Source organism: Lingula anatina, chromosome 2, assembly GCF_051362555.1.
Source record: "Lingula anatina isolate TDL-2025a chromosome 2, LinAna3.0, whole genome shotgun sequence".
NCBI classification, from domain to species: Eukaryota; Metazoa; Brachiopoda; class Lingulata; order Lingulida; family Lingulidae; genus Lingula; species Lingula anatina.
This window is the reverse complement of record NC_141768.1, coordinates 28,901,740-29,140,788: the sequence shown is the minus strand read 5'-3', so window position 1 is coordinate 29,140,788 and position 239,049 is coordinate 28,901,740. Positions and strand designations below refer to the sequence as shown.

At 35.2% G+C, this 239,049-nt stretch overlaps 9 protein-coding genes and 2 long non-coding RNA genes across 45 annotated transcripts; 5 read left to right on the top strand and 6 right to left on the bottom strand.

The window, feature by feature from the left end:
• Positions 1-619: 619 nt before the first annotated feature.
• On the top strand, positions 620-3,827 carry LOC106161158 (CCR4-NOT transcription complex subunit 6-like). Its single transcript, XM_087003272.1, has 4 exons — positions 620-641; positions 891-1,013; positions 1,989-2,252; positions 3,631-3,827. Exons 1-4 carry the CDS (start codon positions 620-622, stop codon positions 3,825-3,827), a joined length of 606 nt encoding a protein of 201 aa, XP_086859398.1.
• A 12,506-nt stretch (positions 3,828-16,333) lies between these two features.
• On the top strand, positions 16,334-52,965 carry LOC106152755 (uncharacterized). The gene is made up of 9 exons (XM_087006968.1): positions 16,334-16,629; positions 16,963-20,425; positions 40,354-40,422; positions 42,859-43,016; positions 43,242-43,396; positions 45,307-45,458; positions 47,229-47,456; positions 49,248-49,425; positions 49,907-52,965. Exons 2-9 carry the CDS (start codon positions 18,736-18,738, stop codon positions 50,163-50,165), a joined length of 2,889 nt encoding a protein of 962 aa, XP_086863094.1. The 5' UTR covers positions 16,334-16,629; positions 16,963-18,735; the 3' UTR covers positions 50,166-52,965.
• Positions 52,966-62,208: 9,243 nt separating this feature from the next.
• Positions 62,209-69,413, bottom strand: LOC106167652 (transmembrane protein 72). 2 transcript variants are annotated; one of them, XM_087006976.1, is made up of 7 exons: positions 69,238-69,413; positions 68,695-68,755; positions 68,372-68,455; positions 67,923-68,062; positions 67,264-67,357; positions 66,153-66,167; positions 62,209-63,340 (listed from the first exon to the last, which is right to left on the bottom strand). In XM_087006976.1, the coding sequence occupies exons 1-7, from the start codon at positions 69,320-69,322 to the stop codon at positions 63,217-63,219; spliced, it is 603 nt and encodes a 200-aa protein (XP_086863102.1). In that variant the 5' UTR covers positions 69,323-69,413; the 3' UTR covers positions 62,209-63,216. The 2 variants fall into 2 exon arrangements, with proteins under 2 accessions (XP_086863102.1, XP_086863103.1); XM_087006977.1 differs by lacking the exon at positions 66,153-66,167.
• A 19,431-nt stretch (positions 69,414-88,844) lies between these two features.
• On the bottom strand, positions 88,845-110,848 carry LOC106167661 (E3 ubiquitin-protein ligase MARCHF1). Of its 5 annotated transcripts, none has more exons than XM_013546501.3 (5): positions 110,707-110,848; positions 110,429-110,613; positions 110,168-110,308; positions 93,008-93,277; positions 88,845-90,693 (listed from the first exon to the last, which is right to left on the bottom strand). In XM_013546501.3, the coding sequence occupies exons 3-5, from the start codon at positions 110,255-110,257 to the stop codon at positions 90,322-90,324; spliced, it is 732 nt and encodes a 243-aa protein (XP_013401955.2). In that variant the 5' UTR covers positions 110,258-110,308; positions 110,429-110,613; positions 110,707-110,848; the 3' UTR covers positions 88,845-90,321. The 5 variants fall into 5 exon arrangements, with proteins under 5 accessions (XP_013401955.2, XP_013401954.2, XP_013401953.2 ...); XM_013546500.3 differs by having other exon boundaries at positions 110,464-110,613; XM_013546499.3 differs by having other exon boundaries at positions 110,168-110,613.
• Positions 110,849-121,557: 10,709 nt separating this feature from the next.
• On the top strand, positions 121,558-135,407 carry LOC147763531 (uncharacterized). Of its 24 annotated transcripts, XM_087007001.1 has the most exons (19): positions 121,558-122,128; positions 122,879-122,960; positions 123,475-123,590; positions 123,928-125,873; positions 127,407-128,492; positions 128,704-128,755; positions 128,836-128,887; positions 128,967-129,150; positions 129,238-129,289; positions 129,370-129,421; positions 129,502-129,553; positions 129,634-129,817; positions 129,898-130,301; positions 130,406-130,603; positions 131,014-131,196; positions 131,425-131,570; positions 131,872-132,405; positions 133,017-133,116; positions 133,592-135,407. In XM_087007001.1, the coding sequence occupies exons 12-14, from the start codon at positions 129,776-129,778 to the stop codon at positions 130,416-130,418; spliced, it is 459 nt and encodes a 152-aa protein (XP_086863127.1). In that variant the 5' UTR covers positions 121,558-122,128; positions 122,879-122,960; positions 123,475-123,590; positions 123,928-125,873; positions 127,407-128,492; positions 128,704-128,755; positions 128,836-128,887; positions 128,967-129,150; positions 129,238-129,289; positions 129,370-129,421; positions 129,502-129,553; positions 129,634-129,775; the 3' UTR covers positions 130,419-130,603; positions 131,014-131,196; positions 131,425-131,570; positions 131,872-132,405; positions 133,017-133,116; positions 133,592-135,407. The 24 variants fall into 24 exon arrangements, with proteins under 24 accessions (XP_086863127.1, XP_086863113.1, XP_086863111.1 ...); XM_087006987.1 differs by lacking the exons at positions 121,558-122,128; positions 122,879-122,960; positions 123,475-123,590; positions 123,928-125,873 and having other exon boundaries at positions 127,949-128,358; positions 128,441-128,492; positions 129,898-130,249; XM_087006985.1 differs by lacking the exons at positions 121,558-122,128; positions 122,879-122,960; positions 123,475-123,590; positions 123,928-125,873 and having other exon boundaries at positions 127,949-128,358; positions 128,441-128,492; positions 128,624-128,755; positions 129,898-130,249.
• Positions 135,408-140,929: 5,522 nt separating this feature from the next.
• On the bottom strand, positions 140,930-144,777 carry LOC106157606 (GDP-fucose protein O-fucosyltransferase 4). Its single transcript, XM_013533317.3, has 2 exons — positions 143,462-144,777; positions 140,930-143,163 (listed from the first exon to the last, which is right to left on the bottom strand). Exons 1-2 carry the CDS (start codon positions 144,775-144,777, stop codon positions 143,010-143,012), a joined length of 1,470 nt encoding a protein of 489 aa, XP_013388771.2. The 3' UTR covers positions 140,930-143,009.
• LOC106157605 (protein transport protein Sec24C) lies at positions 144,771-163,141 on the top strand. Of its 2 annotated transcripts, XM_013533314.2 has the most exons (25): positions 144,771-144,937; positions 145,705-145,926; positions 146,455-146,575; positions 147,425-147,533; positions 148,107-148,154; positions 148,447-149,226; positions 149,531-149,639; positions 149,850-149,977; positions 150,215-150,353; positions 150,723-150,838; positions 151,117-151,244; positions 151,463-151,541; positions 152,006-152,118; positions 152,431-152,641; positions 152,976-153,146; positions 153,411-153,428; positions 154,890-154,986; positions 155,604-155,749; positions 156,081-156,219; positions 156,683-156,877; positions 157,223-157,326; positions 160,158-160,245; positions 160,541-160,644; positions 160,821-160,910; positions 161,202-163,141. In XM_013533314.2, exons 2-25 carry the CDS (start codon positions 145,740-145,742, stop codon positions 161,340-161,342), a joined length of 3,561 nt encoding a protein of 1,186 aa, XP_013388768.2. In that variant the 5' UTR covers positions 144,771-144,937; positions 145,705-145,739; the 3' UTR covers positions 161,343-163,141. The 2 variants fall into 2 exon arrangements, with proteins under 2 accessions (XP_013388768.2, XP_013388769.2); XM_013533315.2 differs by lacking the exon at positions 153,411-153,428.
• A 1,100-nt stretch (positions 163,142-164,241) lies between these two features.
• Positions 164,242-214,708, top strand: LOC106157607 (protein FAM149B1). 6 transcript variants are annotated; one of them, XM_013533322.2, is made up of 17 exons: positions 164,242-164,283; positions 164,378-164,593; positions 198,668-198,772; positions 202,810-202,963; positions 203,467-203,606; positions 206,093-206,230; positions 206,461-206,625; positions 206,974-207,106; positions 207,360-207,417; positions 207,967-208,079; positions 208,463-208,593; positions 209,074-209,254; positions 209,575-209,814; positions 210,285-210,413; positions 210,690-210,813; positions 211,495-211,629; positions 211,872-214,708. In XM_013533322.2, exons 2-17 carry the CDS (start codon positions 164,499-164,501, stop codon positions 211,934-211,936), a joined length of 2,106 nt encoding a protein of 701 aa, XP_013388776.2. In that variant the 5' UTR covers positions 164,242-164,283; positions 164,378-164,498; the 3' UTR covers positions 211,937-214,708. The 6 variants fall into 6 exon arrangements, with proteins under 6 accessions (XP_013388776.2, XP_013388775.2, XP_013388773.2 ...); XM_013533321.2 differs by lacking the exons at positions 164,242-164,283; positions 164,378-164,593 and adding an exon at positions 174,294-176,136 and having other exon boundaries at positions 207,363-207,417; XM_013533319.2 differs by lacking the exons at positions 164,242-164,283; positions 164,378-164,593 and adding an exon at positions 174,294-176,136 and having other exon boundaries at positions 209,578-209,814.
• Positions 214,709-219,294: 4,586 nt separating this feature from the next.
• Positions 219,295-220,338, bottom strand: LOC147763530 (uncharacterized). Its single transcript, XR_015332683.1, has 2 exons — positions 219,887-220,338; positions 219,295-219,531 (listed from the first exon to the last, which is right to left on the bottom strand). It is a non-coding gene; the product is annotated as an uncharacterized LOC147763530 (long non-coding RNA).
• Positions 220,339-225,332: 4,994 nt separating this feature from the next.
• LOC106158617 (beta-1,3-galactosyltransferase 1) lies at positions 225,333-228,048 on the bottom strand. Its single transcript, XM_013534680.2, has one exon. It carries the CDS (start codon positions 226,611-226,613, stop codon positions 225,426-225,428), a length of 1,188 nt encoding a protein of 395 aa, XP_013390134.2. The 5' UTR covers positions 226,614-228,048; the 3' UTR covers positions 225,333-225,425.
• Positions 228,049-231,566: 3,518 nt separating this feature from the next.
• Positions 231,567-233,117, bottom strand: LOC147763529 (uncharacterized). Its single transcript, XR_015333219.1, has 3 exons — positions 233,005-233,117; positions 232,686-232,853; positions 231,567-232,336 (listed from the first exon to the last, which is right to left on the bottom strand). It is a non-coding gene; the product is annotated as an uncharacterized LOC147763529 (long non-coding RNA).
• Positions 233,118-239,049: the final 5,932 nt, after the last annotated feature.

Genomic DNA, 239,049 nt, shown 5'->3' with positions numbered 1-239,049 from the left:
AGTAGCTCTTCAACCCATGCCGCCAAGAGTCTCTGTCACGCCTCTGTAGTTACATGTGCGTTGCAAAAAAGTATGTCAACTTGCCACCGATAGTACACTACTAGGACCTGCCATTGGCACAAAACGTGTTTTTAAATTCAATTTTGATATTTTATTGCATTTTTAAGACCCAAATGAAAATGGTTTGACCTTAAAAACAGTTAAATCGGCAAAATGTGGACTGAGATTACTCTAAATGGTTAAAATATGTTAAACTACGTGTATAAAATCAAAGGTAAATTTGTCTAGATATTGTGTTTTTGTTATGTTTAATAGTCAAAACATAATTTTTCCAGATTGCAATATGAGGGGCACAATTCTTCTGCTAGGCACTATTATTAATTTTGGAAAGTTTTCCGGGGGGGGTAAAGTTATTCCGGTACCGTAGGAACTATTATTTGGCACTTCAGAGTAATTCAGGCAAATTTTAGTTTTATCCCTCCTCCTGTAAAGAAGATAGCTTGTAAAGATACTGGAATTTCTCTTTTTACATGTTATTTATAAGAGGATATGATAATATCTGTGTATTATAGAATTAAATACTTGATGATATAATTGGTAAAATATTTGCTACAGAAAGATGGGATTTAACTATTACTGTGGTATGGGATAATTCCAGTTTGAGTTATAGTAAATACATTGGTTAGATATGGAACATGGGTTAAAGAATTATTGTGGGTGGAAGCAACTTCAGTTTATAAATTATTCAGGTAATTAGTGAAAGTTATATGAAAAATTAAGTCAGTAGACAGAAATGATGGACAGCATCAAGTGTTTCATTTAGCCATCTGCTTTATTTATATTTTATTTCACAGTTCATTTTGTATCATTCGCTAACTTTATTGTTTTAGACCTCACCAACATGCCAAAAGAAAAATATGAGTCGCCAAACCCTCGTAGGACACACACAATCATGTCAATGGAAGACGTTGTAGCAGGAAAAAAGTCCCAGTGGTATGAGCTAGAAATTACAGGTAAATGAATAGATTTGTGACAGCCATGCTGTGAACATTGCTAAAACGCTCACATCATGATTCACATACTCCTCTCGAGGCACTGAATCAAATAACTGATTGCAGCAGTTTCTTCCATTGTAAAAAAAACTGATTGCAACTGCTACACAAATGCTTTATTGTATGTATATTCTCTATTTTTTAAATTTGCTTTTATTACCTTTAGCTAGGAGGTTTTGTTTTCATTCCAATTATTTTGTTTGTTTGTCTTTTGGCAAAGAAAAAGTTCTGGAAGCGTTTTTTGATAAAATTTTCAGAATTGGTCAAAATGAGCTAAGGAACAAACGATTAGATTTGATGGTAATAACAATTTCCATTGAAATGGGCTCTGCATTGAAGCTGCACAAGTTCTTTGTCAGAGCTCTACAAATTGTGTACTATTTACACCTTGACAAAAATGTGACCTGACCTCTTGCATCAGAGTGTCAATTTGGACCAGTCAAATTTTACAGTCACATTTGGACCGTAAGAAGTATCCCTTGTCACATTGAATTGAAAAGGTATAATAACTACCATAGAAAATGGATATGTTAATGCTGTTTTTTAGTTTTTATATATAAATTTCTTTCTCAGTAGTGTTTCTAGGCACATTTGGTGTTAGTTATCTGTACTTTTTATAAGTTTCCCCAAGAAGCGCTGTGCAAGCCCTGCGACCATGTATATCCTAATAAAGATATTCTTCGTATATTGCTCAGATGACTGTATTATATTTATACACTTAAATCGACTCTATGATTTGATTAATGATTTATTAATTATAATGAGAATTCAGTTTCCTTGGCGGAGGTCTGCACACTCTGAGTGTTTTTCTAGTAATTTTAAGTTACTCTTTGTAATTTTCTTTTGTGAAAAATAGAAAATGTATGTTGATACAAAAAATTTGAGAAAAATATTATTCAAACATGATAATTAAAAAAAAAAAAAAAAAAATTCTAGGGACCATTCGTAATCTCAGCCCACAGTTATGGCAGCTAGAGCACCTGACATCTCTGTACCTGAATGACAACAACCTGACACGACTCCCAGCAGACATCTGCAGGCTACAGAACTTAGTCTACCTGGACCTGTCAGCCAACAAGCTACGGAGTCTACCTGCTGAGTTGGGGGACATGATAACACTCAGGGAACTGCTGTTGAATAACAATTATCTAAGATCACTCCCCTACGAGTTAGGGAAACTATTCCAGTTGCAAACCCTAGGTGAGTTGTCGAAAAAAAAAACAATAAAAATTATCTACAATCTCTCCCTTGTTAGTGAAGGAAGCTTTTCCAATTTCAGACCTTGACGAAGTGTTAAAAATAACTTAATTGTTACTAAAAAAACAATATAGACAACTGCAAGCAGTCACCACCAATAGTGGGAAGTACTCCAGCAGCAATGAGAATTTTTTTGATAAGATTATAAATGAGTAACACGTGAGCCCACATTCCTGCACTGGCACCTCACTTCGTTACGTTGAACAACTTAGTACACTTTAGATTTAAAACAGATACAGGTATTAAGTACGTGTGTGTGTTATTAAAGTACTAGCAGTTCACAAAATGGTTTCACAAAAGAATTTGAGCACAGAATTCAATCTTAGCTTCCATATAAGAATTCTAGGCTATTTGACCCAAGAAAGATCAGTATAAGGTCAAAAAGAATTTGATATTTCAGATTCATATACTGTTTAAGTAGGCTACTATTTATCTTAACTGAAAAAAACTAAATTTTTGGTCTGAAAGTTAAGACCAAACTTTGGGCTTCAGCTCTTAAGTTCAATATGCTCCAGGTCAACAATCTCAATGTTTCTTTTAATGTGTTAATTGATTTAGATTACATCCTAAGATAACCTGACACCCTTGTAGTACTTATTAAATTTAAAACTTTTAGATAAGAAGAGATAAGACAAGTATGTTGATAAAAATGCCCCAGCTGATGTTTGTAAATGATTAATGAATATACCAGTTGATTTAGGTTTTTAAGTATACTACCAAAGGAAACCATAGATCACTTCACACACCTTTATTTGCATTACTTAGGGAAAAACGGTGCATTGTGTTATTTTCATCTTGTGTTTTCTATGAAAAAATATTCTATGATAAAATATTAAAGGATTTACTGTTTATCATTATAATATATTAAATCATTTTTTTATCAGATGTCTCTTTTTCTATAAAGCCTCATGGACATTACACCTTATATTTTAATTGTTGAGGCACTGTCACACTGACATCTGTGATAATGTTCCAGTTGAGACCAGTGGGAAAGTCAGTTGTGATTGTGTTTTAGAACAGCCATGCCTTGGTCTCACCTAACACATTTAGAACATTTTCATTGGTTTTGGAAATTTTGTACTGGACCCCAGCATTGTTCACCATAACTGCAGGCATGATGACGTAAATCTGACAATTGTTGCGATCTTACACACCTTCACTGGCATATGTCGCATTTATCAAAGATTGCTAACTTTTTATTTTCTGAATTAGAAAATTTTCTCCTTTCTGGTCTCAGCACATTCAGTTTTAAGTGTCTTCCTATTGACTTTTTGTACCCATTATTCAGCCTGAGAAAAAATTTATACAATTTTCTTTCCAGGTTTAAAAGGGAACCCCCTCAGTCCAGATATTCTTAATCTGTATAATGAGGCCAATGGAACACATAAGTTACTCGCATATATGCTGGATAATTTACATTGTGAGTACAGGTCGGACACCTTGCATTGTGAGTACACAGTGGTTTGGTTTTCAGATGGATCTTGTTACAACCAGGCATTCAAGATTTGGGTGATTTAATCTCACCCCACCCCCTAAAATACATTATGCAAAAATGGTATTTTCTATGTTTAGACCTACATGAGATGTAAATTTGCACTGCTTTTTGTGATGAGATCCATTTGTCAACTTTATTAGTTAAAAATCAAAATGAAATGTTTTGGTTTTTAGAGAGTGAGAAAGAAAAATGCTTCTTAAGAGTATGAGTGGCATGAGCATAGGTTAAAATATAAGAAAACATGGTTTACTGCCTTTGTCCTTACCTGCTAAGATGACACAGTTGTTTGCTCATGAAACTAGTGTTTGGTTTTCTGATCTTATAACACAAAGCCCTTGGTAAAATGTTCAAATTATGTGTGATGTTTTGAGGGCATGGACAGCAGAGAGACATAATCATGTAGATCTTTATACGGTAAAAACTTGAAAATTTAATAAGTTTTAAAAATTTTGTTGGAAGACGATTCTCTGCTGACGTAATTTTTATAACTTTGAAAATGTTGTCAAATGGCCATGTTGGATTCAAGCAGTTTACAATGTTAATTATTTTTTTTTAAGTGATGAAATTTTTAAGTTTTTACGGGAACATGTTTTAAGTGTCATATATGAACTTCAGTTGAGTGATTTCCGAATGAATGCAAATGTATGAAGTAGCAAGGACTTATTTAAAGACTTATGCAAGGATTTGAGTACTGATTTTCCAGCAATTTCCTGAGGGTTAGAACCTGAACATAAAAAACATATTGTTTTACTTGTTGTTTTACTTGCGTGGTGCATGGTATTCTAATTTGCTGGGAGATGGATTGTGAACTTAGCAGTGAATTAACCTACTCACCCTACATTTTGTTTTAGCAGACCAAACAGCAATTGCAAACTTGTCATATGATAGTCCTCTCTCTTTTTCATGTGTCAAAACCTAGTGCATTGTATGAAGGACAGTGATATATAAATGAGGTTATTGTGTGTTTTTTTTTTTATAAATGAAACTTCTGTTTGCGACCAGGAAAAGTTGAATGCCCCTTTGATAATGCTCCCAAGTCTATAGCTGACATGGCTGATTGATGACCTTGCTATGTTGGTATGAGTGGACAGTAGCTTCATTAATCATATGTGAAGACATCTCAGTTTGTAACTCATAAAAAAATGCTGTCCTTTATTGACTATAACCTCTGTTGAAAACACAAATTTCTGATTTGCTCAAATCCTTAGTATTGATGCTTTGACCTTTGTAAAGAGTAACCACGTACAAATCTAGAAAATAAATAAATAGATTGACATTAATGTACAGTAAATAAGAAAACTGCTTAAATTTTAGAAAGCATTATGAACTGTATACACCTCAATTTTGTGCTGCTAGCACACTCACATGTTATGTCAAGTGAATACTACTCACTTCTGGCTTCAGACCACTATGTCCAATCACTGCATGCACTTACAATATGTATACTTATATTATTAAAAAACGTTTGTCAATATCATATGTGTCATAAGTCAGAGAGAATTTATTTCATTAACATGTTCTAATTTTAAGAATTTATTACTTAAAAAAATACAGTATCGGTAAAATTCACAATTTTCCCAGTTGGAATGATGAAGCCATTATCGTAACTGTAGTTTATAATGCTGTAACATACTAGTAGTCTAACACAATGTCACATCCATTGTGGCTTAAGATTTGAGACAGATGTTTGATATTTAACAAAATGGAAATGGACATATTGGTAATGGTCTGGAACCTGCTTTGAAAAGGTTTTCCTGTACTGGTTCGTTTACTTAATTTGATGATACTATAAGTGGAAAAAAGGTTTAAAGTTAAAGAACAAGAGGACCAACACGAATGTAATAAATCTCACTACACAGTTTCAAAAATCAGATGAACGTAGGATAAGAGTGATAGGAACAATTTTCATCCTATTCATTATTTTTATTTGTGGCAAAAACTTGGCTTATCCTTATGCTTGGGGGACATGACTCTTTTCTTTACTCAAAAGGTGCTTAAACAGAAAAGTACAGTTGAACCCTTCACTGTGTTACTGAAAGTAAACTGTCATATTGTGTTATGGTGTGGTGTGCTGATATTTTATGTTAATGGCAGATGACTTTAACCTTTGTGTTGAAATTTCTTGTGGCATTTAGGAAAACTTGAAATATTGAACGCATTCTTTAATTTTTGAATGCATGACTCGGTTTCATGTTTAAGATAAAAATTATTATAATTAAAGTTAAGGCCATTAAAATCCTCAATATACTTAACAAAATAACAATTTAAGAAATGTTTACACAATATAATAAGAGAAAAATAAACAGCTAAATATTAAGATAATAAATATAGAGTACAGAGTAAAGGTCAGCTTTAATATTATCCATTCAGACTTTATCTTGAAAACAATGTTATAATTCTTCTTTAAATTGTAATGAGTCTCCAGGTCGCCATAGGTTTTTCATGTATCTTTACATGGTGTCAGTAGAAACAGAAAGTCAGTAATAAAGACCTTATTAATAGTTACTGACCTAGCTTTTGTCCTAATGTGACCATGTCCTTGGATGATATTGTTGTTTACAGGTTGATTTTACCTGACACAGAAATTTGTACCAATGAATGAGATGTACACAATGTTTAACCCCAAGTCCCAGTTCAACTCATGAAGAAAATGCCTTGTTTTGGTCATACTATGTCAAAATGATTTTTTTTTTTTTTTTTGAAGAATTTGATTTAACTTTGTTTTGATTATGATTATTTTGACATTTAAATTTGAGAGATTTTTTAATTTTTGTAATTTTAAAGTTTAAACTTTATTTATTTGACTGAAAATTATATGAGTATGCCCTGTAGATAATTTTCACGAGACAAAACTTTCAGGTCAGAAACATTACTGCAAAATAAATTGTCCTTAAAGCAGTTGGTTTTGTTGTGCTGATAATTGTTAACTGGAGACATAATTGACATGCATTACATTGATATTTGTAGACTTGCTTTGCCAGGGCAGAAGTGAAATGTAGTAAATGTCTCTACAAGTCAGAAAAGTTACTTGCATTTGTATTGCATGTCTGTTAAGGAAATTTAACTAGCAACAACCAGTGGTATTTTAGCTATTATGAGGGTAAAGTTTGTGTTCTTCACTAAATGGAAGAGCAGATTGAAAGGCAAGCATTTTTATGTTACCACATGTAAAAGATCAGTAAACTTTGGTATTGCATTTTTAAAAGAAAAAAATAGTGTTGAATTATTTTCTAGCCTGCTTAAATTGTTATTTTGTTTCTGAAGACCCTTTAATGTCTCTTTTTAGGAGTGAGGTTCATAGTACCTGGTCGTAAAAACTTAATTGTTGAAGTAGTGAAGTGCTTGGGTTTAAACTCAGCAGGCAAAACATTATTGGTAGCTTTAATAAATAAGAAGATGTTGACAACACCAAGTGTAATAACTGAAGAGATGCAATAAACCCTAGTTTACACAGCAAGAAAAACATGAAGGGCATTTTACAGTAACTGGATTTTGGTATAAATATAATTCCCAGTCAACCACTGGTAATAGGGATGCCTTTGACATTTGTAAATATAGGCAAAGAATGGATGGCTAGTCTCCTTTATTATGTTACTTAGAAGGACAGCTGTTTCAGGAAATACCAAAAAAAAATTATACTCAAAGATAACTGCTGTTTCTCAAATTCCCTGTGAAAATTTGGTAAGGGTGAATGGAAAAGATTCTAGGCTAGAGTACAACTTTTGGCTCTGTTTCATACAAGACTAGAAAATATGAAAAGTCCACACAAGGGTGACTTATCAGAGATAAGTGTGAAATTCTGTGCTTTGGGAATGTATTCCTAGAAAGCAAGTAATTAGTGACTCACAAAACATGGTGAATTTGTGCTGATATGTAAAAGAATGTTATGTGACAAACTTCAGAAAACGACTGATATCCTTGGATAAATCCAAAGCTTTTATACATTGTTGTACTGCACTCTCTAGTAGTCTATTATTTCTTATCCTATTTCTCAACCAAATCCTGAAAAATCTTGCATAACTTTTTTGCCATGTCACAAGACTTATTGCTATTTAATTTGATTCCCATTAAGGCCTCATAAACAATAATTGCTGTTAAAAATGCAGTGTTTGTGATAATTATTTTACTATGAAATCGAGGTTTAAGTCATTGATTTGGTGACTGCAATCACAATGTGGTGGATAGAAGTCATAAATGGCAATTTTGTTCATAAGACCTGCCACTGAAGGACTTAAAGAGTGGTTTGAAAGAGATCCAAACATGGGTGATCCAAAACTGTATGTCTATACGGGGATAAATGGTGTTTAGTATGTATTGTGGTTCAGTAAGAAAAAAAATAATCGTAAAATGAAATAAAATACCTGTTGCTCTGTGAAATTTTTTTTGTGTGTTTATGAGGTTCTGCAAAATTAATTTTTCTAGATGGGTATTTAAGAGAAAGGATGAGTTTGAGAAAGTTGGCCACTCATTGCCAAAAATTTACATATATCTTTTTTATTATGGTCTCATTGTCTACTCAGCTGGCTGGGTTTCAATATTAGGTAGATTGAAGTTACTTAGATGATGTCCCTATTAGATGAGTTAAGTATTTATAACTCTGAGTAAGATAAAAACTAAAAAAACGTCAAATGCTATTTTCCACCAGTTTCAGATGTACACTCTTTGATGAGAATGAGTTTTGAAAATCTGTGGAAGTTTTGAAAGAAGTCATTTGACATTTTGGTGAACACTTAAGCCATTTTATTAGTGCTTTCTTTTTCATCTCATGTTAACTATAGCTTGTGGTTGTACTTAGTTCCCCATAACTGTGGTTGACGGGGCACTTTTAAACCTCTTCTCCCAGAATATAATAACATGTTTTATAGCACAGTGAAGTGCAGCATTATATTTGCCTATATCTCAACCACATTTTGTGGACATGTTAAATGACTTTAAAATGATGGAGAAGACACTTATTTTTTGGACAGACACTGTGTGTCTGGACATGTAGCAGTCACCGCCAATGCCCTCTGTCACCTTTGCAGTGTCTTTTCAATGTTAAGGCAAGGACTGGAGTGATTCATAGTACCGAAATACAGTTTAAGCTTGAATTACAGCCTTATTGGGCCATTTTTTATGTAGATTTTTTACGATTTTTTCATTTTTCACACAATGGCATTTTGAGGTATGACTTTAAACTCCCATGGGCCTAAAGCCCTGTGCTATTAACATTTTCTGAATGTCCACAGCAACAGTAGTACATGGTTAAAATTTGGGTGGTGATTTTGCTGTTAATCATTATGCAGTGTTGCATCAAAATTAACCCAAAACTAATTTTGCCCTATGTCATCCTTAACACAATAAATAGTTAACTCTGTTACTTATTAATATCTTCAGTTACTGGAGTGATTCAAAGCTCCAAAATACATTTAAGCAGCTTTATTGGGTTTGTTTTTCTTCAAATTATGATTTGTGTGTTTGTATGTGTATGTTTGTGTGGATTTATAATAACATTTTCTGAACATCCACAGTAACATTAGTACACATTTCAAAATGGGTTGTGATTATGATATGCAGCATATTGCATCAAAATTGCAAAAAAAAAAAAAAAAAAAAAAATTGTGTCCTATCATCATTACTGAGTAATATAATATGTGGGTAACCACATGACTTATTATACTCAAACTTATTGGAGGGATTCATACAATTTATTGTTTGATGCTGTGTAACTTTTAACATAAAATAGATCCTTTGAACTCATTTTCAGTGAAACAGTGAATGCAATAAGATTGACAAATAACCACACCTCCTTCAGGCATTGAGTACAATACAGAAAAGCTGGTGATTGTAATATGGGTACGTTGGAAACAAGTCTGAAGGGGAGGTGTGTTAGGCTTCGTTCACATGAAAAATCTATTTTCTAAAAATTATTTTCTATTCGCAGTATCTTGTGATCACGGTCTGTGCCCTGAATACCCCGCGGCGTAATTACTGGCAGCACAAGCAAGTTACTTCCAAATCTGTAATTAATTCTCAGCTGTGCTCGGAGTGATCAAAAGATACCGCGAATAGAAAATAGATTTTTAGAAAATAGATTTTTCATGTGAACAGAGACTCAGTCTGTATATCAAAGTGCATTCAGCAAGATTTCCCGTGGAGTTGGATCGATCTGTTTGGAACGACAGCTTTACTGAGAATGAGCCCTTGTTTATTTACAGGATAACATCTTACTGTAGCTTCTTTTTTTTCCCTTATATCTTAACTAGTTATCTACTTTTAAATTGATGTCATTGGTGTGAGTGTGATTCTGCAAATCTTATCTGTAATTTAAATAGATTTCTCAATGTCTCTTTGTTTATACATATCAAATGTATCAGTGATTACAGATGGTTCATAAACTGCCACTTAACATGAAGTAGCCACATGTACTGTTTCCCAAGTGAGATAAATAAGACATAGAAGATATTAAAAAGTTGAAAGATCAAATATTTAAATTTATTCTGTATTGTTATATTGTTGTATTTTAATAGTCATTTGTGTGGTCATTTTACTGATCCAATAACAGCTAAAAAAAAAAGATAGTGTTTTCATGTTTTTCTAACACTGCATGCTAAATCCCTGTGTCATTAACTTTTTGCAAGGGTTAATGGGGATCCTGACTTCTCATTGATAATGAATTAAAATTTTGTTCCAGGGTCAATGCTAATTTTTGACTTATAAATGACAATATCCCAGTGTAGGTTAAATTTATTTCTTGGCCAAATGGTCATTCTCGCCATTTATTGACCAAATGTATTGAAGGTTCTGTTTTTTGGAGTTTCTAATGGTGGGATCCAAACAGATTTTGACACTTCATTTTATCACTTTAATGGAAGTTTGTTCATATGTTGCTTTGGCAGACTTTTTTTTGGCTTATAAATACTGCAGAAAATCCTTCCATTGTATTCCCTAAAAAATGAGTAGAATATTAGTTATATCCCTAAACTAATTTTCTAGGGGATCATAGCTTTCATCTGTCAGTGGCATCATGATATACTTTCCTAAAGTTGGAAAGTCACGGTGCCCTGCTGACCAATGATAACAAAATCTTGTCATTTTGAGTGTTTTTCTGTTGTATTTTTTAAATACCTGTTAGTCATTACCTTTTCTCCTTAAGGGTGGTCATTCTGATAAATGTAAACCCCCTCTCAGGCTTTATCCAAAATATCACATGATTAGTTTGAATGCCTCACCAGTCTTAAACAGATGTAAACAGAGAATGAACTGAAATAAGAACAAAAATAACTTCTTTAAACTTGATTTTGAGTTAGTTGAACTCTCTTTCACAGTTGAGAGACTTAAATTTAACCTTAGCTATCATCTTCAAATCCTCAAATCCTCAGGTCATTGAACTGTCCTAGATAAGTTTTAGATAAAAATGAAATCAAGTAAAGTACCAGTAAACCACTTTATCTTATCACCATTGTAGAAGGGCATTTTGCACATTTTGGAGTTTTTGTCAGCTAAATGACTGCTATTACAAAGAAAAAAAATTGTTAAAATAGAATATTTTGAAACTGCAAGGTATGATTATAATCATTGGAGCACAAAAACAAGATTAAATGCACAATCTATTGTGAACATAAGTTACATTGAGTGAATTTTTTATTTATATTTTTACAGTTTGTACCTACATTTTACTAGATTTATATAACTGATCAATTTTATGAGTTACCAATTGATTTTTTTTTTGTCAAGATTTAGGAAAATGAAAAAAAAAAAAACATTATGTTCATTTTGTTTTTGTGGTTTACAAAAATTGGGGTTAATTTACACATTAAGCAGTTTTCTTTTAGGGAGTGCCTTTTTGCTGTAGTGCTTGAGATTGGAATTTGGCAGATGCTACGTCAACAGGTTAATGCTGGAAATTGGCCAGAACAGCTTATCCTTGGCCATAAAAGGGTAGAGAATTTTTAAAAAGCATGAGTGTGTGTGTGCTTGATTGTGGGTGGGGGTGAGGGGGGGGGGGGAGCTCAGAGAATATTAATATCATATCTGTTTTATCATGAAACTTTAATATTTGATGTAAGATTTAGCTTTGTCGATACATTCATAAAAATATACAATAGCACTCTGCCTAAAAAGTTACTAGTACAGGCATACTTTGGAAATATTTGGTTACCTGGAAATTATTAGTCTAGCTTACATAATTGATGCTGAAAACATTGTTTCTGATGGGCAAGGCTATGTCAGTTAATCTGTTTTCAGGTGCAAAATTGTTTTAGTAATAGATAGAGCCCGAGTCAGCGAGGGTTATGTGGCATACACGAGTGCGTAGCACGAGTGGATGTCACATAACCCTCGCTGACGAGGGCTCTATCTTATTTAGACCACGGGTCTATTAACGGGTTATAACGCATTCATGCGAGACGTGCGGTTATGCGAGTTACACCACGTCTGAGTCTTTTGTTTTTCACTTCCACCATGGTCTAATTTTCAGTATTTTACATGTTTATTCTGCCTTTTCCCTGAAAAAGGCTACACCTATGTGTGGTAGTGTGCAGAGCACACATTAACTAAATCCTGTCCAAAGTGTAGTTTAAAATGGTGATGGAAAGCTGCCATTTCATTCTCAACCTTCAATGCTATATTTTTATCAAATTTGTTAGCATGTTTTGCTGGTTGTCAACCCTTTACACAGCCAAGCACCCAATTATAGTTCTAAGTAAAGCCTGATTTTGGTAAATACTATTAAATACAGAAAAAATCACATGCACTATTTAACATTGGTTTTTGAAAGAGGCTAGTTATAAGTTTGTTTGTTGATGTTATGTGATCATGCATGCATGTTCATTATGTATAGCAGTTGTCCTACACTTCTTCTTTTATTATTTTTTTGTGGTTTTTATAGCAAAATTTTAGCACCTATTTCCTTCCTTGATGTGTTCTAGTGATATGTAACTGATGGGTATCATTTTTAATATGCAAGTCTAGAAAATGTGGTTACATTAATTGATTTTCTTTTTTAATGGCATCATAAAGGGGCTTGATTGTGGCTTGGCATAAAAGCTTTCATGAATAAATTGTCAGCTGAGAAAGGCAGTACTTAAAGTGGGACATGATTTATTTCCAAAATATTACATATTATGCTGCACTTACATTGCGTGGCAAGGGGACATCATACACATACCCATTGTAATGGCTGCCTGGTTGGAAGGAGGCGTGATATTAGACCATGGGTCACATGATCCTGCATGGCACTTTCTGTGCTTTGTCTTTGGTCAGCCTTCAGTTGCACTAAGAGATTAATGCTTTGTTCAATACATAGATGGAGCCTCTGTAGCACTCTTTTGCCTTCTTTTAATTTGTATTTGTAGAAGCAGATAGATTAGTAGCAGCATTTTTTTTTCTTTTTAAAGGTCTGATTCAATGTAAATGGTTGGTCTTTGTATGTATGTATGTATGTATGTACGGTAATTCTCCAATCTATACGAACGATTTAAATTAATTATTTTTGGAAGATAATCATTTTGTTCGTAAGGCTTGAAATTCAGTCTGCTAAAAATTGCCATGCGTTCGTATCCATTGAAATACGGATGGAATACGGCTGTACCTGAAGTTATCTCCACTTACCTACATTGCTAAATGTAAGCATTACTTTCAGATTAAATCACTGTGATCAGCTAAAAGCACAAACAAATTATTCTTGCGATATTGCAATGAATTAAATCAAACTAAACAAAAGTCGGGAATTCAAGTTAAAAAACAATTTCTTCATACTAAAGAGGTACATTTCTCCCAAGACAAGACAACATCGTTTTTCCCTGTTATGTTTTACCAAGACAGGACAACATCGTTTTTCCCAACTTCTGTTAAAAACAGACAAGAATATTTTCGTATCCAGTTGCATATTTTATTTATTGCGTGTTTACTTTTAATATGATTTCACATATAGAAAATTTGCAATATTAATAATGTCACCCCCCCCCCATTAGGCCTACATAAATTTCTCCCGCCAAAACAAAATTCTTGAAACTCCTCACAGTAGATATCACTGACGTTAATAGAGATTATACTTGATATAAAAAATAACATCAGCTCAATTCAAGTCTATTTATGAAAGTCTTTTACAGCATATTAATTTGCACGCAATCAATGTAAACTTAATTAGAAAAAATACAGAAAACTGCAGGCAAATTTGTATAAGGTCATACGGCACCTTTATTTTTCACAATCACTAATATCAGTAAGGTTTACCTAACAGTTGTTCATGAGACAAAGTCTTTAACAAGGAAAAACAAACAAACAAACAAAAAAAGTACATTAACTTTATCACAACTCAAATTAGAAAAATAAATACAATACAAGACAGAAATCCTCTTAAAAAAATAATTTCCTGATGACTACCAAAAACAAATGAAAAACTCGATCATTGACAATGAATTTCTCATACTCTTCTGTTGTGCGTGGGTTTCAAGTTTATAGATTTTACTAGAAACCAGTTATCGGTGAAACACTGATGGTGGATGTTGATGATCCAGTCAGCCGGCAGAAGTTAAGAAATGATAATAAACAGTAAGTAATTTATGCGTACTGATGCTGTCAATAATTTCTCAATAACAATAGGGTTTTAAAACTACTGGCCTGTAGCTGCCGGCGGGCAGGTTGAGTCCTCCTATCGTCTCATTCAAAAACAGCACAAATACATGATAACAATCTCTCCTGTCAAGTGGCAGTTCCTTTGTTTGGAACGGTGGTCTGAAAACTCGCTTTGACGAATCATGGGGCGAGTTTCAATCGGGCACACTTTCTTGCGTTCGGAAAATTTAAATTGTGCCCAAAGTGAGTTTAGCGATCGTTCGTACAGAACGGAGACAAAAATTCAGATTCAGAGAAAAAACGTTTCGTTCGTAATTATTGCGGCGTTCGTATAGATTGGAGAATTACCGTATGTATGTATGTATGTATGTATGCCTATTACATTAAAGCAAAAGTAATGAGATACAGATTTTAAGAAGATATAACTTGAGGTTTGGCATTTTTTTCCGAAAAGCAGATGGCTTGAGTTGGGGATATCACAGCGCCATAATTTGTATATTTTTTGTCACATTTAAGCCAAGTTTGGTATTTAACTTAATATAAATGTGAATGTACCTGACCAAAGGATATCTTTTATAATTTTATTTGTTTTGCCAATATATCACTGTTTATCGAGATATGTTGGGGTATCTAAATGAAACAATTCATGTAAACTAAAGCAGTTACAACTGGAATTGTTTTTGATATGATAATCTTATTTTTCATGTTGTACACCCAAGGACAATGAGAATATACAATCAGCTGCTTGCCATTGTTCTTTTATCAACTTGGCCTACAAAAGGATATCCATCAAATTTACTCTGCCTTTTTATATGGTACTTAGTAATACTCACTAGATTTGAACAAAAGTATTCATCATATATATATATATATATATATATATATATATATATATATATATATATATATATATATATATATATATATCCTTGTTTTGGCAATAATCATAATCCTGTAAAAATAGATAGCTAAAATTTAAGGAAAATAAGTAATTTAGCTCATGTCTTTTTTGAGTAAGTAGATAAAGTTACTGTAATAAATCATTAAAATAAGCCATTAGAATGAGTGGAATGTTTTTCAGTAATTACTGTAGTTCATATTGTAAACAACTTGTACCTTTCCTCATTTGTTGGAGAAAGAAGGGATTACATAATAATATTTAGGTCCAAGTCGCTTGTTCTTTGTCTATTAATTGGCTTTGTTAGTGTACAGAAAATGAATGCCAACTCGTCAAAAACAAATTACAAATTAAATATTATCAGGTAGGTTTGTAAGTAGGATTTTACCAAGGGCCCTGCTGAACAAAAGACCAGACAACAAAAGCCATCCTCAACAAAGGCCTGGATAGATTTGGGGGGTTGTTAAGTTGAAAGATAATGAGAAGTTCAGCATTCATGACCATTGAAGCTTGAGTTCGGCTAGTCAAAATGAAAAATGTTTTGTTCAACCTGCCAGACAGGTGGGGTATGCTTGCCTATGCAACTTGATGATAATATGGTTTATTTGCTGAAGAGAATTGTGAGGCCAGGTGTTGAATCTTTGCCCTCACCTTTTCTGTCTATCTTTTGCACTACCAATCATGTGAATGAAAGAATGTAGACAATATTATTCTGACATTTTACTGTACATCTAGTGCAAGCAAATACTCCTTAACTTGAAAAAAAGTACTTGTAGACCAATACCAATTTAATATGTTCAGTAGAATAGAAATGTGGTATTATATCATTTTCTATGTCTTTTATAGATTTTGAACTTAACTGTAAACTTAAAATTGAAGTTTATTTTTATCCTCCAGTATCACTGACAAAAATTCTAAAGAATTTTGATCTAAAATAAAAGGCAGAGATTCATCATATAGGGCAAACAGTGCTCGCCTTGACAAGATAATTACAACAGGTGGACCAGCTTTCCTCAGGGGTGTTGTATGTTTGCTGCTCAACAGTCATTGATGAGCATCTATTTGGAGGTGAAGTAGTGTCCCTACAGAGATGCCCAGCGCTGATCCATCCTGATAAGTTAGTATATTGTATATATACCGTATTACACAGTCATCTGCTCCCTAGGGTGACTTGGAAGTGTTACTGTCAGGTGAAACAGGTGCTTAGGTCTCCCACACAGAGCAAAGGAGGCTATTGCAAGCACACGGCCCAGACTAGCTTTTAGGGTGCAGTGGCAAACCAAACCTGAATAAGCATCAAGAGAAAGAGGAAGCATTTTCTCCTTAAACGGCTGCCTTCCTGGAATATTTATTTACTGGAGGAATTTCAGGTTAGATCCTGTAATGTGATGATGATTCATTTATTGCAGTTGGAATGGGAAGGTTAATATCAGGATTGGATTTGTTGGTTCTGTTTTACGTGTAACTTGTGCGTAAGAGGAGTCTGACTGTGCATTCTAAAACCAGGATCAGATATAGATATACATTTGTTTGACTGTTACTGTACTGATGGTTCACTTAATCTTCTCTTAATTAGATTTTTTAAAGATAAAAAAATAAATCAAAAAAAAATTATATACATAGAAAAGGAAAAAAAAAGTACTATCCTAGAAAGGTTCTGGGAATCTTTATTCAGCTCATTGAATAACTAATTTATCACCCAGTCTCTACTTGGAGGAAAGGGATAAAAAAATCAATATCAAGCATCGAGGCCAGCTAGCTTGAGCACTGCCAGGCAGCCAGAAACTATGGAGGATAGTTATGTAGCCTGACCATTGTTACCAGCTCTGTGATAATACCTCCTTATTAAAGGTCAGTGATTATAGACTAGCCTCTGATGGTCGGGTGAGATATTGGTCAACGGTTCTAGTGGACAGAGGGCATGTGTATATTGTGTGCCACCTCCCCCTCCACTGCTAGCCGTGTGGCAGATAGCCGCTGCAAGGAGACCTTTTCTGATTGGTCGGATTGAAGATAGTTCTTTACTATATCACCTGCAGAGGTTATACATACCAGGGACAAAGGCATTGTTGGTTAGAGACTGGCGCATGCCTCAAGGAAGAGACACTCTCAGGTAACCTGAACCATGCTTTAAGACAGAGGAGGGATATATATTATATATAGAAGGACAAAGGCAGAGAGAGAGAGACCTTGACTCAGGTAGATATGGCTGTGCAGAGATGTTCAATATTCACAAAATACTAGGAATGAGGAGAGTTCAGCCATTGTAGAGGAGAGGTTTAAGAAGCAGATAAATTGTGAAAGTCTTAACTCGGAGGAAAGATTTCTTCCTGTTGTGGTTTTAAGACTAAACTGAGGAAGATGGAAACTTCCTGTTAAACCTAGGAATCAAAAGAGGCGGTTCTTCCCCTTTGTTTGCAGATAGACCTTAACTCACCCATGCTTTGTGGTGGGTGAGATAACTTTGAGTTTACTCATTCTTTGTGACCGTGACAGGGTTATTATCAAACAGTTAAAGACTAAAAGGGCCACGGACAGTGGGAGCCTTGTACACATGAACTGGTAGCTAAAGGAGAGGCAGTGGTGTGTGACAGGCACAGCTAAGGTCATGACGTCACAGGTATAAATAGTTGGGCTGCTGGCCATGTGGAGCTAGTATAGTACTAGTAGTTTGACTGAGCATAACACAACAACAGCTATATAGTGGTCAGGCTTTAAGTCTTTACCTGCGTGGATAAAACATGACTTGGGGTTTTTGTTGACAGTGGCTGGTCATCAATCCATGGTTTAACATTGTGAACAGCACAAAAGGATCACAGTACAGCGTACAACAAATCGGTGGTATGTTGCTCATTGAAGGATGTTTCTATTATATATATATATCACCTGCAATCCAGTTTAAATTATTCATGTCCAGGTAATATAGCTTGATTGGCTTGCTATAGATGACATTCTTTATGTGATATAAAGGAAAGAAGACATAAAGGACGTAACTACCATTATGATCAAACATTGGATATCCATTTCTTAAAGGAGACTTCATGAAAGCATAGTAGAATAGAACAGGAAAGCTGAGATTAACGAGAAGTATCATGAATAATGCACCACTGTGATGCCACAATGATAAACGGAGTTGGCACAATTTCTGCAGAGAATTATAGTAAGTAAGACAAGCGTGATTCGATTGAAGCAGAGGATTTACAGTCACAAATCTAAGACAGGATGATTGCAGTTTAGAGAGAGTAAACATATCACCTAGGTTTAATAAGACAAGAGAGGATCAGATTTCACAGTGGAAGAGAATTCTAATGGGAAATAAAAGGTCAGAGGAACAATAAAACACAGATACTGTATCATTGGTAATAGGCCAAGAAAAGGGGGAGGAATTTACATTTATACACACACACACACATATATATATATATTGAAGAAGGAACGTGTAGAGGAGAAATCCGCTCCACTGAACAGATATTAAGATGGGTAAAAAAGGGCGTAAGAAGGTGGCAACTTGTGTGTCACTTACGAGCACTTTAGATGTGGTCAGCAGAGACATGTTTCACCAGCGTATGGAAGGAATGTCTATGAGTGACAGTTGCGAGGACTGTAAACGAGAGAGATTTTGTTCCCGACCAAAGAAAAAGAAAAAGGGAGAGAGTAGCTGGGCTAAAGAGGTAAAGAACAAATCTGGTTCCCCAATCATTATCAAACTGTCTGAAGCCTTCAAGGGTGGCGATAAAATGAAAGATTTGTTGAAGGCATCAGAGGAGGATAACAACGCAGAAATGGTGTCATATTCAAAACACCATCACCATCATCATCGATATCATCAGCATCACCACAATCAGCGATACAGAAATCACAGTGGAAGTAGCAGCAGTGGAGGGAGCTCGGCTGTAGTAAGCCTTAAGGCCAAAAACAGTAAGAATTTCAATGCATTCCTCTCAGCAATAGAGAAGGTTCACAAGAAGGACCGTCCCCTGGCTCCATACAACCTCCACCCTGGGTATCACTGGGGTGGGGAGGGCTACTGGGGCTGTAAAAACTACATGCCTCAGGTACTCCTGAATAATATGATCTCAAATCCAGGCAGCAGCATGCATGGGGCACACCACCCTGCAGATCATGCCTATGATCTCGAACATGTGAAATGGGAGAGTATTATTAAATCTTCAAATGTGAGTCTGATATGTAATAATCTCAACTCAGAAGTCTCGTCAGCCTCTGAGACACTTAGCACCACCACAGATGACTCTGAGAATTCCTCCATTGTCTCTACATCTGAGACTTTCTCCGATGATTCAGACAGCATTTCTCAGGACTCCTTCGCAGAGGAAGGGGGAGCTGGAGTTCTCAGCAGAGCAGAGGTGGAGAAACTTGCAGCATATACAACAGGGTTTCCTTTGACCAAGTTTGGCTGTTTCCACCACGAGTGCCCTGAGTGTGTTGCCGCAGCGGGGTGGTATTACCCTGGGGCTGCCTTGTCAGCATACCCAGGGGCAGTGGCATACATCCCAGATGCAACCTATCTTCAGGGAAGGAGCATCATCAGAGCAGAAGCAGACCTGCAGGAGGAGACTGTTGCAACTAAGGAAACATCGAAGACAACCCACACAGAAGAGCCTGGTAGTAAGAAGAAAACCAAAGAGGTGTATGTTCCCAGAAATTTAGACACTTCTGACTCTGAGGAAGAGAAAGTGGATGACTATATTGATGTTGATTCCTTGAAATACAGCAGTAATAATTACAACAACAACAACAGGGATTGGTATCTCTCACTCTTGAACCTGCCCAACACCCACTCATCCCCATCTTCATGTTCATCCTCCACATCCTCCAAACGACAACGAAGAAAGCGAAAGAACAAGACTAAAAGGCAGAACGCTCAAGATTTCCTCCCAGTGGAAGGGGTATACATGGATCTCACAGAGTCGGATGTTTCCATCACAGTGTACTATCATAATAATACTCCCAGCACAGGGCACCTACACAGTTTTTTCTACAATGGGTACTGGTACTACCCTGCTATGGAGTGCCCCTCCTTGTATGCCCCTGGGCCTTACATCCCACCTGTACACTGGCACATACCCCAGTCCTACTATTTTATGGAGCAGGACCTTGAATCCATCCCCAAGGAGCACATGATCCCACCAGCTGAGTTGCCAAAATGTAAGTTTGCTTGGATATTCTTTTTTCCACCAGCAGTCTGTGTTTATTTATTACTTTTAAGTTAAATTTATTACGGGTTGAATATTTATACCTCACAGTTCATCTAGTTATGAAATCATTAAGTGGTTAAATCCAATGTATTTCTGGGATTGATTTTGTTGGATTGTGTTATTGAAGTGTTTCCTCGGTTTTAAATGCATTTTGAAAAATCATTTGTTTAACAGCTGTAAAATATAGCCTCAAATATATCAATGTCATATAGCTGCATACCCTGTAGGTGTAAATTGTATGTTCATTGAAATATTGCTTATAGAGTGATTCTCTGATAATGGTGGATAAAGAAATAGCACAAAAATTATTCCAAATAGAACTATTCTCTAACTAAAAAAATTACTGAGGGTAAAGCATTGAGGGGGTAATACCAACTGCAAAGCTTGTATGTTAAATATTGCAGAGGTATTCAAAGGTATGTTTGTTTCAAAATGTAGGCCAAACGCAGTCACTGGATTATATAAATTTGAATGCAAATTTCATATTAACTTCCCCATGGTCACAGTGCTCTCCTCTTTTCGGGAAGCTAAAAGATAAAGTTATCAATAGAATGATAACTCCCTACATTATTTACTGTCTTTTTCCCAACAGTTGTTGCCCCTGAAGGCTCATCAGGGGTACAAAAAATATATATATATCTGTATAAATATAGCTTTCGTTAATGATTACTTACATGATAAAATGTCATGATAGACTTTTAGCACATCTGTGTCTGTATGAGATATCTTTGCCATGATAAGGGTTTCCTCTGCCTTTTGTGAACAATATTTGGAATGGTGAAGAATGCAACTGCATATATCTGTTTGTAGCTTTAATAAAAGGGGGTCCATCTTTATTTAGCTTTTTAGCAAAATAAGTAACTGGAAATAACAGCAAACTCTACTTTGTTGTACATAATATTAGAAGTTTGTCTGTAAATGAGATGATCTGTTCATTAAGATATTATTTTTGCAATGTCAAGTGAGGATTGGTCTCCTTGGCTGTGCAAGAATACAATCACTTAGCTTACAATCAGTTCTTTAGCTTACCAAATATCAAAAGACATTTTAGTTTTCAAGAGAGATAATGTGGCTAAGACAGCTATGTTGCCTATGTTATCACAGTGAATTGATTTGATTATTAGTTTTTATCTTTTATGTAAGGTATTTGGTTCACTGAGGTGTGTAGGATGCCGAGGGGGGGGGGGGGGGGGGATGATGCCAGATGGATTCCAGTTGTTTTTATTAGCTGTTCCTAATAGCACCTGATGACCATTTCTGTACTAGTGGGTGAGTAAGTGTAGGAAAGGATTTTGGAGCAGGGGGTCAATTAACATGTGCACTTACTAGTAATAAAACTCATTAGATTCATGATTCATTAGGCAGTGTGATTGATTCATTTCGGATAAAAAAGTAAGACCCTGTGTCACATACAGTCTGGTTACTTCAAAGGATGCAGTATTACATAGTCTGCTTACAGTCCATTTATAAGTCTCATGAACAGACCTATATATATATGCTCTTAGAATGTAGGTACATCAGTTTGAACCTTAGACCTATGTATCTCAAAGGAGTGTTGATCTTATGTTGAAGATTTACTACTCTTCCGGTAGACATTAGACAAGAAGTGGTACCTTGAGATAGCAGGGAGTGAATGAGTGGCCTTGAAACCTGAATCATGGGCTATAAAGTGATTGGTGACAGTAATGGGGACTGTGGGGCATTTCCTTGGTTCAATTTTGGCTCTGGTCCTGTGAAATCGATCTATTTAAGACAGCAAAGTGTCGTACTCTGGTTATAACTTATATTTCTTTGGCTTGTGTCTGTGTGAGATTGTCCTCTTACGGTGTGATACACACCGGTTGTGATTGCTAATGGAGTTGACATGCAGGACAGGAACATCTTGGTATCATAAATTTAGTTCTGTTGATATGTGTTAATTAAAGTCAGAATGCTCATTTTAGCAGCCTTTTGCAACAAATAGAAAGTGAACCTCCATTGTGTCATTGCTAAAAAAATATTGGATTTCATTTTTTTCCCACATCTTTTGTATGTGACATTTCTATCACGGTAACAGGTTGAAACAATGTACAGGGGGGAAAATTGACTTTTTGAATGGTCAGGTATTTATTTTTCATCAGGTTGGCTCTGTTTATTCTACCACTATGGTGTTTTACCTATCGGGTAAACTGATGTGCTGATGATGTATTACATTGTCTTGTTGGTATTTTTCTTTCTAAGAATATAAGTGGGAAAGAAAGCATAAGTAATGTGTTCCATGTATTCATTTAAGTACTACTCCAGTCACTGGTGAAGGCTTTGTGTGCAAACATGAAAGAATTGGGAAACTTGCAGTTTGTTTTGTTTTGATTTATGCTTTGCACGTATTATCAATCACGCATTTCATTTTCACATCATCTCAAAGGAAAAATCAATTTTGTGTGTCATTGCTATTTTCACAAAATTGGCATTCATTCCCAGAAATGCTCAGTTGACACAACCAGGGACTAGAAGCATTGTTCACGACAGTTTGAATTTAGAAATGTTTTGAAACAAGTTTAATTGCCTTCAAACACTATTCCATTCTAATTGTGATGTATTAATCAATAATAAACTGCTTCAGCAGACTGTCATCACAATGGGCATCTGCCCAGATAGCCCAAAGTCAAACAATAAAGCGTAAAATCTAGCAAGTTTTGACGTATTTGGAAGATACTGGGGTCAGAAATAATGGCAGACAAACAAGTTTGGTGTGGCAGTGAATAAAAGCTGACAAAGTATCTTTTTTCACTATTTATGTATTTATTTTTTATATGTTTCTTTAAAACCAGAACCTGTTTATCACCCCTGTCATTTTGTAATTTTGTCAATTTAGCAAGTGGGATTTGGAGATGGAGCCATCTTTACCAGGTTCCGTCATTTTTTGCTGCTCTGTTGAACCAGATAAGAGATTTATAATCAGTTGTCATAGAGTTTATTTCAGAAAATGTAAAATTTTACAAGCTCTGACATGCCATGTCATTCTTATTTGTTTAAAGAAAATTCTTGCATGTCTTTTGGGGCTTTTCTTTACCTATTAACTAAAATGACACATGCACAAAATGAGCGAATGATTATGAGAACTATGTAATTGCATGTGAAAGAATGTTTCCAGCATTTATCTTCAAGGTGTGCTCTTTTCTGATTAGTTAATGCAAGTGAACATCTGATCTCAGTATAAGCAATAGCATTCTAAAATTCACAGACCATAAAATGCCTTTCCATTAAAAATGTGGCATTTAAGCCATAACTGCCCAAGTATAAGGCCAGGGTTAGATTAATTGCCAATGATTTTGAATCAGTTTTGGGAAGCACGTGGATTCTTTGAAAAAAAAATCTCACATTTTCTGTTGAAAAGTGTCTGGGTGTATTGATACGTTAATAATGTAGGAATCTTCTCTACATGAATGGAAATCATCTGAGATATCCTTAAACAAGGGTGTTGGCACTGGTTGACATTATTTGAGACTAGAAAATGTACAAGAATCTGCTTTTGGTGGGGCTTTTTATTAGCAGTTAGCCTTAGGGTAAAACTCTGTGCAACAGAAATGTCTTAAAAAGCAATACACTTGTAAAACCCAGTACACGGTACTCTTGTGCAGAACAAGATTATTTGGCAGAACTTGAAATTTGTAGGTAAAATTTGTAGATAAAATCTGAGCTTTTTATTTGTCCTCAAGCTGAATTCACTAGTGTGTCATTATTTCTGACCCCTCTCTCCTCCAAATCCAGCACAACCTCACTTTATTTCATTGTAAGTCACAAGACTTGGGGCTATCTGAGGCGGGTCCCATTGGCTGCCAGCCTTGCTTACTAGTACTTGTATATGGAAAACTTGAGATTCAACATCTTCCAGCCAAATTTTATTGATTTTTTGGAAATAGTAGTAATATATTTATCACCCTACTTGGATTCAGGCCCATATACTGCATTGTGTATGGAGGTTGGGTTTAAGTATATACACTTACAGGCAGTGTTTGCCTATTAGGAAAATTAGTTTCTGGACCGAAAGTCCAGCCATCTTGAAAAGTAGCTGGACTGAATGACCGCCAGGGAAAACTTCTCAGCCCGTTCTGAAATTTGTCAGCCCCGGGCAGACGGTCCAGCCTTAATTTCTAACACTGCTTACACGTTACATACATACTTGTATGTTATACATGTACTTGTATGTCAAACCTCCCCCCCCCCCCCCCCCCCCCCCCCCCCCTTGAGCATGCATCTGTAATTAGTAATTGCTTTAAGAGGAAAGTACCTGCATGTGCAAGTGGAACATAAAATCTTGTGGTAGAGACCTTCAATATTCATTTTTCTTTCTGACCTCACTTTTAAATGCTTAAATTTTCAGATTAAAAAAAAATTAATGTTGTACTTGCATGCATAACAACACACAAAATAAGTAACCTTTGCTTGCTGTAGTCTATAATTTGGGTAAAGATTGGAGCTCAGGGGCATTTGATACATAGATATGGCAGATTTTATTTTCATGCACTGCTATCTGAGCATATATGTCAATGCACACCATAACTCCAGGGTTTTATTGCAGAGTTATCACACAAGATAAATTAAAAAAAAAATCTTCTTACTAAGTAATGTTTTATTTATATGTGAATGTATTAAATAATCTTAATTTATGCTTTACAATTACTTTGTGTGTGTGTGTGTCTGTGTCTGTGTGCATGCGCGTGCAATGTTGCATGTATAATTGCAGCTCCTTTTATGCACTGTCTGTTGATAAATGAATTGCCAGCTGCAATTTGAGTGTTAGTTTGAAACAAAGACTAGTGAGAACAGTTCTAGTGCAATTTGCATTTATATTACAGTTTTGAAATGCTTATTCCTTGATTGTTCTACACAAAATTTAAATGTGTTGTTCATGAAGAAATCACACGTCAAGTTTAAAGGTGATTTAGTGTGTGCGTTTGTGTGTGTATATGTACATGCGCACATGTGTGTGTGTGAGATTTAGGTTTAATATAGTAAAAGCATGCGAAAAAAAAAAAAGACATGAAAAAAACCTCCTGTTTGTCACCTGACCTCTAATTTATAGATAGCTTATTTTTAAGTGTGAGTCACACCTGCACTGGACTTCAGCAGACAAAGAAATCTGCTCAGTTTCTTTCTTTAGTTGGCCTGATTACAGTGAGATTATCTGATCTCCTTTGTTGTTTGCGGGTTCATTCCCAATGAATCTATTGGTCTGCGTAGGTTGAACCAACTCAGCAGGGACTCTTGCTAAATATAATCCAATTAGCAGATAAAGAATCGTCTTCTTGTGACCAATGTATTCCTATAATGTCCAGCGTTTCTGTATTCATCAGACTTGTTAGTCTATAATTCTGATTGAATTCAGCAAGAGTCCCTGCAGAGTTGGATAAATCTAGACAGATAGTTTCAGTGGGAACAAGGCCTTAGTAAATGTCACTCTGGTATATGTACTTTTAATCCTTTGTGGAGCATTCTGTGTTTATTTGACACGGTTTGTGCATTCTTTTTTATTGAATAAGTCACTGGTGAGATTCATGCTATTTTTCCGTTTACTATTCTATCCATGCAGCTGGTGCCACATCATAAATGGACCATGGAATGCTACTGAAATAGAGGAGACCATTGCATGCTGTGATTTATTCCTTTAATAGGACATCTTTATGTGTCTTTTATTTATGGATGTGCAACTGATAATGTTGAATGTTTCTATAAGAAGTGGTAACCAAGGTGGTTTAGTGCATAAGATAACCTTTTGTACCTATAATTTTGTACATTTGAGAAAAAAAAAACTTTGGTCTGAAGGTCAGAGACATAAAATTCCTAGCAATAAAATTGTGTAAAGAACAAACCCCTGACCAGGGAACTTGTGTCATCTACATGAAGAATATTTATAAAGTGAATGGCACGTTTGTATGGACAGTTGATGTAGAATCTGAGAGTTCCCTCACACTATAATATCTACAGATCTCCTTTAGCTATCCTATATCAAGCAGTGTGGTCGACTGTTGATGCCAAATGATACTCTGAAGTTAGTCACATTTTAATTAATTAGTTAGTCCTCTTTGTGAAGTCCCTTTGGTTATCACTAGTAGTGCCCAGCACCTTTCGAGTTAATCCAGTTTCATACTAACTAGCACTCTCAGGCTTTGTAATGCCAGAGTTTCTTGGTCATCACAATGAGCAGTCGTGCAGGTTAATTGAAGTATGAACAAGATGCTTAAATCAGGCCTACCCAACTACCAGACTCGGCACCGAATGATCCTGAATTCACCGGTAGATCAGACCACACTACCCGTTTTCAAGGTGTGTGTCAGATCGCATTACACAGTATCATACCCTGAGCAAATTTTGAGTGGTGATGCAATGCTTTTCAACCCCGCTCAGAATCGTCACTATCACATCGCATACTAGGCAAGAGCGGTGTCGCGTCTGATACTGTGAAATGCGTACTGATACACACCTTGAAAACGGGTAGTGTGGTCCAATTTACCGGTGAATTCTGGATCATTCGGTGCCGAGTCTGGTAGTTGGGTAGGCCTGTTAAATGCAACTTATTTCACTTGGAGCCTAAAAGTTGAAATGTTTCTGGATGCAGCCATTGTGTAACCTGGGACAAGTATAGAATTTCCTCGTGTTTTCAAGTGTGTGTCACAACAGTGTGGTGTTTGTTTCCTTTAGGCAGAATTTCCTGGTACTGGCAAGGTATGTCATGCTTTTATCTGCAGTCTTTTTTTTTGCCCAGGCCATTGACTAGTTAAGTTGGCAGCTTTCAAAGCCTTGTAACTGGTGACAACAGGATGAAATCCTTGAAGGTGTTCAAAAGATTGATGTTAGCTTTATTAAGTTAAATGCAGTTGAAAGACAGTGTCAAATGCACTATGACGGTTGTATCTGTTGATTCTGGTCAGACAAGAATTGTTGTCTCCATATAATTTCTCTTTGTATGACAGCATCAGATAGGGGCTTAACTAAATCCACTTTTTGTCAAGTGCTACCTCAAACAAAGCCTTTGGGACTTTTGCATTTACAATGTTAATTTACATCAGCTGAATCTGAATATCATTCATGTCTCATGGTACCATTGTTTCCATTTTCATACTATGAGGCATATTGTGAAAGTTTTGCATAAATTATGTCAAGGCTGTGAGTCTCATAATAGTTTGTTCCTTTAAACTACTCTGTACTGTCCCTCTTTGCCTTAGAGCATTTGCTTTTAGCATGATGGCCATTCTAGATAGTTGGCATATAGAATGCTGAATCATATAACAAATGCTGTAAGGAGAATTGTTACAGTGTTTTTTTCTTCATGTGCAGAAGGACATTTATTTTTATTTATTCATTTATTTATTTATTTCAAAGTAAGAGCATTACTTAACAAAAAATTGCACTTTTTAGCTGAATTGTTTGTGTGAAAATAAAAGATATACATTAAACTTTTTTTTTCAACCTGATTCAACTAATGAATCTGTGATACTTCCTTTTTTTATTCAGTTTTATCTTCTGGTGACATCTTTGACTCTTTAACTGGAGCACATCTGTTGGCCTTGTTAAAATATAATTAAGGTATCATTAGCCTAAGGGATGTCCAGTGGTACATAGGAAAAGTGTATTTAGTTAACCCTTATCAGATGCTTAAATAAAGATGAATTTGATTAGGTATTAGAATGATACAGTTTCAGAAAATGACTATTTGTCTGTTTATTAATGAAAATTAATTTTTATCCCACTGGCATAAACATATCCTAATAAGAATTTGTTGATCTACATTTTAATTGCATTGTATGATTTTTAATTAATGAGTGTTTAGTAACATTTGATATGCTGTGTTTGACCCCCCTCCCCCCCCCCCTCCCCAGACTCCAGAGATTAGACTCAAAGGTATTTTCTGATGTGTTTTGCATTTATGTTGACATAGTTTTGTTAAACAAATCACAGTTAAGCATCAAATATATTTTATTTCCTGGTATTATAGCTTTAAGACATGGCTTTTTGCCCCTTTTAAAAAAATTGGTCCAGGTGTTAAGGGCTTTTTTTCAGCTTGAAAGGATTGCTACAACATTTTTTTTTTTCTCTTCAACAAACCTGGATCCAGGGCTACTGTTTGTAGTCATGCCAAAATTTGTTAATAAGCAGCCAATTTAATTTGCCCAATGGCCAGAAAGGTATAGATTTTGATCAAGGAAAACACTGGGGGAGGGGGGGGTGTCTTCAACTTTTGGTGATTGGATTGAACCAGTCACACTATAACCTGTGTGACTGGTAATGAAAAGCCTCTAAGACCACATTCAGATTCAGACATCATACCATCTGGGTTGATCTAACTCTGCAGGGATTCTCGTTTAATTGCAATCTGTGTAATAACCTTAAAAGTCTGACATGCCTCTTTTAGGTAATTAACTTTTATGTGCGCTCAGCTTAATTACCCTTAGCTGCTCGATGAGGAATGTCAAACACTTACGCCCATCATACTGATTCCATCTAAGGAGAATCTCCCGCAGAGTTGGACCGATTCAGCTAGCACGATGGGTTTATCTGAATGCGCTGTAAGATAGCCTAAACACTTCTGTCCTCCTTGCTGTAGAGACCTACAGATGTCTCAGATGATTATCATTGATATCAAGTACCCTAATGAGCTTGTAGAAGAGGGTAGTAGTCACTGGTGTACCTGACGCACTGTATACCCCCTGTGACTGGTAATTACATAAAATGAAAGCTAATTGTAATCAGCTTGTTATCTAAGTCCAGCTGGCTCAGAACATAATTTGAAAGTAAATAATTACCACTCTGACTTTCTCACCTGTTATTATAATTATAATGCCTTATAATTAATTTATATTATCAGCACGAACACATTAGGACTGAAACAGTCTGTGCCTTTGACTTTTAGGCTACTAGCCATAAAAGCAGTCATTTTCTATAAGTGTGCTACTGTTAAATGAGATTTCAACTTTTTATATTTGCCCTGGTGTCTCTTTAGATTGGCAGGCAAGCTTGAGACATATGCTAATTGTTGCAGACTGCTAAAACAATTATGCGTGTGTTATTTGCAAAAGATAAAATTATAATTGGTTGCGTGTATACGTTGTTGTTGGTAATGTAAATATATGCACAGGGCACAAAACAGCTTGCCTGCTGACATGAGACACATTGTTCTCAATGGTCCACATGGACTAAATATCATAAGTGAGAAGTGTACTTTAACATTATTTATGATTTTGGTGATATTTTTCAGTTGCATTATACACCACCTTTGATAATGACAAGTTTCTGCTTAAACACACACACACACACACACACACACACACACACACACACACACACACACACACACACACACACACACACTACATAAGAAATTTTAAAATGTTATCAGCATTATGGGTTACACATGTGCATATTAAATCATACAAACTTAAGTGAATTCTGTTGTTTGGCATGCTACAGATTAACTTCAGCTCATTGCATCACCCATTACATGTAAAATAAAAATTCACATTTATATATTTGCTCAGTGTATATAAATTGGACTTTATCATTTTCATCAAACAAAAATGCACTTTTTACTAAGATGGCTGCTCAGTGTAGGGAATGATTTTATTAGCTGGGAAAATTTGTATGGAACTCTAAAATGATAGGAGTTTATTGAATAAATGACAAGAGAAAGTAATAAAAGTCAAAGGTGAAATTCATTGTTCCTGTACAGTTGAGTTATTTTGGTTGTTTCATGTTTGTTTATCAAAAGAAAATGGTCATGAACCTGAAATATCAAAATCCCTTCAAATGATAAGAACTGTCCATTTTTTTATCTTTCTTTTGGTATTTGGGTGTTGTATAAGCTGTTTCTCATTTCTGAAAAAGATCTTTTCTGCTTTGTTTGCATATCATCATAATAAGGATTGGGCTCTAGAAAGATATATGATGGCTGAGCTTAGACCAGTTTACAACATGGCTACTTTAAAGAAGATCCCTTCCAATTTGAATACTTTATGTAGGCTTCAGCATTGACTAAGTGGTTTTGAGAGAGTGCAGTTAACCTTTTAAGGATGGGTATTTGCACTGTAGGGGTCAGTCAGTTCTTCTCAACATGAAGAGGAAATCTTTAAAATGCCGATGGGTTTGTAGTGCAAATGCCAAAATTGGTCATGCTTATTCTGTGAAGAAAAATTAATGTATGCTGATTTCAATTTTGTATTTAAAAAAATTTTGAACCCATTGTTTCAACCCAATGATTCAAAATATTTTCAAAATGATAATTTTTTAGAGAAATTCCATGTTTTCAAAGCTAATGCAGATTTCATTGTATGAGAAATATATACATGTTCAGTTCCTGATGTTACATAGATATTATATACACACACTATAGTGTGAGTGTTTTTATTTGCAAAAGAGTTCATGCCAACATTTGTTCTAAAACTGGAAAATATCAACCAAAAATGCTGTTCTTCATCAAGGGAGACTGTTTTCTTTAGAAATTCTGGTAATGCAGGTGTGGCTATACTGTTATCGTATGCCAAGAAGCACTCCCACACTGTTATTCCCACCAATAGTCCAGGAAATTGGTGAAAAATTGTGCATTTTTTACCTACAAGCATGAAATTTGGCACACTCATGGACAATAAAATTCTAAGCAAATTTGGATATATGGGCATGTCTGAAAATTCCAAAATGGCCGTCAAATCCAATATGGCCACCAAAATACCTTTTCAAATTAAAACTTCAAGCACATAGTCTTCTAATGACTTAAAATATCATATAAAGGTTAGAAAACACCATGGTATGAATCCTTCAGGTGTATTAAATCCAAAATGGCTGCCAAAAGTAAAAAAAGCAGACCATTTATTCAAGATATCCATTTGAATGGGGAATTCATCAAGCACTTAAAACTACAAGCATAAAATTTGGCAGGTTTGTGGAAAATGAAATTCTGAGCAAGTTTGGATGTATGGGCATATCCGAAAATTTAAAAATGGCCTTCAAATCCAAGATGGCCTCCAAAAATACGGCTTCTAATTAAAACTTCAAGTATATAGTCTTTTAAGGGCGTAAATATCATACAAAGGTTAAAAAACACCACGGTATGAATTCAGAATCAATATTTGCTTTTTTAGGTGTATTAAATCCAAAATGGCCGCCAATAGTAAAAAGCACTCTACTAATCCAAGATATCCAGCAGAGTGGTTAATTCATCAAAAACTACAAGCATGGCATTTGGTACAGTTGTAAAACAGGGTTCCAAGCACTTTTGGATGTATGAGCATGTCTAAAAATTTCCATATATGGCCCCCAAATCCAATATAGCCGACACAAATACCCGTTCAAATTAAAACTTCAAGTATATATAATCCTATAATAACTTAAGATAACATTTTATGGTTAGACAAGACTATGGTATGCATGAAGTATCAATATTTGATTCTTTAAGTGTATAGAAATCCAAAATGGCCTCCAAAAATAAGAAAAACAGGCCACTCACAGCAGCAGTATGGTGAATTCATCATGCACTTAAAACTACAAGCATGAAAATTGGCTCAATTGTACAGAACAGGATTCTAAGCAATTTGTTATATAGGGACATGTCTGAAGATTCTAATATGGCCACTAAAACCCTTTTAAAGTAAAAAAAGACTACTATATAATCTGACTGACAACAGTCTTTACTCTTTTTTGGTTTTTCGCTCCTTTAGTTACATTTAGACCCAAATGACCATAAAAAATGGAACAGGACTCCTTTTGGTCTAGTTGTGACACCACATGCAGCAATTCTATAAATGTCAAGGATACGAAAATGTCAAGGTATTTTCACAAATAAGTTTCAAATTAACGAAAGTTATTTTATCAAGTAAGTGTTGCACATTTTATGGGCGGTCAACCTTTTACTTTAGTAAATGGACAATATCTCAACAGAGGATAACAGCTAGCTACACCGAAATTTCTACGTATTTGGTTAAATAATTTTCATTCATTAATGTGTGCCTAGCTTTACTAGTAGTTGTGTTTCCCTCAGCTTTCCCAGTATTTCCTTAAAGCTAAAGCTTCTACATGTAATCAACTTCCCCCAACAAAATACAAAGAGGCATTGGTCGTTTTTAACACCAGAAAGCATCAGTTTACATGCATGAGGGTCCATAGGAACATGAAAGTGTGGAAGGGCATATTAGTAGATGTAGGTTACTAGTGTGAACCCTAGCCTAGCATTGTCTTCCAATGCTTCTGACTCCCCTCACCACAGTTAGCAACTGCACACATAACTACAAACAGATGTGGTAGGAGCTACCTGGTAGATTTTGTAAGCTGGGTAAGTGAATTCTCCTCATGGCTTCATTCTGGATTGTCCCACAGAGACAATGATGCCTGAAATCTCATGAATTTTTACCTTTCAAAGTCCATATTGCACTAATTTCTTGGTGTAATCCTCAGAATACATCGTTTTTTGAAGTTTTGTATGTATTAACTATCTGGAGGATTTTAATTCTTTTATTTTCATGTTCAGTTTTTTGAAAGTATAAGTTTGTAACAAGTTGCCAAATGATCAAATGAAAACCAAAGTTTGGCGCCTATCAGTGCTTCTTTTTTAGTGCACGAAGTGTGAAGTCTGCAATGCAACTCTTGGATACAGCACGTATCAACACCTGCCCTCTGTTTGGGGTACAGGTATTTCTTTGCTCATAAATTTTCACTAAATTCTCGGTAGCCATTACTGCGAATGTACTAAAGCCAATTTTTTAAATAAGAAGCTTTTCTAATTTACTTTTGAAGCACAAGATAACATCATAACATTATCGAGTGCAAATGTGCCCCGCTTTTAGTACTTTACCAATGAAAAACACCAAATTGTTGAGACCTGTATGTTTGATTAGCTGTCATTTTTGTTATATTTATGAGCATTTGATGAAGCGCCATGCACTGATCTAGCTGAAGAATCATAACCAACAGACAAAATTGGTACACCCCAATTTTTTTATATTTGCCTCTTTAAGGCTAAGTTATTCTGGTGTTTCTTTCACATTTTATGGATTTTGCACGATACTTTTTTTCTTAGAAAGGGGGAGTCATTCATGAGTGCCATATAAGAAGATTGCTAACTGGGAATTGATCTAAATGAGAATCCAGAGCAAAAAGTCAAACTACTTATGTTGGTTTATCAAAAGAAGGACTGTTTTCAGTACATAATAAATGTATCATGCTTGATGGTTTTTAAAAAACTCTGTAGAATAGCTCCTGCACAGGTAGGAATATGGTGATTATACAGGTAGTTTGCAAAGCCCACATGCCTATTTACGAGTGAATACAATTCAATAGTTGTGGTCTGCTGACTTTTGGAGGCCATTTTGGAATTTTAAAACCTTAAGTGGCAGATACTGATACTTCATACATACAATGGTATTTTCTAACCATTAAATGATATTTTTATAAAAGACTATACAAATAACTTTCACCTTGAAAGGGTATTTTGGGGGCAATATTGAAATTGGCTGCCATATTGGAATTTTCAGACATGCCCCTATATCCAACGTTGCTTAGAATCATGTTCTACATAACTGTCCCAATTTTTATGCTTGTAATTGTAAGTGCTTGATGATTTTACAAAACTGCTGCATATTTTGCGTAAGTAAACTGCTTATTTTACTTTTGGAGGCCATTTTGGAATTCTAAACACCTGTAGAAGCGGATATTGATAATTCATTCATAGCATGATATTTTCCAGCTATAAAATGATATTCTAAACCATTTTAGGACTATATATTAGATGTTTTAATTTAAAAGAGTATTTGTGGCGGCCATATTGGATTTGGCGGCCATACTGGAATTTTCAGACATGCCCATATATCCAAAAAAGCTTAGAATTCCATTATCTACAACTGTGGCAAATTTCATGCTTGTAGGTAAAAAACGCACAATTCACCCTTTTTTCTGCACCAATTTCTTGGACTACAAGTCGACTCTCTCTTGTTCAAAGTAGGTGCATACATAGAGAGTGACAGCATTCCCTCCACCTTTCCCATCTCGGGCACCATGGCAGTTTTGGTGAAAGGGCAGTTACAGAAAAATCTTAGTTACACTGTGAGACTGGCGTATTTTATTCCAAATGTTACATATCCTCTGCAATTTGCCATCAAATGTGACATAAAAAAAAAAAAAAAAAAAAAAAACTTACGCAGTAATACCGGTGGATATCAACTGCCACTGCGGGTAATCTTATCTTAACATGATTCTCATTTTCAAGGTAAATGTGTTTAGAATTGTCAGATAAAAGATGGGAGTGATATTTCAGTTCAAAGATGGCACTACTATTGCATGGTAGATTGCAATCTAGACCTTCTCGTGCAAAGGCACTTGTTGTCACTGAAGTGCTTGCCAGCAATATTACTACCTGTTGTTGTTTTGGCTATTAGTGTTAATGACAGAGGGTGCTCGTTGGAGCATGGTTCACATATGACGATGGAGGCACCGTCATTACTAACAAATTTCAAAGTTATACTCATGAAAAAAAAAAAAAGTATCAAAACTAACTGCTCGCTTTTGGAGCAAAATCGTTAAAATGTACGCAAATCATAGGTGAGAAATACGGTTTTTGGTGTTTGTGTGAATTCACTGAGAAATTACCATAACCTTGTTTATTTTATTTTCTTCATTGCTAAAAGTAATTTAATATGATCTGACAGTGGTATCTTTAATGTATTAATAATGAGTGTTTAAGGGTATGCTTGGCTAAGTAGGACATGCACAGGCACATGCAAGAATGCGTGGCCATACGGCGGTGCATTTTAATCACCCTCACTGTGTCACCTACAAATGAGATATGTTTTGTTTTGCTAGGACAAAATATTATTTTGTTTTTTGTAATATCTGCAGGCGAACAAAAAAAATGTTTGTTGTCACTGATTAAGTCATACCCGAGTTGCATCAACTGTCAGTTAACCAAAGAGTCCACTGGCATACATACAAGTGCATGATGGAAGCTGTTACTGATACCTTGTTACATTGTCCATAACTCCTCAGGACATGAACCCGTGACAACCTCTCATTCCACAAGGTCCGTAGGTTTTATCCCTTCAGTGTTTGATTTAAGCTGATTGAAGTACACGTTTTTTTTTCGTCTAGATTGGAGCTGGTCTCTGCCATCGTCAACTGGCACAGATTTGAGTAAAGAAAAGTCATCTGTATCACTCATGTTAATGGGAGCTAGGAGGTAGTCTTTTTCATGGACAAAATAAAAAACATTTTTAAAACCTTCTTAAAGAAATTGCAGGTTTTGTTTTTGTTTGCAGTTTCATTCCATTTTGTTAAACATAGGGCACTTCAGATGAATGATTTTAGTCAAAAATTAGAAACATTAAAAAAAAACAAAAAAACATAAGTTCTGTTGGCACTGTAGCTCCCCTTTGCATGAGTAATGTCATCAGTTTTATCATCCAGGTACAACACCTTAACTTGTTTATGAGAGAATATTATTTAAATGACATTATTGATTGTATGTTCATTCAGTAAGGCAATGGTCTCTCCTTCTCTTTCTTTGAATAATGATTGTATTATTATTTTTAAAAATAGAGATGAGGTTGTGGATAATTGATGTTCAGTTATGTATGAACTGGTTGCTGCAGCCTTTTTCCTTCACTTTTCTATGACATAGTTTAAGACCTGGAAGAGAGAGATGTTTTGCTGGGAGATAAGGTAATGTCGTTAGACTTAAAAGCCAGCACTTAAGAATTGATAGCATTTTTGCCTGGTTTGAATGTGATAGAAAAGAAGTGTTTTAGGGAATCTCTTCACTGGGCAAGTCCCTTTTCTTGAACATTAATTAGTCTGTAAGCAAAGCCATTACCCTTAGTTCACCTTCTCCCATCTCCACCATTCTCCACTGACCAGTGTTATAACCAAGACTTATGGAATAAAATTATTTGCTAAGTTTTATAATTATGTGTGCGGACGTGGGCGAAAACGGGAGTCACCCTATTGAACGTAAGTTGGGAACTGATGAATGAAATTAAGTCAAATTAGTTAGAATGACGTAACACATAATTATAAAAGGTGGGGCTTTTGATATGCTTATCATGGTCTTGGTGCTGTTGACACGTTGTTTCCCCAAGTACCTTTATTTCAGAAATAAAGTTTCTTTATCCTTAAAATTCGGCCTCCATGAATGTTGGATGCTGTTTTAAAAGTTTTCAAGTCATTGCCGTAGCCCATGTCCCAATGGCAACCTCAAATTTGACCTACAAGATGCCCATCAGAGTTAAAAGGTGATTTTTAGACTTGGATGTGTTGATGGTGGCACAACCATCCCAGTTATCAGTGTTGTCAATTGTGTAACTGTAAGCACATTGTGCTCTGAGTTAATGTAGCAGAACAAATTGCACAAAATATGTAAGTAAATCAAATATGTTTGATGCAGATCAATGAAAGATGACAGGAATATGTTAATTTAAATTCTTTATTGTTTTGTTAATTTTTGTTTTACTTGGATGTAATGACGTGAATGACAGGAATATTGAATCATGGTATGATATGGTACATTCTGGATGTAACAATTGAACTGCTAGGATAGAGTCAGGAAGGAAGTGCCAAAACTTTCCTTTAGTTCAGATTGGAGGGTTTCAGTAATTGCAGTTTTTGGAGTCCTTGATGTAAGTTGACCTGAAAAACCAAAAAATGTAATGTCTGTTTCACAGTAATCCAAAATGACCATTGCACTACAATTTGGGTCCAAAATGACAACCGCTGTTCAATACAGCCATACATAGTACCTTAGAAATGGCCTCCATTTCAATCATCATTGCAAGAGTGACCCTTAACTTCAAATTCTAGCAAAAAATGTGTATAAAGATGCCTTAATATGATTGTAAACTGCAACTGGGTAGTTTGAAGAACAAACTTCATATATGCACTACGTTGCTTTATATTCATCCCTGATCACCACAATTTGATACTGGTAAACTGTGTTCTTTTGTTGTGACAGTAATGAATTAGAATTAAAGAAAAGTTTAGCAGTGATTGCAGAATTTGCAAGCATATTTACTTGTTCTTGAGGTTTCTCTATATTCCTGACTTATGGAATTGCTTGATAAATTTCTCAGAAGTGGAGATAATTTGACGTGCATGACTGTAATCAGATACCACTGTTCTTAGATGACTTGATGGTAATATGTGTTTGTCACAGCTTCTTACTGCAGCTGTTTGAAATTGAGAAATTGAGTGTATGTAATTTTGAGGTTAAACATCTTTGGTGATAGCTGCATTGGCATCATATTACTGTATTTAATGATGTGGGTGTACCCCAAAAATCCAGAAAGTTTTTGGATGATTACTGAGGTATACCTGTTGCAAAAAAAAAAAAAAAAAAAAGATTGTTTTTGAGTTTTGAAATGTCACATGATAACCTGTTGGTAGCTCAGTTCTAGGAAACCTGATGCCAATGACCTGGAAGCAATAACCAGGCATCTAGGCCGATTTCCAGGCCAATTTACGCCATCACAAGATAGTTAGTCAACTGAAGTGTCCTTCCAAATTTCATGGCAAAAATGTGGCAGCCATTGTGGCTTATGTGATAGTGGTAAAACATTTTGCCTTATCTTATTGCCCCCACCCCCCTTTCCCACCCTGGTCATCCAAAAAACTTTTTTTGATTATCATCAGATGTTGCAGCATAAAAATTGGTAGTGCAAGCTGAAATGGATCGAAGGCTGGGGCTGAACTGAAATGAATAGATGTTCTGTGGAGTATGTCAGATTAGAATGCAGGTGTAATAAGGTCAGATAAAAAAAGACATGTCCTGAGACCAGTTTTGTAAACAAATGTGTCCTCAAAGGTATGTTGATCCAGGCAGGAATGCTGTTGGACTCAGTGTTAGACCCTTCATTTCAGTTCACGTACACTATGAGTGTAATGTCCATTGTAGCACTTACACCACCAAGTATTTAAGTTTAAAATGATAGGTTAATAATGCCTTGTTAGTTTGATTGGGTCTCCATATCTAGATTGATCTAACAGGAATGATCCATCTTCGAGGGGTTTCTTGCTAAATGTTGCTTTCAGCCTAAGAGGCTTTTATGTCTGGCACGCCTACTGAAGCTGCTAAATGATAATTAATTACCCCTAGCAGCCTCAGTAGGGGTAACGGACATCTAAGCCGCTTAAGTTAATTGCAATTTAGCAAGAATCCCCTCAGAGACAGATCGATCCTTGGGTAATGATGTAGGTAACTTGATAAGTTTCAGAACTTTGTGTACACACATTGCAGAAGAAGTTTGGTTAAGATTGAGCTAAAATGCAAGATTATATATTAAATTGAATCATGGCTTGTAATGCTTTGTAAGGGATACTGTTTTATGGCTATTCTGTGGTCTGCTCAAGTTTTTTAAAGATATTTGCAAAGATATTATTTTAAAAAGTGAAAAAAAAAGCATTGTACTACAGTGCTGACAAATAAGCTTTTAATTAAGAGCAAAATGTATATTTAGGCCCATGCTTAGTTTACTTTTTGTCCACAACAAAGTACCTATCTTGACCCATGTCCTCTCTGTCTGAGAGTGACTGGTGTGACCCCAGATAACTGTTGGTAATCAGGATTATGCCATGTTGGATCAGTGTGGATTGCCATAAAATTCATAAATCTTTTTAGAATGGTATAGAGTTTTAAAATACATGGAAGGAAAAGAATTAAAAAAGAAAAACTTTCAAAAAAGAGAGAGAAGGGAATATCGTAAAACGGGTGAATAAAGAGTCACTGAACTGTAACATTGATTTAGGAGTAATGGGCTCAGATCAGTGTGGGAACTGTAGTGCTTGCTAAGCTGGGCTTGCTGTCGCTATATTGCTGAAATATTCATTTGATAACCAACAAGATGCTAAACACTTCAGTCTTAGTATTATCTAGAACAGTTTTGAAAATTGTAATAGAGAAACAACATAGATTGACTATCACAATGGAAGAGTTATGCATTGGTTGGGTAAATATGAATAGGATCTGCTTGACATTCTTAGAAACAAGTGAAGAAAGCTGGGAAATCATACATCATTTGGGGTGAGATATATTGATTAGATTTAATGACTTCTTGAAGATAACAATGATTTTCCAGGAAACCTTTCCTAGGCATAGGAAGTGCCTTGTATCATAGGGTCATGGGGAAAAAGAATAGTGGGTTATTTGGTATGGTTTCTGACCTTAACAGACCTACATGTATTGTATGGTTAATTTCACAAATATCTGGTTAGGAGATACAGTTATGGTGCATTGACCCAGGCATCAAGATTTAAAGAACAGAACTACACCCTCATCAGTTTACTCCTACCACACACACACACAGGCACACTGTAATAATGAAGTATTCATTGGCTTGGGTTTTTATTTGTTGGTTTTTGTTGAAATGGCTTAACTTAAAGAAACATGGCATATTTTGTTATTTAAAGCAAGGGAATAAGATATAACATTTAAGGACAATATTTAGTGTATGTACATTGAGACATAGGAAAAGATGAAATGTGAGAGAGGGACATCAGATCTTCTCTTTTGCTTCTTACTTGAAGTAATTTTAACTCTTAAAGTATCACTGGGTTATTGCCTATTGATATTGCTGTTGATGTACAAGGGCTGTTCATGTACAAGTATTTATCGTAACTGGTGTGCCTGAAGTTGTGAGAGTGGATGCCCAAAAGCGTTTTTCTGTTCATAATTAGATTTAGTTAATGAGTTTCAATATATATATTTTTTCATGTTATTTACCTTGAAATAATATGCTATTTCATCAAACTTTTCAAATTTCTATATTGTTAAATAACATTGCGTTGTGCTATTGTGCAATAAATTTATAAGAATGTGACTTAGTTGAAACATTATGCTATGTGTTTCATAAATGTTGAAATGTTTTGTCTTTCTAGTCACTGCCACCCAGCCACCACAGCGTCCATGGATTCCACTAGCACATCCAGAGAGGAACAAACCAACTGGTAAGATGGTTATCGTATCAGTTGATTGATTAGTTACGCAGTTTTGTCAGTGACTGTTTTTGGTGACTTTAAAGGCCGCATTCACAACAACGGACTAAGAAGTCCACAGACCAAATATGGCCGACCCACTTGAATACTTCCCTACGAGGAAGCTATTCAGTGTCTGTTAGCGGATTAGATGGCAAGCTTTTGAGTGGGTTGCCATACTAGTTAGTCCCTTGTTCTGAATGCTCCATTGGGGTTGATGGAGAGGATTTAGGGTAATGTGATATTTTTATGCTTATTCTAGGAATTTCAAAGAAGTTTTGCATTGTTTATCTCCTAACTAATCTCTCTAAAGGTTACATATGAAGTCAAAGATGATATTTGAAATTTTTTCTTTCTTTAGGTGCTTTATATGACCCTCAGTTGCTTTTGTCAGACCCTATTTAAAAAATTTTATACTATTGCACGAGCAGCAGTTTTATGACATATATTACTACGTCATTTGATGAACTTTAACAAACTGGAGGGTTGTATAAAAAGGTCAAGTTTAAGACCAGAAATATGAGCAAGATGCATTTTTACACCAATAATTTTCCTTTCCATGTGATTTATTTGATTTATTCTCTGGCCATGAATTTATTTGAGTTGTATGAGAAACTAGGAGGAGTAGGAGTGGTGCATATGTGTTACAGGGAAACTACACTTGCTTCATATATAACTTTAAAAAGAAGAAGTGTCCAAGAATAAAGGTAAATCTCCAGTTAAGTAAAAGCAGCCTAACTTAGCATGTTCTAGCTTAGCTGACTTTGATTAAGATTTATAACCATAGCCATTAGGGTGTCAAAATTAACCCCACTACTGGCAATTGGAATTAAGTCGTGATGATGATGACGAACACAAGGCCAGCCTGTGCCTTTAAATTTTGAGCTTACTGGGAAAGTGCTAAGTAGCTCGTGAAACACTGATCTTTATTAAATTTAACTACTCCGTAAACCATATTTAGAGATAATGGAAAAATAATCTTAAAACTAGACCAAAATTCTGATAGCTCAGCCTTTGTTTTTCTGATGACTTACACTGGTAAGAACTTAGTAAAGCTATCACAAATTGACAAAAAATGCAACATAAGATGCTAGTTATAGGGCTCATTTGATTTAAAATTATTTAAAGTATTTCTAGATATTTACATATAGGATAGTTTTTTTTTTTACAATATTACTGAGAGTGGAAGTGGATTTAGTTTAATGGAGGCTGCATGTCATCTTCTCCTGACTTTTTTTTTATCCTTTCTTACATTTACTAGTACATGCATAAAACCAGCAGTATATTAATGTCAAACAAAGGTGTCAGTAGCTCTAATTGCAGATGACTGACAATTTGAGCCACCAGCTTCCTTGTTTTTGCTTTTTAGTTTCCTTGTCATTCATCCCAATCATAATTATCCCTTGGTTGTGAAATATGAATGCTGTCTCCCCTCAGCAGAATGTGACCCCTCATGCAAGCATATTGCCAGTACATATGTATTGCAGAGGGGACACATTTATGTCAGACCATTAGCATAATGGTGACAGTTTTTTTGTTCTTTTTTGACTGTGTAGCTCCTACAAGATAAAGGTGGTGATATCCGTCACTTCTTTTGCAAGACTTGGGTCCTTTAACAGAGTCTTTCATTATAAGGTGACCTTTTCAGAATGCAATAACTTGCAATTAAATGTGTCATTACTGAGAAAATGGAGACTGTCAACACAATGTTCACAATCAATACTAGATGAAACATGGAAGGGAAGAGCAGTGTTTCGTTCTCCATGGAGCAATTGCTCAAATAAACAGTCTGTCAGACGTCAATATGGCATTGGCAACATATAATACACCCAAGCAACCTTTTGTGATTACCTCATTATTTTTATATATTTTATTTATCAAATAACATTAGTTTGAAATAGAGCAGAAATGTAGAGTTTTTAAGCCTACTATTTATTACAGTTTTAACAAAACCTATTTTGACAAGAAAATAAATGCTCTTTTGTAATAATGCTCATGTCTGTTAACCAGGGCTTTTATGCAGTCAGCATAACACATGAAAAGAAGTGTGATTGTATTCTCTTCTAGACTATTTTTAACATGATATTAATGTAAATTATAAATCAGAGCCCAATATAGATATCTAGGGCAATATGAGGTTCTTGTGTGATCTGCTTCTGAGAGTGTGTGTGTGTGTGTGTGTGTGTGTGTGTGTGTGTGTGTGTGTGTGTGTGAGAGAGAGAGAGAGAGAGTCAAACTCTGCGAAAAGGACTTTAAACAGTATCAGTTTTGGAACACCCAGTTTAATATGTATCATTTTCTGGGAAACATACGTGTCAATACTGTCTGTTGTCTTTAGAGTTGAATCAGTGTAAACCGTCTGCAAGGTAATGAAGGAAACTTAACCCTTTCTTTTCTCATCTTTTTCAGCCATTTTTACTGTAATGTGTTACAATGTTCTCTGTGACAAGTATGCAACACGCCAGCTTTATGGTTACTGCCCAACATGGGCACTAAACTGGGAATACAGGAAAAAGGGAATACTGGAAGAGATTCGCCATTACAATGCAGATATTATCAGTCTACAGGTAATTCAAATGCTTAATGCTGGTAAAATTGTTTTCCACATTTTTTTGTCATACTGAAAAATATACATTTACAAATTTTCTCCTATATGAATTGCAAAATTTTAGTAATTTAAAATAATCAGATATCAGATTTTACATGAAAAAAGATAGTATTAACACAAAATTATATTTTGTGAAAAAGTGTTTCAGCTGAAAGAATAACTGAAGATATGTTTTTACTTTTAGGAAGTAGAGACGGACCAATTCTACAACTATTTTCTTCCTGAGCTGAAGCAAGATGGTTATGATGGCATCTTTTCGCCAAAGTCACGGGCAAGGACAATGAGCGAACAAGACAGGAAGCATGTAGACGGCTGTGCCATTTTTTATCGTACCTCGAAGTAAGTGGCAGTATGGTAAAGCTGGTTTTGGTTGGTTTTGAGTGTCTTTATTGTCTCCGGATACATCAAGATACCTCCTTCATTGTGCAGAGGAAACGCAAGGCACTCATTTGTCACCAGCTTTTTTGTTCTGATATAAGATCAAAATGTCATGTAACTCCCTAGATATGAACTTAATTGCCAGTTTCATTTTTTTTTTCAACTCCTTTGAAGTGAATTTGTCACAATTGGAGTGTAAGAGCAATAGTAGCCCCCCCCCCCTCTCCAACGCAACATTAATTGCTTGCATATACGCACCTATTTGGCAGCATGTATGTAGGATATGTTACTTGTGCATTGTGTCTATTTTAAAGGTAGTTTCCAGTACTGCTGGTCAATGCTGGTATGGTTAATATACAAAAAATTATGCATTCCTCCAGTATTGACTGACCCATATTAGTGCAAAATAGATTTGAAGATTTTGAATTTTAGATTTTTAGGTTGGAGAAATTGAAGGCTTATTTGCCCTTGTTGTTGATTTGATACTGGTATTTTGTAGATCATTCATGACAGTTGGATCAAAATTGATATCATCCACAGGATATTGCATCTTGTAATCTTCTGTCACAAATCCGAGATAATACTCTTGGATTACAGAATAGTAGCCCTGGAAATCTTTCAGCATGTTTTTACAGTTATTCTAGAACTTACTCATCATCCAAATGCATTGATCTGTCGATTTTTTTAAAAGCTGTTGTCTAATGGAAAAAATAGTCTCGGAGGTTTTGACAAGTAAAAATAAGTTACTTATCTTTTTTTTTTATATAATTTTATCAGTGATTGTCTATGGATAAATTGCTTTGGACCAAATGCATCAAGAGAAAGAAAAAAAATGTAAAAATTTGGCAATCTGCTCTCCAGAATTGGTATACTCTTATGATGTAATGATAGTACTTAAATTTGATAGTCTGCACACAAGTGTAAACAAAACTGAACAAAATTGAGAAGCTTCAAGTTATTGATCAGTATTGCCTCTTGCTTATAATCTGGGGGCATTTTATAGGGTTCATGCATTGGGTGTACTAGAAATGACATTTGAATAATAACACTGGATGGAACCTATACTCTGGGCAATTTATGATAGTTCAAACAAAATTGTGAACAAAACTGAAGGAATTTGAGAAGGTTCAAGTCTTTGATGGACTGAAGTTTTTGCTTGTAGCAAATGGTGTTTATACACTTTCTGCATTAGGCTTGTTATTTGATTGAAGATACATGGTTATATAATTGTGTATAAGGAATTTTAATCCTATTATTTTATTGTAAGCGTGCAAAAGTATGTGTGTGCTTATCTTTATTTTATGCTGAAAATGAATCCTGGATTGGAGACACTGGTTCTCAGTATGTTGTGTTGTGAATGAGAAGCAGGTTGAATGAACTTGAAGTACAATGAGGTAGATTGAACTGGGACATTGTCTAACCTGTATTTTAGTGAAGCATGTTATGAGATGCATAGATTTTTTTTAATCAGAACACGGAATTGTGTTATAAAGACACTTTGTGAAGTTAGGATTCTCTGACATAGATAAGTTAATGAGTCGTGACCATTGGGGAAACTTTTGGGGAAAACTTGACATTGGTTCAAAATTTTTCATACAATTTTCTTCTGCTGGGTAACAGTGTATTTTGTGCAGGGTTGTGACAGATGCATATCCACAGGAAAATATGGCAACTAATATACAGTAAAAAGATAATTAAGCAAATATTTTCAGGAACAACTAAAAAATCATTTCTACATCCATCTACACACCGACTACATTTCAATGGAATGCCTTAGGTAAAGCATGATTATGTAATGCTTTTTTTTTATGTACTTTTAGTTTATTTATTTATTTTAATTAAATATTAATTACTATGATATTTCTTTGCAGATTTGGTCTCAGTAAAGAATACTTGATTGAGTTCAACCAGCTGGCTATGGCTAATGCAGAAGGTTCCGATGACATGTTGAACCGAGTAATGACCAAAGACAACATTGGTTTAGCTGCCCTGCTAGAAACCAAGGAGGGAGTCTTTGAGAATGGTAGGTACCATAATAATAATTATAAGAAGAAGAAGAAGAAGAAGAATACATTCAGCTAATATACAGAAGATGAATAAACAATTAGTTTCTGTCATGAGCTATTGTCATAGTTTGATTCGGAGTGGCTCCATATTTCGGCACCATATTATCCTTTAAAAAGATAGAAACTCGAGACTGTTCTTTTTATATGCATTTTAGCATGACTGAAGAACACCCAAAAGAGAGAGAGAGAGAAAAGGAATAAAAGAAATAAATGAGATAAATGTCATGAAGCATCTATAAATGACATCAAAAATCAAGATGCTGTTTTTCCAGATATGACAAAATGACTTAGCTTTCAAATACATAGAAATGTTAGGGTCTTAGTTTAACTAGTGACCACATTTGTTTGTACATGTCTATACTTCTTACATATTCAACATGAAAAGTATGCAGTGCCATGGAGGTTGACAATAAATCCTCATTTGAGTTGGGGGTGGAAATGGATCTCAGGAGAACCCAAATGAATGTTGATTCACTTGGCCTGTATTGATATGATGTCTAGAATGTCACTAGATATCCTTCATTAAGCCATCAGTTGTCTCTGCTTGACATCAGTTCTTAGCATAAGCATGTAAGTAGCCACTGCATAAAGGTCAACAGAGTGAAGCTGAGCTTAAAGGTTCTGATTAAACCCAAAGGAAATTAAAGAGGAAAGTCCATTTGTTCATTGATTATTTTACTTGATCATATTTGCCCTAACCTATGTATCTGTGCACCATTCTGTTATTTATGTTTTAGGAAATTGGATCTTAGAGTTAATTAATTAAAAAGTTTAGTGCATTTCATGTGAAGTCATTTGACCTAGTGACAGAAGTTAAATTGAGTTAAAATATGTTTGAGTGCTCATGAACAGAGTAGTGATGTGGAAATGTCCTGTACTCTAGGTGTTCCCTGAACCAACTTTGCACAGGAAATTGTATAGAGGGCAATAGTTGGTGTGATTCTGAGAAAGCTTTTCTTCGCTGAAAACAAAACTGTGTGATAATTAACTCTAGGATTAGTTGGCCACACTTTCAGAAAATGACCACCACTTTGAAAGCTTTTTGAGATAGATTGTGAAGGGGAGTGGGTTGAGTTAAGTTGCTGCAGTTTTCAGAAAAATGTTCAGCTGTTAATTTCAAGAATTATGGAACATAAAGGTCCATCATCTTTGTCATCATCATCATCATCATCAAAACTATTATATTAATGAAAAAAAAATTATGTAACAGTTGATTTCCCCTCCTGTGCCAGTCCTGCTGTGCTGCTCCTGCCAGTGATCAGAGCTTAGGAAGAGGATTGATTGTAAGCCACACCCACTTGGAAACAAAGACAGAATTAACCTTTTGACTCAAAACTCTTTTGATTATTTCTCTGTAGGGTTGCTGACTTAACTTGCGTAATTTGTGCAGGAGACCCATTAATAATGTCAAGGATAGAAATCTGACATTATAGATCAGACAAAAGTTTTCTACTTAAGATACCAAGGAATTATTTTGCTTACAGACATCTCCTTTTAATCAACAAATTTTCAATCTTTTGAATATTTATTATTATTATTATTATTATTATTATACTGCTGAATTATTTGCAGAAATGAAAATATCTTCAAAATATGCTGGATGTGATGGTGCTCCAGTTCTAACAGATTGTGTTGATACACAGAATCTGTTTGTTTGAAATTGATGATGATGATGGTTGATACCAAAGTTTATCCTAGCCTCTACAAATATCTCGTGTTTCTTACAGGTCTCCCGTCAGAAGTACGGCAGCCTATTTTAGTGGCCACAGCACACATACACTGGGACCCAGAATTTAGTGACGTCAAGCTCATCCAGACAATGATGCTGATGTGGGAGCTCAAGAATATCGTCAAGGAGACAACCGTCAGCTTCCGTCCGGGCTCCAGTGGTGCCACAGAAGTCAATTCCATTCCATTGATTTTATGCGGGGATTTTAACAGTTTACCCAGTTCAGGTACGGTGAATTTTTTAATAAAAAAGTTAATTAAGGTTATAAAGAGACTAAACATGTTTTTTCTTTTCTTTTCTCTTAACCTTTTGACCCATTGAAACATTTTGACCCTTCATCTAGGGCTTTATATCATGATTGACTTTTTGATGTTTTAAAACATCACTGCACCCCCCCAAAAATAATAATAATAATAATTTTTTTCTAATTATGGATAAATGTGGGTCATAATCTTAGTAATCATGACAGGGCTAGCTGAAAGTACTTGGGGATTTCATCGTTTCATTTGATGCAGACTGTGGTAGGAAATGAATCTTGTTTGCATAACTGATGCCCCATTCGTCCCATAAAGACGGTACATTTCCATTTTAAGCTTGAAATATTACAGGAGCAGACTAATTTTTGCCCAACATATCATAATCATGTTGAAATTTGTCCAGATGGTAGAAAGTGTGAAGGCAGTCAAGATGAATAATACCTTTACCATTATAAGCTTGACAGGGGGAGTCTGGCAAATGGATGTGGAATTTAAGGAAATACGACCACAAAAGATGGTGGCTTATGGTGCATAATGTGACTGTCATGATGATATAGTGGGGTATACAGACAGAGATATCTCCTACTGGCCACTACTACAGTACTACAAATTGGGGGACAACTTATTAGGCTCTTGATAAATGACGAGTTTTACTCTTCTGAAATCTTTTTTTTTTTTCTGCATTTATACACCTGCTAGGTATTGTTTAACCGGCTTAACTGGTCACATTTTCTGAAAATATGTTTGTTTGTTTTTTTTTAATATGAATACCTTTCAGTATGAAAATAAAATGATTATCAACAAGGTAGGAGGGCACACGATTCTTTGTTTTGAAAAGTTGATAATTCAGGGCTATTTATCAAGTTGAATACAATCTGGCAAAAACAAATTAGGAATGCTTGGCTGCTATTTAATCTGCATTTTTATTGTGGCAAAGTGAGTTACGTACAAGCCTCATTTATATAATAAGGCATTATATATCACCAAGAGACATTTCCACTGTGAAATATAAGTATTTGATTGTAGCCTCTATTACTCAGATGAAAAATTCATCAAGACTTCAAGCGGGAACATTTTTGTTTCACTTAATTATTTATTAGTGCCTCTGAGAATAAAATGAAATCTAAAAAACTGAATTCTAGTAAAATCTCATCAAATGTATAATGCAAAACCTAAAAAAATGCAGAGGTGGGGTGGGGGTAATAGAATTGTCATGGCTGACTTGAAAGGTTGAAATACTGCGTTAAAAGTTCAGTGGAGGAGGATGTGATTACTTTTTTGTTGCATCATTTATCTGGAAAATTCATTTCCCCCTTTTAAGAATTATTTTAGACCGAGTTGAAACTTGAATGATTGATGTGTTGTTATTTCTTTTACTAAATAAATTGCATTTGCTAACAATTCTTGAAGAGATCCTTACAAAATGTGGGACCAGCATATAATTTAGTTTCTGTGTATAAAAAATACTATTCTCTAAAAAAAAAAAAAAAAAAAAATCACACTGAAATTACTTGACAGTGGAAGTTATAAAGAATTATTTTAAGCTGACTAGAACTTTGAATGAAAAAAGTTTTGTGTTTTTTTAGTAATCAAATTGATTTTGACAGCAGTTTCTAAAGAAAGCCATGTGAAATCTAGGACCAGCATATATATTTAGGGTGCGAGTTACAAACCTTTGTTTAAGGCAGTTTAACTCATTAATATTATCACTTGATGTAATGGAGTAGTTACTATAACCTTTTTCACGTTGTGTTTTCCAGGTGTGGTGGAGTACTTGAATACAGGGATGGTGTCCACTACTCACCTTGATATGAAAGACAAAGGCTACGAGACCTGCCTTCAGAAATTCCAGTGTGGGGAGTCCAAGGACATCTATACACATAGTTTTAAACTGTCACAGGCCTACTCAGAGGATGTCATGCAGTATACAAACTACACGTAAGGGGTCTCTTGGAACACATTTTCTAAATTTTTACTTCTGAAGTTGCATTGCCAGTGAAGATTTGACAAAATAACTAAGTACTAATCCAGCAGACTGTTTTATTACAATTTCTTACCTCAAGAAGCCAAAAACATGCCTCTGTCCTGCCAACTGTCTTGGTAATGAATGAATGATATTTCTTTTCTGTTAGATTGTCTACTATTGATTAGAATTCATATTCACACAGTCTTCTGAGATATTATGAACCAAGGAAAGTCAATATTAGTCTACAGAAAACGTCTTAACACAATAACTATTGTTCTATAAGTATACTGTATGGCTCTAGTTCACAATTTCACAAATTTCTGTTATTTTTCATAAAAAAATTTACTATTTATATTGTGCGATCTGTGAGTAAGTGAGCCACAGTTTCATCACTGAAATTGAAAAAAAAAATTGTTTTCGTAGTTTAACTTGTACATGTTCTATTGACTACAGATACGACTTCAAAGGCATCATAGACTACATCTACTATTCCCGGGATCTGATGTCACCTCTAGGGGTATTGGGTCCATATGACACAGAGTGGTTCCAGGAGAACAAAGTCCACGGCTGTCCACATCCGCACATCCCTTCAGATCACTTTGCACTATTGTGCGAATTTGAACTGCCTGTATCTCAGACAGGAAACAACAGCAGTGTGAGAGGGAGCGTGAACTCCTCTGGCTCCAACAGCATGCACATAGTGCGGAGATAGCGGAAAGAGGCTCGTGGATCGGTTTTGGAATCGGTTGCTCTCCCGCGGAATCAAAGTCAAAGGAGGAGGTTGGGGTTTTAGAATTGGGGAGTTGGAAGTGCCAGTCTTGATTAATGGTAATAGATTACATGCTGTTCTTATCGTACCTCAGAGATGCACATTTATGTGTTCTGTCCACTTACCATTTGGAAGAAGAATTGTTTGTAAAATAGATCTGCAGTTTTGTACATATTGGAGAAAAATATTATTTTTTCTTCTCTGTGGATTGTAATTAGTTTTCCTCTGAGTGGGATTGCACTGTGCTGCAGTCTGTATATAGGTGGTGATAATAAGAATTATAATTTGAATGACAGGTGATTTTAATATAAGTTTCAAAAAGGGAAATAAGAGCATCATGGGATGAAATACAGGTTTCTCATGAGGTATTATGAGCTCCTTCAACACATTAAGATCTTGTAAAATTGGCAGCAAAACTTTCTAAATAACTTCTTTGTATTACTGGATTTTGTAATGAATGTCAACTGCAGATAAAAAAAAGTCTGTTTGAGTTATGAAGTCTAGTGCACTGGACTCTCCCCAAACAAACAAATGTTGTCAAGACTAAAACAAAAACGTAAGCATTAAAAGCACCACCTTGTGGGTGATTCTTTGTATAATAGAAAGCACAGATATATGGTGAACAAGATACTCAGGTCACTTGCAGTCCCAGTCCAGACATGCAGCTCTGAATGTACTGAAGCAATATGAGGGTGCTGTCAATATTTTATCTATATGGACTCGATGTGCATGTTAAATATTGCATGATAAAAGCAGAGACAAACTGCCTTTTTGTACTAGTTTATTCCGATAAAAAGGAGACCGTTTTTGTAATACCATCTATCATGTAGGAATAATTTGGATGGCTATGTGGTCTTGGTTGTATCTTGTTTATTCCACAGAACTAGAATGAATTCACAGATAATGATATTGTTAATTTAGCAATTGTTTATCCTCAAGGGCATGTAAATGATGTGGAAAGGTGTTCTTATCTGTTATTTTTTAGAGGAAACCCCTAATTCTGCCTGATAGCAAAGCACAAATAAATCTTTTAAGAATAATGATTTCAATGATTTTTTTGTTGTAATTTAATAATGCCAAAATATCTATTTCTTTTTGACCACTATTCTGTGGCAGTTGAATAGTCTGGCAGTTTAAAATGATTATTCTCAATTGTATATATCAATACAGGGGCTAAGAAATGGTAAAGGACGTGGGCAAAATTAAATGTGGATCAACCCAAATGATTATGATCATTGGAAAATTAGTGGGCAGGTTGATAAATATTCATTCCATGTTTTATTTTGGATAAATTGAGGCACTAAGCGTTCTTTTTACAAGCTGTGACGGATTCCCTTTCTTCGAAATTTTGGTCTAGCATCATATTTCTGTATACTTGGATCTTTTCAAATAAGTTTTGAAAATCTGTCAAATCCCACAGAAATAGTAAGCCACCAACCCTTAGAGGGTACAAACTGGATTATGTGTTATTTTGACAGAGATCAATCTATTTTCTTTTTCTTGGTGTCTGGAAATGCATTATGTGTCAGGGTAGAGATTTTTGTTGCTTTTAGATTGTCACATCCCTTGCATGATACAAAGCTTTGCATCTGTCATTGTCTTTTTAAAATGAGTTTTTAAATGTCAAATGTGAATTATTTTCAGTCACAATCCCATCATTCAGTGTAACATAAGTCATTAGATTCCTCAATAAGGTTTACAGAGCAACGGACTCATTTTATCATTAAAAATATTGAAAGCGTCCAGGTTATCATGTTGTAATGCACTTCTGTGTAATTCAGATCACCCTCAAGTTTTTTTTTCTTCAGAATTATAGTTGACAAAAGATTCCGCTTAAAATATTTTGCAAATCTAGTACTGATTTTATTGAGCTATTGGATAAAGTTTTGTGCTTTTATCTTGACCTTTCACTAGATGACACTATTTTGCAAAAGGATGATCTCCACGCTCTAGGCAGCATCCACACAGAGTGCTCACTTGAGACCAAAGAATAAGTTGGTGGCAAGTGAAAGTTGCACAAGTGAACATAATACTACAATAGCTATACATTTGATGTTGCTAGTTTGCCTGTAGCATAGAAACCTTGATAATTTTTTTTTAATTATTTTTTTACTCCCTAACAAAATTGATAAGTTTGACTCACTATTGTACACAGTTGTCGTTAAGTATTGCCATAGTCGCCAATAGTAGTATGGGTAGACACTTTGAAGTGAAAGTAATAGAATCTCTTGAAAGTAGAGTTGTAAAATTTTGATATTGTGGGGAAATAATCACTGTATGAAAGGTTTTTATAAGAGTTGTATTGGGACTCTGTGTAGTTCTATCTGGTATAGTGCTGCACTCAACACAGTGGTGACTCCCCAAGTCTCAATCATGCAAGTATACTTGGTCATCACATTTATAAAAAAAATCAAACATATTGTATAACCTCAGTGGCACTATTGTAATTGATTTCCAATGTGAAAGATATATTTCTAATCCTAACTTCATTGAAATATCTTGTAGCTATATTTCCTTGAATTTTTTAAGAGCTCTTATGGATGTATGTACTGTGACTTGATTTTGCTGTAGCTTGAGTTTGCTTTATTTGGTGTCTTGTCATTCCCAAACACCCTGTGTTTTTAATGTAATGCAGCTGCATTGAAAAAGATGGATGGAAAGAATTGGGTTTAAAGCAGCAAGGGTTTTTTAATTTATTGCTGTCTTGGCAAGAAAATAAAGGTAGATTTTTTGCAGTTATAAATATTGTTGTTTTTTCTTATGAGAGATGCATGGATTAAATTTTAAAGGTACATATGAACTGAGCAGTGATGGGGCATTGATGCCCAGTAACAAATATAAACCAGTACTATTAGTTTTTTTTTATGACTCAAATAAAGTGGACATGCCAAGGGATGAACGGAATTAATCAATCGATCAGCCATAAAAGAGCTTTAAACTGCACCTACATACAGCATAGAAAGCAAATAGACATAGACTTGAGGTATTTTTCTAAGTTACACTATTTGAAATTATGTGGTGACATCTGGTTGATTTCTGTAGCAAAAAAAATTGAGATGCATTTGAAGTGAGTTGGTGTGTCAAATATCTACTTGAAATGCCAAGAAGTAGTTTCATGCCCCCCCCCCCCCAAAAAAAAATTTTTCAGCACATAATTGCATTGAACTATTTCAAAGAAGTTGATTGACTAAGACTGGGTTCCCATCTCTAGATCGATCTAACAGGAACAGTCCATCTCCACGGGGTTTCTCACTAAATTGTTTTCAGCTTAAGGGGTTAAGATGTCTGGCATGCCCGCTTAAGCTGCTAACCGATAGTTACTTACCCCCTATCAGCTTCAGTAGACATGAGAGACATCTAAAACGCTTAAGTTAATTGCAATTAAGCGAGAATCCCCTTGGAGATAGTTCGACCGAAAGTTAGTATGATAGTCTCTGGGAATGGTCTCTTAATATTTTAGTCATTGAATTCTTTTGTTTTTAGGGAACAATGTCGTAATATGTTTCAGTAACATCTATCACTTTCTTATAGTGCATGTACAATCTAACTTATACCGCGGTAGCTGTGCAAATAAATATCATTTTTATGTTGAAAAAACTTTTTATCAAAACAATCTAGAACATGGTCATGTCCTTACATTTGTGACTCTCTGTGCCTGGGAGTTTGTTCATATACTCTTTCAGCGTGGACTGCCTGCCAATGTTTATGTAGTAGACATCACTAAGAATTTAAGGTGAACCAATGAAACACTGTCTTTAAAACTCAAAATAGCCCAACTATCCAACAATCAAATATGGCAAAGAGGTGATAAACTGAATTCATCTTCGGCACAGCAAAAACAGGTGTATCTGAGTCAAAAATTTTCAAACTGCACAGCAATCTTCCATCCATTTTAGATTATATCTCTTAAGTACAATCTTTGTTATTAACCCTCCTTAAGCTTCACAGATGGGGTCATAGGCAGCTTCTCTTTCGTTTTTCCTTCATTCCTATTCTCTTTTTACTCAACCTCAGAATGCAACTTTTATTCTTCTTTATCAATTTTGATTTTCTACATCCCTAGCTAGTAACTGTTCGAATAGCTGTACACTGCAACTAAGGCTCTATTCCCATAGATTTTAGATCGATCTATCCCGGCGGGGAGTCTCACTAGATTACTTTCAGATAATCCGACTTAAATGTCCGTCCCGCCTACTACAAGCTTTTAGGGGGTAATTAACTTTCGTGTCCGCCCGGCTGACAGCTATTTAGTGTGAACCCCCAGGGAGTTAGGTCGATCTAAAGTAGGTCGATCTAATCTATGGAAATGGGGTGTATGACAAAAGCAACATGACATACCAATGGATGTGCCACTGAAGTGATTTTGATTAAAATTTTTACTTAAAAATAGAAAGAGGTTAAGTGGCTGATAAACTGTGTGACATGAAGTGCAATATCAACATATGCATCACTTAGCTATCAAATTAGAATGTGTTCATGTTGTTCAAAGACAACCCGCTTGTGAGCCCTATACAACATGAACACCGAGAAAAAGTCCTCACTCTTGTTATCGGAGCAAAATGACACCTGTTCTATCACAACCCTATGGGCTATGATGTAGGTTACAGCGCATTAAAACTGGCAACCATAATAACATGCATACTTGAAGAGATATCATGATGATTTTTCTTCAAGCAAAAACATAACACTTCAAATAGGAATAATTGTGGTCTATGCCAAATCCAAACACCTGTCTGGATGAAATTACCATAACTGCTGAAATATCTAAATATAATCTTTTATCTGACATCTCTGCCCTCTCCTACCTTGTCTCAAATCAAGAACTGGGAAAAGATTAGGCTTGTTATTGTTATCAATTTCAGACTACAACAATTATGTAGAATTAGGGCTTTGAAGGTGTTGTTCAGTTTGCATGACGTTTGTATTTATTTGCCAAAAGCAGATAACACAGGGAAGAAAAGAGAAAGGTATGGCCAAACCAGAGTGCATAAATTCTATAAATAAAGTGGCACTGTAAAAAAAATGAATAGTACACAAACAAGCATTTACAACTATTGCACATTTTAAAAAAATGAACTATCAAGTGAAATTATTTCATGGAAAATTAATGTACAACAAATATCTTAATATAATAACAAATAGAAAGAAATAAACTTACAATATAAGGCCACACATACTCACTAGCCTCAAGTCAGTATAGTATGGTGTACAAAGTAAAATGTCAGTTTTTCAATTTTGCCTAAGACAGAAAATTTTTTCAGATTTATCAGTGTCCCATGCACAGCCACGGATGATTTACACAAATCTACAATTCAAATCCAAAACTACACATGCAATATACTATGATAACTGTAGGGTGCCAGTGTAATTTAAAATGATGAGAAAAAAAAGCTTTTCAGGGTTGCAGGCTCTGTATATACGTAATGTAACCATAATGTAAAGAAACATCGTTCCAATTTATCTATGCAACCTCAATCTGGCATTAATACGGTTAATAAATCATAACATTCTATGAAAACTTTTATGTTAAATCCAAAATATTGATCATTGAAGATCTGTACAAAATGAGAGTTGTTTGAACATTATAACCGTGTAGTTAAGAGGCATTAAGTCCATTTTGCCATTTTAAGGGACTTGTTTCCTCCCCACAAAATGAGCATTAATGGTCCATTACACTTGACCATCTTGGCCTTTCACAATGTAACCAAGATGAACATCAAACAAGCAAGGTTTGGTTTGTCCTGCAATTTGAGCTCACTCAGTGAACTCTACATCCCGATATTATGTCTGTACAAGTTAATTTTTTTAAATATTTCATTTCCAATTCTTTTAACATTAAGTCTTGATTTTAAATCCTTTTGGGTGTACATTTCTTTTTTGTGAGCATTTCTTTTTTGGTGTAATACGCCTCAAGGTCAGGTGAAAGCTTGGTGGATAACTAAGCCAACTTGAAGATTACATTTTCCAAGGAAGCTATGCAATGATATTGTATGCAATTTTTTGTGCGATTTTTAAAACATTGTGAGTGGCTACAGGCTGTGGCGAGTATGTTTACATTACATGCGGGTGCAGAGGCTGTAAACCTGTGCAATTTCATACCATTTCTCATGCCCACACACTGTCTGCCTCCACTCAAACGCCCCACGGAAAGAGATATATTGGCAACACGGTCATCCATGGCAAATGAAATCTAGGCTCTGGCAGTGGTCTCATGCCATGACACAATGCTTTACAAGATAGAACTATGCAGAGGCAACAGAAAATGGCAAGCTTCAAAATGAATGTTTCCAGACCTCCAAATTTACCATGAACATTTACAACCCCCCCCCCCCCCGCCCCCCCCCCAATATGTCACACCTCTCAGAATAGTACCCGTTGCTTTAAAAATTTCATCTACATGTTACAATACAAGCGGAATAAAATTTACAGACAACAACCAGGTATTATTTTTGGAAAATGTCACAGTTTATTCATTAAAATAACTGTGTCTTTCTTAGTTTATCAGGTCCCAGGAAAAGATAACACTTCTTACAACTGGACCCTTCAGTGACACCAACAAAATACAGCAGAATCCACAAGCCATAATCCAAAATCACTCACAATACTTAAGGCACATTTAAAAAAAATTTGCAATATGCATCAAACAAATCTCTGTACATGTACTGTAGTACTGCAGAAAATTTTTAATTTCATTGAATCCTTAATGTTTCTGAAAAAAAAAAGCAACAAGAAACAAGGCAGCAAAGCTGTCAAATGTACAGACAAAAAGCAAGAAATAACAAAACAGGCTACTGTCAATTCTGATGCAAAAGTACATTATGCTTAACTGCAAATTCAACATCAAATTTTAATTATGCTCAACAGGTAATACCAATGTAAGTGAAATGTGTAACAAGCGTAAGGCTTCAGGCCCATGGGAGTTTAAGTTCACACTTTGAAAATGCCAGAATGAGAAAAATGAAAATTTCACATAAAACTGCTTAAATTCAATAATAAATGATAACCCATTTGAGCTGGCTTCCTTATTTGAACTGCATGCCAATCCTACAAATCATACTTGTAAGTTGAAAATAATAATAAGTAACACAGTTTTCTTTTCATAATGTTTGTAGTAGCAGTGCAAAAAGATTTTTGTCAATTTTGATGTAACATTACATAATAAATTACAGAATACTTATCACCAATTTTTGATTATTGACTATAAATAGCATGGACATGTAGAAAATTTGATTACCATTTGGCTTCATGTCCATGGGAGCAGCACCCAAAATTGTGTTTTCTTCTATTTTAATGCAATATTACATAATGCTTAACAGCATAATGACCATCAGTTTTTAATAATAAAAGATCCGAATCATGGATTTTCAGAAATGTGACTAGCATGGGTCTTCAAGCCGGTGGAGATTCTTAAGTCACACCTTGAAAATGCCAATATGTGAAAAATTAAATTTTCACAAAAAACTGATTAACTGCCAAAAAAATTTACCAAATAGACTGCATTGCCCACTGAAGCTTTATTTAAGTCCCATGTTTCTTCCTGTAAGTTTGAGAACAGTAAGTGACATGGTTTTCCTTAAATGGTCATCATGGGAGCAGTGTCCAAAATAGGGGTGTCTTCAAATTTTGATGCAATATTACATAATGTTTAACAGGATAATTACCATCAATTTTTAATAATAAAATATTAGTATCATGGATATTCAGAAAATGTTCCTAGCAAAGGTCTTCAGGTCCAAGGAACTTCAAAGTCACACCTTGAAAATGCTAAAATGTAGACAAGACAGCACTGTCCTGAAATGTTTTTTTTTTTTCCATTTTTAACAATTTTTTAACATATAACAAAATTAACAATTTACTGCCATTTATATATGATCAACTAAGAAAATTGATGAGATGGGAAAAATATCAATAGAACAGTGTTTAATGTCCAATTTCCTCCATTCTGAGTTTCTGAACATAGTGAATGAATGAATCTGACAAACTGCAATGATATGAGTTTATTTCCATTTTTGAAACTCTATTATACAATACATGATAACAAGTTTACCATCATTTTTACATAATCAACTAACAATGTTGTAAAGATGCAGGAAATGTCAAACAAACACTTTTACTAATCTTATTAGTTAAATAATGAGACTGTTAACATGCCTAAGAATTGAATCTGAGGAAATGTGAAAAAACAGCATAACTTATAAAATAATGGCCCGATTATGCTGATTTTCGAACTTGACCTGCGTTTTAGTAAGATTGATTACTCCTGTGAGTTTCATGACAACAGGTCTATCGGTTTTCCTTGAAATGTGTTAACAGTGTTGCACATATGCTGAAAAGTGAAAAAACAGCATAACTACTAAAATAGTGGCCCGATCATGCCGATTTTCGAACTTGATCTGCATTTTAGTAAGATTGATAACTCCTGTGAGTTTCATGACAACAGGCCTATCGGCTTTCCTTGAAATGTGTTAACAGTGTTGCATATATGCTAAAAAGTGAAAAAACAGGATAAATTCTACAATAATGGCCCGATCATGCTGATTTTCGAACTTGACCTGCATTTTATGAATATTAGTCAGCTCTGTAAATATAAAGCCAAAAAGTAAAACTGTCTTCCACTTATGGTGTTAACGCTGAAAGTGCACGGCGACGGCGACATGATCGGCGACGGCGACGGCGACGACAGACGCAGGTGATGGCAATATGTACAGACACATCTGTGTCTGTACATAAAAATTGCTTGCTGTGAAAATTTTACCTAAAACCTAAAAAGAAAAACAGGAGATGTTGACTCTGAACTTAATTAAACCCCTTGAATTTATCATACCTGGGTTCATACATATTTAATACATTAAGTCTGAGATTAGTATGCGCTTAGAGCTTGTGAACACCATAATACAAAGTAAGATCACATTTTGTTTCCAGTCCACATAGCAATGTATTGCCTTTTACCTTATATTTAAATACACACAAACTCCACAGAGACATTCCTGTGCAAAAAAAAAGGAAAATATGAAATAACACAGACTCTTTTAAAAATAAAAAATAAAGCTGAGAGTCAAACTCAAATGAATACTGTCAAATGCATAAAAAAGACTCAACTAAGCTCGAACAATCCAGTTTTAGCAATAAATAACAGTGTGAATAAATAACAGCTCCTTGGCAAATAAAATAAAACAAGCAGAGAAACAAAAAAAGTACATCATTAATACTTCTAACAAAAAAAAAAAAAAAAAAAAAACTAACAGAGATAGTTTTACAAATTGTGAGGGTGGAAAGGTGGGAACTTGAGCACTTTCAAGGGTTGCATCAAACCTAAAAAAACTTAACTATTCAGCTAAATTAACTAAAAGTTACTGGTAAAAAGACATATTATGTTATTTGCTATACCACATTCAATATGCTGAATAGCTGTCTGAATTAGTAAATAAAAATTGTAGAAATATATTTGTCAAAGAGAATATATCTAACTGTTATCAGAACCATAATAGAAATAGGAAGGATATGGGTGTCATTTCGTTCTAAAAAGATGGTTTTAACAATCTACCCAACCTGAACATTCTTTTTAATCAGAATGATAGAAGCAGTTGTTATATGCAGGACAACTATGTCTGTTCATTAAATCCACAAATACAAAGAACATTTCTGAGCCATCTTCTTTTATCAATAAAGAAAACAAATTTCTCATCCAACCACTTGATGGGCTATTTCCAATTAGGGTGTTGTATAATAATAATAATAATAATAATAATAATAATAATAATAATAATAATAATAATAATTCCACAATTCAGAAAGAATGTTTTCTATATTAATAATAAATATATATAATAAATCTTTTTTAAAATTTTGGAATATAACGCGTGTTTGAAATTTGTTAATACCAAAGTAACAGTCGTTTTTAGAAGATACTGCAATAGGAAAATTATCACAATCACATCTCTATAAGTGAATATGGAAGAAACACATGTAAGCACATGTGCTTTCAATTATTCACCAAACTGCCCAAGTCATGCCACTCACTCCCCATTGCTGCACTGAATCACTGCAGCCACTATTGACAAGTTTTCCCCAGGGATTACCATGCTCCTGGTGTTAGAAAATCATAGACTTTTGTGAAACGGTCTTAAATCAAAAATTACCATGTGCGCACGCATGTGCGTGCATGCATGTGTCTCTGCATTTGTATGTGTGTGTGTGAAAGAAGGGAGAGGGATTCCCCATGCTTCATGATTATCAAATGGAATAAACAAAAATCTCAAAAATTCACCCCAAAACTCAGCACAGAAGTAGATTCAAAAGAATTTTGTAAATGAACTCTGTCCATATTACACTTTACTTTTTGTGCTTTAAAGATGGGAGCACATGGCCTATTAATTTCTCATTTCTTGCTCTCAAGAGGGCCATAGCAATTTCATTGTTCTGAACTGAACAAAAAATAATAACTTTCTCGTGAACATACCAGTTGTCTTAGCTAATTCCAGGCTGTGACAGTTGACAAAACACTGACATGCTACTATAAAATGCACAAGTGACCAATAAAAATATCTTTAATAGGCATGTCTGTCTGGTGTGCCGAATCAAATTGTGACCATTTCCACCCATCAATGGAGTCATTTAAGGCCTCATTCAATGGACAGTAGCCTCCACAACTGTCACTCATGGTTCCACATCAATCAAACTAGTTACATCGAAATTTTACTTTTGCATGCTAAATGGGTGAAAAATTAATAAATTAACAAAAGCAGAAGGGGAACTAAAGATGATCTTAATGATCATGTCAATGCTACAAAACTAATTTAACTTTTTGTTTTGCCTGTTGAATTACAAATAATGAATGGCTGCAGAATGTGTGGATTGTAAATGGCATTTCTGATGGCTACAGAAGACAATAAAAAAACACAAAAGATGTTTTTCACAGCCAGTCACAACATAGAGGAAACTTGTAGCAGCTAAGGAGGGCACATCATAATGCTTGACATTTGCGGTCAACATGGCCAAAATGATAAAAACAAATAAATAAATAAATAAATACAAATAGTTAATCAGATCATTCCCATTTGAAATCCTGACCGGTATTTGAGGACAATGAGTAATCCTTGTAGGATTAAAGTGAAATAGAAACATTGCCTTCCACTTTCTGGAGTAACAGGAAATAGACACAATTATGATAAAAAACTTAAATTGGAGGGGTGGCTGGGAAATAAAAGAGAAATCCATGAGTAAGGCAACACTGGTCTCATCTACTTACCAGAAACTGATGCTTCATTTACTCCTCTCTCTCTCTCTCTCTTTCTCTCTCTCCACAAAAATTTACAAGCAGCTATGTAGAAACCAAATTGCACATACAATTAGTCCAACCAATAAATAAATAAATAAATAACAGAAAAAAAATTATTTATGTACATTTTTCAGCTGTGATATGCCTTAAACTCAAAAAAATATAGTATATGGTCCTTATGATATCTCATATCCGAATGACTGTGGCCAAGCCTGAAGTTGTACAGGTTACAGATGAAATAGGCTCTATTCCCATAGATTTTAGATCGATCTATCCCCGCGGGGAGTCTCACTAGATTACTTTCAGATAATCGGACTTAAATGTCCGTCCCGCCTACTACAAGCTGTAAGGGGGTAATTAACTTTCGTGTCCGCCCGGCTGATAGCGTAAAACCCCCAGGGAGTTAGGTCGATCTAAAGTAGGTCGATCTAATCTATGGAAAAGGGTTGATAGTTGTCAGTGCTGTTTTTACAGACCAAATGTACAGGGTTTGAAGCTCATGGTGACACTGTAAACAGACTACATGAATGTGATGGTTAGTGCAAAAATAAATGCAGAATAGCTAACAGCCAACACTGCCCTACTAGAGTATAAACTTTCATATATTTGAAGCACAAGTTGTGTTTTTTACTTTTTCAATGAGATTTTGTCCCCTATAACTTAACTATAAATATTGTAACATATGATAATATAAAAAAACATAACACATCTATATGGGACAGTATTTCTTACTCAACAGATGGCACCATCTTAAAAGATTCTCCATATTAACAATAGATGAGTCAAAACAGTATCCTTAACTATTAATTCCTCTATGGAAACTTAATGTACCAATATTTTCCTTTCTCAAAAGTTGTAAAATATTATAACAAAAATAAGAACGGTTATAAAAGATGACTTTGACCTCTGCTGAAACAAGAGGTGAAGGTCACCATCACAATAATGTGCCATGCTTAACAATTTGCCACATCAATACCCTAATGTGTACCTACTTCTGTCAAAAGATATTGACATTTACTTGCAAAAAAAAAAAAAAAAAACTGTCAGAAATTTAACAAAACGTTATCGCTATCACTTCATAATAAGAGGATTGAGCATATTTAAATGACACTGTGTCGTGGCAACTTTGACCTTCGAGTTGACTCACTCAGTTGCCTTTGGTGTCAAATCCTAGATCAGGTCTCACCCAAGATTTTTTCAAAAAATGATAATGTCAGCTATACTGTATATCCATCATCAAGTTTTTCCCCTTTGATGGCACTTTTTTTCCTAAAGACCAATGAAGTTCAAAGAAATCAACAGATTGTGAGATGTTCCAATTTCTTCAGCTGAAGTAAATGACTCATAGGATTTTAAGGACTTTAAAAATGATGACAGACTTTCCTGCTTGAAGCAAGGGAGATACTGCATGCAAAACATCAAGTTATTCTTGCCCCTGACATTGTTTTGACCTTTAAAAACACTGTTCAATTTCTTGTTAGTCCTCACAAGTTTGTTTTAACAATGTTCCATTGTGCTGTATTGTCTACCGTGAGATCTTTTTTTTTTTCGAAAAACTCATAATTCCTCTTCTTTTTGCCTTATCATAGCTGTTTCCCCCCACAGAAGCCAAATCAAAACACCAAACCAAAACCTCTTTCATTTCCACAAGTGCCCCCCCCCAAACAGCACACAGTACAACTGTCATTTGTATCATTATTGCCTCTTGTTGGTCTATCAAACATCCAAGATTTCTTCCTGTTCTGCCACTGTATCGTCTTGGTCTATGGGCAGCATGCTCCCAGTGGGGTCATTGTCATCAAACTGTTCATCAAATATGTCATCATCCAGCTCCTCAAATCTGAAAAAGCAATAATGGACACCGAAATGAAGAGGCTCATCAGTTAATTATTGTGTGTATATATTAGTTCATGCAAAGTTCCCTGATGAAAATTTTCACTTAGTTAGCTTGAAGCTATTACAATCGATGCCTGCAATTTCTTAGCATCATAGACCTGAATATTTTAAAACCCACGTAATTCAGAACTGAAAGATTCAGTATTTTTCTGATGAAGGGTAGTGCTAGTGCTACAGCTGCAGGAAAATTATTGTCACAAAACAGTGCTTGACTTTTTTCATTTAGAGTCCTCTCCCCCATGAAAAAGGCAATAGTCAGCCACCTTAACTGCCTTAAAAGAAAATAAACAATCCATTAAAAATCAATGTTTATCTAAAAATTTTCAATATAACGTAGCCCAAAAATATGTACAAGAATGAATAATAAACAGTAAACTTGAGAGGACACAGGCATATAATCTTTATATGACACACGGAGATGTAAGAAATTTTCATGCAATTAAAATAGGGTTTAACCAAACACTACTCCAGATCTAAGTGTTATTCTGCAATTAAGTTGATACAAGAGTATAACATGAATATCAAACAAGTGCAATTAATGAAAAACTGCTTATTGATAAATGCATCATGTATTATTTGAGAAACACATACTACTGTATGAGAGCAAACATGAAATCATGTTTATACATTATTTCCATAACTGGATTGCAAACCAAATGCAAAGCAATGTAAAAAGGACCAGCATAGAAAATGTTAAGCCTAATAATCTGAACATGGTCTGTGAAACATGCAAACAAAGAGCCTGCAGAAAGCGAGCACCGGACCAGCAGCATTGTGGTAGTTAAATATGCATCAATTCATTTACTTTCAACATCAAACATCTGCTACACTGGTTAAAAGTAGTGCATTAGGTAAGAAAAAAAAAACACAATAAAGTGCTTCTGCATTCTCTTCTCTTTCCCTTATAAAATTTGCAATAAAATGCTTCATGACGTATAAATAAATACTTGAATGCCATTTTTATTTTTTAATAAAATGCAGTCATTCTTCTAACAAAAAGCAATCATTAACCTACACATTCCTCATTTTTTGCATAATTGCTAAAAATATTGGATTACATTTACCAAGAGTGAAGAGTTGAAACATGGTAGTTTTCTTCCCTGGTAGTTTTGTGTTTTCATGTGCTTTCTTGTGTAAAGTACCTTTGAAACCTCTGGTAATGGCTTGATCTTTTCAATGCGCAAAAATTATCAAACTTTCAGATACATAAGTTTATAATCACAAAACTTATATTTCTTTGTAGCATTTTATTGTGGTGCTTTTAAGGCAAAGAATACAACGACTGAGTAGCCTACTTTTTGTTGCTACAAGTCAATAGGAATGTTCTGATTTTAAGAAATTATGAATTAAAAAAATACAGTATCTGTAAAATTCACAATTTTCCCCCATTGAAAAGATCAAGATATTACCTTAATCATAATTTATTAAAAGCATTAAAGCAATTTACTGGCTGCCTATTAGATAGAGAACATTATCTTAAGTTTTATGCATAATTTATTAAGCTGGTATAGAGAAAAAGTCACAACATTTCAGAACTTCTTGAACCCCACCAGCAGTGATGCATTATTAGGAATTTCACTTTTAATCATATATTTTTTCAACATTGCTTTAAAGGAGAAAACAAAGTAATGATACAGTGAACAGGCATTCACAATAAATGCACCAAAGTAATGGAATACTCACTTAACTATTGATATAAGAACTGCAAATGATTTGGACACTTTAGAGAAACTTTTAAAGACTTTAATTTTTAAATCAATTTATAGTAATTAATACAATACATTTTTGTTTTAAATCTTCCATCCTTTTAAGTAACGTTAATCACAATAAGTAACTCTTTTAAATTCAGCAGATACACCTGGTCTTTTTTGAGCTAGCAGGTAAAAGTCAACAGAATATTTTCAATATAATAATAGGTCAAATTATAAAAAGATATGCAAAGTCGACACTTTCAACGCACTTTTTTTCATATTTTTTGTCAAGATTAATTTATTAATATTCATTAACATTCCCTATTCTCTCTTTAAATTTCAGTAAATAAAATACAAATATATGCAGTAACCTTCCATATAACTCTTCCATATCTCAACTCATCCTGAACTTATGTCATTCAATTCTACCAGCATGCCAAATGACGACCTTCAAATGCTACAGGTAATTACAGAGAGATAAAAAAACTGAATGAATAATTTAGATATCCCCTCAAAAAAATCACCACAAGCAGAGAAACAACATGCAATCTTCAAAATTATAGGTAAATACTTTAAGTCCCACATTTGTGTTCTTTTTTATCTAAACAGGAATCTTATGTTTTACTTTCAAAATGAATGCTTGTTTTGCAATAATCTTGTATGCTAATTACGACATTTTTAGAACAAAATGATAAGAAGAGAGATGTACATAGTGACACAAGGTCTAACAGCAATCACTTGGACCTAAAAAAAAAAACTGTTTTTTGTGTTGAAGCTACTTTACAAATTTTGCAAAATAAAACACGAGGTTGAAGTGAAATCGTATTAGCTGTACATGCTAATTTAACAATGAAAGCAATCATGCAAACAAAACAATTACCACCTACGATCACATCAGGAGTAATGCTACATGTATTATGCAATGTAAAAAGCATTTGCCAAGCTATAAATTACCAGTTAGAACACCCACTATGTGCAATAAAATCAGATAATGATAACAGTAAACATCACAAAAACAACTAAGAAAAGCACCCAGCATCACAGTGGCAAAACACTATCACCTACCTTAGCCGCGGCCTCCTGAAGAAAAATAAAATTTTATTCTTTATTATATAACTTTGGATTGCTGAGCCCAATCTTTCTTTTAAAGTGTACTGTTACTGGTATTTTGTGTCCAGATAAAATGTTCCAATTAGTCTTATTGATCATAATTTTCCATTTTTTTCTTTATTTTTTATTATTATTATTTTTATTTATTTATTTATTTATTTTTTGGAGGGGGGGGGGTCAACTGAAAAGTCATAATACTTTTATAACTATTAATTTCTCACAATTAATATTGTCTTTATCTTTCTTATTAACAGCAGTTATTCTTTTTCCCTATACTTACTACAACAAAGACTCGCGAAAGTGTCCAGTGTAATTAGTCATAATAACATATCAAACAACAACTTAAATGACAACATAAAGATGGCTAAATCATGCAACAGCAGTTAAACAATTAAAATGGCAAAGACTTTATCAAAACATCAGTTTGGTGCAGGTGGTTGTATTAGGTTCCAGACAAATAGTTAACAGTCCAACAGCATCACCATATGATTCAATTCTTTTCAGTCATGGCAAAACTTGTCTGCTCTTGGCCGAATACCAAGCAAAAGTAAAGTCGAGCCAGCACTTAGTTCACACCCACCCATTTGAAGTGTGCATAAGCTATAAGTAGACTTGCTCAAAATTTTTTTTTCAACTTACAACACTGTAATTGTTTTAGTGAATTTTTATAGCCAAGCAATTAAACATCTATATGGTCCCAATACTGTGAATTGATTTTTGTCTCAGGAAAATATTTGGATGTATTATATCTTGGCAGGGGCTGTGCACAGTATCTACAGCTTTCAACAGGTACCTAAGAAAACAATACCTTTAGAATTTTTCCCCATGTCTGCTGTATCATTGAATTTGAGAATTTGCAAACCCAACTGTGAGTCTTCAAGTAATCTGATGGTTTGGCAGTGCAAGTCAGACCATTTTCAGTCTATTTTAGTCTGGATGTAAACACAACCAGAGTTGACACAGCATTCCTGGAACAGCCATGATCATGCCATTATATAGCATAAACCACAATCATGTCACACCTAACAAAAATCTCAACTGTAGCATTCAAACACTCTCCACTTACCTGTCATATGTTTCTTCAATAGTATTGATATTGTCTTGTCGAATTTTTATGGACTTTATACAATAGAATATTGCTGATATAATCATCATCACACCTACAGAAAAAATATTAAATAGATCTTACATTAAAACAAAAAGCATGATTATTCAAATATATAATGGAGAAAAAGTCCAACATGATTGCTATGTGATGTGCTGGTGACAGTTTTCAATTGTCAACTGAGAAAAAACATACTGGTAAGAAAAAACTTTTTGTGCGAGATTTCCGTATTTTAACTGAATGTGGCTGCATATATGACAAGACTACTCTGAAGTAAATTATCCGCATTTCAATATTCTAAAACTGTCTTCTAGGTTTTAAGGTTTGAAATAATCAGCAAACATTTTTCTTTCAACTTTCTCCAACAAAATATACTCAAACTACATTATGCTTGCAGTCAGAATGGCAATAACCTAACACCCTGTGTGCTTACAAGAATCATTTGGAAGAAAACTGAAAACTGGGGAATAATTGGCACAAAATAACCCATGCTTTCAATGTTCTTCTCTTGGTGACAACTTCATCTAATAATTGCATCTATAACATTGTGTCCTAATCAAAACCTTTTGTGCTTCTTCCCAAGCACAACCATCTAAAAGGTGAATGTCATATCATCTTACCTGAAATTATTGCCATCCACACCTCCTGTGGTTGTATAAAACATGGTATACAGAGTATGAGGTAGAAAATACCCTTTTTCCAGTTGTCAAACCACATAACCCAGCTCCAGAATTTCACACCACAGCTAGGGGGTCTGCGTCTAGTCAAACAGAAAAATAATATTTCAAAATAAAGAACAGCTACTTATATACAATACAGTAATGGGCACCAAAATATCTATAGATTTAACTTGCCACTTCTGTTTAAATTTATCAATTTGCTTAATTACTATTCACACTGCATAAATATCTCTACGAAAGATTCATGATATATTTGATTTCTTCAACATGTTTCTGGGAAGTAATTTCACATCATTCACTGCCGCCTGTTTGTCTTTTGCTACAAATCCGCAAGGGTTTTATTCCAGATTATACTTCACCTTTCAAAATGTCACTGAGCTTATACTTACGGTGAATCTCTCTCTGTGCATGCTAACACACAAAGGTTAGTTAAGAATACCGTTTCTAGAAAGGTCATTATAAAAGCAGCTCCACTGAAAGAATATAAAATTCAGGTTGGTTAACAATCAGCTACAACTTTCAAGTTTTATAATTCTTTAGTAACTGGGTTTAATAAGAGATAAATATGACTACTGCATTTTATGATTTCAATCTTCTTTAAAAACCAACATAAAAGTATGAAATACTAGAAGACAGCTCTACCTAACACTTCATTTGATATTATTTTCTAAACCCATGTACATGAATTTATGCTTTTCTTATTTCAACTTACATAAGATAAAACCCCAAGGGGTGGTGTCTAAATGCTGCCTCGACTCCAATGCCCCAAAGTCCTGGAAAATAGAAGTACACGTACCACACAAACTACACGCAAGACATCACAGTACTAGTACATGTATGTACTGGGAAAGTTATGGTATACTGAACAAACTATTGTGGTTTGTTATTTATCTTTTTTATTTCTGTTTATATACAGTAAGTAATGGGATAATTAATTTGGATACACTTTTTAACATTGCTTTAACTTGAATAAGCAGCTTCTCAAGTTATACCTTGAGAGTATGCCTGCTGGCATTGGTAATGCTGTTCAGTTAACAGTGACAGGTGTTTGGTGCATAAATCCCAGCAAACTAACAATACTCGACATCATATATTTTGTTAAGTTCAACTGACCCTGAACAACATTTAAATAACGCTTTTTGTTTTATGAGGTCAGAGAGGGCAACAGTTCAAAACAAAGCACCAAGTGGCGTGATCTCAGTCAGGCGGAAAAGCCTTCAAAACACGTGAACACCGAGGCCCTGCGGTCACCTACCGACTGCTGTAATCAAACCCCAGATACGGCAGATCCATATGAAACACTCAAAACAGCGCCTGCATCTTGCTGTTGACACAGTCATCTTTCTAAAAACATTTGGCACTATTTCGCGCCCTCCATCTGTACTCAGCAACTCACCGGATGTAAATAATCGATATTTGGTCGAAAGATGGCAGCACATTCTAGTGCAAGATAAGATGGTCATTCAACTCCGTGTCTCACCTAACACATTCAAATGAAAAACGAGGCGAGTTAAAAACTAACATCCTTGTGGGGTTTTGTTTGTTTGTTTGTTTGTTTGTTTGACGTTTAGCCCATCTTCTTCTATAAGTTGTTTTCCCTAGAGTTTTTTTTGCTCAAAATACAAGACTGAAATTATCATGATATGAAATTAGAGTGAAGATATAAAAAAAATTATATATACAGTACTGCATACTTACTTAAAATATACTCTGTTATGTCATATGAGCACTGAAATGGCCCCAGTCTTTCATGTCTCATTTCTATTCAAAATACGAAGTTAAAATTAAGAAACAAAAATTTTGTTTACGGCGTGTGGCATCAGTGTTTTTCTTTTTGCCATTTATTTATGCCAGTCAATGGTTAACTTCATATTTAATCAACGTTACAAATGCCAGTTTTATAATATGATGATCAATTTTCTCACGTGTACAAAACAAGGACGACAAAAACGAGGTACTTGTGGGTTTTATTAAAATCTTATATTAATTTCATCAATTTGCAGTATCCAATTGCTATCCCCCCCCCTTCCCCGTCCCTATCTTCTTTTAAAGCAAGAATCACGCTAAGAAGGCTCCAGGTGCCTTGGCACCATTTTCTGTTGAAGCATTCACGACCTCTACGAAGCTTTTTTATCCTTTCAGCGGGTAGAACCAAAGAAAATCCTAACTGTCTGTTAAATATTACCACTTGCTAATTTTCATCTTTGCCCTTGGTTCACAAAATCCCAGTTTTAAAAATTAAATGTGCAACGCTATGGACTTGACGAAGATTATAATGATTCTGCCAGTGATCCGAAGGTTTGAGGTTTTTTTACTGAGACTATCAATAAGAAAGACCAGAAAGCTAACAAAACGATGCAACAGGTCACGAACAGACAGTCATGTTTCCGATTTACACATCACCGCAATAGGAGAGTATTTTATAACGCATGCACTAGGCCCTATAGTATTAGGAACAACTTCACAATTTTTCGCACTGAAGTATTACGCAATTGAAAAGCCACATATTAAGGAAAAGTTTGTTTTCTTTTGAAGTATTTTGAAGTATTTTGTATAACAAAATATTTTTATGATTAGCTTCAAATATAAAGCCGTAAATTTTGCCATGTGAGTGGAAAATATCTCAGATGAAACGAATATCTCTATATTATTTCGACTTGTGCAGTAGCAATGTTGTATTAATTAATCTGATAGTATTCTGTTCTTGATAAATAAAACACACTACCTTATGGGATTAGTCTCTTTAAAGCAGAGAGAACGTTAGTGAAAGTAAAATTAAATCAAGCGAAGTTAGCATTAAAAGAAAATGAAAGGATTTTCGACTCACATTATCAGTGAGATCCAAATATAGTTTAATCTACTGTGATGTGTAAATTGATTTTATTAGCCGTGAACTGTGATCACTGCCCCAATGCAATAGGACCCTCCTACATATCATCCGATATATACATGCACGCATACATATCCGGCTGTGCTGGGAGAAAGGTGTGTAATAGTACATGCACTGTCAAATAATTTACAACTTTTACCTAAAAGACCAAACCTTGAACCTCCCCAAAGGTTTATCTGTGGGAGTATCTCAAAAACAATTTGCACCAGAACAGCCCTCAGGTGATTGGTGAACTGTGGGGAGCAATCACAGTAGAATCAGGAAAATCCCGAAGGAGCAATTATGTTTGCGAAATTGACATTTTTTTCGCAACATATGCAAGTGTGCATCCAATGCCTCAGAAGCCATTTGGAGCATTGTTTTTACGCATGGTATCAAGAAAATTGAAACTTTGGGGAATGATCATACACATATTAAAGTTTAAGTCAAGCAAATTTCTTGAAACTTGATGGACTTTATTCAAAAAAAAATTTTTTTTCTTGACCACCCTGTATTATGATAGACCAAATTTGAATCTATATACTGTAGTTAATACTTCTCTGAATTAATTTTGCACTCGTCTTTATTCTATATAATACTGGTATCGGGTATGTTTAAAAAGAGTATAGATGAAAACTGTTTGTATGTGTATAACAAGTAAATTAAAACAAAGGGACGAACGTGGGATATCCTGCAAAAGAATGCCATTCTGACATTGCTGGTGAGTTTAACAGTTTTGTACTGTGCGTATAGTCGATTTTCAAGGCCAAAAATACCCATGGATATCTGCATTGACTGACGAGTTCAAGCAGCGCTTACGATTTATTAGGTAAAATTAATTTTAGATCAAGAGTACAAATGAAATGTCACTACCTAAAAACGAAGCCAAAAGTAAGAAGGAGAAGATTTAAAATAAAGTCATTTCCGTGTTCTTCTTCTCTAAGTGTTTTGAAAATGTGCAATGGAAGACAAATAAGATTTATATTCGATCGCAAATTATACCTTAATCCTTGTTTCAAACCACTTCTTGCTTCGCTATTTACTGCTGTAAGCGGGTAACATGTATAAAGTCACTTACAATCTATATGGACAGTTTTTCAAAAAAGCAATTTGCTGTGCTGATCCAAATAGTGATATCATTGCTGCAGTTTTATCAAGTCAAGTCAATTTTCTCTGGCATAAAGTACATATGATACGATTGTAATACCGACCTCGTTTTGTGTACTCTTCTACGTAGTGTCAGAGTAGAGGTTGGGATTGCACTGTAAGCTGTAATACATGTACACTGTTCATGAATTTTACATCACACAATGTTCACTTCCCACATGTATCCAGCATTATCTGTAGAGGATAGAAACGAACGAACAGACATTTAACGAAGCTCTATTGGTTATCATTTCTTACTGACTGTTTTAAAATTATATCTTCAATATCGCTCTAATTACAGCCGTAATTATAAGCTCATTTTATGTATGTGATATATATTCATATAATGTATATATATACATATAACTCAATTAGGCTCAATGAACCGTTTAGATATTTATATATTTTGCGGTATTGTATGTGACACTTGACTATTACAGAATGTAATCTTCTCTTTGCCACTGATATTTATGTAGGCTTTCTTTATCAATAACGAAAGGGCACCCGTCAAGGACTGTTACATTTGCTTAAATCTATTATATTTTTGCAACGGCGTGCGTGAGAAAATGTAATACAGTTGTTTTCTGAAAAAAAACACACTGGAAATTAAGTGTCCCACACGCCCTGCTTAATGGATATTTCACTCGCATGAAGTCCTTTATGGACCCTTAGGGCAATTACATAATTGCACTCGGTTGAGTTGTCAAGAACAGAGCGGCAATAACATCACATAACATAATCTTAAGGGTCATTTTAAAGCAATCGCTTAAATATCTTGTCTATCAGGGCATATCATCGTCACATAGCCTGAAAAATAATGATGAGATCAAGTGTAAGGGCTTGCTTATGATTCATTTGTTTAAGCTTTCAGCGTTACGACATCAAAACAGAGTAGAAAAAAACAGGATATGAGAGGGTGCAACAGAAAATGATAAGAAAACTCAAAGTGACTTTTATCTGAATTAGAAAGCATATTTCAAGAATTTACACATTTCTTTACTGATTATAATTTTGGTTTTAAGATATTTGATATTATGCACATTTATTAAATTGAAAATGGACATACGAGGAGAAGGTGAAATTCGTTTTCTGTATCGTTCAGGATAAGGAGTTCCATCTTTATTTTTTTTTATTTTAGTGATGGAGAATCTCCCTTGTTCTGCTGCTTATTTGTGGGATAAAAGTCTTTTTTCTTTCTTTCTTTTATTTTAATCTATATATCTGGGGGATATTGACAATTCTTCAAAATATGTAAAGAAACATTACGCTTTAGGTGGATAGAAGATGCAGAAAGCACAGAATCAGAAAAAAATATATTGACTTGACTCGACTTTAGGACAACGAGAACCTGAAGACAAAGCAATGAAAACTCGAAACCAGTTAAATGCTCGCCAAGCGATTTTCTTGAAAGCTATGCCATTCCGTTTTCTTGCAATTAATCTTTGGCCCATGTAGTTAAAGGAAAGTTAAACTTATTATAAACGAGATGTGATCCCATTTGTTTTCACAAACACAGACCTTCCATCCCCAAGACGCCAACGCAATTCATTAGAGAGCCTCATACAGACACGAACTCGGGATTTACCACAGCTGTGATAGCGAGCGATCAATTCTTTTCTTAACAGTGAGAGCCACGAGAACGACTCCCTGTCGGCGACTCAGATTTCATGCGAATCTATTATAAGATGTTATATGTGGAGATGGCCCTATCCTATCCTAAAACGTACACCAAATCGCTTCCTGGCACGCCTGAAAATTGATGAAGAAAACCGTTTGCTTGAACTTAACAAATGCTTTTTCCAATTTGCTTATATCCATTATGATCCTTATTTTGTTTGAATCTTTTAGTACAGACTACTAGTCAAAAGGTGTCAGTTTATGGCCTCTGTTGCGTTACAGCAAGTGCACCAATCCCTGGAAGTGTTTGCAATTGTATGTAAAAAAAAAAAAGCTGGCTCCAGGGTATGGTGGAATGACTTGGTATTTTCAAATTATAACCAGGGGAAGAACCGAAGGCGCAATGTACCGATAATAGAAGAAAGTTGGATTAGTATGCGGCATGTTCCTGAATAATATCAATAACCGTGTTGCTACATTTGCTGCTTTTTATCAATATCTGAACCAAATACAAGAAAGTTGAATAAGTGAACTTTCTGCATAAAGGCATTTTATGAAGAGGGAATGAAATTCACCAAGGGCAAAAGAGACAATTAAGTAAATTAGTTTTATGGTTGTAATTATATGATTATTTGTAAGTCCCATAAATTATATCCAAAACTGTCGATTGTTTTTTGACCTTCAAAGAAATAAACAGTGGTTGCAATTGACTGAAAATAGTGAAGGTTTTAATACAATTAACACCGACATAACCAGCAAATCAGCGTTCCCCTGACTACTTCTTTAAAATATTTACATAGATTTGTTATTAAAAAATATAAAAGCTTATTAAAATATTTTTGTCACTTTTGACACTTAGAGGGCCCACTCGTTGTACTTGCGTTAAAGTCTTGGAAGTTCAGAAAAAGACATGAGTATATCTGTTTCTTTTATTTCCTTTTTTTATTTGAAAACTTTAACCGTCAAACAAAAATTATCTGAGAAACTGAAAGTCCTGAGATTAATTGCCTCATGGCTGTCTCGCCACTATGACGAACAGGTAACAAATGTGTCTCTAGGATTCTCTCTACCCCACTTCTATTACTCAAATGCAATAAATCTCTACCAGAAAAAAATCGATACTTTTTCTTCCAGTTATGCAAGCAGTCGGGCAACCACACGCCCTATTCACGAATGCTTCTTTTTAACAGCCTTTAAACGTAATTTACCGTTGCAAAAAAATGAGTAATTGTGTGCGAATATGCCAATAAATGATGCCACAATTAATGACTTTCATTTAATCCGTAATGGTAGCTTTTTAGCCTTTAGGTGATGTGCAGCCATATTGAATATAGATACCCACTTAGTACAAGTACATCTCTTCAAGAGTTACAGATCCTGTATCTGATTTCCTAATTTTTCATTTACAAAAAGTGTATTTGACCCTCTAGTTTACAGAACCTGCTATAATTTTCTGAGTTTCTGAATTATTGTATTTGGTCATCTAGGCTACGTAGTGTTTCATCATTTTAAAAGACATTTTTAAAAGATGCAGATTTTATAACTGACGCACTAGTAGGTATTTTTAATTTTTTTAAAACTCTGATTGATGTCAGAAAAGCTTGTCAGAAAACCAAGTATAATTAATACTTAATCAATTTAAAAAGCCATCAGAATACAAAGTTGTGTAATAAGTTTAAATAATTTTCTTTTCGTTGTTACGCTCTTTCGTTTGTCTTTCGATTACCCGTAACCCAAGAACGCTATTACGCGTGGCCTTAAATATGAAATCGGTCTTTCAAGCGGAGCGAGTGTCGTTAAGTTGATCCTGGAAACCGTGGGAGGACATTTTGCTGGAAACCTCCATCAAACATATTAACTTGAAAGCACTGCCACTATGCATCAGGTAACAAGATGGTGGTTGCAAGAGTAGTTGAGAATCTAACGACCCATGCATTGGCTGAATTATCATAATATGTTAGCTAGGAAATTAATTTGCCTTCATATAGTTCTATGGACCACCGCCAGTAGAACTATTTCTGCCATTACCCCGCTGTTATCTTGCCCGAACTATACATTTAGGCAGGTTTCTAGCTAGTTGCGGGATTCCAAGTAAATGCGGATCCGAGCAGACGATAGCTATATGCAAAGTCCAGCAGTGCAGCAGACGATTGGGATTACTGCCGATTCCGTGTGGATACTGGACTGAGGTAAGCTGGACGGAGATCAATGGGGCCAACAATTAAATAACATTGTCGCGGAGATTGCAAGTAACACATAACACTGTCATTTCGCATCGCTGAAAGGCAATATCTGGGTAACTTAAAAAGAACGAAGGGAAACAGGGAATAAAGAAATACATTTCAGTTGCCAAGCTCAGAGGAGTAAAATCACTATTGACATTCGATATAAAAAAACACTGAGGACACAGATCCAGATATAAATTTGGAAACAGAGAACGGATGAGAACGGATTTCTTGAAGCAATCCCAGTTCAAACAGTACAAGACAGTCATAGTAAACTCTGACATTGCCACTTGTCTAAAACAACTTGTTTTGGTTTTATCCTGATTATGATTTATAGCAATGCTCCATGATTTGAAGATGGTGTACACCTCACAGCTGCACCGGAAGGCTGTAACACCCACAAGCAACTAACAGATTATTTTATTCTTGGAAAAATGTAGGTCTATAAATAATTAACATACAGTGCGTATTCCCAACGGTGTGCTCGTTGTGGCGTTCAACCACCTTCCAGCAGATTATGTGCACAGATCGATTACAGGTGAAACATAAAGAGCACTTCCATTATCTCTGTGACAGTCACATAGTACATATCTTGTGCAAACAATAACAATAACAATAATGACAATGAGGATGCATTAATTTTGCTGGCACTGTTTGGCACGATGTATATCGATCTGATCTTTTGGCTCCAGACCATTTAACGTTGTTAGAAGCACACTTGCTGTGAGACCAGGGATGCACTAGCTTGCAAGTGTATATCCAAACAAAAAAACTTTCTGGATAAAACTGTAAGAAAATGTGAGAGGAGGTTTTACAACGCCAAAACAAAGGCATCCTAGGCTTGCATATGACCCGCTTTGTGTGCAGCAGGCAAGTTACACAGAGATATGTCATATTGTTGCGTAGATATTGGGACCACAAACACCAGATGCGCTCAAATATATTGAATTTTTCCTAGTGTGGCCTCGGCTGATAAACTATCCACTGCCTGTAACGTTATACAAATGCCGTTGAAATGGGGTATTGGATTTTGATTGGTTTCTCTCGACGGGTTTTCACAAATGGATAGCGAAACCGAAGCGATTTCATTTTAACATACCAATAAACGCTAACTTCTTTGCTCCTCAGGGTAGGTAGGACAAAGCCAGATGCAATGGCACCAGCTGATTAACCCAGAAAACAAAATTGCCGCCTTAATAATATATTACAAAGAAATAGATAAACAGCGCTCGTGTGAGTCAGGGTAACAGGAACTGAAGTTCTCATGCATTTGTCAAGAAAAAACTTTCATGAACGCGGTGAGGTCATCCGAGCAACGCTATTACGCACTGAGACAATGCATGTGGCGATTTTACGTTGAAAAGATACATAGGGAGAATCAACTTACTGAACGCCGTTTACGACGGAATAAGTTACGCCATGTCGTACACGGATTTGACCGCGTCCATAGCTTAGCTCGTGTTCTAGCCATACCGTCTTACATTATTCTGGGATTCGGTGTCTTGATGACCATAGCTAGCTATATATCTATATTTGGAGAAAACACAGTGTTTTGGCACAAGAAAGAGATCTTCAAAATCGCAGGGCCGGTTCTTCTGCTTTCTGGCTGTGCGATGAGCATAGTTTCGTACCTTCTTCTCAAACGTAGCCAGACCGGAGTTCGGCGCATTGCCACAAGTGCCAGCATGGAAACATGTAGCACATATTTTTCATATATGAGTATATACAGTAAAGAGAGCACGAAACGGCTCGAAAGGGAGCTTACGCGGTGCTCGACGCTCTCAGGTAGTTCCAGCCATATACACGCTATAGACCCGCGTTTGGCAGCGCAGCGGCACCAAAATGCATTCTCTGCGTCAGCAGGGAAACCAAAAAGCTGCCAAAAAAGTGGAAGACAAAAAAGACTAGCCAATATTTCAGTTCAGGAATGGCTTGAAAATGCCCAGTTGACGAATGAGCAACAAACAGAACAGATAGAACAGGCAAAGACAGGCGACAGTGAATTACCTTTAACACTACAATCATGTTCCGATTCTGCAATCACAAAACTGCCAACAGAAAACATACACAAGGAGAGCAGTTGCGATGAACACGCCATATTTGAAGTTATGCCACGAGGGACGCCGGTGTAAAATCTCAATCAATTTCTGTTTCTTGCCTTTTCAGCTTTGTAATAATTTTACTCTAAATGTGATGTTATTTTACACATTAAACGGTACGTTCTTCAAAGATGTATTAGAACAGCGTGGCAATAAGCGAATCTCTCGATGATCTCGACATCTGATTCCACCACCGATGGCTTGGATGCGGATTAAAAAAAAAACACTGTTATCCACCAGAATTAGAGTTATATGTTAAAAAATAGCTACGCTCTGCATATACCAAAGATTTATTTAGGAAAGGTCGGTTTGAATGTGTATGGGGGAAATGGGTAAGGGATACGTATTCAGACAATGGTGCTGAAGTATCCATTCCTTATTGTATTATTATTATTATTATATGTAAGCACATGCACTATTCTTATCATGTCTTTAGGGTTTAAGATGTGACTTCTCATAAAATTCATGGAACATTGTTTTAATTATATAGTTTGCGAGAATTGATACGTTTATTAATATCTGAGAAAATGATCATTGGATGACTAATGGAAATGACATTTATTTCCAGAATTACTGATGTATAACGAATGACATTTAGAAAATGTAATTTGGCCAGTAAAGAAGTGATAATTGAGTGTCATTCAAAAGATATTTGCAGTGTATATATATATTTTTGTCGTTATAATGTTTACCAATGTGCCGGCCGTATAAGTTCGAATATGTTATTTGCCAAGTTCTCTTATGAAGATATCTTAAGTTCAGATTCTGAAAGTAACACTTCCGTGACGACATTAAGTCTTCTTGGCTGTGGATCCCCAAGTGCAAGTTCGATTATATACCATTTATGTATCTTCAAGTTGAGAGTAGCAGGGGAGATAACTCGCAAGAGTTTTCTGTGAAATCGGTGCATAAACATAATACACACACACACACACGCACGCACACACACGCAAATACACACATATCGGGTGGTTAAAGAAACCATCGGGCGTAAGATGTTAATCGCTTAAACTTCTAATAAAAAAATCAATCACAATGCAATCAGATTGCCTGTGGAGCATGTGTTTGACTCAATACGTGTCGTGCTGTCAAGGTAGAGCGATATGATGATGCTTTGACAGATTATTCCAAGATATTCCTGCATAGGGAAGATCCGCCTTGACGCTCAAATGGCGCTCTTTGTGTGCAACGTCTCACTATCAGTAAAATGGACGCCAGAAAAATGGTGCTTAACCCTTTTGCCTCACGGTTCGATTTAAATAATGATAAAAATAGTAAGTGAAAAATGGTGTAATATTGCAACAGAACATTGTATCTGCGATTTCAGTATGTTCAAATTAAGACAAAAAGTATTGTTCAACTAGCTCATAAGCGTTTTATTGTTATTTCATGTTCTACATTCAAGTAACATTATATTTGGGGATTTTCTTTTCATTTGGGTTCCTTCTGGTGGTCAATTGTAAATTTGGTAAATTATCGGCAATTCATATAGGGAAAAGCAAATGCCGTGTTTCAGGAAGAGTGGATTAGAAAAGATTCGCAGAGTCACCCAAAGGCAATGTTGTGCCATGAAGTTAGCTCGTCATCAAGTTATCTCACATAGCTGTCACGAACCCGAATGACGTCATCTATTCTTCAAGGAACTAACTCCACCAGTTTCAGCAGTTTGCTGACGAATCTGTGGCTGAGATAAGCCCAGTCCTTGACAAAAGCCAGCATCGACCCATTTAGTGTCGTGCCGTACTCCCCTCTTTACAGCACAGTTCACTATGGGGTTCACATCAGGGGAAAAATCAGGCCAGTCTACTTGCTTGATTTTTCCGTCATTAAAGAATTGCTTCCTTCTGTGAGCTAGAGGAGGTGGAGCATTATCATTTCGATTTTGGAACAGAAAGTTACGACTAAAATGGGCTGTAGCATGTGGCACCATTTCTGTCACCAGAGCCTGCATGTAGACACTGGTATCTACGATTTTTCTGAGATACAGCATATTGGTTCCATCTCCATAAGGAATGGAAACCCCAAGATGGACAGAAACACCACCTAGGCAATAGTTTTCACCTCACAGTCTCCAGCAAACATCTTCCAAACTTGACACGAAGCATGGAGTTGGCGAACAACACCATGCAGAAGGAACCTTGCTTTATCAGAAAACTAGACATGCTTTCAATGACACATTTTGGGCTTTATGACGGGACATTGCCATCCTTCAAATATGCTGGACAAAACTGATTTGCAACCGCTAACACCAGTGTCTGGGCCATAAATTTCTGCTAAATGCTGTTACACGGGGTACACAACTCTATAAGGCGTATTTTACTCAAAATATTCTGTCCTCTTTCGCAACATCAAAGTTGTTTAATTGGTCAAAGCTACCGACAGCTTTATCAAAGGCTTTGTGAAATTACCACAGTGAACTTTGGCTTAATAATTATAGCTCTAATTTCCCACGTATTTATTTTATCTTTTTTTAGCAAGGGTGCACTTTATAGCCTTTATCCCTTCCCCTCCAGACTTACATTGGTCAAGTAGGCTACTGTACTGTGCAGTGTATTAAGATCATACCTTCCAAATATCTGCATTACTATGTTCAATATATAAGTTGGCTTTTGATGAAGTGGATGACAAAAGTTCACCTGTTAATCTGGCAAAGTGAATAGGAGCGAATGGATAGCAATGAGTTGCCCTTAATGCACGCGTTATTTTGCCGTTAATGACTCTACTCAGGTAGCTCAACCTAATGGTAGACAATTCCCGGGAGCCCATGTCATATTAATAATTAATCTATTTCCAAAGCATGTGCAAGGTACAACGGTTGTGCTTTAAAAATAAGTGCAGAGAAGTCGCAGTCAAGCTCACCGAATACAGTAGTAGGCTTTTCTGTTTATAGTCTGCGTGCCGGGCCGTATTATATTGGATGAAAAATGAGGAACCTGTAGATGAGTATACAGAGAGAGAGGGGGAGGGGATATTTTTAGCTTTTGGCCTCGACGGGTATATTATGTAGGAATCAGGTTATAAAAGTGCAGTGAACCCTCAAGCATTTTTGTTATTAAGGTAAAACGGCTATCGACTGCCTGAATCGTTACATCGCATCCCTGTGCTATCATTTCTATTGCAAAATAATGACAAATAAGTTTCTGTGCATTACAAGGTCGAATTCCCATACGCTCACTACAGTACCATAATGCGAAATTTGTTAAGCCCTCTCATGCTTTGGATTCTTACTAGTAAACATTTTGGGGCATATCTTCTCTGCAATAACACGGGGAATTTTGACAGGGGTCAACACTTTTATACATTTTTCATACATCAACGGTAGGTGAATATAACTGTTTCAATAATTTCTCAAGGTATTTTGGGTCCGTTAAATTTTGCATTAAGTCAAAACTTGACTTTGTCCATTTATAAGACGGCCCATACCTAAACTGCATTCGAACGTCATACTGGAAAAAATTAAAAAGATCGCATGAAGCATTTTTCGAAGGGGGAAGTTGAAAAAAAAAAAAAGAAATCCATTTTAGAAAGCGTTTCAGAGTTTGTGGATCACTTGATGATGGTTGGGAAGAATCAGAAATTAATGGAGACCTGACAAAATTATTTGGAAAATTTTCTGTCTGTTTGAAATCTCATGAAATCGTAACTATAAGGCTTTGTGCGTATTACATATCATTGAAAATATGTTTTTCGTCTTAAATACATGTAATACCCCATATGTCGCTAGTCAATGATTGTATCGTATCCTTACGAATACCAGCAATTACATATCACTGAAGACACCATTCATAACACCTAACTAAAAGGGAAATGAGTATGGGAGAATAAGGGCACAAGTGGAATCAGTAACAAAATCACGATTCAATACAAAATAGGTTAAAATTGAATTCATGGTACTGCGCTGTGTGGATGAGCTGTGTGTGGATGTGTCTACTGCGGCCAGCGTGGTGTTTTGTATTTATGAATTCAAAGGTAAATATTTTCTTCCCTTAGTACAAAACACCCAGAGATTAACAGATACTATATACTTGAGGTTTAGCTTCGAGCACCGGATATATGAGCAGGATATATATTTTTTTCTGAATTGACTTTTTTGAAACACTAGATACATCGACAGAAAGTTCTATTTTTTACTAAACGGAAAAAGCACTCGCCTTACTTTTAATTACGTTAACATACCCCCTTCGTAATAAATCAAATATTTGCTACAGTAAAAGAACATTTCTTTCAGCACGTATTTAAACAGTCTGTCACTATATCTTTTACATTTCATTTCTTTATTGGTTGATCATACTAATTTCGATATCATACTGTTGACTCAATGTATTATTTCCGAACAAATATATTATCATGAACACATCAAAGTCAATGCAAAACCGGCCTCTACCACTATTCCTGTGAAACATCGCACTATGCAAGGAACACAGGCTTAGTAAATGAAATTTGTTAGCTTGAAGCGCGATGTCTTAAAAGATTAGTCCTTTACCCGCGAGGAATCTCCCCCGATCAATCCGGCAAACATTGGAGGGATATGTGCCTGGACAAGGTGCCGCTGTGACAGGAATGGTAGTCCCTGTACAAAGTAATGGGGAAGGAACTACGGTTCCAAGCGGGCCAGGCGTATCCACGTTACTCTTGGGGACATTGGTTTTCGATGCAGTCCAAAATCGGGAGGTGCTTCAGAGGTGATTTAGATTTGATTCTGATTTTGATTTTAATTCCACTCCCTACTCAAATTATTGAATTTTTTCATCACTCGTAGATAATAGAAAAGGAACGACAAAGAAAGGCCCCTTGAAATGCGTGTATGTTTCCATGCGAAAGCATCCGAAACGCATTTTTTTCTTCAAATTTCATGAATTTTCAGACAAACGGATATTACCACAAGTACAGTATGGTGGCCCTTTTACAAAATAATCCCGATCACGCTTGTATTCCAGTTTCATTGTCAAGGGTAAAGGAGGCGCGTTTATCAGCATCACTTTTCAATCCCTCAAGGGAATGTTAATTGTCGAATCAATGATTTGAGTTTTCTGCTTGTGCTCTTCGTCATTGTCTGCTTTACTCAAGGAATGCAATTAATTATAACGAAAATGGATTTTTTGGTTATTCATTAGTTATCAAAGTTTTCAATTTTCGGCGAAGAACATAATTCCGCTAGTGACATATGTTTCAAATGTAATACATGCTACACATAATGCCTTACAAGTACACAACCTCTTTAGGTAAAACTCTCTCCCCTACTTAGCCTAGAGACCACTCAACATTGTTAACTTTTCTTTTGTTACTGAAAAAAAGACCTAACGCCTTTTTGTAAACACTTAGTATCAGTATAGTCCTCGGGTCATATTCTGGCCAGAATTCAATAACTCAATGTGTAAGCTAAGATATGAAATGATATGATACGAAGATTGTCCCACGAGACCGAATAAGGCATCATTGCGAACACGATAGAAAATTGTGGTAGTGAAGACTTCGTCACATAACTGATGTATTCTTCATTCTTCTGTACAGATTACATGTATGTGTTAAAATGAAAAAATATTAAAAAGCCGTGTAATTTCAATGAAGATATTTAAAACTAATTATTCTACTTTTTTCAATTGTGTACATATATGTAGATCCACTGTTCTTAAGGATGTTCTTCAAGTGCATTAAATCTTTCCTGGTCGTGCATGTATATAAGAAGGAAAATTAAAGCAACCACCTATGTTTGGGATTAATGAGTGGCTGTGTTATTGCAGTACTGCTCCCTCAAATAATTTTGATGATTTTGAAGTTTTTACATGAAGTTACAAGATTTCTCTGCACATATTTTCTGGTGGATGCTGCTGAGGACGCCGATGGTCTGGTTGTTCACCTTAGCCCTGCGTCGGTAGAGCTAATGGGATCGGTCTTCGTTCACTCCCCCCTTGGGGCTTCAAGAGTTTATTCACAGTCTCTCAGCTAACCATACATGGGTATTTATACTCAAATCTCTCCGTACTGATCACTTCGGTTTTAATGCAATCTTGTCCATTTGAACATTAATTCCAAGAAAAATATATCGCCCGTTTTAGAAGTACGCCTACTTGTTTCAATAATACAGCATCACATGGCTCGTCCTGGTTTGAGATACCCTCTAGCAGGGCCACAGATTTTTCACAAGATAATCACAGATATGTTTGTAGTTAAATAATGAATATATTTTGCACTGTGTCAGAGGAGCGCACATGATGAAATCTACGACCCTGCTAGAGGGTTTGAGACAGGACAGCATTAAAACATCTAGGGCCCGTTTTACACCGTAATTCTTTAGAAGAGCGGCGTGTTGGTAAATTCTAAAATCGTTACTCTGTAATGCCAATCCGTAATGCTTTAGCTGTAATAAAATAAAGATATGTACGCACCAAACGCAATTTATTGAGGAGCTTCAGAGGAAATTTCTCGTTTATCCACACAGCCGTACATCGCGCTTTCAGTACATGGAAATATTCTTTCCGCACGCACTACAAGAAATACAAAAGCACCAATAAAACTAAACGTCTTATTTTCCGCTTTTATTACAACTTTTGTCACTTAAAGTTAACAAATACGTACACGGTGCGAAATATCTGTGCACCAACTACACGTGTAGCAATGAACCACTTTCAATAGAAAGGGTGCATTTACTGGAAAAAATTAGTTTTATAAACAACGACATTGTGAACATAAAAGCAAAGTGACTGCTGTCAAAACCAATAACATACAACTATGCCTCACAATCACAATTCTAGAATCTAGTAAATGTAGCGACTCGTTTATACACGTACTACGCTAGCCACCGGCAACATCACAGACAGATTTATAGCTGTAGCAATACACTTAAAGCACCAGTTTTACATTTTAGGGATCAATACGATATATATAAAGAGACAGTTCATGGGACTTGAGAACGGGAGAACTGTCTTCAACAATTATCTGGTGCTATACATCTATGTAAAAAACTGCAAAGCTCACAATAAAGTTCTAAAATATTGATTTTTTATACTTTTTCTTAACAAGGCCCATTTTCAAAACAATTCAATGATAATAATTCATTTATTAATGTTAAAGTAAATGAAAAGTCTCTCAGCTGATGTAAAGTTTTGATTAAAAAAATGGATCATTTTAATTTTGTGCAACAAGTGTACAAAGAAATATATGCATCTTCTAGGTTAAGCTTTTTGTATCCTAAGCTCATCAATATCCTTTGTCCTTTGTCATATTGGATCAATATATATCAACTTAAAAAAAACTGTGAGAACACCCACAACAGACCCTCTATTTGGAAATACATTCAATTTCCTTTTTACATATGAATTTACATACCCCTCAGATAATCATATCAACATGCTAGGGACTGGTTTTCCATAATCCCTAATTTAACTTAAACCCCATTCCATGAATAAAAGATTTTACATAAAGACAGTTTTTTCATCAGCTGTGCCAATTTAAGACTGTGCATACGTTTGCATTAGAGCTACAAATACAGTGCATGCATATACATAAATACTTTTTTATGTTAAATAATTACATTAAATGAGATTGATAACAACTTTTTTGCTACCTGTACTTAACAGCACCATCTTATTCCTACTCGGATTTTAAAAATGATTATCTGTCCTTGTTTTTATAGAACATATCACAGCCTGGAACATCTCCTTTCTTCATTGTACAGTTTATATATAGGATAAGTACACATAACCTAACTTTGCCAATTTTATTTCTTTTTAAACTTCAACCCAAAATTTAACTAAAACCAAAGGACAAAAATAAATAAATAAATAAATGTCATTACTGAATCATCACAAGCATCCAAGTGTGGAAAGTGAGTGTCTGCTTAGGCAAGACTGTAGTATTCACTGGGCCCTGGAAACCAAAACCAGAGTTTATTTCATTTTTTAAAATTATTCTTAAACAAGGCAGCAAAGCTGTCAAATGTACAGACAAAAAGCAGGAAATAACAAAACAGGCTACTGTCAATTCTGATGCAAAAGTACATTATGCTTAACTTCACATTCAACATCAAATTTTAATTATGCTCAACAGGTAATACCAATGTAAGTGAAATGTGTAACAAGCATAATGCTTCAGGCCCATGGGAGTTTAAGTTCACACTTTGAAAATGCCAGAATGAGAAAAATGAAAATTTCACATAAAACTGCTTAAATTCAATAATAAATGATAACCCATTTGAGCTGGCTTTCTTATTTGAACTGCATGCCAATCCTACAAATCATACTTGTAAGTTGAAAATAATAATAAGTAACAGTTTTCTTTTCATAATGTTTGTAGTAGCAGTGCAAAAAGATTTTTGTCAATTTTGATGTAACATTACATAATAAATTACAGAATAATTATCACCAATTTTTGATTATTGACTATAAATAGCATGGACATGTAGAAAATTTGATTACCATTTGGCTTCATGTCCATGGGAGCTTCGAATCCCACAATGAATATGCCAACATGATAAAAATGAATATTTCACTAAAATGTATAACTTCCAGAAAAAGAAGCCAATTAGACTGCTTTTCTAACTCAGCCTGCATTTTAGTCCTTTGTTTCTTTTTTTAAAGATTGACAATCATAAGTAACATGGTTTTCCCATAATGGTCATCATGGCAGCAGCACCCAAAATTGTGTTTTCTTCTATTTTAATGCAATATTACATAATGCTTAACAGCATAATGACCATCAGTTTTTAATAATAAAAGATCCGTATCATGGATTTTCAGAAAATGTGACTAGCATGGGTCTTCAAGCCGGTGGAGATTCTTAAGTCACACCTTGAAAATGCCAATATGTGAAAAATTAAATTTTCACAAAAAACTGATTAAAGCAATAATAACTCTTCCTTTGAGATTCAAAATTCCGCAAGAAATACATTCTAAACAACGCCTGGAAATATATTCTGTTGCATTTTCCCACTAAAACGACTGTTATTGTAGTAAAACTAAAATTTGTGCTTGTCACTTGGGCTTTCGATGCTTTCTTCGCGGTCGACAAGTGCATCCGTTGCTAATGACGTAATGGTGTCACGCGGATTCTCGCGTTCATTCGAGACCAAAATAACATGGCGGGAAACCCTCAGACGTAAGTTGCGAGTTTTTTACAGTGCGTCGGATAACGAAAAGCCCAGAATTGCACACATTGTAGATATAAATGCATTTTGAGCAAAAAAGACGAATATATCTCATGAATCTTATAATATTGTTATATAGTGTTGTTGTCTGCTTTTCCCGCGGTTTTAAGTAGGTCACTAGAAACTATCGCTCGATACGAGAGGGCTCCGTCAGTTAAAATCTCTTAAGAGATTTTAACAAAAAACCGTACGTTTAGGAAAAAAACCCTGGATTAACTTTGAATACAGGAATGGGGTCGTTGACCATTGGTAAGTACGGGAAAATTGCCGTTTTTTCCAGGAAAATCGTATTTTTGGCCAAAACGAAGAGTTATTATGACTTTAACTGTCAAAAAAATTTACCAAATAGACTGCATTGCCCACTGAAGCTTTATTTAAGTCCCATGTTTCTTCTTGTAAGTTTGAGAACAGTAAGTGACATGGTTTTCCTTAAATGGTCATCATGGGAGCAGTGTCCAAAATAGGGGTGTCTTCAAATTTTGATGCAATATTACATAATGTTTAACAGGATAATTACCATCAATTTTTAATAATAAAATATTACTATCATGGATATTCAGAAAATGTTCCTAGCAAAGGTCTTCAGGCCCAAGGAACTTCAAAGTCACACCTTGAAAATGCCAAAATGTAGACAAGACAGCACTGTCCTGAAATGTGTTTTTTTTCCATTTTTAACAATTTTTTAACATATAACAAAATTAACAATTTACTGCCATTTATATATGATCAACTAAGAAAATTGATGAGATGGGAAAAATATCAATAGAACAGTGTTTAATGTCCAATTTTCTCCATTCTGAGTTTCTGAACATAGTGAATGAATGAATGAATGAATGAATCTGAGTTTATTTCCATTTTTGATACTCTATTATACAATACATGATAACAAGTTTACCATCATTTTTACATAATCAACTAACAATGTTGTAAAGATGCAGGAAATGTCAAACAAACACTTTTACTAATCTTATTAGTTAAATAATGAGACTGTTAACATGCCTAAGAATTGAATCTGAGGAAATGTGAAAAAACAGCATAACTTATAAAATAATGGCCCAATTATGCTGATTTTCGAACTTGGCCTGCGTTTTAGTAAGATTGATTACTCCTGTGAGTTTCATGACAACAGGTCTATCGGTTTTCCTTGAAATGTGTTAACAGTGTTGCACATATGCTGAAAAGTGAAAAAAACAGCATAACTACTAAAATAGTGGCCCGATCATGCCGATTTTCGAACTTGATCTGCATTTTAGTAAGATTGATAACTCCTGTGAGTTTCATGACAACAGGCCTATCGGTTTTCTTTGAAATGTGTTAACAGTGTTGCATATATGCTAAAAAGTGAAAAAACAGCATAAATTCTACAATAATGGCCCGATGATGCTGATTTTCGAACTTGACCTGCGTTTTATGAATATTAGTCAGCTCTGTAAATATAAAGCCAAAAAGTAAAACTGTCTTCCACTTATGGTGTTAACGCTGAAAGTGCACGGCGACGGCGACATGATCGGCGACGGCGACGGCGACGACAGACGCAGGTGATGGCAATATGTACAGACACATCTGTGTCTGTACATAAAAAAAAAAGGCAATGACCCATGAGATTCACTCCCCAGACTTCACTGTCAGTATGAGATTATTACAGTAGAATACTGCCCTATTTGTGCACAAAGGCAGAAAGACTCAAACAAAATGTCATACATTTATAACTTATCATTTCAGTGCTTTGCTTCTAAATATATATAGTTACTTTCATGACATGGATTATTTTTCTTTTTTTTTCTTTCTTTCTTTGCTAAAATAATATATCTACCTTTGCACTGAATGGTAAATTATAGTACATGTATCTGAGTCGTGGGCATTGCATTACTAAGAGCTCATCTTTTTGAACAAATGGTGACTAAGCTCTAAGCAATATGCAAAATATGAACAGCAACTTTATATTATTAATGTGAAGCTAATAAAGCAAAGGGTTATCTCACTGTTCAGAAAAACTATGGCATTTAAACTGATACAAAGGTGTCAACAGGACTAAACAGTTGAACATATTGGAATGCTACACATCTGTTCTACCATAAAAATTGAACCTATTACTAATCCACTGCATTGCTTGCAACCTGCAGATTATTCATAATTGTATTGATCATATTTTCAGTTGTGCCTTTATCCCTTATAAATGTAACAGTACAAATATACTTCATAATGCAACTTACAACACTTTCACTGAAAATAATTCCCATTCCATCTCTCTTAAACTTGTGCTTGCTAACACAAGCCTTAGATTTGGAACACAAATGACTCAAGCCATAAATTAAGTACCCCAACATAAAATTACCACACCAACAATTTGGATTGATGGTTTGTGGAACCTATCTCTGTGCTCATGGCTACTAATTTTAGGTTGGGGTCTTAAATTTGTGGTTCGAGTCATTAATTTGGCCATTTGTGCTCACAACTCACAAATCTGAGGCTCTAGTTTGCTTATGCCTAATCTGTATATAAGGCCTCCATTTCAAAATGTTCACCAACAATTTTAACGTTACAGAGACAGGAGGCAATATAACTACGTTGGGTTTTCACCAACACATAAAATCGTCTTTTTAATTCACTGTCCTTAAATTAATAGAAAAACAACAACAACATAGTTTTCCAATATAAGGTTGTTCTGTGATATGACCGTCTAATAATTCCCTCTGGGTATTTTATGATAAGGGCAATCTCTCAAGCAGATTTTATAGAATCAAATTATTCCCATACAGCTGATATATTTTACAATCACTGTCACCCTCAATTCCTTAGAATTAACACAAGGCATATGGAAACCCTGTCCTTGGAAGAAGTCCTACTGTTCATAACCTTACATGCATTTTTCGAAAGAGCACTGCTGGTACCTAAGACCCCATTCCCATAACTAGATCGATCTAACAGGATCGATCCTTCTCCAAGGACATTCTCACTAAATTGCTTTCAGCTAAAGTGGCTCTGAAGTCTGGAAGGCTTACTGAAGCTGTTACAGTTAATCAACTATCTAATTAACTATCTTTAAGCAGCTTCAGTAGGCTTGCCAGACGTTTAAGCTGCTTACCCTGAAAGCAATTTAGCAAGAAACCCCTCAGAGATGGATTGATAACTGTTAGATTGATCTAGGTATGGGAACGGGGTCTAAGTCCAGAAATTTTCTAAATATCTAGACCACAGCAATGTGGGGAAAGGCAATCTTTATAACAGTAATGACATTAAATTAAAGTAACGCTGTCTCCTGTATCAAACTCTCTGAGTCAATTTTCTCCACTGGAGTGATGAACTTCACGGATGCATTCGGTGGACAGTTCTGTATGTGAATGACACGGTTATACGCTTTCCATCGTCTGCACAGCTGCACATACATCTTGCACTGTACATACATGAACACGAGGCCACCAGTGAAGCCGATAAAGACCACAATCAGTTTGGTCCAAAATGGCCACTCCAGCATACCATTTTCAATCTCATCTGTAGTCCGGTCTATGAGCACGTAAAGGGACCAGATCACACAAGTTATAGCAATGATATGGAATGTAACTGAGCAAATAATCTTCCTCCTTTCCATCGTTGTCATCTCCATCTTCCTCCACTAAAACAAAAGATAATTTTACATCTTTAATAATAACGCAAAAAATCATTTGGTACATTTTTTCTCAACTCTTTTGGTACTTCAAGATTCAAGAGTGTGCTTTAAAGAAACAAATTCATACTGCGGCTTTGTTAATTGTATCTTTATCGCAAATGGTAAAGTTAATTTGTGATTTTTTTTCAGTAGAAGGTACAGCTTCCTCTTAAACTATGGCAACAGTAACCAGTGTGATATGAATGCCACATGAGAAAATCAATATATTTAACATTAGCTTCATACATGACTCATCAACGACTTGCTCCCATATACTGTAATTAAAGAAAAAACACAGAAAAGAAGGAAAGAAATACAGAAAGAAGGAAACAATCTAAAGCTCTAGGAATGAACTAAACCATAATGTGATTTGCATGGGTGATAAGTGTAAAAACTGAAAATCCTGAAAGCATAGCTTGCAATTTCTCATCGCACTCAGACCATATGAAAAAAAGGGCAAAATGAAGACTGAAAATCAGGCATAATTCTGAAAACTTTCATTCATGCATCTGTGATGCAAAGTGAAAGGCATATTAACATACAGCATATTTAATTGGATTGTGTATATCAGCAACATAACACACCATGGCATCTGATATCCTATCTTTTAAATGTAATTTATATCTAGCCAGAAAAGCTGACATATATGAAGACACAAAAAGTGTAAATACAGGGATCTTTTGGTCAGAAATGATTACAATTATGAAAAATATTTCAGGAAAAATTGCAATATTCAAGTGAACACCATTTATGGTTATTTCACTGATTGGTCAGTAAACACCTACTGAACCAGGGTAAACACATTAGGTTCAGTATACCAAATTTTTTGGATACTTAGAGTTGTCCCCGAACACAGATCTAAATGCATTTTACTCTGCTGTTTAGGGAAAAATAACAATTTCTCATGAAAATCCTCATTTTTTCTATACAACTGCTAAGCGAAAAAAAAAAAAAAAAAATTAATTAATCTGAATTTTTACCAAACATAACTGTATATAAATCTGAAGGAAAACAAAAATGTGACTAGACGGAAAGATTGGAAAGTGACAGTGATGACTTAGACCCAGGAATACTATATACCCTGTTCATACTGCCATCTGAAAAATCCTAAAAAGTAATCACCGCTAACAGGATTTTGAGAAACTGGTCCAGACTACTACAATTATTCAAAACGGGACCTAATTCACTATTTATTTGTATAAATAACTGTAGTGTGAACGGGGTAAGAGACAGTTACTGTGCCTCTACATAAAGAATGGCTGCACAATGTAGACTGAATATAGTTGTAGAAAACCCAATGTAATGAGTTTTTTTTCACCAGTCAAGTTCTGGTTATTCCAGTTTTTCTGAGAAATGATGGGGTCTTAAGAAAAACCAAATTCCTGCAATTTGTTTATTAAGAACTAAAAGAATCACAATCCATCTCAGCTCATTTAAAACAAAGGCATTATTTCAGGCAAATGTCACTTTTAATCAGTTACTTATCAATTCAGAGGGAGAGCTGCCTAGTTGTCGCCTTAAACTTAATGTACCATAACTAATTTGTTCAGTCAATCAGAGGATACACACATTTCAAATATTCCTCTTCATACCACACTCCTACTTCTATTAAACCTAATCCCCACTCACACAATAAATGGTAATGAAATATCCTAGCACGGCTTACTTTCACACAATAACAAATATATGTAAACCTAGTACAAAACATTCATTTGATAAAGAAGTGACATTCAAAATCCTGATAATCATTATCTGTCAGCTGCAGCCTATTACAGAAAAGCCAGCAAAATGTTGAAATTACCATTACACTGAGTTGTGAAATGGCAGTTGTGATCACATACACGAAATGGAAAGTAGTGATTGATATGAATATGAGGAGATTGAGAGATACCAGTAAATCTAAAGAAAGGCTACAATAATATTCTGTAAAGGGTACAAATTTTTAACACAAATGTATTTACTCCAACTCATTGTGAATGGCCCTTCGTATAAGAATTCATTAAAAGTGATTGCAAACTGTAGGAGAAGAGAACACAGCCAGATATATTATGGAATGCTAATGTAAAACATAATTTTTTAGCAAAGTTTGAAGATCAACATTTTTTTTAATCCAGCACCCACTGGCATCCATCTTTCCCAACTCAGCAATACCACTAAAGACCTTAACCAAATATTACAGGAGATAGATAAAAGAAATGGCAGAGGTATGCATTATGAATCCCTCATAATCTTACATTTGGCGTAAATACACTCCTCCTTCAACTTCAAAAACATCACTTACTTTTCTGAAAGGCTTTGTCTTTGTTGTCATACGAAACTCAAATCTACAGAGCTCACATGACTTTGTATCGGCACTTTTGATCCACTGTTGCAGGCAGTCCTGGTGCACGTAGCGCAGGCTCCCCGAGCAAACACATGGCGATATGAGGGGGTTGTCCACCTCGCTCTCGCAGTGACATATACGACATATCTCTGACAGCGATCCTGCAGTGGAGGGACGAGAAAGGCACTCTGTCAGTGGGGGAGAGGCAGAGTTCTGATGGATGGATTCCTAGAAATATCAAAATACATCTTATGTTAATTACAAAATTGAAGCAATGACTGTATTTTCCTTTTCTCATTCCTCATTCTAGAGGGCTTGCTAAGCTATGCAGCGCAGCATGGTGCTGACATAGAAAAGCGTAAATGGTACATTTAGAGGCATACCTGGAAAACAAGTAATTACATAAAATGAGGCTGACATATCACAGGTACAATAAACTCTTGTGCAATGTAAAAAATATACCTCTCTGAGGTCCTCATTAAATATCAAAAGAAAATGGCAGTTACTTTCTAACAGGCACAGTGACTAGGAAATGATCATTATTTCACTTATATTAGTGAAGGACCCTCAGGATAACAAACCTGTGTATGCCACAGAAAGCAGATCGTGCAGTCAGCATTGCTTGAAGTAAAACCTTAAGAGGAAAGAGCCATTAATCAGAATCAGAAATCACCTGCTATGCAGATACAGTTCACGTTTAATCGGGAGAAAATGAAGGGGAGTGAGAGATCAGTCCTGACAATTTTATTACATCCTTGGTACAGACGAATATGATTTTAAAACTGAAAACAGGCCAACGCCTTATCTTCGAGTCTCATAAATTCACTACACAGCCAGATCATCTGGCTTTCTATACCAAGTTATTCTCATCAAAGTGGTCTTATAAAAACATCTGGTATCTAAAGTAGAACCTTTAGACTCAACTGCCATAATGATAATCAAATAAACAAGTACACAAGGTATTTTGTGGGTTAAAGGCAACAGCAAAACAATTTTTTTCCTGGAAATTTTAGCCCTCCTCCCTCTCCTTCCCAAAGTACATAATATCAAAATTTGTTGTGAAAATAATGATCAATAAAACTGTTGTTCACATGTTATTTTCTAAATTTTACCATTTCCATTGAAAAAAATTCACCGGCCTTTGTCTCCATTACTGGTTGGCTTCAAGACTTCAAACTATGAACTAAAAAAATGGTTTTTGAATTGTAATTTTGCCATCAATTTTGGCTTTGCTAGACTTTAGTGATTAAGGGGTAAAGGTAAAGAACCATTTTCCTTTAAGTCTAAAGCTCACTGTGCAACTTTCAGTGATTGTAAAATAAACAAGTTGTGTACAAAAAGTTTTGACTTGAAATAAAAGTAGGCCCTACGACTGGTGTTTCAGCATTACATAATGTGTGCTATGGGCATGCTAGCATATAAATGTTTGCTTTATTTAAATGACTTTAGGTATGAATTTATCAGTTTTATACATTTTTTTGATGAAGTCCTCCTTATTTTATCAGCTTCTGGCTACTATGTTCCATGGCCAAGGTATCAATATTTCACATGTGTAGGTGACATGTCCTCTGGCAAATCAATGTAAAATTTTAATTTCAAAATTAAAATTTTGAAAATTTCAAAATTAAAATTTTGAAGAACATTTAATAATAATAATAATAATAATAATAATAATAATAATAATAATAATAATAATAATGTCAAACATTCAAGCTAAAGAATGTCCAATTTTGTTTCAAATCCTTTACTACCTAAAAAAAAATAATAATAATAAATAAATAAATAAATAAATAAATAAATAAATAAATAAATAAAATGATAACTAGCAAACTGCTATTCAGTTCCACTAGACTGATCCTACTTTCAGAGAATCTATCCAACTCTATCTACAAATTCACTTCAATGAAACAGACATCATTATACTAATGGGAATCAGTATCAAACACTTATGAGGGAAATTATTGATTCATTTTTTTTTTTTTTTTGGTGAAGTAAATGAGTAAAAGCCATAGAAGAGATATTGCTAACCCTTTCACAGAAAAAGAGGGATTCTATAGCCCTGAGGTTGAGGTAGTAGGGTGGGCAAGTTGTGGGTGTCTCCTAAATGAAATAAGCACTAATAATTTTTGGTTAAAACCATCTGAGCACAGCCTAAATATCAGCTGAATCTGACATCAATGAGGTCAAGTGATGGTAGAAATGAAAAATACATTGTGCAGTGCAGTAGTAGTAAGCATGATACTTTGCAATACCATACTGTCTGTTACAAAGTCTGACAAGAAGAGAGTGATTAGGAATCAAATGCTTAGTTAACACGAAGCCTTTTGGTTTGGTTTAATTAAGTTGTTTGTTTACTCAAACAATCTTGATCCTACTCCACTAATGGTGTTCCTTTAATGGGAATTTCTTTCTTTTCTTTTTTTTTTTTTTACATTAGGACGTTCATTTGCACCAACAACTTCTTAATACTGTTCAAACCATCTAATTTATTCTTCAAGCCAACATAAAATCCAAGATAATCTGTTCTAATCCATTTTTTGGTTAAAATGAACAGTTGTTATCCCCTTAAGTTCAGGTTACTGAGGTTAAGATGGTGCACACATTTTTTTTCCTTTCTGCACACTTCGTCTAAGAAAGGCCACTTCAGTATTAGTATGCATTTCCTATGCCTTGCTCTAGGTCAGAGATGCCAGGTCTTCATTCTTTCTAATTTATTGATTGCCCAATTCGTCATGTGCCAAAAAATATATAGCACACAACTAGTCTGCTTATTACATTCTTATTCTATGAAATATCCTTGTATTAATAATTTATCTTCACACTGATAATTTCATTGATGACTTTAGTTTTGTGTATGTGAGAGAATGATTCATCTTCTGCTGTGGTAGTGACAAGTGCTCTAATATCTATAAAACACTAAGGGAATCTCAATTTCTGCAGCACTTCCTGTGCTAACTCTATTCCAAGGATTTTATGTGACAAGCATACCTTGAAAGCTTGTAGAAGGCATACTACATTGCGTATGCATTTGTGCCCACCAAGGCATATATCAAATTTCCCTCTTTTTAGCCTAATTGAAAACAGATTCTCCAATATAGCATAAGACTCCCCAAGTTATTTGCAAATGTCATTCTGAGATATTTATAATGGAATCATGATTGCCTTTGCTGAATTAACTATATACAAATTATGACAAAAACAATTTGGCGATCAGACATATATACATGTAGGCAGATGGATAGTTAGACCCCAGTTTTAACAACTGTTTATAGCACTTATTCACACAATTTATGGAAAATTTGTACATAGCCACAAATAACATTCAGAATTCCCAAGCTTTGTTATGTTTGCACATGCTAGACGAGTACTAAGTATCCATTGGAACTTTAACATCTACTTCTGTGCTTGCTTTCAGGTGAGCAACTTTGACATACATTACACTACATAATCAACCACATGCCCCCTAAATTATGCAAGTTTGTACATGTATGTATGTATGTATATATACATATATATAAATTGATACGTAAAAACTGCATACCAGAGGAATATGGTCTTCTAGCAAGTATGAACACTCATTGCGTTGTTGCTGCTGCTGACTATCACTATAATCTGCAGCAGTTACATCCTCAAAACTGCAATCTCTAGCTTGAAATCTCAACAAATCCGATTCTGTCATCCCATGATAGTGTATCTGCTAAATCCCATATTAATCCAATAATAATGATCTTATATGTGCGTATAAATATATTGAATCAGATCCAATTAATCCTTCAGTGACTGGAGCCTAGTTGCCAGCCACCTCACCAAAGGATGTAGGTAAATCACTATGAGTATACATGACAGCACTGCCTTCAAATGCTAAATGTCATTACACCGGATTGTAGTCATTGTCATTGTATGTCATGTTGTGATGAAAGGAGTCAGGTAGATGTAACAAGGCAGCAAAGCTGTCAAATGTACAGACAAAAAGCAGGAAATAACAAAATAGGCTACTGTCAATTCTGATACAAAAGTACATTATGTTAAACTGCAAATTCAACATCAAATTTTAATTATGCTCAACAGGTAATACCAATGTAAGTAAAATGTGTACCAAGCATAAGGCTTCAGGCCCATGGAAGTTCAAGTTCACACTTTGAAAATGTAAAACTTCCAGAAAAAGAAGTCAATTAGACTGCTTTTCCAACGTCAGGCTGCATTTTAGTCCTGTATTTCTTTTTTGAAAGTTTTGCAATCATAAGTAACATGGTTTTCTCATAATGGTCATCATGGCAGCAGCACCCAAAATTGTGTTTTCTTCTATTCTGATGCAATATTACATAATGGTTTACAGCATAATGACAATCAATTTTTAATAAGAAAATATACCTATCATGGATTTTCAGAAAATGTGACTATCATGGGTCTTCAAGCCTGTGGAACTTCAAAGTCACACATTGAAAATGCCAATATGTGAAAAATTAAATTTTCACAAAAAAATGTTTAACTGGCAGATTGCATTGCCTACTGAAGCTATATTTTAGTCCCATGTTTCTTTCCTGTAAGTTTGAGAACAGTAAGTGACATGGTTTTTCTTAAATGGTCATCATAGTAGCAGTGCCCAAAAATAGTTTTTTTTTCTAATTTTGATGCAATATTACATAATGTTTAACAGCATAATGACCATCAATTTCTAATAAAATATTAGTATCATGGATATTCAGAAAATGTGACTAGCAAAGGTCTTCTGGCCCATGGAACTTCAAAGTCACAACTTGAAAATGCCAAAATGTAAACAAGACAGCACTGTTCTGAAATGTTTTTTTCCACATTTTTAACAATTTTTAACATAAAACAAAATTAACAGTTTACTGCCATTTATATATGATCAACTAAAAAAATTGATGAGATGGGAAAAAAATCAATAGAGCAGTGTTTAATGTCCAATTTCTTCCATTCTGAGATTCTGAACATAGTGAATGATTGAATCTGACAAACTGCAATGATATGAGTTTATTTCCATTTTTGAAACTTTATTACACAATACACGATAACAAGTTTACCATCATTTTTACAAAATCAACCAACAATGTTGTAAAGATGCAGGAAATGTCAAACAAACACTTTTACATATCTTATTAATTAAATAATGAAACTGTTAACATGCCTAAGAATTGAATCTGAGGAAATGTGAAAAAACAGCATAACTTCTAAAATAATGGCCCGATTATGCTGATTTTCAAACTCAACCTGAGTTTTAGTAAGATTAACCACTCCTGTGAGTTTCATGACAATTGGCCTATCTGTTTTTCTTATATTGTGTTAACAGTGTTGTATATATGCTGAAAAGTGAAAAAAAACAGCATAACTACTAAAATAGTGGCCCGATCATGCCGATTTTCGAACTTGACCTGCATTTTAGTAAGATTAACCACTCCTGTGAGTTTCATGACAACTGGCCTATATGTTTTTCTTATATTGTGTTAACAGTGTTGCATATATGCTGAAAAGTGAAAAAAAAAAACAGCATAACTTCTACAATAATGCCTCGATCATGTTGATTTTCGAACTTGACCTGCGTTTTATGAATATTCATCAGCTCTGTAAATATAAAGCCAAAAAGTAAAACTGTCTTCCACTTATGGTGTTAATGATAAAAGTGCACGGCGACGGCAACATGGACGGCGACGACAGATGCAGGTGATGGCAATATGTACAAAAAAAAATATATGTATCGTGGATTTTCAGAAAATGTGACTAGCATGGGTCTTCAAGCCCGTGGAGGTTCTAAGTCACACCTTGAAAATGCCAATATGTGAAAAATTAAATTTTCACAAAAAACGATTAACTGCCAGAAAGAATTACCAGACAGACTGCATTGCCTAATTAAACTGTATCTTAGTCCCATGTTTCTTTCCTATAAGTTTGAGAACAGTAAGTGACATGGTTTTCCTTAAATGGTCATCATGGGAGCAGTGTCCAAAATAGGGATTTCTTCAAATTTTGATGCAATATTACATAATGTTTAACAGCATAATGACCATCAATTTTTAATAATAAAATATTAGTATCATGGATATTCAGAAAATGTGACAAGCAAAGGTCTTCAGGCCCATGTAACTTCAAAGTCACACCTTGAAAATGCCAAAATGTAAACAAGACAGCACTGTCCTGAAATGTGTTTTTTTCCATTTTTAACAATTGTTTAACATATAACAAAATTAACAGTTTACTGCCATTTTTATATGATCAACTAAGAAAATTGATGACATGGGAAAAATATCAATAGAACAGTGTTTAATGTCCAATTTCCTCCATTCCGAGTTTCTGAACATAGTGAATGAATTAATCTGACAAACTGCAATGATATGAGTTTTTTTTCCATTTTTGAAACTCTATTATACAATACATGATAACAAGTTTACCATCATTTTTACATAATCAACTAACAATGTTGTAAAGTTGCAGGAAATGTCAAACACACACATTTACATATCTTATAAGTTAAATAATGAGACTGTTAACATGCCAAAGAATTGAATCTGAGGAAATGTGAAAAAACAGCATAACTTATAAAATAATGGCCCCATTATGCTGATTTTTGAACTTGACCTGCGTTTTAGTAAGATTGATTACTAATGTGAGTTTCATGACAACAGGCCTATCGGTTTTCCTTGAAATGTGTTAATAATGTTGCATATATGCTAAAAAGTGAAAAAACAGCATAACTACTGAAATAGTGGCCCGATCATGCCGATTTTCGAACTTGACCTGCGTTTTAGTAAGATTGATTACTCCTGTGGGTTTAATGACAACAGGCCTATCGGTTTTCCTTAAAATGTGTTAACAGGGTTGCATATATGCTGAAAAGTGAAAAAACAGCATAACTTCTACAATAATGGCCCGATCATGCTGATTTTCGAACTTGACCTGTGTTTTATGAATATTCATCAGCTCTGTAAATATAAAGCCAAAAAGTAAAACTGCCCTCCACTTATCGTGTTAACAAGGAAAGTGCACGGCGCCGGCATCGGCATCGGCATCGGCGACGGCATCGGCGACGACAGACGCAGGTGATGGCAATATGTACAGACACTTCTGTGTCTGTACATAAAAAGGGGTGAATCTTCCATGGCAACAGAGCACAATGGTAAATGACAACCCGTGCTGATGGCAAGCTGAAAGGCTAATCCACACATACAGAAGAGCTATCGCTGCTGTTGCTGTGATGTCAAATCAGCTGCCGACTTGTCATAATCTCAGTCATCCAACATTAAGGAGATCCTCAGTGTTCGCAAGGAGACGGCTAGAACAGAGAGCACCACAGAGGCAGTGCTGCATAGTGCTTGTATAAGCAATCACTTTAAATTGGGTTATATGGCTCCAAACCACATATACTTCCACTGCAAATGGCTTATTGCTTCATCGCACTGCCCCCACCTTTCTCCCTCAGTCCCAACTCACTTGCTGGTATCAATTATGCATAAGTTGAAAGTGACTTCTTTGTGAAAGCACACAACAGTTAATCAATTAATCGATGCCCTGCTTAATATGGCATATGTGCCCGACATTGGGCTGCATACATGTACGTGAATAAATGCGCCATTTTTGAGCAATATTGATCTGACAGGATAATCGTTTCTTTGAACCAGTCTAATCATTCATAGTGCTGGCTTGTGGAAACTGATTGCAGTCTTGGTACAAGGGAACAGATTGCTATGTAGGCAGAGAGAAGTGATTTATTGGAAATGTACAGAAAATAGCACAACTCAACCTGAACTTTGTATCGGCTAATCAAATTCACTAATTATAAAAACATCAGCAGCGGCAGCAGCGGCATCATCCTTATTTAACTTTGTGGTCTGCTTATCTACAAAACATTGCAAATCTATAAAAGACCAGCAAAGCTTTAGAACGTTTAAATGTGACAACCATGCAGGCCTTCTTTTCACAAAAAGTACATAATTTCATTAAAATGTCAAATTTCAGATTTAACATACTTTGTGATACAATAGAATTCAATTAAAAGCAAATAGGGGTATTGCATTATATATGCAGGTGTTGCAGGAGAACAGTTCTATCAGACTTCATGTATGTCAAATGAAGTGACATCTTAATGTGATTGTGCTCTATAGGTACTAAGATCATTTCTCCATCACCTGTGCAAAGGTCCACTATAATTTTCAGTGAAACATTGCACATGTGTATGCCCCTGCACTATAATCCAAAACAGCATCTACACTGGTATTGCATTAATAAGTACCATCAGTAAATGTTATCTTTGGAAAATTTTAGTAGCAGAAGTCATAAGAAATCATTATATATAAAATCATTTATGCCATTTATATCCAGGAATTTTTTGTACTCCTGTTTTTTTTTTCTGCCTGGCAGCATCATTTGAAAATCTATATTTTCTATATTCCTATATTTGATTTAAACTGATTTATGGTTGTTGCAATTGCAGTTACATACATGGGTTAAGTTACATCAATTCATTTCCATAATTTCTTTAGGCATTTTCCAATATCCATGTGTAATATATAATATTACAAATAAAAGCACCCCCTCCCTCTGTTAGCTGGACTGTTGGCAAATTATTAATAGGTGAAGTCCGACCTGTTTATTTTTTTGACAACAGTAGCTGTAGCTCTTGCAACCATGACAAAGTTGTATTTGAGTGGTATTGTATTTATGAAGAAGGTTAAGATTGCCAGTCATCAAACGGCTGCTAATTAAGACAGCCAACCAAAGGATCTAAATTTTAGCCTACTAGCCCACTTCTAACAGATTTTAGCAGAATGCCTTGGTGAAGTTGTGCTTTTTCTCTGAATATTTGTTGAACTTGTTCTTAATCACTATGGCTAAATTGTAAAAATGGGCCAAAATTTTCCGTTAAAAAAGTTATCTTTGATTATTATTATTATTTTATGAAACAGGGGCTAGGGTTTGTTTAGCCAAGACACCTAAAACTATCTTTCTTTTCTTTTTTCTTTTTCTTTGTGAAACAGGGGCGAGTACTAAAATCACATCTGATTGGGTGACTACAGCTTCAATTTTTTATAAATTCACTTAGAAGGCATAAATTTGAAAAAAAAAATTAGATCTAAAAGTCTAAATGTATTATATGGTTTACCAGATGTATTTTTCTGTATTACAACTGTAATATGGGTATATCTGGAAAACAAAACATTATTTTACTTCAAACTTGCTTAGGTCACCTCAGAGTTATAATTGTAGGTCATTCCATCAACTTGAAAAATGATTAATAACCTCTGCCAAAAAGATTGTTTTCGCTGTACAGCGTAACTCAAAAATTTAAGTAAGGATTTTGATAAACTTTTCAGAAAAGGTCAAGAATGGACTTACTTAGAATCAATGAGATTTTGGTGTTGATTATTAAATAACTAGGAATGAGAATTGTACTGCCTTGGCAGAGATGTACTTTCTCTGAGTGTTTAAGTGGTTTTGAAAAATATATGTCTTTGCGTGAGAGGTCTTTGTGTGAGAGGAATCACGTACTTATGGTTGCAATAGCTACAGCCAAGTTGTCAAAAAATAAAAAGGCCACTCTTCATTTTATCGCAAACAATTTAAAAAAGAACATATGAGAAAAATGGTGATAGACCTTAACTCATGTCGCCTATTAGCACATACTGTAATATATTTTCTCAAAAAAAAAAAAAACTTACATTCATTGACAAAAAGGAACACATTATTGTAAAACATGAACTGTGGTAATATAATTGTTCAGTTACAGCAATATTGTAATTCATGACGCATGACTACAAGGATTTCGAATGTCTTTGACAACAGACATTTTTGATGGTAAACGCTAATTGAAAAATCATATTTCAAAAAAAATTTATACCTGGAAAGTGTTTTGGAGTAAAAAAAAAAATGTTATATCTATTTTTGAAAGTATAAATAGAAAATATCTAAGCTATCTGTCAAGGAAACATCCTACAGTAGCAAATTTTATCTTTTCTTGTCCTTGTACACTTCGCTTTGTAAGTCCCCAATATATAATGTTGAGATTTAAGTAGATTTAAGTAGATTTAAGGGGAAAAGCTTTCTACTAATCATAAGGCACAGATTGAGCTCTTCTCCAACCAGCCAATGCTGGTGAATTTTGTACTCAACCTGCTGTTTTGACACATCATCATTCTTGGTTTGGCTATTCCAATGTGTAGCATTAATTTGTTCCTGCCTTTACTTGCTCAACCTAGCAAATGGTGCAAAAAGTGATAAAAATGAACATGTGGAAGAGTACAAAAGGCCTAAGCTGTTAAAGGGGGTACCCCAGTTTTCACTTGACAAGGCAGCTGTGTAAGTTTGAGTAAACAGGGATTGGACCTGGAAAAGTGTACTGTTCAACAAAATTCAAACAAGTTTATTTATGGTGTCTGGCTTTGTACTTAAATTCCAATTTTTTCAGCCACGCAGAGAACCTTTTTTTAGCCTCCCATGGAGTTTGATAAAAACAAAAGTCAATGAAAAAGAAACTTCCTGATCTTGAGTGAATCCATCCTTTATTTCTTTTACTCCTACAATACAAAGCTTACTTACAAAAAGTTATGGTTTGTGTAAGTATTATCATAAGTGCATATGTAATGTATTATTAGAAGTATGTCTTTCAATTTAACTTATAAATGCCTAGACATGATTCCATATAAAACATGTCACAAATGGCAATGAATAAATTTCACACAAGCAGTATGTGTCAGACAGTACTACAAAATTTGCATAACCTAAGGATACTACCTGTTGGATTAAATTTAACTTATCCGAAAAGGTACCAGACAGTTAGGTGTTAAATTGGAATCTAGGTGAGATAGAGGGTTGTATTAAAAATGGAAAAAATCATGAAAATTTCAACAATATTGACGTCAATACCAAGAATGTTTCTCTAAAAAAGCAAGTATGGTCATTGAATTGGGATTAATAATTCTAGTACTAGTACATAAAAATGATTGGTCACTAAGTTTCAAAGCTTGTCCTCAAATTCAAAATATATATTTATTGTGCTGTTTGAGGATAATTACTGAAATTTCCAAGAAACATATTGAAACACATAAACACCTGAGTCCTTATCTCAACTTCAAGAGGTCAGGTGCTTTGGTGATTATCTTAGAACATTTTTCTGAACAGTTTTTGTAGTTTCAATGTTCACAGGATTTTGTAGGAAAATTACTTTGTTCAGATTGATCGCATAGGTCATTATTGTTTAAACTATTATTGTAACTTTTGTAAAAAAAAAAAACAAAACAAAAAAAAAACTTGCAATATGAACAAACACAGGTGATGGCGGTATGTTCAGACACCATTGTCCATGTATAAAAATTAAAATAATTTGATTTTAATGTTTTTAAATTACACCTGTGTCTTTACCAAATAAAACTGAGTACATTTAAAGTGAATCAAACATTTGGTTTGACAGTTATTAGGTTGGCTAAGGTGATGGCAAGCAAAGATGACAGTGACAACATGACGGAGAAGTGTCACTTATGATATTGCAATGAGCTAAAGCCACAGATTGTGATGAAGAACCTAAATATGTAATACATAAAGCTGCATGGCATCTCCTTATTTCCCTTGACAAAAACACATTTAAGCTCATATTAAGAGAACCAAACAACCCACATATTCTGGGAATTCTAGAAGTAATCACCCATTTTCCAAGAATAATAAAAAGCAAGCGCAATTGAGGCTATGCTATTCAGTAAATACATAAGAAAAAAGACTTTTGATGTCTACATAAATTAACTAGTGGATCAGAGAGGTGATACCACCTCTGGGTATTGTACCACCAGCAGGAGTAAGTGAATGCTTAAGGAAAAAAAATAGGACACCACCTCCAGTGTTGTGCTTGATAAGCATTATAACAAAATCATGGGAAAAGTAAAATGTCAAATCTCAGGTTGCTGAAAGATTGTGAAAATAAGACCTTAAATCCAAAGTTTACTGGAAAATATAAGTGCAGATCATGGGAGAGGTCAAGGGTCAAATTTAAGGTCACAGTAAGATTGAAAACGTGACATCCAATTCAAGTTCAATAGTTGTTATGGTTATATCTTTGCCATTTTTGGAGATATAAGAGTCTTTTTAAAGTGCAGTTCATGGGTAAAAGTAGATCAAAGATGAGATTCCAGATCATAGTAACACTGCCAATATCTTACTTCCTATTCGAGATCAGAAGTAACTTTGGGCGTATCTCTGCTAATTTTGGAGCATTTCACACTTGACTTTCACTAATAGATATTGTGATGTATTTTTTTGATAAAGTGCAACTCCTAAACCATGTAAAAAAAAACAAAGGATACCACCTCCAGTATTGCACTTGATAAGCTCTACTACATGCAACAAATAAGAGGTCTTATGCAATAACGGTTCCAGAATTGGAGAGTTTTCGGTTTCGGCAACTTATAGCTAATTCTCCTGTGATAATGCACCGACTGACCCGAAACTCATTAAGATGAAAGATGACCCCAAGTGTAACACCTTCCCATAACATTATAGGCAAGGTTTGAGTAGTTTTTGAAAATCAGCACAAAATTTTTTTTGGCAAAAAATGAGAATTGTTACAAAATTTTGGCCAGTTTGACCTTGAAACAAAGGTCAAGTCCAAGGGCATATTTGAAATCTTAACATAAGACTTTAGGTCAGCCATCTATAGTAATTTTTCCCATAATTCTTTCAGTTTGGAGGATATTTAGCATTTAATTTTGCAAATTTTGGACAAGGGCCTATAGCAATGAGCACCATACCTAGACCAGTGCACTGACAAAGCCCAAAATTTACATGGATTGGGTTGAGATTATATGTAACCTACATCCAAGAGATGGGTACACAGGCTCTTGTATTCTAGGAGAAGAATCAATAACAGTGATGTGGCAATGGATGAGGCAGGTCAGGACTAAAACCATGTGTACAATAAATAAAAAGATGCAGCTAAAGCTATTATTAAATACAATCAATACCCACCCCCATCTCCCAAGGCACACTGAGAAATGGAGTTGTAATGTTCAAACTAGGTTTTTGATAGAAGAGCTAACTGACATCTTCTCAGTGGAACCAAAAATGTGTTACCAATACACTGGTAATATATCTGGTAATATATTCTTTGAAGAACCTATGACATGGTTAAAATACCCAACAGTACAAATGAACAGACGATTCCAGCATACCTACATTATGTCATATATATATAGGAGAGGATAATAAATAACTTAATTGAAACTCCACACTCTTCTGACAGTGCAACTATCCAACTATCATGTAAATTTTTATGTATGATTTACCCTGAAAACATATTCATTTGGTAACCACAATACAGTGCACCATAATGGCACTCTCGCCACAGACTACTATATTTACTCAATCCAGCAACTCTGTTATAACTGCAAATTTTTCTACTGAAATGTATGGGATAATTTTCCTAATAAGCAAATTCATGGTTATAATCTGATATTCTCAAATCATATTGTGCTTTATATTTTACATCTGGCATAGAAGACCCCAGAATATCCTCACCAGAGTCCTTAAACGGATAACAACTATTCATTTTAGCCCCCCTCCCCCCTCCAAAAAAAAAAAAAAAAAAAAAAAAGAATCTTTCTGGGGTAAACGCTGATTTTCCCATAATTACCAATGGTTAATGAAACCTTTCTGACATTCAAAGTTAGTCCATGTTTTTTGTTTCTAAAAAGTAAAGTTTTTTGTAATAATCTCTTAAAAGATTATTACTGAGGTATAGCCATCTATGAAGGTCCATGTGGTCTGATGGCAAGCACAGGTTACAGAATAATTGCGATAACTGCCGTTTTGCTGGAAAAATGGAGTCCAATATATTTCTATGGGCTGTTTAGAATGTTTTTATTTTGGAATATATCTCATACTAACAGTTGTTATCCCTCTAATGTACATAGAAAATACAGAACTCAGAATTAGCATTTACAATATGCCAGGTCTACCATCTCTTTAACCCCTTCTTTAGCTTTATTATGCACAGCACTGAGAGGAGAGACAACATGTACATTTTCTGTAATGGTTTTTGGATATGATCCAGCTAGTTTTGTGACAAGGCAAACTTTGGGCCACAGAAATCATTGCTGAATCATTAATCAACTTTTAATGATGGAGTTCATTATATCCAATGAATCTGGCACAACACTTATGGTTCAATCTAAACTGTTCAATAATGGGATTATGGGAGTTCCTATATCACTATATAGGAAACATGTGAGAAATTTTGGTTTATTTTTTAATCAAATTCAAAATCTATTATGATTTTTCCACATATGGCCAAATGTCCAAATAACCCGGGCAAAGGAAAATAACTCTCTAGTGCTACAACTAGGCCTGTATTGAAACTGCTGCAAGAATGAGTCCATAATCTGCTTGTGTACTCTCTGCCCATGTATGACAGAGATTTGGAGAATTTAGAGTGCTTTTTACTATAACAGTTAGTCTACACACCTTGGTCAAGTCATGTATGATAGGTCTAAGAGAACACCAAACTCAATCACACCTGTGGCACTCTGATATTTATTGCATGAACAGAATGTGTTTTGGGTGTTTAGGATGATAATATTTTATCCCCAAATTACAATGCACATTGAATGTTAGTCTAAAAATATACTCTGGAAACTATACAGCTCACCATGCTGGTAAACAATCTAATGAGACTGACGCTTCATATTGGCGAGCTTTTCCAAACTAAAGCCATTGATTTATTTCAGCAGCATGTCCATATATTCTGGTTATTAACTGATTAAGATCACATATCAGATATAAAATGCCACAGTCACACTTCAGCAGATTCAACAAATAAGTTTGAGCTAAGCTATATGTGATTTTCATAACTTTTACAAACTGCCATACTGCAGTCTGCTTTATTGAAATGCCTGCAATTTGTCAGGATAATATTCTAATTGGCACACCTTTTTTCACAACTCAATCCTATGATAAATACATTTCTTGGCATGCTAAAAACAATCTTAGCACACATGCTACTTTAACCTTTTCTTGCACGAGCAGGAAATGTTTACACACTAAGTCTGTCCTGGTCATGTTCAATAACCTAACAGAACAGGCTTCAATGTTTGAGCTTGTGCAAATGTCAAATGAACTTTTCATTTTCAAAATCTCCAATCCTGTTTTTATATATACAAACACAGAGTAGTGTCTGTGCTTACTAAAATCACTGCACCTTATTTGTCACAATAATATTGATGTTGTTTTTGAGAATTATATATCATTTTTGTCTAATGGCTGTTTCTTCTACTTGCAATTGGTAACACTTTTCGAGTAAAAATCTAAAATGGTTGTCACTTACTGTAAATGCATGTGAAGTTTAAAACTGAGCTTTGTTGTTCTTCTTTAATTTTTTCTCGATAATTTTTTAACTTATTTCTGATCATTTTTGCAATTGTTGGTGTATTACAGCTTTTAGGAGGATATAGATCCTTTTGATCAAACTTCCTGGTGTAATATGAAAGACTTGATAATTAATTAGTGTAATTATTTAGTGTACAGTTAATATCCAAACAAAGACTGGTTGTCTCTTCATTTATCAGCCTTAGTAAGCTTGTTAATCTCTATGTTTAATTTATACTGCTACCTTAGAGTGTTTCTGTGTGGCATTTGTGGAACATTGAATCCCTGACATTAGCTAATCTTAGCAAGAGAAGTAAATAAAAGAATTTTATTTTAAGCTAAAGCATGCAATGGACATTTTTGTCTTTCACAGTCAAAATGAGCCAAACATCTACAAATGATCTACTCCAGACTTACCAGTCACTGATTTTGGGGTGTAGTATTCAAAGAAATCATTACAAAATAATTATTATATACGAAATCATTATATTATTATTATTATTCTTATACTTATCATGTAAAAAACTGCTAGTTTACTTCCCACTGATGTTAACATTTGTAAACAAAAGTAGATTTTACGAACGTTCTGTTCTTAACCCATAAACTAAGGCATAAACACTGGTGTCAAAAAGTATGTGTAATTATCAGCAAAGAATATATATGTGTCAGGCTGAAAGGGTTTAATCATGTTTAAAAATAACAAATCTTATGCTGTTTTGCTGTATTGGAACAACTTCAACAGGAGAGTTCAACTATGATATGGTATAGTTGTGCAAACACAGAAAATAAAAATGAACTTGATAAAAAGGTTGGTCTTCAAATTAATTAAACTGGTTTCCTGGAAATTATTATAGAAAAAAAATTTGATAGAAAGAGAGAAATATATGTTATCTAAGGTTACAGCGCTGCCCTGTATCATTCATTACTACCCCCCTGAGCATTATATTCCTCAATGCAGAAATGCAACATCAAAACATAAATCTTAATTATAACACCTGCTACTACAATGTTCTTTTTTCAAAAATAAGCCTTCCATTGTAGCAAAAGGAACTGATTTTTGAGGCATCAATAAAAACATCAATGAAGGGAGAAAACGATGTGGGGGGAGTATCATTGTAGGGGAGTAACACTTTAAGGGGCACATGGATGTAGGTAATATCATAATTATGCAAGGGTGAATAACTATGCGTGTACAGATACAATTATTAAAGAGATGACCGCTACTGTAACATAACACAATAAAATGAATGAATGTATGAATGGGAGAGAGAAAAATGACATGTTAAAGCAAAGTTTTTTGTTAAATCATTCAATCATCTTGACCATCACCAGTTTGTGCCAAATACATTTCAACTTACAGGCCATCCAGGCCACCAGGGTCTGTGAATCTACTGGGCCAAACCAAAATTCACTGGCCTAAGTCCAATTTTTAAAATTATTAACTTAAATTAATACATGAATTGATATGAAACAGGGTTCCTATTACAAATAGGACAAATACATGCACTTTCAAAAGGTTGTTTAAAAAAAAAAAAGAAGAGAGACTTCAACAATTAACCTGAACATTTATAAAACTAACTGGAGTACAAGTAACAGCTGAAAAATTCCACTGGCCCTATTGAGCCAGCAACCAACTGCTTTTCGGAAAGTGAAAACAGTGATGGAATCTGGAGTTTTGGTGTAGGAAAGATACATGTAACTACTGAACCAGAGACAAAGATTATATGGAGTAACAAATACATAACAACTAACCAGTCTTACCTCAATATCTTTATTATTTTTCTTTGGGCTGTCTATAATCTGTTTTCCTCTGCAGGTGACAGGGACAACGTCAATCCTTGTTACCGGCATTTTCTTTTAGAGTTTATCGCCACATATTCGTACAGGAAAAGAGGAAGTCATCTGAAACCGCAATTTAGACATCCGTTCTAAGTGACACATAAACTCATAATTAAGACACAGACATTTTCTATTCCGAAGTCGAAGAATGATGTGATGTGATGTTACTTTCTCTTCATTTACCGGCACAGCGCATAATAGTGTAAATGTAGACCTACAGATCAACAGTACTGAAGCAAAAATTTCCAAAGTTTGGTTCCGACATTTGAGAATTCCGACTGCTTTGGAGTAGATTTTATGATTCTGCTGGAAGACCTTTCAAGCACCTTTCAAAGCTCGAAGTCGACGTATTTTCCAGGCACTGAAATCTATGAAAAAGAAATATTACAAAGGGTTCTTGGAGTTGGTGATAAACTTTGATATTTCAAGACGCTTAAAACTAAGACCAAGCGAAAACATACCAGTGCAAAGTTTACTCTCCATCCTGACAGAGGTCAAGGCCGTCGCGTAACGTCGCCAGCGCCACCTGACGGAGGATGCAAATATTTTACTGCTTAGATGTTTTTCACGCGGTGAAAAGAAAACGCATTAGATCTAGTAATAAGGCGAATAAGAGTTGCAGACGAACTTTTTTCCTTAGGTTTTTTTCCGACAGTAGGAAATGCATCAGTCGTTGTTTATTTTAACAATTTGTTTATTTTTATTTGTTAAATTTAAAAAAATTTAGCGTTGCTATTGCAATTAAAGGGGGGGGGGGGCTAACAGCTTCTGATACGTACTGGATGTGCTAAAGTTAGCACACTAGCAAATTCAAGCTTTGGATCATCTCAATTAAAATGTAAATCGAGAAAATCCGATGTTTGCAGTTGCTTCGGGTGCTCTTGTGGAATAATTGGATTACATGTACATGTAAGCGCATTTGGAAACCTGTCAATCCCTCAACTAAGTTACCTTTTATTATCATGCAAATGAGTTTTTTCCTGCATCTTATTATTCTATAATGCATCTATCTTTGTACTGATTTAAAACAATGAAAAAAACCTCAAAAAAATAAAATCTCGTTGCAGTGCATAAGCATAGGCAACTCAAAGCTTTAATTGTCAATTTAATTTAACAGCTTTCTATTTCGAGGTGAGATAGCAGCTCCCATACCTAGATCGATCTTACAGGATCGATCCATCTCCAAGGGGTTTCACGGTACATTGCTTTTAAGTGGCTTATATGTCTGGCACTTCTACTGAAGCTGCTAAATGATAATTAGTTACCCCCTAGCAGCTTCAGTAGGCGTGACAGACATCTAAGCTGCTTAAAATGATTGCAATTTAGCGAGAATCCCCTTGGAGATAGATTGATCCACAGTTAGTATGATAGGGGCTGGGAATGGTCCCATAAACCCCAAGAGGCTGGGCACTATGAGCTCTCATCTTTGGATAACACAATCTGTAAAACTGCTACAGAGATGTCCAGGTTCTACGTCTTAAACTTTGCACACAGAAAAGAATGAAATGACTCCATGTTGTAACATCAACAGAATATAATTTTACTAAACAGTTACATGGTACAAGCATGGTCAAGTCCATTATGAAAAACAGTTTTGGATTGAAGAAACTACCAAGTAAATTCTTCCATGGTTCTTTACTTCTGTGCACAGTGCTGAATTTTTATCCCATTCATAATATGTTGCAAAGTTTGTTTTTTCTAATTTATTATAACCTTTACAAACTTCATTTTCTGTCCCTCACCAAAATACTGAACACATTATAACTTTTCCAGCAAATGAAATTATGCCTTAATATTTGGCCCACGTTAAATATAGGCAAGTACTCTATAATTGAAAGATTAAAGCTATAGCAATAAATTAATACTAAATAGATGGAAGAAAATTTTTTCTTCACCAGTGTAACATTAATGATCAGACAAGGGAAAAACTTAACAGATACCAAAGGTCTGAAAGACCTACACTATAAGAAATCTACAACTCCGCCCAATTCTGTGATGGTCCGAAAGTATTTTATTTCTGTTACTCTATGTTTACAAGTGATTTATTATTATGTATTGTATTTTCACATAAGATTTGCCAGACCAGAGGACCTGTGATATAAAAAATTTGCAGGTCCTTTGGCATTTTAAGAGCGCGTCCATGAGAAAGCCAAACAGATCGGTCAGAAGGCAGCAAGGTGGGGGTCAGCAGATTTTAATAATTTTTGGTGTGGTAAACCATCAACATGAAACATATTGTGAGCCACTGGCTTTCTTATTTTGGATCATTAGTTTTAGAGATATGGGGGAAGGTCTTTTATCCGCAATTTTGCCAAAATATAGCATTTTTTAGCTCTTGAAAAGTTATAATTTTAAATATTATTTTAAAAAATCATGTACATCATAAGGAATTATTTAGGTGTGCCATATGATGGGTTAAGGAAAGACCTTTAATACCCAGTACAGATTTTTCAAAAGGACACTGTCATGACCACACAAGGTTGATTCTAATAAGGCATGTTTTCCGTATGCTTGACCCCCTCCCCTTCTTTAAATGCACACATCTTCTTTTTTGCAGGTTGTATCCATATAATTTTGGTGTGTGCTAATAGAAAAGGGTTGCAAAATAAATTTTGTGAAATAAAATCTGTGTTAAACCTTGTTAAATTAGAACTATAACAATTTTAAAAAGGGCCTAAAAACGAATATTTTTATACTACCGAAATGCTAATCTGTTTCTTCAACTAAATTAATAAGTCAAAACCATGTATAGGTTTGTGAAAAGCCCTTAAAACAATCATGTTTGCCCTGCAGACAAACTTATGAAGCAAAAATACATTTTTTAAATTTGTTTATGTTGTAGAAACTAAATGTAAAATAACAATGCTAACTCTGTGACCTCTTTTCGGGGTCATGCCGATACTCCCCCGCACCGATACTCCCCCTTAGTAAATTTTTGCATTATGCACATCGATACGACCCCACACCGATAGATCCCCGCATCGATAAACCCCCTGTAAAATTGCCGTTATACGCGCACCGTTACTCCCCCGCACCGTTACTCCCCCGCATCATTACTCCCCCTATGCAATTTTGACGAAACTGAGGATGGAGTAACAGAGTCAACCCTCCATTTAATTATACAGGTTAGGGTCAGTCTAGGTAAGTGGATCAAAATCTACGACCCGTTTAAGTCCAAATTTTGCGGAGAATCTCATGTACTACGCAAGTCCTTTATGCGAAATTTCGAGTTCGCACGTATGTAAGCACGTACGGAAGATATTGAACATTTCCAATAGATTCTACGAATAATCTGCGGACAGCGAGGCCGCAAGCGTAATTTGCTCCCTTTCTAAGGAGTTCGCGATTGGTTTGCAAGTGAGACTTGCCTGGTCCAAGATGCACGCCGCAAGAAATGAAGGAGAAAGAGCCCTTTCCATGTTGAGTACGGCGCACGCCCTCACATCTATAACGAACAAAATCGAAAACAAGACGGGACTGCGAGTATAAAAGGCGCGCTCACGACGCATGCTCGTGTCTCGACAATTTCGTTGTGCAACAATTTTCAAAATTTTTGAATTTTGCTCAGTTCAGATTCTAATCTAATTCAGATTCAAAACACAAGGGAAAGAAGCTTAAAGAGCAGAAAAGAAGGTTGGAGGAAAAAGACGGAAAACGAAGCGCTTTAGCACTTCTTGTTTATTACTTAATAATTTTACGAATTCATCGTTGCCTGAAAAAAAGACATAGCTGCGTTATCTTAGATTAAAACTAACTTTGCCTTAAGTTAATAAAAAAAATAAATAAATAAATAAATAAATAAATAAATAAAAGGCCGTACAATATATATACAGTAACTACTGAGTACAGTAGGAGAACGAAATTAATTTTGCAAAAACATTTCTCAAAAATCACAAGGAAGAGCTGTAGACCTACGTACTGTCAAGCTGCACACAAAGTCTGAGATTGACTTCGTGTAACGTTCTTTATTTTTCCCAATATATTTTGAATAAAATTAGTCAATTCTGGGTCTCAAGAGGGTGATGCATCTTGAAAAAAAAAGCATTATAGAAAGTGTTGTAAATTACGAATGGGGTTTACAAAGCCAAGGGAATCTATGCCTTGGGGGAGTAGTGTTTTTGCGGAGTATCGGTACGCGGGAGTATCAGTGCGGGGGAGTATCGGTGCGGGGATGTAAAGAAGCGGGGGAGTATCGGTGCGAGGGAGTATCGGTGCGGGGATGTAAAGAAGCGGGGGACTATCGGTGCGGGGGAGTATCGGCGCGGGGATGTAAAGAAGTGGGGGAGTATCGGTGCGGGGGAGTATAGGTACGTAACCCTATTTTCAACATGGCGGGTACTAGGATTATCACCGGAGCAACTGTGGAGCAAAGCACATCGTCTTTACAGTGTTAAAACATAATGCTTTCTTAATTTTAAGAAGAACACACACTAGAGATGCTTAGGTACATCTCAGAAGGATTGGTGTGCACCAGAATGTCACAAGAAATGACCATAGCAGCTGGTCGTCCTTAGAATGTGCATTTTTTTTTTTTTTTTTTTTTTTTTTTGCTGAACCACTTCAGACTGTTGTCAGGCTTGGGTGCCTCAATATAGCCAGCTCATCGATTTAGCTCTGGATGTTTGTTGTAAGGTAAGTGATCATATATATATATATATATATATATATATATATATATACGTATATACTACAGTATATATATATATATATAAACAGACAAAGTCGGTTCTGTCACTATTTCAGGTACTGTCTTCTATGTAGTAATAACCTACCCTGTTGTTAGGTATGGCCGCTTTTTCTTTGTGTTGACCAGTGGTGGCATAAATATACTAGAATCAGATACACTAAAAACTCAGACCAGTTTAAATAATAAGTTTGAATATTTTTAAGTAATATAAAGAATATTAAGCAGAATTAGAAGATATTCTGGTATATTTCAATTCATAGAATTTTACTTGATTTCTATTTCATGGTAAATATGTCTGCTGAAAAGAATTAACTGTGTATCTAACTTATGAAGTATATTTTTGCATTTAATTCTAGGGCTTTGTTACATGTGTTATCATAACAAAAACAGTTAAGAGACAGCTTGTAGACAGCTTCATTAGAAATTTCTTACCCAGAATCAAAGGTATGTAACACACATTCAGTTTCAAGTTTTGGCATTTTAGGGGATGTTACTTGTGTCAGTTTTTTATATTTTAGTTTCATATGCAGATTTACAGTATGTGTGTTTACAATGAAGTTGAAGTTAACCACTTAGCTTTATGTGACTTTGTAACACACTGTGCTTCAATTTTCAAGACTTACACAGAACACTTGTACAACTAGAAGTACTTTAGTAAAATCAGGAAGACTTTGCGGTCCATTACGTATGTTGTTCATGTTGCTTTGCAAGGGGGTGTGCCAGTCAATTAAGCTGATTACAATGACTGAGCCTGAGTGTGATACTCCGCTGAGATAGATTGATCCTGCTACAATAGTTTCTATTCTGAACACAGTAAGCCTCTGTCGTTGTAAAACATTTATTGATGTTATGTTTATTTTTCAGATTTTACATCCTAGGCCTGGATGTGAACCTTGACCTGGACAATCTTACTGATAATAATAGAAGAGTCACCTGAAATTGCACAGGCAAATTCATTAGATTCAGATGTGAGCACCAACTCTGTCTTTCTATCATGAAATTCTGGTAGCTACATCATGCATATTTGATTTCATTTTCAATCATTGTTTTTACTTATGCAATATGTTTGATCAGTATATTATTTAGTCATTGTTTTTATACAGCAATTAACATAAGTTTAAAATGTTTAATACATTTTCTTTTGACAGCCTGTCCTGCCATCTTCAGGTAGACGCAGTAGTGGATATCCTGGCGAACCTTTATTGGACTTAGAGCCACCTTGGGACAATCCCCCATAACAAATGTGCATCTTAGGCTTGGCAATCTCACTCAGTTTTGTAGGAAAGGAGGATTGGCACCATTGGATTGACAAATATTGACAAATGACAGTTCAGTCACACTAAACTATAGTGGCATGTTGCTTCAAGTTACCACACTTATTCTAAGATTGCTGAATTATTATTACTGTCTAAGGAGACCCTAGATCTCTCAACCAGAAGAAACTTGGGGATCAATCAGTTATAAGATTAAAATCTCTGGAATACTACCCATTACTGTTGTGTTCAGTATATGGAAAAGATGACCGTGATATTGGAACCATGGAGATTCATAACTTGATTTCACTCCTGTGAAAAGTAACTGCTTTGTTCTTTTACTGTCCAATTGATAATATGAAAATAAAGTGCTCCTCCTGTCATTGTATGTTGCTGACTCTGTTTTAATTTTCTTTACAGAAAAAGAATATAGATATCAAGATATCACATGTAATTACAAAACCTATGAATCATTTGAAAGGAAAAAGAATGGTTGAAAAATGCAATATAAATCATTTCAAGTGGATTAATAAGTGTTGCACTTGAGAAAACTGATAAAATGAGACAGTAATTCCCTTTTACCTTTAGAAAAATCCTTTGTAATTTTTTTTTTTAATTTTTATGTACAGACACAGATGTGTCTGTACATATAGCCATCACCTGCGTCTGTCGTCGTCGCCGTGCACTTTGACCACCGATAACATGATAAGTGAAAAACCGTTTTACCTTTTGGCTTGAAACTTACAGAACTGATGAGCTTTCATAATATGCAGGTCAAGTTCGAAAATCAGCATGATATGGCCATCTATATGGAAGTTATGCTGTTTTTTCACTTTTTTCAGCATATATGCAACACCGATAACACGATAAGTGAAAAACCGTTTTACCTTTTGGCTTGAAACTTATGGAACTAATGAATATACATAATACGCAGGTCAAGTTTGAAAATCAGCTTGATTAGACCAATTTTATGGAAGTTATGCTGTTTTTTCACTTTTTTTAGCATGTATGCAATACCGATAACGCATTTCAAGGAAAATCAATTGGCCAATTGTCTTGAAATTTACAGGGGTGATCAGTCTTACTGAAATACAGATGGAGTTCGAAAATAAGCTCCATTGGTTCAGTTCTGGTGAAGTTATGCCTTTTTTGTATATAAGTGTTTTTTCCTTTGATTTAATTCTTAGGCATGTTAACAATCTCATCTGTGAACTAATTAGATATGTAAAGGTGTTCTTTTGACATTTTCTGCATCTTAACAATATTGTTAGTTGATTATATAAAAAAGATGGTAAACCTGTAATTGTATAATAAAGTGTCAAAAAATGGAAATAATAATAAACTCATATCTTTACAGTTTGTCAGATTCAATCATTCACCATGTTCAGAATCTCAGAATGGAGCAAACTGGACATTTAAAATTGTTCTATTGATATTTTTCCTATGTCAACAATTTTCTCAGTTGTTCATTTAAAAATGACAGTAAATTGATTACTTTGTTATATGAAAAAAAGGTGTTGAAAATGGAAGAAAATCAATTCAATACAGTTATCTCTTGTATACAGGTACATTTTGGCATTTTGAAAGTGTAACTCTGAACTTCCATGGCCTTGAAGACCTTTCCATGTCACATTTTCTGTATATCCATGATACTTTTATTTTATTATTAAAAATTGATGGTCATTATGTTATATTGCATAAAAGTTGAAGAAAACCCTATTTTGGAAATGGCTGCCGGAATGACCATTATGGAAAAACCATGTTACTTATGATACTCAAACTTACTGAAAAGTTTTGTAAGACTGACGTGCAGTTTGTGTTGGAAAATCAGAGTGATTGTTTTCTGTTCTGGAAGCAATGCAGCTCTATAGAGTGCTATATGGGGCTACTGTTTATGGATGGTGGTAATTGTCCCTTGGGGTAGTCACAAGCTTAATTCAGAGCTATAAAATCATTTGCCTAATTAATTTCCAAGTGCCCATTAAATAAGATTACATAAAACACACCTTGAGATTTCCCAGTAAAGTCCCATAGGTACTGTAAAGCTCTCTTAACTGTGTCACATAATTAGGAATCTGTGATAATTATGCAGGTAAATGTTGTTTAATATTGCAAATAAGTTAACAAAAGAAAAAAAATTTGAATAACAGTGCCTTATTATCCTCAAACACATTGGGGTTATTCATATCATGTTATTACAGCAAGATTAAAAGTTTGAATAGCAGCTTTAATGGGATATTTTTGTTGTGTTTTCTTTTTAATTTATTTTTCAAACACTGGCATTTTCAGCTCCCATCCACCTGAAGCTCTTCACATTCTCTGTATTTCCACATAAACAGTTGCATTGGTTTTTATGTCTTTAAACATTATGAAATATTATTTTATGCATTGTCATCATTATTCAAATATTGGGATTTTCATTATGTGAATTTGGTCCTGAAACTGTAATCTTATTGCAGGGGTGGATTGAGGCCGTCTCCTGGGTCTTTCAGATTTTAAAGTTCATATTGATGGGTATCTGTTTTTTTTTCTGTTGGAAGACCATCAAAAATGTAGGATGGATCAACAAAGATAATTTGGAATACTGTCAGAAAATATCTCTGGATCCGTTCCTGTTATTGACGATGTCACCTGTTGTGCATGATTAAAATTCAGTGTTGATTGACAGTGCTGTTGTAGGCATGATTTATTATTGCATCAAAACTAACAAAATGAACCATTTTCTGCATTTTCTCAGCATATATGCAGCACTGATAACACGATAAGTGGAAAACCATTTTACCTTTTGGCTTGAAACTTACAGAACTGATGAACATTCATAATACACAGGTCAAGTTCGAAAATTGGCTTGATTGGACTATTTTTACAAATTTAAAGTTATGCTGTTTTTTTTCCATTATTCAGCATATATGCAACACTGATAACACATTTTAAGGAAAACCAATCAGCCTTTTGTCTTGAAACTTACAGGAGTGATCAGTCTGACTAATATACAGATCAAGTTTGAAAATAAGCTTGATCAGTTAAGTTTTGATGAAGTTATTAGCCTTTTTGCATATAAGTGGCTTTTCTTCAGATTTAATTCTTAGGCATGTTAACAGTCTCAATATGGAACAAATTAGATATGTAAAAGTGTTGTTTTGACATTTTCTGCTTCTTAAAAATATTGTTAGTTGATTATATAAAAATGACAGTACACCTTTTATTGTGCATTGTGTTATAAAGTATCAAAAATGGAAGGGAACTCATATCATTGAAGTTCGTCAGATTCAATCATTCACTTAGTTAAGAATCTCAGAATGGAGCAAGTTGGACATTTAAATTTGTTCTATTGATATTTTTCCTTTGACAACATATTTTAATTGATCATATAAAAATGACAGTAAATCGATTTTTTTTTCATGTAAAAAAGGTATTGAAAATGGAAATAAACTCTTTTTAATACAGTTTCTCTTGTTTAGATTTTGGAATTTTCAAAGTGTTTCTGAACTCTATGGGCTAGACACATTTTGTGAATATCCATGAAAGTTTTATTTTATCATTAAAAAACTGATGGTTATTATGCTGTTAAGCATTATGTAATATTGCATCAAAATTGAACAAAACCCTATTTTAGGCACTGCCTCCTTAGTGACCGTGAAAGGAAAACCATGTCACTTGCTCTTTTTACACTTAAAGGAAAGAAACATAGGACTGAAATACAGCTTCAGTTGGAAAATCTGTCTCATTAGTTAATTTTCTGGAAGTTATAGAGGTTTTTTGTGAAAATTTTTATCTTTCACATACTGGAATTTTCAATGTGGGACTTAGAGCTCCCTTGGGCATGAAGCCCAGTGGTAATCACCTTTTTTTAATGTCCATGTTTTTAATAGTAGATATTTAAAAATTGGTGGTATTTATACAGTTAATCATTATGTAATGTTGCATCAAAATTGACAAAAAACCTCTTTTGTACACTGCCACCATTAACGTTATAGAAAGAAAACTGTTACTTTCTAATTTTTCAACTAGTCTTACAAGAATGATTCTTAGGATTGACATACAGCTCATATTAGAAAACCAGCTCTATTAGATTATCACTTTTATTAAATTTATGCATTTTTTGTGAAATTTTCATTTTTCTCATTTTGGCACTTTCTAAGTATAAACTTGAAATCTGATGGGCCTGAAGCCTTATGCTTTTACTTTCGTTGGTGTTACCTGTTGTGCATAATTTTAAAACATTTGATGTTGACTGTGCAGTTAAACATAATGTATTATTGTATCAGAATTGATAGTCTCCTATTTTGTGCATTATTGTTTTGTGCATTTCTTAAGGGTGTGACTTATGGGCCTGAAGACCTTTGAGAGGGTCAGTCTGTAAATTTCCCTTGGGTCTCACTAGGCTAAGTTTTAAAGTTATAAAGTCATTTGCCTAATTAATAGGCCATTAAATGAGATTACATAAAGCACACTTGTTGATATTTCCCTGTAAACTCCCAAAGGTTAAGCTCTCTGCTGGATTAATAATAAGGAAACAGTGATAATTATGCAGGTAAATTTTGTTTTATATTGCAAATAAGTTTTTAATATTTATAATTATAATAGTTTTTAATATATTTAATTATAATAATATGCCCCCAACAGCCATTATAATAAAAATGATAATATGAGTAATAGTAAAGTTTTAATCTGCCAGTGTGTGTGAGTGTATGTGTTATGAAATGCATTAAAAGGGGAAGTTACATTACTACCTCGGGCTTAAATAAAAATGAAATAAGACTATGACTAAAAGAAAAGTGAAGTTGAAAATTGTGGACAAAAGTACTATGATTAACTATAATATTTACAAAGGTGTTTGAGAGTCTGGTAAAATCATATACCCCGGTACATGTAGGACTTATTCTAAAAGCTTTTTATTGACCAGTGATTTCTGCTTCTAAGATTTAAGTAAAATAAAAGGTAATGCAATTAATGAAACATTTTTACTGCTATGGATGTGCCTAGAATTATTCCTTCAATAATTTTAAATTTGACAAAAGAAAGTTTCTTTTGACTAGGACTAGGTTTTGACAAGGATCAGTTTTTTTTTGGTAGTTCTATAAGCTCTGGTAAAATTGCAAACACTGAAATACTTTTACATGTGGTAGTAGAGATTTTGTACTTAAGCATTGACAAAATGTCTCTTTCATCTCTTTTGTACATATAATGGTGAAATTAAAACCTTTTGAACCTCATAGTTATTTAGTTTCTTTGATAAAGAATAACTTCATTTATATATTTATACATGTATATGAAATGTCTCATCATATGTTATAGATATGGTACTGTTAGGCTTATGAAAAGTCCTATTTTAACTACAGAAGTGTACATGTGATTAAAGAAAAATTTAAAAAATTAAAATTAAAATTGTGGTGAATTTGCTCACTCCCATCTCACATGGCAAATTCAATTACTAATCCACCTGAGCTTGGTTATAATGTAATGTACTAACAATATGCAGCCTGTTCAGAGTTATGGCTAACTACTAGTAAAATAAGATAAAGATAAAGTAAATGCTGAATGTAACGGATGAGTATTAAATCAGGCGCGTAGCCAGGGGGGGTTCGGGGGTTTTAAAGAACTGCCACTTTTGCTGGGAAAAGGTGCACTGTGGGTAAAATTTGATCTAGGTACATGAAGTTTTTATGGAAAAAGGTCCACTTTTTCAGAAAAAGAACCCCCCTTTTGAAATTGCTGGTTACGGGCCTGTAAATGCACAGACATCCCTTTTTATTCTCTCCACAGGTTCAAAAACTGAGGCAACTGCTGTTCAAGAAAAACTTTCGGGACATAAAGGTGGGCAGTGTGGAGGAATTTCAGGGTCAGGAGATTCAGGTCATCATGGTGTCCACCGTGAGGAGTAACCCCGATTACCTGGCTCTGGACGCAGAGTTCAAGCTGGGCTTTTTAAAGAACCCAAAGGTCAGTCATTTGTACACTTATGCATGTGGACACACAAACTGGGGTAGAGTTAACACTGCCCAATTAAGCCAAATGCTAAAACTGACTTCAATTGGCTAAACAAAATAGGGTTGATTTGACTTATTTTAGTCAAATTTAAACCATTTTGGAGAAAAAATGATGAAAAAGTAGTAATTTGGCTTTAGAAAAAATTGCTAGTGCCACCTCAGCATATGGTAATAACTTGATTTTTTTCAGTGGGGGGGAAATCATGAATTTTACAGATGCAGTATTTCTTAGGCCATTAATTTTTAAAATTTTGATACTCCTACCCAATTCCTATTGGATGGTCACAACAGAATAAAAAAGTAAGCTACTCTATAGTTCTAATCTGTGCAGTAAGAGTACCACTAATACTATATACTTTATGTGTTTATAAAGGTATACATTTGAAAGTTTGATAATTTTTGCCCATTGAAAAGATAGTGTCATTACCATGATTGTGCTGTGGCATGTGTACATGCGTGAACACATAATTCATAAGACTTTGTACATGTGGATGTGCACACACATATTTTGAAATGTAAGGTTATTTAAACAGCTATAGTCCATACTATTTTCATCACCATTTCTTTCCACTATGGCACTGCAGAGACTATGCCATGTGATGCGGAATTCACAGAAGAGATATGAACAGTTAGTCTCAGACTATACTGTCTTCAGTGTTCACCCGCACATACAGTTACATGTGGGATTAATTTTTTTTTTCAGAGGTTTAATGTGTCGATCACAAGAGCAAATTGATTGTTGTAGGGAATCCGTTTCTTCTTTCGCAAGATGAACATTGGAACAGGTGAAGTGAATTATTTTAATTTATTTGATCAGTAAGCAAAAAAAGTTCAATCAAATTATAAGACTTTTTCAAACCAAACACAAATCAGCCATGTTAGGTTCAAAATTTTTTTCCTTTATTTAATCTTTATTTAATCTCATTGTTTCTAAGAACTCTTGTTCAGACAGACAGACAAACCAACAAAAAAAGAAATGTTAAGGATTTAATAAAGTTCATAAATTAAATTTTTAATGTTTGTTCAGACAGACTGACAAAAAAAAAAAAAAAACAGAGGATAGAAAGATTAAAAAGAGAAAGCTATCATGTTTTAGTTCAGACAGACTGTTAAATGAAAAAAAAAAAATAGAAAAAAAAGGAAAGTTAAAAAACATGTACATGTAAATTAAACTCCAAACTGACAGACAAAATAGTGTCTACTAGGCAATTCTTTCTTTTATTGTGAATGAAAGTCCATACAGAAAGACAAAAGAAAGTAGGCAATTCTTTCTTTATTTTCAACTTCTCTTTGGTGTAGTTTCCTTGAGTACTGCCTTGAGAAAAAAGCGTACACAGGATGTGATTACGATGACCATACTGATCAGCTCGACGATGTCGTAGAGAGGTTTGCTGCAGTGAATATTAAGCAGTCAGGTACGAGCAGGATTTATTGCAATCAATTTCTCTGTTGAATATTTTATTTTCTCAGATTATTGGCTATAAATAATCTAAATCATTAGGACTGAAAAGTCAGAATTTCAAATAAATTGCATGCACATGTACTATCTACTAGCTGTCATCTTGCATTTTCATTACTTAAAGTCCATTTTCAAGAGCAACTATTTTCTTCTTGTCTGTCATGTTATTCAGACGTACGACAAGTAATGTGTCCAAGATTTATTGATTTTAATTATTATTATTATTATTATTATTATTATTATTATTATTACTGCACCATTTAAACTTTTTTGGGAATATATTATTTTTCAAGATGTAACCATGGATGTCAGCCAGGTTCAGTTGCAAGAGGACCCCGAGTGGAGAGGAGAGGCCTAATTTTAACTCTGTATTCTCAACTGTATTCTCAACTCAGATGCTTCTGTGATCAAGAGGAAATGCAAGATCTTTTACTAGGGGACCCTGAATTTGAAAATCAAAATATTATGACGAATAAGACATGGAGGCTAGAGAAACTGATATAATATAATATTGTTGACCACGATATAAAGCTGCCTCATGTATATTAAACTATGACATCTACCTGTAAACGCAGACTTATCAAACCTTGCAAGTTCATCTTTTTTTCTGGAGAATGGTACATTCAAGTGACATGACGTTTATTATGAAACAATTGAGGATATTACTTACTTAAGCCATATTTTATGGTGCTTGAAACTGTGGGCATTTTTTTGTCACTTGATTTTAGAGAGATTTTGATAGATATCATGTAGTCAGATTAGGTACAACTCTGTTAAAGAACTTGTGAATCACTAATTGTATGAAAATAATCAAAATTGGGGTTTGAATAATGCTTCAATAATTGTCTTAATCATTTTGACTTGAGCCTATTTTATCTGTGAATATCAAATTTTAATATTTTTAATAACATTTTATCAGTGTATTTCAGATATGCTTTATGAAAAAGTTTTAAATTGACAGGAGTATTTTTATAATAAGTCAGTTTTAGAAATCAAATTGATTCTATACTAGTGAAAATGTAAAATTCCAGAGTATATTTTTAACCAATGTTTTCTGTAATGTATCATACAGTGTGACTGTGTTTGTTCTCACCCTATGGGGAGGCAGAGCCTTCAAACTAACTATTCCTTGCACTTGCTTTACTAAATGTTTGAAGCTGGTTTGTAGTCTAAAATCTGAGCCTATAAAGACTTAGCTGGCTAAGTTGCACTTCACAGTTGTAAGAATCTTACAGATAGCCTAGGCCAGAAATAACTGATAAGTTGCAATGACTCACTGTAAAAAAGGTTGGTAGATTGCATGAATCTATTTGTGGTCTAAATTTTGTCTTTTATGCATATGTTTAATGAGAATAGCATCCAAAGGTTAAGGTTGGGCTTTCACTACACCAATCCCCTATTCCCCAAGAAAAGGTGCAAGAAAAGTTCTGATTTAATCAAAACTAGAGTATTGTTCGCTCATTAACCAAGTTATCAATTTTGCCTCATTTTTTCCAGTCTTTTTACTTTCTTTTCACTTTCCTTTGATTTACATTTTGATTGTCTTGGCAAGTCTTTTACTTGCAGTGGTGTCAGTAGCCCATTTATGTATATTCTACTCATCAACTGTGGACCAATCATTCTTAAAAAATTGTAGTTGTAAGACAATATTGCAAAGTATACTTTGTATAGTTGGCTATCCAGATTTAGCAGTCTAAGCTTAATTTTTTTGTGAAACGGTTCCCTTTTTTCAATGAGCCAGTATACAGTACCTAATCAGTATTGAATTTACATATTTTATCTTTATCAGCACAATAAGAATCTTGCCATCTACTTTGAATTTTCATTGTTATTAACATTTTAGAATTGTTATGGAATTAAGCTAATTATGTTATCAGTAAGAACAAGATGTTATTATAATGATACATTTATGTACTGTGTAGATGCCAGTGCACTACTAAATTATGAGGAGAAATTTTTAATATTTTTTGGGATGGAGGAAACACAATTAATGAGGTTTTGGGGATTATCTTAATTTTGTGCAAAATTGGGCAACAGACAATGGTTATTTATGTACTGAAAATATATCAATAAAGCAAAAAAGAATGATAGTGCTAAGCTTTGTGGTGGAACCAAAATTTTAAGAAACAGATTTTGTGGGGTTGCAAAATATCGTGTGTATCACGTCTATAGACCTAGCAGTATAAAAAGCCTTATAATTCTTGCAAGTGGTTTCTTCTTAGTAATTTGGACATTTAAGGTAAATTGAGGACAACACCGCTTCACTAAGAAATGATGTAAAGTCACAAACTACAACGAAGATGGACTGTGAATTATACAAAAGTAATGTCTGATCGGAGAGTGGGGGTGCATTCGAAACACATGACCTATTGTCACTCTTACGTAGTTTTTTTTTAATTACACATACACCATCATAATAACTTTAGCTAGAAGACACATTTTGTACGCCTAGTTCTAAGGACATAAGCCTACGGATGTATCCAATATATATTAGATGGGGTTGGGTTTTTTTACCCCTCCTAAAATAAATTTTAAAACTCGGTCAGAACTTATAATTTGATATTAAATAACTTAATTATAAATTTATAATTGTATATATATGCATTTAAAAAAGTCATCAAATCACGTTCCAAGACCTAAATATTTTCGTAATGTACGCCTTATGACACTTGATAACGTTCACGTGATTCAGATGAAGACAAAATGTGTCAAAAATATCTGAAATCGATATTGGGAAAGGGTTTAAGGGAATGATGTAAGGCACATGAGTAAACTGTGGTCACATAAAGAGATAATTCTAGTTTTTTATGTAATTATGCAAACATTTTCCGACTCATGCATGCCTCAAAGTATGGGAAGTTCAAATATTTTAAATATCGAAGGCTTTAAAAATATCCTATGTGGATAATATTTACACGTTTTTAATGCTAACAAAAATTAGACTGCTTTAAATAGGTATTACGACATGCACGTTTATTTTTGACACATTTTGTCTTCAACTTCGGTTGAATTTTTCACAGTAATGAATGTTTGCTAATTGCTTTCTAAGAGAATGCAGTTTTTGCCGTTTAAAAAATTTGACTTTTCCCTGTCACCATTTCGTCTAGCTAATCGTGGATGTAACTGAATTATAGATTCTATCAATGGCTAAAATATTACAAAAAAACATCAAACAACTGAAAATAATGACCCGCGACAAAAGACGCCCCGAAAAGTTTCTTTTTTCAATTTTTAAAAACCGGGCGACACCTCGAAGGTGGCCGCATTATTGCGTTATTAAAAAAATTCTAGTTATTTTCGGAGACGTTTAAACGTCAGATTTAGTTGCTAGGCTGATGTAAGTAACGTTTCACTTGGACAAACAATTCTTACGTTTAGTAATATAAAAAAAGATAAATGGGCCTACACATATACTTGCATTATCTTTATAAAAAATCTTTTTCTGTTTCTGATCAACTCATAACTCATGTTACTGGTGTGGGAGTACTGATAACCCGACGCCATGAAGGGAGACGTCAGTTGTTAATTATTACCTAAATCAGTAGACGTTTTGAATATAAAAATATACATTCACTCGTTTCTTCTGCCTTGCATTAGTAATATGATCCACTGCTGCTATCTTCCAGGCTATTAATTATTACCTAAATCAGTAGACAGTTTGAATATAGACATATACATTCACTCGTTTCTTCTGCCTGGCATAAGTAATATGATCCACTGCTTCTATCTTCCAGTTTTGTAAATCAATATAATTTGTTTTTTCATTTTTCAGAATAACAAGTCAGCTGATTACAAAATGTGTTTCAGAGTACTTGGGTGACTGAACATGCTAAGTCCAGTGTACTTCCAATTGTCTCTCTACAATTCACTACAATCAGAACAACCATACTCCTTCAGGCTGCCTCAAAAATGCAGTCACCCTACGCCAAATTACATTATCCACATTTTGGATCAGTGTTCAAATACACGCACACTAAAGTAGCCTGCGAGAAGTTCACAGCTACCAGCTTAACGGACATCGTACCTATAAAAATTTTAGGGAGAAGGTATGTTGCTCAGAAATTTTCATCAAATTTGCCTGCACATTTCACAGACATTGCTTAGAACTTATTACTCTTATTATAAACAAACTGACAGGCAGAATAATCAAAATATAAAATATAAAAGAAAATGTATATGTTGATAAGATATTATTACCAACTTTGCGCATCACTATCAAAGGCCATCCCCTTTGAACAAGTTGACCATTGGTGACAACAAGAACGCCATCATGTGACTATACGTCAAAAAAAGGTATAAAAGCGCAAAATTTTAAAAGTGCGTTCACTCAACAGCGGACAGATCTAGAGCAACAGGACGGATGCCAAGTGCTGCGCCCTGTATCAAGCACAAAGGACACGGGAGTCGACTCCCATTTCTCCGAATCTTCTACTCATCCTACGTCAACGCATCGCTCTTCGACATATTGTTCCCTGCACACGCAGACGTCTAGACGGTGGATTCGGCGTTTCTCTTAGCTGGCCAGCTAAAATCTTCGCTTCTCCCCACGAGGAATCGTCGCTCGGTCATCTTCGCAGGACACTTCACCTTTTTGCTGTCGTGGGCTGGAGTCGTAGTGTCATTGCATATTCCCATGCTTTCCAGGTTTCTTTTTATTACAGGTCCAGGAAGCAGACTGCAAACTGGTGGGCGCCACCTGTGGGACTTCGACTACACTCCTTAAGGTATGTAATCTTTTTTTTTCTTTTTGGAAGGGGGGTTTGAGAAATGAAAGAAATCTAATCTCGTTTTTATTTCTGTTTACAGGACATAGAAGATGATGGGCGCCACCTGTGGGACTTCGACTACACTCCTTAAGGTATGTAATCTTTTTTCTTTTTGGAAGGGGAGTTTGAGAAATGAAAGAAATCTAATCTCGTTTTTATTTCTGTTTACAGGACATAGAAGATGATGGGCGCCACCAGTGGGACTTCGACTACACTCCTTAAGGTATGTAATCTTTTTTTCTTTTTGGAAGGGGAGTTTGAGAAATGAAAGAAATCTAATCTCGTTTTTAATTCTGTTTACAGGACATAGAAGATGATGGGCGCCACCTGTGGGACTTCGACTACACTCCTTAAGGTATGTAATCTTTTTTTCTTTTTGGAAGGGGAGTTTGAGAAGTGAAAGAAATCTAATCTCGTTTTTATTTCTGTTTACAGGACATAGAAGATGATGGGCGCCACATGTGGGACTTCGACTACACTCCTTAAGGTATGTAATTTTTTTTCTTTTTGGAAGGGGAGTTTGAGAAGTGAAAGAAATCTAATCTCGTTTTAATTTCTGTTTACAGGACATAGAAGATGATGGGCGCCACCTGTGGGACTTCGACTACACTCCTTAAGGTATGTAATCTTTTTTTCTTTTTGGAAGGGGAGTTTGAGAAATGAAAGAAATCTAATCTCGTTTTTAATTCTGTTTACAGGACATAGAAGATGATGGGCGCCACCTGTGGGACTTCGACTACACTCCTTAAGGTATGTAATCTTTTTTTCTTTTTGGAAGGGAAGTTTGAGAAATGAAAGAAATCTACTCGGTAATCTCGTTTTTATTTCTGTTTACAGGACATAGAAGATGATGGGCGCCACCTGTGGGACTTCGACTACACTCCTTAAGGTATGTAATCTTTTTTTCTTTTTGGAAGGGGAGTTTGAGAAGTGAAAGAAATCTAATCTCGTTTTAATTTCTGTTTACAGGACATAGAAGATGATGGGCGCCACCTGTGGGACTTCGACTACACTCCTTAAGGTATGTAATCTTTTTATCTTTTTGGAAGGGGAGTTTGAGAAATGAAAGAAATCTAATCTCGTTTTTAATTCTGTTTACAGGACATAGAAGATGATGGGCGCCACCTGTGGGACTTCGACTACACTCCTTAAGGTATGTAATCTTTTTTTCTTTTTGGAAGGGAAGTTTGAGAAATGAAAGAAATCTAATCTCGTTTTTATTTCTGTTTACAGGACATAGAAGATTATGGACGCCACCTGTGGGACTTCGACTACACTCCTTAAGGTATGTAATCTTTTTTCTTTTTGGAAGGGGAGTTTTAGAAATGAAAGAAATCTAATCTCGTTTTTTAATTCTGTTTACAGAACATAGAAGATGATGGGCGCCACCTGTGGGACTTCGACTACACTCCTTAAGGTATGTAATCTTTTTTTCTTTTTGGAAGGGAAGTTTGAGAAATGAAAGAAATCTAATCTCGTTTTTATTTCTGTTTACAGGACACAACTGCAAGGAGACACCCCACATCTACACTTAAGCTACTTCGACCATCCCTTGGAGACAGCGAGTCCTGCCATGGTCTCTCTACGAGGTGGCTTCACTGGGGAAGCGTCCAGCGAGTCCTGCCATGGTCTGTCTACGAGGTGGCTGCACTGGGGGAGCGTCCAGCGAGTCCTGCCATGGTCTGTCTACGAGGTGGCTGCACTGGGGAAGCGTCCAGCGAGTCCTGCCATGGTCTGTCTACGAGGTGGCTGCACAGGGGAAGCGTCCAGCGAGTCCTGCCATGGCCTGTCTACGAGGTGGCGGCACAGGGGAAGCATCCAGCGAGTCCTGCCATGGTCTGTCTACGAGGTGGCTGCACTGGGGAAGCGTCCAGCGAGTCCTGCCATGGTCTGTCTACGAGGTGGCTGCACTGGGGAAGCGTCCAGCGAGTCCTGCCATGGCCTGTCTACGAGGTGGCTGGACAGGGGAAGCGTCCAGCGAGTCCTGCCATGGCCTGTCTACGAGGTGGCTGCACTAGGAAGCGTCCAGCGAGTCCTGTCCAACGTTTCATGGCAACTGCAAGGAGAAGAGGGCCACGTGCACACTTCCGATACATCCCTCAATCCTTGGTGCCAGTGAGTCCTGCCACGGTCTGTTGAAGAGGCTGCATTGGAGAAGCGTCTGAAGCATATGGTGTTTCACTGAGGCGGAAAAACCTGCAAGGTAACCCGTGTTACTGGCGAGAACAATACACTAAAATTAATTTTTCAGCAGCAGTCTGTGCCATAAACTTTTCACCCTACTGGCCATTCAGTCCACCTTCTTTCCTAAAAACTAGATATAGATGTCTGAATCTTGATTCACTGGTTCGAATACAAAGTTCAATAGGACTAGACTGGATTGCATTAATATTTGTATTAACAAGACCTTGACATTTTTCTCGAATCATGATGTAACAGTTACATTTAAAATAAATCAAAAGTTCTTCTTCATACTTATAGAAAAAATCTAACAGCCATGTCACCAAATTGACACATTCTGGAAATCTACCGATTCCAACAATTTTTCTGGCTGCAGACTGCTTTTGATATACAATTTTTGAAAACTAATCAAATTTTCCTTTCTATTTACAGAACTCGATTAGGGCAATTCCTGATAAAGTCCCGCTTTTTTGAAAGAGGTGCAAGAAGAGGGTCACATTCAATCCTTGGTGCATGGTTGAGTCCTGCCATGGTCTGTATGTTAGGGGGCTGCATGGGGGAGCATCAGAAGCATATGGCGTTTCACAGAGATGGAAACCTATCAAGCCTTAAAAGGTACATATCACTCATGTTTTTTGGGGGAAAACAAAACACTTCAGTGATTTTTCATACCTTGAAAAACTAAAAACCATTAGCCACATTAATTTGACAGCTCACATTCAGAAGGCAATGTCTTTTACCCATGACCCACTCCTAGGATTAAGATATTTATGGTTAGTAGATTGGATTTGGGTGGGAGAAGTAAAGAGGGAAACTTTTGACTTATAATTTTTTATTTTGTAGTTGAGGCAGATAGCATTGGCGAGCGCCTGTCCTGATGACGGTCCATTTTAACAAGGTTAACAAGGCTAAAATGGAGAAAGCCATGTCAGCTATATCACATAGTGTTTCAAGAGCCCTTCAGTAGTTGGGATTAGAGAGCATTCAAGGTAAGTTATGGGACAGGATAAGGGTAAATGAACTAGATTGTCATTCATTGTATAGATAATACAAATCTTTTATCAGTGCAACTCCAACAAACTGAGCATTTTGTGCAAGGTCTTAGACAATTGTTTTAAGAATGTTTGGGACCTGTCACTCGGTGCAGGCATTTGTTTTCTATTTACAATTTACTCTAGCAAATTCAGTGCTCATTTTTCAAAGGTAAAAAGCTCTTTTAATTTGTCACAGATGTGGAAAAACCTTATCATTCATACAAAATATTTTGACATGCCATTCGTCAACTTTCAGATCCTCAACAGTCTCAATATTCTGCAGGACGTTGTCAATGGTCCAGATCACTTGGAGCTACCGCCCCCACCACCCACCACCACCAATGTGACTCCAGGGCGTGGTCACTGGTCCAGATTACTTGGAGCTACCGCCCCCACCACCCACCACCACCAATGTGACTCCGAGGTGTGGTCACTGGTCCAGATTACTTGGAGCTACCGCCCCCACCACCCACCACCACCAATGTGACTCCGAGGTGTGGTCACTGGTCCAGATTACTTGGAGCTACCGCCCCCACCACCCACCACCAACAATGTGACTCCGAGGCGTGGTCAGTGGTCCAGATTACTTGGAGCTACCGCCCCCACCACCCACCACCACCAATGTGACTCCAGGGCGTGGTTACTGGTCCAGATTACTTGGAGCTACCGCCCCCAACACCCACCACCAATGTGACTCCGGGACGTTGTCACTGGTCCAGAAATTGTATACTAGCAGCTACCACCCCCACCTCCAGTGCTGTGGTTGTGGTAATAAAAGGCCACCGTAGAAGTGAGTATTTATTTCCATCTCTCTATATTGTTCAGATTGTTAGGCATTTTCCTGGTTTATATGCCTCCCTTTACGCCTCTTGTTCTCCAGTCACTTTCTTTTTGTAGAATCTTGGCACTCTCCCAATCAATGTTTTTTTGTGATGGTTCGTTGTAGCAGAAGGCTACCTTGGGCTGTAGTGTATTTTTCCCTCTTCGGGTACCCTTTCTTATTCCTTCCCATGTTCTTTAACTCTAATGTTCAACTTTCTTTGTCTCTCCCATATAAATCCTTCACAAATTAAACACTTGATGGAATACTAGTACACTCCTCCCGCTGGATCTAGATTGTTCAGGCTTTACTTAAACTTGTCTTTGAGTAGAGTCGTTTAAATGCTGTTAGTGTTCCTTTTCCTTCGTTAAAACTAATTTGTGCAATACCCCCATTGTGACATTAAGTCTGAAGGTCGCCAGTGGCATGTCAAAATATTTCGCTTGAATGTTTTTTCCAAGTTTGTGACAAAAGTGCTTTTTATATTTATTTCCCATCAAACTGCTGAAACTTTAAAAATACATTTCATATGCAAATGGTTGACTTTTATTACATTTTGAAGTAATAATTTAAATTTGCAGGCTACCAAAAGTGGTGGATTCTAAAAATGAAGATTGCAACTACCAAACCTCCAGATGAAACACTTCTTCAGGATTGAGGGATCTTTATACAGATAACTTTGTAAGTTATTGGGGATCAACAACTTAAGAAAAGTGGTTCTGAATTTTTAAGTATTATTATTGGTGTATTATGGCATTTCTTATTATTGACAGTGATCAAAAACTATATCCTATGTAAACAAACGGTAAAATTAGAAGTAGCACAGACAGTCAACAATTTAACATGTAGGCTAACATTACAATATTCAATATAGCAACATCTTTTCTTACTTTTTTGTCAAATGTTTGAAATAATTTATTTTTTGAAGACTGCTGTCTACTTACTCTAAAAAGTTAATATGTATATTTCAATAAAGGAAGCATATTTCACTGTACATTTGGAAATAACGCTCTGATCATTTTAAGAACCAAGCTTAATATTTTCATTAATGTTAACGGTGTGTAAATACCAGTGATATACTTTCTTTGTTGCAGTTACTGCAAGCTTTCGATATAGCTTTTCATACTTTTGAGTAAAAGTTGGATTTCATTTGTAGGCTACGAATTGGGAGTTTTCCAATAATTACGCCTGCATGATGTCAGATAACGTCGACCCAAGACCAAATGTCCAAGATGTTGAACACTGTACAGCGTTAGCAAGGAGCCCTGTGGACACTTTCATGGATGCTCGGACATCCCACGAGTTTTGGTGTTGAAGGACACGGCTTGTTCTGCAAACAAATATAAAGAATGTTGAATGGTAATGAAGGCAATATACAGTACTGAATGTAGTGGGAATACAGTCTAATAATGTATCAGTCTTTTGGATGCTGAGAATATTTGGGGTTCATGGGTCACAAACATGTCAAGGTGAAATTGCATCAAATTTCATTTGTATTTTATGCCTTATGCAGTGAACCATTTTATTTCAATAACAGAAGAGAAAACTGAGGTTCAAGATAATTCTTCATTCCATACAAGATCAATTGAATAAGATGTGTGCTTCTGTAGGAAAAGTCTACCTCTACAGTTGCTATAATTATTATCTTAATAAATTTGAATATAGGGTTGCTTTATCCACATTCTGAATGCAGATAGTTTTTTGCTCACAAAAACATTCCCACCACTTGTGGTCGTCTGTGTTTTGTTTCAATCTGAGATGGTCATTTTTCAAATTTGTGCTTTTGATGATGTGGAGTTGTTTGTCAGTTTGGCATTTGAAAAGGTCTTAACCTGCACACTAACCTTACTAACAAACCCTCACATCTTTGTAAAATCTGACTTCGTGTAAACGCTTTTACATGAAGAGATTTTACATTGATAGATTGTGCAAAATCTGTAATGAAATATTTTACGTGTGAGAAAATATTTCATTATATTTTTTGTACAGTCTGCTCTTCTTGAGAGATGCTGTCATCTCTCAAGATGGAGATCACATTACTAATATTCAGATTTTCTCAAGTGTTATACTTGACAAATACATCCACTTCATCACATGTGCACCTTTTCTCCGGATCAAAAAAATTCAGATTGAAATTTACATGGGCGGTCATACAGTGTAATGTGAGATCCGAAATATTTTGAAGCAAGCTTGCTTTATTCTGTACTTGTATCATGCAGGTAGTTGCGATTTCAGTGCAAAGTTACATTTTAGAAACCTGGTATTTTAAGTCGAATTATATATCAAAGTTTAGTTGAAATCATTGATATTCCCGAGTTATAATCATATTACTTGAATCTGTTTGCATTTTATCATAAAGAGAACTATAATCAAGTTTTGAAAGATGCTTGCAGTTGTAAAATGATTAACTTTATTTATGGTTTTAATTCTCCAAGATAAAGTCAAAATGATTCTGTTTAATTGTTATGTCTCTTGTTAGTTTTTTATTGGCTTCAGTGCCTTTTTCTGTAAGAATTACTTTAATAAGTTTTTATGCTTCACCTCGTGTATAGTATATATAGAGAATAGTTAGTCAACACAAAGGTTATTCCGTCACACAATGCTGTCTAAAACGGGACGATTCTTGAACTGTACGCAGCGCCGTGCCAATAGAAACCGATTTCGTCATGTTATAAGGACCGAATTATCCGGGCGTGGGCACTCTCCCGGCATTCCCCACGAAGGGTTTAGACGGGTTTTTCCCTACGGCCCGAGAGCATCTGGTACCAGTTTCCGACCACAAGACCTGCATTATCGGACTGTGTGCGTTCCGACGCTAGATGAAGACGATGGAAAATCTTAGAACTTTTGATAATACTGCTATGTATTAATTCATTGCGTTTACGTAGTTCATTACTGATTATTAGTCCTTTTTAAATCAACTGTAAATATTCAAAATTGTACATAATAGTTGAATAAAAAATATTCTATAATTTTCTTTATTTTTTTATTTATTTTTTTTTTTTTTTGTAAAAAAAGTGGTCGTGTACAGATCGCTAAAAAAAAGCGAGACTTGCAAATAAATATAAATGGACTCGCATGTATGCTCGTTTAAAGCAATAATAACTCTTCCTTTGAGATTCAAAATTCCGCATGAAATACATTGTAAACAACGCATGGAAATATATTCTATTGTATTTTACCACTAAAACGGCCGTTATTGTAGTAAAACTAAAATCCGTGCTTGTCAATAGGGCTTTCGAAGCTTTCATCAAGGCATTCGTTGCTAATGACGTAATGGTGTCACGCGGATTCTCGCGTTCATTCGAGACCAAAATAACATATGGCGCCAAACGCATTAATGCGGACGCAGACGTAAGTTGCGAGTTTTTGTACAGTGCGTCGGATAACAAAAAGCCCAGAACGGCACACATTGTGGATATTAATGTATTTTTAACAAAAAGACGAATATATCTCATGAATCTTATATAGTGTTGTTGTTGTCTGCTTTTCCCGCGGTTTTAAGTAGGTCAACAGTGACTATGCGATGTCAGAGAGAGCTCCGTCAGTTAAAATCTCTTAAGAGATTTTAACAAAAAACCGTACGTTTAGGAAAAAAACCCTGGATTAACTTTGAATGCAGGAATGGGGTCGCTGACCATTGGTAAGTACGGAAAAATTGCCGTTTACTCCAGGAAAATCCAATTTTTGGCCAAAATGAAGAGTTATTATGACTTTAATCATTAGTAGAAATTATCCTCTTTCGCCTCTCACTTAAACTTTTACAATCTCGTCACTATTTCTGTCACTCCAATTTCTTCCATAAAACTAGCCGATGTCCAGATAATGAGTTGAATTTTGGTTTTTGGATACAAAGCTGTGGTGCTGCGTTACTTTGCTCTCCCGGGCCCCGTAACTCGAAAGCAGCGCGCATTGCGACCGAGCGCAAGCGTCTCGATTCCATTACTTGTCCATGCTCGCCCCATGTAATACACTGTAGCCTCTATGTGATATCGCCGTTCGCAATACGCGATGCTTTTAAGTTACGGAGCCCCAGGAATAACTCGAGCCGTTACCTAGACTTTCCTGAGTCAAATTAGAGAAGTAACTATCTTACTTAAATAAATCCCACTGTAGATTTAAGAACCCAACACCTCTTAATGTTAACGAAGGGGTACATTGTGTATAAATGTATATGTTCTTGACTATAACACAAGTAAAACGAGAAAAAAACTAGTTTTTTCCCATTCGTGTGCCATTGTTATCCTTAACTACTTGCACTATTTTTTTTCTGTGGGAATTGAGGCCCAATTTTTTATATAAATGCATATAGCAAGCAAAACTAGACAAAACCAAGATTTTTTCCATCTTTGTGCCATTATTGTCCTTGTCTACTGGCACTATTTTATATTTGCTGAGGGAATTAAGGCCCAATTTTTTTTATTCTTAAGAACACCTCACTCCCATCCCTGTAGCATAATACTTGCCGATTGCATTTATTTTGAGAATCAGATTTTATATAAATGTATAATGCAAGCAAAACTAGACAAAACCAAGAATTTTCCCATTTCTGTGCCATCACCGGTGACATGTACCAGAAAGTCCCCCATGACAGAGAGTCCGCTTCCCATTCATTTGTACAAGTGAGCCTCGCCCTAGATTTTGACCTACTTAGGTCAAACTAACCCTAACTATATGGAGGACGGACTTTCTGTCACACGGACCCTCAGTTTCATGGCACCGGCCTTATCTACTGGTACTCCTTCATATTTGCTGTGGGAATTGGGGCCCAAATTTTTTATTTTTAAGACCCCCCCCCCAATTCCCGTCACAAATGACAAAATTTAGTTATTACAAATATGCATACATTTATCATAAATATGTGTGGTAATATTTTAATAATGTTAAGCGAAGATTAGAGGCAAATGACGAATATCAAATATGTTACAAATATACTAACAATCATTACTGATTTGTGCTAGTGAAATTGTGATGCTGCAAAATAAAATTTGCAGCTTTGCTGAGCAAGTGCAACACTTGATAATACTTCCTTTCCGTTTAAGATTTAAGCAAGCCTGTATTTAATATGTATCGTGGTTTTGGAACACTGCCATTATATTATAACTGAAGATGTTCTCAGGAGTTCAGAATTAACACAATTCAATTCTCTTATAGATTGTTTCATGGTTGACTTAAATGTTTTAAGGTTGAAAGTAATAATTAATACAGATTCGGTAAATGGTGATTGTAATATTGTTTGTGAGTTCCTGTTTTCATAGTTACTAGTAATTCACACTTAAATTGTAGAAGGAAGATTGTCACGGGACCCATATCTTAGTCTGGTGTTTTTTTTATCATTTTCTTTTAACTTTTGTTAAAATAATAACAACTTGTATAACATCACAATAACACACTGGCATCTTTGAAAATATGCATTGGGTGTATATCTAAGGATTATTCATGACTTAAACTATTTATATTTTACAAGAATTAATTGATGATTTAAACACTTATCATAAGCAGCTGAGATAAAATAGATGGAAAATGCAAAAGCTGATGAATGATAAGTATTAAAATGAAAAAATATTTTTTGGATCCCTTTTCACTGATTTAAACTTATTCAACCATTTTGAAGACTTGCAGTTCCTACGTGTGTTAATAAAGGGAATCGGAGAAGACTGATTGTGCCCGGAAGTGACGTGTAGTGGTGTTATAAGCGAAGCTGAGTGGTCATTTTAACCTGGAGGTGAACGGGAGAGAAGACGTGTAGTGGGAGGAAAAAGATATGTCACGGGGTAACATAACATTTAAAATAATAATTTTGGAAAACCCCTCTTCGGTACTGTACTTTCTGACCCCATGCACTAGCTGTATTGTGCACCGCATGATAGTCTTTGGATTTAACGTGTAAAGTCATGTTTTATCTGTGAAGCGTGACAATTTGTAAGGGAAATTTGGACATCGATACCTAAGCAAAAACAATGACCTGCCTCCTGCATCACATTATACATAATAAGGTAAAGATATTAGCTGCATATCGTACTTGATCTGTATATCCAATCTCATGTAATCCAGCATTAGGTTTGATGATTTCACGTATTGTCATGCAATCAGCATTGTTCAATAAGTAAAGTAATTCTGACCATATATGGTAAAATGCACACGGTACTGATGTATTTGCACACGGTACACAATTTATTATAATATAAATATATCTGAAATTTATTGAAAAGTTAGTCAATTTCCGAAAAGCTGAAGTGCTAAAGCAGAGGATCAACAACTAGTAAGAGCAGTGGCTTAAAGGGTTGAAGTTAGCACATAGAAGTCTTGTAACCTGCATTCGGAAATAAAACAAAGTATATTCCACGAACTGACTCCTTTTATCAATAGTTACGAAGCCAATAACCTCCGTAACAAACCTGCCCCAGGCCGTCATTGAACGACCTTGTCCGCGTACACTGGAACACTTATCCACAATATACACTGATCCACAATGCACTTTGAAGAAACTTTCATTTCATATCTTGTTTCACAGATGATGACAATAGGCCTAAAGTGATAATACATTTTTGCTATTAATATTTATGTGGAGTTGTCCAGTTTTTTTGGTTGCTTTGATTTTGCAAGGAGAAAGGATAACGAAAAGATAATATGCTTGGTGTATTTTTTAAATTAAAATGTTTTAGTTACTATTTATAATTGCTTAAATATTTTAACATTTTTTTGATTTGCTTGAAAGAAGATGGCATGCAGCGACCCATAGTTCCCCTATTCACAGTTCAGAACTGGCATGGTTTAAAAAAACTTTCGCGTGTGTGTTTGTGTGTGTGTGCGTAGGGGGGGGGGAGGTAGGGAGGTAGGATGCCTCACATTTACCAAGAAGTTATAAAGAGTCTCATTATAACTTCTTGCATTTACCAACATCAAGTGGTGAGAGTATTAGCGAGGCAGAAAGTGTTTCAGACAGCACATCTGATTAATTATCTATTGTTTATTATACATTTTTTATTCTCATATTTATATATTTTGTATAAAATAACTCTTGCATTGCTTTCTATACAAGGTCTTTATCACATACATTATCATATATGAAGTACTTTTTAGGTGATTTATTTTCATTGTCATACAGATTATTGGCCATTACTGTTATTATGTGTACTATATTTTCATTTAGTTTTTACTTTTACCTTATCATTATTTTGGTACAATTTATACCTTGTTTATTGTATGGTTAATGGAAACATTCCAAATAGGTGTTTAGAGTGCTTTAACACATGATTTTTTTGTGTTACTGTAACAGCCTTTTGCTTTTAGCATTTTTTACTATTCTATAGGGCTTTGTACAAAATGTGTATTGGTTAACAATATAATTATTTAGACCAACAAATGCTGGTCTGTGAGAAAAGTTATATAAAATTAATAAATACGCTGATACAAGTTTTTCTAGTTACAAGACTTTTATACAGTTAAGTGAAATCAGTGATGGTTTCTGTGAGAAAATATTGTAATACACCACCCCTCCCTCTCTTCTCTAGGATTAAAACAAACAAACAAACAAACAAACAAACAAACAAAAAAAAAACAATTACTTTCCCATTTACTTGTGCCACATCGCAATTATTTAACATATAACTCTTTTTTTCACCACAAGACAAGTTTCATTAGAAAAAATTATTTATGCAATATATATGCTGAAATAACTTGCTCTGATTCATATTAGACTGCATACAACAGGTAAATCTGGTTACCTCCACCCCCACATATTACTCATTAAAAATATGATGCCTCAAACGATGCCTCAAACCAAATAATATTTTTTCACACAACAAATATATGCATAAACTTTATAATAGCAAATTGTTTAAAAAATTTGACGATGGGCACTTTGCCAATGGTTATCTGCACTCATCCTTAAATTTTTCACATATCGACATTTTCAAGGTGTGACTTTGAACTTCCATGGGTTTGAAGACCTTTGCTAGTATGAATATCCATGATAATTTTATTTCATTATTAAAATTGATGGTCATTATGCATTATGTAATATTGCAACGAAAATGAAGAAACCTCTATTTTGGACACTGCTTTTATAGTGACCATTAAAGAAAAACCATGTTACTTACTCTTCTTAAAACTTACAGGAAAGAAACACAGGTCTAAAATGCAGCCTGTGTTGGAAAAGCAATCTAATTGGTTTCTTTTTCTGTTGTACATGTTTGTGAAGTTGTTATCTTTCATATATTGGCATTTTCAATGTGGGACTTGGAACTCCCATGGTCATGAAGCCCAGTGGTAATCAAATTTTCTAAATGACCACGTTATTAATAAAAATAAATGGTGGTAATTATAGTTAATCATTATGTAATATTGCATCAAAATTGACAAAAAGCCAACTTCGTGCACTGTCATCACAAACGTTATGATAAAAAGCAAACTGTGTTACTTATTATTTTTTTTAGCTTAAAAGAATGATTCTTAAGATTGACATACAGCTCAAATAAGAAAACCAGCTCTATTGGATTATCATTTTTTATTGAATTAACGCAACTTTTTGTGAAATTCTCATTTTTCTCATTCTGGCATTTTCTAAGTATGAACTTGAACTCTCATGGGCCTGCTTTTACTTTCATCGGTATTACCTGTTTTGCATAATTTAAATTTGATGTTGACTTTGCAGTTAAGCGTAATATATTATTGCATCAGAATTGACAGCATCCTATTTTGTGCATTATTATTTTGTGCTTTTCTTAAGATGTGACTTATGGGCCTGAAAGACCTTTTAGAGGGTCAGTCTGTAAATTTCCCTTGGGTATCACTAAGCTAAGTTCAGAGTTATAAAGTCATTTGCCTAATTAATAGGTTATTAAATGAGATTACATAAAGCACAGTTGTTGATATTTCCCTGTAAACTCCCAAAGATTAAGCCAGTCTGCTAGATTAATAATAAGGAAGCAGTGATAATTATGCAGGTAAATTTTGCAATATCTCTGGGTCCACTCCTGTTATTGGCCATGTTACCTGTTGTGCATGATTAAAATTCAGTGTTGACTGACAGTGCTATTATAAACATTATTTATTATTGCATCAAAATTGACAAAATGACCTATTTTGCATCTTTATTTTCTGTTTTTTGTCTGTACATTTGACAGCTTTGCTGCCTTGTTCTCTATTGCTCCCTGAAAATAAGGTATATGCACAATGCTGATGACATTGGATATGCACAGTAAGGGGGGGGGGGGGGGGTGAATAACTTGTCACTAATAATTTAAATTTATTCAGAAGTTGTATGGCTCTGTTTGAAAAGAATATCATCTGAGCAATCCTGTATTACAGATCTCAAAATAAAAAACCTGCAAAAATGGGCCTCTTGATTATTTTGAGGAATTACAGTAACTGTATTTTGGGACAGAATTGATGGCAGCCATCTTGTATTTATAAAAATTGGAAAGATTTGCCCTTATCAAAGCACTGTTTGAATTCCTGGCTGTGAGTCTTTGATTAAATTTGGTTATTGGAAGGTATTATCTCAAAATGTACTGATATCTTGATTTCAGTCGTTTGGTTTTCTGCTAAAATTGCTAAAGTTTGAGGCACTTTTTCAATATCTTCTGTTGTGTTTAACACACTTTTTAAAATTTGTGTGATGAGACCAATATATGCTCAGGATCCCTATACAATTTTATGGCTGTCAACCCTGCAAAAAGAGAGATATGAATGCTTGAACATTGCTTGGTAGAAAAGTGAGTTTGGGGGGTGGGGTTATAAAAATGGGCGTGGCTAGTTAGTTTGTGGGTTAAACTGAAATAAGTAACATATTCTCAATGGCAAATGGCTGGTTTAAATAGGTAAATTATCAATTTATTTTAAAAAGTCATCAGTTTTGACATATTTGCTTATGAAGTGGCTTTATTGACCGAAGCTGAAAATCAAGCCAAAAATGGCCAAAACATTTAATATTATATTAAAATTATATCCAATGATTTCTTTTGGGATTGTTGCCTTCAATGTGAATATCTCCTATATATGCAACTTTATTATGAATTTGGTTGAAATCTGTTGACCCCCACCTTGCCACCCTCTGACTGGTCTCATCATGGACACACACTTAAGTGGTCATGACCTGTCATACAGTCAGTTTCCCCATGTCTGAATTATTGGCTTCTACATGTAACAAAATTTTAATGTTGCTGTTAATTAAATTTTAAAGACAGCATTTGTCTTTGAGCCATAAATGTTTCACTGATTGATTTAACTTCTGTTCACATTTATACCATATGCCGTTATAATGTTTTATAAGTCAAGAGGGAAATATTTAATATATACAGATAAATCAAGGGGTGTGCAAATATCATATGGCCTAGTAAGAAATACATGACTAAAATTTTTAAAAATAACAGTACTAAAAGCATTTGTCTAATTCAAAAATAGCATTTACCTAAACATTTTTAACCCTAGGAAATCAATTTGGAAATACATCTGATTTGAATAAAGTTTGAAATTGTAAATCTGAAATGTCTATGGCAAGTGGGAATGAACATTTAAAGGCCCTCTCACAGGCTTTGGCACTTAAATAAACACATCTTGTTTGACAGGCATTATGTCCTCCTGCTGGACTTCTTTAGAGCCTTTTCCCAATAGCCAGAGAATTTTTTAGAGTCTGTTTCATTTTGAAGAATCATCTCTCTCAGTCCCAGTGCTTGGTCAAAGTCTGACCAGTATAGGGAAATCCAGTCTTGCATTTCTTCAGACCTACATGAAGAACAACAAACATTTAAATTAAGGAACGAAAAAAAGTACTACACATATTATTGATCATTTAAATGGTAAGGACTTCTGAAGACTGTCCTACAAGAACATTTACTTGTCCCTCAGATGTTTACAAAACCACAATATATGAATTTTGAGCAATTCAGAAAACATGATCTTACATGTGCTGCATAAATTCATAATACATGTATATATTAATTGCAAATTCTGAGTAAAAAAAATGCATATTTTACGATTTCATGTGAATATCCATGCATTCAAATGATTTAAAAATACTAACTCTTTTTCTGTATCTGGCAGTGATGGGTGTGGCTGTGGATTTATTCTGGCTATTTTTGGAGGCAGAAGTTCCACTGTGTTATCTTTGGCATGGGCTTTTTCAATTTGCTGCCTCTTAAATACTTTGTCACATACATGACACTCAAATCCAGTGATAAAGTCAGAAGCATCATCCCACTGTCGCTGTGACAGATGCTCCAATAAGAACTTATTAGTGATATTTTCCACTGTTTTGTATGATAAGTACTTCATGTACTCTGCGTCATTTTTATCTAAATGCTTTATAAACTCTGCTAGTTTCTCTGGAGTGGAAAAATCATCTGCAACAATCACAGATTTTTCAGTAGGTACCCAGTCTTTAATAGATGGCGAACCTTTATAAATTGGTACAGAACCAACATGCATGGCACGGAAAAGTTTTTCAGTCATGTAATCTTTGCATATGGCATTCTCAAAGGTTATTTGAAATTTGTAGTTGGCCATGAAGTTGAGAAATTCCTCTTTGAACATAGATTCAACAGGATCAGACAGAGATTCTGGCAAATCCTTGTTGTGTAAACAAGAACCATAAGAGTCTATCTCAATGTGTCTCATCAATTCCTTGACATAGGTGTCTCTGTCAGAAGGAACATTACAGTGTGATTGTACATATAAGACTGGTGCCAGTTTCTTCTGCATTTTTATTTGATTTTTCAGTTTTATTGGAACCACTGGTCTACTGATGAGGTAATCTAAAGAAAATATATATTGACTTGAAAGTGGATAATCGGACTCTCTGCGGAATGTTGATGTGTGGTTGAACATGCTTATGGCTGCTCCATGAGAAAGAACGTAGTTATTCATAGGGGATTCTTCGTGTAACAATGCCCATTCATGATGTCGTTTTCTGGGAAGGGGGACATCCCCAGGCGAAAAATCCGTTCCGTAAAAAATGAACCCTCTTGCACGAGGGTCTTCGACAAATTTTCGTAGCGTAGTTACATAGCACTGGCTATTGGGACATTTTATGTAACTTATTTTTTCCGCATGTGGAACTGGTCCTTTGGTCCACCATGTGATGATTGGCAAGTCAAGTGTCATCTCTTTTTCAGTAAAATTTAAGTATGATTGGAACTCGGACTGCGTCGTGAATTGGTACTCAGAACGAACATGTTCGAGATTGGCGGTAACACAGACCAAAAGACTAAGAAGGGTACCGATAAAAAGTACAAATGTCGCTGTATAATTTGTAGAGCAATTTTGTTTCGGGAATTCAAGAGAAAAACATCGGCAAGGAAAACATAAACAACCCGACGTGTGCACACTGGGCGCTGACATGTTTGAACAATCCCAGAATTCCACACGATTTGTTGACGTGGCACCAGTGCGCATGACAACATCCGGGCACTTTGTTCAGCCGTACGTGGCAAAGGAAACCTCAACTTGTCAACGTGACAGAAATAGTGTCATAAGTAGCCCTTTAATAGGAAAAGTAGAGGTAAGATACTTTCAGGGACTATCATTTGCGATCTCACCTTTGCATCGGATGATTTTTTAATCAAAACCTTTCATAAATAATGTACTGTACATGGAAAGAATTTTGCCGGTGAATATACTGATAGTATTTCTGGTTTGCAAATTGCAGTTACTTGTCAATGAATCGAGTCAGCTAGAGAGTGGACACAGGACATTCATTCTAGATCTCTCCGGACGGACATATTAAGTGTAGATTCTTGTTAATTTTGGGAAGTTTACAGCGTAGTGTTTAATTTATTAGCGATAAGGATGTGTACGTACGTGACTTAAAACAACAACATCTGTTCGGTGTTCAGCAGTCATTGACTGTCATTCCGACTGTGGATGCTCTCTCGTAATATATTTGTTGTTGTTAAATGTATTAGTTTGTGAAAAGATTAGTAGCTGTATCACTGTAGTCACAATTACCATAGTCATGTAAACACTATACCAATGGTATATGTGGTCAAGATGGTATTGTTTTTACTTCATTTTTGTAAGATAGAGGTTTCATAATTTAAGAAAGATAACCGATGTCTTTTCTTTTTAACTGTGTGTTCCATTTCTTGCAGCTTTACAGTTGTTTTGAAGAAATATATGTAACTAGTTTTGTTTACTGTGAAACTTCTGATATTACAAGGCCACACTGTCAGAAACCTCTTCACATGTTATGAGTTTCCTAGCAAAGACAGCAATAGTTCTATTGTATTGTTTGCCATTATTTTAAACTATTATACCTCAATATTTCAGATCCTGATGTTTTGACTGACTCTTAAGACAGTATCATGAACCCCCAGTTTATGGATCCAGGCCAAGGAGGTTATGGCCAAGGGCCTCCACATGGATATGGAGGCCCCCCACAGCAGGGATATGGTATGCCACCCCAGGGGGGTCCAAGTATGGGACAGAGACCCCCAGGTCCCCCAGGACAAGGGATGTATAACGGAAGTGTCTCACAACACGGTCCGTCGGGTATGTTAAAAATCTGCATGATTATGTAAGCTTATATGTCTAAAATGTTCTTTTGCTTATTGGAAGTTTGAAATTGGTAGAAACCAGATTTATCTGTTAATAACAAATAACTGCCACAGATTGTGATACTGAATTTCTATGCTTTTAAGTCCAAATAGATTGATTTGTTATTGACTAATCTCGAACTTGCAATAGGCATTTTGAATATTATTTATGGCAGAGTCACTTATATAACTTAAATTTGCTGCATATTGTTATACAGACATTTTTCCTTGTTATTAGTATAGATCATTGTATGTACACAGATTTCTCAAAAGACTTTGCAAGGTTCTTACAAAGTGGTGCATTTTTTTACTTTTGTAAATAGTAAAATTATTGCAGAGCAGGTGCTTTTATTAATTAATGCGTGATGTTATTGATAGGACTTGTGGTGCAAAGCAAATGTAATAGAAAGTAATATATAGATATTGCTGAGAAAATCTTTAGTTGAGATATGAATATTTTTTCCAACTGTCCAATCTACTCTAGGCCACTTAGGAGGTCCGCCTGCAAGCAAAGCTGGGATGCCCCCACAATCAGGGTATGGTAGCCCAGGTCCAGTACAAAATGGACCTGGTTTAGGACCCCAGGGGGATCAGTTCTCTCAGAGGTAAATGAATAAGGATATGAAAGTCTTGCTCAAGTGAAAATTGATTGATTTGAATGCAGTTGTGTTAGGGTTATATACACACAACATATAGGGTTATATACACACATGCTGTTTGGTTTTACACTGCTGTATTAAGTATTTTGTCTCGTTGTCATTTTGGAAACGGGATCAGGCCCAAGTTTAAATCAAATTAATAATGGATGCTTAACTTTATCTAATGAGCCTTTTGGCAAAGAGTTAACCCATTGTATAAGAAAAGGCTCTGTTATTTGTGGTTGTTGTGTGATTGCATGTCAAGATACCACCAGCCCTTATTTTCAATTAAATTACTTTGCATGCTCTGGAGACAAATGAGATATTCATGTATAAGCACAAGTTATACCTTGTTTATGTCCGAATTTAGTTATAAGTGCAGCTGGTTTCAGACTGAAGACTTTATAGGCAGTTTGATAATCTGACTAGAAGTTATGAAAAGATTTGCTGGGCTGACATGTGACTGTAAATTCAAAATGATAGCTATTGAAATTATTGCCTTTCCCTTGGGCCAACTTTCTACTGGTCCCATAGTGTCAGCATGACATGTCTGTGATTTATTTGCCTCAATTTAATACCACATGAGAACCAGATTGAGTAATGAAATTAAATAATTGTATGATTTCGACTATTTTTTATGAATAGGTTTTGAAACACAAAATCCATTGGCATGGATTTATTTAATTATTTATATTCCTTTTTGGACATTTTTATAATTATTATTATTATTATTATTATTATTTTTTTTTTTACAAATTGAAATATATTGAGAATGGTTAGGTGACATACCATCATTTTGATATTTTCTTTCCTTAGAGCTTCTCCAATGCATCGTCCACCTGGCCCTGGTCAGTTTCAAGCTGGTCCACCTGGTCAGCATGGAACTGGACAAAGGGGACCACCGCCCTCTGGTGGAATAAATCAGGTATGATAAAAATGCTGTACAAAATCTTAATGTTTTCAGTTTAAAGGTACATACGAACCGAGCATGGGTAGAGCGCGGATTCCCAGTAACACATGTAAACCACTTCTACTAGTTTCTTCTAAGACTCTAATAAATTCGACATGCCAAGGGATAAACTGAATAAATCACCCGATCAACCATAAAAGAGCTTTAGAGTGCTCCTTTCTTTAAATATTTGGTTGTCAATTTAACCTTCTTTCGTGACCTACTTTTCTGCCCCATTGACATAAAGCATAGAATGCTAGCAGAAAAATCTGTTCAAACATCACTTTCGGGTAAAATTAAACAATGCCTTTTGGTAATTCTCTTAGATATACTACTTGAAACTAAATGCTGGCATTTGGTTGGTTTTTATGACAGAAAATTGACTTTGTATGTATCTTTAAAGGATAATGATTGATTCTGGCTGTTTACTTTTGATGTCAACCTTTAAAGTAGGTGAACAAAAAAAATATTTTTCTTTGTTTGAATGAAAAAAAATGAAATGAAAAACAGGACCATGGCACTAACATGTCTGTGCTCTAAACTTTTCAGCTCCCGAATCAAATGGCATCAATGAGTATAGGAGGTGGACCACCTAGGGTAAGTATAGGTCTCTTATGCATAGCAAATTAAAGGTAAAGGGGAATGTCACTTTCTGTAGCCAAAAACTGAATAAAGTGATAAGATCTAGTAATTTTCTGTGCATATTGATTACTTCAGTTTTAGTTGGAAAAGTGATTACTGTCAACTAGGTATTGACATCACTGGTACATGTATAGATCTTCACACATTGTAATACAGCAGAGATGTTGTTGGTGTTTAGCACACTTAATTGTAGTTCCTTTTAGAGCCATTGCTTTGGTAATTTATTTTCATCATTGTTTATTTCCAGGGAGGCATGCAACCACCTGGTATGCAGCAACCATTAGGCTCACCTGGGCAAAGACCCCCAATGCAGGGAGCTCAACAACACCAGATGGGGCCCTCACCACCTACATCCATGGGCATGGGGGCACCACCCACATCCATGGGCATGGGGGCACCACCCACATCAATGGGCATGGGGGCACCACCCACATTAATGGGCATGGGGGCACCACCCACATCCATGGGCATGGGGGCACCACCCACATCCATGGGCATGGGGGCACCACCCACATCCATGGGAATGGGGGCACTACCCACTTCAATGGGCATGGGTGCTCCACCCACTTCAATGGGCATGGGTGCTCCACCCACTTCAATGGGCATGGGAGCACCGCCAACATCAATGGGACATCCACCACCTATGGGCATGGGAGCACCACCCAGCTCAATGGGCAATCAACCAGGCATGGGAGCACCGCCTACTTATGGCATGCCTCCTTCATCTATGCAAAACCAAATGCCCCCACCACCAGGACATAATGCTATGGGTGGGGGTATGTCGGGTGGCCCTCCTATGGGAATGTCTGGGCCTCCACCCAGAGGAATGCCCTCTGGACAGGGTCCACCCATGGGCCAGTATGGTCAGCAGGGTGCTATGGGTCAGTCCGGATATGGTGGTGCTCCAGTTCCTCATCCAGGCATGCACCAGCAGCCTGGGTACCCCGGGCAGCACCCTGGCATGAACATGGGCATGTCACAGCCACAGCAGCCACGCAGACTAGATCCAGACCAGATGCCTAGTCCAGTAAGTTGATTTGATCAATTGGTGTGAAACCCAGTGAAAAATGATATTTCTTTTGATGTTTGAAATAATAAACCCCCTATTTAATTATTAACACATTCCAGATGAAACTTATTTGAATGAATTAACTGTCATAGGGACAGATTATCAAGAATAAAGATTGTTGAATTTGTCAAAAAAAGTAGCTTGAAAGTGATAAATGGTTAAGTTGTTTATGAGTTTACATGCAGTAAAAAGAATAATATTTCTGTATGTTCATCACACTTTTAATACATTTGCATAATGGTGTGAATTATTTGGATATCAGATTCAGGTGATCACAGATGATCAGAAGGCTAACAGTGGGGTATTCCAGACAGCACAGAGGGGAACAGTGCCACCCCTGGTCACAACAGAATTTGTAACACAGGATCAAGGTGTGTAAAGTGTTATTAAACTATATTACGGAGACACTAAAGTGCCCTTTTATGTAATCAGATGTTTTGTTGGAAGCTCTTTCAGAACATGTAGCTTTCTCAAAATAAGTGAGAAATTAGACTTGAATATATATGTTTGTGATGTACATAGTTTACATCTTTTTCAAATAATTTTTTCAAGTTCACTGTGTCCTTTATTTTATCTTGCAGGCAATGCCAATCCACGTTTTATACGTTCAGTAATGTACAACATCCCTTGCACAAATGACATGATAAAGCAGTGCCATATACCTATTGCCTTAACAATAAGTCCTTTTGCAAGACTTCAGCCAGGGGAGGTAGGTACTCGTGATACAAACAATAAAGATTAAAATAACATGCAGGGAAAAGGAATTTGCAGCCTGATGTTTAATTCAACTGCTAGTACTTAATTCATTATTCTTTCAGTTCTCCTTAAGCCTTACCATTTTAGTCATATTGGATGTTCATCTACAAAGCACAGCTTTTTATTTCATTTTATTTTTTTATACAAAAATCACATATTCATTGTTTGAGAACTCTCACCCTTTTTTCAGCTGCCCCCTCCTCTTGTGGATCTTGGTGAGATGGGTCCTGTGAGGTGTAAGAGATGTAAAGCGTACATGTGCCCCTACATGCAGTATATCGAGGGTGGCAGGAGATTCCAGTGCGTCTTCTGTGGAGCTGCAACTGATGGTAAGCATACATGTGAAAATTAATGGATTAAAAAGACTTTGAAATATATCAAGATATGCCTGTGTGTTTCATATCAACTTATGTTAATGTTATTTTTGTCTTCTCGTAAAATATGCTTTTCCTACGAGCTACTGAAATAGCAATTTCATTATATCTTATAAAAGACCAGAGAACTTTTTTTACCTGTTTAATGTTACATCTGTAGAGATAGATAATTTTTTTATTTGATACAAATTTGAGTTTACTCGGAAAGAACCAATTTTTTTTCTATTGATACCTCATCTTCACTGTCAACTTTTTTCATGTTTAGTTCTTGATTATACCTTTATATTTTGGGTTTTGTCTACATGTTTTGTTAATCCATTGCAGTGCCACCTGAGTATTTTGCTCATCTAGATCACACAGGCAGGAGAGTAGACTGCTATGACAGACCAGAGCTCTGCTTAGGTTCTTATGAAATGGTTGCCACCAAGGAGTATTGCAAGGTTAGTTGTATTGCTTTAACTTTTATTTTATTTGATTATTTACAAGTGGAGGAGTATTGGTGAGCATGTTATTCAGTATATTTATTTCAAATAAGTAGTGTATTGTGCATCTTTTAGGTACAAAAACATGGAATGCTCATCATTATGATGTTGTATATCAAATATGATTAGTGATTTGTGATGCATTTTAAATCCGGTAGTATAATGTCCGTTCTGTCATTTATGCAGTTAGACGATTCTGGTGCTCTTAATTAAATTTTATGTCTTCTGTTTTTCAGAATGGAGTTTTCCCAAAACCACCTGCCTATATCTTCATGCTAGATGTCTCCTACAACAGTGTTAAAAGTGGTCTGGTGGAGCTCCTCTGTTCTAGACTGAAAAATGACATTTTAGTCAACTTACCGAAGTGAGTATTAGTAACTGGTTCAGAAGAGGTTGTAATGATGTGAGACTCAAATAACCATACATAATAATTATAATTTTAAATATGTAACTGAATATTGGTATTTTCAAATTGATGAAGTGTGAATACATTTCAAAGTTTGTTTGAAGACAGATGGTCATTATACACCAAGATAAGTTGTAGGGAGTTGCACTTTAAAGGTACATGTTCTCTTCTTTTAGAGAAACTGGTGCTGCTGAATCTGAAATTAGAGTAGGTTTTGTAACCTATGACAAAGTTCTTCACTTTTATAATGTTAAGGTGAGTAATTGATAAATGTGGTTTTATCTATTCTGGTTTTACCATTTACTACTTAAATAAAGCTTTTATTGAGGTTTTTAATGAGTTTTTTTTAATGATTATATCTACATGAGCTTTGTTACTTCTTAAATGTACTTGAGATTTTTCACACAGACCCATGCATGCTTGCACACACTATTCAGCCTATGTTGTGCTATTGTGAGAAAATCTATCATTGTAGCGTCATTCAAAGATGATTCTTGAAATTCTCAGAACATATATAGATAAGTGTTATAGATGAATGTGTTACTTCCCTGACTAAGGAAACATTTTACACTTCTGCATTTTTAAAGTGAAAATTGACAAAATGTGCAAAAGAAGTTTTGTCAGACAGCATTTTTCACGGAAAAGTGGAATTCTGCATTTTTTAATTCATGTCTGGTTTAGCATGGCCATATTATTTTATCAAGTTGTCTCTATTTCAGGGTGCTCTGGCTCAGCCCCAGATGCTGGTGGTGTCAGATGTGAATGATGTGTTCCTACCCCTCCTTGATGGCTTCCTAGTCAAATTATCTGAGTCTGAAGCTGTCATTGACACGTAAGTATGTCTTTAGTAGCAAAGATGTAGATATGGTCATTTTACGTGGTTTTGTTAATGTTGGATTCTCAGAATTGTATTTTGCTTTATGTGGTTTGGTGAAGGAGCCACCAAAAAAGCTTTTTCTTAATATTAACCTTGGTCGATTTAATTATTAAGTCAGATTAGAAATCACCAGTCTCCTCTTATATATTTAAACATACATTACACAGTCACTAAGAATATTACAATGTAGTTATATTTGACTGAAAACTGGAACATGGTAGATTATTATAACACCATAAAAATTATATTCTTTATTGTCCCATTTAGCCTCCTTGCCCAGATCCCTCAGCTGTTTGCTGACACCAGAGAGACAGAGATTTGTCTTGGCCCTGTGATACAGGCTGGTCTGGATGCCCTGAAGGCTGCCGACTGTGCTGGGAAACTGTTTGTCTTTCACACTTCATTGCCAATAGCTGAGGCCCCTGGCAAGCTCAGGAACAGAGATGACAGAAAACTTCTGGGCACTGATAAGGAAAAGGTATTGATAAAACAATGGTTACATGTTTTTCATTTTCTTTGCTAAGAGGAAAAAAACTTTGGGAATAAGATAATATATTTTATGTTAGATTGATCCTTGTATAAAGATGTTTTATTTCTTTTGATTTCTGCTTGTCTGAAACCTGTTTGTGTTTGAGAAGACCGTTACAGTTCGTGTCCATACCTAACTTCATGTCCTCTCTTAGTTTTTACTTCTTTAGATGGAAATTATCTTGGCTGTTGAATTTTTAATTTTCCTCCCAATCAGCAAGGCTGAGGCCAAATATTTGCATTAGTAATTGATGTACTTAGTTTTAATTGCTCTTTGTTTTCAGACTATCTTAGCTCCCCACGACAATTTCTACACCAAGTTAGGGGTAGATTGTGTATCAGCTGGCTGTGGGGTGGATCTCTTCCTTTTCCCTAACTCTTACATCGATGTAGCGTCAATAGGAGAAGTATGCCGTCTAACAGGAGGCCAGGTGTACATGTATAAATATTTCCAGGTGAGATATATATTTATATAAATAGAAGACTGCAATGTAGTTGTTCTCTGCATTTGTGCTTTTGATTCTTTCTTTTTTTGGGAACGAAGAGAAATTTGTCAGAAATGGGCATGTAAAGCATTGTTATTCATGATAAACATTAGTTGTTAGAGTATAACATGTATATCATCTTTTATATGTCCTAACTGGTATTTGTTTAGAGATGTAGCCTTTCTGTCTAGAGTACTTTTCCCTTTTATTGCATAACTGCTTCTTATGTTTTAGTGTGAGGATCCAAAACTAGTGAGTGCTTATTTTACATTTCTGTATATATATCTTTTGTACACAGTAAATCTCTGCATTATGAAATATTTTCTAAAGCATCATTGAGTACTTATATGTGGAGCTTTGCTGTGTATTGGGCATTTGGGTATAGAATAAAACCCCTGTAGTAAACAGAAGCTGATTTGACTCACTCATTTTGATGGTAATGTTTGTATGGTGAAAACTGCAAAGTAGAACTAATGGTCAATGTGCTGTTCCTGGGGTATTTTGGAAAATGTATGAATGTTCGTGTGGTTAGTATATGGTGATGGGGATGAGTATGATATTAAAGGCATTGGTAAAATCTTAATGTTGTGTTATTGTCCTGTTTAACTCGCAAGCTTACAAATCAGTGGAATTTAACTTTGGTTATTGGTGAAAGAACATGTTACTGTTTTTTCTTCTGTTCAGGGGTTGTTTTTGGTATGTTTACACAGTTTCAAGGACAGGTTAGACATTGAAAAACAAATGATAGAATTGATTTTTATTTTGAACTGAAGTATAGGTGGTCCTTTTGTCCATTATCTATAACAGGTATATAGATAAAACTAGCTTTGGTAAGGACTTAACCTGTTTATTCATCCTCATAATATATAAATTTGGGAGACCGAAATGGGATTTGATTAACTTAGGTGGATTCATAAGTCATAATTATATCTTAATTTACTGGATGAAGCATACTAGTAATAGAATTGGAAGAGAAGTTGGAGAATTTGATTTGTTATCATGATTGTTGTATGTCCTTCTTTGGCAATGCTTTACCCTAAATATTTTATAATAAACACAATGGGAGGAAGGGTGACTAAAGTGGTTTCAAAGGCTAGAATATAGCTATGTGGTGAATTGACCGTATGGTGATGTTTTTTCCTCATTGTATTTCCCCCATTTCATGATTGCTAGAAACAGTTCTGAAAATATTTACCTATATCATCGTTCTTTCTAAATGATAGACTAACGGAAATTAAGCTTGTTGATAGTGCTTGAACTGTATGTCTTCACCGTACATATTCTAAGCCAAACATCTGTTTTCATAAATATGCAGCAGTAGGTAGCTATACCCAAAAAGCCCTGCTAGTCGTGATTTAGTGGATGATTTTCTTCAGCATCTCCAGAAGTGAATGAGCATTTTCATTAGAGATTAGATTTGTTGCTCTACTTGAATTGACTTTTATGATAAAATAAATTTTGTAATGTTGTTTTATTTGTAATGGAAATTTAAGGTTAAAGATGATCCTCTTATAAAAATGGTGTTTTCTTTTTTGCTGTGTACTCTGCCTCTGCATGATGTGAATTTTTTTGGCTCTGTGTTATCTTTTGGGGATTTTTAATTGAAATCTCACCAAATCACTTGCCATTGCTGAGGAGTTGCACAGTTAATCATCCCCATACCTTCATCATGTAAATTGATGTTTAAATTCTATTGTGAGCTGTTCTTTCTAGGGTGACCTTGATGGTGAGCGTTTTATGTCCGACCTCAAGAACAATATAAATCGTCCTGTGGGCTTTGATGCCATCATGAGAGTAAGAACAAGTACAGGTAAGCACAGTGACTTTTTACGATTTGGTGTATTTTATTTAAAGATGCATACAAAGTCAATTTTTTGTCACAAAAACCAACCAAATGCCAGCATATAGTTTCAAGTAGTATAACTAAGAGAATTACCAAAAGGCATTGTTTAATTTTACCCGAAAATGATGTTTGAACAGATTTTTCTGCTGGCATTCTAAGCTGTATGTCAATGGGGCAGGAAAGTAGGTCACGGAAGTAGGTTAAATTTACAACCATAAATTTAAAGAAAGGAGCAGTCTAAAGGTCTTTTATGGCTGATCGAGTGATCTATACAGTTTATCCCTTGGCATGTCAAATTTATTTGAGTCATATAAGAATCTAGTAGAAGTGGTTTACATGTGTTACTGGGAATCCACGCTCCACCGATGCTCGGTTCGTATGTACCTTTAAAAAGGACAACAGCACTAAATCACTTTAGAACTGCAATCTTTATATTGTAAAATATGGACCCAATTTCAGGCCATTGAAAATGTGGCAACTCATGAAATTGAGCTTTAAATTTTGAATAAAGGCTGATACATTGAATTATATGAGTGTTTTTTGAGTGGTAAATATTTAGAGGTAATTTTTTTTTTCCTATTCAGGTATAAGGCCTGTAGATTTCTGGGGCAATTTCTACATGTCAAATACCACTGATGTGGAACTGGCCACAGTAGACACTGATAAGGCAATCAGTGTGGAGATTAAACATGATGATAAACTCAATGAGGAAGAAGGGGCTTATGTTCAAGTAAGTAGCCCTCTCTACGGTGCTTTTCTCTTTGTGTTAAGAATCAAAGGAGTGCTCTTCAAACATTCAAATTGCTAACATACAGTGGTTTCAAGGAATGGTTCTTTGATCACATAAAATGAATAAAACGGTTGCTCAGTATTAGTTCAAGGCTATAACAACAGGAAAAGCATTTGCTATTTAACAAATGCATCACAGAAATGGCAAAAAATTGTTCTTGTTTCAAAAAGACAAAATGAAAATTAAGATGTTATGTTGTTTAAGAGAGAAAAAAACTGCATGCTTTCATTAGCCTACTAAAGTGAATTTCATTTTTTTCCTTGCTCACTAGGTGGCTCTGCTGTACACCAGCATCAATGGCCAGAGGCGGCTAAGGATACACAATTTGTCTATGAATTGCTGCACACAGTTGGCTGATGTCTTCAGGAGCTGTGAGCTGGACACACTTATCAGTGTGCTGTCCAAAAAAGGTTACTATGAAAAATGTTAAAATATTTTACCCCCCCCCCCCCCCCCCACACACACACACACACACACACACACACACACACACACACACACACACACACACACACACACACACACACACACACACACACACACACACACACACACACACACACACACACACGAAAATTGGTATGATGTTGTATTTTATCATAATTGTGTTTAAAGTGTTTAAAAAATGTTGACCATAATATTGAGTTGACCATAATGCTTGTAAGAAGGCCAGTTGATCTGTCCAAATATGCACTGCTCATTAAGTTACTCATTTCAAATGTTGTTGTGATGGATATTTTTTTGTTTGTTTCCTTGAATGTGCCTGTTTATTTTAAAATGGAGCAATGAAAATTACTTTTTAAATGTCTATATATTTGCCAGAGATAATGGTATCATCAAAATAATTTTTATGAGTTATGACATTTTTTCCAGCCGTCAAGGATGCCCTGAGTGTCCCCCCAGCAGAGGTCAGGGAGAAGTTGATCAATTCCTGTGCACAGATATTGGCCTGTTATCGTAAGAACTGTGCCAGCCCCTCCTCAGCAGGGCAGCTGATCCTTCCAGAGTGCATGAAACTCTTGCCTTGTTACGCAAACTGTCTAATCAAAAGTGATGCTGTTCAGGCTGGTGGGTGAAAGTTTATGAGCTTAAAGCATATTCAGTTTTTGATCAAAAGTCATACTCTTTAAAACACTTTTAGTTGGGAAGGATTTCAAAATATTTGAGTGAGATGGAGAAGAATTGCATATTAAACTGACTGTTTGATAATTTTTGCTTCAGCAATAATGAATAATGAAATATGGTTTTCACATAAAATGTGAAAAATTTGTGCACATTTAAAGAAATCAGTACTCATAATTACACCTAAACTGAACTGCAAGTCCATAACTAAACCTGGGTTTATAAATTTGTTTTATTTATTTCTAAATTTTATGTCATTGAGCAGATTACTGAGAACATTTTTTTCTTCAGGTGGTGATGTGTCCACAGATGACCGCAGCTACATGATGCACCTGGTCAGTTCCATGCCAGTGTCTGCCTCACATGTTTTCTTCTATCCCAGACTCATGCCTCTGGTGAGTACCGTCTGAATAATGTTTGTATACAAGTGGCATATTGTCAGTTCGATGCCAGTGTCTGCTTCGTGCTTACTTAAATCCAAGTTTTTTGACTGTAGTAAGCATACTAACTGGAGTGCTTATTACGTGATGCTATGGCAAGTACTTGGGGGAGTATAGAGTGAAGTCTGTCCATAGCTGAGTCAGAGTTTTAACCCCTGTCCACATTTTCAGTAGCACAAGAAACAACTGTGTTCATTATTTTAGGACATCGGACAAAATGGGGCCTCTGTTGTCTGGTCATTTGGTAATGTCATCTAATCTACTTCTGGTTTTGAGATGCCCCAATGGGAAGTTGGCTTTATTGTTGCAAATGGTTTTGATCCCTGTGATTACATCAGTTGTGACTGGTTGAAACGCAGAATTGCTTTATTAAAATGTTTTTACTGTGGCTAGTTTGTCTTTAAAGCAGCATTGTTCTATACTGAATTTGATATGCTTTGTATACAGTTGGCTAACATTCTTTGCATGTACAATTCTTTTGCATTTTCCTCCCAAGTTAAAATGTTTTTCAGTTAATTTTCTATATTTTAATCAATAGGACAGGAACCAAAGGCTGTTGGAGAAGTGAATGTTTGCTTAGTAAAAACCCATTAACATTTGACCTCAGTGCCTAGAGTATTGACATAATAGGATCACATGACATGATTCTCAGGACTTTTTTTTATATAAAACCATTAATATCTGCTCTTCAAGTCTATATTTTTTTGTTCTTTTTTCCTGGATTAGTATTGACAGCAAACATAATTCACATCTGTTTCTGTTTTTTCAGAAAACTTTTAAAATCTGTAATTTGGTGATGTAGCTTGCTTCAGCAATATTTCTTTTCAGAGAAATTTCACATATGTTAATTCATTATATAGTTAAAAGAGCCATTTTCTGAAATACCTTTTCACTCTATTATCTTCCAAGCATTTGGTATGTGAACAGTACAGAAAGCACCAGATAAGTTTTATTACTCAAAATCCTTTTTTATTAACATTCTGACCTCAATTACTTTACTGTGGCATGTCTTCGAATCATACAATGCAAACCCATTGTTTCATATAGGAGAAGCCAAAAGAAAACAAAATCACGTTCGAATTTTGTCAATACATAGGTGATTATGTTGTAGTAGCACCAATAAGATGAGTTATTCCCAAAAGTGTTTAGTATGTACACAGCACAAATAATACTTTTATTAACATTCTGACCTCAATTACTCTCCTGTGACATGTCTGGATATTCAGCCATGCAAATCCAATGCTGTACATAAAAGTATATCAGGCAAAGCAAACAAGATATTTGATTTTTGTAATTATAAAAGTAATAAATAGATGTTAGAGAAACAGTAGTATTAAGGCATTATTGATTTAAAATTGCATTGATAATGTGCTTAAAATTGCTTTACTACATTGGTTTTGTATTTTCAAAAAAAAAAATTAGTTTTGATTGAAATATAGGGAGAAAACAGATATTTCAAAAGTCAGGTAATTCATGGTGGTATAATGTTTTTACAATTTACTTTAAATTACCATTGGAATTTGTTTTCTCTCAGTCTGCATTGATTCATTTATATCTTATTGTAAGATTCTAAAAACAAGATTTATTAGTTGGTATACACGTTGAATTTAAGAAAATGATAGGTATATAAGGTTTCTAATGATTTGGTGTTAAACTTACATATATTACAGTACAGCCCTAGTAAGCAGAGATTAACGACCTTCTGTTTTATAGACCCAATCGGATTATTGATCCTGAACCCCCTATGACCTCCCTGGTTCTCCTGTTACATACAGTCAGGTAATCACTTCCCCCACACCTTTCAGCAGATGGAATGTGCTGTTCATTGGCTGTCCAGCCTCTGGCATTGATTTGTGATTTAAGTTCTGGAAAACCTCATTTAGGGCAATTATTACATTGGATTTTGCTTACGGCATTGTACATTCAGTGGTTTTGTCTGAAATAGCATTGCTCAACGGCTTGGCTGGAAGTGGGTCTCTTCTCAAATAGAAATTATGTAACTATTTCCTGACTTTAGTTTTTGATTTTTTCCTGTCTTTTTTTCCTAATTTGCTCACTGGAATAGAAAGGAAGACTCTAACCTAAGCTTGCATGGCCATCACCAAACTGGTCACGATAAACAAGATCAAGCACTCTTCAGCAAGTGAAACTTTAAAGTACCCTTTCTTTTGCTTTAGCCCTTAGAACAAGGTACAGAGGGCTTTTCTGTCAGTAGTTCATCTGCAGGAAGTGTCAATAGAATATTGACTTAAGGCGGGGATTTATGTAGAAAGGATGCTTGCCTTTGACCAGGCAAAAAAGGATCAATGCTGTTTAACGCAATATGATATAAGAATGCCTTGCTTGTTGAGGTCATTTGCATGGAATTCAATAATCTGAAATTTCATTGATTTTTTTTGTCTAGGTAGTCTGACATCAGTCAATACATGTTGTAGTCCAAATGACTTTTATTTAATAAGAACAACTGGGTCTTATGATCAGTATCACTTAGGCAAGAGCCTATATTTGGAAAATTCATTAAATGAAGGTTAATACTTCCTTGCATTAAAAAGATGATTTAACTCTTTGTATCAGTTTTCATTGTGTTTAAATATGTTAAATTATCATTTAGTGCAGTAGTCTCTTTTTTACATGTTTTTAAAATCTCATCTCAATGTTTTTATTTATTTATTTATTTATTTATTTATTTATTTATTTATTTATTTATTTATTTATTGTCCATATCATGGAATGTTTATTTTAGTAGCATTTAAATGACCATGGTTATTATTTTTTTATTTTTCCAGCATGACCTTGATGTAGATTCCACCAGTATGCCGCCTTTGGTCAGGTGTTCCGCAGAGAGACTCAAGGATACTGGAGTGTACATACTAGGTATGATTTTAGAATTAATGTTATATTTGACCTCCAGCTTTTTGTAATCAAAAACAAAATTCACTGTGTATGGTTCCCAAACTCAGAAGGCAGAGTTATAGTTTTAGGGTCACATATTAAGAATTTGTTGGGTGGAATGTGACCTCGCCTGTTCAAATGCCTAAATTAGCAGTGTATGATACAACTCCACAGTCATAATTTTTAATTAACAGTTTTAAAGAAATAGCAATTTTGCATGAAGCTTGTTTGAAGGTTTTCAGTTCTAAAATTATATTGATGGTTTTCTTTTTAATAGAGAATGGGCTGTCTATGTTTATGTGGATTGGTATGAATGCCAACCCAGACTGGATTCACAAGGTGTTTGGGGTGCAGTCTGCAGCCCAAGTTGACATAGATAAGGTAAGGATGTACAAAGGTGTTGTCAACTGTAGTTTTTCAGAACACAGCTGTGGTATCCAGTTCCCAAGATTGCACAGCATTTTACAAATTAAAAGCAGAAGAAAAAACTGATTAATTTTTGTGTGTTTTTAGCTAGCACTGATATTCATGATTATTGTGTATATTTTTATTATTAGGGACAGCTTTTGGAACTTGACAACCCAATGTCCATCAGGGTCCGTGGTATTATTGCCAAAATTAACCAAGAGAGGCATAGGAATATGAAAGTAAGAAATGTTGATACATTTATCATTCACAGTCCTTAATGACAGGCTGTTCTTGCACGTCTGTATATTTTTGTGCACTCTTAATTATGATTTTTTTTCTTTTGCTCGAATAGTATCTATTAAAGTATTCATAATAAATTAATTTTCTGGTCACTGTTGTCGTTTTTAAGTGAATGATCCTTTTGGTTATTTTTTTAATGTTGCCAGGTCCAAGTATCTTTTCAGTGAGAAATATTATTCATTGGTTATTGTATATAAATCACATTTTAAAAACTTTTGCATCTCTTTCAGTTAACTGTTGTTCGTCAGAGAGACAAGTTAGAGCCATGGTTCATGCACTATATGGTGGAAGACAAGGGATCCAATGGCACCTCGTCTTATGTAGACTTTTTATGTCACATTCACAAAGAAATTAGGAACTTATTGAGCTAAAGCAAACATTGAGCGAATTATCAGAGGACCAGCAGTTATGGAAGCAGTGTCATACATCTGTATTTTTAAGTTATGAATTTCAAAATTCAACTATGTATTGATCTTACTACATAACTCGTATATTATAGTTGCTAAAAAATTACAGGCATTATTGCTCAATTAGATATTGAGATTTTTGGAGCCCACAGTTGCAAGGCATATAGCAATTAATTGGTCATAGAGTCAAATTTAATTGATCATAACTACCCCTTCAAGGAGGATAGTGATTGATCCCTTTTCTTTTAGAAATTACCACTTGAAAATGTGATGTATTAAACTACTTCAATGAGCTTTTGTCAACAAGTTTAAAGACTGAAGTATTGTTTTCTGACTTGTTATCAGAAACTTTTTGCTGTACTTATCATCAGCAAAAGATACAGAATTATGCTGTAGACTACCTATTGTTATTTCAGTTTCAAAGTGTTTAATATATCGTCAATCCCATAGTTACTGCTTTCTGTACATGACATAAATGTCATTTTTTATAAGGCGAAAATAACAAATGAAATAAGTATTTCATAAACTTGTTCTTTTAGTGATATCATTCAGCTTTTTGTTTGTTAAATGCTGTAGTCTTTTATTCTGTAGGTATTTACTCAAGACTAGTCATATTACATTAAAAAATATAATATATATCCCTATCAATTTGATATTTGCTATTTTCATTGGATGAAGAAATGGTGTACCAGTTGAATGTCCAAATTTCTTTATATGGCAACTATTGAAATGCTCTAATAATTTTCACAATATTATTTTCACAATGTAATAAAATTGTCCAGTGCAATAGCAGATAACCACATCACTAAGCACATCTTTTCTACTAGAAAGCACCTTTTCTGGATTTGGCCTTTCTGTCTTTAATATATCCCACCTACAGGTTAGGAGACCAAGGAAGTTATAAGGCATGCTATTGTTATTTATAGCCTACTGTTATAATGGCAACTAATGAAGACTGCGGTTACGTGGTCTGCTCTGGCTCTTAAGCCATATTGCTTGATCACTTAAGACAAACCTGAATTCTGAATGACTGATAAATGTTGCAAAAAGTAAATGTACTGGCATTTTTCTAGAAAATAAGAATTTCTGATTTTGGCAAATTTTAGTGTCATGTATAGAATGAGCCCAACCTGTCAATATGATATGCCATGAGCTAGTTTGGGGGAGGGAGGGGATCACAAGGTCCACAGATCCTTTGTAATTTACAAAATCCTCTTCGTAAATGGGTTTACTTTGTTAACTTTCCAAAAAAATGCATTCAGCATGCCGACTTGCCAAGCCAACTGAGACAGAAATGTTGGGCCAGTTTGAATTTGTGGATCGGTTATTGTTTTCAGTCTTGCAATCATATTTTTCTCACAACAAAAATGTAGGTTGAAGATGTGGTCATGTGAAAGTCAATAATATTTTATACTGTAGAAATGACCTGTGTAATATGATGAAGCATGCCTAAATGTCATCTTCATGTGGAAAAAGGGAGATTGCTTGGAAATATATTTAAGTATTTTCCCCCAAAACAATTTGGAGAATTCACAGTATTTGGAAAGTTGGCTTGATGGCATGCATTGCTTAACTTATTCTTTCATTTCAATGAAGCGCACTTTGCATGCTTGGAATATATATATATATGATGTCAATGATAGTACTCACTTATAGAACTGTGATAAAATCTGGTAAGGAACTCATGAATAGCAGTTTTATTTTAACAAGCTCTTGGTGTGGAAAAAGAAGAAAATAAATACCCATTTAAATGAAATATGAAAGTGTGTTCTGTTGTCACTGATGAATTTTCTAAGAGCTTTTCTGAACAAAGAAATGGGATATCTGCTTGTACACTAAAAGTGAATGAAAGAATTGATTGTGCAGTTCAATGAAAGGAAGAAGTCATTAGAAATTGTATAAATATTATCTGAGTACCTACTTCATAAAACTTGGATTAAAATGGGAAAAATTGGATCTTGATGGACACATTGATACTTATCAATATGATAAATATTAAACTATTTTGAACAAATTACATTGCCCTGATAATTAACAAAGAAATTATACAACAGAATGGATTGTTCATTTTATATGAAATAGAGTAAATTATCCAAAAGTAGCATATGAAATTCACCGATTTTAATAGAACAAGGGATACAGATTTTGAACACATCGAAAATGTACATAGTATTTTAATTTCAACTCCCATATCAAGGCTGACTACACAAAAAATGAAGCAAACTGATTATGGTACTGTGCCAGTCACTCACAAAAGTTAAATGAACATGCAATATTTCAAAATGTTATTTCCGGTCATTGAATGGTTGAAAAAAAGCTTCAGCTAGCATGGACAGGTTTTTACGTTTATGGCAGCAAAAAACAAAAACAAACAAAAAAAAAAAAAAAACAAAAAAAAAAATGCAGAGACAAATATTGTATTCATATGAAATATTTCATCTAATTCAATATTTTAAGTACACAAGTGCATTCATTGTTTAAGTTTTTTTTAATGACAATTTTTGTCATGCATAGTACTAGCATATCCAAAGTAAAGGGGACTTAGGTGGTAACAGTAAATAGGATTTTGGAAGGAGCAATTAGTTTTAAAAATATTTTCTTCTCTTAACGTTTCTATCAGGAATTTCCCAATTTTTTGCATCATCTGTGGGCATCATAGTTGTCAGCTAAATGTTTGGCTGTACAGATACAGGAAAACTAATTTTAGACAGTGTGATTTGATTTTATTTCATGGATTGTCTCGGGGAATGAAAATAAAACCAAATAAAACTGATCCAATTTTGCAAAACAAGTAATATGCACCACTTTGCAGCAAGTTGACTTTTTGTTGATTGCTGGGGCCCCACGCAATGCATGCTGGGATACACCAGAACCGCCATGTTGTTTGTTGTTGCTACTACGTCAGGTACGTCTAAAATTAAGTTGGTTTTCTATCTTCTGAATAATAAATGGCTATTGAATAGGGTATATTTGAAAATGGCTTTTCTTGTCCAATGTAGTTGCACGATGACAACAAAATCGGGACATCGAGAACGAACCAACTGAAGTCGAAACCTGGAGCTATGATCTGACTATGCCGTCAAGTCACGGCGACCATATCACTCCACATGACCGAAGAAAATGCTTGTAGTTGGAAACGTGCAACAGCATGGTTTAACCAGGAAAACAGATAATATGACAGGAAGATATACTAGGAAGCCAGTGCCACTAGAAATGTATGTATACATCTATTTTGTCTTAACTATATATTTCTACGTGTGCTTCATCACCATGTTTTACACGTCCAAACCTGATGCAACTATAATCCAGTAACATGATTGCAAGTTGCATTGCTTACTTTAAAATCAAAATATTTTGCTGTTTTAGGTATTTATTTCATTTTTGTTTCAAATTATAACACCCATGTATCACTAAAGTGCAAAAACCTTGCAAATTATTTAGTCAATAAATCCACCCTGTGGAAGTCAGCAGGGGCACAACACTTGGAAATACAAGAAATTATGTCCTTAACAATTTTAAACTTATGACTGGTATCAGAAATGAATATTCACCTGGTGACCTCAAGAATTTTCTGGTAAATCAATTGGTAAGACCCTATGTACCAGTAGGTACTAGTAGTTATCATCAACAGGTATATCACTGTATACCAGGGGTACCACAGTAGCCACTGTCCAGCTGTAGTGCTGACAAAGCTGTTACCATCTTGCTCACAGGTCGCATATGGCATCCCTTTCAAATTTTTCTTTTAGCACTGTGCAATATATACCATTTAAAAGCTCAGAAAATTTGCAATCTAATGTAAAAAACCCATGAAAATTGAACGATGCTAAGTATAGTTAATTTGATGCGCTGGTCAGCGGTCGCAGGTTTTGGGCTGAAAAGTAAGGACACGTTGAGTGTCATATAGCAGTTTAAAAACTTGTGTTGCTTGTAGGAATATTTCAAAAATTCCAAAAGAATTGCAGTCTGTTTTGTATTACCTTTCAGAAGATATTTTTCTGATCAGTTTGAATTTTTTTGCGATACACCTGTTATCAATTTATAGTGATAAAAATGGATCAACAGGCTATCTAAAACTACTATTACAACATAAACATAATTTCTTGTCATAAATTTTGTATTTATGTTATTGTATTTGGACTAAAGCATTTAACTTGTTAAGGCTTTTTGGCTTTATATGATTAGATTTTTTGCATATTTTTATTAAATTAAACTCTTCATATGTGCCTTTACTAAATCATTTACTGAAACTGTGTCATTGATGCATGCTTTAATATTTATTAGAAGTCTTCTTTCTTTAAAGAAAACTGTAAATGGTACATTACCAGGATGACACTATACAATACTGTCAAGAAATATTCATGGCAGTGGATAACTTTTCGCATGAATTGATTTCAAAGATATATGCCACCAATTTTCAGACACTTATTAGTAACACTCAATGTGATGTACACAAGGTGCTATTATAATTATTTGTGTTAAAACTGTGTCAAGCAGCTGTAGGCTTGGCTATTGACAAGATATGTAATGTAAATTGCATGGAAGCTGGTTTGTCTGCACCTGATAATACTGACCTTGGCAAACATAGACTCTCTTCACCAGATCATTTTGTTATGTATCTTATCTGATTTGGTTGATAAATGGCATGACTAAAAAGATCAAAGAAAAAGAAGGAAGGGAGGGAAAGGGTATGGTTACAGCATTGCTTATGTACATGATCCATGAGTGTCCATGAAGCAGAATTCCTTGTGGTGAGGACACAAAATCATCTTTGTTTTAACTTTGGGAGTCCATTATTATATTTAAAAAAATTATCTGTGTATTAAAGTAATGCTTTTAAAATTTTAGTTGTATTGAATAAACATGTTCAAGATTCAGGTTTGCCAGTTTTATTAACATTGTAATTGATCTGAGGCTCGGCAACAACTCCATATGCAAAAAAAGAATCTATTGATTTCAGGGTTAGTTGTCTTGTTCTAGTACGAACAAATAGATAGGTATTCAATAACCTTTCTTTCAGTGGAAAGCAATAATTGCCCATATGAAATAAGCTTTAGTCAGAGACAAATGTCTCCTTATGGAAAAAGATTTTTTCATTTATAATTTGTAACGTTTAGACTAGAGAGTCGTGTAGCTTTTGTTTTAAGTTGCTGTGACATTTTTCTTTCTTACTTTTGTAATTTATTGTAATATATATTTTGTACAAAGCTCAGTTGAAGACATAAATAACTCTCCCCGAAAAAGAAACTATTTACTAGTAGGTCAGCTTTGAGAATAGAGATTGGTTTTATTATTGAAGTTTCAATAGTGGGACAAAATCTCCCTAACCTGTAATCTGTTAACTTTACTTTATGGGCATTTGAACTGATAATGATAAAAAGCCTGCCATTGCACACGGTAGATCTATAATTGATTGCTATGTGATAACTTCAGCACAATTGAACTGTTGGACTGATTAGCTTGTAACTACCTTGGTTCTCAAAAAACTTTAGCTGAAAAATCCTGTTTAAACCATTAAATTCCACCCCTGTGTGATTTAATACATAAGGCAATGCTAAGCTTGACTTAAACACTTACTCCCTGTGCTTTAAGAGGCATTACTGACATGTTTTTTGTTATAAAAAGATTAGTTGCACAACGAGAAACTGTAGGTTTGATTTGATGTATGTCTTGGTTAATAGATTATTTGCCCATTTTTCTTTAAATCCCCTTTGAATTGGAAGTTTAGAACTCTAACCTAATTTCAGATGAAAGTTTTTCCTTTTTTTTTCAAATCAGACTGTTGTTTAAAAACTTTAAAAGAAATTATATTTTAGAAAATATGCAACAATATAAAATTATACATTATATTCAGACCTGCCCTGAGATAGATTTCTTCAAATATGCATGGAGGGAGGGGGTACTGAGACTTTCACAAAATGTTATCTTTGCTGTTTATTAAAACTAACATTGATAACTAGACTTTAATGACCAAATATATAAAAACATGCTTTGCAAACTGAGAAATCAAAACCATTATTTTACCAGGTTCCTTAAACTTCTATATGAAAAAAAAAAAAAAAAAAAAACTAAATCCAATCAGAAAATTTCATTAATTGGGTATTACCCAGAACAGTCGTGCAGCTTTTTGACACACATCTTTTTTGTTCTAAGGGTACAGTGTTCTTTCAGTTGAAGCTTAGGGCATTCAGGCCATTTTTTTTTGTTCCCTGTGTACCAACCTTGTGAACTGAGTGCATACTCATTTATACTGTGCTCTTAATGTTCCGCGCGACTGAAAACACTAATACAATACAACCGAAACACAATATTTCTGTTTAGTTGAAAACCTTTTGTTTAATGGACATAGGAAAAACTTTATCATTAGTCTGTGCAATTTGTAAAGCAGGCAAGAACAATTGCACCTGAGGACATTGCACTCTCAGCACCCTATATATATCCGTAATATGTAATTATATTTTTGAACGAACAATGTACATATTAGTGGAAATCTATATAAAAAAAATGTCACACCCTGCCTTTTTAATATGTGTTTTCTGCAAACACACAGGTTGATCAATACTTTTTATGTACAGACACAGATGTGTCTGTACATATTGCCATCACCTGCGTCTGTCGTCGCCGATGCCGTCGCCGATGCCGATGCCGATGCCGATGCCGATGCCGATGCCGTCGCCGATGCCGTGCACTTTCCTTGTAAACACGATAAGTGGAGGACAGTTTTATTTTTTGGCTTTATATTTACAGAGCTGATGAATATTCATAAAACGCAGGTCAAGTTCGAAAATCAGCATGATCGGGCCATTATTGTAGAACTTATGCTGTTTTTTCACTTTTCAGCATATATGCAACCCTGTAAACACATTTTAAGGAACACCGTTAGGCCTGTTGTCATGAAACTCACAGGAGTAATCAATCTTACTAAAACGCAGGTCAAGTTCGAAAATCGGCATGATCGGGCCATTACTTTAGAAGTTATGCTGTTTTTTCACATTTCCTCAGATTCAATTCTTAGGCATGTTAACAGTCTTATTATTTTACTAATAAGATACATAAAAGTGTTTGTTTGACATTTCCTGAATCTTTACAACATTGTTAGTTGATTATGTAAAAATGATGGTAAACTTGTTATCGTGTATTGTGTAATAAAGTGTCAAAAATGGAAATAAACTCATATCATTGCAGTTTGTCAGATGCAATCATTCACTATGTTCAGAATCTCAGGATGGAGGAAATTGGACATTTAACCCTGTTGTATTGATATTTTTCCCATCTCATCAATTTTCTTAGTTGATCGTATAAAAATGGCAGTAACCTGTTAATTTTGTTTATGTTAAAAAAATTGTTAAAAATGGAAAAAAAACATTTCAGAACAGTGCTGTCTTGTTTACATTTTGGCATTTTCAAGTTGTGACTTTGAAGTTCCATGGGCCTGAAGACCTTTGCTAGTCACATTTTCTGAATATCCATGATACTAATATTTTATTATTAAAAATTGATGGTCATTAAGCTGTTTAACATTATGTAATATTGCACCAAAATTTGAAAAAAACTTATTTTGGGCACTGCTCCCATGATGACCATTTAAGAAAAACCATGTCACTTACTGTTCTCAAACAGTACAGTAAATATGTACAGATGTGTCTGTACATATTGCCATCACCTGCGTCTGTTGTGGCTGGCGTTGCCGTCACTGTCACTGTCACTGTCGCCGTGCACTTTCATTGTAAACGCAATAAGTGGAAGGCAGTTTTACTTTTTGGCTATATATTTACAGAGCTGATGAATATCCATAAAACGCAGGTCAAGTCCGAAAATCAGCATGATCGGGCCATTATTGTAGAAGTTATGCTTTTTTTTCACTTTTCAGCATATATGCAACACTGTAAACACATTTCAAGGAAAACCAATAGGCCTGTTGTCATGAAACTCACAGGAGTAATCTATCTTACTATAACGCAGGTCAAGTTAGAAAATAGGCATGATCGGGCCACTATTTTAGTAGTTATGCTGTTTTTTCTTTTTTCAGCATATATGCAACACTGTAAACACAATATAAGAAAAACAGATAGGCCAATTGTCATTAAACTCACAGGAGTGGTCAATCTTACTAAAACGCAGCTTGAGTTCGAAAATCAGCATAATCGGGCCATTATTTTGAAGAAATGCTGTTTTTTCACATTTCCTCAGATTAAATTCTTAGGCATGTTAACAGTCTTATTGTTTTACTAGTAAGATATGTAAAAGTGTATGTTTGACATTTCCTGCATCTTTACAACATTGTCAGTTGATTATGTAAAAATGATGGTAAACTTGTTATCGTGTATTGTGTAATAAAGTGTCAAAAATGGAAATAAACTCATATCATTGCAGTTTGTCAGATTCAATCATTCACTATGTTCAGAATCTCAGAATGGAGGAAATTGGACATTTAACACTGCTTTATTGATATTTTTCCCATCTCATCAATTTTCTTAGTTGATCATATAAAAATTGCAGTAAACTGTTTATTTTGTTTTATGTTTAAAAAGTGTTAAAAATGGAAATAAACCCATGTCAGAACAGTGCTGTCTTGTTTCACATTTCCTCAGATTCAATTCTTTGGCATGTTAACAGTCTCATTATTTAACTAATAAGACATGTAAAAGTGTTTGGTTGACATTTCCTGCATCTTTACAACATTATTAGTTGATTATGTAAAAATGATGGTAAACTTGTTATCGTGTATTGTGTAATAAAGTGTCAAAAATGGAAATAAACTCATATCATTGCAGTTTGTGAGATTCAATCATTCACTATGTTCAGAATCTCAGAATGGAGGAAATTGGACATTTAACACTATTCTATCGATATTTTTCCCATCTCATCAATTTTCTTAGTTGATCATATAAAAATTGCAGTAAACTGTTTATTTTGTTTTATGTTAAAAATTGTTAAAAATGAAAAAAAAAAAACATTTCAGAACAGTGCTGTCTTTGTTTACATTTTGGCATTTTCAAGTTGTGACTTTGAAGTTCCATGGGCCTGAAGACCTTTGCTAGTCACATTTTCTGAATATCCATGATACTAATATTTTATTATTAAAATTGATGGTCATTATGCTGTTAAACATTATGTAATATTGCATCAAAATTAAAAAAAAAAACTATTTTGGGCACTGCTCCCATGATGACCATTTAAGGAAAACCATGTCACTTACTGTTCTCAAACTTACAGGAAAGAAACATGGGACTAAAATACAGCTTCATTAGGCAATGCAGTCTGTTTGGTAATTCTTACTGCCAGTTAAACGGTTTCACATATTGGGATTTTCAAAGTGTGACTTTGAAGTTCCACGGGCTTGTTTATTATTGCATCAAAATTGGCAAAATGACCTCTTTTGCATCCTTTTTTCTGTTATTTTGTCTGTACATTTGACAGCTTTGCTGCCTTGTTTAAAGCCTTTACACAGGTACGTTGTTAAGGGAATTTGGTGCCGGTCTTTTGCCACTCCTGAGATGACAAGTTGTGTTATGGATGCACATTTTTTTCTGAATAAAAGTGAATTGGACATGCATAGATATGTTTCATGCTCCCTGTAGGACAGTCAACTTATACTGCATTAACATTGGCAGTTGCCAAATATTTCTTGATATTTACGTTCCATTTACTAATCAAGATTATAAAAATGAATGATTCTGACCATCAGACTGATTGATTAAACAGCATAAATGAAGTGTTACCATAACATTGAAATATCCCCCCTGCCCTGTTGGTGCTTTTGTTAGATATTCATCTGGGAATCTAATTATTGTTCCACCAAGGAAACATGATCACCTTATGTTGTGTCACCACTCTTGTCCTATAACATTTGGCATGTGCCCAAGTGCAAAATGCATTTGTTTGTCTGTTGACACTGAGTTGGGTACACCCATGTCAGCCCTTGAGCAGCTTTTTATACCTCAATATTCTGTTGTGTACTATTAAATATCAATTATAGAAACGGGTCCTTTAAGTTAAGTAATCATGAGGTAGTACAGTTGTAGTCATGTTGTTTTTGTCGCGCAGCACGTCTGTCTTATTATTTTGCTTTAGTAAATATGAAGAGCACACGTGGGGGATATTGTTAAAAGAAGTGTATATTAATCAAGGCAAATCAGTAGCACTTAAGGTGTGATTATGAATTATTAATGCTCTTTTAAGGGCTTCATTAGTGACACTCCAACTTTAATGGTTATGGAGCACTGAAATGCCTGAAGTGATATTACATGATGAAGCACTGGCAAAAATGCTCTGTTCAAAGTTTGCCCTGTTAGATGATAATGTTTGAGTTGTTGATAATGCCGTGGCAAACCCATGCTTTCTTTCCATCCCTCACTTTGATTAGCTCAGAGAAACCAGCATCTTGTCTCCTATTGAAACTCAGATATATTTGCTTTTCCACCTGTATTCCCCATGGTAAAAGTAAATAAAAGCAGAGGAAATTAACATCTTACTTCTTCCTTTTGTTTGTGATAATTTGATTGATCGGAGGCAAATGCAAGGATAGATGCCGAGTTCTCTGTTAATTCGACTCTTTTGAACCACGTTATTACATGGTCTCAGCTGACTGGACATATCATTCAGACGAAGACATGCATCCATAATTTAAATGGATGTTTCTCATTTTGTACTGTCAGGTAGCAAATTACTTGAATCGGCAAATATGTGTGACTAACCTTAGAAACAGAAGTCTTTTACAATGTAGAATATGGGCGTTCTCTTTGGGGCTCCATTATTTTATCCTTCACAATTCACATTAAAGGAAATTACCTGATGAACTTTCTGTCTGTTCATTATGTCATGAATACTTAAGCAGTATGAGGTCACAGTGGGGCAGAGTACTGGGAATTGGAATGACTCCAGGGAATAGATGGATCGCAAGGTTTGATGAAATTTTCATTGGTTTCTAGAGAGAAATTGAGCACCAGTGAATGAATAAACAGAAATGTTGTATAAAGTTAATTTTCTTTATGATTAATATCTAATAATAGCTCAGATGTTGTGCGCTGTTTGATGGAAAGAATAAGGAGAAGAAGAGAAAAAAAGAGAGTGAAGGGGAGAGATAGGTTAACAGAGTTTGGTAAAGAAAAAAATTAATAAGTGATAAAATACCACTAAAGCGACACATACTTAATCTGTACAGCAAACAAATACCACTGTGGTTTATTAAAGATCCTCACTTTCTCTACCATCAAAAGCATGTATGGCACCTGTTGGACCAGCGGGGCCCTAGTGACCACCACAATACAAATCTGGGGCTTTACCTGTAAAGAGCTAATAAACTGGTTAACAAAGACAGGAACATAATAATGTAATAGCCTCCACTTAGAGTACTTTAACAATTTAATAGATCCCCCCTGAGTTTAGCAAATAAACACATTATATAAAATGTACCTGCCACCGTACACAACCCAATTCTGGACAGTCGCATTTACTTTAAATTCAATATCAATGAAAATCATTTTTAAGTTGTTTGAAAAGATTGAGGACAGTTTAATTTTGACACCTTTAATTCTTGATTCCCAATTAAATTGAAAATCACACAGGTATATTTTTATGTGAACTACTGCATGTCTATGAAAAGTTCCATTGAAACACATAATCTGGGTAGCTCATTGTCAAATGGGGATGGATTAGAATGCTGTCACGGTTATTTTTATATATCTGTGGAGCTTGAAGTAATTGGGACCAACGGAGCTGATCCTGTTATTAAAGTTACAGAAATGGCTTAATATGTACTTACGTATGTGTATCTGGTGCCCTCTATCTAGCACAGCTCTCCACCAGAAACTATCTGGGTGATGATGGCAATTCTTAGCAAAAATAGCTGTGACTATCTATAGTGGAAAAAAAAAAACATTCTGTGGCACAGTGAATAAATTTTATGAAATGCAAATTAAAACATGGGACATATACATTCTCTCTTGGACCCATGATAGTGTTTCAAAAATTGGGTTTAAGATTCATGCACTATATAAAATGTGAAAGAATTGGATTTAAGTATAGAGAAGAACAGTTAAGTCCAGTGAAACCAAAGACTCCTACACGTAGTTGTGACATAATAGTCATTAGGACATGGTAGAAAGCAGCGATGGATTGTTGCACAATTTTCTGCTCATAAAAAGAGTTCTGAATAGAAAATGTGAGGATTACATATTAGGAATTTTAAACTGGATTTATTTAGAGAATTAGATCCTAATGAGGGTAAAAACATCCAAGTTGTGACATAACATGAATAGTCATTAGGCAGGAAGGAGAACAGTTATTTGGTCTTACTTGTTAGCATTCAGAATAATTCTTCACAAAATTATTCGGAGTATGGAGTGGTAAGAATAAATTTGATTCTAATGGAAGTAAAAGAAATCAAGTTTTAAGATAGCTTTTGATAATGCGTCTTGAGCCTCTCTCTCCCCCCCCCACACCCACCCTTGAACTTCAGTAGTTTTGGTAGCCCTTGATTTAGCTTTAGTACATGATCTTTTGAATTCAGTGTTTGTCAACAGAAACCATGTAAAACTTCCAGACAGAATACCCCAGTAAATGCATACAACATAAGAATAAAGTATATAATAGGTGAATTTGTCATACGTGTAGCTGTATGGGTTTTCACCAAACTAAAACAATGCAAATTGGATTATCTAAACAATTAGGTAATGGAATCATTTTCACATTTTGTGTCTTCATCTCCTCCTCCCTAATCCATGCCCCTACAACCGTACTGAGGTATGTCAGTTTTAGAGTCATTCCTTCATCTTTTTTTTGCTTACAAAGTAAGAAATTATATTAGAAGAAAGACTTTAAAAGCTGGGTTGACTGACATCTGAGTTATTTTTCTGAACTTTCCATGTCATTGCTCAAATATTGAAGAAGTTATTTGTGCCAGGTAATTAGTTCTGTTGAAATTCACCTTTGTGAGCCTCTGGGAGCCAAACACAAGACCAGTCTCAGATTGTTTTGTAGCTCCCCCTTCTCCCATACAACTACAACCCCACTTTAATTTACTCCCTGCAAAAACATTAGAATTCCATAGTGTGGGTGAGCTGTAAGGAGCTTATTGTGTGGTGCCAAAAAGTTTATTCTACAAGAAGCCCCAATAGCTGTATTTTTGTATCATTTTATGGTGATTGGCAGCCCTTGTGCCTATATTTTCTGTGAGCCATTGTCAGTGATTGGTTATTCAGATGGAGTGTAACCTCTGTGTAAAGGGATCCCACGTCTGTACCAGATAGCATTATTAATTTTATTTAAAGGCAAATTTGATCCTTTTGGTGCTGTATTCACTAAAAATGATGTAAGATGCGGTGCTATATGGTTTTGGCAGTTTAGTTATGAGAGGTCTAATCCATATAGTCCTTTCGAGTGGTCAATCTCATCTGAACTGGTCACAGTCGAGGTCTAATTGACAGACGAAATGGATCAATCTAGTTTAATTACTGGCCAAGAGATGCTAACAGTCATGGGCGACAGCAGCAGCAGCAGTGGGAAAACAAGTCTGGGCCACAGTTAAACATACACGGTGGCCACCGGATTGAGAAAACCTCACAGTTCACTTGCGGTTCCCATTGGAAATCAACTGTGAAAACAACCAGGACAAAAATCTAACCAAACATGGCTCCCAATGCAAAGTAGATACAGTTTATACAGTCTATTCAGTTAAAACATCATCAAGGAGAAAGTGGTCATATAGGCACCTGTTTGACTGCCGGATAGAACGGATAGAACGGCACCAAGGTTATTGATTGGAGGGTTGATTGGTGATCAGAATTGGACTTTGGGATACATTGTGTATTCTGCTGTCAAGGTAGGAAGAGGCTGCAAGGGAATTATCTCATCCTTTTTGGATCTGGTGACAGAATAAGGACAACTTGGTGACAGACATTTAGTGTAAATGACAGGATTACAGTGGGGGGATTCTAATCCTGTAAAGAGAAATTTATTCTTGCTTATCAGACACTTTGATGCCTGAATTTACTTTTAAAAAAAGGGCTGGAAAATTCTGGGGTCCTATTTTTTAAGCCTCGTCAGCGTTGGTAGCACGAGGAATTATCTTGGATTTTTTCTACCCCATGTTGTACAGCTCAACTCAGCTATGAGGGTGGTATGTTTGACACAGGACACTGATGGGGGATTTGTATTGATTTAAAATAAATCTCGATGCAAGTTTAGATAACTGATGTTAAGCAGCGACAATGTAACCAATAGAATCGGATTTAGGAGATATTCCCCTCGGTGATAGGAGATCATGGGAGGAACGAAGTAGCTCCGAGGTGATATATATCTTTTTTATTCCTCTCACTGCTTTCATTCATTAAGGATGAATTGCAGATATTGCTGAGCCACAGCATTTGATGGAGGAAAATTTTGTAGCATAGACGTAAAGGAAAAATGTAGCAAAATACCAAGACCTTTTCTGTTTAGAATGAAAAACATTCTCATAAAACTGCAACTGAACAACAAAAAAGAACTGAAAGATCACGATAAATGGAACATGGTGGAAAGAAAGAAGGGACGAATGAAAGTGCAATTTGAGGAGCTTTCCCTGCCAAGGAGACAGGCATGTATAATATAGAATGGTGATGTCAGGTGCTTTTGCCAATATGCATGATCTGTCGTTACCAGTGGTGGGGGTGAAGGTTTGGCCAACACTCGTGTACCCCAATACAACCAAGACCAAGGACAACAAGTTGAACAGGACATATAGTAACAATGACATCAAAGAGATATATACACAAGAAAGGTAGGCATTTTTTTAAGGGGTGAGTTGACAGCTGGAGCAAAAGTAATTGAGAATTTATTGAATTTTAATTTTCAGATCAATTTACATGGACCAAGGGAGAAAAGTCTGAATAGTAAAACACTCAGTGATTTGAACAATTCTTTCTCTCCATAATTATCAGGCAAAACTAAAAAAACTTTCTCTCACTCAGCATCTTTTGTATGCAATTACAGTGCCACTGATTTATTTACAGTTGGAAAAAAAGTTCTTCATTCAGCAATTCATGGTATACTAACTGGTTGAGTATGTGGCAGCTATCAGAAAATTTGTCCCAGACCACAAATCCAGCTGTGTTAAGTATTGATATGTCATTTTATATAGTGGTGAAGGATTGTTACTGAGTTACGCAAGGAGTCGTGTAACATTTGATTTAGTCATTGTGCAGTAGCGCAGAATTTTGAACCAAGCCAGCATGGCATTTATTTGTAGCATAAGGTTCAGGTAACATTACCGCAGGATAGTGTAGATAGGTTTACTTTGATGATGTTTTTTGAGGGCATTTAAACAAAGTTTTTGAAAAGATTATTTCTTTAAGCCAAGAGGAGAGTAAAATCTATGTTTTATTTACTTTTGTCAGATTTTTGGTTTGAAATGTTTCAACCACCTCCTTTCAAAAAAAAAAAAAAAAAAAAGGTCTGAAAATATCTAAAAAAGAAAAGAGAGAATTGCATGTATACCAGTATATCCTTCTTCTATTTAACAGTTCACTACAGCCATGCACGATTGAACAGCTTAGTCTGTATTTGAACTATTCAGGCACACTACAATTCAACATTTCATTTGATGTGCTGGATGTATAAAATGTTGAAATTAGCACGCTCAAATAGCCAGGGGCTCCACTTTTTTTAACAGCAGGGAAATAAACATGTTTACTCGCCTCTCTGCTTGTCCAAAGGCTACCCTTCAGGGACATCTCTTTAACAATATGTCCTGCAAGCCCTTTAGAGAAAGTTTTGTGGGGGGTTAACTTATTATTGACAACCCTGCAGGGTGTTTGATTTTAAATTCTTCTTTAATCCCAAGATGTGTGAGAACGATTTTTTGAGACCAGATAATTCATATCATAAGCCTACTTAAATGAATATAGCTGGCTTTAATTCCATCTTATGCGGAAAGACTATAAAATTTGATATAGCATATCTTTATGTACATCTTCTTTGATGGCTTTATTATTGCTTGGAGACTGTGCTTTTAGAGAATCATTACACTTGAGTGAACAATATATCTTGTTTGGACTGTGCAGGCTTGCTAAAAGACAGATGGAGTTACAAAGAAAAGTGACAACATTTTGTTAAAACAACAGTTCACCTTGCTGTTTGAAGTCTGGCTTTGTTCACCTGTAGGCAACTTTGCCATATTAGTACCATTTGATTTGTTCTATTGTCTGAGGTTTTTGGCAAATGTGTCCATTTAGAGCAGAAATAACTTATCTCAAGGTGGTCCAAAGTCAACATCCATTGTGGGAAAATACCTTAAGTACACAGTCATAGTGAAAAACAAATTATTATCTTATCCAAAGGTAAAAGCCCAATCTAAATGTTGATTTTGGCACTTTTGATTACGTGACAAGAAATAACTTATTCATTTTAGCACAATATGGCTTCATGTTGTGAGGCATTTCAAATGGAGAAAAAAATGCTGTCAATTTTTTTTTTTTCATTTTTGTAAAAGCTTAAGCACTTTCTTGTTATTTTAAACCCAAGAGCTTGCTTTGATGATGTCTATATTGTATGCTTTTTAAAACTATATTGAAATTGATCAACACAACCTTACAAATCTTATGGCAATTTTAAGTGTGAAGTAGTATGAGGTGTTTGTTGTCTTTTTTTCCTTTTTTTTCTTTCTTTTTTGACATCTTTGAGAAGAAATCATTAGTCAAGTCACCTGAGTTGTTAAGGTATCAGATTAACCATAAAAAGATGGCATTTCAATTTACTGGAATAGTAATTGATATTGCTTAAAAGGCTGGATCGGAAGAGGGAAAGAAATAATAGACCAGGTGTAAGATTGTAGGTAGAATTATAGGAATGTTGTTTTAGATATATATATTATAGCAGCAAAAATCCTCTTTGGTTTTAGAAAATTTTAATGCATCTTATAGTGAAAATATTCATATCTTATATTCATATAATAAATGTGCAGGGTTGATAGGAAAGTAGATTGTCTAGCTTCTTCAGTAGTCTATTATGTATATAGTTGAGTTGAGTTGAGAGTTGAATGTAAGAGAGGATTTTTCTATCGAAAGTGTTTTATCTTATATCCATATAAAGAATTTTAGTAATTCAACTTTGATTTTATTGACATTTACTCAAATTTTAGGAAGCTTAGTCTTTTTTTGCAAGTTTTTAAACCTTTTATCCAACTGTTACTAACATAATCGAACTTTCGTCTCTTGCTAAAGTTACTGTTAACTTATATTTACTGGCAACTGTGATAGTATACGCTTTTATGCTTATTTCTATACCTCACAGTCTAAAATTTCAATATTTTATAATAAAACAGAGTGGCTGTCATAACATGCACTGTCCAAGAAAACGTTCATGGTCAGTGAAGTGAAACATTTTCATTGTGAAATGTTACATTTGTATCAATGCAGGAAGGTGGTGCTGTTGTGGGAACACGTTAACTCTGCGGAGTCTGCCACGGTGACATGAATGCTGAGTTGACACAGAATAACATGTCTTTGGGGTGAGAGAAGAATAGGCCATCGTAACTGTAGCCACTGTCAGCTTTGTTTTCCATGGTTGCCCTGGTGTGTGTGGCTGAGCTCGGGTCTCCCCCGCCTCTTTCGCCCCCAGATCAATTTTGGCATCTTGTTCTTAACAATATCAAAACACAGCCAAACCTAATGAGCCTTGTTTTCTGAGGCATCAACCCATAGTGGTTAATAATTCAAATAAAGGTCAGTATTATTTTTTAATTGGTGGACCCTTTGTCGCAGTCATAACGAACTCCTTTCGGTTTTTGTTTTGAAATGTAACCCCGTGCTCGGCTTACAATAACAGACTTGAATGGTGGACAGGGAAAGGTTTCACAACCGACTGGCTCTGGCATTAATTCATCGTTTCCACACCGAAGTACACATTGTGCTGGGCCTGCCAGCGATTGTTGCAGATATTTGGGTTGGCGCTAGGCATAATGGGCTGATCAGTCACTCTATTGAACAGGCATTGAGTTTACTTTACCCGGGGCACTGCCAGTACAATACCACTGAAGGCTGTCCCTCATAGCAAGTTTATACTTCTCTCTGGATCGTAACTATATGTAACAATACATGGGCAAATAACTCAGGCCATACAAAGTCATGAGAATATTGTACGTGGAGTCTGCTTGGTACCTACCACATATGTGTTACAAAAATGGACACTTACTTGAAGACTTGTTTTAAAGACTTTTTATAAAAACTTAATGCGTGCATATGTGCATAATATTCTCTGGCCTTACATATTTATCCCCTGAAATTGAATCAAATTTAAAAGTGATATGCCATAAGTACATGGTATAGCAAGAATTCTTTAATAACAATAAAAGAGTTATTTAGTATAATACAAATACTTCCGCAAAGTGCTATCACACATAAACTTGAAACAGTATTGTTCTAAAATAATCATGTTTGATCCACTAGACAACCTATAAGTTAACTTAATTGTGGGTTTTTTTATTGTCTGAAGTACAGCACATGAGACATATTTGTAGACACCCTCCTCCCTTCCTCCTGCAAGAACCATCCTTCTGTGCCACAGATATAAATGTATTTTAGATAAAACTGGATGTCAGATGATATGAGACCTCTAACTAGTTTGTCCAGGTACACTGGAATACACCTGTAGATATCGTCTATCCAGCAGCCCAGATCAGATATAGGAAAGCCCAATAACTTTCATCTTGGAGTTTGCAACTGTACTGAACTGATAAAAGAGTGTCTGTGTTGTTCTGATTGATAAGATGCTCCTCCCATAAAATATCCTGATTAAGCAATAAGATAAACATGTTAGACGCCGCTTTAATACAGGCATATCAATTTTAGGTTATCGCCTCAGTTTTGATTTCTTGCCAGTATATGATATGAGAGACTATGTTTTAAAATGTCAGGGTGTTCCCTTGGTGGCTAAAGTTAAATTGAGCCCTGCCAAAATGTGCGACAAATAAAACATAAAAACTTTTTTTGTTGTGTATGGACAGCATGATCTAGCTAAATCAAAATTGGCCTTTAAGGGAAATGGTAAAAAAAAGGCAAAAAAATTCTATACAAGAGTCCTCATAACAAATTTAACCTCTCCTCACTGAAATAAAGATGTCACAAGTGATTGTCCCTATGCTTCCAGCCAGTGTTCATGGGATGAATGCCACTTGTAGCATAAAAATGGCACAAAAATAGTTTTTACAGTTGTACCTCCGCTAAGGAGGTTATGTTTTTATCTCCATTTGTCTATTTGTTTGTCACCAGCCCAACTCAATATGTTGTGGATGGATTCTGATGAAATTTTTAGAAAAGGTCACAAATGGGCTAACTAAAAAGTTTTCAGATTTTGGTGATGATCCATTCACTAATTAACTGAATGCCAATTTTTTTTTTATTTTTTTGTATGTCTGGGCGGTGGTGTTGGTGGGGGTCTCACTGAGCGCTTTTCTAGTTTCATACGGAATAATATATACATTAGCCTTAACTTGACATCGTTCTCTTACAGTTACTCTCTGACTGATTTTTTGTTTTTGTTTAAATGTCTTTTTAATATAACAAAACTCTTAGTGTTAAAAAAATATCTGACAGTCTTTAGCTTTGAATAAACAAGTAGGATTGAGCTATGATTTTATAACTGCTTTACGCTGTCATGGTAGACGAGTTTATGTACGTTTTAGATTAAAAACCACAGTGACAGGTAAAAAGGTGTGAAACTGAACACCTTGAAATAACATATCCAAAGCGTTTGTGGATTAGTCTTGACATTGCACATTATCCTAGATGAGGCTGGCATTATTTTCAAGATAATATCTTTTGTAAATAGAGAAATAGACATCTTTATGAAATACACATCGGCTCAGTGCTCAAATTCCAATTGTACATTCCAGAGAGTGTAGGAGAGTTATCTCCAAATGAAATTTTTTATTTAAATCAATGTATACAGTACTGAATCCAATGGAGGCATGCTTGTGATGTTGTAAGAAACACGTCTATCACTTTTTTTTTCATGTCAAATGCCAGCTCTGCACTTGTGTTCTTTAGTGTTAGGACTTTAATCTTAGAAGTAGGCTGGTTTCTAGGGAAAGGTGGCACACGACTCAATCTTTGGGAGGGGTAACTTAGATATCAAGCAGCATAGGATTCATTATATTTACTTAGGTTAAATGACTTCTATTTGCAGCCTTTTTTCTTGAATAGTCTGATAAAAGACATAATTATCAATGAGGCGAAACAACTAGGAATTATAAAGGAGTGTCATCTTGATTAGAATGGTGTTTATCCTTCAAATGAAAATATATGAGTAGAAAATAATTTTCAAAGTACATTATGATAAATGATAGGTTGTTATTTATTATAATGAAAATATGGGCTTTGAGAAATTAGACAGTATGGGGAAAAGCACATCCTAATGCTGTCTCAACCAAAAACACAATCAGCATATGTCTGTTTTATGCTCTCCTACTGCAATCTGCAATTCTATACAATACAGATATATGCACTATGTTGCAATTATAGAAAAAAAAAAAATATATATATATATAGGCCCTATACAGAAGAAATTTATGTTTGAATTTGCAAGATGACACTTTTCTCATAGTAATGTTTTTATCCTTCAGCAAGGCAGATTTTTAACAAAGTAAAAACTAACCTTTGAATTCTAAGAAATTTGTCCACTGAAAGTAAAAATCTGTCTTTGGCAACTTTTATTTCAGTTATTTGTCTCAATATGTACAAGACGTGTTCAAACTAGTTACTTTTCTCTTGATACATTCTTCTCCTGGAATGGAGAATCCATTTTTCTTGCCAATTAAGCACTTTATGTTGCAATGAATAAAAGCTTATTGTTATGCAATTGTTTTGATTATAATCGCCAGCTAAGTCATTTCCCAGGTACGATAGCTTTACTTTGATTTTTTGTATTTGATGATGATTTGAATACACATAAAATGTGCTTTATAATCCGAAACAAAACAAAAAAATTACAAAGATACATTTTTGCTTTGTTTGGCAATAGGGATAATGTGGCTAGAAGGATCAGCCACCTGATGTGTCATCAGAATAGTACCACGTGAAGGAGTTTTGATTAGTATGAGCAAACCCATTTAGCCATGGAGCAATTATTGAAGGTGGAGCTTCGTTTGCACATGCATGAAAATTTTATTTTGGATATTTACATGAACGTTATGTAAATGACAATATAAATGTTGGTCATTGTGCCTTTTTTCTCTCTATTCTTTTTTCCCCTAGAAATATTGATGGTTATTTCTGGGTATTCTAATTAAACTGCTGCTAATTGTGCACTTGAAAAGCCTCCTGTAGTTCATTAGCTTCTTTTGTTGACTTGTGTTTTGATGGTTTCCATCCTTGGGATAGCTGTGTCAACCCGACAAACTGAGACAAAGGGAATATGAGGGGATCACTTTAGGGGGGCATGCAGTTGGGGCCTGGCAAGGGGTGGGTGGCAACTTAAATGTGTTTAGGTTGGAGTAGAGTTAAATTTGTACACTTAGCAGGAATTTGACAAAGGCGAAATAAAAGAGTCCCTGAAGGAATCTGTTTTAGAGGAGTGAAATATAATGCAATCTGATAAACAAGTACTTCCAAGATTATACAAGTGCTAGATGTTATATCATCTTGATATTATTGGTATTAAATCAGGCACAATGGGAAATGACCATGGCTATTAAATTTGTTAATCTGGGATAAGTGACGGCAGCCCGATAAGTAGCTGCACATTCTCAGGGCAAGCTTGGATGAATTAAATGCTTTATTCATCTCAGGGAAGGAACAGGTAGAAGGAAGGAATGGGATATTGAAGAAGATGATTCAGATAATGTTGATATATTTTGGATTTTAGAGACTGGTGATTGACATAAAAAATAAAATGAAAGCGAACATTGAAAAGATATCCATTTTGGGTAGGGGACTAATATGTACTACCCATGCATTTAAGGTATAAAAAGATTAAAAAATTTATTACATCTTTTCTGCACATATCAAATCACTGTTCCATATAAAGTAACTTGTCATGTTGGTTGCATCACTTTACTATTGTATAAGTCAGAAATGTATGCCATGTTAATGAATTGATTTCTCTTTCTCGTGTCACAGAAGTGATAATTAAATTACCAAGCAAAATTTTCTGCTGCAGCATTTTAAACAAAATTTCATTATTTTGCTTGGTCTGATTTGTTGACATTCTAGAATATCTGAAAACCAGACATATATAATCTATATGCATAACAAACCTATTCTTTATACCTGCCATTCAATAATACTCAAAATATTTTATTCTAATCCATTCTAGTACAGGGGCGGATTCAGAGCTATTTACTGACAGTCTTCCAAATTATCTTTGTTGATTCATCCTCCAATTTTGACCATCTTCCAACAGAAAAAATTAGATACCCGTCAATGTAAACTTGAAAATCTGACCGTCTTCTGGAAGACCCAGAAGATGGCCTAAATCCGCCCCTGCTAGTATCAGTATCTCATTTTGAAGGGGAAGTACAAATACAACACATTTCTATTTTTAATCTGATACACAAAGGGTTGATCCCCATAAGCAATGAGTGAAAAACCTTCATTTGTCCCCTCCCCCCCCCCCCCCAAACTACCTGCCTCAAGGTCTCCAACAAAGCTGACACTCTTGCCAGACAAAGGAGATGTCATCGAGGCTGCTTGAGAAACTCCTTGGTGTAACATCTAGCCTCTTTGGTAACATGAACTATTTCTAAAAATAAAAAGATTCAATATTCGCTTGGCGGGAAAACAGACTTGATTACCAAATCATTGGGGGTTTATTTCTCATTTCTTATCTTCAGACAGCTACAATGTTTAGTTTTGATTTTCAATTTTTTATAAGAGGGCTCTCAGATCACTTCTCCCCCCCCCCCCCCCCACCCCAAATCAAAGTATTTTGCATTATTAAAGTAAAACAAAATATATACCTTTCATTTTCTGAATTTGTAATATCTTTAAAGTTAAAGTTATTAACTGTAAAGAAATACAACACAGTATATTGTTCTTCTAGTAAATTGCTTTCTATATCAGTGTATTTATTTCATTGGTATTTCTGTTCTGTTTTGAATATTAATGATTTTTTTCTGGCTCATTCAATCAAAAACTTACTGTGGATAAACATACTGTAGCCTGCATAAAAACTCATGTTGAACCAAGTATGTATAACTTCCTTCCAATCCATCTTTGTTATGAAAGCATTTTATGCAATATGCTGTTGTAATGTCTGTGGATTGTTACACGCCATAGCTATTGAGTAGGAATATGACATGGCATTTTGAAAGGAAGCGTGGCATCTAATGATGTCTATAAAACTAAGTTAACAGCAGTGTCACACTGATATTACTGACACTGTTGACAGAGTTCATTACTTTGTAACAAATAGCATGTATACAATATGTTTCTTTATGTGTTATTAATGAAGAAATACAAATTGAAGCACCGAAAGCCAACATTTTTCTGTTTATTTTTTTATTATTATTTTGGTTGTTGCTATTGTGTTTCTTTTCCAGACTTGGTAATTTTCAATTTAATAATGATTAAAAATTATTATAACATAGTCATATATGACTATAAGTTGTATTCAGAAGAAGACAGAATTTCTCAATAGGATTTCCCCACTTTACAGTATAAAATAAAATTCAAGAGCCAACAGCACTGTATCACATTGTTTCTTTTATACATTAATAACAATGATAGAGTATACAATTTTGCAAATGGAAAAAGAATGCTCAGGATATTGCCAGTGGAAAGTCAGCTTCCTGTTGTGTTGAAATCTGAGCCCTGGGCATCTCAGCATCTGATTGAACTTTCCCAGAGTGTGATTCCATTTGGAAATAAAAAAGAGATTGTGTGACCAAAATCTCAGGATGCATAGATGATACGTTCTGATAGCACTCTTTTGGCCTAGCACATACTAGCACTGTACTTGTATATATGAGATGAAGTATAATTTTAAAATGTGGACACCATTATTGGCCTGGTTCAGCCCATTTCCTCCTAGTATATATAAATGTCAACACACAGGATGTAGCCCATGCTTTTGTTCCAGCTCTGTTCTTAGTTGAAAGACCAGTGTGTTTCTTCCATGGTGATTTTCATAGGAAAAGGAATTTACAAAATCATTGTGGGAATATTGGTTCAGATATTTCAATGTTTTTTTTTTCTCTCTCTCTGTATGTAAGGTCAATATAACCACACTGTTTACAAGGACACTATTGCTCACAATGTTTTTTGCATGATCAGGTTCCTTGAATGATAACTGAGGAATTGAGCTCATTGTATTTGTTGAGAGTTTCCAAGTTATACTTGCCAATGTATTTATAATGAAGCGCTGTGACAGGTGAAAATTTTCTCTTGAATACACTCTTTATCGTGATGTAGAAACAACAATGGCTCTGAAGTATCAGGGATACATAATACTGACACCTGCCTTTGTCCAATTTCCTGGATTATTATACATTGAAAATGCTGTGTTTATTTAATATCTTGAGCTGTTAATATTCTCTTTAAAAAATATACTGATCCAGAAAATTCATGCTTTGTGGCATTTCAATTTAAAAAGACACCATTTCCAGATCGTGCAGACTCCTCTCAGCAAATGAAGGACTTAGAGATCATATTAAAGGAGGATATCAGTTTTCAAGTCCTACTGCCATGGAGATATGACAAAATCAATGATATTCCGATTGCTTTATTGCAAGTTCATTACTTTAGAGATTCATGAGAATACAATTAAGGACTTTTACAAGGTGTCTTTGCAGTGCTGTCTGTTTTAAATGCACATGTCCTCAATGATACGACATTTTAGGAAGAAGATTGCACTAACTCTGACAATTTTGCATAAAAACAATATACATCTGTATATGATCAAGGTGATGATGGTGATGATGAAGATGATGATGACAGTCACTCAGAGTACTGTCCTTCATTAGTCTCTCAAATGAATGAGATTCTGGGGAAGAATCCCCTTGGAGATAGATCGATCCAAAGTTAGTACGATAGGCTCTGGGAATGGTCCATTTGTGATCACCATTTTAGCACTGAGGAGTTGCCCTTAATTGTTACAGAAACGTGGTCCATATATCAGTAAAAAGAAAAAAAAAACAGTTTGTCTTTCATGATAGTTCATGAAAGTAATGAATATTTGAACATGTAATGTATGTAGTGCATGCTGCAAGCACGGATTGCCTGCCATATTGACTTCTACGTAGGGGGGGGGTTAATAATTGCCACTGCTCTTAATTTGTGTTGCTGTACAAGCAGTGACAATTTCTTGTCATGCAGCCTGCTAATTGGATGGCTTGTTAGCACTGGCTTTAAAGTGAAAAACAATTTTAGAGACCTGAGGCAAAATGCAGCAGCAATTTACATTTTAGACCAATGATATCCAAGTGCTCTGCTGTTCCTTGCACACCAAGATGCTGTCTGTAGAGAATGAAAAATAGCATGGATTCCTTGTCATAGTTCCTTCTGGATATATTGTTTGTATTTTGTATGTGATACAGAGAGGAAGGACCTGTGTTCATCGACAGCATTAAAGAATCACCACAAGTGGGTAAGATAGAAACTGCTGGATTTCTTGAAATTTTAAGAGGAAAATGCAAGGGAGACTTGACACTTGGATAAAGAATGATGGAGGAATCGTTGTGCTTGTTTTTCTATAGTTTGGTCAGATGAGGAATTTTTTTCGATTGCAAGAAATCAAATGTTCAGCAAACTGTAGCAGCAGAGTGATTAATGCCATCCGAAATAAGAATTCCTTTTATTAAAAAGATTGATTTTATCAATATAAAACAAAACAAAAAAAATGACATTTAAAGTGACATTCAGGAGCGGCACAGAAAACGATGTTCAGCAATACAGTATGATCATCAACATAAACCTCTCACTTTAGTGGTGAAAAGTTGGCTGTGTTGTTTAGGTCGTTGTACTCTCCAGGGATAGTCACTTGCAGGAAACTCCCCAGGGTCTGCCTGCTAGCAACTGATAAAGCAGCATCATTTAGAAGGCATTATTAAAAACACTGACAATCCAAATGCATTATGCATTCGGTCTCATGAGTTTTCTGCTATGTCATTGATCAATTAGGATTATTCGGGGTTTTTTTCAAATTGTCTTTATTATCTGTGGTCGATATAGATGAGTCAGTAAAATAAGGAGACTGTGCATAGGCTAGTTTTCTTTTGTTTCATTTATTATATTTAGTATTGTGTGTGGGGGCGAACTGCCTTGCACATGTGTTATAATGTGATGATAGAAGTCTTCAAGAGGTAAATATATTACAAAATTGTCTCAAGGCAAAACATTTCCTGTGTTTCTGAGAAAACCCAGGATTGTAATACTGTAGGACAAGAATCTTTTTGTTCTTGTGTAGAAATGATGAAAAAATTCATAATTTGGAGTTATTTTTGTGACAGTCCTTCAGTCATGATGATACTACAATAGAAGTCAGTTGCAGCATGGATGAATTTTTATCCACTGGGAATCATCCAGTTAGAGCTGCTGTCAGCTACAAAATAGAAACCTTTGGGCATAATTATAGTCAAAAATATTTGCATATATTTAAAGGCACTATTTTAAAAATGGACTGTTGGTAAGAGATGCTGCTTTAGAACGCTAGATGAAAGGTAAAATGTCATTTATGGGGAGAGGAAATATTACTGGACTTGGCTTTGGTAAATTTACCATTTCATTGGAGGAATTTAGACTTCTTTTGTCCAGAATGTATTGACAATTAGAAACAAGGATGAACACAGTCAAGCACAAAGAGTTGTTCAAAAATTTGGTGGAAAACTGATGAAAAAGAAATAAATCGGATGTTCACAAAATGAAAAATGACAGTTCCATTACCTGATAATGTTATTCAACACCCAGTCCGTGTAGGGGTCATTGTTTTTGTTTCCTGAGAGCAAGTTTCTCCCTTGTTATCGGGGTGTGTTTGCAGTGTTGTTACAACAGGAGGGACAAGCAGCCCATTTTACCATCTTTCAAAGTCAAAACTTTGGAGCCTGGACAAAAACTGAGCAGTGATGTTTAAAAATCTCCAGTTATGGAGAAAGTGAATACTGTGGAATATAGGTTTACTTGCTGGTGTTTTCTTGTTCTGACGTTATTGCTGCAGAAAGAATGACAATACCACGTAAGAATTCTTCCATAGGTTCTGCAGTTTTAGAGGACAGTTTGATCATCATAGGGTAAGTTTGAATTGAAAGAAATTGCTGTTGTATCTTTTTGTGCTATATTGGCATGCATTGTGAATCATTAATGACATTAACATTTAAAAAAATAAACCAGCTCCATGAAATTCAAAATGAAAGTCAAGATTCAAAGAAAACATTATTTCTTCAGTAATATCCTAATGAATTTTTTTTTTTTTTTTTTTTTTTTTTTTGCAAATTATTCAATTTTGTTCTGTTTGAATAGGCAACATAAATGATGGAGGGTTGTTCAACAGAAAAAAAAAGCTTAAAGCTTTTTATATCTGGTACATGGTCATTCTCAGCTGCTTTAGGTGGGACATGCATGGACACATCTGCAAAAAATGGAAACAAATTATTTTATCTACTACCTTTGTGTGTGTGTGTGTGTGCGTGTGTGTGTGTGTGTGTGCGTGCGTTTAAGTTACCACTGGAGGGCATTTCAACTGCTTTGAATTTATTATTTAACTGTAGAGATCTGAAAGATTCTGGGATAAGTTTTTCTATTGTTGGAGCGCATTTGCATTGGCTAGACATCGTCTTCCTCCTTTACCTCCAAGGCAGACCTACAATATTGTGCAGATAATGACATTACATTAATATTGTTGTCTCAGAGCATGATATTCTGTGGAAAACAGTCAGTTTCACTACTGGGAGTATGCTAAGTTTTTACTGTTGGAATTAATGTTTTTTTTTTCCTTGGCTACAAATCCTAGGGCGTGACTAATGCCATTGTCACTTTGAGGGGGAGAAAAACAACAGATTCAGAGATGAAAGAATCCACATTGTTTCTTTGTAGCAAATAGATTTGTGTTTAGTGGAAAAAAAATTGATCTGGCATTTGATCTGATTAATGAAATAAGACATCAGCAAACAGAAGCGTTACATAGAGCTAACAGTCAAACACTCAGGCAAGAATACTGTATGTTATTTTAGAGGGGTGGTTACGTAGATTAAAAAGACTTAGCACGGAGTAAAGTGACAGCAAATGTTTGGTCATAAGAAACCCAAGGAGGTTTTATTTCATTTTCTGGAGACATGCTTATACAGCCAACATTGCAGAGAGGCATAATAGCACTGCAAGTTACTGTAGTACAGGGTTTAAGATGCTTTTGTATGGATTTATAGCTGGGATAGGTCAATTAAATAAAGGAAGATATATCAGTGTTGTCAAAAAAAGATGAAGACACAAAGGAAAACGTCAGCGCTTCACATTGCGCTTTGCAGGGGTACAAATTCTGATTCTTTTTCATTATTTACCATGTAAATTTACTTTTCCAACTCTAGAAGTTACCCAGGGGTGTATTATCATCTCATCTTATCGTGAAAATCAAAATTATTTTGCTGGTACAAGAGTACCTTAATGTACAACTACATTGGCAGTACTCTAACTTTTATAAGGATTGCTTAAAGGGAGTTTACTTTACCAGAGATACAGGGTAGAGGTTTATGCAACAGAGATACAGGGTAGAGGTTTATGCAATCTATGTTAGAGATGAAATGTCTCAATTTATAAGATCAAAGTGGATATTTTGATTCATCTAGTTGTAGTTTTAAACAGGTATAGAATGAAAGTTAAATCACATTCTGAATTCTCATGAACAGATGGTGTGGTCTCTGGTACTCTTGTCTATATCTCATAGACTTCCTCATCAGCTGCCTCTTTGAAGTGAATTAAGTGTCATTTTCATCTTGATGATAGGTGTTTATCTCATTTCTTTAAAAAAAAAACGTCTTTTTTTAAAGACTACATAGCTTAGTGTGTCCTGATAAAAGGTTGTATGTATTTGAAATTGGCAACCTGAATAAAATCTGATTTCATTTTGAATAGGAAATTTATATTGCATTGTATCCAAGTTTTCTACCAAGCAAATCCTTCATTGCCACTGTATCAACAAAATATGTTACAATGACAATAATAGAAAATGTGATTGTGCCAAACATACAATGGTAGGTTCATATTTCTCTGTTTTTTTCATACATCATGATGAAAAACAAGGATGTTTCCTTTTCCATGGGAGTTAGCTAATGACAAGGGCATGATTAAAAAGGATCAAATTCGTTGACATTTCCAAATTGGCCTGCAGTTTCCATGGTTCTATTATTTTATAGGAAGTCTTATCATTCAGTTCAACTTATGGGTAGACAGAAGTTGCATTATTTTGTAAATGATACTAGCTTGTCTATTAATCTTTTCAACCCTGCTCAAACACACAGGATTGTTTGATGTAACCTTTGAATGATTAGTTCATGCATTAAATTGGAAAACCTTTTACAATTTTTTGCATTAAAAAAAATGTTGATTATTGCATTCTGTAACATTGATCTGAAAGAGGCTAATGGTGCTGGTAAATTGTAGCACGATCATTAATGGTATGATATAATATGCAATATATATATATATAAAGGTATAGCATATAATATGTAGGTTTATATATAAAGGTATAGCATATAAGATATAGGTTTGTGTAGCTTTGGGTGTATTTTTGGAACACCTGTCATGTATCACCTATGTTTTCAACTGAATATGAGTAAAATGTTGCAGTTTTTTTTGTCAAAAATGGACTACAGTAACTACGCTTTGGCTATCAACCAAATAAAAAAGGATGCAGAATTTTTTACTTCATACTACATATGTGGCAGATTTCTGAAGTTATATAAATTAAATAGATGTTATATTTTATTGGCCAGATCTGCCATACATTGATCACACTTTAATGTCAAGAGAGCTTTTTAAGATAAATTTTTCAAGTTGAAAAGATGGTTGATGGTTCTCTTTTTGTCTATCTGTGGTATTATAAGTTGTCATTGTGTGAATTTTATTATTAAAATACATAATGATGAATAAATGTAAAGGTGAATGCCTAGACTACAAAGGCAGGATTTTTGCTTAAAAAGATACAAGAAATGGTCCTTAAAACTAACACTTTGCTTTTTGAAAAAAAATATATAGATTTGATAGAATTGTATTTGGAACAAGACCACCATGTGGCTTGCATGAAAAAAAAAAGACAAATAGGTATTTGATAGTTTATTGTCAACGGATCTCCAGGGTCACCAACTTTGTCTTCAAAACAGAGATAACAGTGTAAGGTAGCAGCATTAAAGGAGCCGCCCTTTGATAGCAACAAGATGACCTTTCTTCTTGTATTCAACGCTTGTTAAACTGCCATTATAGCATCAACAGCAGTGTATAGTTGAGCGATTTAAAGCCCTGGTCATGATTTAAGTCAGCAGATACCACACACTCCATTTGCTGATAAAGAAAAATAATTTCATTACACCTTTGAACTGGCTTTTAATCTCGTCATCTCTTACAACTAGGCAGCAAGACTGATAAGCAGCATAGTTACTATACAGCTTTCTCTCACCACACAAATTTCAATGCCTGTCACGAAGTGCAGGGCCAGAAACTTTATGACCAGTCATTAGACTGTGGGTCAACTCTCCAGATTGCATGGCCAGCGACCAGCCCAGCGCTGTTCTACAGGCTGTAGACTCCCAGACTGACCAAAGGCAGCAGTGACCCAATGACTTTTATATTTGTGTCAAATGTTTTTTGATTTTTTTTTTTTTTTTGGGGGGGGGGGGTTGGAGGGTGTCAATTTTTTATATATCAGTGTTTCTCTTGTTCATTGTATCTTTCCTTTAAGAATATTGAAATGTCATTATTGAGTTTTTTTTTGCTTTAGTGATAAAATAACTTATTGCACCTCTTTCAATATATTGCATTTTCTTGCTCTCACTTGCACCCCACTTGGAGTTCTAGTATTTCTGGGATCTCAGCATTTTAGGCAGTTCCATAAAATATAGTGAAATATGAAACTGACCACTTATTGTTATTTTTTCTTTGAAGACCATATGGGTCAAATAATTTGTGAACTCTCCACATTTTTACCACATCTGTTGGCTGTTTATTTTATTGGCAGCTAGAGCTCATTATTCATTGCTGAAAACAAAGCCATTCTGGACAGTGCTTTTTTAACAAACAGTTTTGTACAATTCTTTTTTGGCAGCTAAAAATTCATTCAGTTTCAATTGGCAGGTTTTTTATTTCTAATTTAATGTGGAAGGGGGGAAATTGTGTGGCAGTGGTTTCTTAATTATATTATGCATAACTTTTTTGTGTTTTCAACTCTCTGAAAATTTCTCTTATTCATTGAGAATATTAACATTAGCTGCAATCTTACATTTGTTACCTTTCTTTTTATTTCTAAGCATTGTTAAATTAAAAATAAAAATATGCTTAATGAATAAATTGAGGGGGGATGTAGCCCAACTTATCTCCCTTTACTAAAAGCTACTGCTGCTAAATCTGAAATCTTGACTATAGTATAGCAAGGACAAGATGCCAGTGCCATTTGAAAATTCTTACTTCATTAATTCAAGAATTCATTACCATAATCAAAGAGGAACAATCACCAAGTGTAGTAATTAATCGGGTTCTCAAAGATAGTGTACATAGTACCACATATTACATATTCCCTCGTGTGTGCTGTGGGATCTCCTGGCTGGCCTAACCAATCACATGCCATGTTTGCAAATTCAACTGTACACACAAGGCTGTTCTAGGCTTGTTTAAGCACATTTTCATTAATACACAGAACTGGGACCTATAGTGTTGCTGTGGGCTGCTAAGCATATACCTACTATAAAGAACAGCGGCATGGGCTCTTTCTCCAGTGAGCAGTGTGTGTTTGTAACAAGTCGATTCTCTAAGAAAGTGATGAGTTGACATTGCGTGAGGAGAGCATTGTTGGCAAAACCGTACCAACATTTGTGTGTTTACATCAGAAGATTGGTGTTTGCGGCTAAGGACCTCTGGTGCCTGACCTTATCAAGGAAAGACTAAAGGCAGTTTGGTGGATTAGGATATGTGAAGTTTTCTCTGACGAATACAAAAATTGGATGATAATGTGTGATTGTACCAGAAAAGAAACTATTATCTCAGGGTTTATATAAGCTAGAGAGGCAGGAAAGCGTGTACTTGAAAAAGTTGCTTTGAAAGAAGTTGCTTGAAGCAAGCATGTAGAGTGTATGTATATATGATAAGCCGGCAGCTTTTTCTTCTACTCGTGCTGAGGCAGTTCCATTCATAGCAGTTTTGCTGGCGAAAGGATATATTTGCATGGTAACTTTAATCTGGCAGCTTTTGTGATACTATGGATGAAGAGATGTCTGAGCAGTCAACTGACATTTGAGGACTTTCTCTTTAAAATCTGTGGGACTGACAGTGTTACAGATACAGGCAAGGGAAAGGAGTGTTGAATTACTACTGGCAGCATGATGGCAGAAATTGCGTTCCTGAACAAAGTGTTCCTGAACAAAGAGTACCTCTGGCGTTTGATGGTGAATTTAGGCATGCAGTCGAGGGATAAATTATAGGATTTTTTTCTCATGGGCTGACGGTGGTTGGTTGTCTCAGGTTTTGTTGTTGAGCAGTTTCGTCTTGTCTCACTTATGAATAGAGTAAAGTGAATCTTCATAATTTTGACAGATATCTTGCATTAAATCTCAGGGCAAAGGATAATTTGTAAGGAGATTGTCTTAAAAAAACAAGTCAATAGCTGGAATTTTTGTTACAAGTGACTTACCAGTACTTGACAAAAACAAACTGAATATGAAAAACAGAGTTCCCAGGGAAACAGACCAAAAATAAACAAAAACAAGAGCATGAGGGCCGGAGGACACGCCATATGGAAAAGCTCAAGATTTCAGGGATTTTGTAGTCAGTTGTCATGATGAGCGTCATCAAGTTGCAATATTCACATGCCCAAAGTGGGCACAGTTCTGTGTGTGCATGAAGTGGCAGTTCTCTGGGAAAGAGTTGGTTCACATGTCACAGGCGCGCGATGATTTGGGAGGACTTCTTGTTTGTGTTGGAACACGTGTTTCCAGCAACTTGAAGAATGATGACAGGTAAAAAAAAATAGGGTAAAACTAGAATAGAAACACTTTGATTTTTTTGAAAATCTTTTTTTTCTTCTGTCAATTAAGTTTAGAGATATATTTCATAGAAAAATATATTGATAACCCTCGTGGCAAGGTCTTCAAGAAGCATTGTCAGTTTTTTTTAATATTTCCAACAAAGAAAATCTGAAATAACATACATATGTACTTAAGTGATTTTCGTGACTCCTTATATGTACTGCATTGAGGTTTGATACTCAGCAATAAAAATTGTCAAAGAAAGTCTATTAAGATGCTGTTGGTACTACCTGACGGAGTCCTTATATTCTAAGGGTTTATTGTTCTGAGGGTTCATTATTCGGTAGATTGTAGGAGCCAAAGGGATAAGGGTTAAAACTATAAGTTTGTGCTTGGAATATTGTTTTAGAAAACAATATAATAGCGACACAAAACATGGTAAAGTCATGCTGTTGGGAGTAATAGGCTGTAATTTGACATAACTTCAGAAAACATCCAGTAAAATATCTATGGATAAATTCTGTCAGCTTTTATTTGTTGCCAAAACGCACTCGCTAGTCAGTCATTATTTCTGACCCAGCTCCCCTTCAAATCTCATGAGATTTTAGTTGATTTTGCGCTAGTTGACAAAAGTTGAATGTTGCATGACTTTATGCCATCTCAGATGATTCCCAATGACCTGCCCACATGCGTACTTATAAAATTCCATTATATCCCCATGACCTCTATGGAAGTTGTGTCAGTTGATTTTCATATTCCGTGATAGGCCATTTTCAATCTGACCCTCTTAACAATATGATTTATATCAATGACATTGGTATGCAGGTTTAAGTACAAGTTGAGTATCAGCATTGCTCTGCATAATTAATGAATAAATATGACATAAATTTTGGAATATATTGTTTACATTTGAACTATGCAATCAAGTTATGTAAATGTAACAGTAATAGTTACAAAATACCAGTGCTGTGTCTCCAAAGGATTAAACTAATCAGTGGGCTTAATGGAATTACAGCAATTAGCTGGGGAAAAGAAATTTCAGTCTTGAGAGATCTTTAAATTAGCTGTGTATGCATATGATCAAGATTGATATTATATTCAGAATGCAGCTGATTGACATGTAGAGCCAGAGAGCATGCGAACGTGCACTTTTGTCACGAAAAACTTAGCTTTAACACAAGAGGTATTCAGTGCTGGAAATAATTGACATGCATACAGTCAGCTACGTGTAGTATACTTGCTCTTTCTGCGGTTGGTATTTTTATAAAAGTGGCTTTTTTTCTGGTTTACATAATAAACTTATCCTCCTAGTGATTACCACAGTCATACAACAATACTGCATGGCTTTCACTCTGTGGATCAATATTCTGATCATTAAAATAAAGTTCGGCTGTCATTATGTTCAGGATAAGAACAAAAATACCAACCTGCTCTATACTCTTAGTATGTGTAGAGGTCTAATTACTCCCTACATGCAGATTGACATTTATATCATTTTTTGATATTTTTCAAGTTACTCCCCATATGCAGATTTGACATTTGTATCATTTGTTGATATTTTTCCATTTTTTCTTACAGTTATAGCTTGAAATATCAGTGTTGAGTTTGCGTATTTCTATATTCAATTAATACAAGTAAAACACAAATAACACCCATCAATTATATCAATTATAGGACTTGGAACAAGTTCTGATAATTATTATAATATTCAATTATTTAAATTCATATTTCTCTTCACAAATGACACCTGTCAGTTTACTGAGCTGTTTTCAGAAACTGTATTCAATGTCTGGGGGGATTAATCCCAGATCTGTAACTGCAAGGGAAATAATACCTTGGGGGATAATTTGCTCATCATTTGGGCATTTTAGACCAAATAAACAAGCATGGCAGTAAAGAACATACTGCAAAGGCATGAAAGATTTTTTCAGATATGGCTGCTCCTTCGTGACTTCATTTTATATATAAATCTAAGCATTTCATTACTGCTTTGAGGAAGATTCTCAGATTTTTGCTTGAAACATTTATGGATTAGGTAGCTGCAGTGCAACACTTCAAATTACAACACAAAAATTCATAAATTGGCCTTAGAAGTCTAACAAGTGCTAGAGAATTTGGAGAATTTGCTCTGATAACTCCCATGTGCTAAGTGATTCTGTTTTGACTGGAATGACCACCTGTTGGGCAGTTCTGGTCAAGGTTTTAACACAAGGGTAAGTGGACATGGGTTAAGGAGAGGGTCAAGGGTATCTAGTGCAATATGATCAATTTTAACACATTTGAATATTTTTGAAAATGGAATAGGGCTGCAGGAAGTGAACATCAGAGCCCATATGGATGCCGCATACTATGATATTTAAATTTAATATTCCAAGTTGAAGCCAAATCGATGGAAATTAAGGATGTGGAAATTAAGGATGTGGTTGACCTAACAGTAATACCACATACTGATAATTCTAAGTTTTTGGTTTTTAAAAGAATGTTTTGTTTAAGGTTTCATAAAAATAATTTTAAAGAAAAAAAAAGATGAAAAATGTACTAACTTCTCTAACATTTCAAAATCTGATTCTTGTTTGAGTAGGTTTTATAGCAGTGGTACAGGCAATTTCCTCAAAAGTAAAGGGTATCTAAATGTCCAAACAAACTTCATCAAAAACTTTTTTTCGTTGTTCATCATATATGACATGTGTTTAAGACCAACATAGGTAGACAGAGCATCAAAGCTGTACACCTGTTACAACCTTACCCAGATGCTATAATTATTTCTTCTTCAGATAAGATGTTACCTAATTCTTTGTCACTTATCCCAATAGTTGAAATTGTGTACACAGATACGCACATAGTTGCCAAATACAACGGTTGTGTGGGAAGAGAAACTCCTATAAGATTGCTGTAGGTGAAGAGGAGTAAGAAATGTGGAATCACAGCTAAGAACAATTGGGATTAAATTGATATCAGCAGTATTAATAAAATTTCTTAATTTTAATATTAATAATAGTGATATTTTATTGACCATTAAATGTTACATTCATATGCTCTTTCAACTACCATCTAATTACAGTGTTTTAACTATCCGTTATGTATGTAGGTATAAGACACACATTTAAAAGTATTGTATAAATTCAACATAACAATGATCATTCTTGTCACATGAATTTGTTTTTATGGTCAGTGTTATAGTAGATGTATGTTGACTTAAAGTTGTCATGCCTTAGTGAATACGATCATCCTGTATCTTTTATTAGAGTGCACCCTTTGAAAATTTTTTCTTCTTTTTTTTTCTTCTTCTTCTTCTTCTTATTATTGTCATTAAAAAATACATTTTTGCTTTTATTAATAGAGCTTTTCCACAGTAATTTCCCCTATGCAACTTTCCTTTTTTCTTTCACATTTTTAATATATTTATTTATTTTTGTATCTCATTAAAAAGAATAATGTGTGAAATAAAACATATTTAGTAAGAGTAGAGGTTGTAAGTAGTGCTACAAAGAGAAATTTAAAAAAGCCTGTAGGAGTGCGTAAATGCTGTTTAATGTGGCTCCTTAGCTGACATGACAGCAAGTAATAGCCAACCCCGTGTTATTTAGTTAAGAACAGATATTCAATAAGTAGCATAATTACTAAAAACATGAGTGGTAGCTATGGCATGAAGCTGTTAGGTACACTGGTCAATATTTGGAAGCTGGTTTGATAAAATGTGAGCAAAGATAGGCTGTTGACTCAACATTTGTGAATTTCTTTGGGATCACACAAGAGGCAGAACTTTCATGTTTGTTTTTTTCAAGGTGAAAGGAAGTCTCATTAAAATGTTTTGTGGTTGTGTCGAATATAATATGTGATGGATGAATTATCATGATTTGTCAGTTGGGTGAAATTGATATTGTACACAGATTAACAGAGCACATCACATATTAGAAATCTAATTATACTAGGAACATTTTAAAACTTCCAGTCTTGTTTATGTTTTTAATAAAGATATATATGTATATATGTTTTCCTCATTCCAGCCACAAATAAAATTTTAGTCTTTCATTTTTTGTATTTAGTAGTTAAGTACAATTTTGAAATATTTTATTTAACCACTTTTTAGAATGTTTTAGTTTCAGTCTCACTACAAATTTAAGATACGTATATTTATGAATTTTCTTGCTTAATTTTCCAGACGGGGAATTTCACGTGGCAGTGTAGATGTCCATCCATTACCTGAGTTTGGGCAGCAGACGCTACCTCCAGAGTTCCTGCAGACAACACAGGATGCCATATCGAAGTAAGGAAATCTCTGAGTTTTTTTTTATCACCAGAATATTTTATTACTATAGATCTCTATTTTGATGGCATTCCCATGTAGGAGGTTGTAATAAATAAGAATTATACAGATAAAGAAACAAGTTTTTTTGTAAATTGTAGAAATATGTCAAAATGTTATGAAGTCGAAATCATGCATTTTGATTCTCCTTTCTTGGTGTTTCCATTTGCCTTCTTTACACAGAACTTCAAAGAAATAGGTTTTTTATTGTTGCTTGTATACTGATGATAAAATAGTAAATTGTTTCTAAGGAGATTAAACATGATTTTATTCTATGAAATGTCACAGAACCTCACAAAGTAATTTAAATCTCCCCGAGTAACAGTTCACTTTTTTTATCTACATTGAGCTTGTTGCTAATTAATGAAATGACATACACTCAAAGAATGCAGTTATATGACTGGTTTAATGTTACTTTTGTAACTATGTACTTGAAAAGGAATGGGTAAGTCAATCTTCTGTGATTGATATGAGCATGGGAAAATGGTTCACGCAAGGCAACATTTAATGTTTGTCTAAAAACAATTTGTGACGGGTAAAGAGAGGCTGTTGTTTGAATCAATTTTATGAAGTTTGCATGTAGTTTTTGGTTGTCATTTAATTTAACACAGGTACATGTAGCAGATAAGGAAGCCATTGAAAATCTCAACAGCTTTTTAGAAAAGGATAGAAATTGGTTGAGTCCTTGTTTTAAAGGGTTTCTTTAAATTTATTTTTGACAAATGGTTATTTTTCACACACTAGTAAATATTAAAAGGTTACTGGTCACATGGGAACACCTGCTGAAACACCCAATTTAATGTGGTAAAATTTTTGTGACATTTCTCCAATTTCTGACAGCAGCACTGGCATTGAAACCAATCAACATGTCTTGCATAGTGAGAAAGGAGAAAGAATCTCTTTGTAATTTTAATGGTTTGATGACGTCAGTTCACATAAAGAATGACGTGAGTTACATGTGTGTGAACCTGAATTTTTTTCATTCTCATACTGGAGAAAAAAAAAAGGAATTTGTTCAGAATCTTATAAATTAAAGATTTGTCTGTACATTTGAATATTGTAACAATTTTCATACTTTCTGTGGTTTCACTGTCAGTTTTGATACAAAAAATCAATGCTAGTATTTGAGCAATATTAGGCTTCATGTTTTGGTTGCTAAGATTATCTTACCAAGTGAACGTAAGTGTGATACATATATATTTCCTCAATAAGTAAATTGAGGTAACTATATAAATGTTGTCTTTCTCAAAGGGAACAAAACTAACATTTCTGAACTAAATGGTTTTCATGTGTTAACATAGTACAATTTGTGTCCATTCTACAATACCATTATTCAACACCTCAAGAAGAAATACTTGTAGATGGCTTGTTCAATTAACAGAGAGCAGCTTTGTTGAAACTTTCTCAGTCTCCTTGGCTGTTAAGTCCACTGTTTGGTCAGTTTTGAAGCTATCTGTTTGCGCAACAGACTGCCTGAGTGAGCTAATCAGATTTACGCGATTGAAAACTCCTGTAGGGGTAGAATTCCACAGGTTTTATTTCAAGGTATCAGGCATGACATCAAGCACTTTTAATCCCATTCAGTGTTTAGACCCAGCTCAGTCACCAAGACTCTGAAATTTTTAAAACATCTCTCGTGCTCTGTGTCAGAGTAAAAAATGCAGTGCTCCCTGCATGAAAACCTATTATGGCTTTGTTTAGGTCTCAAACTTGTCTTCAAAGTCTTTGAAGAAAAAAAAGTTGGTAGTATTAACTTAATTACACACAATGGCTCTCATTGTGTAAGTTTTTTTTCTTGCTCAATTTGAATGATCTTGAATGGTGAAGTGGATTAGGGGAGTCACTGAGAACTGTAGTTTGAGTATGTTTTTTGGAGCGTTTTATTGCCAATAGGATTACTGGTATAGAGTTTTCTGTGTTGTCCCAGGGCATTGACCGGCTCATTGAACACTGGGGGAAAATATCAACCTCCAGGCAAAACCAGTTTCTTTTCTGGAATTAAAATAAGCCGATTTCTTCACAGAAAGATTTTCAGTTTACTGTAATGTGATATATTTATCTGCACAAGGCTACTGATATGTGGGTTTTTATTCAATTTTCATGGCACCCTGTTTGGTTCTTTGAGTTGATAAATTCTGGATGAAACTGACTTTAATAAAAGAAATCCTGGGTTTATGCACATTGATTTATTACAGCAGACTATAAAACTAGATTAAATGCTTTTAATCTTAGACTGAATAGAATTTTTATGAGTAATAAAATTATAACATAATGTAATGTACAGAACTACTAGTAACAGGATAGTAAAGTTAAGAAATAACAAATAATGTTTTCATGCTGCCCCAATTTTTTTTTCTTTTGTAATCTGCCAGGGTTTGTATTTTACAAGAGTATTCACTGATCAGTCATCTATTATACCTGTTTCAGTGGGCCCGTTTCAGTGACTGTGCTGTTCTCTGTGCTATGTTGTACTTCAAGATAATGCCACTGAAATCAATTGGCAAACTTAGAATAATGCTGCAATGAAATATAGAGCATGTTAATTTGCTTGTACAGGGGTTTGCATGTGACCTTCAGGGCTTTGTAGTCCTTGACTTGAAGGGCCACTCTATCACTGCAGTTTTGGTCATGTGGAAATTGAAAGCTGCATCCCTCTTCTGGGTAGGGGCTTGGGGGGGGGGGGGTGTCTTGATTCTTGTTGCCAATAGTATTGTTTGTTAAGGGGGGAGGGGAAGTTAGAGTGTGTCAGTAGATGAATACCATGTAGATTGAATCTTGATTGTTGATACAGTTACAGTTATCTCGTTTTAACCCATATGTCACCATCATACGTTGGTGCTTCAACCACAGCATCCCACTCTGATCTGGGCAGACTATACCAATAATGTACACATTAAACACTGTCTGTAGGGTCCAAACATTGGCCATCTTCTGGGTCTTTTGGAAGACTGTCAGATTTTTAAGTTTACATTGACGGGTGTCTGACTTTTTCTGTCGGAAGGTCAAAAAAGGAGAATGGATCAACTTAGATAATTTGGAAGACTGTCAGAAAATATCTCTAGATCTGTCTCTGGTCTGCACCAGTACCTCTTTATTCAGCAGGCTGCAGCATCCATATTTATCCTCAAATACACACTATCTTGGCATCACCATTAATGTCCTATTTCCTGATAAATGAGATCGTCATCAATATTGCTAGTGAAAACTATGCCCAGGGAACCAATTTACCTGCCTCAGTGTTTGAATAGACAGGCAATAAGTAGTGGGCATTGCTGCAGAGTTCAATTAAGTTGGCTTATGGGGGATGTGGTGTGATCTCCTCTTGAGACTAAAGTGGCTGTTATCAATATACCACACCAAGGGATTGGCCCATGTCCTCTGGTTAGATTAAAACAAAAATTCAATCTTAATTTATGTGGAGACATTGCAGTCGAACATTGCAAAGTCGTGTGGCAAAAGTCGACCCCGCGTCTGGGTGGTGATGCTGGGAGAGATCATAGTGTTTGGCCATTTTTAATTTTGTTGTCAGCAGTTCATCACAATTTTTATTACCTCTCTTTCATGGAAAAATGCCTTTTTTATTAAGATCCTAAGATTTGTTTTTTTAAAAAAAGGTCCTGCATGATTATAAGTTGATGATCAGCAATATAAGAACAACTCAGCCCGAGTTCAGAAGTATGAAATGAGGATTTTAAAAAATATGAAACTTAATTTTGTATTAATCTTAAACTATAAGCAGGCTTCAACACTTGATATTTTTTTAAATTTATTTTATAAGAACATTATTTCAATTTTCATTTTTTAGTTGATTGAAAACTGTTCTGTTTCCTGTGCTACCTATCGTGTTTTGTGATTTTATGGTAAATTAAAAATTTCTCAAATTAAAATAAAACTTTTTTAGCTTAAATATGGACCAGAATTATTTGTTAACATTGTAAGAAGTATGCCAAGTCTGTCTAGGGATGATTTTATATTTAATTTAATTTTTACTCTTTCAGTTACCACAGCAGCCGCAGCAGTCCATCTCAGAGTGGGCGGTCATCTCCCTTAACTGAGAGCCAGAGCTGGCTGTGTGGTTCTCAGGCAGAGTGGACAGGAGGCAATACCACTGACCGCAGTAGCATCTACTCTACCTACTCATGGGGGGATGATGTAAGGACGTTGTTTTACTTGTAAATTGATGCTGAAATGATGCAGTTTTGAAACTGTCAACCAATAGTGTTATCTCTGTGGTCTTATATGTAGTTTTCCTGCACTCTAGCTTTGCACAGAGACCTGACCCCCCTCACACACACACACACACACACACACACACACACACATGGAGAGAATTTTGTCTGTTATTACAAAGAGAATTACAGGGTATATATATATATATGATTATATTTTATATATTATATTTGATTATGATTAGATTTACATATCATCTTGTAAATTATACTTTATTAACAGAAATACTTAAACTAGCTGGCATTATCAATTTATTTGCACACATACTAATCCAGGAAAAGATGACGTACATAGAAAGTGAATTGACATGTGTTTACACCAAATCAGGCAGGGATGACGTAAGGGCTGCTTGATTTGCTCCCTGAATAATGTACTTCATGCGTACTTCTGACTGTGATGCTGATTCTGACATTTCTTTCTCACAGGAATTTGAGAGGCAGGCTTCCAAAACTGTGCGACAGTTGTTTGAAGAAATAGATTCTGTGCTATTTGAACAAAGCCAGTCGGGGCCATCTCATATAGTCAACGAGTGCCAAGAATGGGTGGAGACCTTTCCACATCTCAGGTATGAAATATAGGTGTCTCTCTCTGTCAGCAATATGAGCCCATTCTTGTTTTCATTGCATTATTGAATAATTATCCATATTATTATTGTTTTTTTAATAATAACATCATCAATCACATTTTTGGGTTAATGGGGAGGTAATATACTGCAGTATGGAATATTTTTTCCATTCTAGAATAATAATAATAATGATGAATTGTACAGTAGTCTTTCACATTGGCTATATTGATAGATACATGCACATAAAGATACATTAATTCACATCAGCATACATTTCTGTGGTATGTAATAGCCCTCAAAAAAATAATTAGGATCCGAATATGAACTGTTATTTGTGTCATTTATACTGGAATTGAGGGAAGTTTTCTTTGAAATGATATACATCTACGTTTAGTTAGTTCTGGTTCTTTAGCCCAATATACCAGTGAATGGTTGTGCTGTATGAATACTATGCACAGTGCGCTATAATTATTTTATTGTGCTTTGGATTTACAAAGCTTTGGTGTATTATTAAACACCTAAGTCTTTTATGTGAAATTGTCTGAAAGCATTTTTTTCCAAAAGCCATAAAGTCAAAGAAAGGGGCACACGGTATAATGAAAAGAAAAATGAGCCCTGGGTTGAATTTGAACTGCAGTAGACTGGAACTCAGCTGGAAAACTCTTTGTTTTTACTCAGGTGTCTTGATCAATACAAGAATGCTGAGCTCTCACATAGTTGAATGCGATGATGGTTTTGATGTGACAAAAGGGTGCTAGCTCAGTACAGTCCTTTTATAGCAAGCAGGCCTGCTTGCAAATTCACAGCAAATTTGCTGCAATATTTCTGCAAACTGCAATTCCTTCTTGCATATTTGTTGCAATATGGCTGCAAATTAGCAGCAATAAATTTTGTTCCTGTAAACTCGTTGCTGCAAACTTTAAGTTTGCAATATTGCTGCAAAATTTTCATTTTGCTAAGAAAATGGCCTCTTTGAGATGGTCATTATGCATAATTGTTAAGTGCCCCCCAAAATGACCAAATTACAGCAGTAACGTGTACCATATTTTTTATTTATTTTTGACATGTATCAAATAACTATTTCATTTCCAAGAAATCTATAGCTTAATCCTCCACCCTTTGCATAATGGACCACTTTCTCACAATAACAGTGCTTAATAAGCCTGTTCAGTGAAATCATACTACAAAGATTATTGGTATCATATAATAGTAGCTCTTTGTAGACTTTGTATGCAGGAGTGCACTTCATCTCTCAGAAAATAGCGCAGTGTTCTATTTCTGGCCATGACATGATCTACTGGCGGAAGATTAATGCTTGCCATTTAAACCACTAGTGCTTGACTCTTGTGTTGCCAAGGAACGGACAAATATTTTTCCCTCTTTCCTTGGCTCTTCATTTACTTGTGTTGTTATTGGAAGGGAGGGGGATGTTCCTGAAGCATGGCTTTGAAAGAATGGGGGAAATGTCAATTGTGCCACTGGTCATTGTTCTTACTATGTTAATTGTTATAGTTGTTGGGTGACTGTCCATTTGAGATTTATGTAATTGTTAGGGGACATATTTAATATTATTTCAACTGTGTCTCAATTGTGTTCTTTTGTTATTGCATTTGCTGTTTTGAGGGGGGAAAAGTATTCCAGAATAGGAGTAATTTTTTTTTAATTAGTTACTTTGTTAATTTAATTTTAAAAAATGTGTGGGGGGGGGGGGGCAGGGGATAAGTAAATAAGCTAGCCTTAATGAAAGATTACTTTTTTATTTGTTATGCTTGAACAAACTAAATTAATTTTGTTAATTTATTTCAAGTAAACTTTTTATTTTTATCAAATCAGTTCCATATTTAATGTAGTTATTCTATCCTGTTCTTTCCTATATTATCCTATCCTATCCTATCATCAGTGATTATATATATGAGATGGGAATCAAAATTATTTTATATCACATACAACTGTCTCTTGCCTGTTTGTCTGTATTCACTTGTAAATCAAGGCACCTGTTCTTTCTGAAAAAAAAAAAGAAAGAAAAAAAATGCTTGCAAGAAACCTGTATATATGGCACCCTGTTAAAACAGCTGCTGTGTTAAATGATAAAAGTGGGGAAGTAAATCAAGACATAGAAAAATATTTTTAGTCAAGTGAAATAGCTTTATGTAAATAGATCACTTTAAGTACCAGTAAACGTAGGGGAAGGGATATGGGAGATCAGTGTAGGAAGAGCTGTAAATTATTACGGTTTTTTTTCCTGTTTTCACTCTTAAGATGATGTTTCTGTGAGCATTTTGTGTAGTTTGTGAAATATTTTTATTTTCAGATGTTTAAATATTCTGTTTTATTACAATTGATATTTAAGTTAATTCCATGTATTTTAATGTTGACATCACAAATGCATGTTGAAAAACTAGATATGATCTCATCTATGCAAATGATTTATTTGTGTAAACAGTTTTCTAAAAAGACTTCCAATGTTACATTTATTATTTCTTTAGGATATTGGGCAGGCAGTTTTTCCCTACGCAAGACCAAGGTTTTGTTGCCATTGCGTCAGAGACGCCTCGCCCTGCCACTGGCAGTGTACTGGTGGATGTGACAGAGCAAGACCTGTCTGCTACGACAGAACAAATGGGGTATGTAGGATTGTGCTTGATTGTCCCACCCAAAACACACAAAAATATTAACATACTTACAAAACCCTCAGATAGTTTGAAATTGTTGATGGCAATTTGAAATAGCAAAGAATTATATTTTGCAGGTATTTGTGTAGTGGAAACAAGTTCTAATGAAAAATATTTAAAATTGGGGAAGGATTTTATTGTTGTCTTGTAACTACATTGTACGCATGATTTGTTGATTCCAGTCTTTCAATAACTGGACGTCAAGTGACCCCCAGGAGTGTACCATCGGACAGCTTGACCCATAGGACCAACCCGGACTCTGCTGGGGAATATGCACATTTGGAGGAGGAGGTTATAGAGCAAGATGGGGAATATGAAGATATTATAGCAATAGATTATAAACATGAGTAAGTAGTGTTCTGCATGAGTAAGTAGTGCTCTTCCTTGGCGTAACTTCAGTTTGACCTTGAGATGACATGACCGTGAAATCACCTTGGCCTTGGTCTAATATGTTGATAAAATGCAAAACTAGAACATTAGAAATTTCCCTCTGCTAATATGTTAAAAAGGCAAACTAGTACATGTACATAAGATACTTTTATTGCCATGCATAAAGGATGCCCAACTTTGTAGGTATATATACTGTGGTTCAAAAATGGAATGGAAAGTTTTTGAGCATCAACAGAATATATGGTATTTAGAAAAAGGGAGAGGGGCTCACAGACAAAATTCACCTGTTTTTTAAATGTTTTCAGTGACGATGAGGGTCATGAAAGTCGAGTATATCACTCCCCGCGAAGACGGCGTCCAGGCTTCCCTCCAATGACTCCAACTGCATGTGCTAAGGATACAATAGCTGTTAGTTCATATGAATATATATGGTCAGAGGTAGGAGAAATTTTATTTACAGAACCTAGGACATTTGGATTTTTTTCAAGAAAACACAAAGCATATAATATATTAAACATTTTTGAAAAATGTACAAAAGGTTTAAAGGTTGCTTAATCAGCTTTTTATAATCAGCTGAATTATTCAAGCAGTTTATTTTAGCTCTCAATCAGGTAGAAAAATTAAGCAGATAAAAGGGAAATCATTACATAATATTTAGTGTATGTTTTAAGTTCCATTTTGATCTTTTCAGCAGGTTGTGAATAATCTAAAGAAACTGCTGCGGTTATACCATGTGCAGTTACTAACAGGTCAGTGTTGATGTCACACCTTTGTAAATAGCTTCAGAATGGCTTTAATGTTGTCAACCATCTGTATTAGCTAACTTTATTATGTATTTGAAATATTCATAGTCTCATGCTTGTTCTCTACATCTGTCTTTGGCTGTATTCCCAGAGCTTTTAGATCGATCGATCTATCCCCGCGGGGAGTCTCACTAGATTTTACTGTCAGATAATCTGGCTTAAATGTCCGTCCCGCCTACTACAAGCTGTAAGGGGGTAATTAACTTTGGTGTCAGCTCAGCTGACAGCTCTTTAGCGTGAACACCCAGGGAGTTAGGTCGATCTAAAGTAGATCGATCTAATCTCTGGAAATGGGGTCTTTGTACAAGTCACATGTAGTTACAACACTCTTCAGCAAGGTCTACATTTGTACCTATATCCATAAGTCAACTACTCAATGACACTCTTTGCATATGTGTATATCAAATACACCTGACTGGCTTGTTCTGTGTCTTTTCCATAAACATACTGTCATGTAAACTGCATTGGTTGAAAAGTCGATATTTTGTATTGCAGAAAAAGAAGAGGAAGATGATATGCCCATGTTGCCTGACCTTCCCTCACACCTGGGAGCCATCATGAATGACAAGGTGCCTCCATCCAGGGAAAACAGCATCATTAATGATAAGGTGAGTTTTCCTATAGAGGATTTCCATCTTGCTCTACCAAATTAATTTTATAATTGGTAAGTCCCAATATGATATATTTTTAGCTGTAAAGAAATATATATGCATTGTGATCAGTCATAAGGTTGTGTGAGATATTACTTATTGAACAAATAGATACATAAAGATAATTATTCATTAATAATGAGGTGTATTCTGAACAAATATTTTGAAAAAATTATCAAATGAATGAATAAATTCTTAAATGGTAAATTAGTGGGAAAATAATTGAATAGAAAAAAATGTGTAAAAAGTAAATTATACATATTGAAAAATAGAAAAGGAAAAAATAATTGAAGTTTTTTATTATAACTATAACATTTTTCATAAAATAATATTTTTTTCAGCAACTGACAAAATTTCCACAAATGCAACTCGAGTATGAGGATTCATTTGTCAAAGGTCAGCAAGGCAATTTAGACTTTGGACTGGTCATTTCATCCTTCCCACTGTTAAGGCGGGAGAACTCAGGGTTTGGGTAAGCTATAAGTCACTTTGTTATAATTACATGACTTTGTGAGCTTTTTCATGTCTTGGAATTTAACAATTTTCCCTATATAACAGAGGAACCTTCCAACCAAAAACAGTCAACAATAATGGATACATCATATTTTTATTTGGAAGTAAATTGAATTAGAAAGTTAATCAGTAACATGCGGTAAATACCAGGTTGTAAAATTCATTGGTATTTTATGCACTTGATATATGATATACATTACAGCAATTATTGTCATATTTTATAAGATTATATTACATTCTAGTCAAATGTAATAAAAAAAGGTCAATTTTATTGTTTGTCACAGTGTCAATGTGGCAAATAACTTCATTTGGACTAACAGCATTTTAAGAATTGACATCGGCATTGGTCTAAAAGGGTAAAGCAATGAAAAGGCAATCCATTTGATCTATGATGGACCACTAATTCTTATAACCATGTTGTTCTATTTTGCACGTCCAGGTCTGAGGCAATGGAGAGACCAGGGTCAAGTTTTAACTTCAACAAACAAAATCGTCCTATCAGCAACATGTTCATGGGAAACAACTCATTCCTACGCAATCCATCCTCGGCCACATTCCGTAGAAAACCCCATCCGCAGAGGCTGGCCCCTCTGGACGGGAGGGCGAAGACGCCTGGGGCTGTAAGTATATCAGGATGCCAGAATTTGGTCATATATTGCAGGAGAGCCTACCTTTAAGCATACTCACCATGCACATTTTAAAAAGATTTTTGATTCCTTTTGGTTTCAGATGTAGACTAATGTAAATCTTTTGTGAATGAAATGTTTCTGTTATAGTTTTACACAATTTTAGAATCACAAATGAAAAAAGTATAATCCTTTACTTGTTTTATGCAGTACAACACCATGATTGATTTTTATCATTTTAAATTAATTTGCAAAAATTGTTAATTTGATCTAATTTACAGTGAATAGGTAATTATTCATATGTATTTCTCCAGCAGGAGGGAGAGGAGAAGCTTGCTATAGGGGGTATCCAAGGCCACCGGCTAAGTACATTCAACGAAAGGCTGTCGTCACCGCCTCAGGGTGCCTCTCGTGCTTCAGCACATCCACTGCCACCTATAGGCTTTGAAAATATTGATGGTGCAGCATCGCCACAAAATGCAACAGCAGCAGCAGCAACCAATGCACATACCTCGGCAGCTAATCCACAGCAACAGAAAAATAACACTACCACGGTATGTGTTTTTCTTTAAGGGTGGTGGGGGTTCATTAAGAATATTTCTAAACAGACACTGTATCTATATATTCTACTATGTTCACACCATAAGTGCTTAATCTTATTTTTGTGTTACTTTTAATTTGCTGAGTGTTTTTGATTGGTAAAGAGACAGGTTCATAATTAAATCAACATGACCTATTATTTTTACTAAGTTACTGTAAATTGGAATGTACACATTTACATAAAAATATGGTAATGGGAATGGCTTTTTTTTCTGTTCAATGTCTGTACATTTTCCAGTTTTTCTGTTTGGTTTACAGCATGTATACACCAAATAATTCAAAAAATTTGATTAAAATATTGTTGTATGCAGAGTCTAATATGTTTTCCCAGAATTATTTGTGATCGACATAAAATAAAGTGGAAGTTTGTTTATTTTATGTATCATGATGAATCGTATGATGATTCATCCTCTTAAATTTTCAGCAGAAGAAAGCGCATTTCGCTAATCGCGCCAGCAGTGCAGTGCATGATAACAACCTCAGGGCGGGGAAAGATCGCCTTAAGTCTGCACACCACTTAGAAACAAGGCCAAGTACAACACATACATTTAGGGTGAGAAATTCTTTAGCTAGATTCCTACGCTCAGGCATGAGACATTTTTTTTCAAATACAAATCTTAAGAAACTTCATAACATCATCAGTTAAAGATTTTTTAGTAGTCATGCAGTAGTTTTGTATAATATAATACCGGTATGTACTCCATAGCATTATGGAATATTATAAACAGCATTAAATCCACATTTAAGCTGATGTAATTAAGCTAAACTATACATGCATGAATAATTGATAATGTATTAAAAAAATAATAATAATGAATGAATCTTTCAGGCTGACACCCCTCATGGTCAGACCCCTAACCCAGCTGTGGCAGCTGCCCTGGCCAATACTGTCCCCAGTAGAAGATCCTCAACCCCCCTTGGCTACAGTGGAACTAGGGGAGGGCTACATTTAGGTAAGAATAGAGAACTCAGGCCCGTAGCCAGGGGGATTTTGGGTGGTTCTTTTCAAAAGACCCCCCCCTTTTTTTTTTTTGCTGGCAAAAGGTCCCCTCTGGGTAAAATTTTATTTGGATACATGGTGGTTTCATGGTAAAAGGTTCACTTTTTCAGAAAAAGAACCCCCCTTTTGAAATTGCTGGCTATGGACCTGGAACTTAATGGTAAATGCTGATAGAAAGTGGCAATGTACACTTAGTATGGAAATTTATAGAAAATAATGAAAAAATGTATCAATAAATGTATACAACTATCTACATACAGTGTATAATAAGAGCATCCTCTCTGATATTGGAACAGGTTTCATTGTATTTCCTGAGATTGATTATGCTGTTTGGGTCTCTATCAGTTAACAATTGAACATATCATTCATCATCATTACTACTGAGAAAGTAAGGGGTACTTGTTCTCACAGTGTGATGTATAATATTAGAACTTGTAGAAGACTAAATCCTCTCCCATGTACCGTCTCAGCAGAGTGAATGGACAATGTACATTATCTAGTGCTGTTAGGGTGGCTTCTTGTGGTCAGAGTAAGATCAGATTCTAATTTATTTTATCCGCAAAACTAATTAGATTCTCTGTTAACCTTAGGCAGGAATATGTAATACTTTGAACTCAAAATTTATCATTTGTAGGTTCACCAGCAGGGAGGGAAATGTTGCTGGGTATTACAGGGAGTGGAATCAACCCAAGCTCTGAGGCAGCTCATGCACATATAGACTATAATGAAGACAGCCTAGAAGACCAGGCAGTCCATTCACAATCATGGGGTGAGGAAATATAGAGACATTTGTCAGAGAGCTTTTTCATTTTATTATTTTTTTTCGAGGAGGGGGGGGATCAATTTATCAACATTCTAACTTTTTGCAAGATATTTATACACATGGGACAGAGTGTGAAAAATGTGAATGCAAGGTTTAAGTGAGGAGAGTAAGTGATTTTTTAAATTCCCTCTCTTCCAGATTTCATTTTCAATTTGTGATGGAATAATTTTCTTTTTTTGTCTCTTCAGCACCCAGTCACACTTCTCCAGGCAATCCATACAGGAGAAAAACACAACTCAACTCTGTAAGGTGATCTTAGCCAAAGACTATGGTCTGATTTCATATGAACCACACGGAGCAGCTAACCTCAGGGTACACGCACAGGAGATACAGGACACATTGTTATCAACTACAGCAGTAGTGACCACGAACACTGAATGCTGTTATGGAGGGCTGATGGAGACTGTCTTCTGGGTCTTCTGGAAGACAGTCAGAATTTTAAAGTTTACATTGATGGGCATCTAATTGTTTTTGTTAGAAGACAGTTAAAAATGAGGATGGATTAACAAGGAAGATAATTCGGAAGACTACCAGAAAATATTTCTGGATCCGTCCCTGGTTATTGTGATATATACTGAAATATGTGCAGCAAAGGAAGCATGGTAGATAGATATCTCACTGGCTTTTTTACGGAAAACAATGTCTGTTGAGTTGAGATCACTTAGAGGTCCAAAACTAAAATGAAGTGAAGGGCATATTTCAGTCCTGTTAAATGATACAGTTCCATGGAAATAAGAAAGCCTGGTTTGTTAGCTTGTGGGCATTCTGCATACCTACTTCATATGGCTTTATCCTGCCCTCTGATTCTGCGTGCCATACACAGGGTCGATTGTCACAAAGTTCAGGGGCATATCAAGAATGATTGTGTCTATTCACTCATTGTGAGGAAGGGAAATGCACCTACCGCATTGGTTGCAGCGTTGTTGGGTTGTCCCAAGTTTAATGGTCTCACTCAGGATATTTTCAGATGGCAGCCAAGGTGATCATTATGAAGGATGTCTATGGGATGTATTTATAACAAACTATTTCTGTGGCCAAAACTGCGGTGCTTTGAGACACTGTGATGTATTAGCATTAATGTCATGTATTTCCTAAGCCTTAGTTGCAGCACAAGTAGTGTTTGTGTATGTTAAAATGTTTATAAGAGGGAATTGGATGTTTGAATATTATGCAATTTAAAGATAAATGTCCTAATAATTATAACAATATTTATGGATTTCATGGTTAAGTAAACTCTTTATCATTTTTTTAAAAAAATAATTTCAATGTTAAATTCTAAACAGTGTTTTTGGACTGTTTTGTGGAAAATTAATATCTGTTTTAGAAAAGAGTTAATATCAGATGAGGACTGTTTTTTTTTTTTTTTTTTTTTATGACACACCTTTTTCTTAATGACAGGTGACAGTAGTCGTCATTATTGCCATATGTGTATGAAGAAATAAGTTTTCTGTATTCCAGAAAAAATATTGGTGTCTTTTTCTTTATCTTATTAATTGGTATTATCAAATTTTGAATAACCTGTAAATATTGTGAATAGTACATGTATGCATTTGTACAGAAACTATTTGAAGTTGATCAGTTTGAAAATGAACATGGAATTCCAAAGGGTAAACCGAATGGTTTGTGTAGAAAATTGAAGTTTTTTATTATTATTATTATTATTGCAGGAAATGTAGGAAAGATTTGTAGTTAATTGGGAGAAGATGAGACACTTGTGTGTATTTGTTATGAAAAAAAGAGAGAAAAGATCTGATAGATCAATTGCACATGGCAGTGTCTGTTCAGAATGTGTTATTTGACATCTTATCATTACTACAGTACACAAGGAATGTGGATCTAAACCCATCAACTTTCTTCTGTGCTATCGTTAAGTTTTGTTCATATCTCAAGAAATGGCTATCCCTAACCCAAGATACCTCAATGATTTAGCATTTTTAAGAAAGTATAAGCATTTAATTATTCCGTTTGTATTTTGATGTGATCTGTAGAAAACATGGTGATGAAATATCACAGGGGTGGCAGATGTTTTTATAAAAAGGCATGTTGGTGTAATACTTGATAACACATGACACTTGAAAGCACATGATAAAAACAGCATGTGTACTGTGTATGAAAACCTCAGTGAGGTTTTATTCGCACTGATATACAAAATTCAGTGCTAACAAGAATCCAGTGCTAACAAGAAGTGAATCTGTTATATTGAGGCATGCAAAGGCGAATCTTTCATTTCACCTGTTTTTAGTTAAGTTTTGGTAGTTTCCAGGCTCATTATCTGAATCCATTTGACAAAGGTATTGCATTTTGACGATGTAACTTGAAGCAACATATTAACTGAAGCCATTTTAGCTTATCCATGAAAGAAACTGGTTTTTATTCAAAATGTATTCCAGAAAGGTTGTGTTATGATCAGGAAGATTACTCAGGTGTCATTTCATGACACAAAAATATCATTGTATGGAGGTTGTGATGTAATTTTTTTTCTAAGTATCATTACACGGAAGTTGTGATGTCATTGCAGGTGCATCATGATATCATCTCCCAAATATTGTAGATTGAATGAAAGGAAAGTGTAACATTCCTATCACTGCATCTACATCAGTCTACTTGTTATGTTAAAGCCTGGCTTCGGATGGTAAAAATAGAACCATTTTGCATTTAGTATTATAGATACTTTAACAGCATGCAGCTCCTATACTCCTTTAAGATTGATATTAACGGTATGCTGCAGAAGTAATTATTTTACATGTCTATGTGCTGGAACATATGTGATCTGAAGTTATCCGCGAGATACTGTATATTTATATTTAGTCTTTTCGTAATGTGTACTAGCACATGACTCCATACAGTAAATAGATCCTAAACAGAATGAGAGTTGTATGAGCAATTCTCTGAGTCAGGACGCATGTGAAAATTGTAACTCTTCCAGTTTAATGATGGTGTACCCCCGGTACGTAAGATCAGAATATTTACGTCCCAGTACCACGTTTAAATAATGATAGAAAGAATAAATAAATAATGTAAAATCGTTTGTGTTTGTCTTAGTAACTTCAAGGGGTCGTAACCTTTTGTCACAAAAACAATATTTTTTTCATACAATAAAAGTGGAATAAAAAGGAATGAATTTGGAAAATTCTTAACGGGGGGGAGCGTCACTCTGAGGTTGAGAATGGCATCCCAACTTCCAAGTAATTGGCATGGACCAAATGTGACGTTCTCCTGTGTCCTGGTCCTCAGATCAAATCCGGTCCCTGGTGTGGGTCAGGCGTGGGTCAGGCTAACCCTAACCATTATAACTAAACTGAGGGCAGACTTTCTCAGTGTTGTTACACTGGACTCTATTTTCGGTACTGAGCAGTTCTGTCTGATCCTACTTACACCTGTGAACGTCCATCATGCTGTGTTCAAAAGTGGTCCGACGAAAAGGTCTCTTGGCTGGCTCTTTAGACACCACTGAATACTATAAACAAATGCATTTAATTTATTTCTATTAACTTCACTTTTGCTATATATAAATTATTAAAAAAAAACAAACAAATTAGATGATATTGTGAGGAAAACTGTGTAACGCTATATGTGCTGTCGCGTTTTTTTTTCTTTTAAACTGAAGTCGGTTTTTTCTTCGTGAGCGCCCACACTTATATTTTGTCATAACACCCAGTTTCTTAAAAGAAATCATGTAGGGAATAGATCATGCTTGAATTTTTGTCGAATGCAACTAAGCATGAAGTGTAAATTTGTACTAATTTATCCTTATCTTTCAATTAGAATTGATGATGAAAGTAAGCATTTAAAAAATCTCAATCCAATGAAATTACGTACACAACAAATATCCACCAGGTTAAATTTTGTCAAGGAAATGAAAACTACCTGTAATGGCGATTTTAAAATCTAGGATGATTCTGAAAAGAATGGTAGATACTTCACGGTCTCGTTTTATTATCTATTCTTCCAAAACATTTACTTCACCAATTGTAAAGTAGTTCAAGCCAGACCAGGGGTAAAACTTAGTGCAACCTTCTTGCCCGTGGAACACGCCAAACTAAAGGGACCATTACCACAGATATTTAGATCGATCTATCTCCCTGGGGAGTCTCACTAAATTACGATCAATGCAACTTAACAGGCTTAAATGTCTGTCACGCTTAGTAAAGCTGTTAGGGGCTAATTATTTTTACGCCCTAGCTGATTCGGTAGGCGTGACAGACATTTAAGCAGGTGTGGCAGGAGTGCACGTCCTAGTAACGCAAGTCCTGGGAATGCAAGTCCTAGGGCATGCATTGCTAGGAATGGAAGTCCTAGGACATACGTTACTAGTATTCAATGTCCGTAGGACGAAGGCTCCCAAGTAATGCAAGTCCTACGTGTACAGTAGTAACGCATGTCCTATATGGTTTACACCGAGACATGACATGACATGAATAGATATAGAGATGTAGGCCTACTAGTTTTAAAGATATAATAAACGTTTCATTTTTAAAGATATTATAAACGTTTGTTTTATTCAATTTATATGACATCATTTTATCTTTATATTTTACAATGCTTTTATGTCCCGATAGGTAGTTTATATGCATATTAATGAAGTAACAAAAAATTATTTATTTTATGTGTACTTTTCATCTAGTAAACGCAAATTTTTATGTGTTAACGCGTATTTTTGGCGTACTCCTCCCTCAGTGCACAATATGTATGAGCCTGGTTTGCCCGATTTTTTAAACAAAATAAGGCACCATCCAAAGGCATCCCTTATTTTCCTCCTTTGAGGTATATGTACAGTGTATATTATTTCATGTCCTTTTCTACTGGGGTGTACCTTTTGTGTTTTGCGTCGAAATTCTTATTTGGTCTTCTTATTTGGTCTCTTTTTCAAAAATTTATTCCTAAGAGAAAAATCACTTTACACAAAACGCGGGATCTCCGTTCTTAGATTTATTTTTCGGTTTACACTCGCAGAAATTGAAAAATAATCTCAAACTCGATGGAAATTTGCTCTTGGAAAGTATGGGCTGAGATTTAAGACAAATCAAGACAGTTTAGAAATTGAAAATTGCAACATATGTATATACTATTCTGTAATAACCCTTTGCCATTTTGGTGCTTTGACACTTAAAAAACAAAACAAAAAATAGTTGTAAATGTAACAAGCACGGACATTCGAACACATATTAGACATTAAAAACACCATTAAACATTTTGCTACAAGTAATAAATGAATGGAAAGGGGAGGGGGGGATAAGGTCATGTCAAAGACAGGTCTCGCACCCATAGATGTAACACAATGATTCATGACTTCTTACCTTACGGACTTGAACTCTAACCACTACACAGACGAGCTGAAATTGCAAACCTCTCATTTTTTGTCTGATATATGGCTCACCAGAAGGATTTCATATACATTTATAGTTGTATCATTTAACCGTATTATTGCCAAAGGATAGGACTTTTAAATGGCCGGACTTATATTACTGTCATAGGTGAAACAGATATAAAACTCCGACAGTAATACAAGTCCTACCTACTCTAATTATGAGCCAGGAACTTAAGTCCCTGTAGGACTACTATTCCCAAGTAATGTTAGTCCTACGCCACTTTTTGCTCCTTGGTTTTACGTGTTATTGATATAATGTTAAGGAAAGGCACGGATGCATTGCATGACGCAATGTGAGTAACATTTTTTTCGTAAATGTAGCAAAATTCATTACTTTTTCGAAGGTTGTGAAATTTACAAATTTCCGACCGCGACGACAGTGATCTGTCCTGAATATCTTCCAACGTGCAGCCAGTTGCCACATGATTGATGGTGGGAGTCACGGTTTTTCTTGTCCAGTATTTTGATGTTTTTTGTTCTGTTTGATGTCATTCCATTGTGTTCCGTTTATTCTTCTTGATGGTGACTGAGGGTCACTTTTTGGACACATTTTTGCCTTTTTTTTTTCTTTTTTTTTTTTCTCTTTGTTAGAGACCGACCGGTCTCTACAATGTACGATTCACCACACGTATAGCACTCGCATTCTTACACCACACCACACTGTTCCTCCGGTTCTAACTTGGGCCTGAATTACTTGGGAGATTCTACGGATACTAAATGTATGCCATAGGACTTCCATTTTTAGCAATGCACGCATCATTCCCCGTTATCAATACGCAGTACCACAGTAGGCCTAGATGATAGAAATGCATTAGTTTCAAATTGATTTGTCTTGAGGCATTTGTTTGTTTTTCGGTTGTTTTTTTAAGCTTTGAGAGACCACGGCAACTAGCATCACTCTCCTCCTCAAATCCTGTCAATAAATCTCAAGCCACTTTATTTCGTTTATTAGACCTTGGTTTAGTATCCTTTCTCTTTCTTTAAAGAAGCAGAATGATATGAATATTTACTATTTTTCGACTAGGAATATGATGTGCAGTTTCTTGCATCTTCCACCATATTAAACATAGTTTGGGGTTGATAAAAAGAAGCCAAATGCGCACAGCTGTAAACCTGGATGAAAGTTGCCCAGATACTTGTAGTTCATCCTGTTTTATTCGGTGTTCGTGTCAGGTGAATTTAAGTTCGTGTCATAAAATCGTGGTTCGCGTTATTACTTCGGGCATTTTTGCACACAAATCTGAGGCCCATGATCGGAAACGGCAATTATTGTTTATGAGGCCTGTTGAAAGGCCCATTCAGAATAACTTGATTAGCATTCAGAACAGCGGACTAACAAATCCGCGGATCAAATATGGTGACCATTTTAAAAAAAGCTTGCCGCCAAATAGTTTCCCCGCCGGGATTATGCAACAAGCATTCAAGTGGGTCGGCCATATTTGATCCGCAGATCTGTTAGTCTGCTGTTCTGAATGAGCACTAACAGATCTGGGGATCAAATATGGCCGACCCACAGATCTGTTAGTCTGCGGATCAACTTTGGTTTTAAATGCGATCATTCACAAGTAAAGAGTAAAGAGTGAGTCCAGTAATTATAGGCATAATCTATATATTGCCAGTCCACAGCAACCGTGAGTAAAAAAAAATGTTTTATGTTTTTTGATTGAGAAATTTTTTTTTTTTTTTTTTTTTTTTTTTTTTTTTTTTTTTTTTTGTGTTTTTGTGCCAAGGAGGAATTGACTGGATATATATACATGTATATATTTTTTCGTTCTTTTTTCGATTTTTAGTCGGTTTTCATGCCAGTCTTGTACAGTCTTTACACGAAGCTCACTTGGTTTCATCCGGCCTCATTCGGTCATAACCATTTCCGCAACCAGTGAATCATGCTAATGTTATGAAACCGGGGCCTGGTTTCCATCTTAATTTTTTGGTTTGAAGAGGAAAATTTGTTTTAATGTTGACTTTTCTATTTGATTTTGATTCCAGTTTAGATTGTAGAATAAGTCAACAATATTAGTATATTCATATTCGCCCTTGTAGCGGAAAGAAAGAAAGTTTTTGACCATTGTAAAACTTTTTGAGGAAAATGCAGTTTTCTTAACAATGAAACCTGACATCTAGTTTTATGCTGGTCAAAAAAAAAAAAAAAAAAAAATAATAATAATAATAATAATAATAATAATAATAATAAACCGGTCGTCTGAGCATGTAACGAATAAACACAAACATGGTTTAGCATTCAAAATGTTTTATTGAGAAACGATAGTAATAGAGAAATCTCACAAGATCTGACTATATGTAAACTACAAGGTTATTCAGTCCATCTGCGTAGCCAGATGGCGCAATTATGTCATGTCCTTTGTCTAAGTTGTGCGTGTACGAATTCTGAATGCTGCTAACTGCTTTAAGGCGATGCACTGGGGTTGTTTTGCTCTTCGGATATTTGTGCTGCCCAAAATTGTTTAGGTCGGTATTTACTGGAAAGAAATTTTAATACTTGAATTCAAACAGATAACATATGCTACAATAATAAAAAAATTATGTATGGACACAAACTTACTAATAAGCACTAGCCAGTCGTTATTTACATCTATCAAAACGTCGGAACTGAGGCCAGAAAACAGAGAAATCATCAATTCATATGAATTTGATCAATTGTTAAGCGCTTATTAAGCACACCTGAAATACTATCTTCATATCTTTAGAAGATTTCGAAATTAACATTACAAGATTTAGACCACAACTGGAAATAAAGAAAAGAGAGCTCACGTGAATTTAAGAAGAAAAGAGCATATCTGGTACACAAAACCAAATCAAGCTTTAATAACTAACCCAGTAAGCCTTCTTGGTGCCATAGCGACCATAATAGTTGTAACGTCTTGGATAGTAGCCATAGTCACCCAAGATGGACTTGCCACGGGAAGATAATACAGCGGCAGTGTTGGCTGCGCCACGGGCCCGGGATGCAGGATCGAGCTGATAACCCTCGGGGTAGTATGTGAGGCGGCCATCTGGTCCGGGGTAGTAGTATCCTCCAGGGACGGCACACGCCACGGCCAAAATAGCGAGGAGACAGACAGCTTTCAACATCATGGCGATTACTTGCTTGTGAGACGATCAAATATCGAAACGCTGAGAAGATGTTCAAACCGCTCTTTTTATAGAAAATGTTGTGCGTGCTACTTGCTTATTTTGTGTTTTATCTATACTTAATCTATTTTCTCTTTTTCAATTACCGCATTTATTTTTGATTTATCGTCACTACATTGATCACGTTTTTTTTTAATTGGGTGTGGGAAAGGATAAAGTTTTTCTACCAGTTTCATTCGAATATACGCAATTGGTTTTAGAAGCAATGCCTTAAACGTGTATAATGTATAATATCATTGAATTACCGCCAGAAAAAGAAGAAAAAAGAAAGTCAATGAAACTGGTAAAACAATGGTTTTCCTTGCCCTTGTCAATCGCATGACGATAAATCAAAAGAAATAAGTTTATTAATAATAAAAAAAGACTTAAGGACTGATAGTAGCTACGGCACCAAGAAGGCATATTGCCGCTAAAGATTTAGGAAAATGCCAGAAATACTGAATATACGCTTAACACACGTTCAAATTTAAATTACGACTGACCAGTGCTTATCAGTAAGTGACGATATTTACCTATTTTTATAAATAACAATAGCTTTAATTATAAGAATGTATGAAAGGTTAATAACTGTCCTTACCTACGCCAATTATTTTAAGAACCTGATCAACACAATGACGTTAAATCAAAATAAATGTGGTAATTGAAAAAAAAAAAGATGAAACACAAGCAAGTTATTATTATTTAATAAAAAAAAAATAGAAAGATTTAAGGACTGATAGTACCAGGTACATGGGGTGCAGTAATCCAATCAATTATCAGATATGAGGCATTAATATTTTTATGCAGTGATGCAGATAAAACATAATTGTCAGATTTAGTGCAAAGGTACTATTACATACTTAAAAAAAAAACGTTTTAGTGCAAGGGTACTATGACATAAGTAAAAAAAACGTAGTTGTCAGTCATAGTGCAAAGGTGCTCAGTCCAAGCAAAAGAGCCCCTGTTAAAAATTGCTAGTTAATGACTCCTTCCTTCGAGTTTTATTAAACTACTTTATCATTCAGGAATACATAGCATGAGTAATCACATTATCCTTATTTCAGACTTAAATAGATAGCAACTCTTCATTTTGGCAGGAAAAGTTCCATAAGACGGGCAAATAAAAAAATTCCCACACCGACGTATATTGAATCCATTCCATCATTGAAAGGTAGTCGATATTTTTGAAAAAGTGTTTTAGTAACAATACCTCAAGAGATTATCACGGAGGGAAGCCATATAAGAAGGTACACGAGGTCCGATGGCAAGCACAGATCTCAGCATAATTACGATAGCCGCCGTTTTGGTGGTGAAATGGAATTACATTTCTAAGTGTTGTTTATAATGCATTTATTGTTGAATTTTGAATCTCATGTGAAAAGTTGATATCCCTTTAAAGATATATTTGAATCAATATTAATTTCCACAAAAGCCGGCCAAATGACACTATTTAGTTTTACTCGGTATAATTAATAGAAACACCAAAAGTCATCGTATCATATTACCGAGAAATGATATTTTAACGGATTTTTCTGCTTGCTTTTTCTGCTTTGTATAAACGGGGCAAATTAGAAGAAGGTGCAGTTTAAAACATTTTATGGTTGATTAATTCGGTTTATCCCCTGGCATTTCGACATAATTTGAGTAATGTAAGAAACTAGTAGAAGTGTTTATATGCGTCACTGGGAATCCACACTCCACCGACTCTCGGTTCAAATCTACCTTTAATGTCTTCAGTGACACAACTCTTTTACGCTCATTGGTCATTCCATGCATTGGCCATTATGTACAGATACAGATGTGTCTGTACATAGAGCCATTACCTGCGTCTGTCGTTGACGCCACCGTCGCCGTCGCTGAGCACATTTGTTTTCAAACTTAAAGAACTGTTAAATATTCATAAAATACAAGTCGAGTTCGAAAACCAGCTTAATCGAAATATTTTTCCAAAAGTTATGCTGTTTTTTCGTTTGATTTTTTTAAAAGCTTGCATGTGTATGCAATACAGATGACTCGTGGAAAACCGATTGACCTATTGCCTTCAAACTTAATTACAGGACTGATCAATATTACTAAAATACAGGTCGAGTACGAAAACCATCCTGATCTGATCGTATTTCTCTAAGTTATGCTTTTTTCCGAGAAATGTTCATTTTTCATATATTGGCCATTTCAGGGTGTGACTTTGAACTTCCATTATCCCTGATACTTATAGTATACTACACTGTACTAAAAATTAGTGGTGATTGTGCTGTTGAGCATTATGTAATATTAATATTGCATAAAAATTGAAGAAAACCCTATTTTAGCCACTGCCATCATAGCGAACATTTAAGGAAATTAACCATGTCACTTATGATTCTCAAACTTACAGATAAGAAACAGGACTAAAATATAGCCCGAGTTGGAATACCAGCCTGATTGATATTTTTTCTGGAGGTTATGCAGTTCTTTGTGACATATAACGTTTTCACATATCAGCATCTTCAAGGTGTGACTTTGAACTTCCATGGGCCTGAAGACTTTTACCAGTTACATTTTGTGAATATACATGATAATTTTAGTATACTATTAAAAACTGTTGGTGATCAGGCTGTTAAGTATTATGTAATATTGCGTCAAAATTGAAGAAAACCCTATTTTGGAAAGCTAGCCTGAGTGTATTCTTTTTCTGGAAGTATGCATAATTGAAAATGATGTGGAGCATAATGTATTACTGTATCTAAATTGACAAATATCTTATTTGTGCTTCATTATTTCTGCTTTTTGTCTGCATATTTCACATCTTTGCTGCCTTATTTAATTCTACTAGAGGCACCTCCACGACAATAAAAAACCTCTAGAGACATCACGGAGGCGAAGTGTTCCTGAAGAGTCAAGTGAATACTAGAATACTTAGAATAAAGTCGAATGAGAAACGGCGGTCTTTTTCATCATGAAAACCACCTGACAGTATAAACTTGCAATATATCAGAACCACTAGATCGCAATAGCTTTTACATACTTACTCCACGGGTACTCCTGCTAAATGCAATCAGATTAACAGACAACTAACTAGAAAAGCACTCCGAGAGCGCAGACCTCCGCCAAGGCAGCATTTTTTTTTATTATTATTGATTATTGATTGATTATTGATCCAGATCACCCCCAAAAACTAATCATCTGTCCCTTGGTCCACTTCTGACAGTTCCTGAAAATTTAATCAAAATCGGTCAATAACTTTTTGAGTTATGTTGATGACAAACAAACAAACAAACAGGGGTGAAAACATAACCTCCTTGGCGGAGGTAACAAGAACAACATGACACTATATATTCTTATAATCAACGCTATTGCTTGAAGGTCGGTAACTATCCAAGGTGAAATTATAACACTCTACCCACGGCGCCAGAAGGTATTTTGGGTGGAAAACTGCCGCATAGCTATCTTTGTATACCAAATATGCCCTTTTTTGATTCACGTGAGGTATCAAATTAAGTTCAGAACTTTCTAAAGATTTAGGAAAATAACAGAAATACTGATTCACAATTAGATTTAAATTAAGACTGACCAGTGCTTATCAGTAAGTGACGATATTAACTTTTTATAGCTAATAATAATATTAATTATAAGAATAGATGAAGGGCGTATGAAAAACACTTACCCATGCCAATTATTTAAAGTACGTGATCAACATAATGACGATAAATCAAAATAAATGCGGTAATTGAAAAAAAAAATAGAAAAAAGATAAAAGAAACACGTAATGAGCAAGTCGCACGCACAAAATTTACTATAAAAAGAGCGATTTGAGTGTCTTCTCAGCGTTTCGATATTTGATCGTCTCACAAGCAAGTAATCGCCATGATGTTGAAAGCTGTCTGTCTCGTCGCTATTTTAGCCGTGGCGTGTGCCGTCCCTGGAGAATACTACTACCCAGGACCAGATGGCCGCCTCACATACTACCCAGGGGGTTATCAGCTCGATCCTGCATCCCGGGCCCGTGGCGCAGCCAACACTGCCGCTGTATTATCTTCCCGTGGCAAGTTCGTCTTCGGTGATTATGGCTACTACCCAAGACACTACGGCGCCAAGAAGACTTATTGGGTTAGTTATTGACGCTTATGCTCTCTTTGTATGCCGAATATGTTTTTCCCCCTTAAATTCTCGTGAGATATTTTTAGTTAATTTTTAGAGGGTGTTTTAAGTTTAGCAATCTGCTAAAGAATCAGGAAACTGAGGAGCGTATACCAGGTATACTGAATATGCGCTTAACATATAACCTAATTTAAAATACGACTGACCAGTGCATATCACTTGGTGACCAATTTTACCCACCTTAATTACTGCAGTATTTATTAAGTTGACATAATTAATTTTATCTTTTCAGTAAATACAGACTCTTTTGGGCAGCGCAAATATCCGAAGAGCAAAACAACTCCAGAGCATCGCCATAAAACAGTATGCAGTATTCAGAATCCGTCTTCTGGTACACGTACATCGTCAACAATGGACATTACATACTTGTGCAGCCTAGCTCCTCATGACGACTGCACCATGATAACCTTGTATTCGACTCAGTCAGATCTTGTGCGATGTCCCTATCATAAAACATAATAAAACATTTTTAATGTCAAACCATGTCCGAGTTTATTCGTTTCATGCTCAGACGACAGTATTGTTGTCAGGTATAAAACAATACGTGTAAAATTTCATCGTTGAAATAACTGCATTGCCCTAAAATAGTCCTATATGGCCAGAAAAAAGTGTTGTGTTTTTCGCGGAGAAAACTTTGTGGTAGTGCATTATTTATTTATTTATCTATTTATTTTCATTTTCATTTTTATACAACATGTGTAGATCCCCACTATTCAGGAAACACACATCGAGTATTCTGCAAAATGGCTATTCATTTTTCACATTTGCTCAATGAAAAACACGTGGCAAACTAGAAATGTACTCAGAAAACGCAACTAAATTCCCATAATTATTAATTAATTATAAATCAAATCATAGATATAGGGTCAAATTATGTATGAGATAATACGTTGTCACCCCAGCAACATATGCCTTATTATTAGGCATATAGAAACCCAAAGAAGAATCGATATCTGGAAAAAAATACTTATCTTATTTGCATTCATAAAATATAAGACAGTGAAAGCAAACGTTGACTGTATTGCAAAAGAATAATCTGTTTATTATCAAACCGTCAGAACGTGATGCTAGGAGCAAAAAAAAGGAACAAAATACATTATTGTAATCAGCGTCTTTTTAAGCCCTGATGATATGTTTGATTTTGTTTTTTAAAGATATCAGTGGCTTTACTGACATGCCTGGCCTCCAAATGTGTGAAAAGCGCGCCATTATTTGCTAAAACAATAATGTTTACGTTTTTACCCAGCCAATTGTTAGTTTGTGTCCTTTTGAAGCGCACGCCACCAACTTTAGCGGCTAAAATCCCCACATAAACATCGTCGATCCAGTAAAACGGTGTCGAAATAGACGCAGTATACATCTTGGACACTAAGTTTGTTGTAGTCATATAACCATATCCCATAGGGTACGTCTGGTATCGGTCATCTATATACTCAGATTTTGTCACGCGCCATTTTCCACCGCGTCTGTATACTGCAGGCGTGGTGATAGCCCCAGCGATAAAATCGCCTGTGAGTTTGTTCTTTTCTTGAAAACTTATTGCTTGAAAGATATTAACATAAACATCATCATCAGTCTTAATTGTCCACTTCGACTGGTTACAATACGTGGCAATCCACTTAAAACCTGCTATATGCGCATAAGTCATATTCTTGTATTCGGTTAAAAAATCTTCAAGGACAATATCGTTAAATTTTTTACCTTCTTCGAGCAAAGCCCAATTTGTTGTAGAATTCCTGGAAAGTCCCATCACAAATATGGTACGTGTTAAAATCCCCTTGAATTCAAACGTTTTTGGATTGCCCCATGTATTTCGAATGATATTTCTCCTACTTGAATGACTGGGGTGTGAGCTTACTATGATAGTAATATAGATGTTTTGGGTATCTTTGCAGGGTTCTTTTGGTTGAATGATGTAACGAAAATCGTGAGGATTCGCACCTTCTTCGACGAGCTTATGACTTTTCACAAGCTGAGCCACGGAATGCTTGCCGTAAAAATCACTTGACATTTGATACATACCGAGAGCCTTTGTCCTTGCTCTGAAAATGTCTTTACTAGGGGCAAGAGTATTAGACTTTTCTGTCGGTGTGTATAAGAATCTGTGAGGGCGTCCTGTCGGCTTTGCAGCTGTCTCGGTGGCATAGCTGTGGTACTTTGCGTCTGCAACTGATTGCCTCGACACTGCAAATGGTGCATGGAATAACGAGGAAATTAAGCGCAATACCATCAAAATCCCCAATGCCTTTACAGCAAAGTAAATATAACTCCTTATTTTTCTTCTAGCCATCATGCATAAAATGCAAAATATATCAGTAAATGTAATGTGACAATTCACCAGTCTTGGATTTTACTTTCGCTGTAAAACGACCATCTGTTTATATCGACAAAGCACCTTCTTTGGGTTATCCTGAGCAGATCTTGCCGTGAAATGTTCCTTATTTGTGCCACTTTTTCCAGATTACGTCGTTTAGGGAGTTCCGAGGGTCCATAGAAAATGAGAAATAAATCATAACAAGATCACAATTCGCAGTGCCCGATCCATCTCCCATATGATAGCGGTGACTTGTTTCCACAAATGGGCGGCTGCTGTAGATCCTTTTGTTCACAAGTTTCCACCTACAGTACACGTATCACCAGAGAATTGTATCAGCACATTTCTTTCTAAGGGGACTAGTTTATCAGTCTTTCTGATGACATTGTCCATTCAAAGACAGTCGCTCTGAAGAACAACGCATACAACCGACTTTGCTCTGACCAACAAAATTTGCTTTTCCTTTCGGGCACTCACAATTGTAAATATCTAATACAACATACGTGTATTGCTGTCGTGCATCCGGAATCTCATGCCGTGTAGATATATGCGCTTGGCTGATCTGCCCCCTTTCATGTTGCCCTCGGGGATACAGGGAGGAGTACCCTAGGAAGAATTAATGGCGACCATTCCAAGCCTCGTGATACATGTACCTAAAGGCAAAGGTAGTTGGTCAATACGATGAATGGTTGACTGCTGAAAGCCGAATTATAGTTCTCAGAGGTACTCGTATTGCGTTAATAACAGTGTCGTCGGCGGATGTGTCGCACAGATGCAGAGTGCATGTATAGGTATATAACATATGTACCAAGTATTACCGTCTCTTTGTTCATGTACAGCAGGGTCATTTTTCCAAACGGTATTTAATCATGTTGAACACACGAAAATCAATAGCAGTAGCACTTCAGGAAAGCGACGCGGTCGATGTTTCGATGTACCAGTAGAAATTACAATGGTTCTAGTAACGCCAACGTACATACCCCGTACAAAAAAGTATGTACCAGGATAATCTCACCCTTGTGGTTGTCCCAACGCAGTGGGCCTACTTGGCGGTATTATATCCTTCCTAGCGCACATAGTGTAAACGGTGATCATTGAAAACGTTTTCTGTAAGCTAGCATGTTGTGACGAACAGTGTGCATGTATTTATCCTATTGTTGCATATAAAATCTCCTGTACGTGCACATACACTCCAGTATGTTCTTGCTCCTTGAGACGCTGTGACGTTTCTAGCCTCACGGGTGCAATTCCAACCCATACAATGCCCACCAAATGCACGCCTAATGAGTATGATTTCAAGTTGACAGAGGAAAAATATCCTATTCAATGCTAAGCAAAGTTCGTATAGTTGACATTCATGTAGGCTGGTTCATGTTTATTTAATCGTTCACTACGTTAAACGAAATAATGCCGTCGCTTGAGAATTACGTACGCGGGTAAGTAAGGCGGCTTAGCGCAAAATAATAGTCACTTAGTTACACTGAGGACAAAAGCACAAAATTTTGTGGTAACCTTTTGACACAATAAATCAAAATAGCCTCGTAGCAAAATAGCCTCATTATCTGGTTTGATCTACAGACTTGACATTTAATATGGAATATTTTAGTTTAGAAGGTATACCTAGATAAAAATACGTTCTTTTTTCAAAAAACTCCGATCTCATATAAGATTTGTGAATGTAAAAGTGTGCAGTCAGGTGTGTCACTACCAATTAACTGACTTTCATGCCTGTTGCGCTGCTACATTATGTAATTTGCAGTGATTTAATTGGGTAGTGTTCCTTTGGGCTGATCAAAGCTTGGCTTAGGCAAAGCTTAGTTCTGTCAAAAAAGTATCCATATTTCGGCAACTACTGCATAGAAGAATTTGAAATTTTGCATGCAAGCGGTCAGTTTTGCAGTGCGTCAGATGAGTCAAGTAGTGCATTACAAATTTGTTAATCTAAGGCAGAATGGCGCGAAAAAGACAGACATAACCAGACAGATCATAGCGCCAAACGGAACGGTCCCCACACTTTTATAGAGTAATGCCCAGACTGATGTACCTACACAGAGGTCACCCCCAATGTATCAAAATTTTACCTACAGGGTACAGGACCCACTGTCTTTCGGGATACGCTGGTGCAACTAAACAAAAAACACTTAGTCCGTTCAGAACGAGGGGTAAATTGCCACTAAAATGCGTTTTTCAAAGTCCTTAGCGAACACCAAACTGGTTTTAGCAGGTAAGAACACCAAATGACCTCCGAGGTACCCACTGTATACAGCAAAACATCGTCGTCTGTTTCTCTAATGAATTGGGGGCCATGAACGATTCTGGGTAGAACACTGAAACTGCGTGGCTTTCTTTATTGAGGTCAGATTTCACCTGTACCGCCCAATTAGTCAAAACAGAGTTTACAGATATCCAGAGGAGGCCTACGACGAAGAATATGCCGGGTCTAAAGTGACAAGGGTGATTGACAGCGTCAGTATTTGGAGTAGATTCCATATTGGTGCCAAAACACCAACGGTAGTCATTGACGAAAACCTGAACCAGATTAAATAAAGGAATTATCTCGAAACCACTTGACTATCATTTGATAGGGGGCACCTTAGAAACAATTCTAGGTTGCACGATGAGGTTGCAGGTTCACACAGAGCACTTTTAATAGCAGATAACTTACAGAACCAAGGGAATGAGCAGCTACCCTGGTCATCAAAATCGCCACATTTGAACCACATTGACAATATTTCGGTAGACCATTACTCACCAATCAACTGCCTACATGTCCTACAACAAAACTGGACCAGATTGGACAATTTTAGACCGATGCCTGGAATGCTAATCCAGATTGAACTCTAAAAACCTACCCCCAAGAAATGCCTTGCCGCTTGAGAGCCCTGGCAACAGCCACGAAGAGGCCAGGCGTAACAACGACCATTACTGTGACTAGCAACTGACATGAGGGTCTTTTGTGGAGCGTATTACCCTTTTACAGACGATAATTTGGAAAATATGGAGATCCAAAATCTCTCTTTTAATGGGAGTCGTATGACATAGAATAGGCAATGTGTTTTTGTTTGCTTCTCTGGCGAATTCCATTAATGAACTGATGTCACAATGACATCAAAGAGATAATTTAAAGTTATTAAAACACGAGTTTAATCCTTACTTTCATTTATCAGTCAGCAAAATAGGAAAAAACTGATAAAAAATTATTTCGAAAAAAATATTCCATATTAAATGTCAAGTCTGTAAATAATCAAGGTGGCTGCCAATGTTTGATATTTTACATTTACATACATACCGAGTATCTTAGATAAGTCCTGACAAAGAAAACTAATTTAATTATAGGGGGTCACAAAAGCCATATTTATATTTAAGGTCAAATGTTTGTCACCGAGAAATTTTTGTATAGTTCCCACTTACTTTCATCAAGGCGTTGGAACTCCTTGCTTGCATGGACATGGCTTTATCTGGGTATTGTTTCCAGTCAATCGATAAAAATAGTTAAAGGGATAATAACTCTTCGTTTCGGCCAAGAAATGATTTTTCCTGGAGTAAACAACAATTTTCCCATACTTACCAATGGTTAATGAATCCATTTTTACTTTCAAATTAAGCCCCTGTTTTTTTTTCTAAAAAGTTTGGTTTTTTGTTAAAATCTCTTAAGAGATTTTAACAGAGTAAAGCCATCAGTGGAGGTCACATGGTCTAAAGACAAGCTCGGATATCAGAATAATAGCTATAACTGCCGTTTTTGTGGTAAAACAGAATATATTATATTTCTATGAGTTATTCACAATGTTTTTATTGTGAAATATAGATCTCATACAAAGAGTTATTATCCCTTTAAGACAGTTAAAGTGCTATGCTTACCAAAGAAAATTTGTTATATAAAAAGGCAGATTCATTCAGAAATCGATTTCTTTTGTACCCCTTAAAATATCTTTAAATGCTTTATTTTGTGTTACCCAGTATATTTGTCAGTGTTGTTGTCTTGTTTAATTTTCGTAAAGCTATACCTAATTACTGAAATATTAAAAACAACTTCACCTGACAAGCAAGTTAATGAAACCGACTCCAGGGTTAGGCGGAATGGCAAAATTCGTCTCTTACGAGTTAATTTAGCTATGCTTACTAGACCTTTAAAAATGTAGCTGCCATTCAGTGTGTTTGCCAAATATGTACATGTACAGGGTACTTGTCATCAGGGTGTACAGACTGCTGGTTGATATGCCCCGCCCCCCCCCCCCCCCCCCCCAGTACTGTGAGGGAAACTATCGCAACACTGTGTGATCTGTATTCGTACCGAAACTGGCGTATATGTGATTTCATGGTGCGATCGTAAAAAAAACACTTGAAGCGAACACGGCTTTAAAAACTGCTAACCGCAAATCTCCTTACTTTCCCGTCCGGCACGTTCCATATGTGCCAGAAATCATTGGTATGGGAGCCCATTACTCCCGTATTAACACGCACTTGCATTTGTTTTGTTTTAAAGCTTTTTATCAAATGACAATGATTATGTTAATGCACGGAAAATAGACTTGTAGACTGATACCTTGATTAAAATCCATTTATCAAAAAAAGAAAAAAAAAAAAAAAGACGATTCACGCCTGGGTCCCGAGGACGTGTTTTGACAGCGGCCCTTACTGCCTGACGAAATGGATAAATTATATATAATTATTTTTGTGGTTTTTGCCCAGTTATATACGGTGTCTAGATATCTTTATTTATGATGAGGATACAATGGAAGAGATAATGGGAAGGAAGTAGCGAATTCTGCGGAGGTGTACAAACAGCCGGATGAATCTGTAATGGATCACTGACAAAATGTAACTATTGGTCTGAAGCACAGGCCATTTCTCCTTTTTTACACATATAAAACAGGTCCAACTTATTCATCAGAATAACGTACCAATATCTATATTGAGTCAAAGTGAACCTTTTTCTTCTTTATTCTTAAAGTCAAAGCCAAATTTCGAATAAGGCGCTTTTGTGAAACTGGCTTGAGGATACATTACGCAGTGCTCGACTTACAATTAGTTACAGATAAATAAAAACAGCCAACAATTTAGACAGACATTTTCCATTTTATTGTTATAGGTCTTTTAGTTAAATGACATATCAAATCGTATTCTAACAGAAATTATTTGAAAAATAAGAGGGAGCTAGCTATTTGCTTATCACAAAGATTAACTCGGCAAACTCCATTTTATTTGATATCTGCTACATGTAGGCCTACGTATGAATGTGATGACTACTAAAGTTGCTAATGGTCTAACGGCCGTCTTTTACAAATGCTATCATTGATTTTATGATTTAATTTTCCAAAAGTGCAGCGTCTGCCGGAGGAAGAGTCAACTAAGTGTAAATAGGTATTTATAGGCCTATAACAATGAAAAATCTACCAGGTAGGCCTACTTCAATCTGAACAATCGCGTCCACTGTCTCTAAGACTATAATAATGAAAGTTGCTCATGTATTTATATTCAAGACATTGTATCAGCATCCTGGTGCTTTCTTGCACGAAGGTCCACAAAACCAACTAGGATTACAACAGCGACATGTGTAGTCGTGCCAGTAGCACGCGGCAGAAGCATGCCTGCAGCAGCCGTTGTAGTTGCCACAGCAACCTCGATCAGAGCCCCGGATGTGCCAGCCCGCAGAATACGACACAAACCACCAGCCACCGCCAGACTCACAGCCCTTTACCCTGAAAGTATAATACGGTCTTGTAGTCCGACGGACAGATCTGCTTTTGTTAATGTATTGCATGATTATGGAAATAAATTTAGATAAAAATCCACTTGTAAACTGCGTTCACAAACTACCAGTTTTGCATCGTGAAAAGCGAAGATCGCTTTAAGTATCTGACGTATCCAAGTATTTAAAGTAAAGTAACTTTAAGTCTAACAACATTGTAGCAGTAATGATAATCTAACTAACGCAACCCTGGAAGAGGTAATTATCATCGCTAGGCATGTATAAAAAAATGATATTCTTCCATCAAAATGTTTTATTCGAAATTGGCTATATAGTTACTAAAAAAAAAGCAGATTTACTTGCAGGTGGTGGAACCGCAGGCTCTTTTGCGAGCAAGACCTTCGATGTATGAAGATCGTTTCTGGATCGAATGGACTTTGTTCCTTTCTTTATCACGGACTGCTTCCGTCATATGCACCACCAGTAACAAAGCAACGGCAAACAGTGCAATTTTCATTGTCTTTGGTCTGAATATAGAAAGAAATATCTAGATTCAGGGTATCATCATCTCACTAAAAGAAACAGAGCATTAACAACATATAACCGACTTTATCTAGATAATCAAGACAAAGCTGCCCAAGAATACCGCATTTTCAAAAAAAAAAGTTGTATATTTACCCCAGATCCGTTGTTCTTACACCGTTTGTCACGTCTAAGCATCTAAATTTTTTCTTTGACGCAATTTTCTTTTATACTTTTCTTTAAACACATGGTTATCTCGCAAAAGTATAATCATGCCACAATTACTGGCTCTCGCGTTGGCGTAGGGACAAAGGTGATCTCTCCCACGTGTTATCACGGTTCTACTGAAAATTTGTTAATTCGATGTTCAGTTAGGCAAACTAATTTGTTAACTGATAAGAATTTAAAAAGATGCCCGTAAGAAGGCGAATTTAAAGGTAATTTCCCCCACACTTTATCACGGTTCTGACGAAAATCTGCCATTAGTTTTCTAGGTATATAATCTATTTTTTTTTTGTTAACATAACAAAATACGTTGTTACAGCCCACCGGTACACCTCACGTTTACTTATGGACAGTTTAATAATGTAAAAGGTGTTTAAATCAACACCCCAATAAAGCCACGCGTGGTTCTCATCTTCTTCCACTTTCCTACATATATTTTCTCAAAGTCCTGTATCCATGTATCAGTTAAAATCAGTTAAAAGTTTTAACTGTTTTAACTGTATCCATGTAATAATATCTGTTCATTCGTTAGGCATATCATTCCATTGGTCCATTTGAAAGATTCATTTTGTTTTTCGGTCTCTCCAATATTTTATTTGTCATTTCTCACATTCTGATTCCCAGTTTTCGACCTTGCATTAAACTGATTTGTATCTCTCCCACACGTTATCAGGGTTCTGTTGAAAGTTTTATCAGTTGGTGTTCTGATAAATAATTAATTTTTTTTTCACTGTTTACCATTGAAAAAGCTGTTTCGGTATATGATAAGACGAACATAAAGGTAATCTCTCCCACGCATTGTCACGGTTCTGACGAAAATCTGCCATTAGGTGTTCAGGAATAGAATATAAATTTTCTGATTAACATCACAAAAAGCATTGTAACAGCCCAACGACACACCTTACGTGGGAGTTTATGATATACAGTTAAAGGTAAAAGAAATACTTTTTTACAACGGGAATACCCCAATTAAGTTACGTATTTTAATGAGGTTTATTATAAAGAAAGAAAAGGGGGTTTAAGTGTTTCTTGCGAGAACAAAAGAAAAAATACATAATAGTCAGTTACAAAAAGGGTAAAAGAAATTTAGAAAAGAATGAAAACAGTCGCAAAATAATGAACAGAATGCAACTAATGAACATAATGCTAATAAATAACTAACCAGATAGATGAATAAAGGAAGAAAGACTTAAATCACTTATCTGTGCAAATCAATGGGAACAAAACTGTATATCACAACAATTGTGCAGATTTGAACATTTTTTAAAGACAAGACAGATAGGCAATGAAAACTGGAAACTAGAAAGCTACTGGGCTTGATGGCATGTCAACATAAATTTAAACTACTTCAACCTGCCTATTAAGGACACTTGACACCCTCTGTCAAGGGTCTTCTTTAGTTGTTACAAAGTCAACGTGAACAAAACAAGCAAAACGGACATACATCAGTTTTAATTTTGTTTTCAATTAGAAGACAATTGTACATGTACCTCTCTTACTTGGTGATAAGTATCTATGATATATTTGTAATGGTCTTTGTCGCAGTTCTGTATCTCATTAAAATCGCCCGTTATTATTACAAAATGCTCCTCCAAATCATTGATGATATTTCTAAAATGGTCAAAAAATGTGGCTCGTCTTTATTTGGTCCAATTAATGACCAAAATGTAGTACTTATTATTGCACTTCAATTTCTGTAATAATTGTCAGTTATTTCATATTTAATGACTAATTGGCAGAGTTTTGTGGGTTTTAAGAGTTACGTATTTTAATAAAAAAAGGTGCGTAACACACGTCCCTAGCGCGTAGTTGCAGTTGCAACAATCACGACCAACGCATTGGTATGTTGAAACTGCAGACGCGTTCAACAGTTTTCGTATTAAATAAAAAACGGCAAATATATTTGTTAAACTTTTAATATTACAAGGAGGTAAACTCATGGTAAAACGGTTTGTTTAAAACAAAAGAGGTCTTATTTACAAAAAAATGACAGAATCACAACGATGGGCGATGAAAGATTGCGCAAAGCGTCAAATTACGTATCTACTTCAGGTTTACGTAACTACTTTAGGTCAGGCGTAACAACGACCGTTGTTAAACCAGACACTGACATGAGGATCGTTTGTGGGGTGTGTAACCCTCTTACAGATGATAAATTTGAAAATATGGAGCACCAAAATATCGCCTTTAATGGTTGTCGTATGACTTAAAATAGGCAATATATTTTTGTTTGTTTCACTGGCGAATTCAGTTAATGTCAAAATGACATCGAAGAAATTATTACAAGTTATTAAAACACGATTTTGATCCTTACTTTCATTTATCAGTCAGCGAAATAGAAAAAAAAAACTGATGAAAAATCAATTGAAAAAAATTCCACATTAAATGTCAAGTCTGTATATCATTTATCAATGCCAAAGGCAACAACAGCAGTCAGTGACGATAAATACAAAAATGTACAACAACACAACAAATTTCGTATATATTTACACAAGCCATGGTTGAAATGTCGAAATATCAGCCAAATACCGAAAATGAGTTTTTCCTGCATCTCATTATTCAATAATGCATCTATCTTTGCGCTGATTTAAAACAATAAAAAAATCCCTCGAAAATAAAATATCGGCGTTAATGTTTTTTCGTTGCAATGTATAATCATGGGCAACTCAAAGCTTTAATCGTCAATTTTACACCTTTCTAATTTGAGGTGAGATAGCAATCTTCTATATATGGGGCCAATGAGTTATAACTCCTTGATGGGGCGTAACTTCATCCATGAACAAGATTTTATCACGAAAATTGGCAGAGTTGTCCAGAAGAGTATACACAACAATCCCGTTCCATCATTTTGGTTTAAATGTTTTTGTTATGGAGTTATGAACCCCTAATTACAGATTTTCATTAAACAAAGGCATTATTTTGCTTTATCACCGATAAAGTCTGAACTAAGACTTTTAAGAAAATTGCTGGAGTGTTTTGGATCATTAAATCGGCATTAAAACGGTGATCGTGGGTGCTCTGGTAAAAGAGAAATTTAAGAAACCGATTTTTCTGTTTTTACCCCAAAATCGCAATTATGACGTCACCCGTAAGACGTCATATGTGTAAATCTTAATTAATTTAATCACTGAACACTGAAGATTTATTTATTACCAAAAGGAATGTATGTAAGGCAGTAAATAAGAAGTTTGGGGCGAAGGGTGACAATATCCTTAAAACAAACATTAATTATGTGCACCTTTAGTTTTTTCTTTATTTATAGAACAACTTGACATGATTGACTGAGCTGTAGCATTTAGGCCATTCACAGTATTTGACAAAATTCGCTGATGTAGTAAGTTATGCCGTGTCAAATATTATAATCCTAATAGATGGAAAAGAGCACGATATTTTGTAATGAATGCGTGTCATAAAACAATCCAAGGTTTCCAGACGACATGTAGTGTCTATTATCATTTGTCTATTGTGATGGATGGAGGTTGTCGTTCAGTGCGCACTATGTTACTGTAACACAGACAACAAAAACCTTCTTTCGTGACTTGCCTCTGTAGCACAATGGCAGTAAGGAAAAAAAAGTTTTTAATGATGCTTTGGATAAATGTTGACATTATATCAGGATACCAGTCCATACAGGTCATTTACCTCTCAGGTTGAGACCGCAACGTTGGTCAGCTAAATGTAAGTTCCAGTACAGAGTTATTCATATTTATCAATTAAAACTCTGATTGATCAATCGCAATAAACGGTGTCAAAAAAGCTAGTGTCTAAAAGTTACTTAGAATTGTCCAAGTTCTCTACGGCTCTTATATCAGTGGGTAAACTATTCCATAGATAAGGTGCTTATCAGAAAAGCCCGTATTTTTTTCTAAAGCAGTATATTCCAAAGGTTAATAGTTTAAAGATGAAGCCCTAGGAATGCCTCCCTGATCCTGCGTTCTGGAGTTCTGAGATATAATATATTGATTCATTTAGACCATGTCTCCAGAATACTTACTTTCCTCTTTGAGCCATGGTCGGCTCATAAGGCTTGTCAGCATCCTCCACCATCTAACTCTTTCGTTTCAGCAGCCTTAATTTAACGTATGAATTTCTTCGGTGTTATAGTTGTCCCATGCATGTCATTCTCGTGTCGGGGTCTTCTCTAAGGCTTTCATCTTCCGCTGTCTTCCCTTCTCAGTTCATCTTCCGGAATTTTGCAATGGATAAGGTACTTTTATTTGAGGGGTTTATAGTTTTTAAAGTGTGGAATGAAAAAGAAAAGAAGCCTTGCAGGATATTTAAACATAAAATATCAAAATACGAGTTTGAGATATATTTCAAACGTTTATTCTTTATAAGTTTATATAAGTTATAAGTAAAAAAACCCGTTGAGATATAATTTTTGCGAAACTGAAAATTAGATATCGGTGTCACGTACGAAGAGTCCCCTGTAATACAGGGTCTGGTTCCCATTGATTTGAACAAGTAAGCCCCGTCCTAGATTTTGACTCACTTACTTGTTAAACCTAACCGGCATGGTCCTCAGTGCTCTTTACTGCAATAATAATTTGCTATTTCTGTTTTTTGTTATCACAAATTAATCATTGTTTTTTTTTTTATTATATTGATCGTTATCATTATACATGTTTTTTTTATTTGTATCATCTAGAAATATCATGTGGTAGTTGTTAATCGTATCCCAACTGAAGCATTCACCCTCTAGTGATGCACCCTAAAAATATTTAAAACATGAGAGTGAGAATTGTCGGAAAGTGTTTGTAATTAGTGTCACAACTAACGCATTCGGTTTCAAACGAAAAAAAAGACGAAGTTCGAATCAAACAAAAACTGTTTGCGAAATGTTAGGAGATAAATGTCAAAAAGAATATCATGCGCCTGCTTAATAATAATAGTGCAGACAGCTGTCAAATGGGCAGGCATGTAAATGCAAAAACTTATGAAAATAATGTCAAGTGCTGTTTTGAGATTTTTAATTTTCTTTTTATTCACAAACTATCAAAAATTCCCTTGTGTCCCTTCATTTGCTGGCAAACACCTTCAGTCAAATGCAACGCCTAGACGTCGTTAATGTTGCACTGCTTTAATCATCCAAGGACCAAACTGGGTCCTAGATTTGAGTCTGCTTTTAATGCTGTCAATTACTTGTAATTATTTTGGTTTTAAACGAACATTTGTGCCAAATGCTGTAAAGAAAGAGCATGCTGATAAATGGATTTATCCAGAAAAGCGGAGACTTTAAAACCAAAATAATAATAATTATGCCAGGCCATAAAAGGGATTTCAGATTTTTAACACCTTTTGGTGGAATATTTTCTTTTTTATACCTGTTAAGATTGTTTTTATTTTTAATTAACTATATGCCAAATTGAAAATCCCTGGTAGCAAACATCACTAAATAGGCTTCATCTTTAAGTAGCAAAACCACCTATTCTACGCACATCACATCACTGAAATCGAAATGTAATTAACGGTACATGTTTCATCAACTGTTATTTCTTTAAGTCCAATACTTAAGTTCTCAGATCATTGGCCTTACCTCCATTTTCAGAGGGGGGCACCACCTGTAACTCTCTGCAGTATATCCATGGCCTGGCCATCATATACCACGATGTTCCCGCTTTGTTTTCTTGCTGCATATCTCGAACAGGTAGTCTAAGTATCGCTTACATTAAATTCCATGGTGTAAAAATGAAAACTCCACGCCAGTCAGAAAAATATGCTTCGTATAAGCTGTGTAATTTCATGCTAAGGTTATTTCATCATTTTGGCTTTCTACTTTTTGACTTCTCACCCCAACCCCTGAACCCGTTGAGGCAGATTGTTTAACTCCATCTTCAGCTAAAGTATACTTTTTCATTTTAGTTATTAGAGACTCAGTCTGATAATGTCCTCTTCATTATATGGTTGTATGCTTTTTGTTAATTTTTTTAAATAAAAAACCATTTGGGTAATTGTAGTAGATGTAGATTATCAAAA

Excerpts from the sequence above, each read along its gene's own strand:
- LOC106161158 (XM_087003272.1), top strand. The coding sequence starts at position 620 with ATGGGATTTAACTATTACTGTG. Across the intron at positions 642-890 it reads GGGATTTAACTATTACTGTG|ACCTCACCAACATGCCAAAA; the intron begins GTATGGGATAAT and ends TTATTGTTTTAG. Across the intron at positions 1,014-1,988 it reads GTATGAGCTAGAAATTACAG|GGACCATTCGTAATCTCAGC; the intron begins GTAAATGAATAG and ends AAAAAATTCTAG.
- LOC106152755 (XM_087006968.1), top strand. The coding sequence starts at position 18,736 with ATGGGTAAAAAAGGGCGTAAGAAGGTGGCAACTTGTGTGTCACTTACG. Across the intron at positions 43,017-43,241 it reads CAGATATTATCAGTCTACAG|GAAGTAGAGACGGACCAATT; the intron begins GTAATTCAAATG and ends TTTTACTTTTAG. Across the intron at positions 47,457-49,247 it reads TAACAGTTTACCCAGTTCAG|GTGTGGTGGAGTACTTGAAT; the intron begins GTACGGTGAATT and ends TGTGTTTTCCAG.
- LOC106167652 (XM_087006976.1), bottom strand. The coding sequence starts at position 69,322 with ATGACTGTGTCAACAGCAAGATGCAGGCGCTGTTTTGAGTGTTTCATA. Across the intron at positions 68,756-69,237 it reads GGGTTTGATTACAGCAGTCG|GACTTTGGGGCATTGGAGTC; the intron begins GTAGGTGACCGC and ends TCTATTTTCCAG. Across the intron at positions 68,063-68,371 it reads TGCACAGAGAGAGATTCACC|ACGCAGACCCCCTAGCTGTG; the intron begins GTAAGTATAAGC and ends CTGTTTGACTAG.
- LOC106167661 (XM_013546498.2), bottom strand. The coding sequence starts at position 96,728 with ATGACAGAATCGGATTTGTTGAGATTTCAAGCTAGAGATTGCAGTTTT. Across the intron at positions 93,278-96,590 it reads TAGAAGACCATATTCCTCTG|GAATCCATCCATCAGAACTC; the intron begins GTATGCAGTTTT and ends TGATATTTCTAG. Across the intron at positions 90,694-93,007 it reads AGACAAAGCCTTTCAGAAAA|TGGAGGAAGATGGAGATGAC; the intron begins GTAAGTGATGTT and ends CTTTTGTTTTAG.
- LOC147763531 (XM_087006997.1), top strand. The coding sequence starts at position 129,776 with ATGATGGGCGCCACCTGTGGGACTTCGACTACACTCCTTAAG. Across the intron at positions 129,818-129,897 it reads CTTCGACTACACTCCTTAAG|GACACAACTGCAAGGAGACA; the intron begins GTATGTAATCTT and ends TTCTGTTTACAG. Across the intron at positions 130,250-130,405 it reads TGCCATGGTCTGTCTACGAG|GTGGCTGCACTAGGAAGCGT; the intron begins GTGGCTGCACTG and ends CCTGTCTACGAG.
- LOC106157606 (XM_013533317.3), bottom strand. The coding sequence starts at position 144,777 with ATGTCAGCGCCCAGTGTGCACACGTCGGGTTGTTTATGTTTTCCTTGC. Across the intron at positions 143,164-143,461 it reads CTGCCAGATACAGAAAAAGA|GTCTGAAGAAATGCAAGACT; the intron begins GTTAGTATTTTT and ends TTCTTCATGTAG.
- LOC106157605 (XM_013533314.2), top strand. The coding sequence starts at position 145,740 with ATGAACCCCCAGTTTATGGATCCAGGCCAAGGAGGTTATGGCCAAGGG. Across the intron at positions 150,354-150,722 it reads CTGTGGAGCTGCAACTGATG|TGCCACCTGAGTATTTTGCT; the intron begins GTAAGCATACAT and ends AATCCATTGCAG. Across the intron at positions 156,220-156,682 it reads CAGTGTGCTGTCCAAAAAAG|CCGTCAAGGATGCCCTGAGT; the intron begins GTTACTATGAAA and ends CATTTTTTCCAG.
- LOC106157607 (XM_013533318.2), top strand. The coding sequence starts at position 175,970 with ATGGTGATGTCAGGTGCTTTTGCCAATATGCATGATCTGTCGTTACCA. Across the intron at positions 206,231-206,460 it reads GCTACGACAGAACAAATGGG|TCTTTCAATAACTGGACGTC; the intron begins GTATGTAGGATT and ends TGTTGATTCCAG. Across the intron at positions 210,814-211,494 it reads TAGGGGAGGGCTACATTTAG|GTTCACCAGCAGGGAGGGAA; the intron begins GTAAGAATAGAG and ends TATCATTTGTAG.
- LOC106158617 (XM_013534680.2), bottom strand. The coding sequence starts at position 226,613 with ATGATGGCTAGAAGAAAAATAAGGAGTTATATTTACTTTGCTGTAAAG.